Source organism: Psittacula echo (genome assembly GCF_963264785.1).
Source record: "Psittacula echo genome assembly, chromosome: 6".
NCBI classification, from domain to species: domain Eukaryota; kingdom Metazoa; phylum Chordata; class Aves; order Psittaciformes; family Psittacidae; genus Psittacula; species Psittacula echo.
The window spans coordinates 22,105,173-22,367,563 of record NC_137743.1 but is presented as its reverse complement, the minus strand read 5'-3'; the positions used below and the strand labels follow the sequence as shown (position 1 = coordinate 22,367,563).

The following is a 262,391-nucleotide window of genomic DNA, read 5'->3' as shown; positions in this document are numbered from 1 at the left end:
TCAGGAGGCAGAGCTGCACAGCAGATCTTGCTCCTCATACCTATAACCACCCTTGTTCCTGGGAGCAGGGAATTACCAGATTGGTGCAAAGGTCCCAACCCTGATTTATTTGAGGAGGGAGATTTCCTTGGGGGAACAAGCTGTATTGAAATATCCATGGTGGGGATTAGCTGGCTCACCAGCTGTGTTGCAGGGGCCAGAGTCTTTCAGGCTGCTGGAGTTACAAGTCATCTCCAGGCAGTAGGTATTTGCTGCTGTGGTGTCAGCCAAGGGGCAACATAAGGAAGGGTGTCCTCTATGGCTGGCCTACAGCAGAAGCCTGCTTGGTCACACTATGCAGGGACACTGCAACAACAGCTCCTCGGGTGGTCTGTGCCCTCTGCTGGTACTGAAAGTAAGAGAAATTCCACCTGCAAACAGAGCAAAACATTTGAACAGTGAGGTGATGAGCTCTTGGCGGGCTTTAGTGGATGTACTCACACTTTTGGTCTTGTAAATCAGATTTGGTGCCTTTCAGAGAGGAGAGATGTAACATAAATTACAGCTCAAAACATGCATCACCTAGGGGTACAGGGAGGTATGCAAATGGGCTATTCCTTGTTGGGGTGCAGGAAGGACCAGCTGCTCTGTGAGGCTCAGGGAGCCCAGTGTGATGACAAGGTCAAGGGGACAGCACCCCCTTGCCGGCGCCAAACTGCACGATGGGGGAAGCTCGTGCAGGGCCCTGACATTTGTAACAGCCCCTTCTCACCGGAACAGCCAAGTGGAGGAGTCTCAAAGGCACTGCAATGGAAAGCAGCTGTTCTCCTGGGCACTCAGGCAAGGCATATCTCAAACAACAGAAAGCCCCGTGATCCTTCCCAAGCTGTACCAGGGAGATGCTGCATGCCAAGGGTGCTGCCACACACCCAGCCAGCTGGGGGCTGGGCACCATGCCTCTCAGGACAGCTGAGGGCAGCCAGTTGCTCCGAATAGCTGGCAGGTCTATTGGGATTCAAGAAGCTCCTTCCTCCCTTCCCAGCCCCTTCCCTGCTCCTCAGGGGCTGCTGCTAAGTAAAATGCATCTCACACTCCAGCTGAGCCTGTTTTGCTTCCCAGCAGGGGCACCATCCCTGCTGCTATAAAAGACTCTAGGTGGGGTGTAGCTGGGGTTAGTTCCTTTTCAGCTTCTCACAGCTACCCTTGGTGGTGTCTATAGCAGAAATGCCTCTGCAGCATTCTTTTTATGGGAATCTGAGTTGTTATTTAAGAATAAATTTGTACCAGTACTATGGTAGCAATGCTGTTGACTAACCTAATCCCTGTTTCCTTTGAATTCAGCTATATGTGTTCCTGTAAGGCAAGTTCTTCTGAGATCAAGCTACGTGCTGACATAAAGCTCAATCTCAGTACTAGAGCTTTGCAAAATTGTGTTTTCTTCCGCTGTTGGTAATCCTGGAAAACCAGAGTGATCCTGCTGGGTTGTGAAGAGGTCAGTGTGCTCAAAGAACCATTTAGGAGTAGTTCAAAGGAAACAAGATGACTTTCTGGTTTTATAAAATACAAGAGAATAAGGAAGGATAGAGGGGTTGTTGAAAACAGAATAGTAGCATTCACAAGGGTAAGGGCAGCCCATGCATCTGGTCTTAGAAAAGTATGTAAAGTAATAGAAGAATAGCTAAACTTTTTTGAAAGCAATGGAGATTAACCTGTGTATCATGCCAAAAAAGAGAGAAAAAAAACCAAACAAAATAGAAACAACATCACATGCTCTGCAAGTGGCAAACTCAGTTTTATAATCCCAGGGACAGGAGTTCAACCAAATGGAGCTAAGCTTCAACACCATTTGTGCAAAGCTTGGGGTGAAGAAATCTATTACTTCAAGCAGCGGTAATGCTGGATTTTGGACTCTAGGCAGGGAAGCATTAATGGCTGTGCTCTGAACTCACCAGTGATGTATGTAGATTGCTATTAAGGACAGTCTTTAAAATCTAAACTAACTGGGAAGAAGGGTTGAATGGTTAATTTTTGTTAAAACTGAACTGGCAAGAAACTGAGGGCCTCAGCAGGAACAAAAGATGGATTGGTTAAAAGGGATCCTAAAAATCGTTTTGCTCTCTTCTCTCTTGCACTTGCCCCTGGATCAGCAGAGTGAGGGATGGTGCTAAAGATATGTTTTGGCAGAAAACAGATGAACAAAGCTGCAAGTAACTACAGATAGTAAAAGTATCAGCTGAGTTGGGATCAGGCCTGGAGATATCTCAGAGGAAGTGTGAAATAATTAATTGTAAAGAGCATGGCTGGGGTGGGAAGTTACAAGTAGCACAGGGCTGGAGCCAGTGGGGAACAGAGCACTTCAAGCCACGCATGAGCCTATGTGCTGTGCTGCTGCCCTGCCTGCGTCTGCTTAACAGTAGAAACATCGCCCTTCTTGCCTCAGTTCTGGCTGAGGTGGCCTTCAGGGCCATATTCTTGGGGGCGTGTGCAAAAAAACAACTGCAGGCCTTTCGGGCAGCACACAGACACCTTTCACAGCTTGGTGTTTGGATTATGACCCATCCACAGTTTGTCAGGTCTTCCCAGTCTCAAATGGAGCACCTGTCTTGTAAGAAGAGGTTGAGTCTGATCAGGGAAGTTGTATCACAGTAAGCTTTGCACCATATGGGTTGACAAAAACCCCAACTGTCAACCTGAAGGCTTGAAGACTGTTCTTCACAGGTCATACCTTGCCAACCAAGGAGTCCTCTGACTGCATCAGTTCAGTGACAGATAAAGGAGCATGGGCTCTTGTTAACCCGACTTTCCAAAGACATTCCACAAGGGGTTCTCCAAAAAGCAAAAGAGAAGGCAAGCAGCTGGTGGTGACAAGCAAAGCTTTACCAGGGATCAAAATACTCTCAAGACAGAATCAAGAAAAATGAATGCTGTTTTAGGTTGGGGGGGAGGGAAGGGGTTGGATTTGGGGTTGTATTTATTTAATTCTTTTTGTGAAAAGTCAGAGATGAGCACTTTCTTCTCTGGTTACAGCAATAGCATTTTAGCCCCACTTCTGTAGCCAGTGGGTTTTACAAAGCAAAGTACTGGGCTTCTGGTTTGCTCTGTCAGCTTTGTGTGGGGTTGGCAAATAGACCAGGGCTGTGCAGCTTTGACAAACTTCAACTGGAAGAAAGGGGTGATGTTTTGTGTGTGTCAGGTGTTGATGCAACTTCTAACTATAAGTGCAGGGGACTTAATTGGGCTTTGGAGCAGAAGACTGATGAAGTGGAGAGAGGCCAGCATAGGGGCTATTCTGTTTGTCTTAGCAAAGGAGAAGGTACTTTTTATGTTTGAGAATGCAGGGTGGAGCGCTCTTAGACAGCATAGCCAACATAGACAACAGCTCATGAGGGCAATTTGACTAATTTGACGATGCAGTTATTGTGCTGTGGTTTATTTTACTCTTGTTTAAAAAAGCACTGGACCTGTTCTGGCTGAGAAGTTCACAATGTTGTTTTGTACAAAGTCTGTCTTTAATGAACAGTTCAGAAAGCACAAATAGGTACATGCATGAATGCCTGTAGATGTTCTTAAACTCAGCCTGAGCTTTGAAACTTCTGTGGCAGAGCCATAGCTTATCAGGTTGTTTAAAAGACACCTTTGATCTTAATCTGAAGTCCTTCAATAGGATTTTTGTACCTTCATTTGTTCAAGTACTTGTCAGGCAGCCAGACTGAGCTCTTAAATTTTCAACCGACGAACTAAACTGACAAATTCTCTGCTAATCTCAGGTTCTCCGGATTCTGTATGTGCATTCAACTGTTGTTTTCAGAATGGAGTTTGAAGACATAGCAACCCTAGGCTAAAGCCCAGCTGCTTACTTAATGCGCTTGGCTTAATCACTGTTTCCAAACGCCAGTGGACCTACTTACAGTCTTCAAAGAACAGAACGTTTTGTAAATGATACATGCTGCCACAAAACTGATAAGAGAGCTCCTTAGAGGTGATTTTCATCATTGGAGCTTCATATAGGATTTGTAACCCTTAGTTTAGAGCCATGAGAGCATTCATCTGAAGGGTGATTGCAGATTGACACCTTTGGGTTGATAGCTCTTGACATCACCATCATTTTGTTTAACCCTTAGGACATTAGCTATCCCTTACATTATTTTCTCTTAGGAGAAGCTTCACTGTTGGCAAGAGCAACTAAGTCAGAGAGCAAGAAATAATGTGGAGCAGTAGTAAGGCCTCCAGGTCATCCCTTCTGAGAGACCTCATCTTCTCATTCATTCAGTAGGTCTGCTTTGGTTTTGTCCTGTTTGGGAAACAGTCTGCCTGGCAGAGGGAAAGCAGTGCTATCCAATGCCTTTCCTAGAAGCTGCATTTTAGAGCATATATGCATCGATGTACAATACTTCAGCTAGCACTATGCAAAAAATTGTTCTCCAATGCCCAACTCTCTCGATCCTCTGCAAGGAGCAAGGGATCCTCTCTCCTCCCTGGGTATGAGGGCCCTACTTCTCCAGGGGAGGACAGCTGTCAGCTCAGGAGTCAGGAAGATGCACAGCCAGCCTCCTGCTTGCTCTTGCTTTTGAGGAGTAAAGGGTTCTGCTCAGTGGGTGATGCCCCCCTGCAATTGTGTGGGCTTTTGCTCCCCCCTAATGGCCAAAGGGCTGAGAGCCCATTTGCTGCAGACCATGGTGTCACAGGCTGTGGTGACTGGTTTCAGAGAGTGCCCGTGTGCTAGGAGACCTGTGAGCACCAAGCCTCCAGGCAGGCTCATGGATACCCAGCACTGCGTTAGCTCTTCCTACAGCCCCAGTTGTTGGGGTTTATTTCTCCTTTCTGTTCCACCTCTCATGAAATGCACGTGTGTCATGGTGGCTGGTAGGAAGGGCTAGAGTTAAACTTGGGAAAGAGGGGCAATGCAGGTGAATCTGCACAGATCTGAGAGTCTTCCCTAAGTCAGCGCCTCCTCCTGCCTACACCACTAACTGAAGCTCTCTACCTTTGACACTCGCACTGAAGTTCTTCCCTCTTGTTCAGAAAAGATATGCCTGCTGCCTGGGTTTTACCCCAACCACCTATAAATAGTCTATAAACATAAGCTGACTGTGCTTATGGCCCCAATCTGTGCAAAAATGTGAGTGTTCATGTGCCTGAAGCTTTGGCTTTCAAACAACTATGCTATTTATTGTATCACATTACCTGCTGTTGCTCTTCTTTAAAAAAGCTCTTCAGAGCTGCCCACATTTGAAGTGCCAGAAAATGTAAATAATATGTAAATAAATTTTTCATCAGCTTTTGCATCTCGAGTTTATCATAGAACAGTTTAGGTTGGAAGGGATTTTTGAAGGTCTCCCTTCCAACCCCTCTGCAATGAGCAGGGACATCTTCCACTAGACCAGATTGCTCAGAGTCCCGTTCAACCTGACCTTGAGTGTTTTCAGGGATGAGGCATCTGCTGCCTGTCTGGGCAACATGTTCCAGTGTTTCACCACTTACGTGAACATAAGCTTTGTGTTAGCTGGATGTAAGCCCAACAGCCCAGGGTAATTCCTCCAGCATCTTCTGTTGAGCTCTTTGCTGCAATATGTGTCAAACCTAGGTTGTTTTCCAAAGTTAAGGAGGCAACCAGGGGAGAAAGTTTATTTCCTTATCCTTACCATTTCTTCCCATCTCTTAAACCCACTTAAATCAAACTGCAGTATGCATAACAAAATCATGATTTACCTGCCATGCCACCTCTCTCGTATCATTAGAAGGGTTAAAAGATATTTTGACCAAGAATCCAAAGGCTGTTTGCTGTTTTCATAGTGTGGTCAGTGTGATGGAGAAATCATGTTCTTTGCAGCCAAGGACATATGGAATCAGGGCATTATCCTAAGCTCTAATAAAACTTGCAGTGCTTGTGCAATGGCTTCCACTGTACTCTGACGTGTAAACCACAAGCAACGATCACAGGGCCTTCCCCAGCTTTGGGAAATGCATAAGCAGGCTGTTGAGGTGATGGTGTTTGGGAAAGAGGAATAAACTGGCTTCCACGTTTGGAAGCCCTCTTTATAGAGGTGATGGTAAACACACGGGAGTACCTCTCTCTTGCATGGTGCTATTTGGGGCACTTGCTATGACAGCCGTGGTCCAGGTGAGGCAGCCACCACCTCTCTTCTCGCTTGTGCCTGTGGCTGCCCCAGCAGCGCTCCCCAGGCTACGCCAGGCACTCACAAGAGCATCAACGAAGTGGTCTTTCCACATTTGCTCTTTTCTGCCTAAACTGCCTGACGTGCTCTTGGTCCTTCAGAGGTGATGCTCCACGGTGCAGAGGAAGGTACTGGAGGCAGGGCTCCACATCCCCAGAAAGCTTCACCTCTGGAAGAGCTCTTTGCTGCCAGTCCATCTGTGCAGGCTGCTGGGGTGGGAAGCATCTTTCACGGGGCAGGAATCACCCCAGAGGGAGGGTTTGCTGACAGTATCTTGTAGGGATCCTTTCACCCCCTCCAAAAGGCATTGCAGCTTTTTAGGTGGCCATATCCCTCCTCTCACAATGAGGGTACCCCCTTTCCAACACTGCCAGGACTCACTGTTCCCTGCCTGCTCTATGCCCTCCCCAGGGAATGAGTGCCATGGGCCCACCATCAGCCCCTTCACTCTGCTATTCTCTCTGGCTAAACAAGAAATAACAATAAATCTACCAGACCTAGGCAGGGGAAGACTTTGATTTCTCCTGTGTTTTATTTTGCTGCTGCTGCTCTTTAGCAAGCTGTCTGGAGAGCTGAACTGTGGATGTGAAGAAAGCAGTGGTGCTTGGTGTGGCTCAGGGACCTAATAACTTCGTCCTTCCCCAGGTCAGTACTATTTCCCTGTAGCTTTGTGGAAATGACTTCTCCTGGTGCTCTGTGACGAAAAGTCCTTCTTAATGTGCCATTGGTGAACTGCAATAGCCAGCAGGACAGTTTTGGAGGGGAGGTATTTTGAGGTTTAGTCTGGTTTTGTTCTTTTGTACTTTGAGGGCACGGACAGCAATTAGTGCCTCTCTTGTGCTGGAGCCGTCGCTCACTGGGAGCCGTGGTCCCCGCTGAAGGTGGCCGAAGGAATGCAGGGCGGATGCGGGGCACAGAGGAGAAGCCCTGCACCTCTGGCACAAGGCGGGCAGGGGACATGCTGCACAGATGAAGACTGCAAGGGCCAGGGGCAAGGGAGCCCCAGGCTGCGAGAGCCGATGCAGCCGGGCTGGAGAGCCCTGGGTGCTGGCAGCCGCTAGGTGACACCAGCTCACCGGCCACCACCGGCGGCGCGGAGGGAGTCGCGTGTGGGATCTGCCCTGGCTCTGCTGCAGCGGGAGGAACGTGCGGTGTGGCAGTGACGGGAGTTTGCGGTTCGGAGCTCTGTGATGGAGGGACCGTGGTTACAGGTAGCATGCACCAAGCACGCTCAGAGCAAGTCTCCATTAGTAAGAGAATAACCAAGGATGGTGCTGTGCTGCTTTTCAGCAGAGAGGGGAAACACTGGGAGCAGCCACTCTTTGGTACACTTTTGCATTGTGGAAATGGACAGCACAGGCCCTGCAGATGATGGGGGCTAAAAATCTGGGCCTTGAATGACACAAGCCCAAGTAAGAGAGTACTTAGATAAACAAATTTTTTGCAGATCTTCTGGGTGTGGTGAACTTTACGCAAAGCAACCCCAGAAATAATTGCTGTTATCTGAGAGAGCTACTGCAGGACACTGAGGCATGGGAAGCCTGTAAAATGCAAGCTTTGTACCCCTCCTTTGAAATGGGGACTGGGGTCAAAAGTCAGGAACTGCTCACAGTTAAATCCTTCACCCATCTACCCACCCATTGCCCAAAAAATGCTGACACAAAGAATCTCACTACTGGTAAGCAGTGGAGATGAGCAGGGGCCATAAGGATCTGTCAAGAACAGAATCTGGTTTGATCTTCTTCTATGGTAGGGTAAGAGCATAGTGAAGAGTCCTGGCTGCTATTTAAGTGAGTTTTAAGGATGATGTAGATGGGATGTTGGGTAGATACTAAACCCATTGGATAATTATACCCAGAAAGTTATCTACAGTTCACTGCTGAAAACAGAGGGGTCTGTTGAGTGAAGTTCAAGGACATCTGTTTCAGGTCTAGTAATTTTCAGCATTTCCATTAATGTCCTGGATGATGGAGGAGAATGTGCACTTGCTAAATCTGCAGATTGGGACGTATCCAGTGACAAAGTTACTCGGCTAGCAGGTCTTTAGAACAAGCAGGACTCTGCTAAAAACCACCTGCTTGGGTTGCAGTACCAAGGAGGTACAGCTAGGGAAGTACTGGTGACTTGTGAGAGGTCCTGAGAAAGTCTGTAGGACATCTGCTGTATTTGTGCTAGACCAAAGAGCATGATCTCCATGTCCTGGACCCATGGGGAGGGAGCCAAAATGTAGGAGGCTGTACTAGCTCAGCTGCATTAGGAAGGCAGGTGCATTTGGAAAGCAGAGGACCTCTCCCAGACCTCTGCTGCCAACTTGCTCACGTTGTTATTTGCTGTTGGCCATCTCTCGTGTCTGCACATTTTAAGGTTTTCTGGAGGTTGTGTCATTTATTTGGTGCCATTGTACAAAGCACTCTCAGCTCAGAGCTGGTGTGTGGTTCACCAGCTGGTCTGGATCCTACATGGTGCAATGACTTTGACTGCAGAAACAGACCCCACCATCTTCTCCATACAGGATTGGGAAAAAGAAATCTGAACCGACTAGCCAGCCTGCAGAGCCATTGGCCACATGCACCAGCTGCCTCATGTGGGTACTAACTGTCTGCCCTGCTCAGAAATCAGACTGGTCAGGGGTAACATCAATTCAAACAACTTCATCAAAAACCTTGGGCTGAAAAATCAGTACGTAAACTAGGTCTTGACTCTTCCCCTACTGGCTGCAACAGGAGATCATGAGGGCCATATGCTGAAATTGGCCTTCTGCTCTGTAAGTTTGGGCATATCTTTCATCAGCTGAACCCTGCAACAATCGGCAGCAGCCAGCCTTGTACATCCCCACTGCAGCTGAACCTCACCTTCTCTGTGGGACAAGTAGAGGATCTTCACAAGCATCATATCAATATGGAGAGCAACAAAAGCTGCACAGAAACTGCTCAAGGCAAAGCACAGCTACTAGAGCCAGTTAAAAGGGAAAAAGGAGCTCCTGTTGCTCTTGGCTTCAGCTGGGGAGAAAAGGGAGAATTTTCTTTCCCTCCATAGACACATCACTCAGGAGTAAACGTAAATTGGGTCTCCTTACAATTTCTTCTCCAGGCAAAGTTGCATCTTTATGAGAGATGCTTCTTCTGGCTTTGACATGTTACCATATATGCTTGAAATCAGCACGGGGTGGAGGGGCAAGATGCCTGTGTTGGGTTATCAGGGAGGAGTTGCACTCAGCTGAGACAGGCTCAGTGGAGGAGAGGACATTGGAGAGAAACCCAGGCCTTTCTTTCTTTATGGGGAAGAGCAATGGCAGAAAAGGGAGTTAAGCACAGTAGTATTGAGATGACGTGTGTGTTTGGTGGGAAGGCTGCTAGATGGAGGCTCCAGCTCAGAGCAGTAGCACTGGCACCCAGTGGCAAGGTACGATCCAGGTTACAATGAATGGTCTTTTCTTAGATGTGCTACATCTGTGTTTTAAATGTTTATGCTTGATCTTTGAGTGCCCTTTGCAGACAGGGTTGTGCTTTCAGTGGTAGCTGTTTCAGTGCAGGATATTTTGGCTCCCTCATTTTGGATTAGCTCAGAGCAAAGAATAATTTTGTTACAGCGAAGCTGGACTAACATTGGTGGCTGCTTTCAGCATCTGCTCACCAATAGCTTCAGCAGCAGCTGCTCCCTGTGGAAGTCTTTGGCAAGGATTGAGTGGTTCATATGCTTTGCTTGTGAGGCATCTCTTACTATGTTCTAGTGAGGATCCCTTCTGAGCAAAGAACTTTCTTCCTCTCTGCATGATAAGAACATATAAACCTAGTTTATACAAGGTTTGCTTGTCTCATTCATTCAAGTAAGATAGTTTGTCGTGGTGATGTATTGGGTTTGGGGGCTTTTGTGTTGGTGTTTCTTCGGTTTTGTTTTTCCTTAGGGGAAAGTAAAATATAAGGACTGTTTTCCCCTTGGAGCATATGCCTGGTGAAGAGAAAGGAGGCTGCACTGGGTAGGGGTGTCCTTCTCCCCTGCTGCATGTGAAGCTTCCTTGGGCCCTTGGAGCAGCCAGCTGCATCCGTCCGCACTGGCTGAAGCAGCAGGATACCATGGTGCTGTACATCTCCAGAGAGCCACTGATTTTACAGCTTTCCCAGCAGAAATTGCACCAAGGCAGGCTAGCAGTGGGACAGGATAGCAGGCAGGTTGCTGCAGCTGGCCTCTCCCCTGGGAATGGCTTTTTGGAGCAGGAGTGCCTGGATGCACTTCCCTGTCCTGGGCTGCCAGGAGCCCAAAGGCACTGGTCCCATCCATCACGGTGGAGAAACCTGAGCCAGGAGAGGCTCAACCTTCCTGCTGCGGTGGGTGCATGCAGACAGGGAGCACGGAGGGGGCTTGGTTTCCCCTTCAAGCTGTGACTGTGGCTTTTGCTGTCCTGCGGGATCAAGCGTTTGATTTGTGAGCGAGAACAGAGATGGCTCCTCCAAACCTCAGGCCCCTGTCCCAACTCAGGCGGCCTTGTGCTGATATTCCCAAGGATGCTCGCTCCCGCTTGGGCTGCTGGCACTTTATTTCAGAGTCTTCAGACCCAGGTTCATGCTCTCAATAACCAGACAGGCAGATGCCTTAAAGGGATTGTGCCAACTTTTATTTTATTATCTTGTTTGGAAATGGGATTTGGAGAAGGGAAGGAAGGGAATATTTGCAGGGGGTAGCTGATTGTTGCAAAAGGGGATGCTTTGGATGTACACTGGCAAAAGTGTTCCTGTCTGACTGGAAATGACTGAAGCAGTAAAGCATGACAGGCAGGACGTTGCCTCAGTGGATGTGCTTGCTTTATGGGGTTTTTGGTTTTAAGGTCTACATTGTAAATTATTTCATGTACAAAACAAAAAAACATGTTTTAATGTCTATATATGTATTTGTATATATATGAGATATATACACACACATATTCTTACAACTCTTGGGTCCTAAAGGCTTCAAGTCTGAAGGGCTATGTGTATATATGCATTATAAAGAAAGATGCCAACCAACTGAGACAAGGCTTTCTTTACTGGCTGTGTGATAAATATGTGTGCAAGATGTCTCTATCTGAAATCTTGCACGTGTGCAGGGAGAAGGGGTCATCCAAGCACTGAATGGCAGCCCACATTGCCCTGTTCCTAGCTGTTCCCTTGAGGGGTGGCATCAGCCCTGTGGGGCTCAGAGGGGCAGATAGAAACACATTCAATTCTGCTGCCCGTGGGTCAGGCACCCTATACATCGGGGCTCTTATTTCCCTGTAGGGCTTCCAGTAGACTGTTTTGGTTTCTTTACCACAAAGGAGAAGGTTTGGTAGGCAAAGAGGGGAAGGGGTTTGGGAAGGGAAAGACAGTCAAAATTCACCATACGATAGTTAGACAAATCTTCATAAAGGTCCGTCTGCCTGCTCGCCTCTCATTCTTGCTCTCTCGCTCTCTTGCTCTCCTGCGTTCACTCTCATTCTCTGCAGTACTTACGCTGTTGTAGGGCTAAAGGTCTCCTTTTGTCAGGCTAAGGTCAAGTCCCTGGTTGGAGAAGGGCAGCCCTTCATACGGGCCTGTCTACGGCGTATTGGCAAGGGCTCAGATTGGAAGCTGCCGTCTGCACTGCCGGATAGGTGAAGTTAGCGTGCTGCTTGGCCTTCAGCCGCAGGCTGGCCAGGCTGGAGTTGCATGTGTCCCTGTACATGTAGGGGCTGGCTGTTGAGGCGTAAGGACAGGCACTGGATGAGACAGCAGAGTTGAGGCTTGGGCTATTCAGGTTGTTGATGTTTCCCAGGTTGTTGAGGCTGGAGGCTGGTACTCCGGTCACTGCAGAAGGGACCATGGATGACGGCATGGTCATTGAGGTGATGGAGCTGGGTGGGGAAAACATGGGCTGGGAGGAGAGGGGACTGACGTTCATGGAGTTGAAGAATGGGAAGCTTTTGGCTGAGAGTGGGCTGGTGGCAAGCCCCTTGGTGGCCCAGTTGTTGTAGGAATAGCTGGAATACATGTCATCGTAAGGCTGCATCAGTCCATTGAACTGGGCTCCGAAGCTGTTCTTGCACAGTTCAGCCTGTTGGTTCCTCTCCCGTTTCCTCCACTTAGCTCTGCGGTTTTTGAACCAGACCTGTGAGAGAGAGAGGGAGGGGATGGGAATCACTCCAGGCTGTCCCTGGAAGGGCCCTTCCCCTGGTCTCTTTGCCCAGCAAGGCAAGAGCTGTTGCAGGGCTGGGGATGCTCCCAGGGAGCTGGGAGACTGAGCATGAGGAAAGGGTTGCAGCAAGATGTCTGGGCTGCAGGGTTATCTCCCAGCAAGAATCACCACCTTGATCAAAGCCCAACCACTGCCATTTTACAACCCAAAGAATAACCCATCTCACTCAACCAACAGATGCCCTTTATATGAGGAAAAGGGAGGAAAATACTTGCTGTATTTCTGAGTGACCATAGCCCAGGAGGAACAGTTTGGGTCATGTGACTTGGGAGCAAAGTATTTGGGGGGATGTCGTTTGAGAGCTGCTGAGTGGAGGAAATAACCTCTCTTGTTTTGACTTCACCTCAGGACCAGCTTGGGGTGAGGTGTTAGAAGTCTGTCTTCTAACAGGAATTCTGTTGGTGTTGGAGTGACTCAAACAATATAACTTCCTAGAGCATGGAAGCTGCTGGAACACTATTCATGGTGCTGCTAACTCATATTTCTAGTAGCAGAGAGAAGCTCTGATTCCAGCTGGAGCCCTGCCACGCTATGCCTGTGACTGCACAGTGGTTTGGGAACCCCAAAGAGTGACCTCCAACAAGGCTAAGGATGGGGGACAATGGCACTGCAAGGAAGGTGTCTGCTGGGTCAGGGCAGCAGCTAGTGGGGTTCTATGGGGCAGACCCTGGACTTTGCATCTCTCTGTGTTACTGCAAGGTGGCACTGGATGGGGACACACCACCAGCATGGAGTATGTATGTGGCTGATGTGTCAAATTTTAGAGCTTAGTGAGGTGTTTCTAAGATAAGAAATTTTCTCGTGCCCCTAATTCCTTCCTTGGTTTGTGGAGAGCTGGGAGGCTTGTATTAGAGCTGGCTTCCTCCCCACCAGATGAGGCCCAGGAAGGTGGGGGGGCTGCAGTCCTACCCGCACTCGTGCCTCTGTCAGATTGGTCCAGACTGCAATCTCTTCCCTGGTGCTCATGTCTGGGTAACGGTTTCTCTGGAAAGTGGCTTCCAGCTCCTGGAGCTGCTGGCTGGTGAAGTGCGTCCTCTGCCGCCGCTGCTTCTTCTTGAGTGAGCTGTCTTCAGGGTTGGAGTCGTCCGTTTGGTTTTGCTGGGACTTCTCAGTGTCTGCGAGAAACAGAAAGATGGGAGAGATCTCCTGAGTTAACTTGGAGGCTTGGATGCATTTGGAGAGCCCGTGCTTGGGGCAGCCAGTGCATGCCAGGTCCCCATCTGCTGTGGCCACCAGCAGCTCCAGCTAAACCTGCAGGATTGGTCCCATCTCCCTCCCTTGCCCTTGTGAGCAGGCATCCACCCTGCCCCAAAACCAACAGCTCCTTGCTGCAGCACAACTTGCTCTTGTTTAACTGCTGTAATGGATGTCAGCTTCCAGGTGATTGGATTTGGATCTCCCAAGCTTCCAGTCTCTGGTTTTCATTGGTCACAGTTAAGATAGACGATAGTGACAGAACTTACCCAGGCCAGCAGGTTCTTACTCTGCTTAAAACTCTCTGCGCCTAGGTGCCCTTCAGAAAAAGTGAACAGAAACTGGCACTTAAGACACAGCAAAAGATCCATAGTGGTTTTGAGGACAAATAATGGGAAAAGGAAAACTGCCAATGATAGCAGGTTGAGGCTCTTAAAAATTCATGCTTCTCAGATTTAGTTAATATATCCTTCCTCCCTTCTTACCTCTCTACCTTCTTACTTGGGTGCACGTTCATTTTTTAAAAGTAGGAAAAGGCCTCTCTTAGAACTTACCATGAGGTACTCCATCATCTCCCTGTCCTTCCGCCCTGCCCTCCTAGATCCCCCTCCTAGAAGCAGCATCTTTCATTTTGTAGCCGTTAACTGAACATCCTGAAACTCTCCAGTGTTCAACTGGTATCTAACTGAAAGTACAGCTCAGCCTCCTCCCAGGCATTAAACCCAGGCCTTAACTCTGAGCTTTGGGATGCTGTGGCTGGAGGTGGGCACCAGGTACTTCCCTGTGCCACTGCCCCTCCTGGGGCTGTCGGTACTCTGCAAACAGGGGCGTAAGGCAAATATGAATATCTTCCATTGTCAAAAGAAAATGTCACATTTGAGCACTTGAACAATGCAGGACAACTATAGGGAGGAAAGATACAGCTTGTGTTTAATTCTGCTGGGAACCAAGATAAGTCACCACAGAACCACTTTATTCCAGAGAAAATAAGTAGCTTCTGATGTTCACCACCTTCTTCCTCTTATCTAGAAGCACAGTGAAGCAGTTCCAACTGTAGATCAGTTTTTTTTTGAGGGAGAGGTGCTATTTTACCGTGGGAAATACTCAGCTAAACTAAGTAGAAATTACTGTGAACAGTTACCAAACTGTTGCATCTGGAAGAAAACCTTTAAAAAAATCTGGCATCACTCTGCTGAGATTCAGATTAAAAGTATTTATTGTTTGGTTGGAATTTTTAAGTGGGAGCTAGCTTAAAAGGCTTCAAAGCCCAGAAAAATCCTAACATGGAAAGTGTATCCAGCCCCTTAAAAAGCAGGGAGGCAAGAAAACAGTAACCTAGAATACACCTGGGTGAGGAAAAATAAAAGGGTTCCTCAAGTCAGGTAGATATGCTCTGGAAAAATATGCCCCATAAAAGCTAAATGGAAAAGAGAAAGCTTAAAGAGAGAGGCTGAAAAGCATCTGAGCCCCAAGAGAGGAGGGACTCTGCTTCAGGGCTGTGCTGTACCCAACAGCAGGTGCTTTAATGGAGCTCAGCCCTGAGAAAACCTCATGCCCCAGGAACCTGGTGCCACTATCCTGTTCCTGTGTTAATTCAGAAACCTCTTCCTGCTGTTCCAAGGAAAACCCTCCCTGCCCTCCTCCTAGGGGAGCAATGCTGGAGTCACAGGGAGCATTCGCAAGAGAGGCACACGTTCTTCATGGAAGACAGCCTAGGTGCAGTCAGAAAGGGTTTGTTTCTATGGGTATGCATTGCACTGACTGAAGCAATGTGGGTTCACCGCAAGGTCCCCACCAGCCACCTCCACTTCTGTGGCACATTTAATGTTATTCACCAGCAGGAAAGCTAATGCAAGGAGAGTGAGCTGGCTCTGGTCTCGTACTCTCCTTGCTCCCATGAGCATCTTTGTGTGGGGATCCCACATTCAGCAGAACTCTTAGAAGAATGCTCTTAACGTTTTAAGAACCATTTCTATAGTGGTTCTTGCCAATGAGATAAATCTGATTCCTCTAGCTCAGTGCTCTAAGCCAGTGTTGGAAGAGGGAGATTCCTGCATTATCCATCTCTAAAACAGATTAAAAGCGGAGTGATGCCACTGCGTCTGAGCTAGTTATTACAAATGGCTCAGTACAGATGAAGAGACACCATTTGGTTTGTTTGTTCATCTGCTGAGTCTGGGTTAATTAAGAGCCTGATGCACACAGGAGATGTTCCCACAGGAGCCCCTGACAAATGTGCATTTCCAAAGGGGCTGCTGCGGAGCACAGGCTGTGCTTTCATCAGGAGCTCCTGCTCAGGACTGCCCTTCTTCATTGCAGGAAGAAACTATACTGAGGGGGAAGGAAAATGGAGCAAAGGTACCAATGGCTTATGGGCTGCAACTGGGTGGATAAGTCACCAAGTATCTTGCTTTGTTATTGTTCTTCTCTATACCTTCTGGTGTAGAACTTTTCACAAATCTTGTGAAGTCCAAGGAGTCCTGTCTTTGAACCTGGAAAAATCTCTGCAGCTACACATTCCTCTTTTTGATCTCTATTTCTGTACCTGCTACCTGTGGCTTTTCCTGAGCATTGCTTATAGGGAGCATCATCTCTGTTTCTCCTTCTTCTATAGGCAGGGGAAAAGTGCCCTCTGCAAATGGTGCAGTTAAGAGCTTGGGCATTGTAGTGGGGACCGGAAGCATGGTAATACAGGGAAACAAAGGACCCTGCAGAAACAATGGACCTTTTGCGCGTCCTGAATCCATATTGAGATGCAGAATATAGGGAGATGCAGGACAGCTTCTCACCACATCCTACTTCATCCTTGCTCTCCCCCTGACCTGTACTGCCTGATGAAACCTAATGGAAGGAGGTGTCACACACCACACCATCAGAAAGCACTTGGGAAGTCAGACAGCTGAGCCCAGACAAGCAAGGTTTGTGCTCCCTTCCTCAGGATCTCTTACACTGCAGATGGAGGAAAAAGAGGAGGAGGGAGGAGAGGCAAGAAGCGCCAGAAGCGCAGCCTTGCCCTGTCCTGGGCTGGGCAGCCCTTGGTGGTGCACTCTGCTCTGCCTGACACCAGTGCCTACCAGCCTCTTTGTGCAGGTAGCGCTGGCAAACACCCACTTCCCAGAACCTTTTGATTTCTAGACTAAGGCAGTGGGGAGTGACGTAGCCAGGCACCCAGCATTTTATTGTCATCCCAAAATAGACTGTGGAATATATCTTGCGCACGTTCACCCACTCAATGAAACGACTGTGGTCATAGCTGGAATTAGCTGCTCGTGCCTAATGGAAAAAAAAGTCAGCTCCTAAACTGGCAGCTCTGCAGCGTGCCAGGGTGGGCTCGGCCATAAAGGCCACTTGAATGGGGACGACCGCCGTGCATCCAAAGCAGCTGATGAGGAGCCACTAAGCTTGGTTGGGGATGTGCCCAACTAAGGTATGTGTGCAACGGGGAATTCAGCAGGCAGATTCTCTGACCATAGTTATTCCAGCGTAACTCCCTTCATGATACTCACTCTGGGGAATTTTAATCTGCATCATTATGCTTATTAGCTTTTGCATGCGGGTGAGCCTGAAGGCTTTACACGGGGAGCAGCAGGCTGTCCACAGCCCTCTCCTCCTCTCATGCTGGCACTGTCAGCTTTGCGTTGTCCTGCTGCACCCAGAGTAACAAGGGATGGAGCAGTCACAGGACAGATGCAAAATCCAGGGGAAGCCATAGTGTTTGGTAGCTGATTTCTGAGCCAGGTGTGAATGGTGATGTTCCTTCTTCAGAGCCTAATAAAGAATGCGGTAGGCCTGGGGTATGTTCAGCCTTTGGGAATGGTCAGAGGCACCTCCCTGGGACAGCAGCAGCTCACCATGGAGCCTTGCACCAAGGCACAGGTAAGCAGGCTGTTTCAATTAAAGCAGGGGCAAGACAGTACTTCTCTTCCTTATTGCCTGAACCCGGGAAATTCAGCCCAAGGTTAACCTGTAGCATGGAAAGTTTCAACCTAAGCAATTTAAGCATAGGCTTTTTAAAAAAACAACCAAACAAAACAAAACAAAGGCAGTTTATGACTAGGTGTAGCTTCCTGGGATGAGATCTCCCATATTGCAGAGACTGCTCTCCTCCTCTGGGGACCCGGCTTAGGCGTGTACAATGAAATCCTGGTTGGACAGTGACCTGGCTTGCCCAGCTCCTGTCTGCCATGGCTTCCTGCCTAGCCACTGGGATGGAGATCTTGCCTTCCCAACAGCTGTCATTATGATACACACATCTGCTCCTTCCCCCTGACTGCTGGGATGCTGTGCTGCCACAGCACCATGCTGGCTCATGGTACAAGAGGAAGCTCAGTGGTTCCCCAGGAGCACCACATCCAGCTCCTGCAAGCCATTGGCCACCTGGATCTAGCTGCAAGGACAGGTTGGAGCCTCTCTTGCATCCTGAGCCTTGCACTCACCACTGTGGTCCTGTCCTTTGCAGCTGTGCTCGTGTTGAGGGGTTCCAGAGTCTGAGAGAGACAAGGCTGGGCTGCGCGCCTCCGCATCTGCCAGCAGGTTGAAATCCATGGGGCAGGGATGGCTGGCGGAAGAGGTGGAATCTGAAAAAGCAGTAGACACGGAGTGATTAGAGAGATGGATCTCTTGTGTGACCTCTCCCCACCTCCTCTGGGAGGGACTTGCCAACCCTTCAGGAAAGGTCTAGGAAAAGCAAAGGATCCCTGTGTCATCCTTGGACCCCTTAGAGTTTCCTAGCTGGAAAATGGACATGCCAGGCTTTCTGTTGAGCTTCCCTATAAATCAAAGATCATCTAGTGACACTTCTATTTGCAGCCTTCAGAGAAAGAGACTGCAATTTATAGGTGACATTCAGACAGAAATAGCAACACCAGGAGCATGCTGTGTAATGGAGATCTGAGGAAGTGGTTCTGGGCCAGCCGAGGGCTGTTAGCACCTTCCCCAGACATCCTACCTCTCCCATCCTCCCTGCCCAGCTTCCCTCCTCTTTCTTCCTTGCTTCTTCACAAACCGGTCAAGCCCAAGTAACGCTGTCCATACAGCACTAATGCAGATGTACATGCACTCATCCCAAAAAAAAAAGCACTCCTGTGCATGGCACTGATAGGAAGGGCACGTCTCTCTGCACAGCCACTACCTTGAGCAGGGACGCACGCAGTGCAAGTCGATTCCTTCAGGGTACATAAGGATCTCTGGAGCCTGAATTAACACAGGAATCACATTACACACCCTTGGGTGCCTGGGAATGAGTGATCCCAGCTGCAGCACCAGCTCACTTCCAGCCTTAGGTCATCCTGGCTGAAGGCCAGCCTCAAGTGACTATCCTGTGCCTGTGAGCCACCTACCATGGCTGAAAGCATCCCCGCTGGTAAACTGGTGGCACCACTGCAGGCACCACTGGGACTCCTCTACCACCTCTTTCCACATCTCTCTGTCCCAGGATCAATTGTTCTCATCATGCTCTTCCTCAGGGCCACTGCACCCTCCACTTGTATTGCCCAGAACTCAGCTGAGAGCACCGCTTTGTTCTTGACCACACTTGGACACCCATGAACATGAGCAGGCAGCATGAGCTCGCAGCCCAGAAAGCCAACCGTATCCTGGGCTGCATCAAAAGAAGCGTGACCAGCAGGTTGAAGGAGGTGATCCTGCCCCTCTGCTCTGCTCTCGTGAGACCTCACTTGGAGTATTGTGTGCAGTTCTGGTGTCCTCAACATAAAAAGGACATGGAACTGTTGGAACAAGTCCAGAGGAGGGCCACGAGGATGATCGGGGGACTGGAGCACCTCCCGTATGAAGACAGGCTGAGAAAGTTGGGGCTGTTCAGCCTGGAGAAGAGAAGGCTGCGTGGAGACCTCAGAGCTGCCTTCCAGTATCTGAAGGGGGCCTATGAGGATGCTGGGGAGTGACTATTCATCAGGGACTGTAGTGACAGCACGAGGGGTAACGGGTTCAAACTTAAACAGGGGAAGTTTAGATTGGATCTAAGGAAGAAATTCTTTACTGTGAGGGTGGTGAGGCACTGAAATGGGTTGCCCAGGGAGGCTGTGAATGCTCCATCCTTGGTGGTGTTCAAGGCCAGGTTGGATGAGGACTTGGGTGGCATGGTTTAGTGTGGGGTGTCCCTGCCCATGGCAGGGGGGTTGGCACTAGATGATCTTAAGGTCCTTTCCAACCCTAACTATTCTATGATTCTATCAAGAGGCAGGCATGAAGCAGTAGGTGCTACAAGCCCAGCCACATAACCTTTGAAGGGTGAGCTGGCCCTGTGTTAGCCCTCAATCTGAGTTTCAGATCATAACCCTGCCACATACAGGGCAATGCATTGCTACCAATGCAGGTGTAAAAGTTTGTAAAGGCTGGACTGCTTCAAGGGGACCACAGCAGCTCCTAAAACTCCGGTCACTCCAGCTAATACCTTCCCAGCTAAGGAGCCTCTCTAAAACATAACAGCAGCTGAGGCATCACGCCTGGATCTGGGATCCCTGGGTTTAGGGGAGTTCAGACCAGGTGTTGTCAGTTGTGAAGTCTGGATTTTAGCTGGTGAAGGATTGCCTGGCCCCTCAAATCCATGTGTGTCAGGGAGGCAGCCTGCTGAAGGCAGTATTTCATCTGGACTGCACTAGCATTTAGACATGTAAACAAGAGATTAATCACATAGCTGTTGCACCTCCTTTGGAGGTGGATGACAGTGACTAAGAATGTATTTTCAGAGCTGTCTAAAACCTCCTGTCAATTTGAGCAGGGCTGCCATCAGGGCCCTTGGCAAGGCTGACCCCCATACCTGCAGCATGCTTTCCAGGCTGTGGTGAGAGGGCAGGGAGCCATTTCTAATGGTTATCCGCCTGGCTTCTGCAGCAGATGTCACTCACAACCCCCCAGCAGTTTCCCTTGCTCTCCCCTTCACTTGACCTCCATCCCCAGCCTTTCCCAGGCACTGACAAATTCATCTCTACACCGGCCTCAATCAGTGCCCTCCAAAAGCAGTATCTAACAAAGTGGCCTGGTGCCAGTATCCCAGACCTTTGCCTCACTCCGGACTTCTCCTGTGAGAGAGAAGTGGCAGGGGCTTTATCTTTGCTGTGAGGCTGCTTCCTATTTCTACCTCACAGCAAGCCTGACCTCTGATGCCCATCGGCTGTATAAGCTCCTGGCAGCAGCAGGGCACAGCCCTGTTGCTTTTTGCCATGTGTATGTACATGAAGTGATGTGACAGGGGCTGTGTTTTCTTTAATACCTTTGCATGGAGTAGGGGAAGTCCATCTGCTGCTGATATTGCTATGGCTTTTAGCATTACTCTCGGAATTATGCAGAAACGCGCAGTGAATTAATTCCATGGATTAAGTCTTGATTAAGATGTGTGTCACTTTGCTGTCTCAGAATTTATTAAGAGCCCTTCTTGAGGCAGCGGCAGATGGAATTTCTGCCCAATGTTTGTAGATGATAATTTCCCCTCTTCTACAGCCATTTGCATATGATTGCATCTGTCAAGCACAATTTCCTCTTTTCTAGGGCTTGACTCTGTGCTGGACCAGATTTAAGGAGGAATTCAGACTCTTGCCTTGCTGTAACTGAAGGACAGTGTCCTCCTGTGCAGGGTCCTCTTTGCTTTGAGAGTCCTTTTGCACATCTTGCATTGCTTTCATCTGTGCAAACTAGACTGGAGTTGGAAAACCATGGAGGAGTATTTTACAGCTGATTTCATAGGTGTAAATGACAGTACAAGGCTCAAGGTACATTAAAAATTCATGCCCCATCCTGAACCACACCATTGCAGTGATTACAAGGTTGATCCAAGCTGCTGAGCACAACATAACGTGCTTGGCCTGCCTCAGAGAAGCAGTGGGCACGTAGACTAACAGGTTTTACAGTGTGGCCCATATTCAAATTGAAACTGGGGCTTGTGGCTATGAACAAGTTTGTTTTTTGAACTGAATTTTAAACTAGGAGGATTTCAGAGAAGATCATGTATATATATATGTAATTACATACCTATTGCATGTGGCCTACACAGTAGCATCAAGGCAGGCCTTCTCAGCTTGCTGTAAGCACTTCACAGAGAATCAAAAGCAAAAGGAGAGGGGGATCTGCTCAGCATGGTTATGAAAGCAGGAAAAGTCTGCAGTGGGGACAGCACGTGAGCTCTGTACTAACGTATTTACCCAAAGGCAACCCCATGCCACTGACACAGAAGGCTGTAGGTATTACTTTAGATTATACAGCCTTTTTGGATTTAATTAAAGGAGCTTTCTTCCACCCTGGCTAGATTTCACTGTAGGCAGAGACATTAAGAAAGTCAACGCTAAACCTTCATTGCATTTCTACTAAGTTATTTGCTTTGTCTCAGGGAGTTACTGAAATTGCACCTCAAAAACATCGTTAGACAAGATCAAATTTATCATTTCCATCTGAGTCTTTGTCTCACTAACATAAAAGAAGGGTTTCATTAGGGACAGCTCCTGTCCCAGCAACATGCAGCCAGGCTTGCTCAGAGGTTTCAGTTTCATAAAAGTAGCCCTGGCTCCTAGCCTGCTCTGGCACCTCTAACTTCTTCCATCAGTGCACACAATTGCCCCGAAGATAAAGGTTCCCAAATCTGTAACATACACACCTTTTCTTCCAGTCACTATGTGTGTTTATTCTCTCCCTGGCTCTCATACAACAGTGCCGGCAGCACAGGTCCCTCCAGCCGGATTGGAGGCTGCCATCCCTGCCCCACAGGCACAGTGCAGGGAAGCAGAAGAGAGCAGCTCTGGCTCTAGGCTTTTTCTCCTTTCAAATTTACCCCTTTCCTATTTCTGGGTCAATGCCAGCCTCCCCAAGACAGGGCCGCTGGGGCAGGAGGAGGAGGGCACTTCTATAGGGGAGGACAACCTTGTTTACCCAAAAAGAGCAAGCAAGTGTCCCCCTGACCTCTCTCCTGGTTCTCAGTAACACACTGCTCCATCACCCAGGAGCAAAGATGCCTTTGCTTGTTTTTTTTGGAGGGGTGGGAAGGAAACGTAAATGCTGACTGTGAGCCAAGGGAGGCCAATTATAGTGGCGGCTTTTGTGATGTGGAAATTGCCCGCTGAGAGCTGCCTTCGGAGTGACAAGTGCGTGCTGCTCAACTCTCCGCTACCATGAGGGAGCAGGTACCTGCTGAACCTCTCTCATCAGGTCGATCCTGAGGGAAAAGGCTGTCTCTTGGGTTGTTTTGATGTTATTTGGCTTCCATGGGCATGCAGTGATGCTTCAGCAGGGACATGACAGTTGGGGTCCCTAGGCAGCCACACATGGACCACTGGTGATCCACAGGCAGAAGGGAAGCCCACCTGGCTTCACTCCATTTGGCAGATCAGCATAGCCCTGTGGACCTGTGAGCTTTCCCCATTGCCTGTGTCTCTGGCCAGGGTAATGGAAGCTGCAGCCTCTGCTTGGGATTGCTGATCTCCACAAAGGATTCAGGGTTATCCCTCAGGTTGAAAGGTGCTCTGCAATCAGTTGGGGGGGTGGTGTCTCCTTTCTTTCATCCCCTGAGGTGAAGGGATGATGTTACACTAGATGTCTTAGGGTCAGAGCTGTCTCCTTCTGCTCCATCAATCCCAGAAGTCAAACTGCTGGGAGTAACTAGATTCCCAGTGGAGTCTGGCTGATTGCTTCACTCCTCTCACGCTCACGTTCCCTGCATGCTGGCTTACTTCTAGCAGAGATAAACATTTGGGACTCTATTTAGCTGTACATTTTCAAGAAGATGATCTGCCTCTGTACTTTGGTCCCCAGGAAGGGATGAGCTAAGTTGGAGCAGTCCCTGCCACTTTCTCTGCCCTGTGTCAAAGGGTGCCTGTAACCTCCTGGAAGAGCATTTTGCTCTCCGGATACACACATGTGTTCAGGGGATGGTACTATTGGAGTGCCTGTGGGCTGGGATTTCAAGTGCCACAGCTTGCACAGCACACGAATCGCACAGTGACCTGACAACCAGGCTCTCTTTGCCTGCAGACATGAATGCTGACTGCAAGGGGCTATTTCCCTGCAGCTAGAAAGCAAAAAGGATGGGATGCAAAGCAAGACTTAATGTTAATTTCCTCAAGAATATAGAAATACAACTACAGGGAGACCAGAGTGACCCACTGCTAAACATCTCAATGTAGCTTTAAGTCTCTAATCTTAATGGAATTGCAGCAGGAACCAAGAGCGACCATTAATCACTGGAAGGTAAACAGCAGCAGCCAACTGGTGACCCAGAGCACAGAGCCATTACAGGACAGGAGAGCAAGCTGTGTGCCTCCAAAAACTTCAGGCTGTGGAGAGCCCAAGCTGGCTGAGCAGCGCTTTTGGGCGCACAATCAGAAATGGATCATCGACCTCCAGCAAGGGCTGAGTCACAGGTTATAATAAACTTTATTTCTCGATTTAGTCCTTGCAGTTGGGCTCTAATGCCTGAGCTCTGGCGCTGGGCGCTTTTGTAGCAGTGTGAACTGCTCTGAAGCCTGAAATATGGTTCGGGGTTTTTTTCCTCCCATTGGGAGGAATTGCCAAAGTTCCCTGTGGTGCTTGGTATCTTATAGCTGTCAAAGCATATTACCTGGCACTGCCCCACACATGGCGTGGGCTGCAAGAACATCACCTGCAGCAGCGTGGTACCACACTAGCTGCAGCAGCCCTTGCTGCTGACTTCTTACCCACAGCTATCAGCATGGGCTGCCTTTCTGAGGAGGGTGTCCAGGCTGTTTCCACTCTCTTCTCCTTTTGTGCATGGCTCCACAGAGAAGTTCACGATACTGTGAGGTGGGGAGAGGATGGGTAGATAAGGCGCTGTTGCTGACTGGGTTTATGGTGCAGGTAAAACCACTCTGCAGTTCTGGGACTCCACCCTTCATCTCAGAAATGATGTTAATGAGCCTATCTAAACTGGTAGAGGCTATGAAGCAAAATTCCTTTAAGTGCTTCCAGATCCTCAGATACGAGGTGCTACAGAAATGCCCACAGCCTTGCTGGACACTGCTAATGCATTCCCCGGGGGCTGGCGGCAGCCTGCAAGGTGGGAGCAAGCTGCTCGCTTCCTCCACTGTGACAGGAGTCTCTGGCTGTGAAGGAGGGCAATGGCAAAAAGCTCTTCTCTGGGCAGCAGCGGGTTAATAAATCGCCTGTATTCTGGAGGATTATCACAATGGAAACATCCCAAGGATTGACAGCTCCATACCCATGTCCACAGCAAAAAAAGCCCACAATGGAATGTGTCCTGTTCGCTGATTTGACAGCCCACACCATGCTCCTGTGCTGGAGAAGAGCCCTGATGTAACCATGCCCTGTACATCACACACTGCCCTCCCCAAGCAGTGTGCCTGTGGCCCCTGACTGATGCAGACCCTGATGAGCTAAAGGGTGGGGGTCTGCAGAGACAGAGCAACACACTTGGGCTTGGCTTAAAGCAAGCTATTTGCATTAGTATCTTTGGACCCCAGTGCTGCCCTTAGCCTACCTGGATAGTTTTTCAAGTGGTGCCCATAATTTGGAAACAAAGAGCTAAACCTAACACAGCAGGAAAGTCCGGCCAGACATTCTGCAAAGTTGTGTTTTTTCCTAAACTTAGCATTCACACTTCTTGCGTTTTTGTACGCACTGCACTGCAGGTCTCACTGTGTCCAGCTGCGCTTCCAATATCCCTTGGATGCTCTGCCTCAGTGCAGCTCTCAGCACCTTAGCTTCATCAGGGCTGGGATTTTCTTTCTGACAGACCATGCAGTTATATTAATAAATCCATGCTTTGTTATGACTTATTTTGTTTGTTAGGCATCTGGAACAAAATAAATCAGCAAAGGCTCAGTTTTGTCTAAACGAATTGCGACCGCACAAAGTTGCTGGCGCAGTGAGGCTCCATGGCACAGGAGTGCTGGGAGTGAGAGCGTGGTCTGCAACTATTGGGGAGGAAAAGTCCTTCAGGAAAATTAATCCCTTTGCTTTGGGGAAGGGAGAAAAGAAACTGATTTCAGTAAGAAATTTTGCCTGGGAGAATCTCGCAACTGAAACAAAAGACCCGATAAAGCACAGCGCCAGCGTTGGCCTGGCCCAGATGTACCAATCCTGCTCTTCCCTGCCTGCCCTTGCCTGCTCCCACAGCAACATGGGCTGGCTTCAAAGTGACTCCTGCCAGCGCTGCAGGATCTGCCGGCATCTGCATGAGGGAAAGAGCTGTACCGCTACAGTGTACAAGGGACCATGATTTTCCCTTGTACCCACAAGCTGAGCAGAAGCAGAGCCAGGAGCAAGAAAAGACAATTGCAAACCACGGTCCCAGGCAGGAATGAGAGGCACAGGCAGCCTGGCTGCAGCTCGGGAGCCAGACACGCGCTGCTCACACAGCAGCACAGGGCAGCAGGGGCTGGCATCAGCAGATTGGTATGCGTGGCTGTATTTATTTGGGTGATTGTATGAATTCGACTAATTATTCTGGCATTCAAAGGAAACTGGCCCGATTCCCATGGGGGCTGCACTCACAACAGCATGGCAGGGTCGTTTCTGTATCTCTGCAGCCGTAAAGTTGGCCCATTTTAGGGAGGCTCAGATAGTGAGATCAAGGACTGAAGCTGCATGACTCCAGCTGCTGTCAGGAGTTTTGTATGCAGATGGAGGGCTGTGGATGACTCAGACGTTATCAAAGATGTAAATGATTCTCACAATTAGTAAACAAGCTTAAGAAAGCCCCTAATCAAGCGGGTGATGCAGGGGGCTGAAGGTCAGGAAGGATCCCGCCATGCTGTCGGCACGTCACACCCTTTCGGCTGGCTGACCTCAGTGCACTGTGGAGCTGCCGGCGTTCGCCATCCATCAGCACTTCTGCTAGAAAGCCTTTCTGGAGAAGTTCGACTTGATCATAAACATTTGTTCTGTGACAAAACTTGGCAAAACCAGCAGCTAGAAAGAAGCTGCCTTCTGGGGAAGGGTGCTGGTCTGTTGTTTTAAAACAACCTGGCAGAGCTCAGAGGGTTGCAGGGCTGCAAAGGCAAAAGTAGTGACTGTTGAGGGTGCCGTGACAGCCCCACCAGCCACCATGACCAACAAATGGCTCTGCTAGTTAAGGCAAGGAGAGCCTAGAAGTGGCTGGCTCACTCCGAGGGCTGTGTTGTCTCACAGTGCAACCCGCAGCACCGGAGGGAGCCGATGTCTGCTGCACCCAACTGTAAGGTTTCCTGATGATTTGTCTTCTTTCCTTCTTTTTTCCCAAGCAATTTATATTTTATTATTTTTTTTAAGCTCTCTGGCAGCAAAACCCTTGTGGGACACAGGCTTCCACGCCTACAACAAGAGGATGATCTCCGCCTGCAGTATCTTTCCCCTCTGCCTTAGGATACTGTAGCAGGTAGGGCTGGGACAGGAGGAGGGTGGCTCCAGGAGGGATGATGGAGCTCGCTCCCCCATACTCTGCCTTTATGGACCTTGCAACATGCCCTGAAGGTCAGCCTGTTTATCCAGACATTGTTTGGAGGGGGCTGAGGGAGGCAATTAGCTGTCCTCACTGCAAACACTGCTGGGTCCAACCTGACAGCATTTTGCAAGCAGCCTGCCCTGGCAGGATCAGGCCCACAGCACCTGGTTTTGTGCTGTGTGCCTGCAGCAAATGGCTAAATTGTGCATATCGGGGGACATGAGAAGAGGAATGGCAGGTGGGTGAGCAGGGAGGGATGGCAGCCCTCCATCCCTGCAGCCTCTCCCTCATGTGCCCCACTTAGGGCCCTGGCAAACCTCCCTGTGTCCCTGACTTCAGGGGCACAATAGGCACCACAAGCACCAAAACAAGAGGTTTGAATTTCAGGGTCCTGACAAGCACTGTACTGCCTACAGACTGTACAAAGTCTCTTTTTCCCTTCCTTCCCTTAAATCCTTAGTTTTTCCATCTGCTGGAGGCTGCATCCCATGCAGAGCCTTGGGAGGTAGGCAGTTTGGGTGGGTAGGAAAGGAAGCTGCAGAGCCTTCATTACTCATTCAGCCTGGCCCTCGGGCAATCCCATCAAAACGGTTCGGATTGAAAAGGGACGGGACAGAGAGAAGTGAACTGTCTCGAAACGCTGCCGCTTGGGTCACACCACCTCCCTGCCAGCCTGGCTGCACTGAGGACGGGGACCTTACACCCTGACATATCCCCGTCCCAGCCAGCCCCCAGCCAGCCTGCCAGCAGACCCCACCGGCAGCTCCCCAGCCTCCCACCATGGCCTCAGATTCGGGATATATCTCAGCTCAAGCACCGAGGTTTTTTAAACACCATTATTAAACCCACCCAACACAAATTAAGCTGCAAAACCCTTTTAAATGGGACACAAAAGCACATATTGTTCATCATTTTGGAATTTCTCCCTTGTTAGGTATGGATACATATCCAGATTGACCTCTATGGCTTAATTAATTTAGCTTAAAGGTTTAGATTTAATATTTTTAATTATCCTTGTACTTATTTTATTTTGGAGGAAAACTTCCATGAATTTATTTTATAAAATAACACTGCAATAAACTCATACAAAAAAAAAACCAACAAAAAACCACCCAAACCCTAACCCCAACTTGTAGAACTGGAAGTTGGGATATTGTGGCACCAAAAATAAAACTGATGGAACAAAAAGGGAATTTCATGTGGTTTTCATTGTCAAGTCTAAGCTCAGAAACAAACAGGAAATAAAAATGGCTAAAACAAAAGAGATTTCTTTTAAAGTGTGTTCAAGTCTAAGTGGGGAGCTGCTTTATTCGGGAAGGATTCTCTGTTTATTTGTTTTTCAGAAAGAGGAGTAAATAAAAATGTCCACAGACAGGTCAATTTGATTTACAGTTCTATCTGCATGCTTCTCACTGGGCATTTTTAATACACTTTTTTTAAGGAAAATACTTGCATAAATAGCAGCAGCATTGGAAGGGGGAGAAAAGACAAGGGGGGGGCTGTTCCTTCTTCTTGAGATGAGGTTGGGAGGAAAAAGAACTAAGAGGGAGGAAGGTGAAAGTAACTGCAAGCTGTCCGGTCGTTTATTCTATTTCATCTTTGTACTTTCTAATTTTCTGCAGGCAGTTCTGCAGGCACTGAGCCTTCCAGCCCGTGCCACCCCACTGAACCTCCCCAAGTAGCAAATAAATGCATTTACATAATAAGAGCGGTCTGCAGGATCAGGGCTACATGGAATAGAGCGGCATACACGCTGCACCCTGCAGAGAAAAGTGTTTCTTAGCTTCCCAGATTTGGGATTGTGGAACATGTGTCTTACACTAGCTCTGATGGTGATTTTGAGGGGTTAATTTAATGCAGGCAGGACCCAGCTCCTCACATCAGCTGAGATCCCCAGCAGCTACAGACCCATTAGTGCGTCTCTGAACACTCTGAACAGTAAAAAAAATCAGATGGACAAAATTAATAGCAGCTTCTGCAAATTCAGCTCTGGTTTCCCTCCTCTTTTGCACTAGTTAACAGGGTGTAAATGTTTATTTTCTGATGGAGCTGTGGTTTGGGATATAGCAAAGAGCCTCGGATTGAGGGTCAAGGGACAGAGGTTGTATTTCTGGCTCAGATCAGGTAATTCTGACAGAGCCGTCTCTCCTGTGCACAACAGGAATACTTCTCTTCGTGCTTAAGCATCCAAAGCTCTCCCTACAGGAAGGCTAGGTAGCTCCCAAGGAGAGATCATAAGCTGCAGCTCTTCAGAAATGAGGGCTCTGAGCTTGAACTTGTATCCTGCAAGGCAGCAGGAAATTTCCTGTTCAGTGTGCAGAGCATTGGCCCTTTTCCCAAATCTGCTGGGTAATACTCCAAAACTGGTGGGAAGGGAGGAGGAGGACCTCTCTTGCTTGCTCCCCATCTCTTTTTAAAGCCTAATAGGAAGAGAAATGTTTCCCAGCTTCTGCCCAGCTAGATCTCTTAGTTCCTGCCTGAAAACAACTTTCAATATTTAACTGTTGCTGGAAAACAGCAGATCCATCACTAACCATCCTGTGGAAATCTGCATCCTTGGCCAGGCTGCCATACCTGTCCTCCTCCAAGGCTGGGTGGACACTGAGGATTTTTGAGCAAGTCCTTTCTTACAGAAGCAACCCACTCTGCACCAAGTCCGGCCCCATTCCTTGTGCTGCCAAGCCTCCAAGAACAGCCTGTGGACTCCCTTAAATGCCCCAAGGAAGCCCAGAGCTAATAACCAGCTTCATTCAATTCCCAGTCACATTATTATCCAATCTGCCAGAGGCATTAATATTCAGAGGTGAGGTGGGAGGAGGGCAGGGGTGCTGGCGAGGGGGAGCAGCACACAAAGGGGAAGAAGGGAAGCGCGGCAGGCCAGCCTCAGAAATCCTCTTTCTCCAGCTGTCTGAAGCCCCAGCCCATTTCAGCCGGGTGTTGACAAGAGAGGGTTTTTTCTATGGCCTCAGCACTAACTCTGATGCCAGCTGGTGGTGGCTGTGCCCCTGCCAACAGCGAATGCCCAGGCTTGGCACAGCCTGATGCCCTTGGCCCCGGTAAGAGGGAGAGCTTTGCTCCCTCTGCCATAGGGCCCTAAGTAAATAGCAATCTCCCATTTTCAAACAGCCAGATAATCGCTGAGCCTGCTCAGAGAAGCCTATTTCTGACCCCCACCTCCCTCCACGGCCATGCAGCCTCATCCTGCTGCCTTTCCGACACAGAGCACACAGCATGAAAATACCGGTTCTCCCCATCTGGGACTTCGTTTCCAGCCCAGGTACCTCCCCTGTCCCCAGAGCTGGGGCACATGTCACGAGACAGATCTTATATCCCCAGCTCATCTCATCTTCCTTTTGGAGCAGTCTCCTAGATCAGGTTTCCAGCTTTTTCTTTTTGGCAGTCTCCAAAGTCAGCCTCACCTCTCAATCTCCAGGTTTTGGGTAGCATCTGACAGAGAGAGGAGATGCCACTCTTTTTTGTTAACTCTCCGTAGGGTACATTAAACAATATTTTTGCAATCCAGTCACAATTTGCAGATCTATTAATTGCCTGAATTAAGTCCTTATAGAAACATAATAGGTATTAAGTGACGCAACAGTTTATCTGCCAGAGAGATATACCGGTTTATAAAACAGTGCTTTGGAACAGGAAACAACTCGGGAATATACGTGGGCTTTCATGGGGGGAGCCTGGGCTGCAGGTCACACAAACCCAGTAACACCAATAACAGCAGGAAAAACACCAGACTCACCCAAACCCCTCTCTAGAATGTTGGGGAAAGACACTTCCCTGTGAGGGCTCCCTGTGAGGAGTACCGGGCATGGTGTGACTGTTTGATAATGAAAAAAGAATCAAATCCTGCTCTGCTTCTGCGGACATTTGTGGAGACTGAAGCAGCTACCATGCTTTGCTGGTCCCCCAGGAGCCAGCAGACAGCGCTTTGTCCCTCACAGCAAGGCACAAACACTCTTCTCTCCGTCTCACCAACAGACTGAGGGGCTGGGAGGGATTGCAGGGAACCAGGAAGACCCTGATCCCATTGCCAAAAAGGGGGTCCTTTCCCTGCCTTTGGAAAGTAGGACAGGAACAGGGCTGACACTCATGAAAGGCACCTTCCTGAGCCGTTGCTTTTAGCATCTCCCGAAATCGCGGAGGCGATAGAGCCGTTTCACCCCTAGCATCCTCCAGGCCCCGGGCCAGGCGTGGAGGAGCCACAAAGCTTGTCTGGGGATTGCCAAATTCCGCTCTTCGGCTTTAGCACTAGTCTCTACTAAAAAATGTGAACGGAGCATGGACCCATCCGTCTGAAGGCTGCCTCCTTCTACGGCAAGGGAACGGGGAGGCCGGTGAGGGACTGGTTTTGGTTCCTGCACCTCCGGCTTGCAGCACCAACCGCTGCCGCGGCTGAGGGCTCACACGGGGATCTGCAGGACCGCGGGGCCCTGCAGCAGCGTGCCCTCTGCGGCTGCCCGTGCGCAGCCGAGCTCTGCACCACAATAACCCGCCGACCGGGTGGGAAAGCTGTGCAGGGCCCCGGGAGCCTCGCCGGGGGCATGCTGCTTCGGGCTGCCCAGCCCCGCCGGGGAGAGGGGGAGATTGCACCGGCGCCGGCAGCGCCTCTTCGGGGCCCTGGCGCTGCTGGGGGGAAGCCAGCCCTCTCCCAGCCCGTCCCCCCAGCTGTCCGGCCGCGGGGGCGCCGGGAGAGCGGCCGACAGGTGTGCCCGGCTCGGCGGCATCGGGCCCACCGCCTCCCCGGGCCCCAGCCCGCTACAGCAGCTGCGGTGGAGCGCGGCCGCCCTCCCCCGCCGGAGCCGCGGCGAAGCCGTCCCTCTCTGCCGCTCCGAGGAGGAGGACGGGGGGAATAACAAGGGGGTGCCGAGCTGGCAGGTTAGCTCTTCCCCCGGGGCTGCACTCGTTGAGCGGGGAATTGCCCGGGGAGCGGCCGGCACAGGGCTCCGTCGGGCGCCCGCTGCGATCGGCCGGGCTTCCCGGGCACCCAGCGGGACGGAGGGACGCCGGTTTGCGCCGTGCCTCCAGTGCCGGAGAAGCGGCGGAGCCCGTGCAATCGCCCGCAGGTCTGACGGCCGGCTCTGCCGGCAGCTCCCCAGTGCCGGGCGGCCGCGCTCTGCAGGGGCTGCTCGGAGCTCTCAGCGGAGCTCGGCGTTTCCCGCCCTCCTCCTTCTCCCGCAGCCCGGACAGGGCTGTTATTCTCCGTCGGGCCCCCGGGAGCCCCGGCGCGCAGCCGGCGGCGGCGTTCCGGGGCAGGTTCGCCCCGTCCGCAGGGGCCGGCTAGCCCTCTCTCCGGCGCTGCAGGGAGGTCTGCTCTGCTGTAAACAGGAGCCAGCCCGTTACATAAATATCATTTATACAACTGTCCAAAACCCGTCGAGCTGCCTTCCTTTTCCCCGGCGTTGTTTCCCCGCCTCTGCTCCCCGCGCCCTTCTCCCCCGGATCCTGCAGACAGCTGAGCCGCAGCTCGCAGCGCCGTTATTTACGGTGAGCCCCGACTAATTTAAACAGCCCCTATCCCACTCGCCCCAATGGAAAATGACTAAGTTTAGCAACGGCGGAAGGCTTCGGCAGCGCTAGCCGGGAAAGCGCCCTCAGTGGTCCCGAAGGGCGGCTGGGATGGCGGCACCCCGGTGCCGGCAGGCAGGGGACCGCCGTGTCCTGCAAGGGCAGAGCGGAAGAGGCGCCGCGCCCCGCCGCCGGGCAGGCAGCTGTCGGGGCAGCGCCGGGGAACAGCTCCGCCGCACTCAGCCCCGGGACCTATCCTGTGTGGCAGGGTAGGGCTCGAACGTCTCCCTCTCCCCCTGCCCCTGGCTGCAGCTCTGTGCCCCGTGGGAGCGGAGTCGCTGGGCAGAGCGCAATGAGCCGCCCCGCCGGGGATGCTCTTGTCCTGTGGCAGCGCCGCAAGGGCTGCGGCCGAGCGGCTCCGCACGGACGGGCTGGCACCTAGGGGCTTACGAGGAGAGAAGGGGAGAACCCCGCCTGGGAGGCAGGGGACGGAGGGACACTTACAGCGGCTCCAGATGCGGGCTCAGCTGGGCGGCCTTAATCCTGCGAGAGGGGCGAAGCTGGCCCCCGCCCCTCGGCCCGGGCTGCTCTGCCGCCGTCAGAAAGTAAATCCCCCCGGCTCCCCGGGCACTCTGCGCCTTGCTGCCGGCCCGCGGCTCACGGGAAGGGCGGAGGGCGCCAGCCGACTGCCTCCCATTCACCCTGGCCATTCACTTTATGGCGGGCGGCCGGCGCCCCCCGCCAGCTGCACTCAGCGCCCCGCTCCCGCCCGCCCCATTCCAGCTGCGCGCCCGCCGCCGCCCGCCCCGTCCAGCACCGCCCGCCCCGGCCCCGCCCCGCGCCCTGCCCTGCGCTCCTGCCGTCCAATCGTCCTGCACCTCATGTTCATCCCGCCGCGCCCCGGCCTCGGGATTCGCAGACGAGGGCGGTAGGCCCCGCCCCCGACGCGTTGGCCCCGCCCCTGTCCCGTCGCATCGGGGCCTCCAACACGGTCGCCCCGGGGCAGGGTAAGCGGCCGGCGGGCGGGCGGGGTCCATGTGCCGGCGGTAGGCGTCCTGCTCCACCAGCCCTGGGGCTTGTAGAGGTTTCTGTGTGTGTGTATATATATGTACGTGTACACTTACATACTGTTGTTACCGCTGCCGTTACCGTTGCCTGCGTGCGCTGTTCGCTGCTTTGGCGATCCGATACCCTGGAGTTGGGCATCCGCTCGGGACAGTATTGGCGCGGCAAGCATATTCGGGCTTTACAGTTAAAGTCACCAGCCAGGCAGAGGTTTCTAGGGGGAACTGAGTCCACAGTCGGCTGCCGGACGCATTCCCCTGCACATGCTGCATGGAGCAGGAGTTTCAGGGGATGCTAATTACGGGCTAACTACCGTGCACGCTGTTGCGGCTCTCGGCGGTACCGAGAAGCGCTTCTTCGGCGACATCGTCCGTGCCGCTTCTCCCGGGAACACGGAGCTGCCGGCTGTGCGGGAAACACCGCGCTCCCGCCCGCTAACAGCTCTCGGGGAACCCAAATGGTACTTTTAGCTGAGGCTCCAGCCTGGCTCCTCCGGAGGTTCAGGATGGCAGCATCCCGGTGCAGTCAGTGTCGCCGAATGCGTGTCCCCGCTGCAGCAAGCGTTGGGCGTTTGTGCACACACATTTCGCTCCGACCAGACACGTCCCTTCTCTCCCAGAGCTCACAGGAAGAGCTTTGCAGCAGTCGGGGTTGGCCTCTCCTGCCTTGGGATGTCTAAGCCCAGGGGAGAGGTTTACCCCTCCAGGCTCTTGGGGAGCTGGAAGCGTGATTCTACGGTCTGATTTTCTTGAGGTCATTTCCACGTCAACCTGTTCTCCGATTTATGATGCCAAAGGTCACTCTCAGGCTCTTCCACGGACATGTTTTAGAGATTAGGAAATAAATTGCGAGAATAGGAGTGAATTTTAACCCCGGGTGATTTACAAGCCATATTTAGGGAGCCTGCTAAATGCGTAGCATGGCATATAGATACGTACAGGAAGACAAATGTACATGAACAAGCACAGGATGTTAAGAGAGGTTAAGAAGACCCACGTATTACGGATTACGTTCAAAACCACACACAAACACGTTGATTCAGTAGAGACACAGAGAGTTTAAAAGGAGTCACAATGTTGAAGCACTTATGAGAAATTACAGTGTTTTTTTAACTGTAGTAATCTGGGGTTTGTGTTTGCCTAACTGCTTTTTTGCCTGCCAAAATTGACAGCAAACTAGACCACATTTTTTTCCCGCCCAGATTTTAATCCACCCCGGCACAGGCTCGTCTCCATCAAGAGAAGCAAAGTGTAACAGCACTAGCACTTTCCACGGGACAGTCTGTCTCTGCCACCACAGGCCACAGGGAAGCTGAAAACCCTACTAAGGATGAGCAGCAATGAAGGGACCTTATTTTGAATTGCTTCCTTCTCCCTCCAAACCTTTCATCATCAGTAGCCTGCAGCAAATACAGGTGGTGCTTACGCTTTCAAGTAATAACAAAACAAAGGTGGTTTTAGCTATCTCCCTTGGGCACTATGTCACAAGCTTGTTCCGTGTGGAGCACAGTGTGTGAAGACTGCTGGATTAGACCATCCAGGGACCTGCACGAGGAGTCCTGCACTAGGGCAACCTCAGTGCAACTGCTGGACTGACCCTGAAGGGTGTCTTTGGGAGGGAGTGCTCTAGAGCGTCTTGTTGAAATGTAGTAGCAGATCTTGCTGCTACCAAGAACTTCACCTGAGTTCAGGAAACAGATGTTTATATGAAATAAAATTTTATATGAAATTTTATATACAATTTTATATGAAATAAAAAATAAAGGGGGGGGGGAAGCAGAAACAAACTAAGCCCAGAGTGAACCTGACTCACATCTTGGCAGATGGGATATTCAAAAGGAGGGTATTACTCAGCATCTTTGACATTCTGCATTTTTCACCAGCCAGGAAGAGTTTGTTCTCAAAGAAATTCCTGTCTCTGTCACAGGCAGATGCACTCCTCATGCTGGATGTGTTCACTGCTCTTGGAGAGCAGTCGAGTTGTTGATTGTTGATCATGGTTTCCATCTTTGTGTCCTAACTGATCTTCTGGCCATGCTGGGTCAATGCCATCAAATGCCTTTAAGATCGGGACTCAGGCTTGAATTTGGCTTGGCTTCCAAGTCAGAAGGTGGCCTAGGGAGCAGAGGGTAGGTTTGATGCCTTTGTGGTAGTCAGGGCTCCCACTGCAGCATGCCCTTCTATCTGGCCAGGTGCTGTGGGCTTCATGCCCAGGTGTATCACATAGCTGTAGTCCAGCCAAGAGGTGACAAGGATATGACTAACAGAGCCTAAGTTGCTTTTTCCAAAAAAAACACGGCTTGCCTTGGCTAAGGAGAGACAATGGAAAACACTGTATCAGGATGTTCATCAGGAGAGTTCCTTGTCACTGGGAAGTGCAGGAGTGTTCCTGAGAAATGGGCTAAACAGAACAGCTGGAAGGGCATTTTAGCCTAAGGAGGCTGCTCTGCACCCTCAACATTGTACTTTGTATAGTTTCCAGAGAAAGGTTTTCATAATCTTGACTCTCAGTTTAGCTCTGCTGCTTCAGTTTTAGATTCTCGCCCTGGTGCATGTTGCACCAGACACAGCACATCAGTTTTCCTTTGGAGAGCCTTCAGCTGGCTTTGGGCTAGCCTCTAACAGAGCTTGCTCTGGAAAGAAGCAGCTGGTTAGAACCACTGTATTCAGCATTGAGCAGTGTTTTTGGGATGCTCAGCTCTGGGGAGAGTGGCTGCAAGTAGTTTTTAGCCATGACAATTGCTTCTGAGTCAACTCCCTCTTTCTTCTCTTTTTCTGTAAACCTTACTAAGCCTCTGAGAAACAGCAAAAGCCTCTAAGAGGAGGGCATGGAAATTCAACCTCTCTCGGGCTTTTTAACCTGCTGAGAAATTTGTGTGTTGCATGTGCCCATGGGTCTGATATCTATGAATAACCGCGAACTGGCAGGGGCTGAGCAAGAGTGATAGACCGTGTAAAGTTGATGCAGATTGCAGAGGCAGAGGTGGTTTGCAATATGGTTTTGTGACAGTCTCATCAAAGGCTTGTGAGGAGCAGGCTTTTACTCTGGCATCCTGGACCAAAATGAAAGCAGTTGATGCGGCACATGAGACAGTGCTCTTTGCAAGGAGCTGGCAGCTCGGATGTCTCAGATGAAAGTGGTGAGCTCACCAGGTACCTGGGCAAGGCCCGAGGAGATGACTGAGTTTGCAGCCTCTCTGTGTGCTCCTTGTTGGCTGAGGAGGAATAATCAAGACAGAAACCCTGCTGAAAAGCTGCATCTTTGCAGTGAGGATAATGCCCAGCTTCCCTGACCAGGCAGCTGGAACCTGAGGGATTTGCACAGACTGTGCTTGTCTGGTGTCTGGTTTCATTGTACCACTTTGTATGCGAGAACTAGTGTGTTATATCTCGGAGATAAAGGGACTGTCCTGTGTCCTGCTCCTGCAACTGGGTCCTTTGGTGCAAATGAGTGCTCCAACTTGTCCACACATGGTCTGTACACAGCTGTGCACTGCTTTGGCAAAGTGCTGCTGGATCAGGCGGCCCAAGCAGCCCAGGTTTTCCTGCTGCTGCCGGGGTGGAGGCGTTGGTGCCGCACTGTCACATCAGCAGGATTTTCTGTGTGGCTAGGGCAGTGCTCGGCTGCCCAAGAGCTGACTAACACAGTGCCAGCAAACTCTTTTCTCCCCAGGCAGCGCAAGGCTGTACCATATTGTTTTTCTCTCCAGACAATGCAGTGCTGGGTTGTAAGTGAAAATGCAAAGCACATTGCAATGTTTGCTCTTTATTAATGCACTAAGATGCATTTGGGTGAAGCAGAAGGCTCCTGGCTGGCTCAATTTCAAGCTTCGTGACAGGCTTCCATAAATAACACCTTAGGAGGGTTTGATTCACCAGATTGGAAAAGGTGGGAACCTGAGCTTCAGTGGCTGACACTGAAAGAGGCAGGAAGGCAGGGAGAGGGCTACAGACCCTTCCCTGAGAGGGCAGGCAGGCTTGGCTGACCTGGACTGAGCTGCACTATGTGCAGTGGCCAAGCCAGCACCTGAAACCCCCTTCCCTGTGCAGGAATTCACACCTGTGAATTTCCAAACGGCTGGCAGATACTACAGGAGTTTCAGTTGCTGCTGGAGCAGGGAGGAAGGGAAGGAGAAAGCACTAGCAACTAATGTGCTTGTTCTGCAAACCTTTGCTCAGTGTTTAGATGGCTTTTGCAATCTCTCTGCACTAGGTATTTGACCACCTGTTTTATAGCTGAGGAACTCAAGCTAAAAATTGCATGTACCATGGCTGGGGTGATACCTTTTAGCTTTCCAGCCCATGGTTAGACCACTGGAGCATGCTGTATCTTGTTCCACTGTTGGAGAATAAATGTGGGTGCTTAATGCAATTACAGCTTAAAATTCCAACTCCAAAGACTTCTTACATGCCATCAGGTAAAGCCCAGCTGAAGCAGGTCCCCTGGTCTCCAGCTGTCAGAGCTGGGAGATAACAGCAGTTTCAGTCTAAAGTACATTGATTCTTGATCAGGCAATTTTGGGCAGCTATTCGTGTGAAAAGGGAAGGATATTTGGGGGCTGGAGCACCTCCCATATGAAGATAGGCTGAGAAAGTTGGGGCTGTTCAGCCTGGATATGAGAAGGCTGCGTGGAAACCTCATAGCTGCCTTCCAGTATCTGAAGGGGGCCTACAAGGATGCTGGGGAGGGACTATTCATTAGGGACTGTAGTGACAGGACAAGGGGTAACAGATTCAAACTTAAACAGGGAAAGTTTAGATTGGATATAAGGAAGAAATTCTTTACTGTGAGGGTGGTGAGGCACTGGAATGGGTTGCCCAGGGAAGTTGTGAATGCTCCATCCCTGGCAGTGTTCAAGGCCAGGTTGGACAGAGCCTTGGGTGACATGGTTTAGTGTGAGGTGTCCCTACTCATGGCAGGGGGGTTGAACTAGATGATCTTAAGGTCCTTTCCACAACTAACTATTCTATGATTCTATGATATTGTGACCACCATTTCCAGAGTGTCTCATCCCACAACACACTGTCTGGAGGCTGGGCTCTCAAGAGAGGGACATGATGGCCATCTTTCAGGGCAGCGTTTGAGTCTGCCTGAGATTTGGGTTTGATTGGCCAAGGAGTCCTGCTACATGTTCCCCTGGTCTTTTGTATGAGAACTTCCTTCCTTCAGCCATGCTGCAGCAGATGAAGTTGTGATTAGGACAGTGAATGAATACTTTTTGACCTTTTCACTTTTTCTTCACCTTCAGCTTGATTTGTGTTTTCCTCAAAGAAAGATTTTGTGGTAGCTGCTGCTTTGATCACTCTTAACACCTGCCACAACAGATCCCCAGGCTGACCCGCCTGCACGTACTAGCCCTGTCCTCTGCCCCAAGTTCAATGGCAGAGGCTTAAATAAGCAGACTGACACCTGCAGATTACTACTATTGAACTATATATAGTGCACCGACACTGGAGCATAGCCTCAGAAAATGGCAGAGAAGCTTAGACCAGCACCAAGAATACACTGTGCTAGATACTGTACGTTTGCAAAGCTGTGATTGCTCATGCTGCAAAGTGTTGGTCAATAAACTGGCTTCAAAGAGCAACTGAAGCTGTGGCTGCCAGGCTAGCTAGGATGGATGAGCTAAGGCCATAGCACATGGCTTGTGGCCCAGCCCAAGCAAAGCATCAGTGGTGTTCAGGACTGAGGAAAGTCACCACACAAGCAGGACTGCAGAGGAAGGAAAAGCTGTGTGTGCTCTCCTGAGTGCTGTTATGCGCACTCTCTTAATACCTGCATGCTGTGTTTTGTCCATCTGAACTTTCCTGCCTGCCTACTGATCCAGGGCAGCAGTTCCACCAACGGGAACAGCAAAAATGTGACCCGGGGGAAGTGTCCAGGAGGAAACAGGCCGTTTGCTGAGCACCACCTCCCAGCCGGCTCCAGAGAAGCAGCTGAGAGAGGCCACAGAACAAGCTGGAAATACTGGCAAATCACGGAGGAGAGCCACTGCTGCAGCCCCTGCTTCACCATGCCAAGAAGACATGACTGGCCCAGGCACTGCTGTATAAGCCCTGTGTCCCTTCACTCTCTGAGTCCCTCCGCAGGGAAGACCCGCAGCCACGCGTCGGAAGAGCCCTTCTGCGGTCACACACACTCGTTCGCTCGCCAAGGGGCTGGGACTGGGCCGAGGGGCCAGGCCATGGTCAGTCCGGGACACTGGGGTTACTCCTCCCGGAGGGGGCCGCCAGGATAACTCACTGGACCCGGGGCGCTGGGCGGGCGTGCGACCCAGCCCACAACGCTTCCGAGAACAGCCCTTCCGTCGGCTTCCGCTCAACCTCCCTTGTTGCGCCCCGCGGCAGGAGTACTCCTTCGCGGTTGGCCAGCGGTTCTGCTAGTTCTACCCTCTCTCCTCTCATTGGCTTTCTTCCGCTTGTCACTAGAGGGCCCGCCTCCTCCGGTTTCAGCCGTGGTCCCATTGGACACCGTAGGGAACTGCCGGCCGCATCGTGCGCGGGTTGGCTCCGCGGGCTGTCCGTCGGCGCAGTAACCAGGCAGCGGGTTGCGGTGTGCCTGTTTCCACGTCAGTGAGAGTGGTGCGACGCCGGTTTTGCTTGCCCGTGCCCCAGAGGACCCCGCGCTCGGAGGCCTCGCCGGGACCGCCACCGCCTCCCTCTGCCACCGAGAGGGCCGGGGGGCGGACAGAGGGAGGGCTCAGCCCTTCTGCTCGCGGCGCTGCCCGCCTGACCGATATGTGAAGCGGCGGCGGCCGCCGCCGCGGGTGAACAGGCACCGCCATTTTGGATGCGGGGGTCAGTGCCGGGCGGCGAGTACCTGTCGCGATACTGTCGCGACGGGGGGGTGGGCAGGAGGCAGGCTGCGGCGGGGGAACGGTGCGGGGCTGGGAGGGGGAGTGAACGGAGCCAAGGCAGCCCCGGTGGCGGGCGGGGTGCCGGGGCAGGTTCCGCGGCGGCGGCGGGAGGGAGTGGGGGGGAATTGGCAGCCGCCCCTCCAGGCCCGGGCGTGACGTGACGCTCGTGGTGGCCTGTCCCGGGTGCCCCACAGGGCGGGAGGCTGCAGGTGTCGCGGCTCGGAGCGAGGTCGTGGCACAGGCACCCACTTACTGTGCGCCAAGTTGCCTTGCTTAAATACCGGTGGAAACGGAGACTTCTCCCGGCATATGGCCAGCTGCTTGGCTGCTGCAGGAGGAAGGCTCGGAGTTAACTTGGAGCATACTTTATGAATTCAGCTGGTACCGTGTTTCTTGGTTTAAGCAGTGTGAAGTAATCGGAAGACAGAAATTGCCCCTCTCGTATTTCCCTTAGGTTTCATTTTTATTCTGCAGTTTTGACAGATAAATGGAGCTACCTTGTCTTCTTGGTTCCCAGGCGCCATCTCATTGTTGCAGCTAATTTTGGAGGCTTGAGGAGAAGCCTGTCCCACCTTCCTTTCTGATGTGCCACTGCTGGCATGTTACTGCTGCTTATCTTTCTCAAAGAGTGTTCGTCACTGCTCAGAATTTTGGCATTGCTGGACTGTGCATAGTTATAAATTAATACTTTTCTATTATTTTTTGTCTAGGCATTAGGAACTAGCATTTGGAGAAACATGCTGACTTCTCTGAACTTTTGCTGCCAGTGATATTTATTGCAGAGTAGTTATCACATGAAAAACCCAGGCAAGTAAAGTTTCCTGGTAGGAATTCGTGTACCTTCTGCATGCAGTTTAGAAGGGCACAAAGGAGATTTTTTGTTGCCAGCTGGGCTTCTGAATAACCTAGCTAGCTCTGAGTTAGGCAGGAATTGTTTGTGATTCGTGGACTAAAGAGTGTTATGTTTCTGTTTTGATAGCAGTGTATTATATTGGGACTCCAGTGGCCAAATCTCGGTCAGAGACTATTTATGCATTATCATAAACAGTGCAAATTTAGGCCAACAGAAACTTACTTTGAAGTACTACCTTTCTTGCATATGTAGTGATTATGTTGTTGTTTATTATTGCTATTTATTGGAGCAGTTTCACCAGGTTTGAGTCAGTTTCCATAGCTGAAGGTGAAAGTTAGTGATAGGGAGAAGTGACTTGATGGAAGTCTGCCAGACTTTGTCACTTCTGATGCTAACTCTTGCTTGTTTCCAGAAGAGTTGCAGACATTTACCTGCAAGGGAGGGAGTGTTTCCTAAGAGTATACCTGAGATTTCTTATGGTAATATGTAGGAAAAATTTGGGTTCATATGCACTGGGATGTTTTGCAGTAGTGTGTTCTAGGGTTGAGCAGTGGAGCGTTCAAGTGCATGTGTGAGAGAACATTTGCCAACGTAAATCTCACCAGTGCTTTTATGTGACGGCTTTGCATCCGATACTGTTTCAGGAGTCTCAGAAAAGTGATTACGGCCCGTAGAACATTGCTGAAGGCTTTGAAAAGGCTTTGAAGATTTTCTTCTTTTATGACATGCTCAGGCATCAACCTTTTTCCACTGATAAGGTTCCCAATCTTGTTAGCAGTGAGGCTCTGAATGCTGACAGCTTTCGTGTTTCTCAGGTGGGCTGAGCAGCTGTGTAGCCTTGGTTTGAAGCTGCCATTTTGCTTGCTGAAGTTCTGCACAGGAGCGAAATCTGAGAACTGGTCTGCAGATTATGAACCTATCATGAAAAAGAAACAGGAGTTCATGTAGGACTAAATGAAGAGATAAGGAGCTGAAAAGCATTTGAAATCTATTAGGCAACTTCCCTGGTTTTTCTGTGTAATTCTAGACCACAGAACTTACTCTGGTTGTTTCTGTACTGAGTCCACTATCTTGTGTTTGATTAAAAAGGGCTCTCACAAAAGGTATCCAGTCTTGATCTGAAGACATCAAGAGGTGTTGGAACCATGGCTTGGCTAGGTTTTTTTACTGATCTTCAGCACTGGTAGTTCTGTTAAACTGTCCAACCAACACTTACACAATACCCCACTCTTCAGACCATATCTTTGTAACATTAAGCCTGAATTCATGTCAGCAGTATTTTTTTGTATGTCGAACAAACAGTGGTTTTGCTTGACTACTACTACCATGCTCTCATAAACCAAACTGATCATTTGGTGTTGGTCTGGTAAATCTCGTAACTTTCTCTCTGTAGCTTCCATTCATTTCAATCTTGAAACTTTTTTCAGTATATCCTTCAGTACATCTATACTGATCTCTAAAGTGTGACCAGTTGGTTTTAGCAATTAAGATAAGAGTTGAAATAATACATACTGAAATTACCCCTATAAAGGGTAGGCTTTAGGAAATACGGAGTTTAGAGAAACTATTTCTATTGTCTGAAATAAACTTTCACAGAAATGGATGGTGCTTTTGGTGGCTTTAGCTTACAAGGTACATCTCTGAAAACAGTTTTATGCCTTCCCTCCCCACCAGCTGTTAATTATTTCCTGTTTCCTTCTCCAACGTATAGTCGCAAAGGTTCTTTGCGTGAATGAAGCTGTTTGTCTGTGGTTTACTTTGAATTGTGTGTATGCTATTGCTTGGCTAACTGCAAGCTTAAATGTAAAGTAGGATTTCCACACACACACCCACACCCCGTGCTTAAAGATCTGAAAGTGAATTAGTGTCTCCAGCACAGTAGATTATTTCAGTTGCATTGGACAGGTAAGTTTTATGTATAAAGTGGTGTGGGGTTTTTTTTGTGGTGGTTTTTTTTTTTTGTTTTTTTTTTTTTTAGTGTTTTTGAATAAAGTTACATTTAATGGAATCTGCAGTGAGGAAAAGAGTGCATTCTCACCAAGGCTTCTCAAATAGTTGGCAATGAAAGGATATAACTGCAAAAAAACCCCTAACTTCTGCAGAATTTTAGTGTCAGAAGAGCCTTGCCAAGCAACATGGATCTTTTGCATCCTTGCTTGAAAGGATCAGCACGTTCAGTTTCCCAGCAGATTAAAAGGAAAAGTTGTGTGTTGGAGGTCTATGTCTGTTGTATTCATACTTTGCTGTTTGGAGATAGCACCAGGTTTAGGAGCAGCTGAGCATTGTAAGTCTCCTACATTCAGGAAGAATTGAGTTTAACAAACTTTTCTGTCTTGATTCTTTTAGCTTAAGAGTAGAGGGAAAGAAATAGGAGCCCTACTAGCAGACTCAGCAGTATGCAGAATAGCATTTAAGCTTTGGCATCACCTCACATATTGGCAAGATCATTGAGTATCTTTGTATGTGCAGGGCATGCGATATGTATGTCTGGTATTCACATGCTTTCCCAAATCAAATTGGGGGAGACTTTGTTTCTATGTCAGTTTACTAAATGCCTGGAATGGCTCTACAAAGGTTACATGTGTAATGCTGTTTTGTGATGGTGAAGACAGGAAAAACTTGAGTTTTGACAAATTTGAATGTATGAAGTATTTCCCCCGAAGTACTTCTGTAGACCAGAGTTTTGATCCCTCGAACTGCCTGTATAGAAATGTGGAAAATGTTGGAGTTGCTGAAAGAAGAAATAAGTAAGTCAGGAATTTTATGTAGAGGACAAAATCTGTCATTAATGCCTTGTACAAAAACAAAGGTAACATACTGAAGTAGAAAAAACTGTTACCAAGGGTGTTTTAATGTAGTCAATATATGGAATGAATTACTGTTGAGGATGAGAACATCTCAAGCATTAGACACATAAGCAGGAAGAATACCTGTGGTTCTGTTATATACAGCTGTGGAGGGAGGATATAAACCTTTGTTCTTCAGGGCGCAAGCAAACTACTTGGCTGAACTATTTGTTTTTCTGAGTCGTGGTAGTGCATGAGCTAATCTATTGATCTGGTCTGTCATATCATTTCCTATATTAGAAAACACTTTTGTCTTTACCCCAGATTAACTGTGTGACACTTAGGAATACCATTATCAATAATTAATCTAATGAAGTTAGAAACAATTTCATCTATTGCAAACATGTAAAAAGCTGAAACAACACATTTGATGCTCTCCCTTGAGATTGAGGGGTGGTGTTTTTTTTTGTTGGTGGTGTTTTTTTTTTAATAATGTTTTGCTTCATTTCCATTGTTTACAGGGTCCTGAAGCAAATTAGGCTCACTCAGGATATTTATGTATTTGAAATGTTTTTAATAATTCAAATATGTTAATTAACATGAAGCCTGATAGATTCAGGATGTATGTTCTGAAATTTCTGTGGTGGTGTTTCTGAGCTCTGGAGTAATACAGCAAAAACTGTTTCCTTCCAGCTTTGCTTTTGTTACCTGAGCAAAAATTCTTCTTGTATTCTCTGTGTTTTATTACCCTCCACCCCTGCTTCCCGATTGAGTCCTTTACATGGTGAGCCTGTCTGATTTCAAGAGTTGTGATCAGTGTTTCATCTTTCAGTCTTTTGCTTCCGTATGGATGGCCTGTTGTGTTTTCAAGCTGGATTCCTCATTTCCTTTTCATATCTTGTGAAAAAGTCTCATTACTTGGCTACTATTTCGCTAAATCCCTCTCAATTGCAGACGTGGTATCATCTGACTCTCCGGCCTCTTTATGTGTCTTGTTTATTTCTTACCAACAGTTGTGTCTGTTCATTCCCTTCCATTCATATTTCTTTATGCTTGACTGTGTCTGGGCTACAGCTAGTATAGAAAGAAGGATCCTATAGTAATCCACTCTTTCTTTTGCTCAGACCATTACAAATATTTCTTGCTTGTATAATAGTTTTTGCCTCTTCTGCCTCTCTTTCTGGGTACATCAGTTTAAATTTTTCCATGTAAAACCTGAGGCTACATAAGAACAAATTTCTGTCATCAGCTTTCTCACCTTTTCTCCCTGTGTTCCGTCCAGTTTTGTCTTTAGTTTTGCTCATTTCTTTGTGTCTTACTCATATTTTATGTCTTACTCATATTTTTTTTTACTCGCCCGCTTTCTTGAAAAGTTTTTTCATGAAGTAAGTGTGAAATCAGCATCTGTTACAAATTACTTTATTTTGTCATAGTTTAAAGTCCAGAAGAACTTTGCTCTGGTAAGCCACTGATGCTTATTTAACAGAGCACAGGATTGGCTTTGTGTTCTGTGTAGTGCTATGGGACTCTGCATGTTGCTGGAGATGTGTGTGTGATTGCATTGTCATGGGTGTGTGTCCTGGTACCCTAGCATTTTATCTTTCTGTAAGCTTACTTAGACTAGAAAAAAACTGAGGAATGTGCCTTGGCAAAGTTGTCTCCTGCTTCGCAGATGCCCTGTTATAACTAACTGTCTGCTCTCATGGTCTTGAAAACACACTCTGTAGAAAAGCACCTTTATTTTGTCTTCCTTTTGACAAAATAACTGTGCTTATCTGCATGCACAAAAGAAAGATTTGAAAGAGTTTCTTGCATTGCTGCAGGCCTCTTGGTTGTCTACGGCCAAGTTGGTGTTTCATCAGAGGAAGAGAATGATTCTGAGGGGCTGGAGATTAATTTGAGTTACTTTTATTTTCAGAATTGTCAGGATGGTAGATAAGAACATTTACATTGTACAAGGTGAAATTAACGCAGTGGTGGGAGCCATAAAGCGTAATGCCCGATGGAGCACTCACACACATCTGGTAAGTCACCCTGAATTGTTGCTAGCTCTTCATGCTGTAACAGAGACCACCTGATTTTAGGAAAGAACCTCAATTTTTTTTTAGCATTTATTACAGTACTTTATAAGTAAAGCTGGAATAACTTTCTACATTGCTTCATGCCAAGCAATTTTGGCTTCTTGTGTGCCAGCAACTGTAAGAGGTACAAAGCTGGAAATCTGCCTATATACCCCATAAGTAAACAGAAAACCCTTCGTTGTATTCCAGTGGGAATCATCTCATTTAGACTTTTATTGCCTGCTATACCAGAGGTTTTGAATCTATAATGTTATTTTATCTAGCACAGTGTTTTTATATATCTTGAGTGCTCTCTGAGAGAAGACAGTCTTAATCATGAAAGTCATGAAATAAAAATTGAGGAAGTCATTATATGTAGGATATGTATTAATTTTTCATATGGCATAGTATCTTTACTCTGCTTTGTGACTGCTAGCTATATTCCTTACTGAAATCTGTTAATAGTTGCAAACCTGTTTTGTTAAAAGCCATTAATACAGTGTTTCTGAGTTTAATGATGCATCGGTCAGTTTATGGCTTCCATAGTGTAAATGTGTGCATGTGGTGAACTGCATCTGTGGTGTGCTTCAGAATGTCACATGAATAGCAGATGGCTGTCATCCAGCACAAGTGGTTTGAGTTTGTCAAAGGACAGTGCCCTTGTTCTAACAGACATTTCTTCATTAGAGCTCTCTGCCACCCAGTAGGAGGTGTGGCTGCAGATGTGCACAGCTTGGGGAAACTGCTGCTCCTCCTTATTTTAATATTGTAAAGATAGGCTAAGGCTAAAGGATGCAGCTATTCATATAAATTTTGCATTGTGATTTTTTTTTTTCTTTAAGTTATTTTAATGGCACCAAATGTCATTGCATTTCTGTTCCCATTACAATCTGCATAGATTAACATTATAGCAAATCCAGATGAGCCATTTCAATATGGTATGAGTTAGATTTGCTCTGAAATTTATTGAACAGTGGAAGGCTAATCAGAAATACTTCTAAGGACAATAAAACCAAATCGGAATGCTCAGTCTTGAAACCTGTGCTTTGACATTTGAGCTGTATGACATTGGGGAGCACTAGCAGGAAAATAAAAATGCTTCTCTTGATTTTGATGGAGTAAACACACTGACGGTGATAAACTCAGCCCTGTGAATATGAATGGGTCTTTACAGACCCAATATTAAGATTTGTCTTCAGAAATATGCTTGCCTCGTTAATGACTGTCTATATATAACCTATAGGATGAAGAAAGGGATCCCCTGCTGCATAGCTTTAGCTACTTAAAAGAAGTTCTGAATAATATAACAGGTAAGCTTATACAGAAATCAGCAGGTATGTATACCTGCTAGTGTATGTGACAATACATGTACACATGTACTTGCTTGTCTTAGTTACTATCCAGCGGTCAAATATTGAATAACAAGAAAAAAATATGTGTATACTTCTAGACAAATAGTACAAATGTGAACTATTACACAAATACAACTGCTGCCATTGTCTGGAGAGATACATGTATGTGTGCATGTGTGTATATATACATATTTTTTGTGTGTGTGCACACTTATATATAAATATGCAAGCTTCTTTAATATACTGAAGCTTGTAGTAATATATGCAATCTGGTGTATTATTATACAGTCTTTCTGTGCTTTGTTTATGTTTTTTCATCTGTGAATAGTGGGGATAATCTGCTTAGAAAGTAGCCTCCCATTGTCTGTTTTCTCCTTCCATTCTTCAGTTTATTGGTTTTCATTGTCTGTTATCAGTAATAAGTGAAGCACAGGCTTCACTTTTCACTTGGGTCTTTTGAATCTTGAAGTGGAAGGCTTACTTTGTGACCAGTTGCACTGAAAGGAACTGGAAATCTGTATTGATTTCAGGAGAACACAAGGCTGTGATGTGTATTCAGAACTTTTTTTTTTTTTTCCTTAACCTGTCTTTTTCCCCTTTCCTCACATGTTTTCTCTTTTTGTAATTTCAGGAGTGATTGTTTAAGTGTATGTTGAGAATCTGGAAGTAAGGCTAATCTTGAGCTCTATGTATATGGCATTCTGCTGTTTCTTCCCAGGATTTGTCTTACTGATTGTAATATTTGAAAATAAGCTTTACTTCTGGTCCCTTACAGTGAGTGTTCAGAGCTGCACTGGACCTAAGTCTGAGTGAACTTTCTGCATTTCTCATTGCAAAGCATGCCCATTCTTGTGTTGGCATTTAGCCTGGAATCCCATAGAAAGTATGTTCCCTAGAAGTACAATGGTGCTGCTTCCAGGTGCTGATGAAAGTTGCTGAGGACGTGTACCAGTTCTAAGCCCTTATTCCTTCCTCTTTTGTGGCTGCCTGTAAGTATAATTCTTTGGTTTGCTTTGCCAGGTGAACTGCCTTTGGCTGTGAGCAGGACTGTTCTGTCAGGTCATGACATCTTAAGGAACAGCTTACATTTCTGGATGGTATCTTTGTTCTGGATGTTATACCCAGACTACATGACTGGCTGGATTTGTGGAGTGTTGTAAGCTCATTCATCTTATGTAGGATATGCAGACAGTCACCAAAAGTGTTTTGGGACAAAATTTTCCTTGTCTCCCTTCTATGAGATAAAATTTTCCGTAAAATAAGACTGCTGAAGTTGTTTGCCATCATTGCAAATACTACTTCTCATCAACAAGAGCAGGGAATGGCAGGATGCTCAAATAGATGCAGTATGAGTAAATGTCAGGGACTGGCCATTTATCTGGAGTAGCTAGATACTGAATGATACTAGATACTGAATGATACTAGATACTAGAATGTGTTGTTGACTTGTTGGGGAAAAAATGCAAACCCAGTATCTCCTTGTGTTAGAGAAAGCAAAGTTTAATGTACTGAGAGATTCAAGACTCCCTGTGAGTATTAGTCATCATGTAAGTGTGATTCATGCTGAGATAATAATTGCTCATATGTGATGATGATAGCACGTTGGTTTGACTACACTGGGTTCTTTTAAACAGGCAATTTCAGCTTCAGTGACTGCTGTTTACTGACTGAGGTCTTGAGATAGGACATTGTTGCTATGCTCCTTTTCTTTTTTCATTTTTTTTTTTTTTTTTTTCTTCAGTTTTAGGCATGGACTGGTTCCCAAGCAATACTTTGAATAATATAGTCTCCTGCCTCATCTTCCAGGCAATGAAGGTTTTTTTGTGGGTGGTTTTGGGGGTATTTTTTTGCCTAGACCTTCTTTTCATGTCTCTTTCATTAGCTCATGGAAACACATTGCTTTTATATTTAAATTTATTCAAGCTGTAATCTTTGACATTTGAGTTAGCTTTTAGTACAATTTTGCATTTATAGTAATATATATTATGTATTTTCTCAATCCCCCAAGAACCCATTTTAATCTGTTCCGGATGCAAATTTCAGGCTGCCTTGTCCCATCTCCCCTCTTGCTCTCTCCCTCCCTTCCCCTCCCCCATGGAGCATGTTTGATCAGGTGTGGCAGGAATATCCACTGTCAAGCTGCGCCCTTTATATTAGTCAATATTATCCTTCCTTCCCTCCCACTCCCTTCATTCTCCTCTGGGCTTTACCAGTTGATTTATAATTTTGGAATTCTCATCGGAGTCTGTAATACAGTTTGTTCATTATTTAACCAAAACCTGTTTAATGAGCAAAGAGAGGCAATGTAAATGTTAGGCATGTTGCAGTGGAGTACCTTTTGTTCTCCTCTGAGCTAGTGGGTATTAACTCTGTCATGCCTGTGATGCTGAAATACCCTGGTCCAGGGTATAAAGATGCACCGAATACCTCCAGCAGCTAAAGAGCCACATTACAAAGTACTGCTTCTCAAGAGTAACTAAGTTTTTTTATTTGATTACCAAAATAGTAAAAGCTTGCTTGCAGCTAAGTAGTGGTATCCCATACCATCCCATTGTAATGTCTAAATAGGCTCTTGAGGGAAGCATCTGGAGAAGATGCTGTTGCTCAGCACAGACAATCCCATGATTGTCATAAGGGTAACTTCTCTTCTGCAGTTCAGCATACGTAGCTAATTGTACCTGAATTAAACGGAATGATGTTGCACTTTAAAATTCTGACACAGAAACTTAATTTCTTTGGCAATTTTTTATAGATTTATGAAAGCAATTTAATGATTTAAAAATGAACAGCATGTCTTCTCTTACCTGCTGTCATTTGATTTACTGTATGCCATTTATACACTTTTATGGGCTGCATATATTTTAATTATTATTAATAGTAGTTGCCTGAAAAACTACTAGGAAAGGAAGAGTAGAGCTTCTGTCATTGTGGGTGATGCATAAGTTACTCCAAAATAAATTTAACAGCTGAATGCTTGTACTGAGGTAAGCACCATAAGCCTAAGTTGGAAGTGGTGTCTTGTATTTCCAGTGTTTAGAAAAAGTGAAAATTGGTGCCCTGAGTTATGACCATATGGAAGCAGTGACTATCAAGCTTCGTCCGTGCATGCAAAATTGAAATACAACTACATCTGCAAAGGGTGCTTTAAAGCTGATGGAATTGTTGCTGTTGGTACAAGTTTGTATCTAGGGTCACTGTCACCACAACTTCCATTTGGTTCAATTTTAAAGTTAGCTGGGTATCTAGAAAATGTGTCTGCATATTGAAATATTTGTTCATTTCATCAATTTTCTTATGGATTTAGGTCCACAAAAGGAAGCTTCTTATTGACATCCAGTGATAATTGAGTATTGTTTCTTTCATGAGTGTTTCCAACTTAGGATGCTCTTGAGCTCACTAGGGAGAGGTTTTATAGCCACAAATGGCTGGAAATATGAGTTAATTATAAGCCTGCTTTTTTATGATTTGATGAGAATTGGGTTTTCTTAAATCTTGCTATGGCTGTTGAAGTCTTCAGACCATTCCAGAATGATACGGAGGTAAGAGCAGATACTTCTGTAGTTGTTCTCCTTATTGCAGAATTTATGCTTTGCTCTGATTGGGGGGGATGAGTCAGTAACCAAGATTTTCGTGATTGAAGTACTGCTTACTGGTGTGTAGGATGGCTTTAGGACAGAAAATGACTAAATACAACTGCCCTGTACAAGTCAGTACTGCAGTGGGAGAAGCAGGTGTTTGTGGAAAGTGTGTGCATCGAGAGTCTATTTAAATAAGGTTTAAACTAGGTAAACACACCTGTGAAGAGGTGCTTGTGTATATTTTAGGTCCATGAGTGCCAGACTGGAAAGTTTGAGTCCTTTTATCCTCTGGTGGTTCAGAGTTAGTGCATTTAAACAGAAGCTGCAAAGTAAGCTGTTAGAAGCACTCTGATTTCATGCACATTCATGACATTTTAAATGAATGCTTGTACAGTGGGTTCAGAAGAATCTTCTCATGGCTTATTTCAGACAAGAAGCTGCTGCAAATCTCCATCTTTAGAGGGTTGGCTGGGGCATTAAGAGCTGGCTAAAGGTCAAATGACTGTAACTGTAAGAGAACCTTTGCCCAGTATACAGACTTAATATACTTGTTACTGTAGCCATCAGTTTTCTCATATGTAGATTTGATTGCACACTCATTTTCTTATGTCTAAGCTCTGGAAACTCAGGTTTTAGGGAAAATCTGACATTCATGTAAAACAATATGGGAATTTTATCCTGATTTGGGGTTAATGTCAGAACTTTTTCTGAAAGACCTAGTTTTGAAAAGTGGTGAATCAGTAGTAAATACAGATGAGTGGCCTGATCTCAGTGCTATTGCAGTGCTATTGAATAGAGTATGACATATTCATTGTGGTCTACTTAAGAGATCGTAAAAAAGTAATGTTTTTTCTTAAAGAGGTGTGAGAATAATGTCGTGTCGCAATGCGTGTTATTTTGCACTTTGCAGATGAGAGCAATATCACATTTTAATTATTATTTATATCTTAAGTTTCTGCAGGAAATGCCTGGACTTAGAAGCAGACAAGAAATACTGATGAACTCTAAGCTGTGGTCCTTTCCAACCCAAACCATTCTATAATGCTTCTTCCTTTGTTTGCCTTGAAGGATTGCAATGTTACCCAGAGCAGACATTAAAAAAAATAAAAATCATAGATACACAGAATGGTTTGGGTTGGAAAGGACCTTAAGATCATCTAGTTCTAACCACCTTGCCATGAGCAGGGACATGTCCTACTAGACCAGGTTGCTCAAGTCTCTGTCCAGCCTGGCCTTGAACGAAAATTACCTAAGCTTTTTTTCTGCTGCGTATCAGTTTCATATAAAAGATCTAGAAAACTCACTGGTGGTGTAGATGATGTCTGTTCCTGTGATAATTTAAAAAAACTAAACAACAACAAAACCCCCAAAACTATTTATTCATATACTTGCAAATAGCAGTTATCCATGCATGTTATACTTGCTGGTTTGGAAGGCCAAATAACTCAGGCTAACATTTAGCTGTTATTGCATTCTCTATAAAATTTTTAAGGATGGAAAGGGTGTAAGAAAGGTCAGGCAATTGATAGAGTAAGGTTTCTTCAATAACTTAAACTCAGCCTCACTCTGGTGGATGGCAGTGTGACTTTAGTCCACATTGGATGACTTGATGCAGTGTACAGAAGTGGTAAATAATTTCTCTGAATATTTTCTGTCACCTTCTTACTGTAAGAAGTATGAAGATTAAGGTGACAACTTTAATTTGACACTTTGCTTGCAGGCTGAATCCAATCTTGAGTTTTGCGAATTGTGTTCAAACAATGCAGTAAAAGTTGTCATTTTAAAAGCAAGGCACTAGTCTTCATGAATGCAGACATCCTTCCAAGAGAAGCTGCAGGTAGTTCCAGATACTCTTTTTGAGAGAAATTAATCTTCTTTTTAATGTCATTGTAGCATCAAATGAGTCGAATTACTGTCTTATGGCTGAGGTCTTTGAATTTCCCTCAGATAATAGGTTTCTATTGATATTTTTGTCAAAGGTTTTCATGGTGTTACTGGAGAAATAATAAACTAGTCTTTAACCAGGTGGTTGCTAGTTTTGTGCTTTACTTGCTTAGCAATTTTCCTGGAGTGACACTGATGTGCTCTAAGAATGTAGCTGCACTGGGAGACCTTGTGTGTGAATTTCTCAAGCCCAAAGCTAATACCTAAATTGTCACAATTTCATTTAAGATTTAATATGTTTTCTGGATGTGCTTGATGAAGAATAACTCAGTGTTTGTGGAGCCTTATATGCACCCAGATAACCACCATAACTTTTTCCAAGGCTTTTCTGTTGCACTTATGCAGAGTGCTCAAGGAATGAGGTATGGATGGACTCTGAACTCTAGTTGATTGTTGCCTTCAACTGAACCCTTCAACATAGGTTACTGCGTGAAACTGGGACTCCTGACAATGGGAAGCTTGTAACTGGGAGATGATGTAGCTATGACTGAATGTGCAGAAAGGGCTAAACTGCGGTTGTGTAGCATCCTGAACGTGATAACTTTATAGCTCTTGTGTTTGTCTTCTATTTTGTGTTTATGAGTAATAGGAAACTTAATAAATTCAAAAGAAGTGGAGTGACTCTGAGAATATCTAGAGGAAAAAAAAAAACCAACCAACCCAGTAAGATGGTCTTCACACAAGGTATTCCAGTATTTCTCTTAACATCAGGATGTCTGAACTGGCACTTCTGCAGTCTGGCATCACCACCGTTGCGGTACCACCTAAGCATCCTTTTAATACAGTTCTTTGGGTGCAGTGTAAGACTAGGTTTTGACCTTAACAGTCTTCCATGTGTGCTTGGCTAATGGCTGGCAGGTACAGGCAGGAGGTGGTGCTGTTGGAAGGAATCGTTTCCTGACCCCTAATCCTTAAGGACCCAAGGATTTAGATGGACAAGCACTCCTGGCTGTTGGTTGGCAGAGTTCCCACAGTGGGCTTGTTCTCTAACACCAGCCTTCTGTTACCACTGCAGGGCTGGGCTCTGAAGAGCTGCCACATGTGCATGGTGCGCAACTGACTCTCTCTTGTTCCACGCTTGTTGAGCAATTACTTTCCCACTTGTTGGGCACTCCATTATTTCCTTCAGTTACTGCTTCTGTGTGAAGTGGAGCCATAAAGGAAATGGCCTAATGTACATACATTAGAAGGCAATAAATTGCAGTTTGATTTGGTAGAAAGGCAGTACCAGATGCTCTGTTGAAGTTAAGGTTCCTTTTAAATCATCCATGGAGGTTTTATTCCAGATTTTTTTTGAAGATGATGTCTTTGTTTTGATTAGGACTAGTTAAAAGGAATTGTGGCCAATTAAGAGACGTTAACGCTATTTGCATTATAGTAAAAACCCTCTTGAAGTAGGAGTTATTTAAAATTGCTGAATTCCAGTAAAAGTTTTATATATTAAATGTATAGCTCTTCTATCACCTTTTCTTCTTTTAACTGTCTTCTGTCCTTGCTATACAGCTGCCATCTAACCTATTAAAAACAATGTCTCAAAGGTGATTTACTTCAAAGAAGCAGTAACTTGTGTCAGAAAGTGCAGGTGCATTTTTATATAGTTGCATAATATGCAGTAGGACTGCCAAGAAGCATTGGTCATACATACACAACAAGCGCACTGAAGCATTCCTCACCTCAAAAAGTTTGTAGCTTAAGAAAGTAGAAGCAGAGATAAGTCATTAAGCGTACAAAGTTGTTAAACACTTGAGAGTTTTTCTTGATCACTACCTCCATTTGTTCTTCAAACAAGCTGTTGTTGCCGGATCCCTAATACAGTTTATGGCAAGATGTGAGTTTGAAGGAGAGGTTTGAAATTTGGCAAAATTTCAAGAACAGTGCAGGGATGTGTGGTAAGGTGTTTTGATAATTAGTGTGGAAGAAAAAAAACTGTCAAGAAGAGAGGTAGAATGGGAGTGATTTAAAGGTAAGTATAAAAGCAGCAGAATGATGAAGAACATTGTTATTAATATAGCAAGTTGATTGGTTAGGGAGCATTAATAATGAGGGATGTGCAGTTGATGGCTTGCCCATTTGAGGTAGACTTGCAAGAACTTTTTTTATTTTTTTAAGGTAACTCTACCTAGCTTAGCTGCTCTCTGAGTGTTGTGGGATAGATTTTTGCTTAAGGGGACTCTTTCAATCAGGAAGAAAACTCTTACAGCACATTATGGACCTCCTCATTGTAAGTTCTTAAAAAAAAAAAAAAATTATATGGATAGTCATGATCTTGGTTTTGTAATTTGCCTTTAGAAAATGATACAATGCAACATACTTGTCCAGGAAAGAGCTTACTTACGGGAAGTTGGACAGAGCCTTGGGTGACATGGTTTAGTGTGAGGTGTGCCTGCCCATGGCAGGGGGGTTGGAACTAGATGATCTTAAGGTCCTTTCCAACCCTAACTATTCTATGATTCTATGATTCTATGATTCTAAGTTACAGCTGCATGCAGTCCTATAAAAACTAATATAATCTTTCAGATGACATGATTTTAACTTGCTTTACAGCACTTTTAAATGCTACAAAAAAAGAAATTTTGGTATATATTGCCTACTATATTATATATTATATAATATAGAAAAAATATTATATATATTATATATTATAAGCCTATAATACAGTAACTTAAAGGTAGGTTCTGAGGTCTTATGATACAGTGGATTCTGCGGTGAAAGAGATGGAAATGTCATATCATGGATGAATCTGAAGTGCATTCCTTCCAGTATTGGTGGTATCAACAGATACTTGCTGGGGAAAATGTTTGGGAGTGAATGGAAATCTGTGAATTTGTTAATAGAGTAATGAAGACTAAATCGTGAGTGAGCTAAATATATGTAAGTCTTCTAGGGACAGTGAATCAGTACATGTCATCACAAAATTGTAGGAAATAAAACCCATCTTGAGAAGGAGCGTGTATCAGCTAGTCATTGTAGAAAATCCATAGATCTACATTAGTATTGTATGGTGTACTGTATCCATGTGACTTGGAAATGCCACCTGAAATGTTCAAGCAACCTGTTCTTGTTTTGAACTCCTAACTCTATTTGGACATTTCCTCTTTAGTTTAAGGGCATGAATAGACATAGACTCCTTATCACTTGAATTTCATTAAATGAGTGTGTCTGTTGTACTCTTTGCATGGTTCAGTTGTGAAGTTAAAACTCGTGAGTTCAAACTACTTTGTATTCAGGCATGTTGTGAAAGAAAGAGGAGGTACATAGTTACATGACAGTTGAGGAACAATGTGACATGACAAAAAAGTTGATGTGAGATGGGTAGAAATGTAAAAGTAAAGCATGTTATATGAGAGCTTGCACGTATATGCAATATAACTGAAGTTTGGGGTGATGTTGGCTTTAGCTATCCTGTTAAAATTAATACAGTTTCCATGACAGCTTATGCTAATGTATTTTGCAGTGTAATCACAATTACACAATTATAATACTGAAGGAGTGCACTTGATTAATGCTTGTTAGCTGAATATGTTAAATTCTTCAGTGACGGTGGTAATTTGTTTGGTCCTTTATCTATACCCTAATACAAGCACTTTGGAAGCTTTAATTTCCAGATCTGTTCTTGTAGCAGTAAGCTGAAAATTACTCCTAGCCATATTGAAACAGTAAGTTATAATCACAGCAGACTTTCAGAAAGTGTATGCTGTCATTGTTTGGTGCAGGAGTCTGAATGCTTGCATAACTGTAAACCTTGATGAGTGCTACTTGGGTGAGAGACTTCAAAACAAAGCTGTTCACTCTTGATTTAATTTAATTCTGGGAGGAAGATTTTTTTATTAAAATGTGTCTTTGTAATTTTTCTTGGTTCACGGGCGAAGTCTGCCAAGATGTTGCTGAATTAGATTCCATTTACCTTTTGATTAACTGCTTAAATAATTTAGGTGGCAAATTGTAAATATGATGCATTGTTGAAATAAATAAAGATGTGGTTGTTATTTTGATCATGGCATACTGAAGGAGAACAGTCTATTAGATCTGGGTATAGCCGGGGGGAGAGGGAGATATTCTAGAAATAAAGCAAGTGACAGTGGCAAAATATGGCTGCTTATGTAAGCATCTTTAGTTACTGCACTTAGGAACTTGGATGTTCTTCAAAGATGGATTAAACAATTTATAGTGGCTTATAATAGTTCTGTAATAACTAAGATGGCAGCATGGAAGGAGCCATCATTAGCTGGTTTTCACTTCTGTCTGAGGTTTTCACATTTGTTGCTCAGAAATACTATGTTTTCCTTTGCATTTCAGCCCTTAGTTAAAACATTTGGGTTTTCAAGTGTCTGAAGTGCAAATATATTCAGTCAGACTTAAGATCTAATGAGTGCTGTCAAATTTTACTTCTGTGCTTTCTCTGTCTTAAATATATTCCACCTCAGGATGAAATTAGCACTTCAGATGTGAAGTGATCAGGCTAGTACAGGGAGTGGGGAGAACAGAGTCCTAGCAATATTTACTTTGGTGGCATTGTTGATGATGAATACAAAAGTGTAGGAAATATGTTTGCTCAAATATTTACCAGTCTGTTAAAATATTGTCAACAGGAAGAGACTTTTTCACTTGAAGCAGGACTACCACGATCTTGTAGGAAAACTAGGATTTGGTTTGGCGAAGAGATAAGTTTTAAACAACAAACTTTTCTGAAAGCTTATGACTTTGTGTGATACAGGAGTCTGGACGCTTTCATCATCAAGGCTCCTGCTTCATTAAGAACATAAAGGAAGAAATATCCATGTCTGGTAAACAAAAAAGTAACATTTTCTTGGGGAAAGGGCTTTGCTAAGAGGTCTGGAAACACAGAGGAGGAAGAAATGAAAAGATTCAGACATTGTAGAAAACAATAAACTCTGTTAGAGTAGCTGAATGGTAGTTCAACAATTAAAAGATTTTTTCAGAGAAAAAGAAATGGCTGAAGAAATATATTCAGATAAGGGGAGGGGGAAGAGACTATTGTAGGCATCCTGGAATGCTCAATTTAATGGTTGATTGTTAATTGACTATTAAAGCTTTGTGTCAGAGGCAGCATCAACTTAAATTTTGCAAACCTTTTTCCCCCCCTCCCACTTTTACTGACAATCCATTAACAATCTGAAAGTGAAGCTCATTCTCATTCACCTGGCTTTGAATTGTAGTTTCTCTTTGGATGGTAGTTCTTAACGCTGTTGAATTTTGCAACCCATGCTGGTACTTGTTCACATGCACAAGACCCATGTGCTGCAGCGGAAGGTCACACACTTGCTTTCACTCTGCAGAAACAGCAGGTGATGGTACCAGCTGTTCACATCCCCGTATTAGATGCCTGAATTTGAGCAGCTGTATGAGGCTGCCAATAAACTCTAATATGCAGTTCATATTTTGCCCACATTTCACTTGATCCTACTCAGCACCATCCAGTACGTTTTTTCAAACATCTTTCAGTGCCACCTGCAAGATGCTCGTTTTCTTTCTTGTGCACTCATAAGATGTGCCAGTTGGATGCTTGAAAAGTGTCCAGTGTTACAGATTTGAAAAGGAAAGGCTACCAGAAAAACTGCACATGCTGGTTTAAGGAGACAGGAGTAATCTCTCCATTGTTACTATAATCTTGAAAGTTCAAAATTTTAAAACATTTTTGCTAATCCAGGCTGTTCTAAAGGATGTTCTTGTCATTAAGCAGTAGTAGTTTTGAATACAAACCTAGGTGGTGGTTGGTTGGTTGTTTTAGAAGAATAAGTCAAAAGTGGAAAAGTCAATCTGAGGAACCTCTACCTGCATTCAGCTAGCAGAAGAGGTCTTGTTATGTGAATCTGGTATTAGAAGAAGGCTGTAGTGGTTTTTAATTGCACTTCTATAATACAAATAAATAATCTAAAACTTCTAATAAAACTTGCTTGGCAATGAGTTTTATATATCCACAGTTTATTTCAACTTGTGCTTTTTATTTAAAAAGCATATTTGTGATATGTTAGGACCCTCTGTTAAGCCAGTTAAATATATGGTGGAAAGGTTGAAACTGCCTGTCTGCATTTTGCAGAAAAGGGGAGGAGGGAGCAAAGTGACGATAAAGTCTTCTTGCTAATAAAATCCTGAGAGGTGACTTTAGTGTTTTGTGGTTTGTGGGTTTTGTTGTTTTATTTGTGGGTTGGGTGTTTCCTTCCCTTTCCCTCCCTCCACACACCCCCCTCTCCCACCTCCCATTGCTGCAGTCTCATAAAGTGTTCTTTGGAATCAAAGCCATATTGAGGTATAAGCTATGAAGAGCATCTTTTTTAACATATGGAGGTGAGTAAGAGAGTGCGGTTCTTTGCTCAAAGGATCTTGTGGAACTTAAAATTCACCAAGAGCCAAGGTAATTGGTCATGAGAAAATGAACATGAGCCGGCTTCAGTGTGCGCTCGCAGCCCAGAAAGCCAACCGTATCCTGGGCTGCATCAAGAGCAGCGTGACCAGCAGGTTGAAGGAGGTGATCCTGCCCCTCTGCTCTGCTCTTGTGAGACCTCACTTGGAGTATTGTGTGCAGTTCTGGTGTCCTCAACATAAAAAGGACATGGAACTGTTGGAACAAGTCCAGAGGAGGGCCACGAGGATGATCAGGGGACTGGAGCACCTCCCATATGGAGACAGGCTGAGAAAGTTGGGGCTGTTCAGCCTGGAGAAGAGAAGGCTGCGTGGAGACCTCATAGCAGCCTTCCAGTATCTGAAGGGGGCCTACAAGGATGCTGTGGAGGGACTCTTCATCAGGGACTGTAGTGACAGGACAAGGGGTAACGGGTTCAAACTTAAACAGGGGAAGTTTAGATTGGATCTAAGGAAGAAATTCTTTACTGTGAGGGTGGTGAGGCACTGGAATGGGTTGCCCAGGGAGGCTGTGAATGCTCCATCCTTGGTGGTGTTCAAGGCCAGGTTGGATGAGGCCTTGGGTGGCATGGTTTAGTGTGAGGTGTCCCTGCCCATGGCAGGGAGTTTGGAACTAGATGATCTTAAGGTCCTTTCCAACCCTAACTATTCTATGATTCTAATTATTAGAAGTCAGGTGTTAAGTGTTTTAGAAAGTTATGAAAATAAAAACCTAGCTGGGCAGTTAGTGTTGGAAGAGATAGCATGGGATCAGAGGAAGAATACAACTGTTAAAATAGTAAAGTGCCTCAGCTCAGAAGAAAAAAAAGCTAGCTTTTCATTAGAGATCCTATTGTTATTGCTCCACAAACTTAACACATTTTTCATTTTAGCTGGTCAGCATTCTCCAGTTGAACAATCTGAAATCTAGAACTGATTTTTCCTTGCTTTATATGTGATGTTTTTCTCCAGCAAAGATAGCACACTTTTTTATTTCCAGGATGAGGAATTGGCTCTCTTATAGCAGATGAGAGCTGCAAGCTCGTTGTTTAGCATCTCGCCTTTTTTACACAGCCTTACAGTTTCTTTCTAGATACCCAGTGTTAATTGGTTGAAACAGCCATTTATTTTTAGCTGCGTGTTTCAGATATTTAATTGGTTTTACTCTGCAGGTGTCTCTCAGCCATAAAGAAAGTAGTTGAAGTAAACAGTTGTATCAAATGAAGTACCTCTCCATGCCCCACAACTGCTTCCAAAATAAGCTGAGAATAATGCTTTACACATTTTGTCTCCTTTAACTCTACAGGCAAGCAAGAGAGGAAGCATGGATTAACATGTAGTGATTTCTAGGAGCTGTTCTCTGCTCAGATTCCTCTGTGCTTGGGGTGACTGACAGGGACGTGTGGCTCAAGTGCATCTGGAAATATATCACTGGCAAAATTTGGTCGGGTAAATATAGCAGGAATGGGTTGTGAGGGCAGGAGACACATTGTTCTGGGAAAGGAAGTGCTGTCTGTCTGTTGCCTGAATAACCATTTTGTATATTTTTGAGACTTGCCTATTTCTTTCAGTGCAACTCAGGTACCTGCCAGATCTGACATACTTGCTGTGTTCTCTTGTCATGTGTTCTTACAGTGAGAGTGGTACCAGAAATGGTAGAATCAGTAGGAGTAGCCAGAGAACTGATACCAATATTATCCGATGGTGTTGAAATAGTAGTGGCAGACACTTTGTTCTAGTTTAAGCGCTTTTTGAAAATAGGCAGGGGCATCAGATGTGGAAAGTAATTTCCAGTGTCTAAGGGTGTGGTAATACTGAAGAACCCTGACTTTTGCTTAGGTGCAAAATTGTTTCTAGCCCATACGGTTCCAGCAAACAAACAGAAAATCCCAAAGCCAAATAGAGTACCATGACACCACACCTACCCCTGCCAAAAATGGGCTGAAAAGCCATATTCTAAAATTCTTATCTTTTGTTGGCAGTTGATATAGGGAAGAAAAGGCCAATTATAAGGCTTTCCTCCAGCAAAAGCTCATTGGCAAAGGCGCAAAGCTTCTTGAGCCATTGTGATATTGGTCGTATATCAACACAGATTACACTGTGCAGAAAATTGAACCAATGGTGTTACAGAGTGGCTTACAGAAATCTATGCAAGCATAAGAAGTGAGGCTGTATTTTATATAGAAAGACATAATCATGGGCAATGACAGTTAAAATCATAACATATGCAAGCAGTGGAAAATGAAACAGTAAATTACAAACTTTCTGAAGTTTATCAAGGGAAGTTAGAGATAACTACAGATTGGAGGAGAAAAAACCCAAACCAACCCCAGATCCTACTTAAACATTAGTAATAGCTGACTACACTTTCTCCCTTTCCATAAAACATTAAATAGCTTCATCTGTACCATTTGCAGCATATTCTTCATTCAGTGAGCTGGTTTTCTTTATATCTGCTTGCCCAAGAATTCATGGAGGATGGAACCCCTGAGAGCTTTGTGCATGGTAGCTGCCAGAGGTTAGTTTCTGACTCTGTAGCTTGTCCTGATAGGTGCTTTACACCCTAGTCAGGGCTGTCTGCTGCCCTGTGATGTGGCGGTGTCTGGGGTGGGGCTAGCAACCAACAGGTGCCCAGCATACCACAGGAATGTGGAGGCAGAGAATTTGTGTCCCAAGGGCATTGGGGGTAAATAACTGTAGTTGTAAAAAGTGTTATGTGGGTGCTAATGTTTTCATTGAGCAATGAGTCTGTTCTAAAATCTGCCCCACAAACTTTCATATAATAAGCTTCAATTTTTGTCCTCAGAAGTCTGAAGAGCTAAACTAATGTTGGAATTTTGTTTGGTGCATAGGAAAAGCTTAGTTTGCAGTAGAGTGCAACTGATTCAGACTAGAGGCAGTAAAAAAACTTTCTATAGTTACAAGCAGTAGGATAAAATTTGGATTTGTGTGCTTTTAGAGTAAAACCTGCATGACTAAATAGAGAAAACTATTCTGTCAGTGTAAAATGTTCTTCAGAAATATCTGTAATCCCTTAGGGGTTACTTCATTATTTCTTCTGATTGCACCAGGCCCAAATACTCTGCTGCTTGTCATGATTTACACAGGAATAAAACCTCACCATTTCTCATTCACAGAGCCAACTCAAGACTTACTACTCCATTTACTAGCTGTGTTGCATAGCACACCTGACTTGCCAAGGCCTTTTGCAGTGTAAACCTCAGCGTAAGGAATGTTACATTTAAAAAATAAACAACAAGAACAGAAACACACACACAAAAATATAAAAGCCTGTAACATCTTACTGTTTCACTATTGGCTGCATGCATGCTGCTTATCCCAGGTGTTCTGGCTTCCAGGAATTGAGGTTTGAAGTCTGACACCTTACAAATCTGTTTCTCTTCAAACTGCCTAGAACTGTTCCTCAAAGCCCTTTTAATCTAGCTCTTTATTCCATTTTATTTTCGCTTTGTCTGGCTCACCCTGGAATTAAAGTGAAGGGGCTGAACTTCATGTTGCAGGTGATATTTCACATTAAGGACACCTGTCTGATCATCTGGTACTGTAAACTGTTGTTCGTGTTTCTGTGCATCAACTGTCAGTATGTATGGCAACGAACTACTTATTTATCAGGTATCTAGTAAAAGAAATCAAGCATAACATATATTAAGAATATATTATCTTTGCATTTAATAGAAGGATGTTGTTCATTTCACCAACAGTTTTTTTTCTAAATGGCAGGGTTCTGCTATGAACTAAAGGCAAGAAGCTGAGATTATTTACAGTGCATTAAAAGAATCACTGTGGTATTAAAAAGAATTGCAGCTACTTAAACTTGAAAGAAATCTAGGAAGACCAGAACACAAGGAGGATATTTGTAAAGGGCTTTGAAATTGTAAAGTATTAAGTACAGTAGAATATGGAGTAGTATGGAGAGGCATACAGGAGGGATGTTAGTTTGAATAAGCAGAAGTAATGGGGTATCAGTGTATTAGCAGAGTTTAAATTTCCCACAAACACTGTTTTGGAATGTGAAGAAATGTGAACAGAAAGGTCAAGAATTCATAATGCATGGAAAGTAAGCCATTTTCTTTGATGTTAATGAGCAAGATGACTAAATGTCTTTAAAGCTGTAGAAAATGTATAGGTTTCTGTTGCTTATTTTTGTCATTACATATCTCTTGCACCTTGTGCTCTGCAACATTGTAGGGGAACCAAATGTAGATTAGAAATTGAAGCAGGAGGAATAACAGTAGAAAACTAGTGCAGATTAAACTGGAAGGAAAGGAAAGAGAGGAAGATTCAGTAATAATTTGATGAAAACTTGATTGAGAAAAATGCTCAGAGACTGCATTTCTTGAACAATTACAGAAGTTCATGTACCTGCTGCTGTGAGGAAAGGGATTACAGCAGTTAAAACTCTTCTACAGGAGTCTTTTTATACAGGGATTTATTCTTGGACCACAGTTCCACAATATGAATGACTTTGCTCTGGATGTGTCTGCATGATGATTTGTTCAGGATAGCCATAGAATTGCACATAACTGTGATCTAGCTGTGTTGGTAGGTGTCTTGTAAATAGGAGGCTTCTAATCTCTGTAATTATTACTCTTTTGCATTCTGTAACAGTCAGTTGCAACTGTCTGTTGCAATATTGGAATATTGATTCATATGCATTATGTATCATATTACCAATATAAATATTGGTAATAATGAAAGCTTATGATATTCAAGCTGAATTATTAACCTGTTCTGATAATCTCAGCTGTTCAGTCGTGTGAAGATGATAGTTGCTTCGCTTCAAATATTCAAACTGTTTTACTGTTTTTAATTCTGGACAATAAAGCACAAAGTAAGATGATGAAAGGAGCAAACAGGTACGTGTGGGTATATAGAATCTAAGTGGGGTCATAGTTACTTTGTTCTTGACCTACTCTTGAACTTCATGGGAAAGGAGATAATCATTGCATTTGTGAGAGAACTTCATGTATAAGCTGAAATTCAGCTTTATGAAAGTCAGCTGAAGTATTAGCTTTCAGTCTGAGCCCACGAACTGCAACTGCACAGAACTTTCTTAGCTACAACAGACTGCTGTAAAATATTTATGCTGCAACCTTATTTTTGGTTTTGAGAGAAGAATCACTTATGCTCAGAGATAGCAAAAACAGTGAAAGCAAGGCAAAACTTGGAATCAGAACATAGACCTTTCAGGTGTACTCTGTGCATGCATAGCTGAGGTTTTGTATCTGCAGCAGCTGCCTGAGTTTCTTGTAATACACTAACAAGTGCTTTTCCAAAATTTATTTTAGCTATGTCTTCCATGACTCATGCTCCATTTTCACCTTTTACTTTCTATTTATGCCACTTTTTTGCTGTCTGTTCCCTTGTAAGCCCATTAAGACTGTAATCTTCCATATCAAGCTTGCAACTATTGTAACTTTTCAATAGGAAACACCCTGTATTTGCCTGACACAGTTCTCACTTTCCATTCTTTTTGTCCCTTTGCACAGTCAGCACTGAGTTTTTGTTGGGCTTAATATAAAGGGGCTTAGAAAGGCAGGTGCTTCTGGATTTGAATTTATGAGACTTCCAGGCATGGAGTGTCATACGTGCTTCCTCCCCCTTCCCCTATCATCTTCTGTAATGCTCTGTAGTCTGTAATAGGTTGAGTTGTAACATTCATTAAACCATTCCTCACATTCCTTGCTTTGAAAGCTTTTCAGGACTGCTTTGATTTAGTTATCTGGAACAAAAAAAGCCGTTTGTGAAGGTTGGAATGGAGCTCTGGAGCAATAATATATTGGAGATCAGATTCAGGTCCCAGTTGCATTATTCCAAGGGATTTGTTTGCCTCTGTACACACAGGAGCAGAGTGGTGTGTATGGAAGGCTTGCAGGAATGCAAATTGGACACATTTTATTGGGACCTGTAGGGGATTTTCACTGCTTCGTAATTTTTCAAAGGTTTGTTATATATCAGGCATCCACTGCCTCTTCTTTAAACCTTTAAATCCCCCCTCTTTTTCCTGTTCTAAAGGTCAGATTTTTTGACAACTGTGTGCAGGAACAAGATTTGTTAAATCCCTTCATTTTTATTCATACAAATATCGGTGTTTAGTGAGCAAGAGTGACCCCAGGATTCAGAGGCACATAAAGCTCAGCACAAGCCTTCCAAACCTAAATTCAATTCAGACATGTGTCTCTTTGGGACTGAACTTGCCATCTGAATATTAACCCTTGGCACTACACAGGGAATGCATGGTAGAAATTGTGTATCTCTGTGTCTTTGAGTGGGCTGGCTTCACAGGGTGGCTGTTGTCCTCAGCTGCGGAGCTATGTCCTGAATCTTGTCCTGGATGCTTCCTGGGTGTAGGACTCAAGGCTGAAAAGCTGTTATAGCTGGACATACCACATTTACTCATTCAGCACCAGTCTTCTCTGGTGAGACAGCAAAATGCTTAATTTTGAGCCTTTCCTGTTCTGATGAAGTAACGGAGTCCCCAGTGTTAAATTCTCTTGAAGCTATATTTAGTTTAGTTTTATACAGTTATGTGCAACTCAGCTTTGAAAAAGCTAGGAGATGTAATTCTGATCTTTGGGATATGAATGAAGAGTAGGTATCCCCTTTCTTTAGGAGTGACTGGCAGTGATTTGCTCCCTGGAGAGCTAGTGGTGTTTTATACAATATTGTAAATCATTCTGTTGAGCAAAATGCTATGCTGGCAGGGTGAAGTTTTGTAATTAATCCATTTAAAAAGATTATGTCATCATAGGGATAATGCTCAGGGGTTGTGCCTTTTTGTCATCTTCTGGACTTCATACTGAGGTGGCTGTGGAGTGGCCGTATGTTTCCTTTGTTTAAGTCTGCCATAGGATTAGATGATTTTGGAGGGAGGTGGACCAGACAGCTGCAAAGGCTGGGCAGAATCTCGAGAGCTTATTTCATCACAGTAGGATTCCCCAAAGCTAGTCTCTGTGCTCCTCAAGCTTACCTGTGCCGTTTACATCTGTCTGCACGTCCGTGCTAGTTATGAATAAGAACTGTTCCCTAACCACCATCACTGTGTTTATATAAACTTCTGATATGGATTGTTAGATGTGCAGAAGTCATTCTGATTACATAGCTTTTTTTTTGGTCTACAAAGCAGTTTTGTTAACTTTTGTCATGCTAAGTTATGTCAGTATAATAAACATCCTCACACAGTGCGGCTATGCAGTATATTCAGAACCTGGATCTTACTGTTCCTTTCCATCACAGCTGGGAACACTATGAATAACTTCAAGGATGCTTTTCCTGTGGGCATTTTGTGTATTGATGCAAAAGTATGGGGCAGGGAGAAGGGTTGTCAGAGTCATTTTCATGACTTAGCACATTTACTGTGTTTAACACACTTTAGATACCAGAAATGGCTGGACTGTGATCTGGTGTTAAGAAAAATAAAGAAAAATGTTAAATGTTTTAGTGGAGATAACTGTCAGCTTGCTTTAATGTTGTTTGGTTGGGGGTTTTTAGCTGTTACAAAAAAGTTTCTTTGGAGATGTTCTGCAACTAGCCAAGAGTTTCTCCACTGCCGTAGATGTAAAGTGGCTAAGTATGTACAAATTTTGCTGATTGCTTCTTGCAAAGCTCTCAGCCTCATGATGAGAGCAGCAAGCAGTTGAGGAGCCCTAGGGACTGACCTCTGAGACTGTGCTTGCTTGCTCCTGTTTAGAAAAAAGGTCTTGCTTCCGATTGGCGTCAGTACTAGAATACTGTTTCATTCTTGGGGCTGGCGTTCTGAAGCAGAAAGGTCATGGTCCAGAGTATTTTAGTATGCTGCCTGCTAGCCAAGTGAGATACATTTAAAGGCTGGCTAATGAAAAACTGTTTTGGCAACTGTTTACAATAATGTGTTAACTCATCACCTCTCCTTACTAGCCTCTTTTGGCTGCTAAGTGAAAAAATGTGGTGAGCAAGGATGACTGGAGCTTGACACCAGCAACATAGAAGCCTGCTTGTCACTGTGCTTAGTGACTGTAATGCTGTGTTCTTGGAGTGGGTAAAGCCTGCATTGGGCTCCATATTGTCCAGAATGAGAGCAGTTGAGTACTGGGGCTGAAGAAAAGGACATACTCTGCTTTCTCAAAATAACAAAACAGTCAACACCACCTTGGAAAAAGACCTGCTCTGTGGAGGAAGCATGTTCAAACAGCATTGCTAGAATAGCTGAACGGACTGTAATGGAATCTGTTGAAGATTAACCTTGGTGCTTTATAGACCAGCCAGGCCTTCAGAAGGGTTTGACCCGAGCAGCAATTTTAAACATACGGTCATCATTAATCAGTCAGAATGAGAGGGAAGGGAAGTAAACGCATGAAGTTTGTCCTTCTTGATGATTGCATTAGGAGACTTTGGTATCTCAGACGCTTTTTATTTTTAGTCCAATGTTCAAATTAAATGTGTTCCACACAACTTTCTGCAGCCTCAGAAAACTGGTGGGGAAGGCCATTTGGCAGGCATTAAGGTAACAGCTAACTAATAAGGCATGAATAAAATTAAATAAAACAAGAGATAATTGCCTTTTGTGTAGATAACCTGGCCTGCAGAGTCTTGATTGTGTTGATAATATAGGCCAGATGTGACTTGAAATAAGCCGTGAGAGAAAGAGATTTTTACATGGATAATGAGCTGTCTGTCTGGAAGTGTAAAGGATTAATCTGTTAATTTGTTAGAAAGTGGGATGCAATTTATTTCACTGGGATGCGTATGTAATTTGTATCTCTTAAGCAACTTTTTTCCTGTATCTTTGCTGGTAAATGTTTGGGATGACAGCCTTACCCATTGCCCCCCTGAAAGACTTGATGGGAAGATTTCCTTGAGTTTAAGTAGCAATGATGATGACTGCCTGACTTGACTCATCTCCAGCTTTGTCCTGGTCACTTCTCTTACTTCTTTGGAGATGACTTTTGAAGACCTTTGAAGGGCATCTTATAATTTTCACTTCCTTTTTGAAATTGCAGTCACACTGGTAGATCCATTCTATTGCTGGTGATACGTGTCTGTAAAGAAGAATGTAGCATGCAGTCACTGTGTAAATTGTTGCTTAAAGGATAACGTTCCAGGATTCATGGACTGGTGAATGACCAGGTGTAGAAACTAGTAGTAGTGAATTTTCTTCTAAGCCACCCACTTAATGCTGAAGGTCACATTTGAAAAGTTTTTGTTTGGTTTGGGTTTTGTTTTGGGCTTTTTTTGGTGTGTGGTTTATTTTTTGCTTGTTAGTTTTCAGGTTTTTTAACATCTGAAAATTCAATTTCTATACATAAATGACTGGAATAATAGCATAATTCCTGCTGCTGCAGGAATTTCCGGTCCTTGTAAGGGCTTTGAAGCATCTTGTGGTTGAGAGCAGAGAGGTAGTCTTTTGGGATGAAATGTTATCTGTGTAACCCAGGCTGAAAGGAGCAGAAGACTGCAAGTTTCCATGTGACTTGGGGCAAACTGCAGTGATTAATAGAAGTTATTGCAAAGAGCTGTCCTGGAGTGGCTGGTTAGGAGCTGTAAATCTGGCCAGTTAATGGCACTTTAAACAGTAAATGACAAGTTTGGCTTACGCCTGGTGTGAAGGAGGGTGCAACTGTTGTCCTGCTTCAGCAGCTTTCAACAATATTCTGGGTGGATGGAGGGTCCCAGGCAAATGTAATTAATCAGGTTTGGGGTCTCTGAAGTGTTGACAGAAGCATTGTGTAGGATACAAAACCAGCTTCTGAAATGCAGCCGCTGTATCGCTGGATTAGCTTTGACCAACCAGTAGGGTTTGTAAGAGGCTGAATGGCAATTGCTTGGCAGTTGGTCTGCTGCATGGGGTTTTGGTGGTAGTATAAATCAGAATGGTTGTAATTCTGATTGTGGCTGATGAAGCAGTGGTGAAAGTGTGTCTGTGCTCTTCTGTAGCACATTTTAACCTCAGCTGGCGGCTTCTCAGTACTAGGAAAGAGAATGTGGCTGCTTGCTGTGTTGTGCATCCCCTGAATCTGGATTGCACTTTGCATTTCACCTGCTGTTAGCTGCAGCAAACAAAAAATTCCAGAATTCACGGAGGCTAATAATTTCTAGGGTAACCACATCTAGCTTCGTCATTCTTTGTGTTTGTTCATGTTGAGAGACTTCTCTCACAGTTTTTAGTTTAATCCTTCTGGTTTGGAATGGTTGGTGGTATTCAAGCAATAGCAAACATGGAATCTATCAGGTAGATTACTCAGTGATAGGATTTGATTTTTACCTTGATATGATGGAGTTAGACTTGATGGACAGGAGAAGCACTCAACTGGTGATGTGGAAAATTACCTTTTTTTATAGAACAGGGGCAGTTTCTTGCTTAAAATTTGGCATTTAGATTTTTAAAGCTTGTATATGAGCCACCTTTGGGAGGGGGGAGTGAGGGGAGTGACTTCCTTTTTTTAATAGGAAAATCCAGTTTGAAGACTGAAATATGTGACCAGTTTGTGTCAGCAAAATACTTGTTTTACTACTTCACCATTGCAAGTAAAAATTTCTCTGCTCTACTACTGCTGCCTTCCTCTTCAGCCCCAGATAATTGTAGCATGTCAGCTCTTGTCTGGACAGATACTGGCTTTGGTTTCTTACCTAAGACTAAGTTTTAAACAGAATGTTAGAATTGGTTTCCTCTGTGACAAGAAATGGATTTCTGAGAATTGTCGGTAACTTTCTTTAATTAAAAATGGAGATGTAGGCGTTTTGTTTTGCGCCGAGTTGGGTTTTAATGGAAGACTACTTTTTCAAACTAGGGAATCTAGCTAGACCAGGCACAAATGGCAAAAGTAGGTTTTAATAAAGAAGTTGTCCATTAGTGACCTGAAAACTTCCGCAGCCTGAGATGTTACAACAGTGGAGGTAACCTGTTACAATGCTGGAGGTAACCATTGCTCTTCCTGTGCTGCCAACTTCTATGCAGAAATTTCAAGTTGGTGTAAAGGGCTCTGGGCATACCCATCAACAAGATACAGAGGTGAATTGACACTTAGATGAATGGAAACTGTAAAATCACCTTGGCAGCTTGTGTCTTAAATTTTGCATTTGAGAAACTAAAGCTAAAGACACCAATATGTAATGCACTGAGAGATACAAGGTTGAAAAATACAGTAATATTGTGTAGCTGGTTGTAACTCATGCTTAATTCTGAGAGTTTTGTGAACAGTCAAAATTTCATAATATTGCAATATAGCAAATTGTTCTGCTTTTCTGTTTTCTGGTTATTTAACCTTTTCTAACCCACAAAATTATTGTAGTATACAAATATTGATTAAGCTAACCTTCAGGAACTGCCAGTAGTGCAGTCATCTGATGTGGCGAATGGAATGTGGCAAATAGCTGATGGGTTGCTGTGAGGGGCATTTGGATATGGGCCCTGTGCCTCCAAAAATTAGACAGCCCTATTAAAACAGTCATGCGTTAAATAACACATCACCAGTTCCTTTTGTGTTTCTTTATTCTCATCAGGTGTCAGAAATCATTAGGATCAAAGTTTTCCTTTTCAGTTAGATAATAGGCAGTGCGAAGTGGAGGAGAGTGAGGAGAGGCTGTGATCAGCAGTCCCGTACCCGTTAAGGGTACCTTCCTAATTTCCTTTGGGTTTTTTTCTCCATTGCTGGACAGTCAGTGGTTTGCCTGCGTGCAGCCTGCAGGCAACAGAGTTAAGTTTTCGTTCTAGTTTTGTAGTGTCGATAAGTTGTTTTCTAGCACTGAACATGTATTGGTAGGCAGACTAAGTAAATGAAGGGTAAAGTGTGAGATGAAGGACAATATGTAAAAGTAAAGATGAGTATGTATTTCTGCCCTCAGATTAGAATTCTACAGGTGGTGTTTTTCCACTCTTCCTTGAGTTTTTAAAGATTATTGGTAAATTAGATGTTCAAATGCAAGTCATGCAGAGGGTACTACAATAATGTGTTTATTTATGCATGAAAATACCCAGTTTTCTGTTATCTTTGCACTATTGTTGCATTCTGTGCAAGTAATATCCCCACCTCAAATGCCTTTTGTTAGCAGTCACTTTATTCCCCTGTAAAAATTTATCTATACTTTAAATGTTAATTTGTTTTAAGAGAGAAGGTGAATGTAAAGCACAGCATCTTTTCTGCATAATACCATGTATAGATTACCTTTCTCCTGTTTATCATAGTCCATTTTGAAAGTTAGTATTGAATAATAATGTGTAAACAAAAACCTAATGAATGTCTCATTCTTATTCATTGGGTTGTATCCTTCTCCCTTAGAGAAGAGATGATGAAGTAGGTATTGGTGGGTCATCAAATTGTACATTAATGCTTTCCTCTGATGTCCACTTTGTTTGCGAAGAGGACTGAATGCCGCCTCTTCTTGAATGCGTAGAGGGATTTAACTAAAACTGGGAAATGTATATTCTTCTACTTCTTCCTATATATACAATCACTTCTGCTTCTGAATCGTGAAATATTAATTGCTCTGATGTTTAGTACTAGTTATTGCTCACACCATCATTCAGCTGCAGATTTTCCTAGGCAAATGGAAGCGGAGTAATCAGGGAGCAATTTGACAGTTCCTATATTCTGTTATTGGGGATATGCTTGGATAAAAGTAATGCACATGGAGCAAGTAGGGGATTTTTTTTGTTGACTTTTTTGTGTTGAGTAATTACTTAAACTGTGAGGCAGTTGTTTTCTTTATGAAAACAGTCATTCCTCAATACATACTCTTGGAGGGAGAGACTATACAGCTTATCTCCTGGGAAAAAATCTTCATATGCCACTTAAGCTACGGAGTTGTGATCAATCTCCAGTATAGAGGGGAGTTCATTTGTTCTCTAACTGTTGATTATAGTACATTGGGAGTCTGCAAAGCCACAGTTACTGATTTGCAATGGGTGCAGAAGGGTATTCAACAGTGATTTCAATGAGAATAGTTCACAGGTATCTGGTGACCTATTAAACTCTATTAAATCAAAGTGGAGCTACTGCTTTAATGTATTCATTTTAATCATACTATTTATACTTCAGTAGTTCTCAGAAGCTCCAGGTATGGTTAGGTCAGTTGTTTTGAAGCACTGAGTGTGCATAAATATTTCCGTTAAAAGTGGCACAGAGCAGGAGAGAGGAAGCGTTGCTACTACTTTACAGATGGGGAACTGAAGCTAAAAATTAACCTTCCTGGGTTCCTTAGGAACTTTGTTGTACATGTCCCCACAAATTATATCCATGTTTCTTGTGGATCTAATTTGGTGTCGAACTGCAAAGCTAGCTTTCTATATGTGGCATGTTGAGGTAAGCTGAAATGAAAAGGGATTTCTTTACTGGCAGTTTTTGCTTTCTACTTTCATTTTATGTTTAAACTTAGCTAAAAGGAGTGAAGAATAGATTAAGCCAAAATTCAGACATACATGCTTCTCCACTCTCCTCTGTCCTTGAGATTGAATTTGCTTCTTGTAGAGAAAGGAACTGGAATACAGTTGTGGGTGGAAGAATTTGGTAACTTTTTTTAAATATTGCCTAGAAAGCCTTTAATAATCTTATTACTCACAGTGGCATCAAGTCGTCATGGCAGTGTGGATTTGCAGTCAGTCACTTCCATCCAAAAATATTTCTGTTGTAAAGAACAGTTATTATTCTGTATTACATTGTGGTGAACTGTACTGAATTTTTCTGAGCCTTTTGGACTGTTGAACACGATTTGCTGGTACAGCTCTGTAAATACATGATGCTAGAGAAGCAAGTCTATGAGGACTTGAGCTGGATGGAGAAGTAACAGCTCTTTCGTAGGCTTTCTCTGCCTTTGAAGTGGAGATGTGCATGTGGAAATTTCTTTATTATTAGCAGGTTTGGGGCACCACTCTTCTTTAGTTGTTTGGCATGTTGATCAAAGAAGGAAATGGAAGTAGTTCTCATGGCTGGAAGGTGAAGACTGGACTGTGCAACAGCTGTGGCTTCTGGAGTCATTTCCTGCTGTCCAGCTCATGCTCTGTATTAGAAGATGACAGCACCGGGCAAACTTGACTCATGAGCTAAAAAAAATCTAAGGTCATCCTGGCATAGACTTTTTGCACTTGTGGTGGGAAGAAAGGTTTTGTGGAGCTTTGACATTATTACTGATAAACTTAGTACAGGAATGGCTGGACCTGTTTTGTTTGGGCCATGTTGCTTGTGTTGAAGTGATTGGTGTGAGCTAGAAATAGCATGGTGTAATACTTCCTTGCCTGCATTTGCTTAGTGCTGCCTTGGGGCTGCAGACGCACTGGAGGAACAGTGTCTTGACAAGATGGTTGTATCTTCTTCTTTGTAGATGAGCATGCTAGAATGACTTGTGTGGAGCCCTGCCTGGCAAAGACAAAACCAGCACACAGCGCAAGATGCTGGAAGCATCTAGAATTCTCAATATAAATGCTGAATGACTTTTCATTAATTGATTCATATGTAGCCAAGGTCAGGGTGGCTAAAATAACAACAAAAAAAATGGACATGCGAGATTTAAATTTCAGCGCTACCTTTGGAACCTCCAAAGCCACAGGTATAATTTAAAATTCTTTCTCAGCTACTCAGTATCCTCTATAAGGTGAATGATACCATTTTGTTTCTGCTGTCATTTTTCAGTTGATGTATTGCACTTGGTGTGAAAATTCAAGTGTGTTTAGAGAGAGACCAGTCTTATTTCAAGAATTACTCTGGAGTTAGACTTTGTTGGGAATTCAGGTTCAAGGTAGTCATTCTTTCTCCTTGTTTTTTTAACTTCCTCTGTGAATCTACAGAGGACTTTTGATCCTTGGACTTGTTTAGCATTTTCAGCCATAATCCCTTACACACAGAAAAAGAGGAGGGTGTTGTTTTGCAGCTATTGCTGCTTTCATTGGCATGTTCTTACCAAGTGTTTGCAAAGATGATAGCAGCTTTGTCATAAGCAATAAAGCTGCCTTCTGCTAATGTGGGCATGCCTTTGATTGACTTCAGAGACTGATGCGTAGCTTGGGCTCTAATCATATCTACTTGTCAAGAGAAAGTTCTATCTGATTTCTGCGCCTGATCAGTCACTGACTGATATGACAGCCCATGTGTTCGAAGTGTTGAGCAGCAGGTAAGTGCTGACACTTGGATTGGACAGACCACAGTTTGGGGATTGACAGCAATGTCTGCAATGACGTTGGAAGAGCAGCCAAGAATTTACTTTCAGTGGACAAATGGAATTAGTTACTATGTTTAGCTGACATTAAGCTATAAATTATCTGAAAGGTGGAAAGAGATTCCGTTCAGAGTTCATGTAGAATTTCCATTTACTAATCTGGTTGCACTGAGTCTGAATGTTTACAAGGGTCTTCCTATACCATATTGTATATGTTTTTGACGGATGTTCTTAGTACTTAATTAGTTATGCCATTCAAAGAACCAAGTTAGAAATTAGGCCTGGTCATCACAGGTGCTGTATAAAGCCATAAATTCAAGTCCTGAGGACTCTACATTATATTAACCGTCTTCTGAAAGCATTTGGGTGTTTGCTTTAAATTAGACTGGTAAGTATTTATGTTGAGGGTTGTGGAGTTTCCATTTTTCAATAATTTAATATTTAATGGCTGTTTAATTCTTTTATCTTCAAAGCACTTACACCCACACATTTATTACAGTAATTCGTAGGTTCTTTTCAGAAGTGGAAAACAGCCTGCCTTGCTCAACTCTCTGTGGAGAAGATGGGTGGCCGTTGGTGCTGTGTAGGCCCTTCTGGTGTTACATACCTGATTGTAAGAAATTCTGAGCACTGAGTCATCTCTTAGTGAAATTATCAGCCTCAGCGATCCTCAGCTTGCGTTTTAGGGTTTTTTATTCCTCGTATTCAGTTGTTGTCTTCAGCAAAAATAAGTCATTATCTATTCTTTTAAGATAAAGCATATTAAGCAAATGTAGCAGAGCTCTCATAGGTATCAGGTTTTTGGGTTCAAACTTAAACAGGCAAAGTTTAGGTTAGATACAAGGACGAAGTTCTTTACTGTGAGGGTGGTAAGGCACTGGAATACATTGCCTGAGGAAGTTGTGAATGCTCCATCCCTGGCAGTGTTCAAGGCCAGGTTGGATGGAGTCTTGGGTGACATGGTTTAGTGCTTTGCACACATGATGGTTTTGAGGTGGCTGGAAGCTGTTTTTCTCTTATAGTGTTCTCTTTTGTTGCAACTTTAGTGCACTTTTTCTTACTATTTTTCACATAGATTTAATTTTGGTGTTCATTACGGTTTCAGTGAGGATCCTTGTGGAGAGGTCTCCTGGAGCAACTGCATAGGAGAGACGGAAGAGGCTGTTTGTGCTTACAGTGCGCAGATGGCATTTCCTTGCTCTGTGCACTTTGATGTATCCATACTCACAGTACTGATGAAAATTTATTTCAGGAAGAGTCTGTTAATGAACTAATTTAAAATTTAGTATGTTTCAGGGTGCAACAATTATAATTCTGGTGTTAGTGTACCAAACTTTATAGAGAGTTTTTGCTACATTGTCTGACTAATGTGGTATTCAAACTAGTCCAAATTGTTGAGAAAGACTGGAATTTTTCGATCAGGTCTTTTCAGTTACTGGTTACCTAAACCTTTAGTTATTCAGACAGACCTGAAATTAGAAACGACAAGCATGTTTATTACCTTTATAATTTTTCCAGTGCAGAACCTAGGGATTCCATCTGCAGAGAGATAAACTCTCAGATCCCAGAGCTCGGCTTTACGCGTCTCCCACAGGTTTAAAGCAATATTTGCTTTCAAGCCTCAAGTCAGGTTTGGCATAAATAAAAAAATGGAAGGCTAGACCAGCTCTTCACACTCTAGTCACAAAAGGAAAACTAAGGAAAATGTAGTTCTCTGTAAGGAAGCAGGAGACCTGGTTGCCTGGGACATGGAGAGTGCTGAAGTGCTCAAAGAGTTTTTTGCCTTGGTTTTCACTGGCAAGTGCTCCAGCCACAAACTGGCTGAGTCAGGGACTGGGAGGATGAAGAGCTGTGCTTGCTGCCTGAGAAGATCAGGTTCAAGACCATCTAAAGAACCTGAAGGTGTTCAAGTCCACGGGACCTGATGAGATGCATCCACGGGTCCTGGGGGACCTGGCAGATGAAATGGCTAAAACACTGTCCATCATATTTGAGAAGTTGTGGCTGTCCAGTCAAGTTCCCACTGACTGATACAGGGGTAACGTAACCCCCTTTTTTTAGAAAGGAGTAAAAAGTAAGTCCTGGGGAGCTGCAGGCCTATCAGTCTTGCCTCAGTGCCTGGTAAGATCATAGAGCAGATCCTCCTGGAAACTATGTTATGGCACATGGAAAATAGGAAGGTGATTTGTGACAGCCAATATGGCTTCTCTAAGGGCAAATTGTGCCTGACAAATTTGGTGGCTTTCTACAGTGGGGTTACAGTGTTGGTGAATAAGGGAAGAGCAACTGACGTCTTCTACCTGGAATTGTGCAAAGGGTTTGACACTGTCCTGCACGACATCCTTGTCTCTAAATGGGCAACACATGGATTTGGTGGATGGACAACTCAGTGGATAAGGAATTGACTAGATGGTCACACTCTAAGAGTTGCGGTCAATATCATGATGTCCAAGTGGAAACCAGTGATGAGTGGGGTTCCTCAGGGGTCAGTATTGGGACCAGCACTGTTCAGCATGTTTGTCAGTGACATGGTAGAGGGATTAAATGCACCTTCAGCAAGTCTGCTGACTACACCAGGCTGTGTGGTGTGGTCAACTGGAGGGAAAGGGTGCCATCCAAAGTGACCTGGACAGCCTTCAGAGGTGGGCTTGTGTGAACCTGAAGGCCAAGTACAGGGTCCTACACTGGGTCAGGGCAATTCTAAGCACAAACACAGGCTGGGCAGAGAACGCATTGAGAGCAGCCCTGAGGAGATACGGGTTTGGAAGCATTGGTTGACAAGAAGCTCAACATCACTTGGCAATGTATGCTTGCATACCAGAAAGCCAACAGTATGCTGGGCTTCATCAAAAGAAGCGTGACCAGCAGGTTGAAGGAGATGATTCTTCTCCTTTACTCCACTCTCATGAGACCCCACCTGAAGTTCTGCCTTCAGGTCTGGGGCCCATGACACAAGAAGGACATGGGCCTTTTGGAGTGAGTCCATAGAAGGGCCATGAAGTTGCCTAAGAGAATTGAGGTCAGCCTGGAGAAGAGAAGGCTTCAGGGAGACTTTATAGCAGCCTTCTAGTACCTAAAGGGGGCCTAAAAGAAAGTTGGAGAGGGACTTTTTAGAAGGGCATGTACTGATAGGATAAGGGGGAATGGCCTTAAACTGGAAGAGGGTGGGTTTATATTAGGCATTAGGAAGAAATTCTTTACTGTGGAGATGGTCAAGCACTGGAACATGTTGCCCAGAGAAGCTGTGGCTTCTCCATCCCTCACAGTGTTCAAGGCCAGGTTGGATGGGGCTTTGAGTAACCTGGTCTAGTGGAAGGTGTCCCTGCCGGTGGCACACGAGTTTTAAGCTTTAGCACTTGAGCAACACTGTGTAAGAATAATCGTGTAGGCAAATGCAGTCATTTCATGCATGACCACTTCAAAAGACTCTGAAACATAGACAATTGCAAGTGTAAGAAGCAAGAATTTTCACTGAGTCAGCTCTTCTCTGCAGACATTTCTCAGTTAGAGCCTTGTAGATATCAGCTCAAGGCAGTAGATGAGACTTAAGTGGTAAATTAATGTTCCCTTTTGTCCCTCTCCTTAGGGATCACTTGATTATTTTGTTTATTTATTTATTTTTAAATGGGTGAAGGCTTTTCCATGCACTTCCAGTTTCACCCACTACCTCACACTGGCAGTAAATAGCCTGCAAAAATGTCATTTGCTGGGGGATTGTTTTTCTGTTTATTGGAGGTGACAGGAGCAGTGGGGCAGTGGCAAAGAGGCCTTGTTGCCATTGCTAAATATACATCCCTGACAGTCTGATAATAGGTTCCAGGAAGTTCAGTGGAAAATTAAAACAAAGCAACATTTATAGCTGATTGAACTTGAAAAGCAGTTTTCATGTTGAATGGCAAATATGTGGACTTCAGCATTCCAGGAGACTGATGCAGCTCCACTGGATGGGCCTGACCTTGTGTGCAGAATGGACTGTGGACACAGCAGCAGGCAGAATGGCTTCATCTATAGAGGACTTCATGGAGAGGAAAAATCTGCTATCGTGCACAGAAATAGTTCTCACATATGTCTATATTTATACAGTGTCCACCGGTCTGAATAGCATCTTTCGTATGAGGGCTTTTGCAGCCTGTTAGCACTACAAGAATGTCTGGTACTGGGACTGTCTTTGTCCCTGCCAAAATGCTAAAAATACCCTCCCATCTACTCCCCTTCTAAAGCCATAAGCAGAAGTGTGTTTTTATTGGTTTTGTAAAATAAGGTGAAAGCTACAGATTGCGTTCTTGGCAATGGTAGCAGAGTTTGCATGTAGAGGGCTGTATTTTCAATGTCTTGCTTCCTGCATTTGAAAGATCCCCAACCCTAAAAACCCCCAGAAAACAAACAACTTAGGAAGTCTTTAATGTGTAGTTGGATTTTGTTATTTTTGATTTATGAAGACCAAACACTTCTAGAATGAAACTTAGGAGGCTGAAGAAGACTAGTTCCTTGCTCACAATATTGTCAGCTATGTCACCAGAGTTACAGCTTTCACAGCTAAAAAAGTGAACTGCAGGTTGGATGGCTATCTTCCATGAAACCCATCTTCTAAAAGTAGATTTGATGAAGACTGCCTTATTTAAGAGAACCCAGAAATAGAAATTTTAAGTGAGCTACTACAGTTTTTGAGTATGTATTTCAGGTTGGACTAGAGTACATGTGAAAAGACAACTAATGACTACCATTTGGTCAGAAGAGCATAAGGTTTATGGCTTTGTTTCTTTTGGCTGGTACTCTGACTTAGAGTCTGCACATTCAGTATTAAGGGCATACGTAGATGAGAACATGCCAAGTTCTCTAGCTTCTTGCAGTCTTAGAAGATTGGCATGTTACTTTGCTGTTGGACTAACTATAGTGGAGTTTAAGGATAGCTTAATGTGAATGTAAAACCTTTAAACCTGGAGACAGATATTTACTATTTCTCAGACTTTTTGTTTGTTTTATAATGGTAATTTTGAATTATGAGATTGAAGGTTTAGTTTTGTGGGGTTTTAAGTATCAGATTCGGTATATGTCAGTTTTTAAATCAGCCTTTCTAGAGTTAAAATACATTAAACAGTTATGTGGCAATTTTGGCTATCCAGTTACTTGTCCTGAAAACTGTATGCAAGTCTGCCTATATCTGAATGTGTATTTGGAATGTAAAATGTTTTGTCCATTCCAAAATAGCACGGTCCACTACACAAAATTTCTCCTTGAGCATCTGAAATGGTTTTAGCTGCATGGCCCCTAGCATGCCTTCACATCTTAAAAGGTACACTGGAACTGGAGTTCTTCAAGTGCTGAGGGCTAATGGAGTATAAAACCTGTGCACATTATATCTTGTTGAATCTCGATTTTCTCTTCTTTGTTTCTTCCTTAAAAACAAACAAAAAGCTTCCAAAATCAAACAAGGGTGTGAGCTGTGTACTTCCTTGCTGCCAGATTTTTTTGTGCGAAAGAACAGCAGATTGTTTACAAATACAGAAAATGTCACCTCCATCTCTGTTCAGTCCTGCCTCTGGAAGGTTTGGATGGTACACTTAGTGGATCTCTTTTTATCTGCTCAGCTGCTTTTCCTGTGTCATATTTAATGCAGTGGTCCATTCCTGTTCTGTCAGTCATGAGCCAGTTGCTTCCAAGCAGGTGTACTGTATTCAGCTCTGCAGCAGATCCTCACTGAATATTTGAGACTGTTGTGCCTGGAGGACCTGCTGTGCTCTTAATAGCTTGTGATGGGACTATACTCCAGTTTAACCTGATCTTTGACTTTTTTTTGAGGGTCTGGGGTTTTTCAGTGAAGGCAGGGAATATTGCTGACTCAACTCGCCATTTTCCATCTGATGTTTTTCCCAGCTAGTCTCCACAGTGCAGCTGTTTGACTCTTGTAGCTTCTGTGGCACTTTGTATTAACTGTGAGCTGTAAAAAGCTACTCCTTTTTCAGCACTAAACTACATCTACATTTGCAGCAGTCCAAGATTGACTTCTGGAATTTTTGTGCTAATAATTAGGGTTGATGTTCCTGCATGTCAATGAGGGTGAGGCCAGGACCCTCACTTTGGGATCTTTGCCAGTGTTATGATGAAATGCAGCATTCTTTCAGAAAATCAGTTAGTTTAGTTGTATCAGTCCATTTCTATGTTTCTGTTTAACACAAACACTGTAGAAAGGGCTTTCTCTCTGTTTTTAAGAACTGCTTGTAATGATCATTCTTGCCAGGAGTAAAGCAAGTCAAATCTGTTGGAGTCTGACATCCTTTTTAACCTCAGTGCAATGGGTTACCCTTTCGATTCCCCTGCTGCTCTCATCCTCTCTAAACACAGCTAGTTTTAGCTGTTAGTTCCACAAACTCATTTGAAATGAGTAATTTGTTATGAATAATGAGGTGTGTGGTTTTATGTGAAAGAAAACAAATCGGCTGCTGTGCAAGCCTTTCAAATTCCTGAGTGCGCTTGGAGGTGTGGGTTACAGGAGAAGCAGATAGCGAGTGAAAACAACTCTATGCTGGGCTCAGCTGCTCAAAGTATTTGTGGTGGTGTGTGTTTATTTATGAACCTGTCTTTGCTGGGGATTCGCTGCCCTGTATCCTGGTAGAGAAGACTCACAGGCAGAATGAGGAAGCCCTCATTAATCTTCATGCTTTTGTTTAGAATTTCTTGCACTGCCTGCCGCGGCTCCTGTTGGAGCAGGCACTGGCCTCTCGCAGTGAATTGAAATGGCTAAGATTAATATTAATCCCTTTAATACTGCAGCTCATGATATAGTCATTAGGTGACTTGGAACTAATCCTGCCCACCTAACTAGTGTGATTTATTAAATACACATGGAGGATTTAGTGTGAATACAGCTTGGTGGAATAGGCATCAAATAAATACCGCTGTGTATCTGTGTTAATGCTGGCAGATTGGGACACAATTGCAGGACAGGCTAGGAAGAAACAGGAGTGCAAAGGATACTTACCATACGTTTCAATGGCATAACTTTTTTTGGATTAGTAGTAATGATTTTTCTAGCTGGACACTGCATGTGCCAAGAGGTAACTGCAACTTAAATGAGGCTTAAAAAATAGAATTAAGAGATTGGGAAGAGCACAAATACATTTATACACTGCACTCAACAGCAGAAATTGCTCAGCTTCCTTGCTGTGCTGTGAGGAGATAGCAGATCCTCTTCGTTGTCTCCTCTGATCCTCCCAATTCGGCATGGAATTACCATCCCGTCTGCAAACATTCAAGAATAGAATAGGAAGACAGTTAATTAGTACTAAGCTAATGAGCATTAATCTGCTATTTCAGAATAACAGAGGCGCCTGTTACAATGGTTTGTAAAGATAGCTGGCTTTTTTCCTTATGTGCATGATAGATGTCTCTGTGGCATTGTTTCTGATGGGTTATTTACTGGTTTTGATTAAGAAAGGGTTGTTTAAAGAAACTGAGTAGAAAACAGTGGTCCAGGCGAGGGGTGTCTGTGTATATTGCTCTGAAGAGATGAATTCCTGACCTCAGCCTTGGTGACATGCCCATTTTGACATGGTAAGGAAGAGAGATCAAAAGTAAAGTTGATCAATTTCTAGATGCTGGAGGTAAAAGATTGTGAGAATTTAGGAAATGATCCAAGTTCAGTCTGATCAGTGCCTGTTAAAGCTGACAGGCTGCAAGGTGCTGCATTGTGAGCAGTACAGGTTTCCTTGCTTATCCTAAAATAAACCTCAGCGTGAGCTAAAGAGGTCATACAAAATCTGACAAGGAAAGATTAAGATCTGTATGTAAGATTTTAAGCTGTTTATGCCTGTCATTTATTTTTTGCACTTTAAATCTTTTTAGTTAAAAACATTCAATATGAAGCTTTTCTTGAGACTGTTTCTTTTGAGATGCTTTCAGTCACTCACTCTAATATAAAAATATAACCCCAACATGGCTGGACCAGTGGCTTTTGACAGGGTGGGAAGTAAACTATGTTGTGGCCAGATTAATTCTTCCCAAAATGTGGTTCAAAGGGACAGTTTTGTTAAACCACAGCTGCAGGCTGGAGATACAGAGCTGGGTTTGAGGGGCAGAGCTTACTGAGCTGTACCTTACACAAATCCAGAAATGATTTATTAGTAAATTTTATTTTTCTCTTAAAATTTCAGAAAAAAGAGTACTTGAACTGAAGAGGGATTGTCTCGGTGGAAGGGAGACTTGCAGTTTGTCCTACTGACTTCTTTAATATTAATAAGTACAGAAAATTGCATTTCAAGTTGAAATACTTACCTAGGCAGAGATGTGGAAGATGTCTGTTTAGTATCGCACTGATGTTTAACAGAGTAGTCTTTCTGTGCAGTGAGGCAGATATTACTGAATACTTGCTGATTCTGGGCCAGTTTGTTATCAGTCTGATAACATTGATCATGATAGCCATGAGTTCTTGCAACAAGATTGTATTTTTTATTTTTTTTTGCCTGCTGTTCCAGAGCCTTATTAACCATACTTTTTCTAACCAGGTATTCTGCTTCCGCAATTTCTGTATCTGCTTATTTGGTTGGTTGGGTTTTAGTTTTTGTACCTGACATTTCTTCCCATTTTCATTTTCATTTTCAAAGACTTCTGGTTTTTGACTGGTTCTTCTTTGACGCCTAACCCAATTCTGACCATACTAAGATCTGTGTTGCCAGGATGTTAGCCTTTTAAAGGGGATGTATGAAAACCATATGGTATTTTTCTTACCTTTTGTCACTTGGCATTAGAATATGAAGTTGTCTGGCACTTAAAGTGTGATCTGTTTTGTTTTGAGCCATGTAATAGAAGGCCCAAAATGCTTAATTATGATGGCAGCAAATAATTTTTCAGTGAGATGAGTTAAAATGTCTGGCCTGTTTCAAAGAGCGGATGGACTGTGCTTGCCTGTTCAGTTGTCTTTATCAGTCAATGTGGGAATACAGCTGTGACTTCTCATAAGAGATGCAAGGTCATGCACTAGTTCTTCAGAGACCATATACAATTTCTGATAGAATAAATCTGGTTGTAGCTAAGGAAATTCAAAGTATGCTAAATATGAAGCTTGCTGAACTTTATGGTTAGGTCTGATACATTTAGGGTTTTTTGTTGGATATTGTCATTGGTTCTGAAATAAGATTGCCTGATAAAAAAATTACAAGACTGTCAAAATAATTGCTCTGCTGTTAATGATTTATTAAGCAAATTTATGTTGATTTATTTTATCTTTATTTTGTTTTTTACTGAGTAATAATAATAGATCCCTGACATTTCTGTTCTTTCCTCTCTGACTTTGAGTTACCTTCTCCCCAGCCTTACCACAAGCCTCCTCCCTACCACTGCTTCAGCTCTGCAGTGGCTGACTGGACAGTGCAAAAGATTTATTTGGAAGACAGTGAAATTCCAATATGCATAGGAGGATCCATGGCCAAGTCTCATGTCTTCCCGATTGCTGAGTTGATTGTTACTTTGAAAACCTGTTAGAAAGCTGAGAAACTGCTAGGACTTATGCCAATTTTAATGTAGAGCAGAGCAAGATATATAATCACTGCTTCTAAAAAGTCTCATAATGAGGAGGCAGGAAGGGGTTTTTTTTAGCTTACCTGGTGGCTGTTCATGTGTTTGTCATATTATTTCTGAGATGGTTGCTTAACTCAGAAAAGAATACTTTAAATAGGCTGCAGTTGTGATTTCTGTTAGTCTGTGAAAAGTGCTTTGTTTTGTCCTCTTTGCTTGCTGTTCGAATAGTGCACATTTGTATACGCTGATGTTTGTTCAGTGGTTGCGGAACTATTTAGAATACAGCAAAACAGAAGTCTGGGGTTTTTGTTTTGTTTTGTCTTTTTTGTGAAATGCGGCATTGACTAAGCAATGGGTAACAGCACGGCTCAGTGACGGATGATTGCCTCTTAGTACAGCTAAGGCAGATGTAACTCTTAGCTGGATTCTGTTAGCATGTCATCATACATTGATCTGTGTAGTAACAAGTAAAATGTGAGGGTCTGAGATTTCTTAAATGCTCCCCACCAATGATCTTCTAGAGTAAATAAATGCTTCTAAATTCAGTTAATAAGCAATATATAGCATTTTGAGTAAAATTATTCAAAATTGAACCAAGTCTAAAAATACAGGGTTTTGTTTTCTTTTAGTAATCTTAAGAACTTGGTTTCTTTACAAGCAAGGCAGCTGTTTACACTTTCAAGAAGAACTGGAAAATATAATGGACCACTTTCCACAAGATAATAGTTACTGAAGCAGGAAAATGTCAAGGTACTACAAAAGCTAATTTCAAAGTTAAGTTAAAGCCCATCTTCTTCTTTCTAAGAGTTCCATTTAATGCCTAAAATTCCTGAAATAAAAAGAACATGTTAGGAGCTTTCCAAGATGGCATAGTTAATAATAAATATTGGTATCTTGAATTATAGGTCAGTTTCTAATTTCTTCTGAAGTTTGTCTTGCCTAGGCAGCCACACTAATCGTCATTCATGCGCATAAGGGAAAGAAGAAAGACTGCAGAGTCTGATATGCTAATAAGTAATTTCCCCCACCCACTTGTATATTACATGAGGTACCCTAAAAAGAACAGCTGAATGAGCTTTCATATCTGTGTCTGGTGTTGATGGCCTCAAATACTGGGAATAAGAATAAGACCTTTAAGTCATGAGATCTTTGATAATTAATTTTAGAATTATTTAAAAGCATTTGAGATTTGCATTGTTGAGATTTCATTTTTTCAAGTGGCCCTCTGTAAGTCTGTCATTGGCAGAAAACTAAGCCCCTGGTAATCACGGGATTCTCTTTGGAACTGAGCGCTTAAGAAACATTTTCAGTAGCATGGCTGTGAAGGTAGAATTGTGAAAGTTGCAGAATGGCTGAGGGTGGAAAGGACCACTAGAGGTCATCTGGTCCAGCTTCCCTGCTTAGGCAGGGCCACCCAGAGCTGGTTGTTCAGGACCATGTCCAGGTAGCTTTTGAGTATCTCTAGGGATGGGGACGGCACAACAACATACTATGAATTATTGGAAGTTACCCACACCTGCCCCCAAATCTAGACTTCCGCTGTATCCTAGTTATAATCAAGTTTGTCACTGGTGCTTAGTGGTCTTTTAAGGGATTTTTCGTGGTGTGTGGAAATAATTTTTTTTTTTAATTTTTTTTTTTTTTTTTTTAAGAAATCTTTTTATCAGTTTCTTAGCCAGTACAGAAAAATGCTAGATTCTAGGTGGCCCTTCTCTCTTAAGACAGAAAGGAATTTCTCATTAGGGTCTGTAGCTAACTACAGTTCTGTAATCTTTGAAATTCAAAGATTAGGTGCAAGCAATATATTGCTTGTGTGAGCACTGTGGTAGATAGTTGAGGCAGGAAGTGCAAGTCACTGTCAGTATATGTAAAAGAATATAAATGAACACCTGACTGCAATTCAGCTAAAGAAAATAAACTCACAAAGTACTTTTACTTTCATGTGATATGACTGGGGGATGCATCATGTCTGTTTTACTTGGAGTCTTAGTTTTATTGGAAAAGGGCACTGGGGAAAAGAAGGGTGTTGGGGTGGGGGTTTTATCAGTTTGTGAGTTGGGGGGGTTTTGTGTCTGGATTTTTTTTTTGTTTCTTTGTTTTGTTTTTGTTTGGTTTTGGTTTTTTTGGTTGTTTTTGCTTTGTTAATATAGTTGGTGGGTCCATTAATGAAGAGAATTTGGAACGTGAAAGTAGGTACTTAAGGTAAGCTGCAAAGTCTTTTATGTAGCCAGGGTAAAAGCAAATTATTAATACCTTGCTTTGAGGGTTTTTTGTAATCTTTTAAGTTAGTTTATGTAGTGAAATGGATAGTGAAAACTGATGCAGCGATTTAGTCTAATCTTTTCACTAGTTCCTGTGAAGGAGAGCTAGAAAACATTCCTTATGTACTGGAAGAGAACTTTGTGGGCATTTGGGAAATAGAGGCAACAAAAAAGGTAAAACCTGATACAGTTAATCAAGGTCTTCCCAACCTGCCTTCTTTTCAAATATGGACACATAGTAGTTCGCTTTTGAAATGGCAGAAATTCTCTATCCCTACCTGGCACAGTGTTGGGCATCCTGGAAATGACTGTAATTATATGTCTACTTCTGCTTCAGATATTTTGTCTGCCAGCTTTCTGCTTCTCCTTGTAGCTTGGTCAAAAATGTTTTGAGGAGAAGAAAGTGTTATTTTATATTTAATCTACTGTCATTTACTAATTATCTTGAAAAGGTAAGTATAAATGTTAGGTTCTCTGTGCCTGTCTTTAGACATTGATAACCCCTCTTGAGATCTATCCTTTCTGTGAAGATAAGTTTTTTCCTTTTTTTTTTCTTTCCCCTGCCATTCTGTAACAGAACAGTCTTTGGTTAGAATAAAAGACCCTATTACAGGTACAAATATTGTTAATCTTTTCCATGCAGTCTGCTCGTCATGAAAATAATTTCCTAAAACACTGATCTGGCTCTCCAGTACAATGCTGGAGTGTGCCATTCCCTCCTCCTCCCATCTTTCTTTGTGCACAAGCAGAAGAGATCATAGCCTATCATTTCTGAAGCTTAGAAGTGGTTTTCTAACTGTAGTGTGCTTAAGCAATTAAAACTTTTATGAGAATCATCCACACGATGAGATACTGTATTCTTTCCACTGTTGACTCCAGAAGATTGCAGTCCATTTTCCTTGTTCCTTTCGCAGTCTATTGCTTTCATGCACTTTCTTTATCGTACAGCACCATAGCTGTGGTCTTCTAAAAATATGTAGGTTTATTTACTCTGGAATCCTGAGTGGGGCCCAAGTGCTGTCTTCCACTTCCCAAAGGAGGATCACAGAAAAGAGCCGCTTCTTCTCGGAGGCACCAAGAGATCCGTAGTAGTGGGCACAGGGGAAAATTCTTTCTAGAGAAAGTTAAATACGGGAACGTGGGAAGAGAGAGTGGTATCTCCGTCCATGGATACTTGTTTGACTGAACGAGGCTTCGAGCAGCCTGATACAAGTCCAGAGAAGTCCTCTGGCTGAACAGGAGGTTGGAGTAGTTTACTTCCAGAGACCTCTTCCAATCCAAAGCCTTCTGTGCTGGTTGATCTTTGTAATTCTTAATTTCCACTGTCTAGCTATCTCTGATTAGCTAAATGCTATCTGTTTGATCAGTTGATCTTTAAAATCCATGTGTGTGCGGGCATGTACACACTTTCTTGTTCACTCTGTGCAGTTCCTCTTTTTATGTACTTGGATGGCACAGATGTCTTCAGTATCAGCTCAGGTGACTCTTCTGTTGACCTGTGTAGTCTTAAACAGTGGAATCAATTCTGCCAAGCCATAGGCTTGGCTTTACAGTATGTTCCAAAAAATGTCTGAGCAGGGAAGGGAAGGACTACTTCCTTCCATTTCCTTCACACACACCACACTCCCCCCTTTGGCACCTCATCTGTACTTGAAATGTTAAGTGAATCTGAAGGATTCTGCTGTTCCCTAGAGCATGTCGTTATCCATTTGAAGGAACCTAGCAGGTGAAGCTGATATATAAGGAACATTTCTTTTTTTCCGACTCTCTCAAATGAACACAGTTGTGGATGTTTGTACTCAACAGAACCAGTGTGAAATTCAGTCACAGCCACAGCATGTGTTCCAATTTTCCAGGGAAACTTTCTCCCAGCTGTGAGTTAACCCTTTGTCCACTCTTCTTTCTGCCTCTCCAGCATTTTGGGAAATTTCAGTGAGCAGTTTCTGTGACCAGGGAAGCTTTGAGAGCTGGAAGAAGTGTTAGATCTCAGTGGTCATACAGGGAAAGGAAATAAGATTAAGTGATGTTGGGTGTTAATATGATGTATGTAGGAGACTTTTTTTTTAATTAGTTTCTTAAATCAATTGCGACACTTGTATTTTTGCAAACTTGGTATACAATCACAGCACCCCTCCATTTTTGCCCTGTGCTAGTGACAAATCTTCACTGAAGTTAAACTTCTGCCAATAGTCTGTAGGTGCAGCTTACCTGCTGTGAGAGCTGCCATACTTTGCAAAGGCTTTTACCCAAGTAAAGCTGTGTTCATCTTAGGAATTTTCCCATTCTAACTCCTAGGTTTAAATTACACTCTTAGGGAGATGGTACAGATGCTCTGTTGACCAGGGCTAAAGGGTGTGTCTTTCCCCCACATCTCCTAAGCAAACTGTTGTGCTAACAGGGAGGGTTTCTTTGCTGTTTGTGGAAGGAATCTTCTTACGAGTATATTCTTGTTTCAGTTTCCCAGTCACTTTTTAAGAGATCAATTATAATGAGGAATAAATTTTTTTTTACTTTATTTCTCTGCATGAGAAAAGCATGTCTCAAATTACGTTTTTCAAGTTATCAGTATGTCCTTATGTAAAAGAAGGAAGCTTCCCATCAGTGTATAAAATGAGCCTGCTGACTTTCCCTTAAGAAGGAATGTATTTTGCATTCCTAGATTCAAAATTCTAATGTTACTGTGGTAAACAGCACTCATCTGTGATGTCTAGTAAAGTAATTCCAAGTTACTCACCATTATTGAGTCATATTTTACACCACTGTTTGAAAAAGTATTGTCACAAATGTGGAAAATAATGCGTACTCAGCGCTGCCCATAATAATCATCATGAGGCAGAGGGTGAGTAAAATAGTTGTAGAGGGGACGTGGTACTTTGTAGCACACTGTCTTCAGCTGCTGTTTCTCTTTGGCCAGATGAAGTTATGTTGCGGTTTCCTTTGCCCGCTGCTGCTCTTTTCACTCATTTCTCTCTTTGGATTCTTTTTGTACTGTGATTCAGTCCTTCACAGAGCAGAAAAATGACATCTTCAGACTGCCTGCTGCCAGATCACAGCAGTTTCAATTGGAAACTTAAAAGCTGAAGCAGGTGCTGGAAACTCTATTCTCCCTTTGGTGTGATTCATTGAGTGCCAGCCTTCAGCTGAGGAATGGGGAGGAGAATTGATTTTGTGACTAAAATCTTGGCCTGATTAATATTTGCAGTGCTTCAAACAGTAGTGTGAAGGCTCCATAAATTAACCCTGAACTTTGTGGAGTGGTTGCAGTGCGACTAAGGGGGATTGTTCTAGATCTGAAGTTGTGACTTGGGACCAAGGTGCTGTTTGGTTGATGACATATCTGCAGCAGATGCCATACCTTGTTAAGAGAAGACAGGAGCAACATGTTCTGTTTCTGCTAGCTTTCTGGAAGTCTCTAAATTTGGTAAACTATGGGGGTTTTGTTTTTTTTTTTTCTTCGGTCACAGCTTGAGTCTGCAGCTTCTGTTTAGAAGACCAATCTAGAAAATCATTAATGTTTTCCAGGGATAATTCTGGAATGAGCTCCTGCTTTGTATTTCGTTATTGCTGCCTCTAAACAGTAGATATGGGAAGGCAAACTCTTCCGTTGGTGAATGTTAGAGTGGATATATTAGCAATGTGCAACACAAGAGGGGCTTTTGTTTCTGGTGAGCACAAGGAAGAATTGGAATAATTTCGGTAGGAAGAGACCTCTGGAGGTCATCTGCTCCAAACCCCTGCTGAAAACAAGACCAGCTTGGAAGTGAGATTCAGCCAGCTGAATTCTGAGTATCTCCAGGGATGGAGCTCTCACAACTTCTCTCAGCAAACTGTTCTGGTGCTTGACCACCCTTCTTTAGAAAATGTCTTTCACAGTATCCAGTTGGCATTTCCCTTGTTGCAGCTTGTGTCCATTGCCTTTCATATTCTTCTTCCATTGCTTTATTCCTATTAGAAGAGACTCTCTTCCTAAAAGTGTGAGCATATGTGAGAATGAAGGGACATTTTGGCATGTTTGGACTAAAGTAGAGAGATTTTCATGTGCTGTTTGGGAGAAGAGACACAAAGAGTGCTTCTGCTGTGGGCTTTTTCAAGGGCTAGTGTTCACTCAGATATGGCCCTGTAAGTGCTGAGGTTTCTTGACCTGGAGCGTGTAACAACAGTAGCAGTTGTGGTATAACAGCAAGCACTGAGTCTTAAATAAGATTATCAGTTGAATTTGGATTTTGGGTTCTAAGCTTTAATCTAAAAATTGCAATACTCTGAGTGTAGGGCATTTACTTCTCTAGTTTATCACTCAGCATTGGCAGGTGGAAGCAGTGCTAGGAGCAGAAAAACCCACAGCAGATTAAAGGGTGTCTGAGGAATTATTTTTGTAATACTGAGCAGGCATAAGATATTAAAGTATTTTGAAAGGTTTATCTTTAGACAGTGCTTAGTTATTAGTCTTAGCTGTTTTGGAAACCTAATTGGGACATTACAGACCAAAACCCTTTTGAAGGAGCTCTATACTCTCATCTCAAGTCAGAACTTACATGTAGGTAGTTTTCAGAGCGAGCCCTTAGCTCACATGTCATTTCCACTTGTTACTGAGAGCACTGAAAGAGTTAAAATGAAACATCACTTGGATTTCTTTTAACCACGCTTAACAGGAATAACTTTTGCTTCTGCTCATCACTGATCCTCTTGTCTGTTACTTTTTTTTTTTCATTAAAAACATTCTTTTAATTCAGTGTGATAAAACATCCGTTATTTTTAAGTTGATTGAGCATAAAGTATTTCATTATAAAATGGTCATCCATCACTGGAGGCTGGGGGCTGCAAAAAACATTAACTCTGCACTTTTGGCTGGAATGCAGCTACTCCAGAATAATGCAGCTTCTGTGTAAAGTATGCAGCATAAAAAAATCAACTGTTCAGGAAAACAGGTGCTTGCCTTGCTCTCCCAGAGCTTTGGGATTTCATCCCAAGTTTTTGGAAGGGCCCTCGAAGTCCTTCTGTTACCTAGAGTCACTTTCTGGTTTTAAGCACTGGCCTCAAAGCTGAACAAAATGCTGCTCTGTGTGAAGTGGTTTCATTCTGACAAGGCTGTGAGAATTTACTAGCTGTTTGACTGCTGCTTTTTAGAAAATGATGTACGTTTTCTTCCCCTCATTCATTAGCTCCTCTGAAATGTAAGTTGCCTTTTTTTTTTTTTTGAATAAAGTTAAACTTTTAACACCCCAAAAGTGAGTGGCCAAGCCCTGCTAAATTGTTTCTGCATGTGAATCCAGTATGTCCCTGTTCATTTCCCTGATACTTCACAAACTGAACTGCTGTTTTTGTTTGTGGTGGATTATAAAGATTATTTTGATCTTAACTTCTGTTACATAGTGCTTATCATATTTCCCCAAGTATGAACTTGAAAAATAGCATCATTCACCAAGAGTCTTAATTAACTTTAGGTTTTGGGGAAACGTGGGATGATAGGGCAGGAAGCTCTTATTGAATTGCTATTACTGTAAGCTGCTTTTTTGATATTATTTCCAGGTAATCTAATGGGACAGCACTTAAAAAGGCAAAAACGCCCCCTTTTCATACGAGGAATAGGAACCAAAGATGAAGTTTTTTTCCAGGTCTTGGGAACAAATGCTGTCAAAGTATAGTGGTTCCATCCCAGAGGTCATGGTAGCAGAAATGCTAGAGGTTAGAGGTTAAAGCAGAGTTGTGTCCACTGACCTGTTCAGTGTGTGTTGTGTATTTCATTTGGAAAGCCAGGCTGCCTTGTACCCTCAGGGAAGGAGAGAGGGATTGAAGGAGCCTACGTAAGTGTGTGAACCAGGGGCTGGCCTGAGCAAACAGCTCTGTTTATCTGTGTGAGTTGAAGTTTTGTGCCGTGCTGTCACTTTTAGATTGCTCTTGCTGGACACTATATAGTCAGTAATGGCCTTTATAAAGTTAGGACAGGATTGCTCAGTTGAGCTTCTGAAGCACTCTAGTGGTTTCTTCGATCATGGGCATCTACCTGATCAAAAATATTAGCAATAGACTATAATAGACCTATTTGGTAGTTTCTTCAAGACTGTAAACAGTATTTTTTCTCTTTTTTTTCTAAGGTACAGTGCTTGTGGCCTGTGTACCAAGGAGTTACTCATATTTCTTATACAATCTGCTGCTCAATATGTCATCTGTTAAATGATTGCTTCAGAGAAGCTGATGCAACAGAGAGCAGGGCCATGGGTTGCTGATGTCTAGCTATACTATACCTGAATCTTTATTTGGTGTTTGCTGTCTTCCCAGGAGAGAAGTGAGCTGTTAGTATACATATGGCCTCTTTCTGCCCTGAAAAACTTTGTCTAAATTGGGAATGGTAAGGATCCGAGCAGAAAAACTTTGTCCCAGATTGCAGCTGATAATTGGCCGAACATGTTGCAGAAGGAGCTTAAACTCAGTCTGATGCTTCAGAGTATCATGTTGTCTTGTGAAAATGGTTGCATTCACAGGCTTCCTGTACTTGTGTTCTGCAATACTAGCATCAGTAGGGTTTGCAGCACTGTTCAGACCTCCTGATGGAAATCACATCAAAATCACAGGTAAATTTATAGAACTGGGTAAAGCACAATGTGTAATATGAAAATCCTAAAATTTTTCAGTTTTTGTCACATAAGCTTCTTCAGACAGTGCAAGTGGAACAGAATCAGTCGTATTTAATCTTTCAAGCTGTAAGAAAAAAAGTATTCTCAGCAACTTTTCTTGATCAAAACAATCCTAGCTTTGGTTTAAAAATGCAAATTCCATAACCTCACCAACAAAGATTATCTCTAGCCAGGGAACAGGTAGTTGCTAAATGGCACCAAAGTCTTGCTGCTTAGAAGAGGAATCCTTCTGAACTACCCGTACCTGTTATCTGCTTGAAGGCACATGATTCCTACCTAAGGCCCTGGGTCTGGAAGGGCAGGCAGAATAGGAATCAACAAATACTTTTCCACTTCTCACCTGTTAATAAACTTTGCTCTCTCCTTTTGTGGTGGTGATTTGACCCTAGTAATTAATGGGATTTGTTAATGGAGGCTGAATTACTGTCATTATATTCAGTATAATGCTTAGGCTCCCAGCTGGTAGAGGGGGTAATTGCTTGTGTGTTCCTCTGCCCAGGCTGCAATAAAGGCAGTTAATTTTTTATGAACATTTGGAATCCCTTCATTTCTCCAGATAGATTTTTAGATCATTTTGATTCTTCACAGGCATTTCATTGTTTTACATTTGATGCGTAATTCTAGGACATAGAAAAAGTTTATTTAATGGAATTAGGGACTTACATAATATTGTTTCCGTGATGCCCATTTTAAGATACATCCTATTTGGTGGCCAGTGAAGTAGAATTGCATTCATAGATCTCTTCAGTTGCAAAAACTGTGAGTGTTAAATCTGCTTCCAATCATGTACTATCAGCACCTTTTATCTGTAGGTCATTCTGGCACATAGCAGTATACAGAAATTACTTTCTTTCCCCAGTCCATTCTCAAGAACCTTAACATTCATTTTCATCATTCTAGGAATTGAGCTGCCTTTTAATGGAGGCAGTCTGAATTTCTGCTTGTATGTGAGGTGGGCTGATGCCAACCTTATGAAGTTTCACCATGGCAAGTGCAAGGTCCTACACCTGGGTCGGAGCAATCCCAAGCACAGCTACAGGTTGGGCAGAGAAGAGATTCAGAGCAGCCCTGCAGAGAAGGACTTGGGGGTGTTGGTTGATGAGAAAATGGACATGAGCCGGCTTCAGTGTGCGCTCGCAGCCCAGAAAGCCAACTGTATCATATGTATGTTTCATATGTATGTATCATATGTATGCGCAATATGTATGGGCTGCATCAAAAGGAGCGTGACCAGCAGGTCGAAGGAGGTGATCCTGTCCCACTACTCTGCTCTCGTGAGACCTCACTTGGAGTATTGTGTGCAGTTCTGGTGTCCTCAACATAAAAAGGACATGGAACTGTTGGAACAAGTCCAGAGGAGAGCCACGAGGATGATCAGGGGACTGGAGCACCTCCCGTATGGAGACAGGCTGAGAAAGTTGGGGCTGTTCAGCCTGGAGAAGAGAAGGCTGCGTGGAGACCTCATAGCAGCCTTCCAGTATCTGAAGGGGGCCTACAAGGATGCTGTGGAGGGACTATTCATCAGGGACTGTAGTGACAGGACAAGGGGTAACGGGTTCAAACTTAATCAGGGGAAGTTTAGATTGGATCTAAGGAAGAAATTCTTTACTGAGAGGGTGGTGAGGCACTGGAATGGGTTGCCCAGGGAGGTTGTGAATGCTCCATCCTTGGTGGTGTTCAAGGCCAGGTTGGATGAGGCCTTGGGTGGCATGGTTTAGTGTGAGGTGTCCCTGCCCATGGCAGGGGGGTTGGCACTAGATGATCTTAAGGTCCTTTCCAACCCTAACTATTCTATGATTCTATGATTCTATATATACAGATTACTGATTGCTTTATATATTGCCGGCAGGGGAGGGGGAGAATTTGCTCAATGTTTTTACTGTTGCAATGTCTTAAGGCAACAGTTTGACTGCCAGCAGGTCAGTCTCTTCTCCCTTTTGCTTCTGTTCTCTCTTCCCTCTGGTAGGTTTGAAACTAAGATTCCCACAATGTTTCACACCCTGCTCTCCCTGAGGCTTCCATTTTATATCTGTGGTAACTTAGTGTGTTTGTTCTTGAGCTCTGGGCAATTGTGTTTTGCCATTAGCACATGGGAATTTTACTTACTGGTAATGGCATGGCAAAGCACAATGTCTCCTAGATTAGTTCGAGTTGGATAGAAGAATTTGTGTAAATCATAACAGCGAGGTACATTAAACCTTTGAGAGATTTTGTCATTAAAAGATTTCTTTCCTCTTCAGCCATCAGGCTTTTCTTCATTTCATTCTTTGGATTTTGTCTGTCTCACTGATGCTTTTTAGATTCTCCGGCAACACAAGAAATCCCTTGCTTTGTCTGGGATTTTTTGTTCTTCAGTTTCCTTTTAATTTTTCCCCTTGGTACTCTTGGGCTTCCCTTGAGGAAGGGGTAAACAGAACAGGGTAACATCCAGACAGCTAATTGATGATAAAACTGTAATCTTTTTCTCCAGCCCCTTAGAAGTAGTGAAGCTTTCCTTTTCACAACATGTTGAATTTGCAGCAAGAGAGCTATTCATAGCGTGGTAGACACACAAAGCTGTGGAGAATTACTGTAGTTTAAAATACCAGGGAAGAAGTTTTAATTTCTCCTGGGCTTTTAAATTGCCTACTTAGTTTGGGCCTGTTACCGCGCAAGACGTGTAAAATATCATAGTGAAGCAAGTCCAGTGACTGAATAGAGTTCTGTAGAGTGTCACAATCCAATTGCTGTTCCTTCGACACATGCCAATTTCTTTTAGAGAGGAAAAAGAGTGCTTAAACTTGACACACATCAAACTTGTGCTGTCAGTAAGATGGACAGATCAGTCCATCCTCTGGACTTGGCAGTGTGCAATGCAATTCCCCATAGGTTTCATTTAGCCTAGTCGGCCTTGTTAGAGTGGCCATGCTGTCTCTCTCGTATTAGGAGGAAACCTTGGGAAACCTGGCCCTAATTCACAACAGCAGCAAGATCAATAACTATCAGCGTTTGGTCAAGGGCAGATGAATTTGTCATGGGATGACTGCTTTTTGCTTTGGTTTAGTTTGGTTTAGCAATTTCATTTAGAGTTGAAAGTCACTGGATCAGAGGAGTGCCTGTGGGTTCTGAAGTTCAGAGCTGATGCAGGTTCATCACAAGAGCTGTCTGTTGTCATGTGCGTGCTGATTTTCTGTAAGAAATCTTTTCAAAATCATTTCAGCTGGTTTTAAAAGGAGGCAAAAGGTGACGCTCACCTGCATTTCACTCACCCCACTGTTACGGAATAATGGTTTGCGGGGGGGTTAACCAATTTAGCTTACTGAAGGACTTCTTCCTTACAGGTGTATGGGAAAGTTGATTTCTCTTCCCTGGAAGTTGTTCAAAGCTTCGTTTAAGTAACTTCCACCCCTGGGGGTAAAAATACCCCAAACGTTCAGAAAGGGATAAGATCTCAAATCGCTTTTTGTAGACCTACTGAGGAGTTCAGTTTTCTGGAGTAGGATTAGGTGCCATTACAATTGGCACTAAGAGTTTAGAGCTTGCATCTGTCTGAAAAGCTACAAAAATGTTGTATATTCCAGAACCTATTAGAGGTTCACATCAGCTGTATTCTCCCATCTCCTTTCCCTGGGAGCAATCGCCTTCTCTGTAATGGAGATCAAAAGTTATTTAAGTAATTCTGAATTTGCATCTGTGGCTTTACAGTTCATGGGTCTTGATCTAATCTTTCTCTGGCATGTGCTGGCATAATCAGGTGTTGCTCTAGTATGATGTAGGAGGAAGGGTTTCTAGAAAACAGGGGTGGGTTAGTATTGAAATTACACTTAAAGGTATATGGGTATTGCTGTTCACATGGTAATCAATACACTTGTAGGAGACCAATTTGGAAACAGTAGGCTTTTACTATGTAATTGATTTGTGTGCTTTCAGAGGTGTTCAGGTCACAGGGTGGGAGGAAATACCCCAGGATTTGTAACAAAGTCTTCTCCTGGTGACCTTCAACTTTGCTATACCAAATTATCTCTCGGTTCACTTTCAGAGCTGCTGTTCTTTTGAAGCAGAGCCTTTTGAATATAACTTCTGACTAACACATGTCAAGCATAGCTCAGAAAAAATTTGTCAAGATGCAGTTATTTCCATGTCTGCTGTCTGCTTAGTGCTAAGAAACAAGGGCAGAATTAAACAACTTTCACTTTTGAAATAATGTACTATCCCAACAACTTGCATTGGCAATCTATATGACTGGTGTTTTAAAAATTCAAGAAGTGAGTAGTCATGCACTTTGTGTAGCTCCATACTTCCTGTTGATGACATTCATTCTCCTTATGAATGAAATGAGTATCTTCTCATAATATTACTCCCTCTGGAACAGAATACTATGGGTGAAAAGTGCTTGGAGAATAACACTGGAGAGACAGCTGGAGTTTTCAGTGTAAATTTGGCTGCAGATACTCTAGCAAGTACCTGCTTATGAAAAAATGCTCAGGGGGTTTTAATGGGCAGTCAGAACAGCTGAATTTGAAGCATGGCATCAGATGAAGCCCCTGATAACTAATTGCTAACACTGGTGGGACTGTCAGTGCTCCTGCTTTCCTGGTAGGTGTAAATAGTTCCTATAGGAGTATATTTCACTTGAGTTTATGGTGCCCTGCGCAAAGGATATCAAGAGTCAAATGCTCAGTATGCATTGGCTGATGCACTGGTAAAGAAGATCTCTACTGGTGCTGCCAGGAAAAAGAGACAGGTCATAGTGGTAGAGGACTCTACTTTGAAAGGAACAGAAGCACCCATCTGTCGGCCTGACCCGGTCTCGAGGGAGGTGTATTGCCTACCTAGGGCACGGATCAGGGATGTTGCAGAGAGGCTGCCTGCTCTAGTGAGTCCCACGGACTATTGCCTGCTTCTGGTGATCCATGTGGGTGCTAGTGATGTTGATAGCAGTAGCCTGGAGAACATAAAGAAAGACTACAGAGCCCTGGGAGAGGTGGTTAGGGGCTCTGGACCTTAGATTGTCTTTTCGTCAATTCTCCAGGATAAAGGAGAGGACCTTAAAAAAGCTAGGAGGATTGGCCAAGTTAATAAATGGTTAAAAGGGTGGTGTCATAGTCAGGGGTTTGGGTGTCTTGAACATGGGGCCCAAGTTTGTAGGTCAGGTCTACTGGGGGCTGGTGGAGCTGGTCTGACAAAGAAGGGGAAGAGTGGTTTTGGTAGGAGGCTTGCCAGGCTGGTCAAGGTTGCTTTAAACTAGATGTGTTGGGGCAGGGGGGCATCGTTCCATCCCAACACACCCAGTCAGTTGCCAGCACCTATAATAAATGCTAGGAGCGATGCAGAGATATTCCAGCTGCTCCAGCCAATGAGCCGGCTTCATTTGGAGCTCAGCTCAGATGCCTCTATACAAACGCCCATAGCGTGGGGAACAAACGAGGAATTAGAGATGTGTGCACATCTATGGGGGTATGATATAGTATTCATCACAGAAACATGGTGGGATGGCTCCTACGACTGGAGTGTTGGAATGGAAGGTTACAGGCTCTTTAGAAAAGACAGGTCTGGCAGGCGGGGAGGGGGAGTTGCTATTTATGTTAGGGATAGGCTGGAGAGTATGGAACTCTGTCTGGGGACGGGTGAGCAGTCGACAGAGAGTTTGTGGGTCAGAGTTAAAGGGTTCTCCTTTAGCAATGGGGGACATTACTGTGGGAGTCTATTACAGACCACCTGATCAAGAGGAATCTGTGGATGAAGTGCTCTATGGACAGAGAGGAACAGCCTCACACTCGCAGGCCCTTCTTCTCATGGGGGACTTCAACCACCCTGACATCTGTTGGAAGCAACGGTACGGCCTGGCACACGCAATCCAGGAGGTTCCTCGATTGTGTGGAAGATAACTTCTTTCTGCAAGTAATAGAGGAGCCGACAAGGAGAGGTGCCGTGCTTGACCTTGTGCTCACCAACAGGGAAGGGCTCCTGGGAAATGTGACGCTTGAGGGCAGCCTTGGATGCAGCGATCACGGGATGGTCGAATTCGAGATCCTCGGGACACTGAGAAGAGCGTGCAGCAAGCTCACTGCCCTGCACTTCAAGAGGACAGACTTTGGCCTCTTCAGGAACCTGCTTAGTAAGGTTCCATGGGATATAGCCCTAAAGGGCAGGGGGGCCCAAGGCTGTTGGTTGTTATTCAAGGATCATCTGCTCCAAGCTCAGGAGTGTTGCATGCCAACTAGAAGGAAGTGAGGCAGGAGGGCCAGGAGACCTCCTTGGATGGATAAGGAGCTGCTCAGGAAACTTAGAGGGGAAAAAAGAGGCTTATAGAAGGTGGAAGCAGGGATAGGTGGCCTGGGAAGAGTACAGGGATGTTGTCAGGGAAGCTAGAGACCAGGTTAGGAAAGCTAAGGCCCAGTTAAAATTAAACTTGGCTAGGAATATTAAGGATAAGAGGAAGGGATTCTATAGGTACGTAGCGAATGAAAGACAGACTAGGGACAATGTAGGCCCCCTCCGGAAGCTATCAGAAGAACTGGCTACCCTGGATTTGGAGAAGGCTGAGGTTCTTAATGACTTCTTTGCCTCAGTCTTTACTGGCAAATGCTCTGACTGCACCACCCAAGTCTTGGAAGGCAGATGCAGGGACTGTGAGAATGAAGACCCTAGGCCCACTGTAGGAGAGGATCTGGTTCGAGACCATCTTAAGAACCTGAACGTGCACAAGTCCATGGGACCTGATGAAATCCATCCGCAGGTCCTGAAGGAGCTGGCAAATGAAGTTGCCAAGGCACTGTCCATCATATTTGAAAAATCATGGCAGTCAGGTGAAATTCCTGATGACTGGAAAAAGGGAAAAATAACCCCCATTTTTAAGAAGGGGAAAATGGATGACCTGGGGAATTACAGACCCGTCAGTCTCATTTCCGTGCCTGGCAAACTCTTGGAGCAGATTCTCCTGGAAGCCATGCTAAGGCACATGAAAAACAAGGAGGTGGTTGGTGACAGCCAGCATGGCTTCACTAAGGGGAAATCCTGCCTGACCAATTTGGTGGCCTTCTATGATGGGGCTACAGAACTGCTGATGGACAGGGGCAGAGCAGTTGACGTCATCTACCTGGACTTGTGCAAAGCGTTTGACACTGTCCCACATGACATCCTTGCCTCTAAATTGGAGAGACATCAGTTTGCTGGGTGAACCACTCGGTGGATAAAGAACTGGCTGAATGGCCACATGCAAACAGTTGTGGTCAATGGCTCCATGTCCGGCTGGAGACCAGTAACGAGTGGTGTCCCTCAGGGATCGGTATTAGGACTGGTCTTGTTCAACATCTTTGTTGGTGACATGGACAGTGGGATTGAGTGTGCCCTCAGCAAGTTTGCCGATGACACCAAGCTGTGTGGTTTGGTTGATATGCTGGAGGGAAGGAATGCCATCCAGAGGGACCTTGACACGCTTGTGAGGTGGGCTGATGCCAACCTTATGAAGTTTCACCATGGCAAGTGCAAGGTCCTACACCTGGGTTGGAGCAATCCCAGGCACAGCTACAGGTTGGGCAGAGAAGAGATTCAGAGCAGCCCTGCAGAGAAGGACTTGGGGGTGTTGATTGATGAGAAAATGAACATGAGCCAGCTTCAATGTGAGCTGGCAGCCCAGAAAGCCAACTGTATCCTGGGCTGCATCAAAAGGAGCGTGACCAGCAGGTCGAAGGAGGTGATCCTGCCCCTCTACTCTGCTCTTGTGAGACCTCACTTGGAGTATTGTGTGCAGTTCTGGTGTCCTCAACATAAAAAGGACATGGAACTGTTGGAACAAGTCCAGAGGAGAGCCACGAGGATGATCAGGGGACTGGAGCACCTCCCGTATGGAGACAGGCTGAGAAAGTTGGGGCTGTTCAGCCTGGAGAAGAGAAGGCTGCGTGGAGACCTCATAGCAGCCTTCCAGTATCTGAAGGGGGCCTACAAGGATGCTGTGGAGGGACTATTCATCAGGGACTGTAGTGACAGGACAAGGGGTAACAGGTTCAAACTTAATCAGGGGAAGTTTAGATTGGATCTAAGGAAGAAATTCTTTACTGAGAGGGTGGTGAGGCACTGGAATGGGTTGCCCAGGGAGGTTGTGAATGCTCCATCCTTGGTGGTGTTCAAGGCCAGGTTGGATGAGGCCTTGGGTGGCATGGTTTAGTGTGAGGTGTCCCTGCCCATGGCAGGGGGCTGGAACTAGATGATCTTAAGGTCCTTTCCAACCCTAACTATTCTGTGATTCTGTCACCCTTCCTCAAAATAAAAATCTCAGTTCTGAGGGGTGCTTGAGATCATGGCAGTATGGAACAATCATTTGTTGAAGTCATATTTAATGAAAGGGAGATAAACACATGAAGCTGGAGTGTGACAAATCAAAGCATTTGTGCCATTGTAATGAAATTAGGCAAACAGAACAGGCTTGACAGCTCTGGGTTCCCCCTGTCAAACTGCATTTGTAATTCTAGCCTTGCATTCATGTGCGGCTGTGAATGGCACTGTTTCCCTCTAGATATGGTGGGCCTGGGCCCCTGATGACCATTTCAATTCACAGGGGATTAGCTTTGAAGACTATATTTTACAGGCATACTGAAAAGGATGCAGTTAATTCTCACTTCTTCATTGGCTTGAATAATCCTTAATTTTGGGCCTTTGTTTACTTTTATCATACATAAAGCTTTTGGTAACAGTTATAGTGAAGTATTGATTTCAGAGATACACACAAAGCTTGCTTCCACACATCCCCACGGTGAGCTTGTATGCTGTTGTGCAATCCCAGCAGCCTTTTAAAACAGCTTGCAGTATTTATGCATTCTGTAATCTAGGATGTAGGTTCCTGGCTCCTCAGCTTCTCCCTAGCTGTCAGAATTCAGTTCTCTTCATCTATTAAGAGCTCAGTCTGGGGTAAGACAATGATATTTTGAAGAACTTGTAGAGAATGTTAGCTGTCTACTCTTTTTGATGACCTCTTATATACCAGTTTTAGTGGACATCATTATTTTCAGAAAGAAGGACTAGAGATTTCTCTGATCACAGTAGCTGCTAGATCAGACTGTATAAGTAGCAATCTTTCATTTCAGGTATTAAAATCTCTTGAAATGTACTACACATTGCCCCATATTATAAGGGTTGGTCTAGACCTTGCAAGGAAAACAAGACCAAAACATCAACAAAAGCCCCTTGGGGGAAGAGATGGCAGAGGATTCTTTTCACTCAAAACCAGGACTGTTTGGAGGGGAACATACATTCAAGCACAAATGAATGTGGATCCTCTAGCTTAGTTTTTTTACACTTGTTACTCTACATTAATTGGTCAGTAACAACTAAGGGCAACTAACTAACTAAACTAACTAACGCAGGGCAACTAAGATGATTAAGGGAGTGGAGCATCTCCCTTATGAGGAAAGGCTGAGGGAGCTGGGTCTCTATATTTTGGAGAAGAGGAGACTGCGGGGGGACCTTATTAGTGTATATAAATATATAAAGGGGGAGTGTCATGAGGATGGAGCCAGGCTCTTCTCAATGGCAAACAATGATAGGACAAGGGGTAATGGGTATAAACTGGAACACAAGAGGTTCCACTTAAACTTGAGAAGAAACTTCTTCTCAGTGAGGGTGACAGAACACTGGAACAGGCTGCCCAGGGAGGTTGTGGAGTCTCCTTCTCTGGAGACATTCAAAACCCGCCTGGACACATTCCTGTGTAACCTCATCTAGGTGTTCCTGCTCTGGCAGGGGGATTGGACTAGATGATCTTTTGAGGTCCCTTCCAATCTCTAACATACTGTGATACTGTGTAATGGAGTTAAATATTGGACTAAACTTCCTAAATAAAAGAACTCATGGCATGTCTTTTATTGCAGGTGCAGGGTGGGATGTGTTCCAGTCAATCTGGAGAATTTGTTTTCGGAGTGGTGAAACATGCGCCCTCTCTGCTCGTCAGCTGTAGAGCTGCTGAAATTGTAGTTTTGTCAGGGGACATAGATCCAGTATGCATATACTGTTCTGTGGCTGTTGCCTAACTGACACTATGGAAAGCAAATTCAAGCTCTGCAAATACGTTAGATAAACAAGTTACTGTAGTTCTATTTGTTAGTTTTGTTAATCTCTAAAATAACCAATGTAGGACTAACTCAAAGGTATTTCTCCTTTCCCTGTGATTCTGCATTTTAATCTGGGTGAGTTTAAGCCAGTGCTTATTCCAGCACTTAAGACTTCAAGAAATCTTTCTGAAAATCTGAAGAGTATGGTTACTCAATACTTGTACATGGTTTTAAAAGGCAAGGACAATTTTTCCTTGCAACTTTTCTTCTTGTAACTTGTACTTTTCCTTGTAACTTTTCTTCTCTCTAACTTACTGAGAGAGATGCAGAGAATTCTCACCCTTGGGTAAAAAAACCAAAAGGTTTTGGGTTTGGGTGAGTGAACTGAGAATAAAGCACATATAAAATCATGTAGGCCCGAAAAGCAGTCTCTGCAGAAAGTGTTTTTGACGGTGAACCCTTTGATTTAGTTTGATTTAGTAATTTTATTACTAAACCAAAGTTTAGTTAGACAAAGCAATTGGTGGTGCCTCAGTTTTCTGTGGCATAAACTCACTTATCTCCTAGGCAGGAATCCTGAAGATTTCTACTCTGATATAGTGTTATCTTTGTCTTTTTCCCACCTTAAGAAGTAGAAAGAATGCCTGTTCATTGCACAGGTCAGTACGTAAGCAGGGAACGTAATAGCACATGCTTGAAGCATTGTTCTTGTCTGAGCTTGTCTGCCTTGGAGAGGTGCGTGGGATACGATTGAGACAGCCTTTCTGAAGGCTGGGCTTCCAAGGCCAACAGCTGCTGCATAAGAGGAGTCCAGGTCATGTGGTTTGGGTTGCAGTTGCCTGTCCTGGGGACAAATGATGTTGAAATAACATGTCATAAACAATTTTTTCTTGTTCATTTACTCTGATTCGGAACGCATAGCCGATCCTGATAAGAGTTATTCAGGAGTGAAGAGTTGAAGTGCCAGAGAAAGCAGCTTATGTGAGCGTTTTAGATCAGGAATGTGCCAACAGTGTGCTACCAATAAGAAAACTCTTCTGAGGGGGACCTGCTCCTGTACTTCAGGAGAAGGGGGATGCCAGAGGTCTGATGCAGCTTGTTTGCTGAAGTGCTAGAATGGCTGGATGGGATTACTTAAACAGAAGTTAGGTGCTTAAAGATGAATTATCTATCTTTATAGATGTGTATGTCTAAGCGCAAATAAACCATAGGGTGAATGAAGGAAAGCCCTGTGGTCTCCAAGGAATTCCATCCTCATATTAAAATTGCCGATCTGAAGAGCTGGCTTTCTGATACACTACTTAAGATATTCTTCCTTTTCTTCTCAATCTCATGCACTAATTTGGGCTAGCTGAGCTTCCTTGGGTGTAGTGCTAGTGCTGGTCTCTGCTTCCCTGAAATTTCGTTGAAGGTACCTGTGTGAAAAGAATGTGAAGTTCTTTCCAGCTGATCCCCAAAGCAGCCCTGGCTCTTCATGTAAGACTGAATCATGTTTTAATACGATTTTTCCCTAGCTTTGAGTAGATTGAAAAAGAAGGCTGCTGTAGGAATCTCTAATGAAATTTTTGTTTCCTTGTAGACACTTGTTCAATTCTTTCTCTTGTAATACCCTAGGCTGAGGTCATGATTGTGGGGCTGATGGGGTTTGGGGTGTGTTTTTTGGTTATGGGGTTTTCCCCCACTGAGTTGAAAGTAGTTGCCTAAGCAGAGAACCATGCCATGTTTTCTAGTTCAAACACTGAGAAGGTTCTCGTGCTAAGAAACGTACTTGGAGAAACAGCTCCATCAGCAATTCTCAAGTCTGTCACTGGTTGTGGTTTCCTCACATGTAACGCCTGAATCTGAATCTGGCAGAGGGAGAACCAGAGTTGAAAAATCAGAACTTTTTTTTTTTGGAAGCCTCTATAAAAGTTCAAGTATCTACTTCCAAACATTCAGTATTACTTTATACAGCCTTTGTTTTGGCAAAGGAACTGTTAAAATTATAATTTATTTTATTGGCCTTTCTGAGGTTCTTACTTTCAGGAGAGCATAGAATTGCTTTACAGTTAGGTGCCAAAAAAGATCAAGGTTTTACACAGTGTCACTTTCATGAAGTTTTAACTGGCTGAGCAGAACAAGTCCCATTAAAAACTATGGTCCTACCTTACCCAGGTATTGTGAAAAGAGCATTATTCAGTTCCTGCTGTTCTGTGTTCTAGATTAAACTTGAGCTCTGGTAGAAAAAGCTCGCATGGAGTGCACCTTGCACTTCCTGTTCTGAAGGGGCTGGCAGGTTGGTTCTGGACTCTGCCATGTTCAGTATATAAGGCTATGAAAACCTTTCCAGGAGAGACCTGCTGAACTAACTTTGCTGAACTCAATAGGAGAGTGTTAAAAGTATTGAGCTTTGAGTTTGTAAAATTGTTACTTGATGACAAACTTCCAAGTAGCTTTAGTGCCACTTTCAGATGCTGAACTGGTACTTTAGCCAGTGAGAGTAATCTCTTTCAAGACAGGATATAGCAAGAATAGCTACAGTATGAGTCTTTTTCTCAGTTCCCGATCTTCCTATTGCAGCAAGCACCACTACCAAGATTGATTCAAAAGGGAACCAGTGACCCCTGTAAGTCCTCAATGCCTACAAATGTTGCCAGCAAGAAGAGCTCATTGTAGTAATCAAGTGAAGACTGCCCAGATGGAAACAGCTAGCGGTGTGACTGGTGTTCCACTGAAATTAAGGTCCCTCAGACAGTAATCTTTTAGTGGCCAAGTCTTGCACTAACAGTACTCTCTGATTAGTATGTTTTTAATTTTCAGTAACACCGCACCAGCTATCCAGTCTGAAAGAGTTTTACAGCTTACACAGTCAGTTTCACAGAGCTTAATGTAAAATGCTGCGTTACCATAAAAGCTACAGTCTTTGAATATCAGAGAAGTTGGCCAGAGTTGCTGTGTAATCAATAGTATGTGCCTAATTAAATCCTAATTAAGACAAACCATTTTGTGCTCTTCATGTAAATTGGGAATTTCAGTTAGACTGCAGGGGAATCCAATCTTTAACCACATCAATAGTCACAACTTTAATTGAAAGAGAAGAAATGAAACTGCTCTCCACTCTTGTAAAAGAAACTATTTGTTGTCCTGAAAATAGGGAGTGTGGTAACCTATGTATCCTCTGCTATGAAGTTTGTCTTCAGAGCTGCATGGGAGGAATGAGATGATATACATCTGTAGAAGTCCCATTTTTTCCACTAATCAAGATGCAGCTTTTCCATCTTGGGCTCACTGGATAGAAGGAAGCTGGAGGAATTGACAGGATTATAATTCATTCTATAGAAAGGATCAGTAGTGGGAAGAAGAGTTTTGAGTGTTGATCCCCAGTAGTCTTACTATATTTAATGTTGTCCAAGTGCTTGTGACCAGACAAGTATTCTATAAAGCACACTTAAATAAATGTCATTGAAAGCGTGTCTTATGATCTTCTGCATTTCTATGAGCTATTAAGAGGTGACACAATTGTAATGTCACACCAGGATATTATCTTGCAAATTGGGGGACTTGTTCTTAAGCCAAAAATATTGAATCATCACCTTCGTTTTAACCTCTTATAAGTTAGTGGTGTTGGACTGATTTGAACTGGTGGCTGACTGGAAAGAGACTGCGTAATGATTCCCAAAGTTTCTCTTTCTTTAAAGCAGTTTTGCTTTAATTAACAGCAAAACTGTCATGCTTCATTGCTCTCCATGGTCTTAACTATTTAAAACAAAAAACCCCCCACCCTGCATTGTTCTTCCTCCTTTGCTTCCTCACCATAATTTGTCACAGTTATGTTAATATGCTTTCTGATAGGCTTTTTACTTTGATACTTAAGGATTTTCAATAGGAACTATGATAAAACGGAATTTCACTTATCTTAGAATCAGGAGGGTTTAGATGTGTTTTTTTCCTTAAGTAAAATAATTGAGTTATGTTGGTAGGTGAGAAAGCAGCAGCTTGTCTAAGGATACAGGAATTACAGGATTTTTTTTCTTCCCTGCCTCAGAGAAGCTCATATGCAATATTGGATCATCAGGAATATAAATGCCAGTGTTCCTGTGACACTATTAGCTATTAGACTTGTTAACTTTTATTAGGAATAAAGTGTAGGTTTTAGCAAGTTGAACCAAGTGTTTGTACTTAATTTTTTTTTTAGTTTTAGGATTATCCAAGTTGCTTTTAATGTACTCTTCTTTGCCTGTGTAATGGCTGTCTTGTGGTTGCCTTCAGCTGCTTTTAAATGCTTTTTCTCCTAAGTCTCTCTCAGGTTGGTTCCTTATGCTGGGTTTTTGATTGTTAGGGGGTTTTGGTTTGGGTTTTTGGGGTGGGGTTGCTTTTTTGTCACTTTCCCTAATTCTGGTTTTTTCCATTCCTATTTTTTCCTATTTTCTGTATTTCTTATTTTTATTCCCAAAGCTTCGATTGATCATCTGGAAAAGTTTAGGATACTTGTTAGTTGCTCTTTCTCCAGTTCAGCAGCTCAGTGCATCTGCCTTCTTGTACTGCAGCTTTAGAGAGAATACTTGCAGTCCAAAACAGCGAGTGCCTTTTTTGCTTCTCTGGTTGAGAGGCTTACACAGGTATTCTGAGAACGAGACAGGAGAGGTTTTAAATTTATCTTGTGGGGTTTCTCCTGTCTTTGCCAAGCAAACTGGTAGTGTTGCAAAAACGCAATTTGTATTGGGGCGTAACACTGCAAGAGATCCAATTAACCTGGTTGTACATTTGTACCATGCGTGTGCGTAGTAGGATGTTACGGAAGTGGTGGAAGGTGGGGCAGGGTCTATATAGTTCATGGAATCACGCAGGTTCAGGAGCACTAGGAAAATGCAACAGTATCTGCCATTTAGTTAAAACATGAATTTAGGCAGCAGTGGCTTTGTGTTGTTTACAGGCTGTTCTTACGATAGGATTTGTTTTAGAAGGCTCCAGAAGGATGTTCTGAAGATCACAAGAAAGTGAACTTAACAAACCACTGCGTTTAAAAATATATACGTATATGTGTGTGTGTGTGTGTGTGTATTTAAAAGGAACCCTTATTTTCCCAGCAGACTTCCGAAACTAAGCTGTTGCAGGCCTCTTTCCTCTGAGATTAAGCTTGCTGTAAATTCTTAAAGAGAAAGTGAATCCTAATGAGTGAAGTCTAATGCCTCTTTTAAATTATTTTTATTTTAACAGAGCTATCTGAAATTGAACCCAATGTCTTTCTTCGGCCTTTTCTGGAAGTAATCCGTTCTGAAGACACTACAGGCCCCATAACTGGATTGGCCCTCACCTCTGTGAATAAGTTCCTCTCATATGCACTAATAGGTATGTTATGTGGCACTTACCAAAATTCCACTAAACGCATCTCCTTGAGATGTGTCTTTGGTCAGAATACATGCTTGCAGTCTTAATCAGGAGGTTGGGGAAATAAGAAAATTGTCATTAATGCTGGGGAAATAGGCATCTGCAGTTTCTTAGCATCATACCTGCTGGTCTTTCGTAGCACTTCAGCGATGGCTAGAAGTAGAACTACAGCTTCTAGCATGCCCTGACTGCTGCATGTGCTTATGGCCGCTGCTGGACTGTGGTAATTGGCAGCTGCTGTTTAATGCAGTTTGAGCAAAAGGGCCAGGGAGGGGAGAGTACCAGTTTGGATTACAGTGTTGTAATATGCATAAACACAGTGGAATTTATTTTGGTTTGTGAACTAATATTTCTGCTCCAGGGTGAGGATGGTTTTCTGCCCAGTCTGGCTGTCCAGTGGTATGCCTGTACTCTTCACTTGTCACAGTTACCATGGCAGAGACAGTTTTGCCACTCCCAGACTTTGAAATGTGTGTGTTCTCCTTTATTTTTGTGAAAGACTAACAATGTGCATGTGGTCAGTTCCCATGGCTCAGCTGGCTTATAGTAACTCATTAGCTGGCTTTCTGTCTGCCTTCAATGCTGCTGTTAGTGGTGCTTGATTTTTCTGTGTAAATTCTGTTAGTACTTTCTGATCATTGGTGTAAGAGTTACAGAACTTGCCTATGTTTGTTTATACATAGTTTCACTTGGAGAAAATTATTTTGCCCGTCTTCCTCCCCCCAGGTTCAAATTTCTCAGTTCTTTTCCTCCTTGGCATTGTAAGGGAACACTGTTGAGGTTTTGGCACTGTTGTTTTAAATACTTTGTTCTTTGGCGTTAGCATGAGGGAAGTTAGAAAGTGCTTGATGTAGATGCAGACCACTTTTGAAAGAAAGACCCAAAATTAAAATGAGCAAAAATGGGGACTTGCAGCACAGGAAGGGGGGAAAAAAAAAAAAAATTATAAGTTTGATGAAAATCTAGTGTATCAAGACAGCAGTTTGTGGTCGGTATTTGGTATAACTAATTGGCAAAAAATAACTAAAATTATGCAGGATTCACTTCGTAGGACAAAAAAGAAATCTTAATAAGCCTGTGAAACATGTCCCTATAAAGGAGTAAGCAAGGATGCAAAATATATTAGTTTCAACATAGAACAGGGGGATGGACTCTTCTGGGCTTTTATGGTCTGGGTGGGATCAGAACATCAGGCTGGTATCACATGTCCACGCAAATGTCTGCACAGGCAGCCGACTACAAATACTTGATTTGAGGCAGAAACAGTAAGAAACGTAGTTAAGAATGTATAGTCTTTCTCTAGCTAGTTGTTATTTAGAGTATTAATCAGGTTACTCCACCAAGGGCGCATCCGTGTAACTGTTGCTGATCATGTGCAAGTGGTAGACGGTGGAAAAGACCCTCTGCCTGAATTATGTTGTGGAGCAGAACCTGTCATCTAAGACCTCTGTTGCTGCTTCAGGTGACATTCACAGCAGCCATGTTCTTTGTGCTGTTCCAGATACCACTGAGGCTGGGATTAATGGTGCTGACTGAATATCTGGCTAGGCTTGTGTTGTAAAATTAAAGCTTTTGGGTTGTATATTTCTCTTTGTAATATAAGATTAAGCTTGCCTACACATAGGAAAAGCTTAAAACTGTCCTTAAGATACAAATCTGTTTCAAACTGCATGGAGCAAGGAAGGATGGACTCCAGCATAACCACAGCAGGCAAATTTCAGTGTAGCTGATATTTGTGGTGCGTTTTGGGGCTGACAGGTGAAACCAGCACTCTTTTTCAACAGCATCATTAGCCGTGTCTGTTCTATGAGTGGAGGGCTTTTGCTGTACACACTGGGTCGAAAAACTTCACACTGGCAATGAAAGGACCAAACTCCTCTGATAATTTTGTTTCTTTAAAACAGCTTTCTTTTCCTATTTCCGAAGTATTTCATTGGTAATCCTTGTGTTATCTCACTGTTATTCTGTCACATGTCGGCAGGTGGTTATCTCTCAGCTTTTCAGGCCAGTATTGGGGAGGGCTTTATTTTAAAACCAATTAGAAAAAAATAATTCTTTAATAGCCTTTGAGATTTCTGATCTTAATTAGTCTGAATTGCAAAGGTCTGTTCTGAGATTGTAGGGTGCAGTTCACCAACAGCAGTGTGCAATCACAGCTCAGTTTGATAAATATGCTTGATATCACCATGCATGTGTTCTGGTAGGAATACCCTTACAGAAATTATCCTCTGCCTTGAAATAAGTACTACCCTTCCAAATGTTATAGTTGATAAATTACAAAGTAATTTATAGAGTAAACTCTAGAGTATAATCAGTAAACTACTGATTTTTATCTCTCAGATTAATTATGTCCTTACTCAGCAGTTTTGCAGGAGCTAGCTAGCTAGCTGTCAGCCTTTTTGATGAGCTCAAACCTTAGCTATAGGAAGACTAGTGGCTGAAATGAAAAGGTATGTGATTTTTCGTACTATAACAGTGTGTCCGTAGCAGCTTCTGGCTCCATTTCTACAGTTAATTTTCTCTGGTGTTCCTGAAAACTGCATATCCATAAATGAGTAGCTGTTGCTCAGCTGCCAGCAAGAGGACATGCTGTTTGGGGAGTTTAAAGCATGTTCTCCCCTCTACTTTCTCTGTCTCCTTGGTGATTTATTTTAGCTCCACTAAAGGTGTGGAGCAGGCTTCCGGCTTTCCTGGGTTTCCCTGGTGGTAGAGAGCATGGATTTTCTGCTTTCTGCTTGTTCTTTGGTCACCTGTTGTGAGAGTACACCCCGTATGAAGTGTGTGCATCTAGATGAGGTCTCCAGATCTTTGCGTTGCAGGTAGCAATTTTCAAACTAAAGTTTTCCTTCACACAGACTTATTTTTGTTAGTGATTCTGAGCAGGCATTGACATGTCTTTCCATGCTGTTTTCTCACAGGGGAACAAAGAAGCGGGTTGATCTTTTCTGTATCTTTGTCTGCAAAGTAGGAGTATCTGTGCTTTTAATTGAACTCAGGAGGTTTATAAATTGACCTGAATTTGCAGAGCTGTTCCAGGGAGCCAGAACTGAAGTAGTCAGGCATGTTATGTGTTGGGAGAGAGGTGTGTTTATTAGTGTTGAAGGTAAGGGCTAAAATGGCAAAGCAATAGTCATAGATCTGTTAAAGAAGCATACACACAACTTGCTTGCATTTCCTTTTCACACAGACTATTTATCCATAACTATGACTAAATGTATCTCTAAGCCTAGAGCAACTCATATGTACTGGAAGAGGTGGCAGTGCTCTACCTTTTCAGCAGCAAGTGGCTTTTTCCTCTTGTTGCCCTTAGGTGCTTTCCACTGTAGTTGTTGAGACTGGTGAACAGTAATGTTAACCTAGGCACTGGCATTGTAACACCACTGGTCTTTGCCTCATTTAATTGAGGCAATTTAGAATGATCCTCTATCACCATTAGTGGTTTAACCTGTAGTTTCCACTTGTGAATAAGAGTGCATGGGGCACCAACATATGGCTGAAGGTATTGCCTCTGGTAGAAGAGTGGTAGCTTCTAACTGGATTATAAGCCATTGTCAAAGGTACAAAGAGAACTGCCTTTGACAGTCAGGCCTCTTCTCTAATGCTTACCAGTATCAGAGTTTGGTATTCTATTAAGTGCTGCTGCTTCAGTAGCAGCAAGCGTGACCAATGGTCTTAGAACAGACTTCTTGATAGCTCTGTGAGGAGTTTGACTAGCAAACCAGTGGAGCTGAACTGTGCAAGCTGAGTTTTTTCGGTGTGTGTGAGAGAGAACCATGCCAAAAGTAGGCAAGCTCTGCTCTGCTCTTAATAGGAATGTATAAGAGATAGCAAAGGCAAAGTGCTGTTTCTATTCTGAAGTACAGTGATGCCGTTTCAGTTTTGTGCAACTATGAGAAGTTTCCTATCCTCCAGCCCCTCAGAATCACCACATCATGGTGGTGGCTGCTCTCTTTGGACCACAATAAGGGCAGCTTTCTTTAATGCTTAGGTCTTAGACCCTCCTAGGTGTGAACACAACTGAAGTAAAAGAGGGAATCTGCAAAGCTCCTCTGCAAAGTATACAAGGTCTTGCTTGGTTCCTCTGTCAGCTTCATTCTCACTGGCATTCAAGAGGCCCTATTGCTAATTAATAAGGTACTAACTGGTGTTTAGGTTGTTTCCTTTCATTCCTAATGACTGTTTAGGTAGGAAGGTAACAAGATTCTTGCCCAGTGCTATATTGTTTAAGTGAGAATGAAATCAAAGCCGGAGATAGCTTTTCTGAAGCCACTGTAACGTGGCACAAGATATGGTTACTAGCAACAATCTCGTCCTAAACATTCTCTTAACTGCACCATTGTTTGTAGCTACAAAATACTGAAACGGGGAGAAGGAGCCTTGCTGAATGATTGAAGCAAGAGGCCTGCAACTCTGATATCTAAACTGTGATTGTGTGTGTCTGCTGTTTTCTCTGGGGAAAGCTACTGGTCCGTTCCTTCCCCAACTCCTATTGCTTAGGAGGGATGTAGAACAAGAGACAATTTTTTCTTCTCAGTCTAGTGGAACCTGTTTGGCATTTTCTCCTCATGGGAGTAAATTTGAGGTTCCCTGTGTTTAAGAGCTGTTTTTCTCTTCATTCCCAAGAAGAAACAGAATGCATTTAACAGCTGATTGTGCTGTGTTGTGTGGAACAGGACACAGTCTTAAAAATTAACATCTAAAACCATACAGAGCTGGTGGTGACTGAAATCATTTTGCAAATGTAAACAGACTCTTGATAAAGTCTTTCTGAACGCTCAAGTTTTAAAAACTTTGTGCTACTGGGAGGTGAGTTTTGCTCGTCACACAAATTAAGGAAGCCGATGTCAATAAAGTATCTCTGTGTAGATGTCTCCCCACAGAGGTGGTAGACTGTATGTGGCCTTTCCCTGTCATGTATTTTTTTTCTGTTGCTCAGATCCCAGCCATGAGGGCACAGCAGAGGGGATGGAGAACATGGCAGATGCTGTCACTCATGCCCGATTTGTAGGCACAGATCATGCGAGCGATGAGGTTGTGTTGATGAAAATCCTACAGGTGAGTGGAGAGAACTGGTAATTACTATAATGGTTGCTGCCTGTTGTGGAACATATCCTGTTACATGGAGATGAAGAGGAGAGAGCAATGTTTTGACTCTGTGGAGCTTAGTGACAGACTTTATTTTTAAACAGATGGCTCGTATACCTGTGGTAAAAGCTTCTCCAAATGAAAATAATTAAAAGCTTAAATAAAATGATTTTTAAATTAAGGAGCTTGATAATGTGGTATCATTGATAATCCTACCTTGTGCATGGTCTGTGTTAGTGAGAGTAAATCAAACATGGATCTCAAACTTATTTTTGAGAAAGGTGTTTTGTAGAGACAAACCTACAAACTATACATCTCTTCGGTCTGTGTACTTTTGAGCAGATAGCTAGTTACTGAATTTAAATATTGGGTAGCAGGCAGCATTATCAGACCTCTTTTAGAAGTGGGTTGGGAGATCATTCTTGTCTCCTAATCTGTTTTTTGAGCAGAGCATTCAGTTTGAAATGATTTCTGGAAAACCCTTAGGTTGTCTGCTCATGGCAGTCTGTCTTGAGGTAGCTAACCTCATCTTAGAAATGCATGCAAGTATGGGACATCTGTGTGCTCTTTATTGCAGGTTTTGAGGACATTGTTGCTCACTCCAGTGGGAGCCCACCTCACCAATGAATCTGTGTGTGAGATCATGCAGTCCTGTTTCCGCATATGCTTTGAAATGAGACTCAGTGGTAGGTTTGTTCATACTTCTGCAGTTAAGAAATGGTCGGGTTTCCTCAGCATGAACTAGTTCTGTTGTAGAGTGTGCAGCCATGGAAAGCTGCTGAGCTTTATGTTACTGTGTCTTTCTACAACTTGCTGGAAAATTTAATTCACAGGACAACTTCGGACTGCTTTTTCCCCAGCTTTGTGGCGCCACCTTGTGATGAGCGGCCCATTTGCAGTAGTGCAGTGTTGGAGCCGGTTTTAATAAATTTGCCGTAATCTCTGTAAACAAGGCTCGGAGGGGAGTCTGCTTGGAGAAGCCTCTTGATAATATCACACTGAGTAATGACACCTGTGTTATTTGTTTTTGTCTTCGCAGAGTTATTGAGAAAATCTGCAGAGCACACTCTGGTCGACATGGTGCAGCTGCTCTTCACAAGGTAAACCTGCTTGTGTTTGCCTCAGCATTGCCGAGATGGCCCTCTAAGGACAGAAAGATTCCACACTTCCACTTAAGGGCCCTCAGAAAAATCATCCAAAATGGTCATTATTTAGAGGTGGAAGGGGATGAAGGATTTGGCACTTTTCTCTTGGGCTGATTGTGTTAGACTGCAGGGAGACAGAGGTAGGGAAGGTTGCCTGGTTTAAGGTGTCCTTTGAGGAGAGATGGACAGCTAAGTAATGAAGAGCTTTAGGATAGGGAACCAGTTTGAGGACAGAGAATGCAAACGTCACTCAAAAAAAAAAAAAAGGGTGAAAAAAGAAATGCTCTAAAAAACATAGCTCTCTTCAGGAGAGAGAATAGAAATGGTGTTGAATAGCCGCATGTTGATTTCAAGCTGAGAGCTTTGGCCTCACATATCAAAGAGAATTTTAAACTCTTGAGATCGTATGTCGTGGACAAATGTTCTGTCTTTTTCAGTGCCCTTAAGGTAATTAATTAAGATTACTTCTTTTAAGCTCAAGTAAGTTATTTAACTTCAAAACTGTTTCTCCCGATAGTGAAGTAATCATAGACTTTCTCTGGGTATTGTGAAAATGAAATGTACAGATATATAAATACTTTGAGTAGGGAAGGATTGCAGTAAAACTGACAGCTTGTGAAACACAGCTCATAATTTTTTTTTTTTTTTTTCCCATTGTCATGCTCAGTTCCATTTGGGATCTCACTTGTTTTGTTTCTTTTCCTCTGTACACCCTGTGTCATGCAGTGGACTGGACAAATGTGGGGCAGAGTCAGAATCAGTCTCTTCAGAGAAGAGAGACTGCGTTGCTTTTTCTCCAAATGAATATGTGAATTTTATTTAGTGCGTATTCATTACTTATTGTATATCCTCTCCTCTGTCCTTCTTGATAAGGCTTGGAGACATCACTGCCATCTGTGCCTGTGGACACTGGCATTAGAGAAACAAATCAGTGACAGCAACTGCAGGGGTGATTTGGCCATCTTGTTTTCCAGAATAAGAAACAGCCAAAGCTGTGATTTTGTCCCTTCAGCAAGCAAAGATAGAATTGTCGTAAAGGAACAGAAGGGAGAGCAGGGTGTGTGGAGTTGTAGAGCTCTACACATTTGTCTTGCCTGGTAGCCCAGGTGAGAGCAGTCTACCTCCTTTAACTCTGAGACAGTGACTACTTTGCTCAAAGCATTCAGCTTAAAGTTAGATCCACTGTGCACCATAATTGTGTTTATATGGTGGAGAATAGAGGGGTAGCTACTGGGGTTTCTACAAAGTTAATGAAAAGGGTTGCCATGACTAGTAATAACATGTACGATCCAAGAGTCCTAGTGTGGACGACACTGACTCAGCAGCTGTTTTTAGAAGCATAAGGAAACCTGGTTTGAACCAGTCTGACTAGTCCACTGCTGCAAACATACACTGAAGGAAAAGAAACTACTTGTATCACCATTAACAATGAGAATCTGAAAATCAGTGTAGCAAAAAGAACCTCACATCTTTTTTTTTTTTTTTTTTTTCCATCAGCAGATTTTGGCAGGAAAAGAAACTAAGAGCGTCTCTTTTTGTGGATAAAACCTAATTTTGGTCTCCTAATATCAACAGCATGACTAGAAAGAGCAGTCTATTTTTTTTTCCCTTGTTAATGCAAGAAAGCTTATGTATTTTAACTTGTTCTTTGTCTTTCAGGTTGCCTCAGTTTAAAGAAGAGCCTAAAAGCTACATGGGAACAAACATGAAGAAGGTAAGATTGAGCATCGTGTTGGCTTCTCTTGTCTCAGGCTTGCGCTCGTCTCTGTATTGTTTGTTTTCACACTTGTGTTTCTTCATTCCTGCAAGTCCCTAGTTCACTGAAAGAGCATGTTTAACCACATAAATGGACATAGCTTCATTAATTCTGTGGGATTAAGCCCACATTGTCCAGTAGTGAATCTTATTAATGATACTGCTGCCTAAGTGAGCCAGTCTGGATTCTGGGAACAGCCATCAGCTGCTGTGGGCTAGAAAACCCCAGCAAGTTATGGGACCTGATGGTGATGTCATCTGATTATTTGCTGGCTTCTGCTCTCTCTCCAACTTCCTTCTCATCTTTCTTCATTCACTGCAGGTTTAATGCTGAGCTCTTGGGATATATTTATCCAGTTTTCCCTATGCAGAAATGCACATTTTTGAGGCTGGTGAAACAACATGAAAGCAGTATGAAATTGGGCTATCGTAGAAAAAGCTTTCATGGCTTCCAGAAGGGGCAGCTACAGAATGTAGCAAAAGCCTTAGTTCACATAAGCAATGCCATCTCTATTAGCAGCCACATAAATGTATTCCGTTCTTTTTCTCCCTTTCCCTAAATGCACAATTTTCTGAGGGTGGAAGTTCCGGCTTTCAACATCACCATCTCCCTCTCTACAGTGAGTTTTTCAGCAGCTGGATTCAGTAGGGAAAATATCATAAATGTAACCTTAAATGATGGTTAATATAACAGTTTCTTAGGTGGAGGGAGGTCCACTTGAGGAACGCCATATATACTTCTAAACAGATATACTTTTTGTACTCCATATAAAGAATGTCAATGAGGTACAGGTTTCTAGTGCTGAGAGCAACATGATGGGAAGAGAAGTGCTAGAGAAGACATAATCACCATTGAACTTACGCTAAATGTACTACTTATATATGTTATAATTTCCATTCTGTTTTTATTTTTAATGAGTTAAGTGGCAGCATTGGGTAAATGAACATTTCAGAGCCAGTATAGCAGTGTTTTGAGGACTGAATGCTTACTTGTAGGAATCTGAAACTAGCTTGGGCCTTTACTACTTGTGTAGTAACCTGACTGCTTGTTTCCCTTGCTGTGGGAGAAAAGTGGCAAGATTTGTGATGATGGTAGGCTGACCTAAGGAAAGCTAAAAGGGAACAGGCTGATGTACTGCAGGTATCAGAATTTGTTGTGGTCTGTGTACAGAAGGTGTAAAGTGAAGGTGAATTTGAACTTAGAAAGGCTACCCTTATCAAGTGATGGCTGCTCCCAGCTTGGTTAAGTGATGCTGTGTCCTGTGTCTGGTCTGTGCAGTTACCTTGTACTGTCTCTTTGCTGTGCATGCCAGGAGTCTGCCCTGCAGCCTTGCACTCTGCCAGGTTTTCTTTTCTTTTCTCTTTGGGTTTGTTTTGCTTTGTTGAAATCATACATTTGCCTATCTTTCACAGATGTCTTCATGTCTCCTCAACAAACTGGAGCTAAGTAGTGGGGAACAGCCCAAAGCCCTGAACCAATTAGAGAGGGTATTGCTCTTTAAGAACCTGAAGGTCTCTCTCTCACTTCTCCCTTATTACCTTACTCTCCTCTTCTCTTGTAAACATCACTGAGAGATAGTTGTGTGCAGCAGATCTCCCTCCACTCATTTGACACAGCATGGCTTTTGGGGACAATGCATGTAACGGCTGCTTTGCAGTGTTGTGGCTGCAGCTGGGGCAGGCTTGTGAGGGAGAGACTCTTCTTCTACTGCAGCATTCGGTGTCTTGGTGAGTGCCACCTAAGACACCATCACGGCATCCTCTGAAGTAGGGAGCAGAAGGACATGGGCAAGATTTGACTCCTCTATGACACTGAAAAACTGAATAAAAGAAATATTAAAAATTCAGGTTGCTCTCTGAAGGCTCAAGTGTTGTGTGTTCTGGCTTGTTTGTAGATGTAGCAGCATATCTGAGGAGTCTCTTGACTCAGTCTGAGCTTTGTTACTTCGTACAGGGCCACAAAGTTCAGTGCTCTCTATAAAGGTTTTTGGAAGGAGGCTGCTGTACCTTTTCAACATCTTGACCATGTTTCTACTGAAATTAAACGCGGCTCCCAGTACAGTATTCGCTAATGGAGGATGAGTGGGGCCAAACTGCATTACGAAATGTGTTAATCCCTGCTAGTTGCTCTAGAAAATACTTCCAAAGAAATACTGTAGGTGTGCAGATTGTTGGTTTTGGACCAATCATAGAAACCCTGAGAAACTAGCTTAGATGAAACCCTTCTCAGTTTTCCATGCTGATTCACAGACTTAATGTAGATATAGTTCTTGTCTATCATTAATTCTATATGGTCCAAAAAGAGCTGAACAGAACATTTAGAGAAGTGTTTGCTATTCTTTTGTCCTGTGTCTGTGGTCAGGATAGTCAGGGAAGGCGGTGGCTGGAGACTTGCAGATTTAAGCAGAGTTGTACAGAAGGAAAGACTAAGACATGTTTCCCTTTGCAGCAGAAATTGTTGTAGCTAAATATTGGATACTGCAGTGAGAATCGGGATGAACTTAAATCTTAGTTTTCACAGATTTTGGGGGTGGATTATGTTCATAGTTGCCAAAGATGCATAAATAACTTTCAACACATAAACTTCATCAATTGTTGCAATACAGGCAGGTAGGTGAGATGACTGGAATGCATTGGTGTCTCCAGGACTTGGATTGTGGACTGCGTTCTCTCTGCATGCTTTTGTGTCTTGAACACGCTACTTGGTGTGCTGATCAGTTCCATGCTGCATCTAGAATGAGCTCGTGTTAAGTATAATCACTTTAGTTACTAATCATTGGCCCCTGCCCTTTTCTCTTGAGGCTTACAGTATCTTATGGAAAAACAAACGAGTCCAGGTAAGGTGGCTTATAGAAAAATGAGACCTCACAGACCCTTTAGAAAGAATCTTGTAGTATTTCATTTTTCTTCACCTTCCTAGATCTTAACTGGAGTTTTATTGTTAAAACCTTATCTATCAAAGGAAGCATTTAGAGTCTTGTATGTTTCTTTCTTCTGCAATTTTGTGTACATGTTTCTTTTTGCAAAGGTAACTCAGATAAATGTAATAGAATCTGCACTGAGTTCCAAGATTAATGAACAGTAGCTCTGAGCTCCTTCTCCACCCTGATTTCTAAAGAATGTTTTTTAAATACTAATTTCAGGTGGGTTTACTGTGGAAGTATAAGCTTAATGTAATCTGAAGGATGCTGACAATTAGAAAACTAATGCAACTGTAATATCACTGAGCATTGGAGAGGGAAGGAGAATTTGAGATTACGACTAAAATTTAGTAAATTTTAGTGATCTAGTACATGTCATTTACCTGCAGCATTTAGTCAAAAGCAGCCTTAGGTTTAAAATCTCAGCCTGTTAACATGCAGCCAATCTTTCTAGTGAAATCAGGACATTACTTGGTATTGAAGGTAAAACCAAGCATTATAAATAGATCTTTAGTCAAAGATAAACTGTACAAGTTGGGGGGTATGTTACATTTTTTTATGCTAACATAAAAAGCAAGTGTTACCTTTTAATTCAATACAAAATACAGAATTAAAGATACTACTTTGTTGTCCTTTGATACATGTATTGTTTTAGAATTCCCAAACCCAGAGTTTGTTTGTTATAACAACATACAGCCCCTTGGCACTGGTGAGACATTTCTCTTCAGCATTTCTGTTTGCTTTTGCAATTTTTTTTGAGCTATCCCATTGTCATTGTAGTTTTCTATTTATAGGAGATAGCAAAAGAAAAAAAGGAGGGAGGGGAAACGGTATGGAGGTAGTGCTAGGTAATCCTAGCAGGTAATTCTAATAAAAGGATACCTCTTTGTATAGAATGTGTTATACTGGATGGTATGAGATGGAAAAGACCTACTGGATAATTTCCCCTGTCTGTTAAATTGTCAACACCCCACATACACCCCAGCCCCGAAGTATAAAGAATGGTTTATACTTTGATTAAATGTTTGGGATTCTTTAAAAATCAGCTGAGTCTTTTTGCTTGCCTGACTAAATGGTTTCCCATCCATGTGAAGCTGTTGTGACTCAGTCTCTGAAAGATGGTACTGGTTCATCAAAATGAGGACAGATAGGCATACGTCTTACGACCCTCAAGAAGAGGAATCTTGGAGTTAATACAAAGTACAGGACAATCACTAAAAATTGATACTGTGTCTGAAGAGAAGTGCTTTTTTGAAAGGGCTAGTGTTGAACTGAGGTTGTATTTGGTGTCTGCAAGGGGAGGTCAGAAGTAATACTTAAATTGTCAGCTTGAGCCTTCTGATAGCCTGACTGAGGGGCAAAAGAAGTGGGACTGATGTGGTTGATTCATAATAACATCTAGGCTCCATTTTGCTGATTCAATTCTGTGCCTCCCTCCACCCCCTAATTTTTATTAGCAAGTAACTTTTTACATAGCAAATCATGGTAACAGGATACAGTACCTAGAGGCAAACTCTATTATTTTGAAATTATGCGAAACAGACTTTATTGGGTTTAACAGATAATGCTTCAAGCTTTCCTTTTCTACTTGAGTAGCTTGATAAATGAACTATAAGTCTTCAGGTTTGATTTTATAAGTTGATGGAAAGGGAGAAAAAAATCTGGAACAGTTGGTAGGTAAAACTGTATGGTCTAATTTGCCGCTTAAGCCTTTGATAAGTAAAACTGTTGGTAATATTTAAGGCTTGAGAGGTTTTTAAATTGAAAAGGAAACTACTAATAGAGGTGAAGCAATTTTATTTTTAGCTACGTGCTTATCACATAAGTGTTTGTCAGAAATGTGTTCATCAGTGTTTGTGATTTAGAAGGGGATTCTTCCTTCAAAATTTGGAAGAAGTAACAAGGAGCAAAGTAATTATGAATTTGTTAATTAACAAGCTCACAGGAACTGTAGTGTAGCTAAAACTTGGGGATTAGTCATCAAACATAGAATTTGTGGTGGTTTACTGCACGGGGACATAACATTTTCCTGAGCTTTGTTTAAAAGAGGAAAATGACAGGCCATGTACAGCAAGTTAAAATTCTAGCTGGAAAAGGGAAAGAGATGGAAAAACAAGTAGCAGAACCTACCTAGAAGGTTTATTGCATTTAAGAAGAGTAGCAGCTGGCAGGAGGCAAGTTGCAGAAAAAGAAAGAAGCTAAAGAATATAGCTGTCTTCTAGATAATTTAAATCTGATGCTAGGGATATAAGAAATAAGCAGTATTATGCCTAAAGTATAACTTAACTATGATAAATCTACAAAGAAGAATATCAAGTGGGAACCTGGTACTGAGACTTGCTGAATGGTTTCCACGATATGTAAGGTACCTGTTCAGTGGTTAAACTTTCACCCCAAATTGGAGAGGTCTGACAGCATCAGAAAAACTGACTGCAGCTGCCAAATCCAAGAGTAAGTGCAGTCCTGCACTTAGAGGAACTTACTTTAGAAGGCAGCTGTTTTCAGGCCTGCCATTGCTATTGTCCATGTGGCTAAATGTCATACTGTTTTTAGGAAGTTCTGGAGCATCTGTGTATGCCTGCAGTAAAAGCACACTCCAGCAAGTGCCACCCAGCCTGCATTGCTCCTGCTGTGGTTCTTGTTTGCCTGATCAAAGACCTGTATAAGAAGTAGAAGTAGGATGCTGGTCAAGAAGGATGTCAAGGATTACGTTAGATTTAAATCTGAAGAGGAGTAATGACAGAAGGCAGGTGAAAGCAGAATATGGTTTGTTTCTAAACCACTAGGGTAGTATTTGCAATGTGCCATGCAGTAGGAGTGAGTGAAGTGTTAGAGAAACACTTGTCAGTACTGAAGGATACCTGGAGGAAAGTGAACATGGCATTGCTATGAAGATCAAGAGTGAATTGAGCCCAGAGGTAAGTGACAGAGCTGCAGACTGTAATGTGGGATTGGGGCTCAGGCCCTGCTCTCAGCCTCCATGCATAGGTGGTGAAATCTTAATTGAGTATCAAACCTAACTAGTTTAATTGATGCCCTTTAGAAGTCTGGAAACATTGACAAAAGCAAAGAGATTTGAGATGTGCCTCTAGGTCTAAGAGAATTCTTTATCTTAATGCAAAGCTAGGACATACTGATAGGGAAGAGAGAGTGCTGTGATAATTAAACTGTCAAATATATATTGCAGCAGATTAACTGCAGTAAATTGTCCCTTGATTCAGACACGGAGCATTGGCTAATATATGGGTAATGGGGAGTCAGGGGCTGGTTTGCATGATTTTGAGATGCTAGTTAATTTGTGTGATACGTTTAAGTGCTGTTGCCTGACTTTGAGGGTTTTGAGACAGCGTTTGTGGGCTGGCTTGTGTAATCCATTGTGCTATGTGGTTTTGCTATGCTGATATTCCTAATGATTATTGGTTTTCAGTTGAAAATGAGAGCTGGAGGAATAAGCGAATCATCAAAATGGAAGAAACAGAAGAGATCACCAAGGCCTCCTCGCCACGTAACTAAGGTCTCTCCTGGGACAGAACAGCCAGCAGCTAATGCTAGTAACACCACAAGTAAGTTGAAACCTGTTTCCAGAGACTAGACAGTGTCTGTTCAGGAGCTTTTTTTGAATCTCTTTATCTAATTTCTCTTAACATGTTGGTTTGCATTAGACTTTTTTTTTTTTTTTTTTAAGTATATTAGTCCAGTGACTATAGATTTTCAGGTCCAGGAGAAGGAGTTTGAAGGAGATGGAATAAATATCTGATGGAGGAAAGTGTGGTCCTGTGGATAACTTGGCAGCATTTCTCTGCCTTCAGTGTGCCTTACAGGGTGGTTTGTACAAAAGGGAATGAGGACCTGGAGAGGTGGCTGAGGTTATGGGCAGCTGTGTGGTGCAGAGAAGTTTGATGATGCAGCAGGTACATGGAAGAGACTGAAAACAAGAACACTGGCAAGAGGAGAGCTAAGAGGAATGGAGCTGGGGGGAAGGTTTGCTGCAACAGGAGATTGCTGACTTAAGTGACGTATTCTTTCATGTGTTCCTGCAGGATGTACCAAATGGTGTGCTGGTAATGAGGGAAGAGCAAAGTGTGACTAGGGAAAATATACAGGTAGAGCTGAGGGCTGCAAAGAAACGTAGGTATCAAGGGTGGGTGAATGAACACATCACTCGCTACAGATGTAAAGACTGAGAGTATGCATCCACAGTCCATGAAATTTGAATAAAAGGCCACACTCATTAAGGACAGGGAAATAGGGGTGTGCTTATGACTGTTATGAGAAGAATAGAGGCCTTGATATGGGAAGGTGGCATAAAGAATTATGTAGGGAAAAAAAAGTAGAGGGAACAGCAGAAATAGCAGAAAAGAGATTGTGTGCAGGAAACTAATGAGTATACGCATGAATCCTTTTTCATGTGCTTTGATCCAGCCTGCAGAAATAATGCAGTACGTGACTACTGCAGTGAGGTCAAGAATATAACATTGGGGAACTTCCTTATCCTATTGTTGTATGGGAATAGATTAAATAGCTATAACTGTATTTTAATCCCTCCTGGATAAATTAGTCCCTCTGGCTGCAACGTACTCTCTCTTGTTCACTCTACATTTTGGTGGCTCAGACATAAATGTTAACAGTGAAAGGAAGCAGACAGAAAAATAGAAACAATAGCTGTGTAAAATACCTAGTTTGACATTTACTCTGTCACAGGAAAATATTCAGTGTAGTGTGAATGATCCCAGGTGTGTTTCTACACAACAGCGTGATTGGTTGAAAACTTAAGGAAATAATATTAAATGGCATGTAACTCAGAACATTCATCCATATGAGAACTTACCTCTACGTAAATCATCATTATATTTAAGTTTTAAAGTAGGTATTAAATTCCGTTAAATAGCACTGGAATTCCTGTAACATTTTAGAGAGAAAACTGAACTGTGTTACAAAGCATATTATTAACTCTGACCTTGTAGTGCTAGATAGTGTATTAATGGTGCTTTTTAGGCCATAATCCTGGCTTGGAGGGTGAAGAAGAAAAGATTGCAAAATTGATCATGTATTCTGTTATATTTCTTAAAAATCAAGTAAAGTCCTACAACTTAAGACATTTTCAAAAATCAAGTCAGCAATAAAACACCACTGGGTGAAACTGCACATTTCACGTGTAAATTCATAACGTAACTCTGGTTTGTGCCTTTATTACTGTACCCTGCAGTATATCGTCTCCATTTTACTGTTTTAAGTTTTTCAAGTTCTCCTCAGAAGCATGGAGCTGCAAATCTGTGGGTTTCATCAATAAGGAAACTTAGATTCTTGGAGCGTTGTCTCATTTAGAAATAGTAAAAATCCTTCACTTATCCATATCAGACCCATTTGAGTTCTGTTGCAATTCCATTCATTTAGGGAGAATTAAAGAAATAGGTCTTGCCTTCCAATCAATTTAAAATTCTCACTTTGAAGGAATGACGAATTCTCAATGCAGGTCTTAAAAGTGTTTGTGCTGTTGTATCAGAGAGTAAAGTACACCTTTCGGACCGTTTTCAGATTCCTTAGTTATAGAAACTCTCTGCACCCTTTAATTATGTGATTAAGTAGTTTGCTGAGGTTATTGGATTCCAACTGTTGTGTTTTAATGTGGAAAACTACTCGTATCTCACCTATTCACCCATGTAATTCAGCTTAGCCGGAGAGCTTTGTTTATCTGCATTCTCCACATTAGTGCATGACTATCTGAGATTATTTGTAGTGTGAAGTAGTGATCAAATGAATTCTTTGTTACTGTATTCAATGTATGAAGTTTCAGTTGAGGGACAAAATAATACTGATCTTTTTTTCTTATGTTTCTCATCAGCAAGCGGAGTTACTTTCATAGATGCTCCTTCTCCCAGCTCCTCTGGGAGCTCAGAAAATGTTTCATCTGCAGTCAGCCCTGCTACAGACAGTGGTTTGGAGTTGTCCTCACAGGCTACCTCCAAGGAAGATCTGACAGACTTGGACCAAGTTGCTTCTTTGGGACTTAATGCAGGAATGCCTTCTAATGAGGCCAGAGTCACTGAAAATCAAAATCAGCCTGAACTCCAGGTACATGAATATAAGTTCCAGAGGAAAGTTCAAACTCCTAGCAATATTAGTTGTGGGTTTAGCACACTTACTCTATTTCTGTCTCTCTTTTTGGTTGGAGGGAATATGTTCTATTTCAGGGCTTAGGGTCAGAATAAGTTTTCTTCACTGTGAGTGATTTGTAAATTTGTAAACATTCCTTCTTTGTTTTCTCTTGAGACCATCCCTGTTGGCTCGGAAATTGTAACTGTGTGGCTCAACAATGCATCTATGTAGCTAGTTGTATTCTCCCAATACTATTAACTGTAATGAAAAGAGGAACTGTTAAGAGGGAAACAGAGGAATCTGCACAAATAATTTTATTATTTTTAGTGAACAATTCTACCTGACTTTGTAGAAATAGAGCTGTTGGTGTTTATGTGAAATAGGACAAAACTGAACTAAAGTCTTCACAGGTAAGTTTTCTGTTATGTTGTCTCCACCTCCTCTGCAACAGTAATATTGTTGAGGGGATGGATTAAAGCTGAGGTAACCTTTCAGAGCTGCAGATATTTGGAAAGGTAAAAATGCTAAGAAGATATCAATAGAAATAGTGTGCTGAAATTATGTAGCTTTTAAAACAAACAAACAAAAAGAGCCAAATCCTAATCTCAGAGGCAGCAAGAATTGATAGTCTGTAGAAGTATCTTCAAAGTCCTTAGCCTTGCAACCTGGAGTATTGTAAAATAGATAAGAACTAGATGAACATGAAAGGTCAGAGAGGGCTGCATATTATCTAGAGCTGCTCTTTTCTCTTAAATTTTGTTTTCCTGTTCCTCTTCCATTAGTGACCTGTGTAGTTTTAATAGTGCCAAATGAACTGTGAACAAATAAGCCTTTCTTAGTGCTTGTTAACTCTTGTTTTGCTTCTTTCATTCTCAAATGACTGATATCAATGAAGAATGAAATCCTGAGGGAGGAGAAGATCCAGTCAGCTTCTGTTGAGTCTATCCCTGAGGTCCTAGAGGAGTGCACATATGTAGCAGAACAATCTGACTCTGCCTCAGTTCATGACATGGACTATGTAAATCCCCGAGGAGTACGTTTTACTCAGTCTTCCCAAAAAGAAGGTGAGAAGTGGGCAATGTTGCTGAAGTCTTTTTTCCTTTCCACTGCTCTGTTTCCCTTTCTGCTAAGAGAGTGATAAGCTCCTGTTCTTCAGCAGGTCTGTAACAATTTCATTTGTAACACTTGTTAGGTACCTGCAAAAAGCAAAAGCAAAGTTTAGAGTGCTAATCTCTCTTCTTCCTTTAGGAGCAGCACTTGTCCCTTATGGGCTACCATGTATTAGGGAGCTGTTCCGCTTTCTTATCTCACTCACCAACCCTCATGACCGCCACAACTCTGAGGTGATGATCCACATGGGGCTGCAGCTGCTAACTGTTGCCCTGGAGTCAGCACCAATTGCAAATTGCCAGTCTCTCTTGGGACTTGTGAAGGAGGAATTGTGCCGGCACCTATTTCAAGTGAGTCTGGCATATACTAACATGTCATATGGCAGTGGGGATTCAGGAACTAGTTTGCATCAAGGAGTATAGTGGAATTTAGTATTCTGAAGTTTGGCAGGTCTCAGTCTTCAAATAAGCTCTTTGCTGCATTGCAGTGAGAGTTCTGAATTGCACTAGGGAAAGAAGCAGTGCTGTTGCAAAGCCAAAGAGACCAGGGCCAAGAAGTATGAAGGTGATTTGAATTAACTGTTACTATGGGATAACACTGTGTTTTGTTATAATTGGTACTGAGGTGATTATAGGTGCAAGTTACCAGCTTAGTCGTAGGCAGAACCATTGGAGTACTAAGCTATTAATTGCAAAAGGGCTATCTCAGAGGCAGGTCTTCTCCCATGTTCCTTCTCCACTAAGACGATCTGTGGATATGGCAAAAGAATAAGGTTGTACTAGGAGAGGTGTTACCAGAAGCAGAAGGGAATTAAGTATACTCATCCTCATTACCAAAAAGTGAGGCCAGGAGATTGAATAAGGGATTGTTTTTTTGAAATACCATTGTTGTGGGAGGCAGTGTGGATCTCAAAGCTGTTGCGGGTGATGCCTGCAGTGCCACAGTACTGCTACTTATAGCACATAATGATTAGCCTTTGTAATTCTTAAAGGTATTTTTATTTCTTGTTCAGCTCCTGAGTGTTGAACGGCTCAATCTGTATGCAGCCTCCCTCAGGGTGTGCTTTCTTCTCTTTGAGAGCATGAGAGAACATCTGAAATTCCAGCAGGAGGTGAGTTTTTTTTGAGTATCACAGGGGGCCTAGCAATGTTTATTGGGCTTCAGTTGAATGCATATAGCTAAAGAGAAGGATACAATCTAAATGTCAATTCACCTTTGTATAAATTACTCAGTGGGTTATGGGTAGGTCGTGTAGGCCTTTTCTTGCTGGATAATAAAATGTCCTTGAGACTGGTGTACTGCACTACTGCCTTTATACTGCTTTTTAGAACAGTAAATCCAGGTGCACTGAATGGTAAAACTGTATGAAAACTTTTTACAACCTCCTCTAGAATGAGATATCATTAAAGATGGAGTGTCATGTGGGAAGATGAAGCTTAAATCTATTTCTGTAGTCCTCAAAGCTGTTCACTGTCCTGCTTTCTTTTTTCTTTCCTTAAACTGAGCTGCCCTGTGTTTCTGCCAGATGTATGTCAAGAAGCTGATGGAAATAATCACTGTGGAAAACCCAAAGATGCCCTATGAAATGAAGGAGATGGCTTTGGAAGCCATTGTTCAGCTGTGGAGGATCCCTAGTTTCGTGACCGAGCTGTACATTAACTATGACTGTGACTATTACTGTGCCAACCTCTTCGAGGAGCTCACCAAGCTGCTCTCCAAGGTGCTGAGCTGCAGCTGCTGGGCTAGAGGGAGGGAGCTGAGGGGTGCCAAAGAGGAAGCCAGTAAGATGCAGAACTTAAGAATGGGAGTGGTTAGAACATTCGGGGTGAGTAGTATGTAGAGATGAAGAGCCATTTAACATTTAGAAGCAGAAGAGAAAAGAATAGCCATGGTGCTTTGATAATGTCAGAGCAGATGAACCAGAAAGTATATACTAGAAAGCTTCAAGTGAAAAATTTGGGGTGTTCTGTTGTATGCTTTAGGCTTGCCCAAGCTGTGAGGGAAGCTTCCTTCCCCAGTTAAGGTGACAGAGGCATGAAAAGTGACTAATATTTTATTTCCCAGAATGCCTTCCCAGTTTCTGGACAGCTGTATACTGTTCACCTGTTGTCTCTGGAAGCGTTGCTGACAGTTATAGATAGCACTGAGGCACATTGCCAGGCCAAAGTGCTGAGTAACATACATCAACAAGAGAAGGAAGTTGTCAAATCCAGCCCAGAAACTATGAACAGCACCAAAGAAACAAGCAATAGTAAGACCACTTTCCTTGATATTTTGATATTAAGCTTAGCCTTATGCTAAACTTGCAGATCTCATTTTGGTAGCTGACATAGTAAGCTCCTTAAATATATCTTTTCAGTCTTCCTGTTGCATGTTTTGTAACTACACACTGATATTAATATCCTTCCTATTTGTAAAATTTACAGATACTAAAATGTGCCCCTTGTGGAATTTTGTATAAAGGCCATGTCAAGACTGGCAGTCACAACATAAAAAGGGCATGCCATGGAATTCATGTAGACAAAATACTGAGGAATACTGAGAATTGCAGTTACCTGGGGGGAACTCCTTTGAATGAGCATATGTTCTGTTTAGAGTGATCGGTTAATTATTTCTCTGTTGCTAGCTTTTCCCTTGGCTTACGGGTTTGTTTATGTGTGGGTTGATTTGTTGATTTGTTTGGGTTTTTTTTAATTTCTACAGATAATGAGAGAGTACTCAGTGAGGGAAAATCTTCCAGTGCAATCTCAGAGCCAGCTGCAGCATGTCCTCCCACCAGTGGTTGTCTTATGGCTGACCAGATGAAGGAGGGCTGCATGGAATTGGAAGGAGGAAGTGAAGCAGGTAATAATCTCTGTGGTACCCTGACATTCTGAGTGTATATGACATTTGGTGACTGGTCTTGCTATATGACAGACCGTTGTAGCTAGTTTGTGTTCAAAATCAGGAGGAGTTATGTGGTGAATATCAGTTTATTATGTGTGTGCTAAATATGCCTGTTAACTGTTGCATTTCTTCAGGAAGGGGGGTTAGTCTGGTGGGTCACTTTGGGGCAAAAGTCTGTGAAATTCATAAAACCAGTGGTTAGTATTTTTAATAGTCAGGAGGCCTCCAGGGGATCAATAATGTAGGCAGTCAGAATAGCCAGAAAATTAAATCTTGTGGATGTGTGAAAATGTCCAGGACAAGAAGCTACTCTGCAATTATGCTGGAGAAAATGTAGGTGAGAGGAATGTAGTAATTGAATAGCAGCACATTGCAGCAAGACTTCATGACTGAAAGTTACGATGGGATTCTGTTGTGGGCTGAGTGCTATTCTGGAGATAGGTTTGTCTGTAATGATGCTTTATCCTTCTAGCTGAGAAGACTATCCCCAGGAAGCCTACTCGATTTTCTTGTATCCTTCCAAACCCTCAGGAACTTATGCAGATTAAGAACAAAAAGAAGGTATGATTTGGGATATACTACAAATGGATCTTTTGAGTGTTCTCCTTGTTTCTCATCCTATGTGAGCTTTGCATAAGTGGTCGTATCTCAGAATTTTTGAGTTCTAGTCGCTGCTGGTAAGAATTAAGTAATCACTGAAAATCCTGCTACACTGCGGAGACAGCAATGATTATTATCTGTTCTGGGTTAGTTGTGCTAAAAGTTGCAAGAGGCTTTGGGGAAATTTTGTGGCACAATTTGTAAGCTTGATCCATCTGATTTTTGGGTGGATGGATTTAGTTTACATTACATGGACATAAATTGGTACTTTCATTAAAATTGGTAGGTTCCCTACTCTTATCAAAGCTGTAAATGGAGAGCATACCAAGAGGCACATAGTAGAAATTAACAGTCCAGCCTGCTATTCTGATTTGTTTGTTATGGATAACTGAAAAGATTGTCTTGAATGTGACAAAGCCATTCTTTGTCTAGATGTCCGTTTCTTTGAACCTCATTAATCCAAGTCATAGTCTAAACTCAGGAATGCAAAACTCCTGAGTGGTTCAAGTCTATGTCTAGTGTTGACAAAGGTGCTCCATGCTGATAGCTTTGTATTTATCTGTTGTCTTGCGCACTTGCCTGCTTGTTCTTGTCTTCAAAGAACCACCGAGTTTTGGCATTACCTATGTTCTAAGAAATGGATATTGATTTAGTAATTGTTTCATTTGTAACACTTAGCATTAAGTCTAGCTTTCATGGCAGCTTTGCTGATGGACTTTGTGTGAAAGTCTGTTGTTGAGAAGGGAGCTTGCATAATGCTTCCACTGTTCTAACTGAAAACTTCTCATAATACTCCAGCTTTATTGTGCTGGAAAACAGGGTTAAAAGAAATCAAGAGCATTGCCAGTGGTTGAGAGTTGCTTAATAGAAGTTCCAGGTGGTCATAGAAAAAGGGCAGTGCTTTACACTGCAGCAGAAGGCAGAAAGATACTCATAAATCTGTTAGTTTGCCCAGGGAAAAACCTTTCCTGACCCTAAATCTGCTAATGGTTTCATCCTGAGCATGTAAACATGGCACACAAAACAATCAGTTTAGATAATATTGATGCTGATATGGCACCAGCAGTTTCTGCTTCCTTTAACCTCTGAAGTAATAAACATTACCACAGCTGAAAAGAGGAAAAAAGCTAAATAAAAACAGAAAACAAATTATGCATCAAATGAAGATTTTTCTTTGTTTCCAAAGGCAAGGGCCAGAAGCTCAGAAACATAGGTCTGACATGATTGTAAATGCAATGCAGACTGCGAGCAGTTTGGTCTCCTTTCAGGTGGTCTTAAGAAGTATAACCAGTCCATCGAATACTTGGGTTACAGGATTTCAAGCTTGAACAGCTGCTAGCAACATACAATCCCTTCAGGCCTGTTATACCAGGCAGCATATGGTTATTATTTTGTTATGCCCTCACTGGATCCTTGTGCACTCCATGCTATTTCAGTGTTTTGCCGCAATTGGAAGATGTTCCCACAGGCAGGGGAAGTGGAGAACAGAGGGCTAGCGGACTCTGAGGTACTGAGAAACCCAGGGAAGCTAGTAATCATGATGGTCACGAATTTAGTTCACTAGGTCATCGCTAGCAGTTTGATCGTGATAGGAGCTAACAGGGAACTGACATTTATTCCGGTGCCTTAGTAAAGTTCATATAGTTGTTTGTGCTTTTGGTTTTTCTGAACGCTGTCAAGAACATTCAGTTAACCCTTTCTTAGTCAGGTGTTTTATTACACTGTGACTGTGGTACAGTCTAGTTTCCTAAAAGAAGAATTAAGCAGGACAGAGTAGTTGACTTCCGTTCAAAACCAAAAATGCATTTGTTCTTCCCAGCCTACAGACAGTCTTGTCATGCTGGAATACCAGATGTTCCTGGACCATGTCTCACTAGCAGAATATTTTCTGGTTCTTAGTTTAAGCTTTTGCAGCAGTTCTTCCTTGCACTTGCTGAATAAGTGCCAAGGATTCTTGCTGCATGTCTCCTGGCAGTGAGATAGAGTATGAGAGCTTGGAGCCAAAGGGTACAGAACAGGGCATGGAGCAGAAATGCAGTTGTAACTGGTAGAGCTGATCTTGCCACGTGTCTGGGGTTCATCAGAGGCTTTGTTTATGTAATAGAGCAGGTAAGATGTCTGGGGTAGCAGAGCTAATTGCTCAGCTTTTCAAAGACGGCAGCTCATGCTTGCTCTGTCCAATATTATTTGATAGTGAATCCTTGTGGTGAATGAAGGTTTTCTGGCCTTGGTTAGCATTCTTGTCAGATTATGCAGTACAATAAACTTGATTATGCTAGGGTTGTTGTATTTTCTACTTAGCTTTTGGCTCAAATGCCAAGAACAATCTAAATTAAGAAATGCACTCTGAGCTTGTAATTACCATAATGTCTCCTTCAGCTCCTGATAACTGGAACAGAGCAGTTCAACCAAAAGCCAAAGAAAGGGATACAGTTTCTGCAGGAGAAGAACCTTCTTGCCACCCCCATCGACAACAATGAGGTGGCCAGGTGGCTACGGGAAAATCCTCGTCTGGACAAAAAGATGATTGGGGAATTTGTGAGTGACCGTAAGAACATAGACTTGCTGGAAAGCTTTGTTGGGTGAGTAACTTTCTTTAATCAGAAAGGAGTGAAAGTCAGGAGTTCAGTGATAAAAAAGCACTAAAGCAGAGTGGAGACATAAGTTTTGTATTGCTTAATTCTCTGCGTACCATCATGCCTTAATCCTCTGCATCTCTTGCATATGGTAATACCTTAGATATGTATATATAGCATGATACTTTAGCTCCTTTCAGTAGGGCCAGTCTCTGTGAAGACTAGAGACATGATTACACACATAATCACCTGTAGGATTGTTTGTCTTTTACTGGGTTTTGCCTGTTTATGGTACATTCTGTTCTGTGATTCTATGATATTTCTTCTCTCCTTACCCTTCCCCTCTTTACTGCCTGTTCTCTGTGAAATCTGGTATTCTGATACTGAAACGTAACAGTGTTGTAGTCAGCAGATTTATTGCATCTCATTTCATTGCATTGCATTTCATTCTTCTTGCAGGACTTTCAGCTTCCAAGGTTTAAGGCTGGATGAAGCTTTACGACTTTATCTAGAGGCCTTCAGATTGCCGGGAGAGGCGCCTGTAATCCAGAGACTGCTAGAAGCCTTCACAGAACATTGGAGGGTGTGTACTTGGTGGGCAGAAAGCTCAAAACTGCATTCTTTCTTGTGCATACACTTGCCATAATGGACATGTCAGATTAAACTGCCTATATAAGCTTACTGTGCCCAGCAGGCAGCAGCTGTTGTTTTGTAGGAGGTGGTAGTGGCACATAAATGTCCAGTGTTTTGGAAGCTGGAGCCAGAGCCTAAGGTTTCTGTTTGTCCCAGAGGTGATTCAGTACTGTGGGTAGGAAAATGACTGTCTCAGGACACTGATACCACTGTTTCTGTAGGACTAATTTGTGCATACCTTTGCCTTTCAGAAATCAAATGGGTCCCCATTTGCTAATAGTGATGCCTGCTTTGCCCTGGCCTATGCGGTTATTATGCTGAACACTGACCAGCACAACCATAATGTCCGCAAGCAGAACGTCCCAATGACTCTGGAGGTGGGTGTTACCAGTGTTAGGCACCTGTCTTCTCTGGTTTTGATAGCAATGTGGTACCTGTTTTTCTCTCAGTGGCAATCTCCTTTTTTTTTCCCTGGCATTCATCACTCATGCACAATAAGCTGGTATGCAGCGCTGAAGTTGAGTGCAGTTTGAGAGGGGAACTGTGGGTAAGGGGCAGTCTGAGGAATTACAGACTTAGCAGACAGCTTGTCAAGTTTATCAAGAGGCTTGTGTGTGTGTGAGCAAACTGTACCTTAAGACATAGTAAGAATGAGAAGATTGTTGCACTGCTGTGGGCTTCTAGAGGGTTCAGGTCCTGTGAGTATCAGTGCAGTGGTACAGACCTGTCATTCTGATGCCTAGTCTCAGCTAAGAATGTGTTACGTTGTGTCTCTGTCTTTTCCTGTGGGCAGAGACGGGGATTGCTCCACACTATTGCCTCTAAGAATAGTGTTTAGCCTTTGAACTTGGAGGCTGCACATTGAAGAACATAGGAAAATCTCCTTCTGGTCCCATGAAGAACAAGCAGAGTACTGATCTTAGCCAACCAGTTAAAGCAGGAGATATTAGGAATTAACTTTGGTGTAACTTTTTTTTCAGGAGTTTCGAAAGAACTTGAAAGGTGTGAATGGAGGCAAAGACTTTGAACAGGACATACTGGAAGACATGTACCATGCCATCAAGTAAGCATAAACCTGTGATCTCCTTGTATGCAGAGAGCAAACTGGAGTTGCTTGGTCTGTGGGACCTCTGGAGAGTATAGAAGGCGACTTACAGGTCATGCGTCTGTTTGCCTCATACCAACTTCCAGCCCCATGTAGGGCTGTGTTAACAAGTACTGTCACAGTGATTGCACTGGATTTGTATCTTTGGATTCTTGCCATGGTATTTTAATCCACAGAGTTTAAGATAAAGTTAAAAACTTTACTTCTGTCAACATGCAAAAGAATGGCTGAGCAAGACCAGCATGTGTGAAATGCTGTATCTAGGAAGGCTCTCTTCTCCAGACCAAGCCTTTAGACTTCTTTAGAACCTTTTGTGTTACAGAGAGTGTCTCACCCCCAGGAGAGCACTGGTGCCCTAACATAACATGTCTCAATTTCACATGTTCTGCTTTTGAGTTCTTCATAGGAGGCTGCTGTCTGCATCAATCTCTTCTGCCACCCTCTGAAGCTCTTGGCACACTGACAAGTATTTGAGGAGAATTCCTGGTGGCTGAGGCCCTTTTGTGCACAAACTAGGTCTGGGTGGGGAGTTTAATAATAATTCAGAAATCTAGCTTATCAGTAAATCTAGGCCCAGCCAATTTGAAGCTGACAAGATAACATCTCTGAGGAGACAGGATGCGACTCTCATCTGATTTCAATCTGCAGTGGCAGATAGTGGCTAGGGCTGGAAGCAGGACAGTGTGATGAGGCTGACCCTCCCTTTTGAGCCTTCTGCAGGAAAGTGGGGATGCTGTCTGTGCTGAATGTGTAGAAATTCTTCAAGAGCTAGCTCCAGCTTTCAAGTAGAACTCTAGTTCTGATTGGCCTGTTTCCTCTGAGGGTGTTCTTAATGTTTTGAGTAATACCCTGAGAATATTCTCATATATTTTCATTATCTAGTGCCTCTATTCCAGTCTATTCCATTTTATCCTCCTTTCACCAGATACTTCAGCTTTTTCAGTATGTTCTATGGCTAAAATAGTTGGTCTGTCATTTCAGTACTGCTCCATCTCAGATAGATTGCCTCAGTGTCATAGTTGATGAGGAGCTATCTGTTTTCTTTTTATTATTTGGGGCAAGGTGGAAATCAGGCTGTAATCTGTGCAAAGTAGTGCATGATCTCTTCAGGATCTCAGCATTTCACTTTTGAGCACAATTTAATCTCCTGAGACTTTCCAAATAAACCATTCACTTGCTTCTGTTGGTATTAATCAAATATGGGTTCTTAGAAAAAAAATGTGCTATTGACTGCAAACGTATTTTCCTATATAATCTCAGTAATTATTTGCTTTTGTCAAAATATGCAGGCACCTGAAACTGAGAAGAGCTTATTTCTTATGCATAAATCAAGAGGGGTTTATGGTTGTTGTTAGCACATGAAAATTGCTTCTGTTGTTTTGATTGTTGCAGAAAGACCTCTACTTTTCAGATTGGCTGCAACCACCTGTACTTAGTAGATCTGAGACTCTTGCTTATGTGATCATTTGCAGAGGGTTCTCTCTTGTGTAAGTCAAGGGAGTATGCATTTAGGTTGATATATATTAACCTAGGATTGCAAGTACTACTTGGCATTAATCATACTTGGTTTATTATTGTATACCTTTAATCCAGTTAGAGTAAGGAGCTGTGGTACCCTGGTTATGAATCACCCATCATATATTTCTTGACTTGTCTTTAATTTTGTGCTACTTGGCTTCCTGACACTTGATTTTGGAACAGTAGGAATCTTTGCATTATTCTTATACAGCTACATGCCTACTGTTGACTGCAGTGATATGACAAATTTTTTATCTGGGAGTAATGAGATATGCAGAGCACTCTAATGGGATGAAAGTTGGGATGGGGGCAGTGAAGCTGTACCAGTGGGGGAGGGTGGAAGCTCTGCCAGTTTGCTGTCCAGAATTTCCCATCATTTAACTACAGTATGTGTTGTACTTTGCACTTGTAGTGTAAGGTAACTTAGTTTCTTCAATACCGTCCTTACCTGGCTGCTGCTGGGTGCTGCTGAAAGCCACCAAACTTCATATACAAGATAGCAGAGAGGGGCAGGGGAAGCAGACAGCCCTAGGAAAATAGAATGTTTCAGGAGCTGGCAAAATCACTCCAAAGTAGGTATTGCCTAGCTTTGGGACCATGTAATGAAAGGCACTGTGTAAATGTTATGTTTGGCTCAGAATGAAAAATTCAACCTTTCTGCCTTCCTCCCTTGTAGAAATGATGAGATAGTGATGCCAGAAGAACAGACGGGCCTGGTAAAGGAAAACTATATCTGGAATGTCCTCCTGCATCGTGGTGCCACTGATGAGGGAATATTTCTCCATGTGCCTCCTGGAAGCTATGACCATGATCTCTTCACCATGACATGGGGGCCAACCATTGCAGCACTTTCTTATGTTTTTGACAAGAGCTTAGAAGAAACAATCATCCAGAAGGCTATCTCTGGTTTCAGGTAACTCTTGCAATCATAAAGACGCAGAAGAGTTAAAGTGTGGCCATTGTCTCCTGTTTACCTGCTAGAGACATCACAGTGAACATCAGCTGTTATTTTTCTTAGTAATTGAAGAGCATTTTATAGTGACCTATGGTCCTCTGGTTTTTGTTCTGTCATTTGTACTGATTCATCCCATCTTGGTCTTTCTGGGTTGCTGTTCACTGTTTGGCTTGACTCCTGTGCTGTAATAAATCAAAGTGTCTGAGGTATGTGTTTTTAAACTCCAACCTGGTTAGATTTAAAAGATCTGCAGAAATAGCTGTGCTGCTTAGAAGTGAGGAGAAAAGTCACTTTTAACTTGCACAGCAATGCTGGCAAAATCCCTGTATATGAAGAGAACCTCTGGTGTATGAGGCCGTAGCAAAACTTACAATCTGTGGAAACTGTATTAGAACAATCTTTGGTCATGCTTAAATCCAGATCAAATGATGACTTAAGCATAGTTTTAAGCTCTGTTAATATAGTGCTGTAACCATGATCTCTTGGAAACTAGATCTCCACGCTACTGCCAATCTTGGCAACTTTCTTATGTCAAGACAGAAGATTAGCTATTCTGGCTCAGGTCTAAGTGATCTGTGTTTAGATTCACTTCTTGAAAGTGACAAATATCAGGATCTATGGATGAGGATTGAGATTATTTGCGGGATAATATTAGACTTCTATACATCAGTATTCATTCGGAGTAAGTGGAAAGGAAGGTCTAAAATGTCAACAGAGAGGCTCTCTGATTTGCTGTCCCGTAGACAGGCTTGTCTGTGTTGACTTACTACATTATTTTCTGTCATCTTCTTTCCTCAGAAAATGTGCAATGATTTCTGCTCACTATGGCCTTAGTGATGTGTTTGACAATCTTATAATTTCTCTCTGCAAGTTTACAGCCCTCAGCAGCGAGGTAAGTTTGCAAGGAGGGGAAAGAAGCATGGCTTTTAGTTAGTATATCTGATCTGTCTTCCTCTGTTAAGCAGTAAGATTTGCTTATTTTAGTTATCACAGTGTCTGTAGGTACCTGTCAGGCCCTGCCCAGAGTTTTCTGGAGGAGGCAATGAAAAGTGAGTAGTGAAGTAGGACTTCTATAGCACAAATATGCAAATTTGACCTCACAAGTGTCAGTTTGTGTAGAGCAGAATGCCGTGATGTAGAAGTGTTCATTCCAAGTGTTCCCTGTGATCAAGACAGTGATTGTCCATGATCCCAAGCAAGCCCCTCCCAAAATATAGGGGCTGTGCATCCACCCAGCATAAGGAGGTTAGAAAAACAAGTACATGGAATTGTTGTTTGGTGTGTGGAGTCTGGTAATAAGATGTGCTGTTAGCCCCACTTTCAGAAAGCCCTAAAGACCTATTCCGTGGAATATACTGTGAGAATAAATTAAAGGTACAGTGGTTGATGTAAGCTTTTCTTGCCCAAACCTGTTGGTGTGTTACAGCATTAGCCTGTTTACCCCCACAGTATTTGATAGCGTGTGGCAGACTGTGTGACTGTGCTTTTGTGCTGAGCAGAAGACAACAGCAACATCTGTAGAGGGTCAGAGCTTGCATAGACTCCCACAGCATTGCTCTGAGACCCAGTGTAAGACCTCTATTGTGCAGACTAGAATTGCCATACATACAAAAAGGGGAAACAGAATCATTCAAGGCTGAAAGCATGGGAATAAAAAGGCCAAAAGGGTGATTTTTCTTCTTCTTTTTTTTTTTTTTTTTGATCCCATGAAGGTATAGCAGAAAATGAACAGTCCTGCAGATTAATCCAGTTAATGGAATTAGGCTGCAGGGAGATGGAATTGCTTGGACTGTGTGTTTTATGAATTCTGGGATTGATAGGAGTGAAAAAGTACCAGATTGACTATTAAAAGGCAAAGAAATCCCAAGCAGTCCTGTTGCTGTAGATTCCCTCATCATCCACTACTCACAACAGTAAAGATTAAATGCTTGATCCTCTCCAGGCATACCAGTCTTCGAGAGTACCAATAGATAAACAAGCGGAGGAATGTCCACCATGAAATTAACTGTTTGACACAGATTTACACAGTAGAAGCAACTAAACTGAGCCCTCAGAGGCACCAGCTGTTGCCAGCTGCATCCCATCTAGTTGTGAAAATGGAATCTGGAGTATTCCGAGGTCTGTGTAAATTTAAGCAGGCATGTCTTTTGGTGATGACATAGAATCAGCGACTTCTGGATTTGAAGAAAGCTTTGAATTCTTATCTTTGGCCAGATTCCAAGTACACCAATTACTTTCTGCTGTCCTAAATTCCTGAAAGGCTTGGAGACAGTAGTGGAATAGGACAACTGAACAAATATTTGAGAGACAGTCTGGTGGAAGGAGAGAAGGGGAGGGGCTGTCTTCAGGCACTGAGGAGGCAAAACAAAGAGCAACTGTTAGAAAGCAAGGGAAGAACATCAAAGTGTCACTTTAGCTGCTCTGTCACTTCCTAGGTCAGATCATCCTGGTGATCAGGCATCTTCTCCAAGCACTGCAATCACTATGTATGGCCACTTTGGTTGAAAGAAGAGGAATGAAAAGGAACATGGAGGGGGATCAAATGATTTAAGAAGAGACTTCTTGATTAACAGTTAAGACTCATAGTGAGTCAGTGTATAAGTAGTAGCAAAGCCCATGTGTGTTTTAATTCTGTGATTGTGGCTTGTTGCCACAGTACAAAAGCATGAATATTGGTGTTTGCACTCTGAGACTTCAGTGATGTCTGTGTTCATGTCGTTTCCCCATGGCAACAATTGAAAAAACAAATGGCTTGTCACATTTCTGCCAGACTTCCAGACTGGCGCTTCTGAGGGAGTTCACCTCTATATCAAAGACCCATTTTGATAATAGCTTTTCCAGCACTTTGGCTGAAGCAAGACCTAGTTTTTCTGAATTTCCAGTCTGAGATTGGAAGATCCATGTTTTCAATCCATCCTATTTCCTGTCTTCTCTCTCCTTTCTTGCTGAAGGAATAAGTATGGTTTTTGTCCTGAGAAGCAAGAGAATGTCAAAGCCCATCTCTTGTCAAAAGGAACATTGCAGTGAGCTTAAGTAACTGCTGAAACATGGAGCATGTCTGTGTCTGATACTAGCTCACATGATTGCTGGGTTTTGTCTTCTTTTGGCAGCATATATTTGGTTTGTTTCAATGACTTAGCACACTTTCTTATTTTGAAAAGCTGAGAGTGCATTGAACAGATTATGAGGAATTCTTATCCAGCAATTATTGGCAGAAACTGTATGTCAGGGTTCCTCACTCATACTTTGAATCTTGCTCTCAAGTAGTTGTAGGAGTAGCTTTGCAAGTCAGTAATGCTTTTGGCTGTAGTTTCCTTCTATAACAGTAGAGCAGAGTAATGGCTGCTTCCAGAGGAATTTTTTTTGAGGAAAACTTTGATCCTGGAGTGAGTTCCCATGGCAGAATAAAGTAGTGTGAGTTTTCAGCAAGCGCTTCCAAAATGTTCTGTATTGTTGTTATTCTTGGAGAGCTTATGTCTAGGTGGTTCAGCTATTCATCTTGTAGCAGGTAAGCTGTTTTGTCCTTCGTTTTGTGCAAAGTGAATATGAGCCGGGGAGTTATCCAAGCATCGTACACAGAACTGTTGTCTTTTCCATACCCAGTTCTGAACAGTCTGCCCTAATTTGTGTTGAAAAGAAAACAACTCTTGCTGACTGATTGCCACCCCCTCTTCTTTCCTGCAGTCTATTGAGAACCTGCCCACTGTTTTTGGAAGTAATCCCAAGGCCCATATTGCAGCAAAGACTGTGTTTCACTTGGCCCATCGCCATGGTGACATTCTGCGGGAGGGCTGGAAAAACATTATGGAGGCTATGTTACAGCTTTTCCGAGCAGAGCTGCTGCCCAAGGCCATGGTGGAGGTAATAATAGCCAGCTTGTGGGTAATTGAAGAGTAGGGGAGTGGGAAGATGGCTTTTCATAGCACCAGTTCAAAGAGGGGGAGAGCTCTGGCTTTGGTAAAGTCTATACAGAGCTAGAAAGCCTGAAAAGGGTGTAGCGTTCAAGTTTTGTGCAGCCTCCAGCCCCTTTTATTAGGGTTTAATTTTTTTCCCCTTTTTCTTTCTGTTGTATTTAAGAAATTCCAGTGTTCGTTTACTTGAATAGATTTTGAATATTGTACAGAAGGACATGCTTACAGGCACGAAGTGTTAGAATACAGTATTGGTACTGGTAGATGGGGATGAGACTTTACTGAAGGGGCGAGGAGGTAAAGAGCTGGGGTGACTACCTTATGTGAGTGGTTGTGCATAGTGTTTCATCACTAAGTGAAACATTACAGGTTTGAGAGGGAAGGCTTCAAAGAAGTAGACAAATTATCATATACATGTTCTGGTCCATCTTCAAGGTCGAAGACTTTGTGGATCCTAATGGCAAAATCTATCTGCAACGTGAGGAGACACCATCTAACCGGTGAGTGGTGTAGATGACCTAGGCAGTCCTTTTTGTACCAAAGCTGGAGAATGATATGATTTCTTAGCTTTCACTGATGCTGGTGTCTTCTGATTTGCAGTGGTGAATCTACAGTGCTGAGTTTTGTTAGTTGGCTCACTCTCAGTGGGACAGAGCAATCTGGTATGAGAGGGCCATCTACAGAGACACAGGAAGCAAAACGAGCAGCTCTGGAATGCATAAAGGTAACATACAGGCTGATAGAGAACCTGCTTTTGTTTGTGGTGACAGTACTATGTGGGTAACAGGCCCCAGGAATACATGCTTCTAGGCAGTATTGCTGGTTCCAGAGGACTTGGGAGTTGTAAGAAACTAAAGAGAAGCACATCTCCATTGACAGCTTGCACACTGCTGTGCCCAAATGTAGTAACAAATGAAAAAAAGGAATAATTCCCCACAGGAGGCTGGGATCTGCTCTCCTACATTTGAAGACAAATTTAACAATCCTCAAATTACTATTTTTTTCCAAGACAGTGTTCAGGCATATAAGCCAACAAAATCTGAACCTGGACTTTGAGTAGCGTGTGCACAGAGGAGTTATCTGTTAAAATCTGTCTAGCACAGATCAGGTCTATTGAAAATAATTGAAGTTAAAGGAGAACTGGCTGGCAGGAGTTTTCCTCCAGGTAATTCTGTTAAAGCCACTATCTGTATCCTTCTTGGAACAAGCTGTATTTCTGTTTGTATGCCTTCCCCATCCCCCAGATGCACAGTCCTCTTTTCTGTCTTTTGCAGCAATGTGATCCTGAGAAGTTGATCACAGAAAGTAAATTCCTCCAACTTGAGTCCCTCCAGGAGCTAATGAAGGTGAGAGAGAGATTGGACTGCTGATGGACCAAGTACTCTATGCATGATCATGCATATATGCTCCTCTAGCTGCTCTGTGCCTGAAGGAGGTCTTGGACCCGTTTGAGATATGGAACCAGTCATTAGTTCAGCTGTTACATGTAACTTCTGTGCTGGCAGCCACAATTGCTTTAGTAGTAGAGGAAGACATTAAATTGTGGAGTGTGTTCTAAAAGCCTCGAGGAAGTCACGTTAAGTGTTTGAAAATATGTGTAGCTCTTGTAGGAGCTTAAGGTTATGCTTTTTCATCTTTTCTGATGTGCTGTGTGCCTAATGAGAACGTATTTAAAGGCCATTTTAGAAGCAAGAGCTGGACAGAAATATTTGACTGTGTGCCCCTAGGTAGTGTGGTACCTGGCTGCTGCAGGAAGTGTAATAAGGCTGGACTCACTAGCCTTTGGGCTAGAGAAGCTTATCTCCCCGGGGGAGGGTAGTTAGTTGCCTGGTTCTGGTAATGGCTTCTCAGGGTAGTGTGTAGTGTGAGACTGCTCCAGGGTGTGGAACAAATCTGGCTGCTGCTCACCATTTCCAAAAGTAAACAGTGCAGTTCAACACTTGCAAGGATGCTGTGTGGGCTGGCAGTGTGTGTGTTGCCTAATTCCATGGCTTCTTAAAGTGCAAATGCCTTTCCCTTCAGGCTACTGTAATTGCAATTCACTGGCTTCATCAGCAGGGTTCATGACATTGTTGAGACTTGTGCTAAAACAAAGGAAAATTTATTTATCAAGACTTGCTGCAGAGGTTCTGAACAATAGGTATTGAGTTCCAAAATAAATATCAGCGGGTAAACTCCAAAGAGCAACACGTAAAACAGCTGAAGTGGAACTTGCTGATTGGATCACACAGACCACTGTGTTGCTGGCCCACATGAAGAAATGGTGACTTCGTTTTTGAGTATCACCTCAGTTCTGGAGGAACATTTTGCTCCTGCCCCTATTATGTCAGGAATTCTCCTTTCATATGCAGGCTGGAGAGGAATAGTTCCAGTACTTGTAGTTATTCCTAGGTATTTGCCTTTTCTGTATTTCACAGTATTCTTAGCAAGAAGCTGCTGGCTTTCACAATTCCTCTCCATCTGAGAGACTTCCTCAGTTTAATATATTTTAAGTTCATCTTGCATAATAAAAAACCATAGTTTTCTATATATTTAGCTTGACCTCTGTCCAATGCATTTTTGATCGACTGGGCATGACCTCTCCAGACAGTGAAGTGCAGTTATGCCCAGACTCAAGCCATTCTGTTGGTCCTCACTTGTTGGTCCCCCAGTTTTGGGGGCTTGTGATTCACAAACATTTCCTGTTTTTCCTAGGCTCTAATCTCTGTGACTCCTGATGAGGAGACATATGATGAAGAAGATGCTGCCTTCTGCTTGGAGATGCTTCTGAGGATTGTGCTGGAGAATAGGTATGACCTTGAAATACATGCACATGCAGTGTAAATGTCCCTGCTTTACTGCAGCTGCTGCCTGGGTCCAGGGAATGAGTTCCTTATGTGCTTGATTTGCCATCTGAAGCAGCATGTGGCTGTAATTTCAGGGCTTAGCAATTCCACTTTACCATGTGCAAACAGAGGGGGTATTCGCCTGTGAATTATTGCTTGATATCCTGAGATTTGGAGAATATAAACTAAACTCTGGAGGATGATTCTCCCACTTGATTGCTTTGCAAGTAAAGAAGTAAATAAGAAATTTGATGGCTTTGTTGTTTCTATGTGTCTGTTCTTATATCTAGCAGCTGGTGATTTTTGTTGAAATGAAGAAATACTGGCTTGTCAGGAGCTCAGGGAGAGGTAGCTAGATCCTGCTTGTCTCATCGCCTTTCATCCTCCTCTTTCCCTCCTTGTTGTGGCTAGGGACCGTGTGACCTGTGTCTGGCAAACTGTCCGAGACCACCTCTATCATCTCTGTGTCCATGCAATGGAGTTCTGCTTCTTGGTGGAGAGGGCAGTAGTAGGGCTGCTGAGACTGGCCATTCGGCTCCTTCGCCGGGAAGAAATCAGTGCACAGGTAAGGGATTTTGGAAAGGCTTACTGGGGTTTTGTGGCCACATCTGGTAACACAGGAAACCAATTGTTGTTGGATGGACCTACATTTAACCTGTCTGTGCTGCAGGTAACAACAAGCAGCAGTTGTAAGTAGCTCAAATTAAATGAAGAGGGACTTTGCTGGAGAATGGAGTGTAAATAATAGGGATTGTTATTCTTGTCTCCTTCTCTGGCAGGTTCTCCTCTCATTACGTATCCTGCTCATGATGAAGCCAAATGTACTGTCCAGAGTTAGCCATGAGGTTGCCTACGGCCTCCATGAACTCCTGAAGACCAATGCTGCCAACATTCACTCTGGGGATGACTGGTACACACTCTTCACTCTCCTGGAGTGTATTGGGTCTGGAGTGAAGCCACCTGCAGCCCTGCAGGTTACAGCAAGGGCAGATAACGACACAGGTAAGACAGACCAGCTTTTGCTAGGAAATCTGATGCCTGCCTGCCAGATAAGCAGCTGCTTCCTCAAGCTTTTCAATTAGCAAAGGGGACTGCAAGAAAACAAAGCTGATATTAAACTACATTAGCAAGATTAAAGACCAGCACCTGCTGTTCAGTCCTACCCCATGGTCTGTCGTGTCTACTCTGCCATCTCTTCCTACTCAGCAAGCAGCAGTCCAGGTGCTAGTCCCTGGAGGAGCAGTGGGAGGAAAACTGATCTCAGCTGTAGCAGCTGTAGGAGGTCTTTGCTCTACCCAAGAAGCATTTTGTGCTGGTTGTGGTCTGGTGCCTTGGGTAATACAGCCTTAATCTCTCATCTGGGTGTGTAATGTAAATCCAGCTGTTGTTCTGTCATACTTGCTTCTTTTTGTGGGACTGAGTCCTTTCTGTCCCCATTTAAAGGATCTCATAAAGGGTGTTGTTCTTTATTCTGTTTCAAATACATTTGTGTTCAGAGTGCCTAGACCAATGCACTATTTCCCACTTGTCTTAACTGTTTTAGAAAGACAGTCTTTTCAGCAAACTGCTCCTCTTTTTCTTTAGGCAGCTGGCAGTGTATTTGTGGCTGACAGCTTCAAACTTTTAAAGCAAACAGTAAGAAAAGGCTTTTCCAGAAGCGTTTCTTTTCCTCTTTGCTTTTCTAGAATTTCCTTGCTGGGCCCTGATGCTTTGTGCTTGACAGACGAAAGGAAATTGACTTTGCAAAACTCCTGTGGCCTTTGCCTTCTGGGCTAATGCTGGGCTGTCTTCTCCCATCTTTCCCCCCTACCTTCTTTTCTCCTGTTTCTGTCTTTGCTGATTGAGCAAGCTACTTGACTGTGGCACTTTGCACATCAGAACATTAGTTCCTTCTGAAAATGTTTGGTACACTGTGTTCACAGCAAGTCTGTCTCTCTGCTGGTGAGTTTCTAGATAATATTGAATGATGGAGAGGATGATTTTTTTCTTTTAAAGAACATTACACCAGTAGCTTAAATTTGGCCCTTGCAAAGGCTGCTGTGCTTGGGACATGAAATTTAAGGTTATCCCAAAGGTAAGGTAAGGTAGATCTGACAGGTGTAGAACATGCTAATGTATAGTGCTGTTCATGAGAGAGATTTTACCAGTATTAGTTGGAGCAGAAGCCCTACATGAGTCATGTGATTCCATGTTGTGCTTTTTGAGTTGTCTTGGATGAACCTAGCACCTCAGTAGTTCTTAAATTGTGTGGCACATCTGATTCTTCCCCCAGAGTCAAAGCATTGGACTCCATGCCCTTTTTAAAACCATGGTCAGGCTGACAAGTGATACAGCAGAGGATGGAGAGCCCCTTCCCTCTGAAGGGGAAGACCCAACACACCTACAGGGAGAAAGTATCAAAGATCCCCATTTCCTGCTGTCTTCTGTGCATGTTCCTGTCTTAGTTCTCACAGGAGGAGAGGCCTAGTACAGTGTCTTCTAGGGCCCACTGGTGGTTTCTAGCTGATGCTGATCTGACTAATCTGAATTGCTTCTCCCTTACCCACAGCTACTCTTCCAAGTTGTTGATTTGACATTCATCTAAAACCCACGCCTTTTGTCTTGAAGGTGCTCAGTCAGACAGTGAGGTCTCCTCCTCCTATCATCCTAGTGACATGAGTCTGGACCGTGGCTACACCTCTGACTCGGAGGTGTACACGGACCATGGGAAGCCAGGCAAGATGCATCGCTCGGGGACAGATGTGGATGTCATGAACAGTGGTTGGCTAGTGGTGAGTAGCCGATGGGCTTCTGGTGCCTGAAGAAGACTACTCCTAGCATGGTTGTGGGCAGAGGGTGTGGTAGGGAGAGAAAGAGTAAGATAGTACAAAAGAGAGCTAAGATGAACTGACATTGTAAAGGGAGGATGGAGAGGAGGTGCAGATGAAGAGGAGAAAGCTTGGAGGCAAATTAGTTAAAAAGGTAAACAGATCCCACAGAAGTGTTGTCTGTTGGCTGCAGAAGAAAGTCCCTTTAAGCATGTGCCTGGGGGTGCTGTTTGTTATGCTGCCCTCTTGCTACTCTCTTGCTATACCCTGCAGGTGGGGAAAGATGACATCGACACCTCGAGATCCACAGCTGGACTCAGCAGGCTGGGGCCATCTCCTCTTGTCAACCAGTACAGCTTGACTGTGGGGCTGGATTTGGGCCCACACGACACAAAGTCTCTTATGAAGTGTGTAGAGTCCCTGTCCTTCATTGTGCGAGATGCTGCCCATGTTACACCTGAGAATTTTGAGCTCTGTGTCAAAACCATCCGCATCTTTGTGGAGGCAAGCTTGAATGGGGGTAAGATGGCCCTTGTTTTGACAATCAAGATTGGGTTTGGGGTAGCCAGGCGGCAAGAAAAGTATACCGTTAGGGAATGAGTCTCCAGTGTTCAGTAGATGGTCTGTTGTGAGAAAAGTGTCCTGGCTCCTGCTGGCAGCAGGGACCTTATTCTTATCCCTCTCCCTGGGACAGAGAGGGGGAGGTCTGGAGCTGATGTGGAGGTAGCAGTATCAGCTGTTGCTGAAGGCTGTTCCTGAAGGAGTGCTGGGTACATCTTCAAGTGGGTAGTTGTCATTTTACAGGACAGGGCCCTCTGCTGGGGATATTGAAAGGTGGCTCTGTGTGCATTGAAAGGCAGAAAATTTCATGGTGGAGTGTGTTTATCATATGTTGCTACTTTTTACTTTCTAGGCTACAAGTCCCAGGAAAAGAGGGGGAAGAGCCACAGGTATGACAGTAAATCCAGTCGGTTAAAAAAAAAGCCAAAGGAGAGCTCCACACGGCGATCCCGGGTCTTGAGCCAGCACCAGGCACACACACATAGTGATGAGGATGAGGATGAGAGCATCCCTGCCAGCTACCACACTGTGTCTTTACAGGTTAGTCAGGACGTAAGTATAGCAAGGATTTCCTCCTCTCCTTTCCCATACTTGGGGCCCTTCTAGGAAGTCACTGGGATTCTTCATGAGGCAAGGGGGGGCTGCACCTTAGGTTAGTGAGCACTAGATGTCAGAGAGTGGCTCTGGTGGCAATGTGGTTCTGCACTGAAAGAGGAACACTGCAGTTTGGATAGACAAAAGCAAAATAGTAGTGGAGAGAGAACTCCTCTGAAAAGCAAGGAGGATGGAGTCTGGAGCTGAGTCACTACAGTAGGTAAGATAGATGGCATAAGGTTCATGTAAGATTAGTGGGGAGTCTGATAAGGCATCTGAGCTTGTGGAAAGGAGAAGGCCCTGTGGGCTGAGGTACTGGGATGAGGGAGTAATTTCTCTTTCCAGGTGGTACTTCAAAGGTGTGAAGGCACAGGCCTGTTGACTGCCAGGCTGTTGGGCCTCAGTTGAGTAGTAAAGTGACTAGAATGCTGTCATTTGCCCATGTGGAACTGTTCTCAGGGAGCTCAGGGAGGTTTTTTTGTTAAAAATGTTGCAGAGTTGTTCCTGGGCAGCGTAGCTGAATCACTGTGTTTCCCCCTCTGGCTGGGAGTCAGTGCTGTGTGCCAGGAAAGGCTTCATTCTTTCTCCTAGCAAGATTGGGATGCTGTTGCTGGAAGATGGGACTAACATGGCTAGTGAACTGACATAGATCTTGCTGAAGATGCTTGGCACTTGGCTACTTAGGGAGGTCACGGAGAGCAGAGCCTGACACCATCTCCATAGCTATACATGGTTATGTGCATACAGGAAGCAGGCTTGAGTAGCTCTGAGTGTTTTCGCATTGGTTTGGGGAAGAGCAGAGACCAGGACTGCTTCAAAAATTTAAGTTCTATGTGTTGCTTAACGTGATGCTTGACTTGCAGCTCCTGGACCTCATGCACACCTTGCACACACGAGCGGCCACCATCTACAGCTCCTGGGCAGAGGAGCAACGCCATCTAGAGACAGCAGGGAAGAAAATCCAAGCAGATTCCCGAGCCCTGTGGTCCAACTGCTGGTGTCCTTTGCTACAGGGTAAAGCCATCCCTTTGTGATGAGAGTGAGCATAGACAGTTCCAGAATAATAGCAGCACTTGGGAAAGTTTAGTAGCCAAAAGCTGAATGCAGAAAGCAGGCAGAGGTGGGGTTTAGGGTCTGCTGTAATTGAAAACAAACTTGGATCAGATCTAGTATGGTACCTTTAGCATGAGTTAGCTGCCAGCTTGATTCTGGAGCTGACAGTAGATTCCCAGTCTGTGGCCTGGAACAAATATAATGCTTTTATATTTATTTTTTTCCTTCCCCCAGACTGTTTGATCTTCATTAGACTTTTCACCCTAGACTGGGGAGGTAGGGATGTGACACTTCCGCTGTGGGCTTTGCCCTGAATCCCTCTCTTGCAGGTATTGCCTGGCTGTGCTGTGATGCCCGACGCCAGGTACGGATGCAGGCACTCACTTACTTGCAGCGAGCCCTCCTGGTACATGACCTGCAGGCCCTGGATGCCCTGGAATGGGAGTCCTGCTTCAACAAGGTAACCTCCTGGCTGGGCTGGGCTTGGAGGCAGAACAGCATTGTCATGAAGAGCAAAGCTGGGTGCAGGTGCACCACAAAAGACAAGGCATTCCCTACTTTGATCTTGTGAAAAGTTCTTCTCTACTTAGGCTTCTGAGAGAGCCTCTTGGAGTATTGAAGTGAGTCCACTCATTTCCGCTTCTCACTGGTTATCCCATGCTCTCTGCCTAGAAGCCACCAGTCCCAAAAGCCAGCTCCTTCCTGTAAGGCTGTGCAAATCTCATCAGTCATTTTATCAGCTCTGAAATACCAGTGTGTCTGACCCAATAGGTGCTGTTCCCTCTGCTAACCAAGCTACTCGAGAACATCAGTCCAGCTGATGTTGGTGGGATGGAAGAAACTCGGATGAGAGCTTCAACGCTGCTCTCCAAGGTGAGTGTGCTTCTTGCTGCCTGAAAGCTCAGAGGAAAACATGTGCCTCAAGACAAACAGTTTGCTTATTAGCTTTTCAGCATCTGTCATCTGGATAGGTGTCAGTTTGCTAGCTTGACTGTCTTCGGTGCTGGGCTTCACCACCTTCTGCTGTTGGGACATGCCTTTTTTTCAGAACTGTCTCCATGATCCTGGCCTTTGGAAGAGTTGTCAGAAAGGAGTTTATACCTTACGAAGTATTTCACTCAACATTGGTTGAAGGCAGTCTGTTCTAGTGGTGAAATAATGTATGTTACAAGCTGATAGTACTGACCTAAGGCAGAGAGCCTGGAAGGGCTGGAAGACATGGTGATGCAGGCTGCAGTGGCCTCATGCAAAGGAGACAGCATCCATTCTTTTATGTACAGCTCAGAAGAGTGGGGTCCTCTGATATCCTCACGCTGGCCCTGTGTGTGCTCCTAGCCTGCCACAAGGAGGGGGAATTCCAGATTTGCACAACTGGCTTGTCAAGCTGTGAGTAGCAGCCCTGAAGCTACTTGTTAACAGTAGTTATGGTTTGGTTTTTTTATAGGTGTTCCTACAACATCTCTCCCCCCTGCTCTCATTGACCACTTTTGCTGCCCTGTGGCTGACAATCCTGGACTTCATGGACAAATACATGCATGCTGGCTCCAGTGACTTACTGGTAAGATGCTGAAAGTGATGCTGCACTGCTTTGAACAGCCATTCATCAATTTTTGAACTTGAAAGGTATTTTTGTTGGTTTGGCTTTTTTTTTAATCTTTTAATTCCAAAACCATTTTGTTCCATGATTTCTTCCCTTGACCTCTGTTTCCAAGACAGCCCATCAGCTGTTTTGGGCTTTTCTTCATTGCTATATGTACATTCTCTGTGACTTGAGGAGTGTTTCTGATTACAGCTGGAGGCCATCCCAGAGTCTCTGAAGAATATGCTGCTTGTAATGGATACAGCTGGGATATTCCACAGTGCTGACTCACGGACGGGATACTCGGATCTCTGGGAGATCACGTGGGAAAGGATTGACTGTTTCTTACCTAGGCTGCGGGATGAGCTTTTCAAACAGACAGTCATCCAAGGTACAAAGGGCTGAGAAACCTTAGAAAAACAGGTCTTGGACTCAGTGCTTGCACCTTGTCCAGTGCACAGCTGCCAGAGTGCCTGAGTGCTCATGAAATTATATTTGCGGGAGGCTGTGGGAGCTTGGCACAAGGAGGGCAAACTGAGGGTGGGCAAAAGGAATGATCAAACTGATGTGTTGGGCTCACTGCTTGTTTTGTTTTCCTAGATCCTGTTCCCAGCATACCAATGGAACAGCAGCATCAGAAGTCACTAGTGTCTGCCCTGCCCCCTTCTCCCACAGGGGATGTGAGACCAGCTACCCACTTGGCTCCCTTGGAGAAGCCCTGTGAACCGGGTACCAGTGGTGAGTCCCCTTTTCTTCTTTCTGGAATCATCTTCCCAGCATGGTGGCATAGGTCTACTTTTATTTGGTTTAGCATAATCTGCAGTGACCAGGCCTCTGGTGTTGTGGAATTGTTGTGCTTCCAAATTGACAGGTTGTGGCCTTCTTGCTGAGGTTATTGAGGTGGGGAGAAGTTGGGGCAGAATATCTGTAATAGGCACCTGCTCCTCAGGGCCTTTTAAGAAAGTATGTGGAAGGGGCAAGTCTGAAAAGGACCCTGGGTTGATCTTCAGCCCTGCTTAGCTTTGAGCTAAAAGGTGACTTTGTCAGGGCCTTGTGTAAGGATGTATTTTGTCTTTTTCTTTTCCAGAGTCTGAAAGAGCCACTGCACCTGCTTCATCCACCATCAGCAGCTCTGCCTCACCTCCTTTCCCAGCATCAGCTCCAGCAAAGACAAGCCCCGTTACAGACATACCTCCTACGACAGCACAGCCGCCACTCATACTGCAGCCTCTTGCCTCTCCCCTGCAGGTTGGGGTGCCACCTATGACTCTTCCAATCATTCTCAACCCAGCCCTAATTGAAGCCACCTCTCCTGTTCCCCTCCTAGCTACTCCACGGCCCACTGATCCCATGACAACCTCTGAAGTCAATTAGTTTGAGGATGTCTGAGAACTGTCTGCTGAGGAAGCTCTGTGGGTGGAGGGTGCTGGCCAAATGTTCTCTGGTAGTGGGCATGTTTGCTTTAGAAGATGATGCTAACCTAAGCAGAAGGGCTGCTGCCACAAATCCCCCTGGAGCACATCACATTCTGCTCCCTTCTTGTGGCAATCACCTAGAAATCTGCCTAGAAATCTTTGTATTGGATGGGTGCCCAGTTCCACTGATCAGTCTTCTTCCTGTCTTCACAATCTCAGGGGCCAGGCAATGCCCACACTTAGCAGCCTGGGACCAAGCTGCCACCAGTTCATCTAGTGAAGAGGGAAAAGTCTTTGATGTCACACCAGAGAGGGGCTGCAGTACAGCACTGCCTCTCAAGATTATTCAGTACAGTCCCTGGACAATTCCCCAGGCATTCCCTAGCTTTCCTGCCCATGCTTCTGGTCTCACTGCTTTGTTTGGGCTCTGCGCATGCCTGGGTTCAGCAGGTTGAGAATTTTGTGTAGAAATGTGGATTGCTTACAGTGCAGCTCCCAGCTTACTACATAGGGCTTCTTGTCTGCTGTAGCCACATGCTTTCCTTGTGCAACATGGATAACAGCAATCCTCATGCTAGATAAGGAGTAGGTAGCCAGGGAGTCTGGTAAGGGCAGCACTGCTTTCCTCCCTGCTGTAAATGTAATCAGGTTTTCTGGCTGGAGAGCAAATTCAGAAGGCTCTGCCTAGCTGAGCAGATGAGACAGAAATGCAGAGTCCCATGAGCTGAGAGCAGAGCACTGTGGCCATGTCTCAAACAGTGCCTGAGGAGCCACTCCCCTGGGGTGCACAGCAGTGCTGAGTTGTCCACCACTCGCTGCTGCATAGGCCTCTTGGTGTCCAGCCCCATTCCTTAGGAGAACTTCCTCTTCAGCTAGAGATGTGTTGATCTGTGGCACTGGCTGACAGATGCCCAGTAAGTCTGCAGTGCTTTCTCTTGGAAGCTCTGCAGGGACTGCACCCTTCTGCATCTTCTAGTTGTTGGGAGCTCACCACCTTCTCCACCTAGAACACCCCTGCAGCTGAGGCTCTGGTAGTCATTCTAGTGCTTCAGCCCTGCAGCAAGGATGTCCCACTCTTCCACTCCTGGTGCCCAGAGCAGAGCTGCTGCCTGGCAAGTGCTGTGTTTCCATTCTTCCTCCTCTCTGCATTAGTTGGCTAAATGCTCAATAATACCAATCTTGGAAATCCCACTGGTGACTGGGAGGGCCATGGGCGGCACCCCAACCCCATGTATACTGTACTGAGAGGAACCTATGGTTGGGGTGGGAGTACAGCCAGTGTACAGAGTAAATGGCTACAAATCCAACAGACTTTTTACAGTGTAATAAATACATCCTGTAAATGAATGTTCCAGTGTTGCACTACTTTTCTGTCATGGTTCTGCAGCTCAGAGCTTTGGGAGGAGTGGAGTTTAGTTGCCAAGGTGGTGTGCCCACCTGCCAGTCCCCCAGCTCCATGTACCAGGATCCTCCAAGAGAGTGCTCTGTCTGCATGGAGCACGGAGAGACTTGCCCTAACAGATGGTCAGCACGTGGGGGAGCTGCAGTGGAGACCAGCCATCAAAGGGCTGAGCAGAAATCGTTCCCACCGTAGACAAAGCAGAACTGCAGCAGCTAGGTTGCTATTGCTTCTGGTAATAGTTCAGTGTCGGCTGTAAGATTCCTGGCGTTATGCTGAGGTGTGCTCACACACTGCCAGCACTGAGGGCAGAGACTAGTGCTGAGGAGCAGGTGCCCAGCAGCGTCTCAGCATGCAGCCAGAACGCAGACCCCGGTGACAGCCTGGCTTGGATGAGAGAAGCATTTTCCATCTGATGAGAAAGAAATCCTTGTTTCCACTGACAGGATTTGGATTGGAGAGAGGGCATGAGAGATCCTGGGCTCTTCCAGGGCTAATGCTTGCCATAGATATCGACAACCCCATATACTTCCCTCCGAATGTTTTCTACTTGTCTTGTGGCAAAATCCACACAGTGCCCCTGGAGCTGTGTGAGGCACCAGTGCCTTCCCTATCACAAGGATTCCAAGACACTTCTACAAACTTGATAAAGGGTTCAAAAACTTGGAGTATGTTTGAATTGCTTGAGCAAAGGTCTGAATATTGTGTAATGGGAGAGTAATGCACATACTAGGAAAGTCCTGTTAATAAATCCCAGTTCCCTTAGTCCATTTCCACCATTCCTGGAATGTTTTCACTTTTCAGTTCCCTTTCTCACCCTCCACTGCTTCCAGATTGTGGTCTTTCAGCCCTTAGATGTCTTCATTCACGTATCTGAATCCTCGTGCTGCCTATGGCCCTTCTGCATCCAGCCCACCTCCCCGCCTTCTATTTCTGAGCCCTTGCTTCTGTTTACAGCTCTGTTTTTCTGAGCTGTCTCCAAAATATTCACTGAAACCTTTAGACGGTTAACTCTTTGTAAACCATCATTCAGTTGTTAAGTGCTTTGATGTCAGCACTGCTGCCCTCTGATGATCCTTCAGCTTCTTGGAGTGGTGTCAGCTGATGGCAAAGCTCAGTTTTTCCTGCTGCCTTCAGATAGTTGTTTGGGGGATGCTGTGTTTTAAACTCTGTTTGCAAACCCAGTTTCTACTGAGAGCATTGCATCTTAATTCAGAAAATTGCAGTGCAAAGCAAAAGCCACCGGAGGAAACTGCAGGAAGCAAGACTAGAATGGAAAGAATGTTGACTGGAAAGACCAAATTGCACTTTAAACAGTTTTCACTAGACTGTAACATGTGTGAATAGATATGGACTGGAAAACAAAAAAAAAAATCTTTGAACGTTGTTTGGATTTTGCAATAATGAGGTTTCATGTGTTACAGAGGAAAAATAGCAGGGGAAGCGTTTGAACGGGAAGGAGATATGAGTCAGCTGACAGGTAGGATGTGCCGTGATACATATTTTTATCAGTAAGGCTCTTGAACCCTATTTGCAACTTAAATTACATAAAAGAGAGTAATACTGCCAACGGCTGTTGGGGAGGAGCAGTGCTCACAACACCGGCCTTCAGGTTTGTCCCAGCATATACTTTTTCTAGGTTTGGACTTCTTTCCCAGTCTTACAGGTCTGACTCACTGTTTTCCAGAGGGGGCTGGACACACCTCACTGTAGTTTGGATTTACGTACCCCTTCTATTCCTATTTACATGAAGAACTTCCACTGCTGAAACAGAACAGAAATAACTACTGGCGTTTAGTGTGTGTTAGTAGGACGTGCCACGTGGAGCTGGTGTTTTCCTCATTGGTGTGAAGCTTCCTAGTGCGAGAAAATCCTGTGGAAAGATAAGCCCTGGGTTTTAAGCAAATTTGGCACTGAAACATGTGAATCAGTGCTGCCTTTAGTTTCAATTTTTAAACTGAATCTGAGCATACTTAGAAGACCTGGTCTGTGTGAAGTATGTTTTCGGCAGTTACCCTCACTCCTACAAGTGCCAGTTGTTGCACTCCTCTGTTACAGGGCCTGAAGTATCCCCACAGCTCGGTGCCCTGCTCCTTCACACACACACCCACACTCCCCCACACACCCCACCCCACCCCGCGCGGGAGGCAGCCGCCGGGGTTTGTGCTGCTCTCTCCTGGCCCGAGCACGATCGGAGCCCCGCCAAGGCTGCTGGAGGCGGCAACAGCTGCACTGCTGGCCCTGTGCTGCCCGGCAGCGCTCCCAGCGCCGCCTGTCCCCGCGGCGGGGTGGCTGCCGGGAAAGGGAGGGTCCGCCAGCAGACAAAGTGCAGGGCAGCTCTGGGAGCACAGCTGGCTCCGGAGCAAAGTTCTAGAGTGCAGCTCCTGCAGCAAAAAGTCGGGGATCCGATGTGCTGAACAGCAAGGATAGACCCGGTGCCGAGGAGGCTGCCTGGAGAGTGATTCAGTGCAGACAAAGATGAGATCCTCCGAGACTACAAGTCCCAGTGTGCAATACTACTCCGGTTGCATAGCCCCGGCCCGGATGAGGTGGTGGGCACCCAGAGCTCCTCTCCCATGCTGGCCAGGGCCGGTGCAGTGCCCAGGCGCGTGGCAGTGAAAGGGCGCAGGCTTCTTGAGCACCAGCCGCTCCGGGGCCAGGGCTACACCGGATGTTTTGGGATTTGGAAGCAAGCCTGCAAGCAGCCGCTGGGTGGGAGGGTGGCTTGTTGCCAAGCTGATAGGGATGTGGTGCTGCTGTGGCCTTGCTGGGGAAGTCGTGCTTCCTCTCCTCAAGTTTTCCACGAAAAATTTCTCTGGGCAGCAGCGTTGGGGGGTGGCTGCTAAATATAACCCCTCATTGAGCCATTTGTAGAAAGTGCCAGGGAAGGGAGAGGGCAGGCTAGCCAGGTCGGATGGTGCAGGCGGGTAGTGGCTTGCGGTGTGTGAGGCCCCTGAAGGTGTCTCTTAGCCATTTCGGGAGAGCACAAGGTCAGGTGAGACAAGGGAGCAAACTGGGCTTTGTCCTCAGGAGGGAAGGCTGCGCCCATGTTAACCCTCTTCCCAGGAGAAAGAAGAGGGGGCTGAGCAAGGTCTTCGGTGCCCAGCTGTTACCTCCTGGCTCACCCCAGCACTGAGATAGTGCCCTTTGGGCCACACTTGCTGAGCTGCCTGCACCCTCCTGGACACGGGCAGAGGGAGCATCGGCTGCGCGGTGGCCGCAGCGCCCTGCAGCCAGCTCCTGCTGCCCGAAAAACGGCGGCAGAGGCTGCTCGGGGCTGCAGCTCCAGGGAGGGCTGTTTGCTGCGGGTGGTGCCGAACGGGAGCGTGTTCCCACACCCGGCTGTGCCGCGCGAGGTCAAGACACAGGCACCGCGGCCGGGCCGCCCGCCCCAGATCTGCCTGCCCGGGGCTGCCGGCGAACCCCCCCAGGGCCGGCGGCGCAGCCGCCACGTGGCGCCCGGGGCCGTCCGAGACGTCCCCGTGCCCGCTCCCCGCCGGACGGGGCGGGCCTTGCCCGCCGAGCGGGACCCGCGCTGCCTTCGGGGCGGGGCCGGCCTGGGCTGTCCCGGCACGGCTGGGCTCGGCTCCGCGCGGCCGGACCTCGCTCCGCCCGGCTTCGGCCGCCCATGGGGAGCGCGGCCCGGCGGCGGCCCGGCAGCAGCAGGCTACGGGGAGGCTCCCCCGGCGCCCCCGTTCGCCCGTAGCCCGGCGGGGCATGCCCGGCCCCAGGATGCCGGCCTGGGGAATCCTGCCCATCACGCTGCCTGCCTTCACCATCACCGGCATGTGGATCGTGTGAGTGCCGCGGGACGGCCCAAGCCGGCGCCCAAGCCCGGGCGGGGGACGCCTGGGCTGCGGAGCGGGATGTTGCAGGGCAAGATGCTGAGGCCGGGGGGATGGAAGATGCTCCAGGGTGGGATGCAGCAGGGTGTGGGGTTGCAGGGCACCGCTGGGCCCGCATCAGGTTGGGGTACTTCTGCATGCTCGGTCGCTCCCACACCTTCGTATGCCCCACAGCCGACCTATATCCCCTGCAGCAGCACTGGCATACGGCTCCCTGGCCTCGCACCCCTGACACCCCACAGGATCACGCATCCCCGTCCAAGCATGAGCACAGCTGATGCTTGTGGGGCACAGGAATGGTCTTGGGAGTTCTGCCACCAGCCTGTGTCCTGCAGCGCCAGGGCTGTAGCCAGCACATGGGCACCCATCCCATGTGGTAGATAGATGGGAGGGCAGGGGATGTCTGTCCCTTGTGCTGGGGGTAGAGGCTGTGTCACCTGGGTGAGCATCACTAGCCACCCTGCTGGTCTCTACTCTGGGCCTTGGCTCTGTGAGCTCAGCTGTTCACATAGGGCTGTTCTTCTCTAGACCATTGCCCTCCCTGTGCCACTGCAGGGATGGTGGGTGCTGGATGAGGGCCTTTTCCTAAAGCTGCAGGGAGCCCCAGCATAGGTGATGGGACTTTCTGAAGTGTGGGATGGAGCAAACGCGCCCCAGACCATGCAGATCTCTCAGAGATTCTCCCTGTGGTATCCCCCATCCTCCTTCGCAACAAAGCCGAATGCTGACCCAGGTGCAGGGAACTCATGCTCCCAGTGTTTCCTCTGGACTCCTCACAAAGCCCTGTCTGTCTCCTATGGGCGACCCTGGGGGGCAGATGCCCTTCCAGCCCTCAGCAGCTCAGGTGGGAGGTGCTGCTTATGGCCCTCACAGCCAGAGCTGCCGTGGAAGAGGGGGTCTTGGGCCCTGCTTCTGTCCCCAGACATGTCCTGCAGCTGCCTGGGGGACATTATATCACTTGTCAGTGCAGTGGCAGGGTGAGGCTGGGCAGCTGCATGTAGAAGCTTGTTGTGGGTCTACGTGGGGCCATTCGGGGTGCCACTGGCCATGCCTGGGATGTGAGAGCCATGAGGGGTGACTGGGCGGGTGGGAGCACATCCCACTGTGGGGAGCAGTGCCAGCTATGCCTCTCTTGGCTTGTTGCCCCTCCCAGGAGAGCACGGAGCACTGGGATGGGGACTTGGGGGTGACCTGTGGTGGGAAGTGGCTGGGCTGCGGGGTGCTCTTGGTGGATGACCCTTGGGGTGGGCAGCACTGCCCCTCGAGTCCCCCCAGCTCTGCTCTTTGCCCTGCGCCACTTTGCTGGGATGATCCTTTCGCAGCCTGGCTGTTGCATGGCTGGCTTGGGCAGGAAAGGGGTTTTCTTACCGGTGCTGGGGCCTATTTTTAACCTGAGCTGTTTACGGCAGTGATTTGAGCAGCGCGGTGCTGACCGCTGCTGGGCCTGCCAGGCGGGAGGGCTCCTTGCTTGGCTGGGGAGGCCCTGGGGCCGAGACTGCGCTGGAGCTGGGTAGGATGCATGTCATGAACGCCTCGTTGCACTGACCCGGGTGCGGGTGACTCTGCAGGGGGACGCTCGCTGGAGCTGATCCTTGCTTTTCTTTTTCCTGCTTTATGAAGCTGGAAGGTGCCACAGGGTGAGTGCTGGCCCCCGGCACTCAGCGGGGGCTTGTACCCCCCTACCCCACCCTGGGGCTGGGCGCTGGGGCTGGCTGGGAGCAGGAATGCGGGCAGGCGGGTGGCTGTGGTAATCCCTGTTGCTGTCCATCTCCCAGGTACGCCATGGCGCTCTCCAACAACCACATCTGCCCTGTCCACAACTGGTAAGGCCTGAGGGGGGTGTGAGGGCCCTTCTTCATGGACCAGCTTGGTTACAGACCCCATAATGCTGTGTCCCCTCCAGACCTTGAACCATGCTGTGCTATGCTGGACCACTGGCTAGCCAAGGCTCCCCTGCACTTTCACCACATTGAAAGGGGGATTGAGGGCCAGGCTGGCCCTAGGAGGAGGCTGAGGATGTCAGGAGAGGTCATCTTAGAGGAAGCACAGAGCCACCTTCTCCCTTTGGCAGACATGGTGGTGACAGTGATGGGGCACAAGAGCCTCAGGGCACGTCTCCCGTTTGTCCCTGGGTGGCTTTTGGGAGCAGAGCTGCCTGGGGTCTAGCTGCAGGCAGGGTAGGACCCCATGTCTGCAGAGCAGTGAGAGTGCCAGGGTCGAGCAGGGCTACCCAGAGCTGCCATCCGTCCCCTGCCTGCAGCTCCAGTGAACCCCTCTGCAGACCGGGCAGGGAGAAGGAGGACATTGAAAAACCAGAGCACGGGGAAAGTATGAAATAAGTGGTCAGGGAATTACAGAGGCCGTGTGTCTCCATGGGGAGGGTTGAGGCTTGCTTGTGTGAGGCTAAATCTGTCAGTGCCAGGGGACAGGACAGCCCAGCCACCCCATGGGCAGAGCTGCCTGTGGTACCCTGGGATGGGGGACGAGGCATGGGAGAGGCGAGGGCTGGGGAAAACACAACTGTTTGCTTTCCTGGCAGATTCTGCTGCAGGGCTTTGGGCTTGTTGTGTCTCCTTAAAAATCTGCCCAGAAAAATCCATGTTAGTTTAATTCTTGCTGGAGTGTTTGAAGGAGAAGGGGCCGGGGGGGGAGCTTGCTGCCATTTCCTGCCTGATGGCTTGTTCTGCCCCGGGAAGAATGTGTGTGTGGGGTTGTCTCTGCCGCACAGCCAGCCCTTAATGATGAATAATGCTTCCCAGCTTCGGGCGGCCTGCTTTAAACAAAATAATAACAAAAAAATCCTTCCCAAACCAAACACGGCCCCAGGAGCAGCCCTTGAGCAGGGCACGGAGCTCCATGCCTCGCCGGGGTTTCGTGGTTGGAAAACAAAGCCACCAGTAAATGAGGAGACTTGAAAAAGCACCAGAGCCCGGCCTGGCCCTTTCCAATAAGGCCCTTTTAACCGTACGCTTGCTGGGAGGCTGGAGGTGGCTGAGGGTCAGCCTGAGCCAGGGGAGCGTGGCACTGCCCCCCCAGTCCTGTCCCTGTCGTGGGGCAGGGGGTGTCTGAGGGTCTTTGTGGGGTGCAGGGCCTTGGGCTCCCTGCGTGCGGGGTGGGGAGGGGGTCCTGCTCCCCTGTGCCAGGCAGAGGTGCTGGCTGCCTGCACGATGCTGCAGCAAAGGGGTGCCCAGAAACTCACTGTGAGTGTGTGCCAGCTCCCAGGAGGGCAAGGGGCATGTACCCATGGGGGGAATTTGGTTGCAAGCAGCAGCTGTGGTACAGGAAGGTGTCTCAAGGTGGCAAGAGCTCTGGTTCCCCGTGCTGCAGGAGGCACTCCCAGGCTCTGCGGTGGCTGTGGACAGAGAGCCCAGCTCCTCGGCAGCTCCCTCGCTCCCGGGCAGGGTGGCACTGCCCCGAGTGCTCGTGGCTGTGGGCGCTGTTTCCCGCTCAGCCTGGCGTTCCCTGTCCCGTGTCCTGTGCAAGCCCGGAGCTGTCAGTGGCTGCGTGCCCGGTTCCACCCGTGCTCCCATCCCAGGATGTGTGTGATGGGGCTGGCTGGTTCCTGCTCCCGCCTAGGGCTGCAGGAACCCCCTGAGCCCAGCACCCCGGCCCATGCATCCAGCAGTGTGTGCAGCTCCTGCCCCACCATGGCCTCTCCCTTGCAGGCAGGGACACTGGGTGGGCAGCAAAGCCAGCAGGCAGGGTGCAGCCCGTGGAAACCCAGGCAGGATGTTCCCGAAGGACCATGTTGGGTGGTGGGTTGCTCACTGAAGGGGCTTGTCCCTGGGGTGCGGGCACATCCCTGGGGTCTGGCTGCACTCGCTGGTGAGCAGCTTTGTTGCCCTTGCAGGGGCTGTGGGCAGGAGGGTCCTGGGCAGCAGCTTGTCTCCCCCAGTTGTCCCTTTCCTCCCGGCAGGAATTACAACCAGTCATGTGGTGTGGACAGCCCCGGCTCCTGCTGCACACTGGACCACATTCCCCTTGTCAGGTGAGCAGGCATGGGGTGGGAGCGTAGGGCTGGCCGGGGGTCAGAGCTGCTCCGAGAGCCCCCAGGAGCATGTTCTGGGTAGGGGGAGCAAGCACTGCACCCCAGTGCCGCCTGGCTGAGGGCTTCCTGAGTGTTGCCTTGTCCCCGCAGCAAGTGTGGCACCCTGCCCCCTGAGAGCTGCTTCTTCAGCCTCATCTGCAGCCTGGGCTCCTTCATGGGTAAGTGCCTGCTGCCTGGAGCAAGGCTGGAAGAGAGGTTCCCTGCCCGGCAGGGGGCAGGAGGAGGGGGATGCATTCGGAGGTGTGTGATGGGGCTGTGTCTCCTTCCCGCAGTCATCCTGGTGGGGCTGCTGCGCTATGCCCACCTCCTGGAGTGCCTTGGGCCATCCCTCCTCAACACCTTGGGGCTCGCCACCGGCTGGGTCTGCGCTGCTGGCCTCACCATGGTCGGCAACTTCCAGGTGAGGCATCACGTCAGGGGGCCCCAGGGCAGGAGGGGGTCTTGGCTGTAGCAGGGCAGGAGCAGCATTCAGCAGTGTAGGATTTGGGGTGGTTGTTTTGGTCCCATCTGTGCACTTCTTCACCTCTTCTGGGCGCTGTGCTTCCCCAGGCACTGGGAGTCCTCTTCGTGCACTCATAGGTTTGGGTCTGGATTAAGCTGGTGGGTTTGGTTTAACCTTATCTGAGCCCCTCTGCATGGTCTGTCCCCTCCATGGACACCTGACCCTGTGCAGGCAGGGACTTGCCAGCCAGGCAGAGGAGACTGGGCCAAGCTGCCAGTGCTCCCGCTGCCCTCCGTGTGGGTGTTTGCTGCTCTGGGGGTGATGCCAAGAAACTGTCCGGGCAGAGCCTGTGCTCACAGGGCGTCCAGAGCAGCCAGGGCCTGGCGGCAGCACTCTCCCATGCCTGCACTGCCAGGCACTGGCCTCCCAGCAGCTGCCAGCCCTCTGCCTGCGGCAGCCAGGCCCTTCCACTTGGTAGGAGGCTGCTGCCAGCACCGCCACCCGGGAGAAGCTTCTCTGGCCCCAGTGCGCTGTTGCCCCATGGCTCAGTGGGGCCATGGCTCAGCTCAGCAGGGCTGTGACCTCCAGGAGGGGTGCAGGCAGCCCTAGATGCTGCTGATGGCACAGGGCAGCTCCTGACCAATGCCCCTGGGCACAGTAGAGCTGTTGGCCGAAGGGGCTCAGGAGCTACCACCCCATGACGAAACAAAGGGAGCGCTTTGAGATCCCAGCAGCAGACAGTGGGTCCACATCTGCTCCTCAGCCAGGAGATGGGCACAGGATGAGCTGCCAGGACCCATCCCTGGCACTGCTGCACCCCTGCGGGGGCACAAGCCCACCCCCTGAGCAGAGCCATTTCATGCTGGGGAGCGTACGAGGGTGCCGGCACTGAAGGTCTCTTCCCCTGCAGGTGGATCACGCCAAGGTGCTGCACTACATCGGGGCAGGGGTGGCTTTTCCCACCAGCATGCTGTTCCTGCTCCTGCAGTCCATCCTCACCTACCGCATGGCCAAAACCCGTGGGCAGTACTGGACTGGCCACTTACGCAGCATCCTCACCATTGTGGCCTTCCTCACCCTCGTCTTCAGTATCCTTCTGGGGCGTATGGGGAGGAGATCTGGGATGAGCTGGCTAAAGGTGTCCTCATGGGGAGTGCGCACCCCGCGTCCTCCATCTTTGGTCTGGCAGCAAGGCACGGTGCAGGAGAGGGGCTGTGCAGGGGCTGAGGGCACGCAGCTCATGCGGGTGTAGGCTGGGGAGCAGCAGTATCAGGGCCATGCAGGGAGGGGAAGGAACACTGACGGACATCTCTCAAGGTGCTGGGGTGCCTAAATCAGCCCTGCCCTGGCTGCTGCACCCCAGCACAGCCACCACTGCAGGCTCCAGCCTCACACTGTGCAGAGTGGAAGGGCTGGTTACTTGTGGGGTTTTTTTAATGAGACAAAGGTGCGCTGAGCCTTCAGTAATGCAAAGTCCATCTGAGTTGCCGGTACAGCTGAAGCCAGGCACTGAGGTCTGCAAACACCACACCAGGGAGGAAGGGCATGGCAGCAGGGCTGGAAGAATATCCCAAGTGTGTAGCCGAGGAGCCAGTGGCTTATTTGGGACTGAGGTTAGCGATAAGTTGGGAAACAAGGTGGTGGTTATTGGGCAGGAAGGGGAAAATGCATGCAGTGTCCACAGGTCCCAGAGAGGCTGGCTGGGATCTGGCCAGGGTGAGCAGTGCAGGAGGAGCCTGAAGGGTGCTTGTGGGTCTGGTGCATGCCAGAAGGTCCTGCTCTGTCATGGCAGCAAGCAGGTGGGATGGGAAGCAGGCAGGGAGCTGGGCAGGGCAGGAGTGCCATGGGGCTGTGCCAGCTGGGAGGGACAGGCAGGGCATGTAAGGACAAGGGAGACAGCACTTGGTGCCTGTCTGCTGTGGCCATGCTGCTCTGTAAGCACTGGGGAATGGGAGTGGGAAAGCAGTGAGCTGTGTGGGGATGGTGTGGGGAAAGGGCTTGGACCTCCCCTGCTGGGATGGGGGGTGTGAGCAGAAGGATCTACTCTGTGCAGGTCAGGTCCCTGCCTCTCAGGCTCTCCCATACTGTCATCTTGCAGGCAGATGGCAGGGTGCTGCTGGAGGCATCACATGGAGGGCTGGGGATGTACCTGCCTTCCCACTCACCCATGGTGGCTCTGGCAGTGAATTTCCCCAGAGTTCCCCAGTGGTGATAAGAGAAGCATAGAGAGACTCTGGAAGCAGTAGGACCTGGAGGAAAGGGAGCAGTCCCCTCTCTGGGGTGAGCCAGCCGGCAGTGCAGAGGGACAGGGGTGCTGCAGGGCTGGGATGCAACAGCCCAAACCCCCTTGCCGAGGGGATGGAGGGCTGATGAGTTTTACTGGCGCTAACTGCATCCCGCAGGAGAATGGGGAACATCAGCCTCGTTTGACAAGAGAGGGTGGGGAGGGTGAGGCTGTGGGCACACAGCTTGCCCTGAGGTTTGTACCCTGAGGTCCCCATGCGCCGGCCTCTTCAGAAAATCCCCACCTGGCATGAGTCCCATGATTTACCAAGGCTGGTCTGGGCATGTGTGCCACTGCCTCACCTGTGCCAAGGCCCTCCCGGTGCTGTGGGAAGTATGGGGGGTTTCTTGGGTTTAGGGGTGGCGGTGTGTTTCCTGAGGATGGCAGCTGCTCACAGCGTGCAGTGACAGTGGAACATGGTCACACAGTATCACAGTATCACAGTATGTTAGAGATTGGAAGGGACCTCAAAAGATCATCTAGTCCAATCCCCCTGCTGGAGCAGGAACACCTAGATAAGGTTACATAGGAATGTGTCCAGGCGGGTTTTGAATGTCTCCAGAGAAGGAGACTCCACAACCCCCCTGGGCAGCCTGTTCCAGTGTTCTGTCACCCTCACTGAGAAGAAGTTTCTTCTCAAGTTTAAGTGGAACCTCTTGTGTTCCAGTTTGTACCCATTACCCCTTGTCCTATCATTGTTTGCCACTGAGAAGAGCCTGGCTCCATCCTCGTGACACTCCCCCTTTATATATTTATATACACTAATAAGGTCCCCCCGCAGTCTCCTCTTCTCCAAAATATAGAGACCCAGCTCCCTCAGCCTTTCCTCATAAGGGAGATGCTCCACTCCCTTAATCATCTTAGTTGCCCTGCGCTGGACTCTCTCCAGCAGGTCCCTGTCCTTTTTGAACTGAGGGGCCCAGAACTGGACACAATATTCCAGATGGGGTCTCACCAGGGCAGAGTAGAGGGGAAGGAGGACCTCTCTCGACCTACTGACCACCCCCCTTCTAATACACCCTAGGATGCCATTGGCCTTCTTGGCCACAAGGGCACGGTGTTGGCTCATGGTCATCCTGCCATCCACTAGGACCCCCACGTCCCTCTCCCCTACACTGCTCTCTAACAGGTCGTTCCCCAACCTATACTGGAACCTGGGGTTGTTCCTGCCCAGATGCAGGACTCTACACTTTCCCTTGTTATATTTCATCAAGTTATTCCCTGCCCAACTCTCCAGCCTGTCCAGGTCTCGCTGGATGGCAGCACAGCCTTCTGGCGTGTCAGCCACTCCTCCCAGCTTAGTGTCATCAGCAAACTTGCTGATAGTATACTCAATTCCCTCATCTAAATCGTTGATGAATATATTAAATAATACTGGTCCCAGTATTGACCCTTGAGGCACTCCACTAGATACAGGCCTCCAACTAGACTCCGCCCCATAGACTACAACTCTCTGGCTTCTCTCCTTCAGCCAGTTTGCAGTCCACCTCACTACCTGATCATCCAGACCACACTTCCTCAATTTAGCTATGAGGATGCTGTGGGAGACTGTGTCAAATGCTTTGCTGAAGTCAAGGTAGACCACATCCACCGCTCTGCCATCATCCATCCACCGTGTTAGTTCCTCATAAAAGGCTATGAGGTTGGTCAAGCATGACTTCCCCTTGGTAAAGCCATGTTGACTGCCCCTCATAACCCTCTTATCCTTGACATGCCTTAAGATGGCATCAAGGATAAGGTGTTCCATCACTTTCCCAGGAATGGAGGTGAGGCTGACCGGTCTATAGTTACCCGGGTCCTCCTTCTTGCCCTTTTTGAAGACTGGAGTGACATTTGCTTTCCTCCAGTCCTCAGGCACCTCTCCCGTTTCCCAAGACGTGGTAAAGATGATGGAGAGTGGTCTAGCAATGACTTCCACCAGCTCCCTCAGCACTTGTGGGTGCATCCCATCTGGACCCATGGATTTATGGATGTCCAGATTGCTCAACTGGTCCCTAACCCATTCCTCATCGACTAAGGCAAACTGCTCCGTTGACCTGACTTCATCTGAGGTCTCAGGGGTACAGAGCTCTTCAGGACTGCCTCCAGCAGAGTAGACTGAGACAAAGAAGGCATTCAGTAACTCTGCCATCTCTGTATCTTCTGTCACCAGGGCACCCATCCCGTTCATCAGTGGGCCTACCTTGCCTCTGGTGTTCGTTTTATCTGCCATGTATTTGAAAAAGCTCTTTCTGCTGTCCTTGACCCCTCTGGCCAGATTTAATTCTAAGGAGGCCTTAGCCATCCTAGCTGCCTTCCTACACCCTCTAGCAGCAGCCTTATATTCCTCCCGAGTGGCCAGCCCCTCCTTCCATGACCTGTAAACTCTCCTCTTCCACTTGAGCATACCCAGCAGTTCCTTATTTAGCCACGCAGGTCTCTTGGCCCTCTTCCTTGACTTCCTACGTGTCGGGATGCTCCACTCTTGAGCTTGGAATAAGCAATTCTTGAATGTCAACCAACTATCTTGGGCCCCTTTACCTTCAAGCAGCCTTGCCCATGGGATTTCCCCTAGCAATTGCTTGAAAAGGCCAAAGTTTGCCCTGCTAAAGTCCAGGGTTGCAATTCTACTTGCTATTGTACTGGTCCTACCACACAAGATCCTGAATTCCACCATCTCGTGGTCGCTGCAACCAAGGCAGCCCTCAACCTTTACTGCTTCGACCAGCCCCTCCTTGTTAGTGAGGATGAGATCCAGCAGTGCTCCTCTCCTGGTTGTCTCATCCACCATTTGCATGAGGAAGTTATCATCCATACACTGGAGGAACCTCCTGGACTGTGGCTGGGTTGCTGAGTAGTCCTTCCAGCAAACATCAGGGAAGTTAAAATCCCCCACGACGACCACAGCCTGTGATTGTGAGGCCGCTCTCAGCTGCCTGTAGAAGGCCTCGTCAACTTCCTCACCCTCATCTGGTGGCCTGTAACAGACACCCACAACAGTATCGCCCCTGCCAGCCTGCCCCTTAATTCTCACCCACAGACTCTCAACTCGCTCATCCCCTGTCCCTGGACAGAGCTCAGTACATTGCAGCTGCTCTCGCACATAAAGAGCAACCCCACCACCCCGCCTGGCTGGCCTGTCTTTCCTGAAAAGGACATAGCCCTCCATGACTATACTCCAGTCATGTGAGCTGTCCCACCACCTCTCTGTAATTGCCACCAGATCATAATCTCCTGACTTAACACAGGTCTCCAACTCCTCCTGCTTATTTCCCATGCTGCGCGCATTGGTGTACAGGCATTTCAAGGAGGGAGCTGAGCTCACCAATTTCACCCTAGGATTATAGGAGGCCTCACAGTCTTCATCGATTCTAGAGTGCTGCCCCACTGGGGCAAGCCCAGCTACAACCCCATCCCCCTTCGAATCTAGTTTAAAGCTCTCCAAATGAGCCCTGTTAATTCATGCCCCAGCATCCTTTTGCCTCTGTGAGATAAACCTTTCCCACGTGCCATCATTCAGACTGGAGCCTTATAAAACCAGCTATTATCAAAGAACCCAAAGCCCTGCCTAAAGCACCAGTCTCGTAGCCAATTGTTTACAGACTGAATTTTCCCATTCAGTCCCACATCATCACTGGAAGATGGAAGAAGCGAGGAGAAGATCACTTGAGCCCCAGACTCTTTCACCATCCGCCCCAAGGTCCTCCATGGGATGGTAGGGGTCCAGCTGTACCTTCCTTGACTGGGATGCCCTCAGGCGGTGTGTTCTTCATCCAGGAGAGCTTCGTGCTGCAGCACATGGCCGCGCTGTGTGAGTGGATGTTCATCATCGATGTTCTGGTCTTCTATGGCACCTTCACCTTTGAGTTTGGGGCCATCTCCACAGACACCTTCCTGGTCCTGCTGAAAGCCAGCCGGGCCCCCAAAAGTTACAAAGAGGAGAGCAGCGTGTCCAGCACAGCCCATATCCACAGCCATGCAGAGGGCCTGGCTATGGCCTGACCCCCACAGGAGGCAGGCTCACAGTAGGGACCCCCAAATCGGGCTCTTCCAGTGACTTCCCTGCCTTGAATGTGTCTCAGTTCCCGCCTGCTGGGGTGCGGGGATGCCAGCACGGTGCTGCTATTGGCAGAGTCAGGATCTGCCCCTGAGCCTCTGAGGTTGCCCTGAGTCGGGGCATACAAAGGCAACTTCTGTAAGGAATGTGAGGGAACAGGGACTCACCCTCCCTTCACCACGCAAGCCTGGTGCACTGGGGAGGGGGAAATCACTGTTCCTCCTTTCTCCATGGCCACAGGATTAAGGTTCAGCAGAGCAAGCCTTCCAGCTGGCTGCTGCGGCTGTCAGAGGAGCCAAAAACCCAGAGTGCCTTTTCACTTTCTGAGGAGGCAGTGGCAGTGCCAGTGTTTCTGCCCAGGCAAGGGTAGTGCCTTGTGCGGCTGCAGAATGACACCAGCAGCCCTGTTTGGACCACGCAGGCCCTCCCAGCCAGGGCTCTTGCTGCTTGGGGCCTTCCATGCCTCCAGTCAGTGACTTTCCCACATTTTTTTCAGCTTGGAAAATTGCTGAGGCAGGTTTCACCTCCTGGCCACAGCATTCCTGTGCTCCCTCATGGTCAGGTAGGTTGGGAAATGGGTCTCCGCATTTACCATGACACCGGGAACATCCTGCAAGTACAGCGCCTGCGGAGCAGTGGATTTCCGCTGCATAGCACTGCCAATCTAAGCAGTCCCACTGGGAAGCCTGCACACCCCAGCCCTGGCCTCCCAGCCCTCCTACACTGGGTGTGCAGGCACAGAAAGGGGAAGCAGTTCTGTAGGCACAGAGGAAGCTCATGCCCCTTTCCGGTGGGACTCCCAAATCTGTCCTCCAGTGCTCAGCCCGGTCTGTGTCTGCCTGGTGAGAGCCTGTCCTGCTCTCAGCCTCAGCCACAGCCTGGGATGTCCTGGGCAAGGGGCTGAATGTGTGTGTGTATATAGATCCACACATATATATATACACATATGCATATATATATATATATAAATTTTCCCTTGTCCCTGGAGAGGGGCATTTGCTGCTGCTGTGCACATTGATCAGGCTGGGCTTCCTGATTTGCCCACCTTTTCAAAATCGGCCTATAAATCTACCAGTATGTGTAGTTCAAAGAGGAGCATTTATGACTTTTATATCTAATATATGTTTAAAATATATATATATGAAGAGAGAACAGTGAATTTACAACAATAAAAGTGAAAATCAGCCAAGGGTATGGCAACCGGTCCTTCCCCCCTGCACAGGATTGGGGTGGTGACCGGTTTTGTGGCTGTGGTCCAAAGGGATGGGGGATGAAGGCTCCTGCGGGTCTCAGAGCACAGAAATGAGTGTCGGGCAGGTGGAAGACAAGTGGTTTCACCGGGATGCAGCAGCGTGGAGTGCCACGTCCCGTCCCACCGGGGGTCCCCCGGCCCCCCTCCCACTGCTGTCCCCGCAGGGGTGGAGCCGGCCCCGGGAAGCCCCGGGAGGCGGAGCTGTGCTGGGACTTTCCCAGCGCCGCGGCCAGGACTAAGTAGCCGCGCTGGTGGTGGGGCTGAAGGTAAGCGGGTAAGGGGAGGACGAAGACGCTGCCCATGGAGTACCGGTCCCGGGGTGAGCGGGCTGAGCCCTCGGCCTGCCAGGCAGTGAGCAGGGGCTGCTAGCATCAGGAGAGTATGCGTTCTGCCGGCCGGCCCGGGGGATGCTGAGCCTGGGTGCTGCGATGGCTTCCCGTCGTGCTCAGCAGTCTCCCGAGCTCTCATGCAGCTACATCCAGCTCTCGGGATGTGCGTGCTGGACACAGATGTATCCAGATTCCAAGCAGAAAGGGAGGTCGAGAGGTTTAAACTGGGCTTTAAAGCCCCAGTGTCCATGCCCGCACCTGCCGAGGGTTCTGCAGTGGCTAGCCCTCGGCACCTCCTATACTCCACTCACTATGGCAGCCGCGCTGGTCTCTGGCTGCCTGGTCCCTGGCTGCCTCTCAGCTGGCTCCGGGGCTAGCTGAGAGAGGAGATGTTGGGAAGATGCAGGCTGAAAAGACATCTGCTGTCTTCTTGTGGGGAGGAGAAAGCAGGTCCCAGCGATGGTGCTGACACCCGTTTCCCTGTCAGTGACAAAGCTGCTTATTTCCTGTTTCCGTGCTGCCAGTGAATACTGCCTCATCCTGAGGCTCTCCCTCCTCATGCTGATTTCAGCCTGATCCTGAGAGGGCTGGCTTGCTGCCTGCCTCAAGGGGAAGAGATCCACACTCCCAGGCTCAGCTGCCTATACCCCAGAAAGGAGCCCTGAATGCCGGCACTGCAGTGATACCTTGGGCAGGGTGAAAACCGGGGAGAGTGAGAGGCAGCAAACGCCTGGCAAACGCCGAGAGGGGTTTTCTGAGGGTGCACAGATACACAACTGGAGCCAATGGTTCATAACACAACAGCAAAGCAGCTGATTTACAGGCCCTAGAGGAGGAAACCAGATCAGTGGGTGGCTGGGGTTTGCCAAAGCCAGCTTGATAGCCACAACAGGCATTTTATGCATGGAGGCGTAAAAGGCATTTTATGCAGAGAGATACAAATGGCTTCAGTGCTCAAGGGCAGGCTGCCAGGGAGGGGAAGGCTTGGACAGCTTTCAGGGAGAGGGGATTTCTCTCTGCCATGCCTGCAGGTCAAGGACTCGGTTTCCAGGAAGGGTCTAAGAACAAAGTTCCTGTGCTAGAGGAACTCAGCAGCCTCTTGCCAGACACTTACCAGTAGCTGTTGGGGCTCCTGGGATGGAGTAGAGCATAGGATTTGTGCAGAAAGCAAGGTCAGGTATTTAGGGGCATCATTTGCAGGCATTAGCAGGCCTCAGGGGAAACAAAACGTGCAGGGAATAGTATGTCAGAGGAGCAGCCAGCTGGGTGGCTGGAACATGTCAGCTGTGTGCCAGGGTGGTTCAGAGCAGAGCCATGCTCGTGCTGCCTCCTGGATTGTCCTTTCCCATGGCTGCTGAACACTCTTGCTGCAGACAGACAGACCAGCATTTCCCTCCTGCCCGCAGGGCATTGGCTCTACAAGTCAGCCAGCTGTCACGGGAGGAAAGAAAATAGCACCTGCATTACTTGGTCACGTTCAAGGAGCTGCGGGCATGGAAGAACAGCTTCAACTGATGCTGGTTGCCAACGGCTGGCCTTTAATTGAGGCAGTTTGGCTGGCACAGACAGGCTGCGCCATCCAGAAAGGGTGCTGTGGCAGTGCTGCGCTCTGGGGCAGGGAGCTGGTGCTGCTCCAGGCAGTGCATCACAGTCGGGTTGCTACTTCTTCTCCCTGTTCCCAGCAATGCCAGAGAATCCCTCCTGAGCCCTAGGAAGGTCTGAAGATAGGGAGGAACTAGCCCAGCAAAGCAGGGCTGCAGTGTGTGTACAAGCCCAGGATAGAGGCCAGATGCGCTGGGTACCATGGAGCATGGGATGCTGTTGATGGCAGGAGGAGAAGATGGGTCCTCTTCTGGGGTGTGTGTGGGATTAAAGCCAAGTGTGCTACACTCCTAGGGAAACCCAGGGTCCTGGGGACCTGAAGGGCTTGACTACTTGGCACAGGAGGCAGGACTTACCTTGAGAGTAAGTCTGAGGTTGCCTAAGGTTACTCTTCCAGGAACAAGGAAGCAGGTGATGACGTTCCAGCTCTGCTTGACGAGCAAGGTGGGCTTCCTCTAACATGTACTGGGTGAGCCAGAGCTGCGCAGCTGGGGAGATGCAGATGTGACCCCATGACGTTCCTTAGTCATGCTGTTTGCTGCAACAAGTGGAAGTGTGCAGGGCAGCAATGAGTGAGCTGTGAAAACCCCTCTAGAGGGCATGAGGCTGATGGCACTGGAGAAGGGTTGCTGTTCTGTTCAAGGGGCACAGTCTGTTCTCCAGCATCTTTGGTCCTGTGCTCCCCCAGCCAGGCTCAGTGGGTGGGGTTTGAGGTGGCTTTCCCAGCACCCATGTTTGTCACCTCTTTCACCTCTCTAGGAAATCTGTGCCAGCAGATGAGGTGGCTGGCTGGTGGTGCAGGCTGAGGCTGCCCAGGTGGGATGTCCTGTGGGATCCTGACAGCAGGCTGTCCATGCTGCTTCCCACAGGCCAGTGGGGTTGCGTCTCCTGCTCCCAGGCTTTTGGAAGCCCCTGCAGAACTGCAGGAGGAAGGTCACACCTCATTTTGCAGTGCTGGATCTGCACCCTCCTTGCACCCCTGGTTGCACCTGCAGGCCCCTCTGATCCCATGTCCCAGTCTGCACCACTCTCTGGGCTGCATTTGGCAGGCAGGCTGGGATGCATCCTGGAGCTTGGCTGGGCTCAGGTGGCAGGCCAGCCGGGGAAAACCTCAGGCCTGGGGCCACAGGGCAGCCCCTTTGGAGGACTTGAGTGGCTGGAAAATCTTCTTGAAAAGGCTCTTTTCAGCTTCTGAAGAATATGAGTCACGCACGGGTTGAACAATCCCCTTCCTTCCCCTCTTCTCCCACACACCCAAAATCCCCTGCGCGGGACCTGTAGCAATCACTGATTCAGAAATTCATGGTATGAGGGCACTGCAGTGTTGGATAAGTTTGGGGTTTTCTCTTTTTTCCTTTGTCTCTTTCCATCACTTAGCGAGAAGAAATGTGGATCAAGAAAACGTGCCTGGGGGCTCTGCTCTAATCCCGCGCCTTTGCCAGAAGTCTCTGGTGGTTTCCCACAGTCAGGCAGACCTTGACCCCAGCGGGACCCCTGTCTGTGGTAGCTGGCAGTCCCCGCCGCGATGCTGGGGCTGGATGGGTTCGTGAGGCCTGCCCCTTCCTCCCCGGTGAGTAGGAGGGTGCTGTGGGTGTCGGGAAGGGGCCCTGCTGCTGGCGGTGCCTTGCCAGTGTCGGCGGGGAGCGCGCAGTGCTAGGTGGCGGGAGATGCTCCCACGGGGGGCTCTGGAGCTCCCGCTCCTGCTTTGAAACCAGATGCTTTCTAGCGGGAAAGAAGGAATGGCAACACCAACGGCAAATGCCTCTCTGAGGCTACTGCTGCGGGAAGGATGCAGGGGCTGCCGCGTAAGTGGAAACTGGGGGAGTGGGAAAGCACTCCTCTGGGTGCCTGGCAAGGGGCTGACTTTGGTCTGCGGAGCCCTGGAGAGCTTCCCCTGGCAAGGGGGGAGGACGGCTGGCTTTGGGTTAGCCACTCCTGTTTGGGGCCAGGACAGCTTGGAGGAGACATCCCTATGCGGGAGGTGAGATGATGCGATACAGGGACCTGGGAGGCCCCCGGGGCTGCTGCCGGGTTTTTATGGCGCAGTCCGGGTGGTTTCAGCCGCGTTGCACTACAGGTCTTGTTGGGAACAGGCGCAACAGCTTGTCAGCGGGGACTAGTACCTGAAGCGTGGCAGGCGGCTGGGGACGGCGGGGGGCAAACCCTTCCGTGCTCCCGGGAGGAAACTCGGGACCTCGGGCGAGGCGGGCGGGCACCGGGATTTCCAGCCCGCCCGGAGCCCAAAGCTCCCGGGCGGCGGGGAGCGGCCGGTCCCACCGCCCCCGGCCGGGGAGCCGCCGGCGGGCGCAGGAACGGCCGTGCCCCGGGCCGTGCTGAGCCGAGCCGTGCCCGGGCCGCGGCCGTGCGGGGCGGGGCGGTGACGCGCGGTCCCGTCATTTCCCGGCTCGGCGGGGTTTCTAGGGACTTTCCGGAGCGGCGGTGTCTTCCTCCCGCCGCCGGTCCCCGCTCACCCCGCGCTCTCTCCGCAGGCCGGCGGCCGGCCCCGCGCAGACATGGACGAGCACTTCCAGCCAGTGAGTGCGGTGCGGACCGACCGGGGCGGGGTGGCTCTGCCTGGCCCCGGCGGCGGGGCTGAGCCGGAGCAGTGCCCGACCCCACGAGTTCGGTGGGAGGCGGGCGACTGTGCCTGCCCCGGGGTGGGCAAGGGGGGGTCTGCAGGTGCCACTGGGGTGGGAGGTGTGGAGTCTGTGTCTGTCCCCAGGCTGGGCAAAGGAGTTCTGCTGGTGGCCCCAGGGGTGGGCGGTGAGGGGTTGGCACCTGCCCACCCCTCTTCTCCGGGAGAGACGGGAGATCTGTGCCTGCCGCCCCATCTCCCCAAGGTGTTCAGTGGGAGTCTGTGACAGACTCTCCCCCCTCCAGGGTGGGAGATGGGGGTCTGTGCCTGCCCCCTAGGGTGATTGGGATTTCCAGCCCCAACACGCTCATCTCACACATCTTCCCTCCTGCCACCCAGTGCCTGGATGGGATTGACTATGATGACTTCAGTTTCGGCTCCCACATGATGGAGCAGAAGGAGCCCCTGATGGAGACAGGTAAGGGCCCCTTTGGCTGTGCCCTCCCGGGGGTCCCCAGCTGCAGGGGGGTTTCCCAGCAGGCTGAGTCATGCCTCGTAGTTCCCAGCAACACCACGGGCTGTGTCCCTGCTGGCCCCACTGTGGGCTGGCTGGGAATCCCTGCCATGTGCCAGCAGGATGGGGTCTGTTCCTGCTGCACAGTCTACCAGGGACTTGAGGTTGGGCTGTGACAGGTCTTCAGGTGCTCCCAAGTGCCAGAGCATCCTCTGGCCCTTCCCTCCTCTTCCTACTGCTCTGCCTGCTGCTCCCACTTGGGCTATGACAGCACAGGGGCTGGGGGCTCTGAGGACTCCCTTGGGAGAGACAGGGGTCGGCTGACCTTCCACACCATCCCCATACCTCCAGCATCCTTACTGGGAACATGCACGTGTGTTATCATGTATTTCTCACTGGTGCCTCTCCTCTCTGTCCTCTAGTGGAAGGTCCCTACGTTGTCATCATCGAGCAGCCAAAGCAGGTAAGGATGTCACCCAAGCAAGGGCAGGTGTAGCTGTCTCCCCTCGCTCTCGTAGGCCACCTTTGGCTGACCACCTCTTTGCCTCTGCAGCGGGGCTTCCGTTTTCGGTATGGCTGCGAGGGCCCTTCCCATGGGGGGCTGCCAGGAGCATCCAGCGAGAAGGGGCGCAAGACCTACCCCACCGTCAAGGTGAGCACTGCCCTGGGGAGGGGACAGGGCAGCATCTTCATTTGGTGTTCACAGGCACCAGGAGGGTGCCTTGAAGGAAGGACAGGAAATGTGTATTAAGCTCTGTGTGTCTCATGGCACTGGAGGGATGGGAGGGCTGCAGCAGGAGTGGTGACCCTGCTGATGAGTAGCAGAGAGGGGTTTGCAGAATCTCCTGCGGGCTCCTGGGGTGTTGTACCTGACTCCCATCTTCTTTCTTCCTGCAGATCTGCAACTACACGGGGATGGCCAGGATCGAGGTGGACCTGGTGACACACAGCGACCCTCCCCGTGTGCATGCCCACAGCCTGGTGGGCAAGCAGTGCAATGAGGCCGGCAACTGTGTTGCGATCGTGGGACCCAAGGACATGACAGCTCAGTACGTCTGAGGGAGACCCGGGGTAGCCTCTTGCCTATGAGGGTTGGTTTGGGGGCTGTTTGCAGTTTGCTGCTGGAGAGGAGAAGGGGTTTAGTGCATAGAGCTGGGTTTGCTGGATGGGAACAGGAGTAGGTTTAGACAAGGCCATCAGTACAACTCTGTTCCCTGGGCATTTTGCAGAGCCCTGGGTCCAGCATGTGCAGCTTGCTGTGGGGGTCTGTCCTTGAGGTTGCAGCTCCCTAGCTTTGCTGTGGCCAGTCTGCATCGCAGGGTTATTCAGTAGCTGCTGCAGTTGCTCTTAGAAATCTAGCCCTGGCTGCCGACAGCCTTGTCCTGTTTGCAGGCCTTTGGCGTCCAGCCTTCCTGGTGCTCCTCTTTGGACTTGTCACCTGTGGGAACCCAGAGTTCGCCACACACCTCTTTCCTGGGCTCCTTTCCTCTCCTCTGTGGTTGCTTCTCTTACGCCCTGCACACATTGATCCCCCACTGCCCAAGCAGCTCTGTGCTTTGCTCAGCTCCTTCCTGGCTGTGGGAGCCTGTGTGCGCCAGCCCTGGCGCTCCCAGATCCCAGCGAAATCCGTCCTCTTTTCCAGGTTCAGCAACCTGGGAGTGCTCCATGTCACCAAGAAGAATATGATGGAGATCATGAAGGAAAAGCTGAAGCAGCAGAAGATGCGCAACAGGAGCCATATGCTGACGGGTAAGGGCAGTCAGTGGGACTCAGCACCTGGGAGTGACAGCTGGGCTTAGCATGGGGCTGGGGGGGACATAGAGCCCCATCCCCTTGCTTAAGCCTGAGGGCATCTTCCCCTGCCCTGGCAGAAGCAGAGCTGCGTGAGATTGAGCTGGAGGCAAAGGAGCTAAAGAAGGTGATGGACCTGAGCATCGTGCGGTTGCGCTTCACTGCCTACCTCCGCGACAGCAGCGGAAACTTCACACTGGCCCTCCAGCCTGTCATCTCAGACCCCATCCATGACAGCAGTGAGCTTGGGGCCAGGCTGGGGAGGGGACGGGGCAGGATGGGGTAATGAGGGGTGCTCTGTCTGCCGCAGCAGCTCCCAATGCCTCCTCTTGCACTGCAGAGTCCCCAGGAGCTTCAAACCTGAAGATCTCACGGATGGATAAGACAGCTGGCTCCGTTCGGGGTGGGGATGAGGTCTACTTGCTGTGTGATAAAGTTCAGAAAGGTAAAAGCCATTCCCCCCAGCTGAAGCCTTCAAAGGGGCCATGGCAGGAGAGATCCAGGGCCCTTGAGCGGCCAGTGGACCATGTCCCCAGAGCCTGGCTGGGGTGGGGAGATGAGTGGTGCCAGCACCTCTTGTCTCCGCAGATGACATTGAGGTGCGTTTCTATGAGGATGACGAGAACGGCTGGCAGGCTTTTGGAGACTTCTCCCCCACTGACGTGCACAAGCAGGTACCAGGAAGGCGGGGGGATGTCCTGCCGTTCCGCAGGGCAGGTGGGTGCCCTATGGGGTAGAGGAGCCCCATCCCTAGCTCCGGGGAGGAGCGAGACCCCATGTCTGTCTGTCCTGCCCACAGTACGCCATTGTCTTCCGCACACCCCCATACCACAAGCCCAAGATCGACCGTCCAGTCACCGTCTTCCTGCAGTTGAAGCGGAAGCGAGGAGGGGACGTGAGTGACTCCAAGCAGTTCACCTACTACCCTGTGGTGGAAGGTGAGCGCCCCCCGGGCAGGCCAGCGTGCCCCCCACTGCTGGGACTGCCGCTTACCCTGCTGCCCCTCTCTTCACAGATAAGGAAGAAGTGGAGAGGAAGCGCAAGAAAGTCCTACCTCAGTTTCCCCAGCACTTTGGTGGGGGCTCACACATGGGGGGTGCTGGCGGTGGGGCCGGGGGCTTTGGCTCTGGAGGAGGTGAGTGGGGACACCCCTTTCCTTGCTTGGGCGGCTGTAGCCCAGCCCTGGGGGCTCCCTGCTCCTCTCCGGCCTCACCCATCCTTCCCCTTGCTCCATAGGTGGGAACCTCAGCTTCCCTTACTCCCCGGGGCTGGCCTACAACAGCATCTACTCGCCTGGCCCCCACCCCATCGGGGGCTACCAGGGGGGTGTGCAGATGAAGGGCCCTGAGGCAGAGGGGCCTGGGAGCAACGGGCAGGTGCCTGCAGAGAGCACGTACTGCAAGGAGCTGCAGAAGCACGGTAGGAGGAGGCTGGGGTGGAGTGAGGGCTGGGGGACGTCGCTCGGGAGAGGTGGCATGGGTCAGGGACATCACTCTCCTCCATGCCCCGGGGTGATGCAGGAGGGTAGAGGGGGATGCTGCTCCTGGAGGTGATGTCCTTGTCCTGCTTTGCCCCCCAGCCCAGCTCTGCCAGCTGTGGTTGCTGGCACTGGCCCGTCGCAATGCCCATGCCCTGCTTGACTACTCGGTCACCGCTGACCCCCGTGTGCTGCTGGCGGTCCAGAGGCACCTGGCTGCATCACAGGACGAGAACGGAGACACGTGAGCACATAAGGGGTTTGGGGAGAGAATGCTGGAGCCTTATTGGCCATTAGAGCCATTATGGGGGCTGTGGGAGGTGGCAGGAAGGACCTGAAGAAGCATGTTGCTGAGCCAGGGGCCATCCTGCTCTCTCTGCAGGCCTTTGCACCTTGCTATTATCCATGAGCAGACAGCTGTGATCAAGCAGCTGATTGAGGTTGTTGTTAGCATCCCGAGCCTGGATATCATCAACATCTCCAACAACCTGCAGCAGGTACATGTTTCACAGAGCAGCCGGTGCTCTGCCTGGGGCTCACTCCCATTTCAACACCCTGTCCTGCTTCTGCTCTCACTGAAGGGAGGCTGCAGGGCTGAGCACAGTGCAGCCATGGTGGTGAGGACCTTGGTGCAGGACTCAGCTCCTCTTGTGAGCAATACTGAGGGGTGCTGCTGTCCCACAGACACCACTGCATCTGGCAGTCGTCACCAAGCAGCCCCAAGTGGTCCAGCTCCTGCTGCAAGCCCATGCTGACCCCACCTTGCTGGACCGCTACGGCAATTCCCTGCTGCACTTGGCACTCCATACTGGTGATGAGGAGGTGCTGAGGACACTGCTGGCCCACCTGGGCTCGGCTGCCCCTTACCTGCTCCGTCTGCCCAATTTCCATGGTGAGTGGGGCTTGGAGATGATGGGCAGAAGCCTGGAAGTGCTGTCGTGGGCTCAGCTGGGGACCTGCTGAGCCTCTGCCCTTGTTGCAGGCCTCCTGCCTGTGCACTTGGCTGTGAAGGCAAAGAGTTTGGCCTGCCTGGACTTGCTGGTCAGGAAGGGAGCGGATGTGAATGCGGTGGAGAGGCAGGGTGGGAGAACCCCTCTGCACCTGGCTGTGGAGATGGAGAACCTCAACATGGCCACCCACCTGGTGAAGAAGGTATGGGGCTGGTGAGCTGGTGGCTGTGGGACAGGGATGAAGTGCAGCATCCTGCAGGGCCCTGGCAGAAGTGGGGGGATCCTCTGGGATCTTTGGGTGACATGGGCAGCAGGGACAGCACCCAGGCAGCCCTTGCTCAGAACCTTGCACCTCCGTAGCTGGGAGCAGATGTCAACAGACGGACTTTTGCCGGGAACACCCCCCTGCACCTGGCCGCTGGCCTGGGCTCCCCCACCCTCACCAAGCTGCTCCTCAAAGCTGGTAAGGCTCTGCTCTCCCTCCTCTCCCTGCACCGCGGGGTGCCCAGGCACAGGGCAGACCCCTGGGCCGACCTCCCCTGTTGGGGGCTCAGTCCACCCTTCCCTGACAGGGGCAGATGTGCTGTGTGAGAACGACGAGCCTGTGAGCCCATCCTCATCAGAGCCCAGTAGTGACACGGACGCCGACTCTGAGGAGCAGGAGCAGGCCATGGAGCTGGGGGAGTTGCCCCCAGCTGTGGAGCGCAGCACCAACCCCGAGCCCCCTGCGCAGGGTCATGGGCAGGCAGGGCACAGGCTGCGCCGCTGCCACGCACCCCTGGACCTCACTCGGAGCCAGAAGGTGTGTGGCATGGTGGGACAAACCCCCGGGAGTGTTTCTGTGGGGCCAAAGCACAAATGGGACAGAGGACAAAGAGATGCTCCTAGGAGGATACCTGCGCCTTTCCATGTCCTGGGGGGAGGTGTGGTGTGGGAAGGCAAGAGGGGGTTGTTTGGTGTGTTGGGAGATGCTGACACCTGTCTGCTTGTCCGCAGGTGCGGGAGATCCTGCTGCAGGCCTCCCAGCAGAGCCCCGAGGCAGAGCTGCCCACTGCCCCCCAGCCAGGTGAGCAGCCCCTCTCCCCCGAAAAGCACTGTTCCCAGGCAGAGCAGCACCCGCGTGGCAGCGAGGACAGGCAGCCTATGATGGAGGAACCTCTTCCGCACAGGGAAGGTCCTGTCGCTGGACAGTGAGGTGCTGCAGGGGCTGGAGCAGCTGCTGAACCAGGACTGCAGCGGGTCGGATTGGATCGAGCTGGCCAAGCGCCTTGGGCTCTGCAGCCTGGTGGAGACCTACAAGGACACCCCCTCGCCCAGCGTCAGCCTCCTGCGCAGTTATGAGGTCAGTGCTTGACCAGGGTTCCTCGTCCCTCCTGTCTGTCCGGCCACTGCCCCACTCTGTGCCTTCTTTCCGCAGCTGGCAGGGGGCAGCCTGGGGGGGCTGCTGGAGGCGCTGGACTCCATGGGGCTCCGCAAGGCCGTGAGGATGCTCCACAAAACCGAGGCACTGGAGAAGTTGCAAAGCACAGGTAAGGGGAGTGCAGGGCTGGGGGGTTCCATGCTGCCTCTAACTCCCCATTGTTGACAGCATCTGGGGCTTGCTTTGCAGAGCTGAAGGAAGACAGTGCCTATGGCAGCGAGTCAGTGGAGGAGGAGCAGGCACCCACACTGGCCCTGAAGCCAGGGGGTGAGCTGCCCCACAGCCAGCAGCCGCAGGTGCACTGAGGGGCTGAAAGCCACTGCACCCACCCGGGGGTCCGCATCACTCCCCCTCCCCGCCCTGCCAACACAAGTGCCTTCCGGACTTGCCTGGACTCAGGGGACAGGACACAGCTGGCTCCGGACACAGCTGGCTCCTGCCCCTCTCTGCTCTTATTTAATGGTCCCTCTTCTGAATAAAGGGACACAGTTTCCATTAGCCTGTGCCCTCCCTCTGTCCAGCCCCGGCCCTGAGCCCATGGGCACTAACCCTCTGGCAGTAAGGAGGCTGCCTTCTCACCATCACTCCATGATGGGACTGTCCCCAGCCATGGGGGAGAAACCACAGTGCACACAAGAAGTGAAGAGCAAGTTTTACTGAAGTAACTGAGAGAAGAAGCTGTACAAAGGATTTTCTCCCCCTTGAGCCGCCTGGGGCAAGGGTGGATTTTTTTCCTTGTTCTTTATTTTTTTCCGTCCTCTTTTTTTTTTTTTTTTTTTCTTTTTTTCTTTGCAATAGACTTAAAAGAGCAGAATAAAAAGTTTGACACATTCGCAAAGTCAGTGCTGAAACCAGCCGGGTCCTGGGTGGCCGAGAACAGTGTGTATGTGCCAGCCCCCTGACCGCAGCCCTTCCACTGTCCCCAGACCCCTCCCCGCACACTGCACGCTCTCCTGCAGCCATGCCGCACCATCAGCACCTTGCTCCAGCCAAGCATCCTCCAGCCCCTGGGGTGCTACAGGCTGCCCCAGCCTGCCCTCACCTTGGCAAGGAGGGAGCCCATGGCCAAGGAAGGGGCTGCATCACTGCTGCTGCAGCAGGAGGACTGCACAGTGCTGCAGACCAGGCTTTGCTGGCAGCCTCTGAGGCCCCAGCCATGCATTGGAGGAGCATCATGACAAGGAAAGCTGGCTTGTGGGGACCCTCAAGTCAACCCTGGCCTCAGGGGTCACCTCCCCAGTGGGAGTACTTACACTGCTGCCCAGTGTGCCCCGGGTACGATGCTCAGATCCAGGCGGTACAAATGGGGCTGGTCCAGCTGCCAGCATTTGGGGTGTGGGTCTTCAAGCACGGGTGCATCAGCCTCCCATGCAGCCACAAGTGCAACAATGGGTGCTGCCATCCCAAGGCTGCCAGCAACTGCACGGCTATCTCCAAAGGGTTGCTGGTGCCAAAGCAGGGCTGGGGGCAGGCAGCAACGCACACAGGAGCCCATGCTCACCTTGCTGCAGGACGGGGAGCTGGGCCTCCCCCTGAGTCCACGTAAAAATCTGCCCCCCAGAATGCAGTGCCTACAAGACATGGCTGGGTTTGTGGCTTGTTTGGTTTTTTTTAAATAGTTCCCCAAAAGCATCAAAAGTAGCCCCAAAAAAACTCTCCCTGGTGGTCAGCTCAGTCTGGTACTAAAAAGTGCAAAATTGTATCACAAAAATCAGTCAAAAGTTGTAAGAAAGCGGGGAGGGTGCAGAGGAGGCAGGGAGGGGGCCAGGTGCCATTGACCTGGTGCCCCTGGCCACCAGCCCCATGACAGGGGAGAGGCCACAGCTGGCCCCCTCCTGTCTGCCCCCATGGCACAATGGAGCTGGAGGAGAAGCGGCCGCTGGCTTTGTTTGCTGCATTTTGGACTTTTTAAACCACTGAAGAATTGAGCCCAGTGGGTGGGTTTCAGTTGGTCCCCATCATCAGCGTGAAGTCCTGCAACGACGCACAGGACAAGGAGGGGCAGGAATGAGTCTGATGGGGCTGACAGAGTGGGCAGCTCCCACAGGCGAGGACCAGGGACTGTCCGGTTCTGCCACCACCTCTGGCGGAGGCCCTGCATGGCTGGTGCCTGCATGGCACGCAGCCCAGATGGACGGCTCATGCAGGGTCTTGGCAGGCACGTGGCCTCCACCCCAGTGCCAGGGGGCAGAAACGGAGCTGCAGCACGGGTGGCCTATGCCCCTCGCTTATGACTTCTGGGGGTGGCCGGCGGGCTGGCGGCCGGTGCGCTCTGAGACGTTGCGCTTCACCTTGGTGGCCGTGCTGGAGGGCTCCACGTTGAGCGAGGGGCTGGAATGGGACTTTTTCAGACCATCATCCTCCCCGCTCGCTGCATCGAAGAGCGTGGACTCAAACGCTGCTAGGTCCTCGGAGCCGGCCTTCAGCTTGGCCCGCAGCAGCATGGCATAGGTGCCGTAGCGGGATTTCTGGGGGCACAGTGCAGCAGAGAGAGGGGTTGGGAAGCTGGGCACTGCCTCTCAGCCAGCATCCCAGGATAGCAAAGGGATACTTGTGGTCCCTCCATGCCAGCCAGCATTCCAGGGCAGGGGGGATGCTCATGGTCCTGGACCACAGCAGTGGCATGGTGCAATTCAGCAGGTGGGGATGGGGAAGAGAGTCCCATCACTCAGGATGGCCAAACAGACAGGGACAGAGGGGCTGAGGGTGGTGGGATGTGTGTGTGTGTGTCTCCCAGCTCACCTCAAACTCCAGGTACTCTTCCTTCTGCTTCAACTCCTCATACTCCTTGCCTTTCACCTTCTTCTCAGGTAGTGAGGAACGATGCTCCAGCAGCTCTGCTGACATCGTCTTGAACTTGGTCTCATGGCTCTTCACCTGCTCTTCCTGGGGAAGGGTGGCACCATGTCAGTGCCCTGCCTCTTCCCCCATTCTGGCAGTGTTAACAGCCAGGACCAGAACAGGTTTTTCCCCTCTTAGGTGCAGCCAGGATCTCAGCCTCTGCTCCAGGCTTGGGTTTTGTTTTGTTTTCTTTTGTTAAGGGCAGGCAAAAGCACAAGGCCCTTGGGGGCAATCTGCTCCTGCCTCGTGGGGGGCTGGCTGCAGTCTTAAAGCAGAAGAATTTAATCCCCTCTAAAACTAGGCTGGTGTTTTTAATCCTTTCTGCTCTATGAATAACTGCCCTGGCACGCGCGAGCACCAGCTAATCCCCCGGCCTCTCAATGTCCCGGTCCTGGCAGGACCCTGCAAGCTGTGTTGTGGGACCACGTTCTCCTCCACGGCCTGACTCCATTGCCTGTCTCCCATCCCTGCTGCCAGGAACAAGACCTTGCCATCCCCCAACCTCAGCACCCCTTTGCTCTGTGTCTCCATGGCCATGCTCCCTCGGCCCTGCACCCTGCTGTGAGGTGGCTGGGCATGCGGCACCATATGGGTCCCTCTGCAGGGGATAGTGCCACCAGCAGACCCAGGGGGCTTGCCCCATGCTCCTGGCTGTCCTCACCCCACGGCTTACCTGGGACAGTCTGGTGCAGGAGCTGGGCAGCAGCGGGCGGCTAAACTTCTTCTGGGAGCCAATGGCTGCGGGGAAGGGGGGCGCAGAGAACATGGCTGCCACCACATTGATGCGTGTGATCCACGAGTGCATCTGTTCAGGGTTCCTGGGAAGAAAGGCCAAAGCACAGAGGAGCTCTAAGCGGCACCATCTATGTCACGGGCAGAGGGAGCTGCCTTGCATAAGATCCGTGCCCCCCAGTTCCGGCCCTTGGCCAGCCATAGCACCTGGGGCTCTGCCTGTAGTGACTTGGGCCATCATGAGCCCATTGGAGTGGGAAGAAGAGGAGCTGAGCAAAGCACAGCACACACAGTGGCTCCCTTTCCTTCTAGAAAGGGCCAGGCCAGGACAGAGCAATGTGGCCCCAATGTCAATCCCACCCACCCCTTCAGTCATATGAGCCCCTGTGCCCCAGCATGTGGCCCAGCTGGTGATCCTGAGGGACTCACTGTGCTTGGAAGAGGAAGACCCTCCAGTCAGCTGTCCTGAGGTAGAACACATTGGGTCGCTTGCTGTAGTCAGATGCCCGTGTGGCAAGTGAATGATGGATGCTAATAGCGTTCTTCAGCTCCTCTTCCGCCAGAGCCTTCCCTGGCTTATACTCCTCCTGTGAATCATGGGGTGTTTCAGAGCCAGCTTAGGGATGCACCCCACCATGAGTCAGCTCTGTGACACTGCAGGAATGGCAGGCAAGCACTGGCAGTGGTGGGGCTTGGACATCACTCTCCAGCAGACTGCTGTGAGCTCTGTCTGCAGCTCATGCTACATACATGGGGACATACAACCCAGGTGCATGGGTTTGGCCACAGCATGGTGGCTGTTCCCCATAGCCCCACAGCTGGGCAAGTTTGTGCCTGCATGAAACTGGATCTGCAGCACCACACATTGCCCAGGGCAAAGACCCCGGTCCCTCCTCTATCCCCAGATAAGCCCCTGCACTCAGGGTGTCAGCTGGCAGCTGCTTTCACTGCCCAGGCTGAGCCTGAGCACCCCGGGAACAGGGATGCCACCAGGTCCCGAGCAACAGCTCAACCAGACATAGTGTGGAATCTGCTTAGGCCAGGCTCTACAATGCCAGGCACTGAAGTCCCTCTCTTGCTGCTGTGGGAAATGCCATGACCTCCCTCCTGGGCTGGGGACGATCCCTCTCCCTGGCATGGATGTGGGCAGCCCTGCTGCTACCTACCTTCTGCAGGTAGAGAATCATCCCCTTCAGGATGGCATGGAAGGACTTCCAGCCGCGCTTCCCTCGAGGTGCTGCCAGGGAGAAGAAAGCAGTGCACACATCAGCCCCAGCACCCAGTGCAGGGAAGGCACTCTCATCCCCATCCTCCTCCAGCCAGCCCTGCCACGACGCACGTCACCCACCCCGGGGACGGGCAGCATGCCAGGACTGTCCCCGCGCACCTGAGTCTGTGCCGGCCGTGTGCCTGGCAGATGGTGCTGCTGGCAGGGGGCTGCACTGCTGTGCTCCTGCCTCAGTGCTGCCCCCCGGATCATGCTCAGCCTCACCGCTGCCTCCCTGCTTGGGGATGAGGTGCTGCCGCCCGCCAGCTAATGCTGGCTTTGGAGGGCGGCTGCATCTGATCAGATCAAGGCAGCATTAGGTGGACAGGGCTTATGAAGCGATTTTATGGTAGGAACTGTGAACGTGCCTGGCAGCGCCCAACCTGCTGTGCAGCTTGTTCATCACACCACAGGGCACTTTCCTTTGTCCCTGCTGTCCTGTGGGAAGGGTACATCTCCTGGGGGGCCCAACCCACCTCCGTGCCTGACTCCTTTCCAGCACTGCAGGCAGGGGCTGTGCTGCCATCTCAGCCTCTGCCCAGCCCTGAAGAGTGGCACGGAGAGGTTTTGAGTGTCCACAACCTGGGGGCTGAATTATGGCCAGCACAGCCAGCCAGCCAGGGCACAGGGAGATGATGCTGCAGGCTGGCATAATGCTACAGTCAGACATCATGTAGGGACTCCTGCTCTGCTCCCTGTATTATTTCTGGAACCCACTGGTGCCCTCTCACCCAGAGTCTCTCCCATGGGATCCCCAGGTACCTACTTTTCTTGCAGTCAGGATCAGCATGGATCTTGCGCACTAACAGACCATGCTTGTAGGTGGCAATGCTGGAGTCTTGGGAGAAGTCCAGAAAGGGGTTACTGCAGCTGCTGATGCGCTTGATGGACTTCGGGTTGGGGTCTGCCAGCTCCGAGAGGGACTTTCTCAGCTCCTCTTCATCTCTGCCAAGCACAGATTTGGGTGGAGAAAGGGTTTGTTACCTTGCTGGGGACAGCAAACACCAAGCTTCCCATTTGCCAGCGCCACCTGTAGGCCCAGTTTCTGAAACGGAGGCCAGGAGCAGCAGACCAGGCTGAGCAGTCTCCCATCACCACAGGCAAGCATCCCATAATCAGCCATGCCTCTGTGTCCTGTCCCTCTAGCCAGCTGTGGTGCCGCCTGGCCCCTCAAAACACAAGGCATGGGGGTATCTGCTGCAGGTTCAGGGTGGTCCTGCCTGCCCCAGGGAGCAAGGAGCTTTCCTGGACAGGACTGGGGCTGATGACGAGCCAGGAGCCATGGAGGAGCTGCACCCTGGGGCTTGACACTGCGACAGCCCCCTGGTCCATGGTGTATGGCCATGCAGGTCCCCAGCTGGCATGAGTGAGGGTCTAGAAAGGACACCCACCCCTTAAGAGAGACCCAGGCTGTGGTCTGAACGCCTTCAGGGCAGCAGCTGGACTATGGGGCTTAGAGCCACCAGTAAAGGGGTGCGGGGAGCCTGTGGTGGGAGGCCTGAGACAGCACCAGCCCGGGCCAGGGGCACGTGCAGGCAGGACGCAGGCAGCCCCAGCACCAGGAGGCAGCTCTCTCCTTCCAGGTCATGGCCCCTGGTGCTGCGGGCAGGCTGCATCGGTGCTGCTCCCCCCGCCCGGCAGGAAAACGTGGGAGCCCAGAGCTGCTGCCTCCCCCCACCTCAGACCCGCTGCTGCTAATTAAACCCCTCAGCATCTGCCGGCGTCGCCATGGCAGCAGCCCGAGCGCATTGGCTCAGTGCTGGCGGCACGGCCGGGCTGATTAATCCCCGCAGCGCGGGCGCTGCCGCTCCTGCTGCTGGAGATGGCAGCTGTGGGCGAGGGTGCGGGCACGCCGCGGGGCCTCGGCACAGCCACGTCCCCCATAGCCTGGCCGCTGCCAATCTGGACACGGCCACCGAGCCAAGAAGCAACGCCAAAGCCGTGGGGAGCTGGCCTCAGGGTGCCTCCTGCAGCATGCCGGGGAAGGTGTCCCCATGGAGGTGCCAAGGGCAGGCAGGGTACATTCCCTGCATCCCCAGAACATCCCGATCTCCCTGTCTTTCCCACGTCCTCACAGGAACACCTGCTCTGCAGCATCTCAGCTGATGAGGGCTTTTGGGGCAGGGTGATGCTCTGGAGGGAGCACAGCAGGAGAGAGGAAACCCCTGCACCAGCACGATGGCGTCGCTGACCACCCCGAGCCGGGCAGCAGCATCTCCCAGAGGGATACTCACATGGCCCACTGCAGCTTCTCGTTCTTGATGGAGCCGTACAGTGTCTGCAAAGGAAAGAAGAGGGGGTCAGCAGGAGAGTGGTGCCAGCTCCCAGGGATTGCTTCAGGGCATAGGGGGGGCATGCCAGGCAAACGCAGGGGTGCTGGAGGTTAAGGCAACCCCAGGTCATTTTGTTCTGGTCCACCTGTCCTGGCTGGGCAAGTCGGCTGACCGTGTTTCAGGGCTACAGGCTTACACGTTCTCCTGGGCAACACAGGACCTGCAACCCTACATACAGCCCAGGCACAGCACTGGGGACAGCCCTGGCTGTCTCCACCCTCCTCCCCTCCCTCTCTACCTGCCTGTGATGGATGCACAGCATTAGCAGCATGATGGTGAGGTATACCAAACATTTCCAGTCCTTGGGACAGCCACTTCTCCCTGCTCCAAGATGTCCCAAGCTGGCCAACGCACAGATTTTAGGAGGCCTGGGCCCCAGGACAGCAATCCTTCTGGATGGATTTTGATGGTGCTTGCCTGCATCCTGCTTGGCTGGACTTCAGCCTGCTCCAGGGCCTCTAGCAGCTCCATGCCACAACATACCACAGCCAGCAACCTCCCTGTAATCAGCTACATGTCCTGGGCTGGCAGAGACAGCTCATGGCAGCACCCAGTGCTCTGCAGCAATGCAATGTTCCCATTGGAGCACACTTAGGCTTCAGGAGAGACTTCAGCATGGCACTGGCCCTGGACTTGCAGAGACACCAGCATGCTTTCATGAGGCCCTCAGAGGACCTTGTGGCTGATCAAGGCAGGATGGATGTTTGCCTACTGCTGGATGGCTGCTGCTTGGGGTGGCTGTGGCCTGTCCCTACCCTCTTCCCTGTACCCCCATGCACCCTGCCCTCCCTGGGGATCTGAACACCATGAAGGCAGGAACTGCTGCCTTCATCTCAGTACAGGAACAAGCTAATCCTGCACGCATGAGACGCTCCAGGGCCCCACTCCCAAGCGTTTGTCCGGTCTGAGCTGGGTGCAAGCCAGAAGCACTCGGCAAGGCTCTGCAGCTGGGGAGGCTCTGGAGAGGGTTTCAACACAGTGCTCGCAGAAGGCTTCGGAGTGAGATCTGGAAGGCATCATCCTCAGAGGAAAATAATCAAGTCTCGCACAGGCTGTTCAGGCAGCTGTCAACATCCATCACTGGACCAGAGACTGCTGAGAGATCTTACTGGTGGTTCAGAAAGCACAACTGGAGGCGTGCAGGGGCGTGGGGAAGCTGGCCAGCAGACAGGCCCCAGCAGTGTCTGCAGAAGGGACATCCATCACTCCCCCGAGAGGCACAGCAGCCAGGACCAAGTGGCGACCAGCTCCTCCTGCACTTCCCTGTCAGGAAACCATTGGCATAGCACCAGCTTGCTTTCCTCCTCTTGTTTCTCAGAGGAGGGAAGGGATCGTCCCAATCTAGCAGGCGGGAAGCAGAGTTCAGTTGTCTGCTGGGAAGACAGGAGGCTTACAGAAGGGGTACGGCCTCAGCACCTGAGAGATTAGACCCCAGTCCCATTAGTGCAGTCCTGGTGCTGGAGGGGCAGGATGCTGAGGTGTGAGGAGGGGGTAGAAGCCAGTGGGACAGGCAGGTGCACGGACTGCAAAAAGACCTAGAAAACAGCCTGAGGAAAAAAAAAAAAGCCAAACCAGAGTCCTGCCGAACATAACCTGGGAGCAGAGCAGGGGGAGAAGCAGGCATCTCAGAGCAGCGTAGATGATAAGGAGTCGCCACGGGAAACAGAAGGGATCTTACTCACTGCCAAGAATGCAGCTGAAAGATGCTGAGAACAAACAGACACAAAAAGAAGGCTGAAAAACCAGCACACAGAAGTGGGGACTGGGAATAGCAGAAAAGCTCCTTGGAAAAAGCGGGCAGAACAGGACATGTGGCTTGGCTCAGCAGTGATATAGAGAGGGGTCAGCTCCCTTTCCCCAAGGAAGGGAGACGTGGGCCAGCTGAGCAGGGATTTTGGAGGGCAAGGTGAGGTGCTGCACAGAAGGGACCATGGCCCCCAGCCCTACTGTAGGGCTTGCGGGAGGATGCTGCTAAACACCAAGTGAACGAGCTGATGTCAGAAGATGCTCGGGGAATAATTCTGGATGGCACAGTGTCAGAGAACGGCCCGGCAGAGCACCATGCTACAGAAACCTGGCTCTGGGACTGCCGGTGAACACTTCAAAGGCTGAACTGCTTTGTGGCTTCAAAAGGCTCGAGCTGCTCTGCAACAAGCCCTGACAGCATCACACAAGCCCACTGTGGGCAGGAGCTGCTAAGTACCCCACCTCAGAGATGGGGAGCACAGGCTGCTCAGCTCCGGTACAGGGGGACAGTGAGAGGCAAATAGGGGGACTGAGGGGACTGAGAGGGCAATGCAGAGCTTTACATCTACACTTATATCCTGCCAAGACTCTGCTTGGCTAAATGCCACCCCAGCCAACACCAGTCTCAGGAACAAAGTTGGTGGACTCAGCCACAAAGTCTATCCTGCTTTTCTGATTCCATGGTAGTACCGCTGCCCATCAGTCCACTAAACTCTGAGTTCTTTGGTGCACTGACTGTTTCTGCTGGGGAATCACAGGCAGTGCAGGCTCCTGAAGTCTAACACAACCACGTCAGCAGAGAGTAGGGTTACCAGTTTCACTGCTCAGCAGGTCCCTCTCTCCAGGCTGTGTTTGCTCCATGGATTCTCCCCCCTGAGCCAAAAGGACAGCACCTCTTGGCACCTCTGAACTTGCAAGCACCCAAGAGGAAGTAAGGTGCTTGCCTCATGCCACCGTGGCCAACCCCAAGCATGGCTGGGTTTTTTTTGTCATGGCTGGGTTATGAGCTCACTGCTGCAGCACACTGGGACAGCCAGCCAGCTCTGCCCTAGACATGCGCAACGCTTAAGAGACCTAGGAATACACTGTCCCAGTGGGATTTCTCACTGAATCAACATCTCTCTTTGGTGTCATTCCTCCTGAAAGCAGGCTGAGAGGACATCCCCGAGTCCTCTAGCAAACATCCTACTCCAGTAAACATCTCTAGGAAGAGGGGGGGGCTGCACTGGGCAAGAGGCAGGTGGCTCTGATGCTCCAGCCTTAGCACCAGTCCTGCTTATGACAGTCCTACACAAGTGGGAAGGTGGAAGACATTCCCCTTCAGCCCCTCAGCTCAGAGCAGACCAAAACTGGGTTTGGAGAGCTGGGCAGCAAGCTGGCCTGAATGCAACCTTGGCACAGGCTGCATGGAGGGCTTGTAGCCCAGCACTTAAGTAGCAGAGGAGGGTTAAGGTAGGAATTTAGGTATCTGACAGAGAGTTTTAACCCTTTCTGGGGCACATCTTTTATGTATCATAACTCTTATGGATAGACAGTTCCCCTTTCCATTCTGCTAGTTCCTGCATTAAGCAACAGAGTGCCCAGCTCTCAGCACTGCAAGATGCCCTGTGCAGGTCAAGGCTTCCCTTCCTCCTGTGTTGGCCCTGTGACCAGCCATGGCTCTGTGACAGTCTGCTAGACAGACTTCACGGCCACCAAGCATCCTCCCTGCAGTCATTCTCCCTCTCTCCATGACTGGCAGCATTTCAAGATGAGAGCTCAATTGTTGGCTTTCCCCAACTTTTCCTTAATAAAATACCTTTCTCTACACCCAGCCACAAAGCTCTGTCAGGTCTCCCAGGCACCCAGACCCCCACAGCTGCGCAGATATGAATGGCATGGTCAGATCAAGGCTGTATGTCAGAGAGAACATAACTATATCAGGTCCCTAATTCACCCTGGCAGCCCCATCTGCACCTCCTCTGCCCAGCATGCACAACCCATGCTCAAGAACAACTCATTACCTGGCACGCACCAACCCTGCTGCACACACCTGGTGTCTCCCTCCACTGCAGAGTCTCCTGAGTGCACACTGAGCAGAGCTAACCTGAGGACAGACTTTTTTTGCTATAGGATGGGCTGTCACAGGGACAATGTCCTGGGTCACTTTCCACCCTTCTGCAGGAAGCAGGAGACAGCTACCCATCCCTGCCTCAGCAACATCATAAGCTGCACAAATATCTTTTAAAACATTCCTTGCTCAGCCAACTACCACCCCAAGGCCAGTAAATCCCTCCATCCCTTCCAGCACAGCCCCACAGCGCGGGAAGCAGCAACCAAGCATCTCTCAACTGCATGTTTCCACCCGAGTGCGTCACAACTTAATGCTGCCCCCAGACCGTAACTGCGCTATGACAGCATCGCTGCTTGGCATGGCCTTGATGGCCCCACTGGGCTGGTTTAGACCACGGGGGCTGCCCAGGCGACGCTGGGGTCCCCCTGCCCGCTTTGCCCCAGCCTGCCTGCAAGAGGGGGGTCGGTGATGACTCTTCTCTCTCTGTTACACTGGAGCCGGACACCCGACCGGGGTAGGACGTGCCCAGAGAAAAGCCTGTTTGCTTCTCCCGACCTAAGACCGTTGCACACCAGCATAACACTTCCAAAACGGATACCGGCTCACAGCGACCAAGCACTTGGCAGTAAAAAGCCCTTTTTTGTCCAGGCAGCCACTCCTTCCTCTCCAGCTCCGCTCGGCAGGGAGCCTGTGCTGCCGCGCTGCCCCTCCGCGCTGCCTGCGGCTCTCTCCGCCGCCTCAGGGGGTGCGGGTCTGCCCCGGCTCAGCGCAGCCCTTGGCAGGGAGCCCGCAGAGCTTGTCACTTATGCTAAGCCGGAGGGCTGGTCCCAGCGGTACGGCTCTGTCCTGGATTCTTTTCGCAGCGATGTTTTTCAGCTAGCGCTGCTGTCAAACCACGGCGAGCGGCGCAATGTCACCCAGGTCTCGCCGCGCTCTCGCTACCCCCGTGCTTGGGGTGGGATGGGGGGCGAATGGCAGGGCTGGACCCCAGGCGGAGGGGTGGCTGATGGGGACCCGGGTCCACAGAGAGCAGACAGGGGAGGGAGATGGGGCTCGGCGCTCCCTACATCCACGCCAGGGCTGAGGCTCGTGCAGCGGGCGGGCCGGCAGCTGTCCGGGCGTGTCTGTCCGTCTGCCCGTCCATCCTCCCGTGTCCCCGCCGGGGCGCAGGGCGCTGCGCATCCCCTCGGGGCGCCCCCCGCTCCCCCGGCCCGACGCTTACCGGCTTCTTCTTGCGGCGGCTCTGGAGGCGGCTGACCACCAGGTCGGTGTAGAGCACCGGCTTGAGGGTGCGGGAGCGCTGAGGCCAGCCGTAGCAGAAGGTCTCCACGCCGCGGTAGTTGCGCCCGTAGCGCACCGAGCACATGGAGCGGGACCGCATGCGCCCCGCGCTGCTATTGATGCTGTTGACGCCGATCATCCTGCCGGCGGCAGCGGGGAAAGTGTGGGTGCCCGGCGGCCCTGCCCGGCCCTGCTTGCCGCGGCCCGCGTCGCCACCGCCGCCGCCTGTTGAAGCCGGGCCGGGCCGGGCAGGGCTCGGCGGCTGCTGCCCTACAGAGGCGGAGCCCGCCCCGCCCCGCCCGCCTCAGCCAATGGCGACCCGCGGCGCCCGGCAGAGCCGAGCCGAGCCGAGCGGCGGAGATAGCGGCTAGCATCCCGCCCGGGGCGACACAATCCCCGGCGCTGATGCCACACGAGGTGCCGTAGCTGACCCCGGTGCACCAGCAGCCGTCCCTGCCCCTCTTCCGCCCCAGCACGGAGAGTGGGAGCAGCAGCATGGACCCTCCCGGGTTCATGGGGCTGCGGGACAGCCGTGGTGACATCTGCTGTGCTCCAGCGGCCTGGCAGCACCTCCACTCTGTGCCAGCTGGGCAGGCTTAGAGCTGCTACCGCAGCCCAGCCCACACCAGGGACCTCCAAGGGCTGAGCTGGTAGGAGAGAGGCCCAGTGGAGGTGTGATCAGACCTTCAACCTTTAGTGCCCATCCCACACTTAACCCTCCTGCCTGTCCCTTCTGGTCAGGCTAGAAAATGAGCGGCTGGAGACACCCAGCTGGTTAAGGGCAGGACATAGATGCTCCAGGCAGCTCTTACTGTGAAGAAGCAAAAGGCTGGGCATCCTTGCAGAAGGCATGAGGATCGATGTGTAATTTAGTTAGGCTTGACTGAGCAGGAGACATGGCCAGTGGACAAGGGGAAATTTTCCACTCTGTCCTAACTGCTTGGTGTAGTGATCACTGGGCAAAACTTGTGAGGGAGGGGGCATGGATGCCTGGCACATGGGCTGCCCCTGAAGACAGGGGAGCCACAGGAGCAGCGAGCATATCATTTCGAGGGGAAAGAAGCAAAACAAAAAAACATAGCCCAGGGGATTCGACTGAGCAAGCGCTCCCGTGATTATAGCTCAGAGGTGGGAGCTGGGGCTTTCTTCCCACATTATAATCACTTACCCAGCACTCTGAGCGTCTGAGCCCCGCTGTTGTGCCTCTAAGCTGGAAGGTGGGGGCCCATCCTACCTTCCTCCCCCGGGGACCCGACTGCATTGTCAGCCTTAATTCATTAACATCTGTGAAATGCTCTGGGCTCCTAGGCTGGAAGGCAGCACAGATTTGGCTCACTCCTGCAATCACTCATCAGCACTGGGGAGAAATGGGGTCTGATTTGGCCATACTGCATTTCTGCCAGCCAGGAAAGCACAAGGTTAAGCTAAACCAGTAAGGAAGGTGGGGAAGAGCTAAGGCTCCATAAGGTGATCAATCGTGTAAAAATCAAATCCACACCTCAAATGTAACAGACAACCAACAAGAGTGACTGAAATCCCAGGAGGCCTGGGCTAAAATCACACTGACAAGAGAAGAGCAATATCTCAAGAGCTAATCAAAATACCACCAGCTCCAGGACATCCTGCTTTGCCCCTTTCCTTGCTGCGTGGGCAGCTGCCTTCATTTGGCCACAGGGGTTTGGGTCCAAGCCTGAAGACATATGCATCTTTGGGCATGGGTTCTTGTATCTCCAGCATAGCTCCCTGCCCTAGTGGGAAGACACCTGAATTGGAGAGCTGGGCAGCCCTGCCTGAAGGGTACAAATCTCCAGGGGAGATGTCAGAGCCAGAGGGAAGGAGCAGCGCTGGGAAGGCATCGCTGCCTTAGCTCACTGGAGTGCCGTGTAGGACACAGCAAAGCACAGCCAGTGAGGGGGACGTGGAGCTCAGCTGTGAAAGCACAAGCTTTCAAGTGTTTTCGTTTCTCCTGCACAAAACTGGGATTGTTTACACTTATTATCTAGTAGCAGATAAAGTTATCGTCTGACTCAAGCTGCCGCCCGCTCTCAGGCATTGTGCTGTGTTTGTCTTGGGTCTCCCAGCAGCCAGATACGAAGGTAGTGCCCAGGCTCCCTGTGGGTCTATTCCTGTTGCTGTCCCCAGAGTCACAGGGGATGGTGGCCTTGTGTCCCCTGCCGCCACCTAGGTCCTGCCCCAAGCTTTGAGAAGCTCTGTGAAGCCTGCCAGCCCTTCCCCTCCCCTGCTGCCCTTAGGAAATGCGCGTGCTCCTGAAGCACTAAAATTAGCCAGCCAGCTGTGCAGCATGCTTGCACAGGAGCCTCAGTCCCCAGGCACGGCCTGCCAGCCAGGTCTGCTGAGGAGGCACCATCCTACCCTGGTAATGGGGCTAGCACAGGCTGATACAGGGAGGGCAGCAGGACAGCCTTCCCCATTTCTCTGTTCCTTGAGCCTGGGCAAGGACCAATGCACCAAGCAGCTGAAAGCAGCAGGCAGAAAGAAGAGAAGGTCTTCTCTGGCTGAGCCTGGCCAAGGGGTAAAGGCTGCCCAGGAGAGGCACAGCCCCATCAGGCACAGTTCCTTGCCAGCCCCTTCCCCAGCACAGGCCAACAGCACTTTCCCCATCTCACCCACCCCAGGAACCTGCTCCTCCTTGCACGTGCAGGGGCTCCCTAAAGCACAGTGGTGCTTCAGGTGAGGAGCTCAGCCTGCTCCACGCAGGGTTCCTCACGTTGCCCCTCGCCCCCCTCCCCAGCACAGCTCCCGTACAGAGGCGGCTGAAAAGCGGCGGTGGGAAGCGCCGCAGCTGCAGAGGGAACAGGCCATTTTTAGCAGAGCAACCTCCCTGCTGCTGGGCTGCAGGCACAGCTGTGTGGGGCTGTGCTGCAGCGCTGCAGCCTCCCCCACTCCCTTACACCCAGCAAAGGTCTTCGCCTCTACCTATGAGGGAAAGCCTGTAGCTTCATGGCAGTTCCTCACCAGCCTATCTCCCACTGGCTGGAATCTGATGGGATAATTTGATCTCACATCTTTAAACAGCTGGTACTTTGGGGAGGTAAAGTTTAACAGGGACGGGGCAGTACCTGAAGTACAAATACTTGACCATGGCATGCTGGGGGCTGCAAAGAGGACATGCCGAGGAGCCTGAAGAGCTTGGATGATCCAGAGTACAGGAGCATTAGAGGGCAGGGGTTCAGGGTCCTCATTTTGGACGTTTCTATTCCATTTTGGGTGCTTAAAACTGTTTCTGGAGTTGGGTTTAAAATTAGAGGAGTTTTTTTCCCTGAGTAGCTCCCTTTACTGGCAAAGCGTGGGCTGAGAGGGAGGACAGCCCTATTGAGAGCTGCTGGTAACCCCATTATGATGGGGCAAGCAATGCAACCAGGAACAGACCCACACAGGGAGCTCAGCTTGTCACCCTCTGTTGCTTTTTTTCCCCCATCAACTCTCTCCCCCTGCCATGGCTCCGGCACCCTGTGGGAACCCATCTTCCACATCATGAGTAATTTGCCAACTGCAGTGGTTCACCAGCAGCAATGGTTTCTGCCCAGCAGATCCCATGGGAGCTATGCCTGTTCCCAGGGCCCAAGATGGAGAGACAGCAGCTCAGAAAACCCTCTCGAGGACAGGCTGTGCAGAGAAGCACAGCAGTCCAAGGCTGGAGGTGCTTGCTGAATGCTGCCTGCACTCCCTGGCCAAGTGCCACAAGGAACTGGGCCAGGCAGGGAGAAGGCAGGAATCCCCCATTCACACCACTGTGGTGAGTTCCTGGCTTCAGGGCTTCAACCACGAGTCCACCAACCCCATCGCCATGCCTTGCCCTTGTCACCAAACACATTCCTTCTGCCACCAGAGATGGTTCCAGTCCCAGGGCCTGGCCACAACTTTGGGCTCCAGTGCTCCAGAGAGCAATAAAGGCTGAGTACCATGGGGTCAGCACCACAAAGATGCTTGTTGCAGCTGGGGAAGCTGCCCCTAACACATGCCCCCTTGCCTGTGATGCAGGCACAGAAAGGTCAGTGAGGGAATCAGGACTTCAGCTGGAGCTCCAGCATCCTCCTGGGAGAATGGGACAGCCCATGTTCTCCTCAGCAAGACAGGAAGAAAACTGCAGGCCAAGGGACCACTACCATTCCTGTACAAGTATGAACACATTCATTTGCACCCCAGGTAACCATTCACGTGATACTGCCCAAAGCTCTCACTTTTGCTCCTGCTGCTTGTCTGGCCAGAGAGAGAGACTGAATTTACCTTGAGCAGCTCCTTGGGGAAGTCAGTGCCTCCGTTGAGTCCCTCCAAGTTGCCAATGAAGTCGGAGCAGGACATCCTCTTTCCAATATTCTGGGGGAGCCACGGGGAGAGAAACGTGGGGGTTACCTTTGGGCCAGGGGCCAGTGCTGGCTGGAAGAGGTCCCACAGCCCAGGAACAGATCCCCTATCTCTGCAGTGGGGTGAGGGCCCAGCCAGGTCTCATGGAGGCTGCTTGCAGGTGTGGGGATGCTGCTGGCTTTGCCTTGGCTCAGGGAGTTTTAAATAGCCTTTTCCAATTTGGGTGCTACTCGCTCGTGATGGCAGCCGGCTTTGGAGTCTCACTCCCACTTTCTCTCCCTGTCCACTGTACTTTTCTGTCCTCAACCAACCTCCACATCTTCCAGCTCAGTGCAGCTCCTCCGAAGCCCCATCCCTCCATCATCAGCCCCTCCTCTCATTCAGCCTCACTCTCCTCCCCAGGTATGTTAACTGTGACCAATCTTCACAGGCCCAGGGTCCCACGTCTCCTGCTCCTGTGGCTCTGTCCTTGCAAGTCCTCACTCTTCCTGCAGCACCTATGGTTCAGGGCAGTGGGTGCAGGGACAGTGTAGGAACAGACGGGGCTTCTGGCAGTGGGAACTTACATGTCCATGCAGATCTGTGTTGAGTAGCATCAGGGCACAGGTGAGGGTGTGGGCTCCATCTGCAGCACAAGCACAGGACAGGAATTAGAACCCCCAGCTCAGCACCTGAAGCTGGTGCTCCAGCCCCTCAGCACCTCAGGCAGGGCATGGTGGCTCTAAGCCCCCAGGAGAGCCCTGAGCCCCCTCCTCCCACCCCAGGCACACAGCAGTCAGTGTGGCGGTGGCAGCACATTGGTGAGTAGATAGGAGACCACTGAATTAAAGCTGGTCCCAAACCTGAGCGTACAAACTCCCTTCCGAGCCTGCAGCCCCTTCAGCCAGTCAGCAATGCTGCAGCTACTCCTGCAGAGCTCCTAGCACGGCAAGGTGGGACCGGCAGAGCCCCCTGCCAGCCAGGCAGCCCAAACCTCACCTGCCCCAGAGCCAGCCCAGAGCAAAGCACGTGGACAGACACAGGAGGCGCAAAGACGTGAAACGGCACAAAGTGGGTGTCTGTGCCACCCTGAGTGCCAGGCACCTGAGTTGTCTCACCTGGCCACTGCTGAGTCGAGGGTCTGAGAGCTGGGGTCTATTTGGTGAGGAGGGCCTTCTCTTGCCTCTTGTGCTAATCTGCTCAAGGTCAGAATTAAGGATGGGTTGAGCCCTAATTATGCATGATCCAAAAGGAGCAGATTTGGGGTTTGTTTGTTTCATTTTTAATAATCAAAAGCATCTGTCATTTGAGGTAAATGACATCTCCCAACAGGGCATGTCTCATAAAGTGTCAGTATAGGCTGTCAGCCTGCTCTCTGGTTTCAGTTTGAGCACCTTCACCGAGTTGATGAATGCATGGGCTCGCTTGAAACGCACACACAGACATGCACAGTTTCTTACCCTCTGAAGAAATGGCATTGGGATTACACTCATAATAGCGCTGGGAAAAATGAGCCAGCACTCGCTCTCGCTCTTGTGTCTCTCCCATCAAGGCCAGCTCCTTTAGAAAGGACCTGAAGAAGCAGCAGCAGTATTGGTAACACATGAAACTCACCAGCAGCTTCTCCAACCCACCCTGTGCAGGAGTGGAGCTGTGCTTTCTGGTTTGCAGACCCCCATGTGTACTGTATGAAGCCCTACCTAGGTACATCCCTCCCAGTGCGCCACGGGACTCCCCTCAAGTCCACAGCACCATACCCTGCAGAGACCTACAGTCAGATGGTAGGTCTGCCCTGGAACTACACTGGGAAAGGAGGTGGGGGTTAACACCAGGAAGGTCCAGGCTCAAGGCCTGGAAAGCCAGGCCTAGGTGAACTGGCCAGTCACCCAACCACATCGACTATTGAATTAAAACCAGGGATGCTTTCTTGGTTGTGTGGCTGAGAGACCACTTTGGGAATCACCCTCCCCTATTTAAGAGGTAAGAGGATCTCCAGGTGGGAGCCATGGGGTCTGCCTGCTCCTACAGATCTCTGCATGGGTGCAGAGCTGCAGAGGGTGTGGTCTGCTGGTACCCACTTGGGTGGCCACCACACGTGCACACGTGCCCTCAGCTCTGACCTGAGGGCCTGGTCCAGGCTCATCCCCGTGAACACGAAGAACTTCAGATATTCCCCTGCCACCATCCTGCTGAACTCATTGCTGAAATAGAAAAGAGGGAGGTGAGAGTGAGATCAATCAGAACGTGGGGACAACCAAAGGCACACAGTGGGTGGATTCTAGGAGACTGAGAGCTCCCAAGGGTTGTGGAAAGTGAGCTGAGGACACAGACACCCCACACTGCCATGAAATGCAGAGGAGTCACCCACAGATCCAACTGGAATACCGGGCATGTAAAGGAAACTGGAGAAGCTAGAGCTGGAAGGGCTCATAAGAGGTCAGCTAACCATTCCCCTGCCCCAGCACCTCTGCAGAGTGGGCTTTGTGGTCCTGCCAGCTATTCCCTGCCAGCCCAGTGCACCACAAGGGCAGCAGCTGTGGATGCACTGTGGGTGCAGGTGGGCCCCTTGCAGAACGGAACGTTCCCTGTGAATACCCACACGTACTTCTTCCCCAAGTGGCGGGCCACATCTGCTTTTTTAAAGCCATCCAGGTTGTAGAGCCTCTTGGCCAGGCGTTTGGCAGCCTCCAGGTCAGCCTTGTGCCCATTGGAGAGGGTGTCCGTGCTGCCCAGGGCAAGCTGCTCCATGCTGTCCATCTCTGAGTCTGAGTCCAAAACCAGCTGGTTCAGGGGGTGTTCGCTGCAATGGGAAAGGACACTCCATGTTAGCCTGTCTGCAGATCCTCTCCTTGTTCAGCTTCTCAGGAAATGCAGGTTCCTCACCCCCAGCAGCTACTCAGTGCTGGGGCCCAGGGTGAGACACTGGTTAGAGACACCCCCAGGTCAGTTCTGGGAACTAAGGGAAGAAGGTTTGGGGATGTGGCTGCAGGAGAGGTGGGGTAACAGCCCAGCTCAAGCAACTGATGACAGGACCAAGGCCTCCAAACCCACATCCAAACTGTAAGTGGAGTGACAGCACAACCGCTCCAAAGTCCTCCACCCTGAGTCTGGGAAACTGAATGTGTGAGCTCAGGCTCTGCCAAGCTCAGCCGTAGTGAAGACTCAGAGCACAAACTTGTGCACATCACATGCTGTCCTGCACATCCACACTCATTTTTTAACCTGTACAAACATCTTGTGCTGCTCTTGAGCGCAGTTTCTACCCGAGATAAAGACGACAATGACAATAATTCCTTCACTTGCCTTTTCCCACCCTCCAACTTCAAAGCCCTTCACAGAAGGGAAAACCGAGGCAGAGAAGGCGAAGCTGAAGGAACACCCTTCCCCCCGGCCTCCCAGCTCACAGAGGGGTGTGCTGTCTTCTTCAGGCTGCCCATCAGCTCCCAGCCCACCATGCCTTAAATGGCCACATTAGGAGACACTCTTGGCTTAGCCCCCAAAGCAGTCTGACTCAGCGGCACTGAAGTTATCCCAACCAAGAAGCCGGTTGAATCTAATCAACAACGAACATTAAGTAACTCTGACCTCGCCCAAATTTTCTGGCAGCCCTCACAATGTTCCAGTCCCATTTATTTTTAAAAGTCTCTAATTGACTTTTAAGAGGCCTGCTCTCCTGAGCCAATCACCCAGGCCAATCGCCTTGAGGCTCCACTTCTTGCACAGAGGCCGAGCCTCCTTGCTGCTCAGCACTGGTCTTCCCAGGGGAGCCACACACAGCACTGACAGGCTACCCCAGGGGGCTCTTGGGCACCTTCCTCCCACCCTCCTGGCACATCCAGCAGGGAAGCTGCTCTGTGCTCAAACCCAAGGGATGGACACCTCCCTGGTGAAAGCAGCTCTGAAACCCTGCAGATCCCCGGGGAGATGTACTTGGCTTAGACCATTGCTGAGCTTGGCAGTGCTGGGCAGTGATAGTGGTAAGACCTGGCTGGATTCCCAGGGCAGTTCCTTGCCCAGTTAGCCCCAGCCCTCTCCAAGAGCCTGTCCATCACCCCATGCCACCCTGGTGGAAGCAGCTATGAGACTGGCCACAAGGACACTAGGAGCAAACCGGCTCTGAGTCCACCTGCTCTGGGGAGCTGGGCTGGGCAGGCACTTCCAGCATCATCATCCGCATCACCAGCACACCCCAAACTGCAGGCATCCCTCCCACCTGCCTAAAACCTCTCCTCCTCCCAAAACAGGGTGGCCACATCCAGAGATGCTGCTGGTGTGGAACCTGGTGCCCATGGCCCTCCAGCTGTGCCCGCACTCTCTGTCAGTGCCAAAGCCACCCCAGGGGTTGCACCTCAGCACCATCTGGCTCCTTGAATGGCTGCAGCCACTGTGCTCTCAGCCAAAGACAGGACTCACAGGCTCTTTGCTTCCCAGCAGCAGAGACGAATCCATCCCCGCAACCAGCCCCTGCCAACCATACGTTGTGGTGACTGTATTTTTCATTGAATTCTGTCTGCTGTCACAGCAGCTCCAAGGCTGCTTTTCCAGCTGCAGGCTGAGCTACAAAACTCAAAGCCACAGCTCCACCACTCTCCATCTGACTGCACCTCCAGAGCAAGGAGCTGCTCACCCTCTGAACACCTTTTCATTCTTCTCAACCACCATCACCAAAATCTCCCAACTACACGTTTCCTGTCCTACCTTGTCTGGCTGGCCCCTGGAGCCCCATGGGGCAAACAGAGCTCTGAGCCTCCCGCCATGACCTCTCTTCCCAATCTGTGGTCCTCAGCTTTCCTACCTACTGCTGAGCATCCAGGCATAGGCCATTTACAAAACCTCTATTGACCTTAAACATCTGTATCTCCCTGCAGGCTCCCAACCTGTGATTGCAGTTCTTGCCTTGCTTCTTGCAATGGGCATGCATGGATCACAGCCTGGGTCTCAAAGCAGCTTTGCTAGCAGGATCTGCTGTTCCCTCCCTCACCAAGTCCCCATACTGATTTGGGGTTTTATATCAGCAAAGCATAACCTTGCTCTCAGGATGAGGCACTGCCCAGCCATACCACAAAATGGGTTTTCTCCCAAGACTCAAGCCACTCTCGTGCTTCAGTAGGCTGGAAGTCCCCCATTCGTGGCACCCATCTGTCACCCCTCAAAGCCCCAGCTGGCTTGGAGAACGTGGAGCTTAAGGAGGGAAAACCAAGAGCGCAATCCTCAAGCAAATGGGGAACAGAGCAAAGAGATGTGTCCCTGTATAAGGCAACTGAGGTGATGTTAATTTTCTTGCCAATGAGCTAATGTCTCAGGGTAGGTTTTTTTTAAGTGTACTTTCTAAAGTGACATTTCAGTTTGGCTTGAAGAAACACTGAGACAATATTTTTTACATTAGATACATTTTCAACTCAAGAAGTGGCCCACACTTAAGAAATAAAGATCAAATTTGGTATTGTGTGAGTATCCTCAGCATGCCTGAGATGAGTCATCCCCGAGCAGACCCAGCACCAGCTTATTCCTCTTTGTGTTGCCCGCCTAGGGCACCCATTGCCACGCTCCATGTCAATGGGAGCACTGGTCCCCTGCAAACTCAGAGGTGTTTGCTTGGGAGCTCAAGGTCCCAGCCCGTGTGTTGGCAGCAGTGAGGTGCTTCTGGGGTCTCTTCCATCAAGGAAGGGACACAATCCAGCTCAAGGCCTGCCCCAGGGCAGAGGCTCTTCACTGACCACCTCCCACCCCAGCTCAGCACAAGGAACATGTGCTCCCAGCCCTGGGGAGCTGCTGCAAGACCATGGTCCTGCTAATGGCCACCACACCATAGACAGTCCTTTTCCAGGGCCCAAATGTTCCTTCTTGGCCAAATGCTCCTTCCCTGGAGCCAATCCTTGTCTCACCCCAATATTCCTCCACTGGCTGAGTGCCTGGAGCCCAGCAGGAGAGACCGCAGCACCTTCCTTCCCTGGCTGCAATGCAGCATGTCATTGCAGGAGCCTTGACTTCCTCTCCCCCTTGCCAACACAAACCAGGCTCACTCAGCACCATGTTCTCTCCATGGTTGCCAGCAACCAAGAATAAATCTCTCCTGGATGTGGGGCAGCAATAAGGCACTAGCTCAGTAAAGCCTGCCCTAGGGAGCTGACCTTCAGCTCCTGGTTGCCAGCAGGGATATATCTGCATGGTAGGAGCCTTCCCATATGGTATCTGCATAGTGGGATCCTTCCTGCACCAACACCCCCCTCCCCAGGAGCGGGGAAGGAGGGACGCCCCTGGGGACAGGCTGGGAAGGGTGGCCATTGGTTTCAGGTGGGGGTGCTCAGCTGAGCTCCTGTGTTGTCCAGGTCCTGCCTGCCACATTTCCAGGTGAGATACCTGCTGCAGGAAACTCAAAACCTCCAACCACAATCCACATGCTGCTTGCACCCCACAGGAGGCTGGTCTGCATCCTGCACCATGAAGGGACAGTGCAGAGAGCCTGGTCTGAGTCTGTGAGGGACACATGCATGAGGCAGAGCAGCACTCTGCCCTCGATTCCCAGTGCCCCACATACATGGCTAGATGCCAAATGCCTCTGCCAAGTGAGCACAGCCTGCCTAATGTTGCTACTAAGAATGTACCAGACCGGATCTTTGGCTGAGCTAAATAAACGCAGCTCCCTCCATCGGTCTCAGTGGAGCGACTGTGATTTATGACAGACAAGATCTGGGCTGGTTCATTTCTTGCAGAACTGAAGTTAGGGCTGAGAGGACACTTGAAGGTCAGCCAGGCTGGCTTCCAAGCACAGGCAGGGCTGGTCCTGCTTTCTGGCAGCTCCTTTTGGTCCTAAAGTCACGCAGCCACAGCAGCACCCGCCAGCACTCCTGCTGCCAGGTGCAGGTAGGACCTAACTTTGGGCAGTTGTGCCCCTCCTCAGTCCTCTTTCTCTGCAGACTTCCAGAGCACCTCCTGCAGCACCAGCGCTCTCTGAAGATGCCTACCTGTCCTCCATCACCCCATCCCACTAGTCCCTTGTAGGGGTCACAACTACTCCTGCAGAGGACAGGGTGAATCTGCATTCCCAGCAATTTCTGGAACCAGTGGAGACCCTTAAAATCTGGTTACTCACCTGCTGGGTAGAGAGCTGTCTTCTCCTTCAGGGACACAGATGCCGTGGGGTCAGCACAGGGAAACCTGAGTCTCTCAGACCCTTGAGCAAAACCTAGCCAAGGGGCTCTAAATCTGACCCAGGGGCTGGAATTAATACCTGAGATGAGGGGCTGTGTCCCACAGGGATGGGATGTGCCTCTGGAGGCAGCCCTGCCAGACCTGGGACCCAGTCTGCTGCCCCATCCTTCAGCTGATGTGTCCTCTTTCCCAGCTCCCGCTGCCCTTCATAGCTTGACATGTAAATAAATGCTTGGGGGAAAATTCCCCCCAGGCTTGTGACCCATTTTCTGCCATGCCAGTGCTTGTGGGGAACCCTCTTCATCCTCTGCCCCAGCCCTGTCCCCATCCTGTGCTCACACCCTATCCCTCCCTGCTCCTCCTTCCCTTTCCTCATTGCCCTCCTTCCTCTGCTCACCCTCACCCCCAACCTCCCACATCACACCCCGAATACACCCGACGGGGCCCCAAACTGGGCACAGCCCTCAAAGGCATCATCTCACCAGTTTCCCCACTGCCAACTGGGAGCTCGGGCCAGCTGACAGACCTGCGCTGGCCTCGGGAAGGGGAGGGGCAACGGCTCACCGACTGCTGCAGTAACAAAAAGGACCTTATAAAGAAACACAGTAGAGCTTATTGGTGGGGGCTCGGCGCTTAAGGAGCCGCTGGCAGCCGCGGTGTGTCGGGATAGAGGGTCTGGTTCCCGTCTCATCCTCCGCCCGGGGTGCCCTGTGCTCCTCACGCCGCAGAGCCAGCGCGGAGCTCTCCCTCTAGCGAGGCTGTGGGCGTGCCGCCCCTCACCGTGATACCTGGCCCTTTTCACCAGGCTGTTTGCAACCTTCCCTTCCCCCCCGCCTTTTGCTGCCGCTTCTCCTCCTGCCCTTCTTCCCGTCCAACCTCAGGCGATGTCCCCGATTCCGGTGCCTCTTGCGAGGGGGCGAGTCACGTCCCCTCCCTCCGCCGGCACCCTCACGGCTGGCGCTGGAGGAGCGGGATGAGCAGGGAAAATGGGCGGCCGGACCAGGGGGCTCGCACCCCAATGGAGGTGCAGTTTGCCCATTTGCATCCCGCTGGGGCTGACGGCCCGCAGGGTGTGCGGGACTGCGGCAAGGGAGGGCACACTCTGGGTGCCGCTTGCACCAGCAGCGTGTCTACGGCTGGCGATTTGGACCTGCAGTTGCAAGAGTCTGCCTGCCACCGCAGGACTGACAGCCCTGCAGTCCCCAGGGCTGCCCCAGCTCCCACCCCACCGTCTCACCAGCACTGGAAGGATTCCCCAGCCCTGCAGGGCTCTGCCCCCCTCCCACACCCGGTGGGTCACCATCACCACCTCAAGGACAGACTGCTCTAAGTGCAGTCCTCCGCCCAGCGACAGCAGGCACTCGCACACCTTCACCTCCCCCAGACAGGTGATAACCTACTCACAGAGCCTGTGCCTCACGCTGGGAGTGCCGTGGGGTATCCTGCTGTGGAGGAACAGGGAGGGAGTCCCACAGTGGGACTCTTGCTGTTCAGCTACTGCTCCCTCCCTTTCAACCAAGGCCACCAGAGGAGGCACAGGCATCCCAGCACCCAGGGCAGCCTCACTGGGTCTGCACTTAGACACATTCCCCATGTACAAGGTCAAGATGAAAGCGTGGTCTCAGATTATTGCGTGCCAAGGGACACCAGAACCCTGATGTAAGCTGAGGCTGCATGAACCAAGGCCGCTGGCCGCGAGGGACACCACATCTCCCCTGCAATGCAGGGGCTATCACCACCAAGAGAGACAGAAAGTTACAGGCTGCAAGGCCAGCCCCAGCCAGCCCCAGCCCCAGCCACTGCAACAATTCATGCCACAGGTTTGGCGGACACAAATAGGACAGCCACAGGGCAGCACACACAAGCCTAGGCCTGCTAGTGTTCATCACCAGGCACGCTTTTGCCAAAGCCCTGCACAGCCTCCACCGCAGAGCCCCTCTGCCTCGAGTCCCCAGTGCATCTGAGCTGATGGCCATCAGTCTGTACCGCCTGTGACCACGGGCAGTGGTGAATGCCCAGCTCTTGCCTCGCCAACATGGGTGATGTATTACAATGGCTGCAGAGGTTCCTTAGCTCCTTTTCCCAGCAATTTCCATTAAATAGCTCTTAGCAGGAGCATCACAAGGATACTCCCTGCTCGAGCAAATCAATCCTGCCAGGCACCTGGAGCCACTGGTTCCAGCTCATGGGAACCTTTAAGCAATCAGCCATGGAATTCACACCTGGAATACTGTGTTCAGTTTTGGTCCCTGCTATACAAAAATATGTGGACAGGGCTAGAGAGGGTCCAGAGAAGGGACACAAAGATTATCAAAGGCCTGGGAAACCTGCCCCATGAGGAAAGGCTGAGAGAACACAAAGACTGAGAGGCACAAACCTTGCCTGGCCTCTGTGCCACCATGTCCCTGGCTCCTGTGTACCAAAGAAAGGGAAGGCCTAACCCAGTACCCCTCTGCCCCAAAATGCCCTTTGAGTGATCACAAGCACATGAGTGACCACAAGCACATGCGATACCCCACTCTCTTCTCTGGACTGCAGACATCAGAGAGGCCACAGAGCTCAGATCCCCACCTGGCCACCCAAAGATGAGTCTATGAGGATGGTGCAGGCTGTGACCAAAAGTGACATTAGTTTGTTGTGGAAAAGACCTAACCCAAATAAGTTTGGTGTGGAAAAGGCCAAAGCTTAGAAAGCAGATGAGGGATTCAGGAGGCTCTGGCATTGCATGGAAGGCCACTGGGCTGAGAGACCTTGCAGGGAGGCAATGTAAACAAGGTCAGCGCTGGCATGACTGAGACACCAAGTCCTCCAAGAGTCACCAGTTCTGCAGCTGAGCCACTGGACAAGACCTGACATCCAGACTGAACCTGACCACACTCCAGATGAGTGTGCCTTGGAAAAAGGAGAAGATGACGCCCGCCAACCTGCCCTATCAAAAGTGCCACAGCCCAAGACCTTGCTGGAAGGCGCAGGGTTGCAGGAAGGTATTGTCTCAGCCTGGACATGGTCCCACACAGAGATAGGTTGGAAGTGGTGGGGCTGAGCTCCTCCAGCTCAGAGATCCACAAGAGATTTTCCCCGGCATGGGGCAGCCATCCCAAGCCCAGGAGCAGGCAGGCTTGGAGCAAAGCACAGGGTGGGTTGTGATAATCTTTGCTCTATCTCCCAACACACACAAGCCTGAGGAGGTTCAGGAGGCCAGGACAATACATACAAGACCATGAGACTCTTGCCCTCAAGAAACAGGAGCATGTTACTCAGATGGTGAGGAGTGCGGCAGTATCAGGAAGTTTTGGCCTCTAGGAGGGAAAGGCGGTTGAAATTCTACCGCTACTCAACTTGTGACTGGCCTCTCCTCACAGCCACCATGGATACTGGACTGTTCTGCAATGGGAACCACCATAGGATTGAACTCCTGTGACTCCCTGCTTGCTGGGCTGGAGGAAACCTCACAGCCCTCCAGCACCAACAAAGCTGGCCAAGATCCAAAAGGAGACATGCTCCCACCAACATGCCTACAACAACACTGGGGTGATCACTGGCCTGATCAGCAACTTCACAGAAAATCCTGACCCTTTGCCTCTTCCCCTGCAACACAGGTTAGGCTCTTGGCTGCAAAACACTCCATACAGCGTTAGACTCCACATGAAGCTTTGGTGGCTCAGCTGGACAGCAAGCAACTTTGGTCACTCACCTCATGTTGGAGGCCAAGGGAGTACCAAAGCTGTCCTCTGAGCGGCAAGGGCTGTGCCAAGCACCTTTGCTTCGTCTCCCCCGCTCCTCCTCCCTCTCTGTCCAGGGGGCATCTGTAGCTGAACTTGTCCCAGAGTCTGGCTCCAAGTGAGCCAGAGGAGCAAAGTTCTCCTCGATCAGCTTGGCACTGTCTTTGATCTGTCCCTGTATTTCTGGGGTGACGGTTGGGAGGTCAAAAGTGAAAAAGGTCCCATGGGTGTGGGCTGGGGAGGAAAGGATGTCAATGGAGTCCAGGCTGGTGTAAGATGTGCCTTTGGCTCGATGGGACTCCATGATGCTCTCAAAATGCTTGCTGAAAGAGTCCATGCCATCCTTGGAGAGGCTGTGCCCCAGGAGGAAGGGCACTGGAGACTTGAGCATACCCTGTGTGTCTCGGTCCATGATCCTAGAGGGAAAGAAAGTGAGAATAACTGGTCACTGAGGAGCGAGGGATCAAAGCCCAAACCAAAAGCCCATGTGCTGTTCCAGAAGGAAACTGAGGAGGGCAGAAATCTCTGAACATCCACTGACCTCCAAGGAAATGCCTTTGCCTGCCCAAGACATCATGGGAAGGACTGGGCTGGCCTCTTTCCAGACATATGCTTCTCCTTTAATGTGCCACAGACTTTTGTTCCTTTAGTGGCTCATCCTCATAAGAAGCTTATGAGATGGCTACTACTCCCAGACATTTGACTTGAGCTTAGATCCAATAAAGGGCTCAAGCACCAGAAGCAGGATGTGGTTCACCTCCATTTCCAAACAAATCTAGAAGTGGCTGTGTTTTCCACAAGCCTTCAGAGCTCCTAGCACCCACCAGGTTCCTCCTAAAGCTGCTCAGGACAGCATGACACCTTCCTCCATAAACACAGCACTGAGGTCGGTGAGCACCGCGGTCAGTGAGCGCCATGCTCAGACCATGACCAACCCCTACCTGCAAGGTCTGCTGGCTGGTCCCAGGAGACATCTGGGACCTGGCACAAGGCAATGCTGAGCCCCAGGTTTCCCCAGACAGAACAGAGGGAGCCTTACACCCACCTCTGGGCTTAGGGACCTAAGGCAGCCCATGTCCTAGAGGCCAGGCTTGGTCCTGGCTCATCATCTTGTCAGGGATCAGCTCTGCAGGGAGGCCCAGCCTGTTTCACAAACATCTGGGTCCAGCCCAACACAGGAGTTTCTTAACCCTGGAGCCCTGAGTGTTTTGTCCTGTAAATGAGGTGAAGTGCAGCCTGCCCTTCAATCAGAGCACGTGACAACCGGGACATTTCCAACCCAGGGAACATCAATGCTTCAGCTGTACAAGCATAATAAACACAGCCCTAAAAGCCTACTTTGCTCATAAGCCACTACCATTTTATTAAAGCAGCAGAAAAGCACTTGTTATGCCACTCTCTCCTCCAATGAAAGGAGAGGAACTGCTCCACCTTGTCATAATGTTTGTTATGAACAAACAGCTTTATACAAAGGGCTCAGAAAAGGCATTGCTGTTACAAGCACCAAATTATTTTCTTTCATTATGCTCCACATACTGCTCAAAAATCTCACTCTGATTACTTCAGCAGGACAAGAGCTGGCAGCTTGAGTCCCCCAGAGTGCCAGTGGGCTTCAAGGGAGCACAGCAAAGCCAGGCGCAGGTAAGCAAGGCAGGATGGAGGCTGCTCTAACCCATCCACCAGCATATCATGGCTGCACAGCACTGATGCTCTTACCGTTCCCACCTTTCTGGCGAGGACAAGGCAGAAGAGACCTCTTTAACGTCTGAAAATGAGCTTTACAGATGCAAATGTGCATTTGCTGTCCTTACCACCCAGCTGTGTGCTACTAAACCATGCTAACCGCTGCTGACTTTCTTTTCTGCCTCAGATTCAGAAGGAGGGCAATGGGGAAGACAACGCCAGCAGACACGAGGGACCTTGTTTCCAGGAGAGGGAGCTGGGCTTATTCTTGTGTTTATTGCCCGAAGACACAGAAAAAAACCCCACAGCCAGTTTTGTCCACATCATCGGAGCTCTCAAAGCAATCTCTCCACCTCAAAATACCAAGTGCAAAGCCGTTCAGCTCCAGAAGGATGTAGTCACAGCAGCACGGGTGCAGTGCTGCCGGCACACACTACTCCTGCTCGGATCTAGATGCTTCTTCATCAGCTGCTGCTGCACTGCTCATCCCTCCCTACACCGGCTCCGGCCCCCCAGGAAGGGTCATTGCACCATCACCGAGCCAGACAAACACAGGTGGGAGGAGCAGAGGAGGGAAGGAGATGCAGAAGCTGTAATCGAGCATCTGTGCAAGGGTGACTGGCAGCGGGAAAGCAAATAGGTTTCCAGCCTTGAGCTGGGGCAGGAGAGGCGTTGAGCCTTCCTAGGGAGAGGGCTAAGCAGATCCCGAGAGCCAACAGCCCCGCTGCATTGCAGGTTAGTGCCAAAGCCAGCGGCCAGCCTTCAGGCAAAGGTCTGCCCGCGGGGACCATGAGGGTCTGAGCAACTGGGCTTCAGCAGCGGCACCCGATGGCTGATGAAGGGGAAGGGGTTCTGCCCGCTCTCCCCGCCTGGTGCTGCAGAGCCGAGCAGTCCCCAGCGGGGGGAGAAAAGAGCTCCTCAGGCTCTCAGCGGTTTTCGCTCTCTGCAAAATGCTCCTCTGACACTCCAGACCCCCGACTGCCCCAGCCATGCCCCACTCCTGCCCACAAAGGCACGGTAGGCGCTGTGTGGGGATCCCAGCTCAGCTTGAATGTGAAGCCGCACAGAACCACCCAACAGCCCCTCACTTTATTCCTCTATGAAAGACGCTCTTGTACGGACCAGCCTCAGCAGTTCCTTGCACTCCCCATCCCCAGCTCCTTCACACGCCTCCGCCAGCCTGGCAGCTGCCTGCTTTTACACCTAATTCCAACCTGTGCTCAGGTACCCACCAGTCCCCTCAGGCTGTCACACTGGAGTATCACTCCAAGCTGCAGCGTTGTGGCCATGCTGGGCTCTGGGACAGAGGCTCAGCCTCAGTACATCACACCAGAGGCTTGTGACTACTGAGGCAGGTTAAGCACATGCTTAAGTGTTTAATGAAACCGAGGCCGTAACCATTTATTAATCCCCAGCAAGGCTTGCCATGCAGCTATTTTCAGCAAAGCAGTGAGCACAAAGGCTCTGGAAGGGCTCCCCAGGTAGCAGATTCAACGGCTTTCTCAGGCAAGGCTGTTCCGCTTGCAGGGAGAAAAGGGAGCTGCCGCTCTCGGGGGAGCAGGCACCCCTGCAAAGTCTCTTCCCTCTTATCAGCCCAAGGCACCCGTGCTGTGGGACCAGCCCTGCCTCCAGCTCACCCAGCACATCTGCTGGTTCTCAGGGAGGAAGAGAATTGAGCCCACTTTCACTGACAGGTCTTGCCTTTCCGGGACTAATGGGAATAAAGACAGTAAAGGCTTAGACTAGTCACTAGAGTTGGTAGATCTGACTCTAAATATATTCAGGGAGCAGATTTGCTGGAAGAAGACACTGTTTCTTCCATCATTTCCCATGTCTTGTTTGATTTGGTGTTGGATTTTTCAGCTGTTAGCATAGGCTCTTATTTTGGGAGGGTAAATCACCAATGTGAAGATGCCCTTTGACCAGAATATGAAGGACAAGAAGACAGTACCAAGCCAAAGTCCCCCTCACAGAGGGTGCTAAACCCTTAAGGCTAGATTTTCAAAGGGATTTACATATTTACATGCTGCAAATTAGCATCCAAAGGTGCTTCAGTAATTCTGCAGGACTGGTCCTTCTCAGGCCTAGGGTACAGCTGCTCCAGCAGCAGCAGAATGGTGCCAGCTTTGGGGAGCTTCTTAATCACCCCAGCATCACCCCTCCTGTGAGCAGGCAAAGCAGAAATCTTGAAGTAGAAAGCATCAATACTGGTGACTGGTAAACAGGGAGGGGGACTGCAGCTGCAGAGCTCAGAAACAGTGCGTAAGCAAAAACCCAGGGCTGTGATGCAGGGGCTAAACAAGCTCATGGTTTGAGGCTTGTGATTGTCAAGATGCTGTCTGCAGTGTCTGCACCTTCCTGGGGAATATTCAGGGGGCTGCAAAGCAAGAAACCCACTGGTCTACAAAGAAGCCATGTAAAATTAACATGATGCCCCTATATACACATCAATAATTATACCTGCAGCACCATCCTTAGGAGCAACAATGCATTTAAGGACACATCCAAGCTTTCAGTGCTGTCTGAGGAGCTGCAGTAAGGTGCCTCAGAGAGGCTTACAGCTCACAGGGCTTGTATTGACCTAGTAAATATGTGGAAATAAAATACGATGCAAGACAGCTTTTACAGTATCTTGAAGAACTTGTTTGCAATTATAACAACTTTACACCTTACTCAAAACTTCTATCACTATTAATTTGGAAAGGAATACATAAAAAATGGCTTATTTTCAGCTTTTCTCTAGAACCCAAAGTTTTTGAGGTCAGGGCAGAGGCAGACAGCATGGTGGGAGGTATCCACCCCCTCCACTAGAGATGCAAAGGCTGGACAAGCTGGCAGGAGACCAGTGCCTCTTGGGGCACACACCTTTCCTTCCCATCAGCTCAGCACCTTTGGGTTTCTCCTTCCCAGAGCAGGGGCACCACTGGGGGTTATATTTTCATTACCTTTTCCCACTGCCAATAGCAAAACCTCTTTTTTCCTTTTCTTCCACCTAAATGCTCCCCACCTGCCTTCCGCACAGCTAGGTGAGCACACGCTGCCACACGGCATCCCAAGCATTGCCCTAGCTTTGTGCTTCCCAGGTAAGACTCTCCCTAGCTCTGCAAAGCACTTGCTGATGATGGTGAGCTCCTTATCTCACCCATGACTCTTTGCCAATACACAGGAAATGCCCTTGGCTGCCACTGTCCGCAGAGGCATCTCCCACCCCCTTCGAGGGCCTTTCCCTCCGGGTAGCTGTCCTGCAGAGGGCTCTGGAGCTCCTTCCCCTCCTGTTGCCTCCTGGGAAAAGTGGATTGATGCCCGTCACTCATCATGGTCAAACCACCACTCCAGAGGACATTCCATAGGCAGAGTCTCGTGCTGCTGGGCCGAAACACCATCTCCCATCTCCCACACCTGGCGCAGGGTGGACAGCAGCTCAGATGGTGTTAGCTGCCCATGGGTGGGCAACTGAACTTTGGTGTCACCTTCATCAGCTCCTCAGCACAGCGTGTTTTGTCACACAAGTGACAAACAAAACAAAAGACAACAAGAGGCTTTTTCTAGCCCAACACATCCCCCACTCTTTCTCAAACATGGCAAATACCTACTGAGGCCAAGCAAAAGGGACCCCTCTTGCCACCAAGGCTGCAGATGGAAGGGTAGCCCAGCAGCACTTGCCAGCATGCAGCAGTTTCAGGACATGGCCTGGGCTCAGGCATCCTGTCACCATCACCCCAATACCCAGCAGAAACAGGACAGGATGCAGTTAACATGGCAGGACCCACCCCAGGAAGGCTCAGCTCAGCTGAGCTGCAGGGCTGACCCCAGGGGAGCAGGGCCCATGGCACAGCACCCAGGGCTGGATCATTGGTGCTGCCCTACTCTTTCCATAGGGCAGTGAGGGCCCCTTCCCAGTCTCAGTCCCAGCCACAGCCCCAAAGGGGTGATCCAGGACTCCATCTGACCCCACGTGCAACTTGCATAGAGCTACTGAGATTTTTAGCTCAGATGCTTTTGGCAGAACCCGTTTCACCGCAGGGGACCGTAAGGAGGGTGAGAGGAGCTTTTTGCCCTCATGCCCAGAGCCTCACCTTTCCCTGTTCTCTTTCCTCATTGCCTCAAACACCTCATCATCCTCGTCCACGTCCCTGTCCCGCAGCCCATCCTTCGGGCAGTCGGTGCCTGGGGCGAGGGGCTCCTCCGGAGTGCTATTCCTCCTGCCTGGGGTGCCCCCAAAGCTTGGGTTACTCTCACTGTCCTTCTGACTCTCAATCGCTGAATCCACCTCCTCCTTCTCAGCCAGGATATCATCGATGTTGGTTTCGCGATAGCACCTCAGCGGCACGGTGTCCAGGTCTGTCTCAGAGTACTTCACCGTCCTCCTTATAATCCCAGTCTCGCAGGAGCCGGGCTTCTGGCTGCCCATAGGAGACATCTCTATCTCCACTTCCACGTGGCTCAGGCTGTGCTTAGGTACCAACCCCGGTGGCTTTGCAGGCAGCGGGCAGACGGGCTTCTGCGGGGGCTCAGCCAGAGGAGCAGAGTCAGGGGCAGAGGAGCCTGCAAGGTAGCCCCAAGCACTCAGAGCTGTGGGGAGCTGCTCCAAGGAGCACTGGAGAGCTGCTCCTGTGGCATCACGCATACCAAGAGCAGCAACACACATATGATGGGCACTGGGGAATGGAGAAGGGAAGCGGGAAGGAAGAAGAGTGGGAGAGGCAGAGGCAGGGTGCTATCATGCTAGTGCACCCGCAGCCAGCCCTGAGCCCCCATCTGAACCCCAAAGCCCTTCTGCAGAGGCAGCAGGGGGCTGCCAGAGGTCAAGGCTCTGTCACCCCCTTTGCACAACACTGCATGGCCACAGGGAGCTCTGTGAGGAAGTTGGTGCGTGCCGGATCTGGCCCCAAGAGGACACAGACTGGCTGATCTTGGGGGGATCTCTTGTTGGGCACCAAAAAGTCCTGAGGGATGGGCAGCCCCAGGGGGGGTCCCGGCAGCAATTTAGACTTGCAAAGGAGGGGTTGGTTCAGCTGAGGGCAACCCCCCTGCCCAGCTTCTTACCTGTCTTCGGGCTGTCCAAGGAGCCATAGAAGAATTCCCACTTGGCCCTGGCGATGCGTTGGGCATGGGCTGAGCTCTGCCAGGGGTATGCCCAGGCGCTGCCCTGCAGAGGGGAGAGCGGTGAGTGGGCAAGAGACCCTGAGGCACAGCCCGCACCCAGTGCAGAGCACCCCAGCACCTACCTGGAGCCGAGGCTCTGGCTTCAGGGGGTTCCTGGCAAAGGCAGGGAAGTCCTCCGGCAGCCCGTTGGTGAGGGAGCGGCAGAGGCAGTCGGCGTTGAGGGCACAGGGCTCCTTTCCACAGGGACATGTCCCGCCCGGGGTCCTGCCCCCGGCCAGGAGCGGGTCAGACGCGGAGGCCTCCAGCTTGAGCGTGCGCAGGAGCCGCCCCTGGGGCCGGGGCTGGGGCTGGGGCCGGGGGCATCCTGCGTCCTCGCCGAGCTCCAGGCTGCGGCTGAGGCTGCGGGGGCCGTTGTCCCAGCGGGGCGGCAGGCCGCCCAGGGTCTGCACGCTGGCCTTCTCGATGAAGCGGAAGGTGACCACGGAGCTATGTCCCTCCAGGGCCGCTGCCGCCGCCGGGCTCCGGTTGCCCAGGGACGAGACGCCCGGGCTGGGCCGGCCCCGCCGAGGGGTGCAGGGGGCTGTCAGGCGCCCCGTGGCCGGACAGCTCCCGTTGCTGAAGGGAGCCGCCTCGGCTGGCCTGCGGGCCAGGGAGCCGGTGCTGTTGTAGAGACCGAGGGGGCAGCGGCGGGTGTCGGGGGCCAGGCCCTTGCGCAGCAGGTGCAGGCGGCCGGCGTTGAGGTTGGGGGTGAGGCAGCGCGAGGGGCTGCTCCTCCCGGCCTCGGGGCTGCCCCCCGCCAGCCAGGGCCTGCGGTCTACCCCGCGGGTGCACGGCAGGGGCGAGGTGCCGCAGCCCTCCTCGGGGTGGAAGCGGACGGGTCCCCCTGCCTGGGCCATCCCGATGGAGGAGGGCACGGAGGTGTCAGGTCCGGAGACCGGCTGGGTGGCACGGGCACAGCAAGGTGGGTTCCCAGCACCCCTGAGATGATGGACAGGTCGAGGGGTGATGCATCCTCAAGCAGCCCTGAAACAAGGGCGAGGAGAGCTGGTTAGGACACGGAGGACACAAGAAAAAGGCCAGGCACACGGGGAGGACAAGCAAAAGGTGCCTTGCCCTCGTGGCAGGAGGGACATGCTTCAGATAAGACAGCCCCTTCAAGCCTCCTGCTGCAAGAAGCAGGCAAGGTTCGTTGTGGACATCTCATCAGCACCACTGTAGCGGTCCCCTGCTCAGTCCTCAGGCACCCAAAGTGTTTGCTTTCTTCCCAGGGTGCCAGGGTGCTCAGGCACTTCCCCCACAGACCAGCATACAGACACAGCAAGAGAGCACACTGTGCACTTTAAAGTGGGTTTCATTCATCCTGCTTTAGGATGAATATTTACTACCAACAGCCTACTAAAATTACTTCAATAAGGGAGAAAAAGTTGATACACTGGATCACTGAGCCATCCTCCAATTACACTTGCCCAAGGAGTTTAACATGACCAGCATGGGCAAAGAGCCTTTGGAGGTCAGCCTTGGTTTAAAGTGTGTCACACCAGCGTGTGCTGCAGCTGCTATTGGTGGCACAGACAGAGCTGTCAGCACCTGCAGATCCAAAAAGGAGTGGTTATAATATCCTGCCCTGGGGGAATAGAGCACACGGCCCTGCACACAGCTCACCTGCCTGCCTGCCTCTGCCCAAGGACCCTCTATACAGAGGTGAGACCAGCTACTCCATGGTAGTGGCCAGGCAGCTGCAGGAGAAGGCAGGAACTGGAGCCCCCACTGGCACTGGCAGGGCTCCTGACAGTTCTGTTTCTCCCAGTGGAGCTGAAACTTATACTCATCCTTCCCTGAGTTTCTCTGAGTTCCTGGTGTGCAGACAGGACTTTGCCATGGCTGCTTTTGCCCTCTGACAGATGCCAAGGAACCAAGTCCCTCACTTAGATCTCATCATTTTAAAGTGAGAAACCAAATGTCAGTTGCAAACAGAGGAAAGCATGGTTTCTTCTCTCCGTTTCTATGCACAAACTAGGCAGGATTAAATTCCTGAAGGACATGGGGCTGGATTTTTCAATGATATTTAGGCTGTAGTGGTACAGACATAACTCTTAATAATATTAGCCCTGTGGGGCAGGCGACCGTCTATCTGCACTATCACACTTCTAAAAAGTATCTGTCTCCTGCTGAGCATTAGCAATCTGTAATTCACTCACAAAAATATAGCCTTCTGTTTAACATATCAGTTACTGGTTTTACAGTTTTTTCTCATGTTATGGTTGTGTTCACATTCAAGGTTGCTGAAGTTAACTGATAAATAACAAAGATGCAGGGCTCATATATTTCTAATGAAGTTCCACTTTTTATCTCAATGCAGACTGACACACATGCCAAGGAAAAAAGTTATCACTAGGAATACTTGGCATTCACTGTAACATAACAAATCTACAAAACCCCAGTCTATCTCAGTACATGTAAGTTACTGCTAAAATGACTGGGATAAGCACAGCATGTCCTCCTAGTTAGCAGAGGAGAGTTATCAAATTCAGAGCAAAGGCCATGCGTGCCTATGACCCACTGAAGCTGGATGGCTACACCATCCAGCAGAGAAGAGTTTTTCTTTAATAATGAAATGTAAAAAGCACAAAACGCAACAGAGAGGAAAAACCAGTGATGGAGCTAAGGCTTCCTACTTGCTGATTTAAATTGTGAATCAAATTTATGCTCTTTAAAGCACTGTGATGAATGGGTTGGGCTGTATGGCACTGGTGGGCTGGAGGGAGCCTTGCTGATCTCACTGTCTGAAGGCCAGAGAAGTCCTGTGAAGAAAAGCTTACAGGAGGCTGCCAGGGCAGCCCAGGGCATGCGTTCAAAGAGAAAAACTCGGGAGGTGCAGTGTGATAGCCGGGAGCTGCGTGTCAGTGGGGGATTTCATTTGTTCAATAAAACATTTCACACTCACAAGAAGCTTGCTCCTCCTGATTGCCTCTTCTTAGCAGCTAAAGGGATGTCCAGGGATTTTTCCCAGCCCTTGCCTTGAGCTGTAACCGGTGCAACAGGGGATGCTCATCCCGGTGCAGGCGCTTGCCTGGCGGAGCAGGGTGATGGGAGTGAAGGCAGCAGACAGCAGGAGCTGCTCACGCTGCGGGGGAAGAGCTCGCCCACGGCAGGGCTGCGTGGGGACAACGCGCAGGAGCCGGGGGAGGATGCCAGGGGAACGGGTGAAGAACGGGACGGGGATGGGAAGGAAGCAGGAGGTGCAGGGCTGGGGACTGAATTCACGCAACGGGCCGTATTTGTGTGCTGGACACGGTACCACTGTCAGAAGCGATGGCAGGGAATGGGGACAAGCAGGCTGTGGGTCCCGGGCCATCTGCCAGGGAGGGTGGTCCTCAGGAGGTGTCTCTGCACTCTGGGGCCACAGGACAGTTTCGGGCATGGAGTGATGACCGAGGAGGGGTGCCTGCCGGCTCTGGGGCTACGGGACACAGGAGACCCCTTCCTAAGGGAATATCGAGGCAGGGGACGTCCCCCACGTCCAAGCTGGGGCTGAGCCTGCCCTTCCCTCCCCGGCGACCCCAGCCCGGCCTCCTTTGCCCGGCACCTCCCGTCTCGGCGGGATCAGCCCTGAGTGGATGTGACATCCATCCGGATGAGAAGGGAGCCTCCCCGGCCAGGGGGACTGGCGGAACAGCTCGCTCCCCCCGCAGAGCCGCTCACCGCGCCCCGGCAGCGCTCCCCGTGCCCGGGCAGGTGACCCGAGCCAGTCTCGCTGCATCAGTACACCGGCCGCGTCGGGCGGGTCTCGGCCCCCCCGGGCGCTCACCGGTGCTAGCGCAGCCCTGTGCCGCCGCCCGCCGGTCACGGCTGCCGGGAGGGCGCAAAGCGGCCTCGGCCCCTGCAACAACTGCTGCAACTTTCCCAGCTCTCCCGCCGCCCTGCTCCGGGCCCCGCTGCTCTCTGCTCCTCTCCGCTCCCCACGCCTTACCGGCAGTGCCGCCGCCGGCGCCGCATCCTGCGCGCCGCTGCTCCGCGCTGCCGCCGGCACAGTACAGTACAATACAGCACGGCTCGGCTAGGCTCGGTTCGCCCCGTCGGACGCGACGCAGCGCGGTGCGGTACGTTACGGTGCGGTACAGTACAGTACAGTGCCAGCAGCCCAGCTTGCCGCTCCCCGCCGCGCCAATCCCAGCCCGGCCCTGTCACTCCGCCCCGCTGACAGCCCCGGCAGCCAATGCGAAACCCCCGTCGGGCGCCGCGCCCCGCCTCACCCGGTGGCACCGGTACCTGCGGAGCGAGGAGCAGGCGGATCCACAAGGGACCCGGCTGCATGTCCGTGTGCGGCAGGCGTGTCGCGGTGTAGCACTGTGCACGTACTGCTAGAGCACCGTGCACGTGTCCTTGTGTGCCAGCGTGCATGTCCTGGTGTAGCATCCCGCACAACCCTGGTGTCCTGGTGTAACACCGTGGAGGTCTGGTGCCCCGGTGTGCACATCCCCATGTGCGGTATGAACCCGGCCTCATGCACGGGCATATGCAGTCCCGTATGCCTTGTGCATGTCCCAGTGTAGCACTGCACATGTCCATAGCATGCACCTCTCCATCAGTGTGGACATCACTGTGCATGGTGTGTCCCTGCTCAGCAACATACAAGATCCTGTGTGACCGCAGACACTTGTCCTCATGCATGAGCATGCATAGCCCTCTGTGCTGTAGGATACAGGTTGCTCCCACACCCCACCACTGCTTGGGACCATGAGGACAAGACAAAAGCTGCCATGTGCCCTGGGCCACCGGCCGCCCTTAGGAAGGCCCCTTGCTGGGGTCTCACCTCTCCACAGGTCCTGACACTAAGCACACTGTGGACACAGGTGCCAAGGTGTCCCAGGCAACCAGGGACTTGACATCATTGTGTCACTAGCCATCCTAAGGATGGGAAATGCCAGCCCAGTCTGAGGAAACCACTTCATGCTACAGGGTGGAAACCCCCATCCTTTGCATCCTGCCAGGTGCAGGCACCAGAGGTGTGTGCAGGACAGCAGGGAACCAAGATGAGGGGTGCTGTGGCACGGTCCCCAGCCACCACACCGCTACTGCACTGGGGCTGCACATGGCAGTGACTGGGGCTGGCTGCCAGCACTCCCTGCCCGCCCGGGTTGCCTGATTGATTCACTATTAAACACCACTTTATTACCCAGCCCAGTAATCGTTATTAAATGTGTGTGAGAGGAGGGGCCCAGGGGAGCAAGGGCCTCACATGCACACCATGCCTGCAAGAGGAATCTGGGAAAAGCTGCCTCTCCTTGCTGCTTTCCTTGCTTGCAGCAAGCCCAGATCCGTGCCCGCCTGGCCTTGCTGTCACCCCAAAGTGTGCCCCCTTGCCCCCTCCCAGGCACAGGGACACAGGGAGAAAGCAGCAGGCCGGGCAGGCTTTCCTCATATTTAATGCATTGAGGCACTGCCATTTTCTCCCTGCTTTTCCAGGCTCCTGCCTGCACGGGGCCCCTCTCCCCACACCGGGGACCGCAGGTCCTTGAGCTGCCGTGCACGCAGCCGGCTTTAGGCAGGCTCCGGGAAGCTAGGATAATTAGGGGCCTAGCTGCTGTGGGATCAACGACCCGATTCCTTCAGCAGCTCCTTGATGGCAGGAGGGCGGGAAGGGGGAAGGCTTTTCTCTAAGCCGCCAGCCAGTGACAGATTTAACCAAGGGGAAGAGCTAGGAGCTTTTCCCAGTGTGTCTGCACCAGGACACTGTGCCTGTGCTTTCCCAGCACTCACAGGCAGCCCTGCTGAGAGCTGCAGAGGGTAAGGGAGAGTTCCTCTCTTGCCACCCTGTCTGGAGATCCAGGTCATCCATAGAAAACACATCTCCTTCCAAACCATTCATGTTTCCACTATGCAGCTGTTGCTCTCCCTGCCATACTCTGCTCCATATCCCCCTTGCCTTTCCACAGCCCTATAACTCATAAAGGATGTGCCCACTGACATGGGTCTAGCCAGCACTGACATAAGCCCCACTGGTTGAGGATTTAACCCTGGATCCCCTGGTCCCTCCTGCTGTGAATCCCTTCCCAGTTGATGTGGAGGAGAGGGAGCAGGGAACCCATCTGGCAGACGACAGAAGGGGACAAGGAGAATCCCCCATGCATCAACCCAGAGGGCTCAGACAGAGAGCCAGGAGCGCAGTGCACAGGGAGCCCTCTTTATTGCCACCTGGGCACTTAAGCACCTCCAGTCCCTGCCTGTGGTACCACATCTTTTCTCCTTGGAGACCACCCAATTCCATGTCATCCCTTTCAGATTCCTGGGCTCTGCCGGTTCCTCAATCTCAGTCACAGGCAGCTTCCAAGAGATTTCTAGCTATTGCATTGCCCCCGCTCATCTTCACAAGCCCTCCTCGCCCACAGATCTCCCACCTGAGGCCAGAAGGGTGTGGGTTGTTGACAGGGTAGACTGATGATGATGAGCTTGCTTGGAAGAGATCAACCTGGATGTCACAGTGTCCCAGCAGTTGAACAGATCTAGAGGATATTGGGTGAGGAGGGGGTAGACAAGAGCTCCATTCCTACACTGGCTCCAGGAGGAGCTCATGCCAGCGTGTTCTGAGGCACGCAGATCAGACTCTGGAAAGGTGCTTCTCCTGCAGCTGCACTCCACTTGGAGTAAACACCCTGGTACCCCTCAGGCCAGCTCCTCTGAGCGTATAGGGGATGTCAGAGATGGTTCCTTTGGTGCAGCCTGTGCTTAAGGCACTGCAAGGAGCATAAGGGCCATATTCTGCCTCACTGCTAGCAAAGTGAGTGGAGCCATGCTTTGGCCTCAGGGTGCACAGTCACTCTGCTGGCAGATGGGTGCTGCTCACCCAGCTCACCGGAAGCACCACAGAAATAGCAACTCCAGCCCCGCAGGAGATGGATCCCAGTGAGAGCAAGGGAAGCTGAACTTCCATTGTGCCTGCATTAAGGGCTCCAGGGCAACCAATTAGGTTGCACGTGTTCCCTCAGGATCAAGACTTAACTACACGGCTCTAATTAATGCCTTCTGCCCCCGGTGCCAACACCCAACCACATCCTAAGCTGTATATTAAAAGAGCCACTGCAGCATAAGCCAAGGCTTTAATGGGCTGATGCACTTACCTGTCATTCCACTAGGCTGGTGGTTAAGGATAAATGATGAAAATACCCTTCCTTGACAGTCTGTTATAAAAATGCTGCTTTACAGCTCATCAGGGCAAATAGGCAGTGCTGGAGATCCTGCCCGCCACTCTACACAGACCTGGCTCAGGGTAGGGCACACCCGCACCATTCTGTGCCTCTTGCAGCTCCCTTGCATGGGGCAGGCATGTGGGACCACAGCAGGATTTTTCAGGGTGAAAGGCTCTCTGGAAGAGGACAGACGGCAAAATGTCGTGCCAGGGAGAACCGCCAGTGCAGACCTGAACCTGTGCAAGCGCTGCCTGCCCTGGCCGGCGTCCCGGCTCCCTGCCTGGGGCTACCCCTGCTGCAGGAAGGTTTGGAAGAGCCGAGGCGCAGTGAGCAGGCAGTGGAAGCTGTTTGCTGGGCCTCAGAGCCAGCTGTAGCTAAATATTTCTGTAACGCCCTGGGAACGCCTGCTGTTCCAGAGATCCTCTCAGGTGCTGTCCCAGCCCCATGCAGTGAGCGGGCTTTCCCCTGCTCTGACACTGCTTAGTTTAGATGAAGGCAGAGATACCAGCATGGTAAAACCTGTCCTGGGGATGGGGAGGTGGGGCCTCAGCACAGCTTGAGCCATAAATAATCTCCTTGCACAGCAGTTAGGGGAACAATTGTGTGGGAGTATCTCTTGGTAAAAAGATGCTCGAAGGAAAGATGGTTTTGGAGGAAAGCAGGAGATTTCTGGCTGGTGGGGTGAGCTCTGCACTGAGGATGGAGCTTCCTGGGTGCCAGCAGGTCACTCACCATGGTGACTCACTGCACCAGAGAGACCAGTTTAGTCTGAATCAACCCAAATTAGCAGCTCTTGGGTGTAGCCTCCCAGGACACGGCTTGTGCTGCAGCTCAGATCTCCGGAGCTGCTTTCCAGCTAAACTCCACAACAGTAAAATGTGATCCCTTCTCCCCACCTTCAGCCTCAAGATTCACATGGGTAAAGGTGAAAGGGCACAAGGGGGAGGAAAAGCAATGAATACAGGGAGTATCTTATGCAGAAAAGAGACAGCAAGCCCCAGACACACGGCCTGACCTAGCACAGGGAGAACATGGTCACATATAGAATGTGTAAAAGGTGTAGAAACCTAGGTGCTCAGTTAAGGAGTGATTACAACCATGGGGGGGAAAAAATCCTGCCACCTTGGCGATGTGTGTGGAGACATATGCAAAGGAGAAGCTGAAAGCTTGGAGGCAGTGGATTCATGAGGGGGATGCTGCAGAACAGCCCTGCACTGGTGTCTAGCTAGGAGCTCCTCATGCATGTTCCTCTTCTAACCCTGCCTTGCACAGCTTGGTCTTGCTTTACTTCTATTTTTTTTTTCCCTGACTATATAGGCAGGTTCTCAACAAGATAAAGTGGAAGGTGCCCTGTAAAGGGAAGAGCTGAACAGAAGGCATCATGGGTTCTTGTTTCACCAGCTTAAAAGGGGCTCCTTGTGGCACTGCACAATCTCAGTCCTCATTGAGAGCAGTTTGCCCTAATTAGCCAGCAAGGTGCCAGCTGTCGCACAAGGTGATTGATCTTAAGACTGCAGGTTAGTATTGGCTTGGCACCATACCAATCTCCTAAAAATAACTTGTACTCTCCCACAGCACCAGCCTCTAGGAACCCCAGAAGGCTTGAAGAAACCCAACCTTTGACATGGAAATAACTGCATTTTCGATGCAAGGGAAAAGTCAAGGGGCATGGGTAGGGAAGACTTGCCTAGGATCAGCTGGCAAATCAGGAGCACCTCTGGGAACCAAAGCCTGGGATTCCTGACTTGAGGTCAGCTCTTTTAACCAGCAAACTCCCCTCCCTTTAGGCCCAAATTCCCAAAACCTCGTTCTCATTTCCCAAAGGATGAGGTCAAGACCAGGCTCCTGAAGTACAGCTGGGCACCAGCACAGCAGTGGAGCTGGCTGAAGTCTCCGTTCACTTTAGGGAGATGTTCATGAGGATGAAGATGCCAGCAGAGTCAGACCCGAGATCATGCCCTGGCTCTGAGAGCAACCAGCACCATATGTTTCCAGGGAATATACAAGAAAGCTGCAGCAGTTGTGAGCTAATTTGCTTCTTTGTCCCAGGGCTCAGCTTGGTCTCTCATCACTGCAGATCAGCTCAAGGCCTGACACAGAAGCCCTGCTTTTCCTCACAGGACACCAGCGGTCACTGGGATTAACAGGAGAGCCACCAGACTGACTGGTGTCCCCTGCTTATGGAAGGTACCTGTTCAACACACTTCCTCAGACTCCCTGCAAGCACTGGGAATGTTACAGCCCAGCACTGCTCTTGGGAACAGGGAACTTCAGACACACCTTGTCCAAAACAGTGTCTTAGAAAGACACAAGAAGAAGTGATGGGCATGTGCCTGGTGGGTCATGACAAATGCAGTCCCCCTTTGAAAGGGAAGCACCTCCAAGCTCACCCCATTGGTCTTGCAAGAGGCACCATCTTTAACCTGCATGGCGCCAGGCTCACACTGTGCCATGGAGCTAACAGGACATATGCTGAAACCACATCTGCTGGGTTAACTTCTTGTCAGCTCCATTTCCCCATCTCTTGTGTCCTGTCTCCACCACACTTACCACTGAACTCAGCACTTACAAACACTGGTTAACATGCATATGAGCAGGACCACAGCCCTTTTTATTCCCTTTTAGAAGCCAAATTAAGAGAATTGGTTGGTCTTACAGGAGCAGTTGTGATAATCTTTCCCACATCCTCTTTAAAATCTAGATGATGGCAGCTATCCAAGCTTATAGAAAGAAGCTTTTAGCCTGAGGTCTGCCCTCATCCTAATGCTTGACTAGCAAGGTGAATTCCCCTGGCCTTAAGGGATCTCTCTGACACGAGCGTCAACTCTAGAAGCTGTTTCAGCAGGCTAGTTTGCAGCTGTCTGCATCTAGCTGAAGCCTAGAAAGGAGACTTCCAGACACCTCTCAAGAAAAATGCAGATCCACCTTTGGCAAAGCATATGCCACCAAAAAGGCAGAAGCTTGCTGCAATTCTTGACTGGGCAGAGCAGAACAAAGCTCTGGTCCTTCAAGCTTGCCTGCTTTGAGTTGTCCCTTCATGGCTGAGCTACAGTGGATAACACCACCCAGGCCCTGCGCTGCAGTACTGTACAACTGTACTACATCCACTTTGCATACAGGAAAACTTTACAGGCATGAGCACAAAAATAGTACCAGTTTGGGATCCTTACCACTGATGCATTCCTATGTTGCTAGCTCCACCAGACATCTTGATGGTGTAAAGCTGTGTCTCACATACAGTCCTACAAGGCAGTAACAGGCTCTGATGCTCTTTCTGTATCTGTAGTCAACCTGTGGAGAAGAAAGAGAACAGTCTGAGCATTTCCCAGCTGGAAACTGTCCATGACTCCTACTACATGGCACATACGTCTCAGTAGCCATAGCCTAAAACCAACCAACCTCCCTACCTACCTACTAACTCCTCCACAGGCCACCAGCTGTCAGGACCCTGAGGATGCTAGTAAACTTTAGTGGTCCTAATCAGCCTCATCTGGAGCCTCCACCACTCCTGACTGTAGGACTGGGGCTCTACTTAAGCTCAGCCTGGGACTCTTGGTTCCTGTTATGCAGCGCTGTAGGAGTGCTGGTCTCCAACTTAGCTAAACTAAGCTATTCTTATGGTGGGCTATGGGCACTGATGATCTGGACCCTCTGCTGTTGATTGATGTCCTAGGTGAACCTCAGGCCTACCCCATTGCCGTGGCCCTGCTTGCTCATTGTAAAGCTGTGCTTGACCCTGGTTGCCCCCTCTGGGCACTGGCCAGGTATTGAGTGGCTAGTCTCTGGCTGGCAGGCAGCTGCTGTTGTTGTGCCCTGACACAGCCGGCATGTTCACCCTTCTCTTCCTCACCTTGCTTGCACTCCACTAAATGCTGAGTCAGCAAACTCAGGCTGCTCTGGGTGCAGGGGCTAAAGAGGTTTGTCAGAGCAAGCACCACACTACACTTGCTGCAGTGTTGTGTTAGGGATCCAGAAGCTGTTGGTTTTTTCCAGGGTAATTCTGACCCTGAGTGCCGCATCTGGAAAAGAGACATCACTGCCTAAGAGGCTGCAGTGCCCCAGCCCTGACACAGTGACTGCTGTCCTGAAAGCAGGCTGAAGTGAGCTGGATTAGGTGTGATTCCTGAGGTGTGCCGTTAAGTGGCTCAGTGGAGATGGCCCAACACTAAGCAATTCTTAAGGCTCTGCCTTGGCACTAGATTCTTCACCTTCTCCACGTGCAGCACAAGCCAGGAAAAGGCCAAACACAACCATGTGTCACTTCTGTCTTTATTCTAACAGTGCCTCCCAACATCCTTGCAGTACCTGGAATCTGTCAGGGCTCTCAGCCCTCTTCTGAGCCCTGCTACCAGCAGGATGCCAGGGAAGTGATTTAGCCATCCCAGCTGGATCAGACAAAATGAAAAAAACATAAACAGAGGTTGGTGGGGAAGCAGGGCAGGCCCCACTTGCCAGTCCAGCACACATGTTGCTCAGGAAGGATAACAAGCAATCCACAGCGCAGCTCCTCTGAGGAAGGACTCAGCACAACCAGGGGGCTCCCAGCCAGGTTTGTTTTGGCATAGTGAAGGGCAGATGTAATTGAGCGTCGCAATCCCTTGCTCGCTGGTGCTCCCTCACCTCCTATCGAGACCAAGACTGCTATTCCAAAAAGCCTCCTTGTAGCCAGTTTCAGCCACAGTCAGGGACGATATTAAGGGACTCCCTGCCAGATGTTACACTTTTATTTCACAGCGGGAACTCAAGAATAGAGTGAGCACAAGGCTGAAACCTCCTGAAGGCAAAATGAACCTCCCAGTCTAGAATCAGGATCAGCACTCCCAGAGCTTTCTGTGCCCCCACTGCAGAGGAAGGAAGCGTTGTCCTAGGCCATGGCTGGGGGCATTCTCAGCTCCTTAAGAAAACTGAAAATCCCTGCCTCACTTGTTCTTCTGTAAGTGAGGAAAGTGCCGTGCTACTGGGAGCCACTTGGACTCTCAGGGTCTACACATTCAGGGACAGAGAGGTAACATGGGTAGCTACCACCAGAGGAGAGGCAATAGGGTAAGAAGACCTTTCCCCATTGAGGGATGCCTCCACATTGGGAGGGAAAGAACACACAAGGGTGCATAGACAGGTCATTGCTTTCCAGGGAACCCAGGACTTGTTCCAGGGAATTTGGGACCAGGGCTGTGGAACTCCTTCACTGGGTGCTGCTTTTTTTGGCAGGTGGATCTTTTTATAGTGCCCATTGCCAGCAGTGATCTGCAGCTTGATGCTGCACAAGGCGGCAGGGCTCGGATCCGAGACAGGGATGGAGTCACCCATCCAGGGCTGGTGTGGGCAGTACGAGTGCCGTACTGATGGGATACGGGGCTATCCCCCAGACCGGAAGCGGAGGGGAAATAGCAGAGTCTGGTTCTGCCGAGTCGTTATGGCAACTGCGCCGGCAGGAGCCCGGGCCGCTTCTCGGCAGGTGCTGCCGGCAAGGGGCGGACCCCGCACCCTGGGGCTACGGGGACAGGCGGAGCATCGGTGGGGGAGCAAAGCGCGAGGAGCCGGTTGGCGGGGGGGGGATGCAGGCGGGGTGAGCGAGCTGCAGCAAGCAGTACCGTCCAGCCCCAGACCCAGGGGAGGGGCAGGGGGGCAAGGGGAGGCAGGCCGGTAATGGCGGCTGCCGGTCGGGGGTGCTGTGAGAACTGAGCCCCGGGGACCGGCCCTTCCCGGGGGTACCTCGGCTCTGCGGGCGCGGAGTGGGAGGCAGAGCCAGCTGGGAGAGCAGCGGGACTGGGTAGGGTGCTGGGGGCCAGGCCGGGGCTGGGGGATCTGTCGGGGCCGGGGGGCGGTGCCGTCGCTCACCGGCAGCAGCGGGTCCCGGCGGGTCCCGGCTCCGCGTGGTGCTGAACGGACAGCGCCGCCGTGCTGCGCATGCGCCAATCGGCCTGCCACGGGCAGGGGCGTACGCTGGGGACCGGGTAACCGGGGCTGCCGGTGTGTACCAGGGAGCCGGGGAGCCGCGGGACTGGAGCGTCCGGTGTACACGGGGGAACTGGGGATCTGGTGTGCGCGGGGGAACTGGGATAACTGAGGGACTGGGAGTGGTGGTGTGCGCGGGGAAGCGGGTGCGCACGGGGAGCCGTTGTACCGGGGCTGGTGTGAGAGCCGCGCCGCTGCAGCAGCCTGCGGGAGCCGCTGCGGCACTGGTGGAACCTGTGACCGTCGGGGCGCCCGCAGGACCGGAGTCACTCTGCTCCGCCCGGTGTCCCGGCCTGTCAGGGCCGAGCCGTCCCCGCCGCCCCTAGCGCTGCCGCTGTACGAGGTCTCCGGCCGAACCCCGGTAACGTGCGCGCTGCTGCCGACCGAGGTAACGGGGCGGGGCCGGGGGCGGGGCGGCCGGGCACGCGTACTTCCGTCCGCCGGCGTGACGTTACGGCTGGACGCCAGCGTCTGGGTGAGGTGCAGGCGGATGGAGCGGCTGGGGCAGCGCCTGGGGGCGGCAGGTATCGGGCTGGGGGCGCTGGGCAGGGCAGTCGCATCGCTGTGGGGCCCTGCGGCAGGGGGGCGCGGAGGGAGGGTGTGCAGGCCCTGGTGGGGCTCCTGCGGCCCCCTCGCTGCGGCGGCGGGGCGGGAGCCCAGGAGCTGGGCCGTTCAGGGGGTGAGCGAGGGGCGGTGGGGGACGAATGATTGGGCGGGAGTGTCGTCCTACACCCCCATCCCCCAGCTGCGAATTCTGCTGAGGTCGTGTCAAACCGCAGCTCGGGAGGCTCCAGGCTGCCGGGACCCCTCTGCTTCCTCCTCGGCTCTTGCTCCTCCTCTGGCAACCCGAGGCTGTGGCCTCATTGGAGTGAGACCGTTTTCGCGGAGTCCGGAGAGTTGTTGCTCTCTCCTCGCAAGGGTCCGAGTGGCTCGGCACCGGGTGCAGGGGACGAGCTGCCAGGTGGAGCGATGCTTAGCCGTGGAAGGGAGGCACAGCTGCTGTGCAGGTGATGCGGTAATGCTGCAGCAGTTGCTTGCTGCTTCGCCGAGGGACAGGAACACCTCGAGAGGCTGGTGGGAAGTCCCTACCCCGAGGGCGGTGCAGTCAGGTGGACTTGGATGCCTGAGCAGTGAACGTCCCAGGCTGGGGAGGAGGTGATGCAGGTGGCAGGTGCCTGCCCTGCTGACGGCCAAGGGGTGTTACCCTTCGGGCTGATGGTGGGAGACACTGCTGAGTCTTTTCTTTCTGGCTGTTCCTCCTAGAGGCACCTGGCAGTAGGTGTGAGGACATCTAGCCTGGCTCCCACTGTAGCCTGGCTCCCTGACGTCTGATGATGAGTTTGACGCCCTCCAGGGGATGCCTCCTGGACCTGCCCTGGGAAGACATCTTAGTTCCACATATCCTCTGTCATCTGCCCCTGCAGCAGCTCCTGAGCCTGCAGAGGGTCAGCAAGTCGTTCCAGTCTCTCATCCAGCTGTACCTGGCCAATATGCGCTGCTTTGACTCAAGCCAGGTATTGGATGGCTCTGAGGCTGGGGGAGACACAGATGTCCTACTGATCTGGAGCTAACAGGGGTGCATCTGACTATGTGAGGCGAAGAACACCCTGACAAGGAGGCTGGTTTCTGCTCAGGAGCTTGGGTTAATGGCTTGGGTGTCAGACTGGACAGATGGGCCCAAGGAGGAGAGGCAGTGATTCAGGACCCAGCAATGCCAATGTCTTTAGCAAGAGGCACTGGGAGGAGTGAGCCAGGAAACTCCACCTGGGCCATTATGAGCACCAGCTGGCAGGAGAAAGCCAGTCCTGAGTGGCATAGCCTGTTGTTCCTCACAGAGGCTGTGCATTAGGGTGGGTCTGGTGGAAGATAATTCTGTCCCTCATCTTCAGGGAAAGCTTATGCTTGCCCTGGGAGGCACTGCCTGGGATTTGGAAAGGATGGAGTAGCTGCTGTTCTGTGAGGACAGAGTGGTCTAGCAGAGTATTTGAAGAGCAGAGGTGTGGAGTTCATCACGAATATGTAAATGCAGGGGTGATGATGTGGGATGGAGAAGCCCAAGCATATTCTAGCTTGTGGCAGTAGCCTTGGCATAAGGGGAGGAAAGCCTGACAGTAGGGTTTACTCTGTAATGAGAAGAGGGAGTGTCTTTGGTCACCACTGTCACAGTGGAAGAGAGGAGGGGAGAGAGTATTTGGTGAGGATCAGGTGATCTGAAGCCCTGGGGCACACGTCATTCTTCCTGGGTTCCCCACGCAGATTGGACCTCCCATCCCTCGAGCTGCTTTTGTTAACCTGCTGAAGGACAACGAAGTACTGCAGCAGCTGGCGCTCCAGAACTGCTCCGACTGGCTGACAGATGGGGAGCTGCTCCCGGTCATTGGGCAGAACCACCACCTGCACCACATCCAGCTGAAGGGCTGCGCCCAGCTCAGCCGCCATGCACTGGTGGCCATCTCACTGAGCTGCCCCAGCCTGCGCCAGCTCTCCCTGGCCCACTGTGAGTGGGTAGACAGCCTGTCCCTGCGCAGCCTGGCTGACCACTGCAAGGTGCTGGAGGCTGTGGACCTGACGGCCTGTCGCCAGCTGAAGGACGAGGCCATCTGCTACCTGGTGCAGAAGTGCAGCAGGCTCAAGTCCCTGTCGCTGGCTGTCAATGCCAATGTGGGTGATGTAGCGGTCGAGGAGATTGCCAAGTGCTGCCCTGAGCTGGAACACCTGGACCTCACAGGGTGTCTGCGAGTGAAAAATGATTCCATCAGGTACTAAGCAACCTGGGGAGCTGGCATGGGGATGGCAGGTGTCTGGGGGGGGAAGTAGAAGAGACACGAAGAGGAAAAGTTAGATTTCTTCATGTTAAAAGCAATGAGAGCTCAGACTGGGGGAGAAGACACTAACAGGCCCTTCAAGAGAGGCTACTAACAGCAGGTTTCCCAGCATGTCATGGAGGGTAGGTTTGGGACCCACCCATGTCCCTGGAGTTTCTCTTAGACCACCAGGATACTGCTCCTCAAGGTTGGTACTTGTGGCACAGTGATGAGTGCTGGGCTTCTGGGAGCAGAGAAGAGGGTGAGCAGTGCACTTAAGAGTCCTGGCACGCAACTTGCACGTGCTCTTTCTTGACAGGGTCCTGGCTGAATACTGTCCCAAGCTGCGCTCGCTGAAAGTGAAGCATTGCCACAACGTGGCTGAGTCCAGCCTGAGCATCCTCCGAAGCCGTGGGGTGGAGCTGGATGTGGAGCCTCCACTGCAGAGGGCTCTTGTTCTCCTGCAGGATGTGGTTGGCTTCGCCCCTTTCATCAACCTTCAGATCTAGAAGTGCTGCTGCTGGGGGGGGGGGAAGACTGACAAGACACTGGGATCCTGGGAGGATGCCGGAACCAGCTGCTTTGAAGATATGCAGAGGGAGAGGTTGGTCCCATTGGCAAGGCTGGCCTGAGTGGGGCTCACTCTTTCCTCTGGGGCTGTTTAGCAGCCTCAGGGTGGGTATTCATGAGTGGGCTTCATTGGTGCCTCTGGGGAAAGTAACTCCCTTTGCAGTGGGGAGGGAGCGAGTGACTTGCAGGAACACCATGGTGCTGAACAGGCCTTGGCCAGGCCAGCTAATAGATAGGATTTATTATTTGTTGTATTTTAAATCTCTAAATGGCAGCTGTCCCGAGAGAGGAAAGTCTTTGATGGGGACTGTCCCCTGGGGTGTTGTGGAGGGCATGCCAGCAGAGCTGTGGAACACACCAGCCCAGCTGGAGTGAAGGAGAAAAGCTGTCATCCCTCCTCTTGGGAGAGGGCAGGCCCCTCTGTGCTGCAGGAGGAGGGGGGCAGAGTGAGTCCAGCTCCAGCCTGCAGCCACTAGTCAGCCTGACACCAAAGAGCTGGCATGGCCCAGGCCTAGGGTGCTGGTTTGGGCTGGTGCAAGGTGAGAGTTGTTCTCATGGGGAACTTGCTCCTAACTGCAGTTTCATTGACAGAAAAACACCAGACCTAGCTATGCTGTCACTGAAAGCGGTTGGTCATTCCTATTTGTTTTCCCCCCAGTTTCTGACAACATTTCAGTAGTGCCCAGGCTAGCTATTATATCCTGCTCCATGTCGCATGGCTGAAGCTTTGGCATCCAATACTGTTGAGAAATCACAGGAGCCCTTGCCATGCTGTCAGCTGGAGCTTATGGAGTGCTGCAGGTGGTGTTGGCAGGGAGCCTATCTCTGGTCTGGAGTTCAGCCTCAGCCCTTGTATCTGCCAGGTGGTTAACCGAACAGCAGCTACATCTTGTGATGAATGTGAAGAGAATAAACAGCGGAAGAGAGAATGACCCTGCTCTTCCCTTTGGCCCCAGGGGGATTGGAGGTCGTGTCCACAAAGCATATGCATGCTCCAGCTGAACTACACACTGACTCACATCATCTTTATTAATACTGGCACTCAGTTTAAAGCAACAGTGCAGACTTGTAAAAACATTGCTGCAAAAGCACAAGCCACATCTTAGATCTAAAAATGTCCCATGCAAGGAATAGCAGAGAATGCCCAGGCCCTGGAGAACCACTGCAGTGTGCCCCTGGGGGCAGAGGGACAGCTACACAAGGAGAGGTCTCCCCTCAGCCAGGTTAGTTGAGGAAGCTGAAAGTAGTGTCCTGGCTCCCAGGTTAGTTCCAGTTAGTGGCAGGTGGAGGAGTCCCCTCATTCCTAGTGCTGTGTGACCATCCTGCCAAGCCTGGCTGGTGAGGTGGAGGCTGAAGAACAGGAGGACCTGGCTGTCAGTGGAACTTATACTTCCTGGCTGGTTTGAGGCTAATGTAGGTTCTTTTCATCTCCTCGCTCTCAGGCTTCTTGATGTCTTTGTACCTCTCTCCCTTTGTACTCACCACCTGGTTATCAATATAGCGGATCAACTTCTTGGGAGCCTGGAGAGGAAAGATATTAACACCAAATGGGTGGCCAGCCATGCTGCTAGGGAAAGGGAGGGGACAAGCAGAAGCAGAGCTGTGCTGTCAGGGGGCAGAAGAAGACTGGGGTGGGCTGCTTTACCCATCTTTTGTGTTGGGAATCTCGGGCAAAACTGGAAGGAAGCTGTCTGATGGGCAAGGCCCATGCTAGTCAGGAATGGTAGAAACTGACAGATCTGCCACCCGTTAGCTAAGCTAATCTTCCTTCTTTGCTTACTAGTGGGCTCTGGGAGTGTTCCTGCTCTGTTTTGCCGTGTTGTTTTCTGGACTTGCAGCCTGATTTTTAAACCTTGTAGCCAAAGGACATTCAAACTGCTGGTGAGCTGGGACTGCTCTTCTTACCTCTTTGGGTGGAGCTGGTCGATGGGTTTTCTGATCATCTGCACTATCCACCATCATATATCTGAAACAAGACACATTTAGTGAAGACTGTAACAGGCATTGCCTGGAGCTGTTCATAGCCTATGCCCTTTTCCCTCTGGCTGGTTTGTGGCTGTACAATGTATCCTGTGTGCCTGGATTGCAGCTAGAAGCACTTAAGGTTATCCCCTGGATGAAATGGGCAAGAAGCATTGTCATCCTTCTGAAAAGAACCTATCAGGATTCTCCTGGAGTAGCATCCTTGGCCATACGTGAATGGTATCGAGAACTTGGGCTGCTGAGAATGCTGATGGGCACTGCAGAACTGGAAGAGGTGCTTGGGTCTGGTGTGCTCTGCCATTGGGGCAGCTTTGCTTCTTCTCAGCCCAGCTGATGGCAGCCAGAGGAGACAGAGCTGAGATTACAGGACCAAGCTGGCTGCTTCTGCCCTGAAGAGATGGTGTTCCTTTCATGCTTCACCTACTACTTGACTGTGAAACAGGTCTGTGCTGGAAGCAACTTCATAAAAGCATCACCTCATTCCCTATATGACTGAAACATCAGGGCGCAAACATTTGCTTGCTGTACTGCTGAGTTACTACTCTTGAGACTGGTGCTGGCTTAGCAGGCGGACAGCACAACTCACCATGACTTCTCCCTCAGTAGTTAGTATAGTTGCTCACATGTATCTTCAGCTATGGTAATCTGCTCTCTGTACCTGTGCTTGGGTGATGTTTAAAGTACAGGACGTTGCCAAAATGTCATTAAAGTGAAGTTCCCAGAAACATAAATACCAGCTTGGGCTTTTTTGTTCCCCTGCTTGTCACCCTGAAACAGGCCTGCACAGGAGATGGGCAACGACAAGGATTGCTAATTCTGCTTGGATGCCATTCTGCTTTGCTTTATCTTCCTTAGACCACTGATTGTCTCCCCATCCTGTCACTGGGGAGGATGTAAAGTGGTGGAAAAGATGTGGCTGGATAGACATGTGCAATCTGCATGCCCACAGGACATCGGTGAAAGCTGAGGTCTTAAAGCAGATCGATGAAACCACAGTGTGGGTTCTCCTACTGAAAATTAAATGCTTTTGGAAATGAATAAAGGTAAACCAGTCTAAAGCCACTTTCATTCCTAAGAAGTCCATAGGGGGACTTCAGTGAGGTTTCTTTAAATGTATTGAATTCACATGTTCAACAAGTGAGATTTAATCTTCCCAATGTTGCTGTACACACAGTCTCTTAAAGGTATCTTTAGCCCTGTCTGGACTGTCTCCAAGGATGGGGGTATGAATGAGCTGCTGTAGATTTACTAGTCACAGCGTGTTACCTGAGCTGCAGCATGATGTTTGTGTGTTGAACTTTTAACCAGGACCTCAGCTGGCAGTACTGTGACTTACACTGTACCTGCAGGAGGCTGAAACCTCACACACAGCCAGCGCTGTGACCCCGCTGGTGCAGGTAACCTGTTTCTGTGCCACAGCTCTAAAACAAACCCAAACCTATTTTTTTTCCCCACGTGATGGTTCTATTTGTAGGTGCATTCAGCTATACCTAGATCAGCTTCACAGCATCCTTGCTAAACATTGTACACCCCAAGTTCTTTATAGACTACAGTGTCATTCTGGCCTTCCCCAAACTGTCACCTCTTCCTCTCTTCCTTTATTTGGAGCAAAATGAGGGGTTCTCTGCTGCTGGGTACTTACTTCTGTAGGATAACCTGTTTGAGTTCCTCGTGGTTGGGTGCTCTGCGAGACCGTGCCAGTTCCTGGGAAGAGACAAGGTGGTGTGTGAGTGGCACAACATGTGGGGTGTACACCTAATCCCTGCTAGCTTGGTGAGCCCAGCTGCTGGTGGAGCACTCCAGCTCCTGTGGGAAGCAGGGTGCCAGCCATAGCTCCACTGGGGTGCTGGCTCCGCGGTGGGCACAGAGCAAAGGGAAGGGAGAGGGGCTATTGTTCTGGGTGATCCTCCTGGCTCATTGCACAGGGAGTTTCTGTGGTTAAAGCTGCTTGCAGCAGAGTGGGGACACTCGTGTACCTCTCAGCTCTGCCCTGCTCCCTGGCCTGCTGCCACCCAGCTACGAGTACTGTACCTTCACACTCGCACCTGCTGGGCCAATTTCCACCTTCTCCTCCACAATTAACTGCACTGCCTCCTCCAAGTTCCCCAAGGCCATGGCGAGCGCCTTCTCTGCCTGGCTCATGGTACAAGCCGGGAACATCTCCAGCAGCAGCTCCACACCATCCTTCAAGTTATTGCCTTCCTAGTTGGAGCAAGAGACAGAGGTAAGGTGGGGATACGGTGAGCTATTGAAAAGGGCCTTTCTGGTTTTGCATTGTCAGGAAACTCAGCCTGCCCTTAGCTGAAGGCTCTCTCTCCATACAAACATGACTAAATACCATTCCCAAAGCTAAGAGGGGATCGTATCTTTGCAAGGACAAAGAATCACTCTTCCTTAATCTCCCTCTCTATTTCAGCACTCTTTAAAGTAGGGCTGCTATGAACTGATTCAACTGTGGCCATGCTATGTGCCTCCATAGGAGTGAGCTTTCTGGACGCTGTGGTGTAATGCTTGAACTCCTGCTCACCTTGTGAAATTGTATTTGCTTTGATCAGAAAGGGAAGGGACTGCTAAGCAGTGACCTGTGGCTACATCAGAAGGAAGCACAGCAGCAGCATTTGCTAGAAGCCTGTGGATGCAGGATCATTGCACTGTAGAGCAGGAAGAGGTAAATACTGGAAAAAGAGCAAGCAGAGTGTGAGGGAAGGAGGTGAGGGGGGGGATCTGCCAGGTGCTGCAATGCCTGTGGCATGGGTCATGCTGAAGGGTGCTGCAGGATCAGGACCACTGGGCCAATGACTCAGTGCTGTAAAGCTCTGTAAACGCACAGCATAGTCATTGAGGGTCTGGACTGGCATCTTCAGGACTGACACACAGAGAGATGGGACTGCTTCCTGTGCAGATACTGTATGACAGCTGGGGAGAGAAATGGTGATCCACCTCAAACTGTTGAGTGAGGCAAGGGGAACAGGGTGAAGCGAGGTGGAGTGCTGTAGAGGCATCCCCATGGTGCTGCTGTGGGATCTCTGAGGGCACTGGGACAGGCTCTCTCAACCATTGCTCTGGCTCATCTTTTCCAGTGGGTGGAAAGGATGAGCCAGAGTGATGGCTCATGTTCTTCTGTCAGCACGTAATTTTCTCTTTCCATTTATGCAGTCTTGCTCAGGCCATACCATGGAGATCACAGACACCAGTGATGCTGTCACAGCCTATGCTGTCATTCCCTCCAGAGCCAGAAAACGCCCTCAGGTGGTGCTGGTAGCCTAGTGCTGGTTGACTGTCCCCACTGCTCCTGCTCCTCTGCAGGGTGCTCATACCTGGGCCCCGGCTCCGTCTGTTAGAGTGCACTGCCCTTCCCCGTTGCAGGCTCCAGCTCCAGGCTCCTGGCCCTTGGTCAGGTCTTCAGAGGGTGCTTCACTTCCATTTTCCACAGCCTTTTGGCCAGGTTTTTCTTAAAGACATAGTGATATCTCCTGAGGAACAGTCCCACTAAGGCTAGAGCTCTGTTTTCTGTTGCCATTAGATTGCTAGCGCATTGTGTGCCAAGCAAATCCTTTCTTAAGTGATGAGACTGGACAGCACTACTATTCCTCCTGCCCTCAGAGGCAACAGCTACTCTCCTCATCCTGACCTGCAGGTAAGCAGTGCTAGCGCATGCTGGAGCTTCTGAATGCTGCATTTCCAGGTCTTACAGGGTGCAGGCTGCTTGTGAATTCAATTCTGTCAATTCTCAGCTCTCTAATGCCTTGGCTGTGGATACTTATGGCATTTTTGTTAACATTTCTAAGAATGATGTTTGCTCTGATTTTGAACTAAGGCATGGTTTTGATTTTAAATTTGGGAATACACTGTGGTAGTCCCCAGGCTTATGTGAGCCAGCACATCCTGTGGTCAGGTTACTCTGATGCATCTTTCTTTACAGGCTCTTTCTATGTCACTATAATTGTTTCACCTCTGTCCTGACCTCTCTAAAACTGGGATGGCGCTGTCCTTTCACATTCTGGCTACATTAGGATCCTCAAAAAGAAGATGTAGGGACCAGAGCAGAAGATTTTGTCAAGTTCCAGAAAGCAGCAAGTAAGATAAAAGACAGGACTGTCTACACTCTTCTGTGCTGTGTAGCCTTCTGGCAAGACAGCAGTAATGTTGCTAGATAAGCAAAACCAAGACTGGTATGTCCTGAAAGGTTTAATATCCAAGCACTTCACCTGTCTGTTCTTTAGTGGGAAGTACCTTTGGAGCTGATTAACACAGCAATCCAGCTGATCATGAATGCTGAGGTTAGAAAGGGCCACTGGGATAACGCAGTCTTCTGCAGTCCTGCATTGTGCAGGCCAGGGCACATCACTGCTGATTCTGCAGCCATGCCAGGATTCATGGGTGAACAGGAAGTGAGCTTTGAGGATGCTGAAAGCCTAGAAGTGATACAAGCAATCAGCTGGATTTTCTACTTGATGATGCACCTGACATGGGCCACCCAGTGGTGGTGTTGCTTAGGCAGATGGCTAACAGAGGCAGGCAGAAATCCTCACTTTCAGAATTAACCCAGAGCAGAATTTCAGCAAGCAGCACTGTATCTGCCATTTCTTCCTTATTACTCTGGATGTGATCTCAACAGAGGTGTTTGGAGATCTGATCAAGTGTTTTTTCACCCCAGTATGTCTTGGACAGTATTCCACATGACTCAAACCTCACATATATTGATATCAAAAACCTGACTGAACACAAAACCAAAAAAAGGGTCAATCAATTCAGGTTCCCTTTTGAGAGCCTAACTGTGGCAAACAAGATTGTATTTTATCCTGTGACATTGCTCAGCTCCAAATACTAAGACTGAAAACACGTGCAGAATATACCTTCTTGTGCTGAAATTGTCTGTGTAACTCACCTTTGTTGCGAGCTTCACCAAGCCTCTCTGAGAGAGAGAACATCATTTCACAAACATCCCCACTGTAAGAGACAGAAGCTGCAAAATTAGTGCGAGGAATAACAACAGTAGCCTATCCTACTTAGCTACCTCATTACAGAAAGACAAGGCTTGTTGGGCAGCCCAACAAAATTAACTGGCATTTCAGATAGCAAAGGACCTACTTGCAAACTATACTGGGATTAGCATCTGTGTATTCAGGGAAAGACTGTCTTAATCACAATAGCACAGGCTTGGTACCAATACATCTTCAACTCGGTACAGCACGAATTTATCATACTGAGGGGCTTGGGTCCAGGCCCCCAGTGCATGGCATGCACGTACAAAGCAATAACATTCACATACCTGTGGATTTCTGCAAAGCCAGGGATATACGCCTCCATCATTTCCACAAAAGTGTCCATGTCAAAAGTCTCCTCAGAGGACTCTGGTGAGCCCAGCTCTTCCAGGACACCCGTGATATAGCAGAAGAAAACATCATCCATCCCACTGGAGACAGAGACAAATGGGATGTGGCAGCAGAGTCAGCAGGCACTTTTTTTCTCTCTCTCTTTCCATCCCATTCCATCTAACCTTGTCTCTTTCTAATAGAGAAGCAGAAGGACCACTGTGGACTGTATCTTGGGCAGATCCCACCAGTAAAGCCAGGTAGCAGCTGGTCAGTGGTTGATTGGGAAGCATTTACAGATGAAACACTGCACTGCTGTCCTGGGCAGCACTGAAGGAAAGCCCCAGCCTGTGCCCAGACGCTGTGCTCCTGCAGGTGCTTCAGCTGAGCTAACCAAAATATTCCAAGTGCTCAAACCCTCACTTTTCTGTGCTGACTGGTGTTTCAGGTGGGGTCATCATATTCTGTCAAGCTGCTATTTCTATGGGATGCAGTATTCTCTGCTTGCTGCTCTCCACATTTGTGTCACTGCTGCCACCAGCTGCCAAACCAGCTGCTGTGTTCCAGCCTCAACTTAGCTGTATCTCTGCATGCAGGCAGAGTTCAAAATATGGAGAGCTCTGACATAGTGTTAGGCTGCTCAGAAAGCCCTTAGGGAGCTCTGTGGAATGAAGAGAATTCCATATTCTAATGTATATTACTGGACAGGAAATTAATTATCTTGGTCATCAAAGAAATTACATTACTAGATAGTTATTCAAGCATTCCCATCAGAGCCTGTGCAAATTATCTGCATCCTGTATCTGACTTAAGGAAAGGTAACACAAAGTACAGGAAATCTACAGAGTTCAGTATAATGTGTAGAGGGACAATTAATGCAAAGTTCAATCTAGAGCAATGATACTGGATCTTGCTAACTCAACATACCTGAGGTCTGCTGCAGGGATGTGGGACTGGATGAAGCGTGTCAGCGTGTCTCGAATGATTCTTTCAAGCTCCATGTCTCTCTAAACCTTTTCCTCTAAAAAAAAAAAAAAAGGAGGAAAAAGAAAACCCCATGTAATTTCAAAGGCAAGAAGTACATCAAAATATCAACCAGATCAAAAGGCAAGAAGTACATCAAAATATCAACCAGATCAAAAGGTAAGCTTGCTATAAGCCAGTGTATTCTCCTCATGAGAAAAATTCACAAACTCCTCCTTGTCATCCCTGCGTAACACTAGGCAAAGATGACCACACCAACCAGCAGTATTAGAATGCACTGGAAATACAAGCCCACAGCAGTCCCAGTATCTTGGGCCTCTCCAGCTCGTGTTGATGCTGGCACTATGCAGTTGTACTGTACATTTAAAACATCCCTTCCAGGAAGCAAAGCTGGAAATGCAGATGTGTCCAGCTGCAGGACTTCAGAGACATCTCCTGAGCTGGAACACTGAGCTGCCTGGTGAGGAAGCAGCAAGTAGTGGGTTTGCATGCTCAGTGCAGAGAGGGGTGAACCTTCCAGCCAAGAGCATTTGCAGTGATGCTTGGACTCAGGAACAAGTGGGAGAAAGGGTAATGTCTCCTAAAGAAAGGACAACCTAGAGCATATTTTACAGGGAAATACCAAGCAGGGCACAGACAACTAGTCTGCCAGCCAAAATATCAAAGGTCTCCAGGTCAGGCACGGACTGCCAGTGGAATCTCACCCAAACAGGAGCCTGTTGTTCCGCTCAGTAAATGAGCCATTCTGCAGTTGATGCAGCTGCAACAAGTGGTGTTTGATAATCCAAAACTCAGGGGAGTTCTAAGAATCACAGAGCTTCTACAGAAGCAATGGCAGAGGGGGGCTGCCCACAGCCTTCCTTCAGCTATCAGTACTGGGCCTGGACTGAAATGGGCAGAAAAAAGCCATTCCTTAACCATTCCCCCCAGGGTTTACAAAGCTGCTGGGTGGACAAACTCCTGGTGTAAGCACCGAGTTCTTTCAAGGAGTTCTTCCAGACTAGCCCTGCATAAACAGAAACTCATGTGGTCATCAGCCAGAGAGCTTCTGAAGGTTGTCATTCTCCTACCAGTGCAGCTCCCTCATTCCAACCACATGAGAATCTGACCAGTTCTGTTTGACACAGAACTCATGGAGCAGTCACGTGGGTTGCTGAAAGATGGGATTGTTGTTCCCATGGGAATCAAAAAGGTTTGGCATTTCCCGAGATGAGACTTCCAGAGCTAGCAGGATATAGACAAAATCCCCCAACGGCACTCAGCACTGCTCTTGCATGACCTACAGAGAACCAAAGCCCATCAGCCAGTTGGTAGGGCCATCTCCAGTCCCATGGCCCATTCAAGCTGCCACAGGCCGCCAATGCAGGTGCCAAGAGAGTACATGTACTCCTCCTTGTGGCTGGCCAGATAAGCACACCCTAGCCAGCCAGACTGGCCCCTGGCTATAGCCATATTGAAGTTCTAGAGATTTGACTCCCAATCCTGAGGGAGAAAGCTGTGACACAAGCTTTGTGCAAAAGTGCTTTGCTGTGTATACGGCATCACACACTGCATCTCCCTGCAGTGATTCCCCATCAAATATTCCCAATCTGTGCTCTTCTATTCTTCCAGACTTTGACCAAATGCAGGTTTTGCTACCTTTACTGAATCCTTGTGTCAGTGCCATTCTCTTGGGGCAGCAGGAGACAAATACAGAATGAACCTCACAGTAATGGGACACGAGCAGTGAAACATACTCATAGAGAGAACTGCCCCAATTTTCACTGTGTTCAAAGCGAAAACACAGCTCTCTAATCACCTAAACTTCCCTGCAGCTGCTAGTAGTATCAACCCTCCCACTGATCTAGATCCACAAACCAGAAGAGAAAGCAAACCTTCTTCACATGTTTCCCTCTCACTTGGGGAAATGAACAGTGAGTTAGAAGTGCTGTACCACTGTATGACCAACATACATGTATTGAAACACAGCACATGCAGAAACAGCCAGAGAAAAACATCATCAGAAAGGATTATTTGCTGTTTCTGTCTTAAGCTAAAAAATTTCTTTGCCTCCTGTAATTTCAATTAGGAAATTCCCATTTAGCCACATTAGAGGAAAACAAGATTCCAGACTTCTTCAGGTAGGAGCTCTTCATGCACACCTAAAGTGAGCTGCTGAGCTGCTTTCATTTTTCAGCCTCACAAGGTTTTTTTGTTTGCAATTTTCTCTCCCATTTGTTTCTGTGTGTTTTGTGTGTTCTCTAGTGGTGCAACAGAACCAAGTTTATCTTTGTCATCTTTGCAATGTACCCAGAAAAAATGGTGAGCTTTGTTCTAGCCTTCTCAGACATCAAAACCCCAATTATAAGATTCTGAATCTCACTGTTAGCAAGAATACTGTCCTAAGCAGCATGTTTCTGCCCTATTTTAAGCTGAATCTGCAAATGCTGGCAACTACAAAGCCCCCTGAACTTGCAAGTACAGGAAAAGTAATTTTCTTTTTTTACAGAAATCGGGGACGTGAAATCAACATACAGCAGTCAAAATGTAGTTACTATGGTCACTGCTATCAAGAAGAATGCTTATTTCATCCTTAGTCTTCATGACATCCTGGGAACTGGAAGCCTAAAATATTTTGTCCATTTCCGTGAAACAGGCCAATATTATATGAGAGACAACGCTGTGGTAACCAATACCATTTCCTGACAACCCAATTACCTGAACAACAGAGCACAATTCACCATGTCAAAGGCACTTTTGTGAGACCCGTAAATTAAGTGCTGGTAAGTTATTCTGATCAATAGCACAGACAAAGTCACTCATATCCTTAATCAAAGACACTTGCAGGCAAGTGTCAGACTGGGATGAGAGAAACACAGAAAAAAGTAACTCAGCAACAGGATTATCATGGCTATGGCCAGTCACTAACTGCTCTTGAATCCATTCCTCAGCCTCTGACAACCACAAGAAATGCTGGTGTGAAGTGTCTGGAAATATTCAGGTATTTTCCTGTGGAATTACTATGCTGTACCTGAACAAAGGCTATTCTCTTGTGTCTACGAGAGGAGAGAAGGCAGCACATTTTAACAACTGGGCATAAATTCTCTTTGGCATCTGAGTCAAATCCATCCACCAGCACACTTGGATTTAAGGTTCACATCCAGCAACGGCAAGCTGCCACCTTTAAACTACCTTTGGTGGAAAGAAACACTGTAATTGACAAAAGCACAGTCTTACACTGAAGGACAGAAAGCAGCCTGGTGATCAAGTATTTCTTCAAGGGTCAGACAATGACCTTTCACCTGAAGAACCCATCCTTACTCCTGTAAAACCCAAGCCACCAAGACAAACAGATGCACTTGCATTTGAACATTTATTGCCACAAGAGAGAAATTTCGTTACATGGTAAACAGTCCTTAAGAAACTTAACATCTGGGAGATCTGTAGTGCACAACGGTCTTGCCCAAAAGAGGTTTGTGGAAGACAAATCCTGAAGGTCCTCAGGCCTTTCAGATTTGGTGTGTATTTTCTTGAAATAGAACTGGTTAAAAACATATATACAAACATTTTAAAATGGATTCTTCAAGGAATAAACTGGCGTTGCTGCATGTCCTTTCCTCACAGCCAAGTTCAGAATTAACTAACTTAGCACACCAACACACCTGAGGCATTATATCTGCAAATGCCAGATTTTTTCTAGTGGGGACCTGCAGTAGGTAAGGGGGAGATTTATTAGAAGGGCTTATCCTAAGTGCACAGTTTTGTGAAGGAGTGATTTATAATACACAGAACAATCTAAAACCCAAATGCAGGAGAAATACTCTCCTGAGAACTCAATTTTACTGAAAAGTGTTACCATTGCTTTAAACTTCTGGCTATAATTGCAATGAGGATTTTAAGATCACTTCAGTATTTGTCAGTCGATTCAAACGTACCTATGAAAGTCCTTCTGCATTTCTTGTCATTATAATGTGGGCTCTGCTTAACATTTTGCACAGAATCTATTTCTTCAAAACATATGGTCAAGAAATGGTATTGCTATTGCTCTGCCCTTAGCTAGAGCCTCACAGTTTTGGACTGTCAGAACAAGAGACTTTCAAAATTTGGAAACCCGTCACTTTTCAGTCTTTAAACACTGGGGCTTATTATTAAAGAGTGAAAAAGTATTGGAGCACTGTATGTCACCTCATTAAGATAGACTTGGTTTGAAATATCAGGAGTGAGCCACATAATATCGCATATGTATTTCCTCACCTCAGAGAAAAATTGTATCAGTTCTTAAGTGTGAAAATTACTTGGTTTTGTACTACTTTGCCCAGCAGCTCAACAGTTTGCCACCCTGCTGTCTGTCTTGAGAATGTAGTAATCTCCATCACCCTTGCGTTTTCCCTCCTAACACATTAATGTCAGATTTGTTGGTTTTGTGATGGCTTTGTTTTGTTTTTTTAAAACAGCTGTAGAAATAATACTCCTCTAAAAGCCTTGTTATCCTTGTGGAGTCTGAAATATCTACTTACGCTATATTCAAGCTTCTTTTTGTACAACTCGTATCAATCTGCCTTCCTTAAAAAGAAACAAGTGGTGAAAATCTGAAACATTTACATAAAGCTAGATAATTTTCGAAGGCTCTTTCAACTCAAATGTCAGTAATCATTCTCAAATGTCAATGTGACAAGATGGGAATGACTGATTGCTCCTTGGACTTTATGTTAACAAGACAGACTGAGGATAGCAATTTAGGAAGGTGTTTCTGAGCCAAGAGGAACTGCCATTTGGATGTGTATCAACTTTTATGAGATCATAAATTTGCCTACCAATGACTTCAGGTTTCTGCAAGTGGAAGGAGATGGGTGTTGTATGCCTTGGATGTTTCTCAGAACAGGTTAGACAAAGTTTAGGTAAATCTGATCTGGCTCAGGGATTGACTAAAACACCTTGAGAAGGCTCCTTTAGCTCAAGTTGCAGCAATTATTCCTGAGTAATGTGACAAGGGTGGCTCACTATGCTCTCTCCAAAAACTTGTTATGAGAAACCACAGACCATGTCTCACACAGCTGTGTGTGTATGCACACGTGCCTGTGCTTGTGGAAGTGTGGACCCCTGGCATATAAGGAGCTCTCAGTGTAGCCTAAGATATACAGCCTCAGAGGAAATCTCTCAAAAGCCAGAAACAGAGCATGAACTGTGGCTACATTCCACTGAACTATTTTACATCTTGAAACTTTGCTGGCTTAAAAGAAAACTTTCTGGGCCAAGCAACACCTTACAGATGTAGTTTCAGAGCCCCCATTTTTTGTTTTGCTTTCTAAAGAAGTCCCTGAAAGGACTTTCACAGTGTGGTTGCTATGGGAAAGCAGGCTGAGGTCATTGTGCATGTTAACACAATTAACTGTCTAATGCTCTAACATAAAAGCCAGGGTTTTGTTAACAACTTAGTCCTACTAAACTTCAGTAATGGAAGACAGTAACGCCAGTGGCCAGCCTCTTCCCTCCCCCCAGATCTACACTGGACTGCACTTGGGTGCTCTGCTGACACAGGTCCCTTAACTGAGCAGAAGTACCACCTGTGCCAGGACCCCAGCTCACCACCAGGGTTTACAAAGTCCCTTCAGTGCCTGTGGAAGAGTCAAGGGTCCATCCTATGACTGTTTGGTCCAAGCCATCAATGAGGGAGCAAGTCCTTTATGGAAAAGGAAAGCTGAATGAGCACAAGCACAACAGTCATTCTCTGTGTATCGGTGTCTTTATGCTTTATGTCACTAGTGACTGTTTCCCCTAACACAGAAGGTACAGCTTTAACCTTTGGAATAAAACACACTATGTGAAAGGATAACTTGATGTGCGAGTAGCATACTTGCCAGCCTTCAAACCCCCTGCCATGCTGGGATGCTTTTCAAAACTCACAGTTTCTGCAGCAAGGCCTGCAGTGGTCCCTGAATACCACTGACGTATTCCAAAAGCTCTGGTGGCTTCACCACCACTGGGAAGCAGGACTTGTTGCTGATGGCTTTAACCGTAAAGACCAGAAAGTGACGGCCAGGCTTCCCCTCTGCAGATTCATTGTGCTTGGGCATATCACCACGGCCACCACACCACAAGCCCCCACACTGGATGAATGGCTGGTGATCACCTGGAGCCGTAATCTCACCCCAGCCCATCGGCTGAGCAGCTCTGGGCCGTTATTGATTTCCACGGGGTCTGTCCGCCCTCGCTGGCGGACGAGAATTATCCCATGAGGCTTGACAGAATTTGGGAACCGAGCCCCAGAAACACACCGCGCGCAGCCGGAGCCTCCGCTACCCACGTGCAAAACGCGTCAGCTCACACCGCCGCCGGTGACGGCCGTGCGGTGCCAGTGCCCAGATCTCGGCCTGCAGTCGCCTCCGTTACGCACATCCCCCGCTCCGGTTCCTCCCACCGCGCACCTGCCGGCGCGTTTCCGCGCTGCGGACCCCGGAGTTCTGCCGAACGCGCGGGCTCCCTTGGCTGCCGCAGCACCGCAGGGACACCGGCCGCGGAGGGAGCTGCAGGACGGCTCTGCGGGGCCTGCCGCCAGTGGCCGGTCCCGGCCTCACCGCCCTCCCCCTTCTACTAGGGTCACCCCCGTCGCCGTGGGTGAGGCCAGGGTGGTCACCTGATGGCCCGCGCGCCCACGCCGCGGCCTGGTTCCCTCTCGGCGCGCAGGTCCCGCGCGGCGCGGTTGAAAGCGTCACGTGGTCGCGCGCGGCACCAGCCATAGAGGCGGACGCGGAAGGGTAGAGCGGTGTCGTGCTGGTGCGGTCCCCACGCCGCCATCTTTGTTACGGGCAGGGTTCGTGAGGCGGCAGGTGCGAGACGGTCTCCACTCAGAGTTGTGCTTGGCGGCGGCTTCGAGTCCTGCTGTGCCTTGCGGAGATCAAGCCGGTGTCCGCGCTGCGGCCCCGGGGTGCGTGGGGCACGGGTGGAGGCAAGACAGGAAACAAAATGCGGCACAGGGTGGTGGCTGTGAGCATGCCCAGACCTTGTGGTACAACACTGTCTTTGTGAGGCCTGGGAACATGGCAGTGCTCTGTGGAGTCACCCTAATACAGACTTAAGTGTAATTCTCCTCCTTTCCAAGTGCAAGAGATAAGTTCCTTCATGAAAATAGTACATATTCAGCTGTTTGGGCAAAGCTAGGAGGCTTCTCCCTAGCCAAAGCTCTTGTCAGGTGGAAGCATCTTCTGAAGGGTGTTCTGCCAAGCTGATGTCTTTGCAGAAGCTGGGAGCTGCATGCAGAGTCTCCTGGCTCAGCTTGCTCTGCTGCTAAAAGTTGCTTCACCCCATGCTCGACAAGCCACTGCTTATTCTTTTATTCTGGCAATTTGGAGGACTACAGTGCATCAGGGCAGCTTTGAGCTCTGGGAGAAGCCACAGCGCAGCTTTTGCCCTGCTGGCTGGTTGCACTGCCCTTCCCCCATCAGGTGAGCTGCTCGTTGGTTTACTCGGCTCTGACAACGACAGTAGGTGCTTCCTGGAGCAGCTGTGGAAGAGTAGTTCTCTGCTGCCAGGTGCTTGTCCTTCATAAAAATCCTAAAGCAGCAAGGCATAGTAATTCTCTGACTCATGCTCCTCAGTAATGTGTTGCTAAATACCAAACAAATGAGTCTGATTCTGCCTTTGGCAGTACCAGGAAAAATCCAGAGTAACACCAGCTGGGTAGGGAACATCGAACTCACTCCAGCGTCATTAAGAGCAGAGGCTGTTGCCATTATTTATTTCCATTTAAATGCATATACATTCATCCCTTGATGTGTGAATATACTCCATTGTAGGACTATCCACTGTCTTTGAATTCTTCTGCTTTTAACTGTTTTTTTCTGCACTTACCCATACATTAACTGAAACTAATCAACTGTGCAGCATTATCTGCCCTCCGATCTATGGTTTACTTTAGCTTAGGAAATAGTTTGAAAATCTCCCCACACGCCTGCTCTTTCTAGGATGGGTTTCAACTTGTGTGACCCCACTATACAAAGGACACAATGAAAATGCAGCTGCTTCTGGGCCAGATACACAGTAGAAATTGAATTACAACACAGTGAAATGGAAGGGGAAATTTTGAGGAAAATCACATGTAAAGCCCCTAAAAATCAGCAGTCTTTAAAGCTAAGAGAAAAAAATGCAGTTACCCTGTCTGACCTAACTTCTCGCCTCAATTCTTGACTGAACTCGAACAGAACTTGCTGGACTAATCTATGTTATGAGAGCATATGAGGTTACCAGCTTTTTCCACAGGTGGTTCATGGCACCCTCTTTGTCGGGAGAATTGAAGGAGTTATTTGTCTTGCCTCAGCCTGCTTTGTAGTTTCCTTGACTTGCTTGGAAACCTTGAGGCCCATAAGAAATGTTGAGAGTTCTCAGATGCCACCAATTCTGACAATGTGTAAATCCTCACAAATCCTATGGTTTGTGAATTGCAGGTTTCAGAACAACAGGCAGGACCTCTGCTTGCTTTTGTTGTCATGTTTGTTTATTTTTTCCTACTGTAAATACTTCGAAATTTACCATCAGCCTGGCTGATGATCAGGCACTGTGTCCTGAGGTAACAAAGGGAGGAGAAAACCACAATGGGCTTTGAAGCAAATGTCTCAGAGAATCTAAGTAAGTTAAAATGCCACTAAAATTCTCCTATAGCTGCTTAGACTTCTCTCTTTTAGCATACTTTCTGTTTTCATTTACACTAATGGAAGATGACAAATATTGTAATACTGGTAGTAGATACTGGAACAAACATAGCATCTAATAGCTCCCTAATTTAAAGTTAAAGTCAGAGGGGTTTGGCCTAAAGCTCAACAAAAACTCCCCAGGGCTTCCCTATACACACAAAACATACCCCTCCCGGAGAGTCTGGGTGGAAGGTAGTGACAGCGCAGGAAATGGCTCTTGGAGAGTCCTTATACCCGTCAGTCACAGGCTGCTGTGAACCAGGGAGCTTCAAGCACCATCTCGTTATTTGATGGGATTCACATTCTCTCAGATTTGTGTGTGATGAACGTGTGATGAATAATGCAAGTGTGTTGAATCAAGCCAGAGGAAAATTATTCTTTCTCCAGCTTATTATTAACTCCTTGTTGCATTATGTATTTGACATAAGTTTGTTCTGTGGCATTTTAATATGTGGGTATATGATATTTGTATGTGAGTAATTTTACTGTTACATGTGCTTCTCTTTTATATTTGATTTTAAATTAGAGAACAAAAAGACATCCTTGCCACTTAGTTTTGCCCCCTACTTAATGCAGGCATGTTTCCTATACTGGATATTCTGCAGTTTTTGCATGCTCTGGCTTCTAAAAGCTTCAGTGATGGGGCTTATCTGAAGAAAGGTACTCATTTGTGGTGTGTGTTTCTTGATATTCCATCTTGATTTCCCATTTTTATAGTTAGTTCTATCATAAGTTTGTATGTGTCCTTGAGACTGTTCAAAATATTTTCCCTTTACTGTTGTTGACTAGAATATGAGTGCATAGCTCTCATTTTTGTCCACTGCTTTCATTCTTACTAAACCAAACTGCATTTTGATTGTGGATTATCTTCAATCCTCTAGAGACACCAGTTTTTGCAATTTGGAATAAGTGTATTTTGAGAACAAAATCCTTTTTTTTTTCCTAAACAGCAGTGAGTGTTTAATCTCAGAGCTTTCCAGAAGTTTAAACAACTTCTGTACACCCCTCTGAAAGCCCACACTGCTCCCAGATTTCCAGCTCCAGCCCAAGGAGATTCCAACTCTCCAATTCCAATTCTGCAGGCACTTCGGGGGATTGCTGCTTTTCAGGACGCGAGCAAGATTGGGGTCGTGGAGCCCTCTGCTGGGTATGTTACAGAAGTCAGACAACTGGAAGCGTAAGTCATTAAATCTGAAAATGCTATTGCCGTGCTCTCATATTCCTTTCGCAGTTGATTACAAATGTGCTTAATTTGAAAGCCAAAAGAGGTTTATTTCCATTGCTCCTGGGAAAAATGCTGTTACAATTTCAGAGTCGTACAGGTAAATTAATCTGCATCTCAAGGTGACAATTAGATTTATTAGAGTCTTTTTGTCTTTACTCTTCCTTGGTAACAGGAAAATACTACACGAATATTTCCTTGGTTTCTTACTGCTACATGTACATCTTATCACAGCTACAAAGGTCTTGTAGTCAAATGACAGACAATTCTGAGGCTGTGACAAAAGGGTCAGTTTCATTCCTGTATTGTGACTTATTTAGCTTTGTAGTGTTCACAGGTATAAAAGCTTATTCTTTTTGTGAAAGAGAAATGGGCAATTCATCTAAAAATAAATAGCAAAGTACATGAATAACAAGTAAGTGAATAATTTGTCATAATTCTGTCAGGGAACTCAGTGTGCTTTACATTTGTGGCTTATAATTTTATATACAGTAGGCTGGAGCACAGAAAGATGACGGCTGTTTCCAAAAATTCTGTGTCAAAGCCAGCAAAAGGAATCAGGAATTTGTATTCCCTGACTCATCCTACAGTTAAAAGTGTGCTACTTGGAAGCGTTTGTTGGAGGGGGAAAAAAAATAGAAAAGGTGAACAAAGGGTTTTTCCAGTCTCTGATTACATGTTGGGCTAAGCCAGTCTGTAAGGGGCCAGGGTGTCTTGAGCTGCTCCTTCAATTTGGCCAACTGTAAAGGAGCAATAAGAAGATGCTACTGGAGAGCCCCAAAGAGGCTTTTGTTCTGCAAAAGGCCCTTGATGCTGTTACACCCGATGGTGATGTACTTAAACCAGTGGAAGAAGTAATTCCTAAGTTAGTTAGTAGTTGTAGCAAAAAGCTTCCCAGCAAAAAACTTCTGAGAATATCAGATGATCTGACAGCTATGAGGAGCTTTTAGACTGCTGAGTTCTTGGATGTGTTTTTCCTGGGTGCAGATCATGTCAGTGTGCTGTGCTTTACATTGCGCAGCTTTTCTGAGCTTTAAAATGTTGTGATTTCTTGCATTTTAGCTGTGAATGCGTACCCTACTGCCAAGAACTTTCTGACCCAACAGTACTTCTTCTCAGCCATGTGCCAATGTAGGTATTGGACAGTTTGCCAGGCCAAGGCCAAAGTGTTTTCAATTTAATTTATTGGAAGCTTGTTAGTTTGTCATGTGTATTATAGATAAAATATTGACAGAATCTGTCATACGTGAAAGATATTTTCATTTTCTATTTTTTTGTAGTGGGTAACAGGCAATGGTCAAACATGAAGAAGGCTTTCCCTAATTTAGAGGAATTTTAAGAAGTGGAAAATAAGGGTACATATATAGCTATATTTGAATATGTCTCTAAATTTACATAACAAATGCCTGGCTTTTGCAGTTGGCAGAACTAAAATATGGTGAGGATCAGAACATGATTTAAGCACTCCGTCTTACTGCTATCTCTGATTTCTTTTGTTCAGATGTATTTCTTCTGTTTGGATTTAATGGCAAAAATCTATTTCTGTACTGGGAAGAGCTCAGGACATTGGGGTTCTGAGCCTCACCTCCTTGGTCTTTAGGTATTTATCCTCATTTCACAGATAGACAAAGGAAGACAAGCAACATTTGGCCTTTTTTTCTTAAAACACTTGAAGATCTGCTACTGGAAAGTGTATTAAAAAGCTACACACTTCTCATGTAATTATGTAGCCTTTCTTTAACATACCCAACCACTTCATCTCTGGCAGACTGAAAAGAGGAAATGTACTTGGCTGGGATAATGTACCTGCCTGCAGAACATTCTGATTAAATTGAACACAATAAATAATACTTCAGTAAATCACAGAATAAAGATTAACATTTTCTTTTTTTAAAAAAAAGGATGCTGCCTTCAGGAGTTCCCTCAAGGGTTCCAGCAATTTGTGTCTTTCATATTCTGATGGCTCTTATTTCCGATATCTGAAAAATACGTTCTGGCTGTGCATCAGGTTCCTTGTCTTCTTTTGCTGCCCTTCTCTAGGTGGGTTCTGCTTTTTCGATTCGACTGGCACAGAGAAGAAGAGGAAAAATGAGTTTGAAAAATTAGGGTTAGGAGACAAATCTGTTGTGAGCAGCAGCGAACAGAAGCTGCAGTATGTGAGAACAGGCCTTTGAAGAAATGTGTAGTAATTTCAATCAGCTTTCCATAGGTACATGTTAGTAAAACTCCTGTAACAAGTGTCCAGTGGAGGGTGAATGTTGTTAAGTACAACTTGCTCTCTTCTAGTTTGGGCTTTATTATAGAAATTATCCTCTTCATATAGCACAGTTTGGTTAACAAGAGGGGTAAGTTTACTGCCTTTTTTTATTTTACTGTACTACTGATTACTTCCCAATGGGATCAGTTAATCCTGCAGTTTGGGAGAAGCGCACTCATTTCCTTTCCTGGTAGCCCAGTTATTCTGCTTGCTATCCAAGACCGAGTCCTTGACCCTGGTTCGTGGACAGCGGGTTAACTGATCTTGCAGGAGCAGAGCAGAGGAACTTCTGAGGAGTGTTGATGAAGAGCAGCGCCGTGGCTGAGCACTAGATGCCGCTCTGAGGCCGCAGTAGGAGCTTTGCAACTCTGCAGCGCCCCGGTGGAGAAGGCTGGAAGCGTCAGTTCCCGGAAAGCCACGTGTGGGAGGGAGACAGGCCGTGCTTCTTGCATTACATACCCCTCCAATGACGCTAACAGAACAAATAGCTAAAAGGTGAAGCAGGGGCCACCGGTAGTGGATTCAGGGCCACAGCAGGTGCTTCAGATGGGAACTAAACCTCCAAAGTTAGCAAATAATCTCCCAGCTTCAATGGCTTTGTGTACAGGTGTCCTCACTTCTGACCTATTAGCCAGATGGGCTCAGAAGTAAGGAGGAAGAGCTAGGTGAAAGGGCAGTTGTAGCTCACTGGATGGGATTTCATGAGAGTTTAAGGATGATCTGAAGACCTGGGGTTCTAACAGCATTTCTGCTGGTAGAGACCCTCTGCAGGTAGGTCTGTAAAAGTCTGTGATGATAAAATTGGGGTTAACAGCCCTCCTTTCACAATTCCTATCCATGGCTTAAACATTGCAGCATTGTACTGAGAACCAGACATCAAAATAGTCTATAATCGGACTAAACTAATAATGGGCAGTTCAGAAAATGTAGGGGTATCTGAAGAAAGGTTTGGCTTGCTGTCAAGATAAAAGGCTAGTTGGGGAATTTGGATTTAGATCAAGGCTGAAATAACTGACGTTTTGATGGGGCAGCATCTTTTCTGGGAAGTGAGCCTGCTTTACTGAACAGTTTGAAAGTGAACACACTGAATGACCCATACTATACATCTTTTAAAAAATACTCTGTTTGTACAATGTAATGTTAACAACTTGAACACATTGATTTAAAGTACTGAAGAAGCTTCCTGAATAGGGGTAGTGAAAGCAGAGAAAGATAAATAAATATTTTTTAATGGAATGATTTACCAGTGCAACATCAGAGTTTTAAGTTAACCATGTGGCTTGTAGTCCTCAGCCTTGAAGATGAATACATATCAATCTGGAGGAAACAGGAATGGATACATCCTGGTAAAAATCCTAGTCGTGGATGCATATTATTTCTCTTCAATTACTTGTTATTCCTGCATAATCAGGAATAGAATGTGATGCATTGCTAAGTGAGTTCTGTTGGTCTCAAGCAGCGGGCTTCTAGAGAAAATAAGATCTTGGCTGCTATTAGCTACAGGAGGTTTTTAGACAGGAATGGTAGAGGTGCATGTCGCACAGCTGAGGTTTTTTGGAGTGCTGACTTCCAGCAGTGCTTTGGTGGTGTGTAGTCTTCTGCAGCCCTCCCATGTGAACTGTGATTGGACCCAGCCTTGGTACAGTAGAAAATTGCTCTTGGCAAAGTGCAAGTATAATGCCTTGTTTGTCTGTTTTATTCTCTGTACCTATTGGTCTGTACAAAGAATAAATATCTGTTACAGTAAATACCTGTTTGAGTTAGCTCACGTGACAGAGGATTGTATTTTTGGTGCTGAAGTTCCTGTATTTGCTCCTTGATGACCAGCTTAAGCACCTGTTATGTGGGGATCATAAACCTTACTAGTGAAACATAACCAGTGTGGGCTAGAAATTTTGTGGCACTTTGGTAGCTTTGCAAAATGGTTTCTAGTAAAAAGCAAATGAAAGAAATATTCTGTCCCTCCTGCCACCATCTACTTTCTGGAAAAATTACCTTCTAGCAGAGTGATTGTTCAGTAATGTACAGAAAGCTCATATATTATCTTTCAGCGTATCTATGAATATGTGAAGTGTATTGTCCTATGGTTGTCTCATCCCATTAAGTAGTCCAGCTGGGGTCTCTACCTGTGTGAACTAAAATCCCTACGGTCAGCCTGTTTCTGTTTTCCCTGACTTGAATTTGAATGTGGAAGTGACTACTTTGAAGTAGAGCATTCTTAGGTAGTAAGGAAGGAGTTTGCTCTTTTGTATTTAAATTATGCTCCCATTGTGCACACACTTTTTTATCCATGAAGCCACCCAAGTCCTAACCTGGAATTTCAAGCTTTTCTGTCGGCAACATCCATCTTCCATGGCCCTCCTCATATTAGCATTGATCTACAGGGGAAATAGAGAACATGGCTGTGTTATTATATACTGGGCTGCAATTTCTGTTCTAGTGATTGAGTGTACATACAGAATTTTTGAAACATGGGCATTCTAACTTATTTTGTCTTCCCGTCAATAGCATGGCACTTGTCCAAATTATGGGTCGATATCAGCTGATCTTTTTATGTTAAACTGTAATGAAGTTGCCTTTCTTATTGGAGATGTGATCTTGCTCCAGGCAATGCTTTTAACTTGGAACTTTTGGAATGGAAATGGGGGAGAAGGGAAAGGGAAGCAGAGGAAAGACACAGGAATGAGAAAAAGCTGGGGGTAGGGGAGAAGTAGCAGAAAAAGTAAGAGGTAGAAACAAAGGAAGAGGGGGACTGGGTTATTAGGCGAGCAGGCTTGTTAGGACTTGTACTAGCATGGATAAGAGCTGTTAGCCTCTACTCTGTTGTTGAAGTACTGTCAAAAAGCCAGTGGTGGACACTGGGAGTGGAAGCCTAGCTCTCTGGAAATTTCAGGCAATGTTACCTTTAAATTCTGTTGATGGTTGTCTCACTCCATTTCACATAGTTTGTGAAATTAAATAATTGAAAGAACAGAGGATATATGGGATCAGGCGAGGAGTGGGGAATGAGAGATGTAAAAGGGAGTATTAGACCAGCCATTCTTTCCCTTGCATAGAAGCAGTGCAGGATCATCTGTATATTGACTTCTCCAGGTCTTTATCTAGATCTGAAGAGTTTCAGGATATCAGTGTTGTGCACTAGCTATAGCACAGAACCTGTAAATGCCTGTCACTTCCTAGTGCTGCCTCTGCTTTTATTTTATTCTTGTTTCACTTTCTTGGACAAACTGTAGAGAGGAATTTTTGTAATGTCATTTTAGGGTAAAAGGTTTGTGGAAGGAGATGGTATATCATCTTCTAGAAGGGAGAGTACTATATTAATTTTATTTCATAGGGAAAAGCAGCAAAGGGGGGAACTTTGAGTCTGGAACTGATAGTCAGTGGCTGAAGTTAACAAACACTATTTTGTAGCAGCAAAGTGATGCTGGTATTTTGGTGGGGTTGTTTGTGACTTATTTAAGAATAAGTTGGTTCCTTTTGTGGCCTCTCTGACAAGTGTCTCTGAGCCACTCTTTGTTATCTCAGGTTTCTTTGCTATGGATATGTGCAAGCTGAAGAAATGCTTCGGAGTCCAAGCGTCTCTCACTTGTGCGTTTGTCCCACTCGGAAGGGAGGGCTGAGGCATGAGCATACAGCACTTCCCCCTAGTTTCTCTGTGGAGGCAGGTAGGCACACCAGGAGGTAAAGAGCTGTGGGACATGCCAGCCTGGTCCCTGAGCTGCCTGATGTGAGGGTGTGGAGCCACCACTGTGGTAGGGACCCCTTGCTTAGAGTAAATGTAGCCAGTCTTGCGTTCTCCAGAGTATGTGAAGTTCCCTGATTCTTCCACTGGATTTCCTTGGTCTGTAGTCCCAAATACCAGAGCATTACTTCTGTCTAATTGTATGCAAGAGATTGTTAGTTTCTACCTTGTTTTCCTCTTGCCTTAATCTTTTCCAGTCGTATAACGCAGGGTAGGAAAAACAGCAGAACACATCCATGCATGTATATTGTTTTTTATCTGCAAGGGTCTTCTAATACTTTTTTGTTTCATTATCTCACCCTCCTCGATTAGAAGGATATTTCACTGCTGTTTTGCCTTGGCACTTCCACAGATTGATTGATAGCTATGTGAAAGCACTAATAGAAAAAAAGAATCTTAACCATCTTACCCCTGTGTCCATATTGTGAACAGTTTGCAATAAAGAGAGAGAATATTTTCATGATAGTAAGCAGAGTTCTTGGATCACTCCAGTTTGAAAGCTAACTAGGGGTATTTTGTAGGAGGCCTGAACCTTCTTTCCTGTCATGAGACTCACATTCAGCCTGTTCTTCATTCTCTTCTTATTTTTTTCATACTGTGCTTTAACACCACTTCTGCACTTCTCCCGCCCCCCCCCCCCCCCCCCCCCTTTTTTTTTTACTCCTTTCTTCTACCACACTGTACCAGTTTATAGGTCTTTCTGATTCAGGAAGCTGTGTATGTACATATTTCTAAATGTTATTACTACTCTTATTTACCTTATTGGAGCATCTAGAATGATCCATAGAAACACAGAAGCACATGGCAAGATCTTTGTCAGAATTGAAAATGATTGGGGTAGGGCTGATTAAAAAAAATAAATATCTGAGATAAGGGAAATTGGACAAAGCAAATGGTTTGTTTACTGTTGGAGAATTGTAGCTGAGTTTGGAATTGAATTTATATTGCAGCTTCACAGATACCTTTAATCCCAAGGATATGTCTTCCCTTCTCAGAGCCTTAAACAAAGAATGTCTAAGCAAACCTCTCCATTTCAGGATGATGCTAGAAAAAAGAAAATTAAGACCCTGTGACTATGGTAGTCAGGATACTTTCAAAGTTTAAATCAGTCTCTAGTATCCAATCCAGTTTTAGTGTATTACACTATTGTGTCCCTGTGATTTCATTAGGGAATTTATACAGCTGTCTTTTTAGAAAAATCCTGAAATGCTAAAGATTGGCCAGCTATAACCTGAGGACAACTTTACAGCTGTTCTGTGCCTCTGAGCTTACAGTATCGAAATACATCAAGAAACTTTCCTGCTTTTTAAGGCCTTGGTAAGTGAGGGCAGTGTTGGATAATGTGTTGGTAAATCTGGATGGTAATTGTTCCTTCTTGAGCAAGAATGAGAAAATAAAAACGTGAGCACTTTGTATTCAATCACAGTAGGAGAAAACCTCAAGCACTGGTTGGGATCTGTGGAGAGAATTCAAGATTTTGATGATCTTAAACTGTCAACTTTAAAAAAACCCCTTACTATAGGGAATATTTTAAATATAAAAAATGAAAAATTTCATATTAAAATAATGAATATTCGTATTAAAATAATGAATAAGTTCATAGGAACTTCAATTTTTCATATGAACTTAAAAATATTGATTTAATTATGTTTTAATTAGTGCAGCTTGTCAGAAGTGTTTGCTCTCTGAAAAATGTTTTGTTGCTCTGAATCTACATTTTTTTCCATCTTGAAAAACATGTAAAAATTCCAAGTAACTATAGTTCCTGGCAAACAAGGTATGGGGAAGCTGCTGCTTTTGCAGCTGTGTCTTCTGCAACCGGTATTGCTTCTTTAATCACTTTAGTAGTGAGGGGAGAGGGGGAGGCAATGAGATTTGTACCTAGCTTTTACATTTGTTGGTGTAAATCAGCATAGCTGCACTCAAGTCCGTGAGAACTGGCTGATGATCTGCTCCGAACTGTGCCATCAACCTGCATTTTAATTCTAAATCAAGAAAAGTACTGAAAATATGTAGAAGTTAATACGTTGTACTGACAGGAGGTGGCATTTGGTTCAAACTGGGAAGGAAGGTGGAAAAGGCAAGAAGCAAAGCCGGAAGTTGTGCAGAGAAAAAAACCCAAACAAAAAAAGACCCCAGAAAACCCCAAACCCCACCTCAAGCCAAACAAGGAAGTAACTTGCCCTTGCTACTAAAATCTTGTAGGAAACTCAGCATCAGTCATGATGCAGATGCTGGCAATGCTCTGACTCAGCCAGGGACTATAAACACAAGTCCTGCACTTTATGTGACTATTTACACAGGCGCAAAGTAAATGGAAGTGGTTATCCTTGTTAAGTGGTACTCATCAGTACTCAGGTTCCACTCACTTTGCTCCAGTGTTAGGGGCAGAGAGTGAGTGTTAGTAGGAGTGAGCAAAGCTAAGAAAATTCAGCCCAAGGAAAACTAGGTGGATTTTTAGATGTTGAAGTAGGATATTCCCAGTAACTTGCCTGTTGGTTTGTTTGCAGCACCAAAAAAAGTGGGAGGATAATTCTTCTAGTTTAAAACGAACATTTTTTTTTTTTATTAGGCCTGAAATTTTTGCATTTAGTGTCATTGTCTTTTTAATTAAAAAAGAATAAAACTAAACAAATGTTAAAAGATCATCAAAGCTGTGAGTTTAAAGGGATATACATTTCCTATTGGCATATCAAACTGAATGATTTGGATTTTCAGAAAATTAATCCTAGGCTGACATAGACAATTCTGAAAGAAATTTGCAGTCAATGTAAATGTGCATTTTAGGTGCTTGCTCAATCATTCCATCTTAGATAAACAAATCCTTGTTTTACATCTTCTGTGTTCTTACTTCTGAACCGTTCTACATACAGAGTACTTGTCAGCTTACACCGTTAGGCACTGACTGTTTGATAAACTGAAACTGGAAAGGGGTAAATTCAGTTGTAGTTTAACGTTAAAGTAAATGAGTTACACCACCAATGAATTTGGGCCACTACTTTGGGAATTAGAAGTCAAACTCAGTAGTGGGTGTAAAAAGAAGAGGGGCAGTCATAGCTGTGGGAATATGTGAGAGAATTGTGTGCATTACAAGGGAATAAAAATGGTAGAGTTGTAGGTCAGGGCCTTATCTGTCTTCTGTTAGTAAACAGGTTACCATAACTGGTTTAAATACATTCCTGGCAAAATTCAGTTGATTCCAGTGGATTTACACAAGGGGTTAATTTTATCTTCAGTTTCCATAGTTTTTCAAACTCAGAGGGACTATTAGCTTGTATACTGTGGCCTGCCGTATACTACAGGCTGTAGAATTTCACCCAGTTACTCAGGATCACACGTAGTAACTGGCATGTTTTGAAAAAAAGCATCTTTCTGTGGCAGAAAGTCTCAAGAAATGCAGAAAGCGCTGCTGGAAGTTTGCTGGAGTGATCACTTGTTCTTCTTCTTAAGGCTGAGGCTTTGGTTTTCTTCCTAATTCTGTGGTAGTCAAACTTCTTCTCTGTCCCTTAATTTCCCTGCCTATAGCTTAGAGATAGGATATTTAATATCATGTGGGAATAAGCTTCAAGTTCACAGCAAAAGACTGATAAATGTGAGTAAAATATCACTCTGCATTTGTAGTTGGCTCTCCCCTCTGACCTTTTTGTTGTTCTGCCTGTCTTATCTTGCTTTTCCCATCCATACATCTCTGATTTTCACTTAATGCAGTAAATAATGTGCTGACCTTCTACTGTCTTCTGATGGTATGTATTAAAATAGTGTGTGCATTTTCTTCAAGAAAAATACAAATGAAAACCATTTTAGAGAAAATCACACACATTTGTTCACGCTACAGCACTTCAGGAACATGTTTTGTTGCTGTGTAATGAGATGGGAGGTTCACAAAGTTTTTTGTTCCATGTTAAATTTCTGCTTTCTTTTAGTAATTACTGTAGCAAATCTGTTTGCTGAGGATCTCATAAGTGTCACTTCAACTTTTGGGATAATCATGGCAATGCTGAACTTGGAATTCAGATTGTGTCTCAAAACACATAGTTTCAAGTGACCTGAGATGGTGTTATATATGGCTTGCACTATGTTTCTACCCAGGACAGACTGTGGCCTGCAACCCATGGACTTGGTTCTGGATTGTCTCCTGTTTCAAGTTGAACATTTGGAGCTCTTGGTGCTGGTATAAGAGAAAACTGATTGGTGTTTTCCTTGTTGATAAGTTTTAGGGACAGGGACTGACAGCTGGAGCAGAAGAAAGGACCTGTAACCAAACTGACCCATGGGATATAGGCGCTTCATTAGAGTTCAATATTCTAGTGACAGGTACTTTAGAAGTGAGACCTAAAGATTAGATTAGATTATATGGCAAATGGAAGCCCCAGTTTCCAGGTGTGATTTGCTGTCAGTAATGGTGTCATAGGCTTGAATGTGTGAAGCAATATATATGTCACTGACAGGAAGGGCTCAGAAGAGAGTGCAACCTCTCTGCTTCTTGTCTTGGTTTGGCATTTTATTAGATGCTAAAATCAGTCTAGTCCCTGTTGTTTCCACCAACGATATGAGGCTCTTGCCTGCAGACTGCTTAACGAAGGGTTGGCCCCTCTAAAGCCCTGCCAACAAGGGCTCTATAGTTGCTCTTGCTCCTCTGTTGTTTGCTAACTGAGAGATACCACACCATCATTGTTGTCCTTGCCTCTGTAGGTCTTAGAGATTAGTAACGGTTGCTATTTTCTCCATACCTTCTTGGTGCTTTTTGTGTTTCCTCTTCAGGTGACACTTCTAGATCTTTTTCTGTTCCTGATGGTTTGTAAGGCTTGATCCTGGAGGCTTCTCCTGCTTCTCCAGCATTCCTGTTGCCTGGTGCTGCCCTGCTGCAGCCTTGGTCCCATGGGGCTTGTGTGTCCTGCTTCTCCAGCGTTTGCCTTGCCTGGTGCAGCATTCAAGCAACACCTTAATAAAAAGCTTTCCTCCCTTATCTCCTCTCTGCTGGTCTGCCACTGGGCTGGGGATCGAGTTCCCATCTCTTTCACACGCACACCTGGCCATAAAACACTGGGTTTGTTTTTAACCTCAAACCAGGGAGCTTTAATTAAAGAGACAGTGACCTCTTTTATGAGTTTGCTGGCATAGGGTTTCAGGGCTATTGTCACATACGGTTCACATAACAGAGCACTATTGCACAAAGGTCCATTTACACATCCTTCCCCAGCTTTTTTCCTCTCCTCTTTTTGTTTTCCAAACGCAGAAGGAGGTTGTTTTCTTGTTTACCCCTAGGCAAAGTTGTCTCTCGTGTTAGTACCCTATGGCTAACAGTGTCTTTGAAGAGAATCTACCTTTCTTACTAACAACACACAGATGTCATTAGAAATGTTATTCTTTAGTCTATGCAGGAAATAATCTTCCTCACCCTAAATTTGCTGGATATGAGTGAATGGCTAAAGTGGATCTCATCCTCTGTTCCATTCTCTTTTTAGCTAGTTCTTATACCTGTATAATGGAATTTGTGTGTTTCTTAAGACAAATACTTCTCAGTATTCACCGTTATATTTACCTATATAATTGATTTTCGTGTGCAATAAGTAGTCTATTGCAACAAATAGAATTTTTTATATGTACTCCAAAATTATGTGTACAGGGACAGGCAGCAAAACTTGGGCAGTTTTACACAGAATAGTTTACATGTAATTTACAGAAAAAGTTTCATAACTACAGACACGTATATTCCCGTGCACATGTATTCAGAGGTACACAAACAGAAGGACACACAGGAGCACATATACAGACCAGAACGTTTCTGATGTATTCAGACTTCTGAAAAGGGCATTTAGGCACAGAAGAGACCCAGCTGGGACACAGAGACAAGCAACTACATAACTGGTGGAATACAGAAGCACACATGGAGGATATGCACACAGATACATGTGGAAAGGTATAGGTGCCTCCAGAGAACACCCTGTATATAGGCCTTCAGAAGCAGGTACAAGGGTAGGTCTGCATGAAAATATGTATGTAGAAACTTAGATATGCCTAGTAACTGTGTAAGTCATGTGAGTTACTGTGGACACAAACAGCATGTTCAGGTGCTGCAGCTTTTACTGCATCGTGCAAGGTCTTTGCTGTCAATGGTATTGCTTTCAGTAAAAGCTCACCAATATGAAAAAAAAAATTAGATGGTTTAGCTGCAGAGATTGTAGATATGAGAACACATGTCCTTATTTATACAGATAGGTAGATATATATTGAGGCAAATACAGGTATGTTTTTTTAATACTTAATATATTAATGCAGCTGTGCCTAGACACAAATATACCGCACACACAGACCCTTAGACACACACAGATATGCCCATGTCTATGTTCATTGAGAGAGACTCACTCAATATCTGTGTATGTGTGTGTTGGGAGAGGGTCATAACCTCCTCCATTCTTCTCCTGAAGGGGTTTGGATAATGAAGGGAAAAGAAATGAGGCCTGGGGCTAATTTGTAGTGGCATTTCCTGGCCTCTCTTATGCCAATGAAGCTCCGTTTCATCTTTAGCCTTATCAATTCTGCAGTCATGTGGCTTTCCGCTTGGACGCCTTTGTCTCTTCACCCTCCTCCCCAATCTCCGATGCTAATGGAAACTTCGTTAATGCCATTAATCTGCTGACCAGGACAAGTCAAAAACATATCCGCATAATTCGAGCCAGGGCTGCAAGTGTCCTGGGGCTGCCAAACAGAGGCACCCCCTCTGTTCACTGCATTCCCGAAAGAACTTCATATTGATTTCTCTCTTTCTCTCCTTCTCTGCTTTCTTCCTTGACATTGCATCCTTCAGAACAGGCACCAACTAGATGGCCTTTTCTTCTCGATCACTCATAATGGTATTTCTGCAAGCATCCTCTCCCTACCCTTTCCCCTGTTGCAGTGTTAGTGCCTTCTTTCAGTGGCCCCTCATGGCAGTCCTTTTTTCCTTACACTGTCTTTGGTGACAGGCTTGTTACTAGTATTTTCTCCTCTTGCCTTGTAGAATTTCGTAGCTAATCAAATGCAGTGAGAATCTGCCTGAACTGGGGTAAAATAAAAATCATTCCACGCCAGCTTGCTATTAGCTGAGCAGATAAAAGCAAGTGTTTCCTTACCCAACCCGTGTTGGTTTTTGATTATGCAGTTGCCACCACCTGTGTACTTGAAAGGTTGTGCTGTTCGGTTGCGGTGTCCTCTGAAATGTTCTGAGCAGTCCTAAATCACTTTTGGGGACTGAGGACATACCTTTGCTTTGTATTTAACTAGTATGCTGGGGTTTGTAGTGCTTGACCATTGCTTATCACATCATAGATTCTCTTAGCTATGAGTTCACCTTTCCCTGCCTGTGCAGCACACCTGCAGAAACTCACAGCTCTGAGCAGTGACTCACCATCTCCTTATGCCACAGCATTGTCCAGTGGCTGAGCATGGGGAAGTTCCATGTGTCAGGGCTATGCTGGCTAAGAAGAGAAAATAGACTGTTTGATACTTGTTTTAGGAGAAATTTTCCATGATAATCAGAGTTCATAGTCAGCTCTTGAGAATGTCAGGATGTTGAGTGATCTGTACTTGATCTAGGAATCTTTGTATACAAAAATGAAATAGTGACAGTGGATGAGGAAAAGACAGCTAGGAAAGACATGCAGTCTAGAGTTGTGATATATGGACATGTTTAGAAAAAAAGCATCAAATTGTTGAAAATAAGGAGAGAAGTTGGCAGTTCAGCATGAGCTTTGATGATGTCAGGCTAAATCTGGAAAGATATGGGCCGTGACAGAAGGCTTGAGCCTTAGTTGCCACCTTCACACAGACATCACAGTAAAAACGGATTGTTTTACAAGGAGAGAAGACAAAGAAGTTTCAAGTTCTTCAGTTCTGGCAGGGGTTGAAGTCAAAAGTTCATCCTCATGTAGTTTTGGATACACAGAATGCATGTCATTTCCTACCAGCCAGGAGATGCGCCACTGAACAGAGCATCTTCCTCCTCCAGCCAGTTTTTGGGATGAGACATACTTTTTCATCTTCAGGGCAGATGAATGCATTACACTGTCTGATACAGAAGGATTAGCGCTGATTGGTACCATGCTTGGTTTTGGGGCATCACTGAATGAGAGGGGAGAGGAAAAAAAAGGAAGACAGTGTCT

The 262,391-nt window shown here is 47.8% G+C and overlaps 7 protein-coding genes across 17 annotated transcripts; 4 read left to right on the top strand and 3 right to left on the bottom strand.

Moving 5' to 3' along the window:
- Positions 1-11,690: 11,690 nt before the first annotated feature.
- PITX3 (paired like homeodomain 3) lies at positions 11,691-18,080 on the bottom strand (the record flags this gene model as incomplete). 2 transcript variants are annotated; one of them, XM_080620546.1, is made up of 3 exons in its annotated part: positions 11,691-12,254; positions 13,251-13,456; positions 17,972-18,080. In XM_080620546.1, 3 exons carry the CDS (start codon positions 18,078-18,080, stop codon positions 11,691-11,693), a joined length of 879 nt encoding a protein of 292 aa, XP_080476672.1. The 2 variants fall into 2 exon arrangements, with proteins under 2 accessions (XP_080476672.1, XP_080476673.1); XM_080620547.1 differs by having other exon boundaries at positions 17,975-18,080.
- A 21,994-nt stretch (positions 18,081-40,074) lies between these two features.
- GBF1 (golgi brefeldin A resistant guanine nucleotide exchange factor 1) lies at positions 40,075-153,381 on the top strand. 9 transcript variants are annotated; one of them, XM_080620592.1, is made up of 42 exons: positions 40,075-40,316; positions 45,933-46,038; positions 47,318-47,384; positions 108,080-108,211; positions 113,187-113,305; positions 113,913-114,021; positions 114,375-114,435; positions 116,140-116,194; positions 117,649-117,747; positions 119,037-119,072; positions 122,584-122,719; positions 124,999-125,228; positions 126,148-126,316; positions 126,501-126,712; positions 127,375-127,473; positions 127,888-128,082; positions 128,427-128,613; positions 129,066-129,206; positions 129,721-129,809; positions 132,228-132,430; positions 132,884-133,007; positions 133,309-133,434; positions 134,038-134,120; positions 136,357-136,593; positions 137,434-137,527; positions 140,320-140,496; positions 140,982-141,046; positions 141,147-141,270; positions 141,821-141,892; positions 143,241-143,335; positions 143,783-143,936; positions 144,151-144,373; positions 145,979-146,142; positions 146,452-146,698; positions 147,092-147,291; positions 148,197-148,347; positions 148,716-148,846; positions 149,158-149,259; positions 149,831-149,944; positions 150,179-150,356; positions 150,566-150,703; positions 151,053-153,381. In XM_080620592.1, the coding sequence occupies exons 1-42, from the start codon at positions 40,309-40,311 to the stop codon at positions 151,337-151,339; spliced, it is 5,739 nt and encodes a 1,912-aa protein (XP_080476718.1). In that variant the 5' UTR covers positions 40,075-40,308; the 3' UTR covers positions 151,340-153,381. The 9 variants fall into 9 exon arrangements, 8 of the variants coding, with proteins under 8 accessions (XP_080476718.1, XP_080476714.1, XP_080476713.1 ...); XM_080620588.1 differs by lacking the exon at positions 117,649-117,747; XM_080620587.1 differs by lacking the exon at positions 119,037-119,072 and having other exon boundaries at positions 147,092-147,279.
- Positions 153,382-156,496: 3,115 nt separating this feature from the next.
- Positions 156,497-167,379, top strand: TMEM150A (transmembrane protein 150A; the record flags this gene model as incomplete). The annotated part of the gene is made up of 7 exons (XM_080620853.1): positions 156,497-156,576; positions 158,400-158,447; positions 160,541-160,612; positions 160,763-160,830; positions 160,945-161,072; positions 162,025-162,202; positions 167,135-167,379. The coding sequence occupies 7 exons, from the start codon at positions 156,497-156,499 to the stop codon at positions 167,377-167,379; spliced, it is 819 nt and encodes a 272-aa protein (XP_080476979.1).
- A 1,531-nt stretch (positions 167,380-168,910) lies between these two features.
- NFKB2 (nuclear factor kappa B subunit 2) lies at positions 168,911-181,163 on the top strand. Its single transcript, XM_080620852.1, has 24 exons — positions 168,911-168,952; positions 171,995-172,187; positions 173,107-173,151; positions 173,592-173,670; positions 174,129-174,169; positions 174,260-174,358; positions 174,604-174,755; positions 175,349-175,455; positions 175,578-175,736; positions 175,838-175,942; positions 176,086-176,171; positions 176,297-176,435; positions 176,513-176,632; positions 176,734-176,916; positions 177,077-177,218; positions 177,357-177,471; positions 177,659-177,866; positions 177,957-178,126; positions 178,285-178,387; positions 178,497-178,726; positions 178,921-178,990; positions 179,094-179,266; positions 179,342-179,453; positions 179,534-181,163. Exons 2-24 carry the CDS (start codon positions 172,143-172,145, stop codon positions 179,647-179,649), a joined length of 2,799 nt encoding a protein of 932 aa, XP_080476978.1. The 5' UTR covers positions 168,911-168,952; positions 171,995-172,142; the 3' UTR covers positions 179,650-181,163.
- Positions 181,164-181,349: 186 nt separating this feature from the next.
- Positions 181,350-214,461, bottom strand: PSD (pleckstrin and Sec7 domain containing; the record flags this gene model as incomplete). The annotated part of the gene is made up of 16 exons (XM_080620544.1): positions 181,350-181,812; positions 182,087-182,230; positions 182,859-183,003; positions 183,347-183,504; positions 184,084-184,154; positions 184,951-185,129; positions 186,419-186,462; positions 195,846-195,935; positions 196,490-196,548; positions 197,363-197,475; positions 198,023-198,103; positions 198,508-198,702; positions 206,749-207,192; positions 212,536-213,004; positions 213,506-213,608; positions 213,688-214,461. 16 exons carry the CDS (start codon positions 214,459-214,461, stop codon positions 181,573-181,575), a joined length of 3,309 nt encoding a protein of 1,102 aa, XP_080476670.1. The 3' UTR covers positions 181,350-181,572.
- Positions 214,462-227,189: 12,728 nt separating this feature from the next.
- FBXL15 (F-box and leucine rich repeat protein 15) lies at positions 227,190-232,784 on the top strand. Of its 2 annotated transcripts, XR_013957273.1 has the most exons (5): positions 227,190-227,231; positions 227,971-228,221; positions 228,964-229,466; positions 229,831-230,115; positions 231,865-232,784. XR_013957273.1 is itself a non-coding variant. In XM_080622171.1 (4 exons), exons 2-4 carry the CDS (start codon positions 228,039-228,041, stop codon positions 230,018-230,020), a joined length of 876 nt encoding a protein of 291 aa, XP_080478297.1. In that variant the 5' UTR covers positions 227,190-227,231; positions 227,971-228,038; the 3' UTR covers positions 230,021-231,442. The 2 variants fall into 2 exon arrangements, 1 of the variants encoding a protein (XP_080478297.1); XM_080622171.1 differs by lacking the exon at positions 231,865-232,784 and having other exon boundaries at positions 229,831-231,442.
- On the bottom strand, positions 231,456-238,721 carry CUEDC2 (CUE domain containing 2; the record flags this gene model as incomplete). Its single annotated transcript, XM_080622172.1, has 8 exons — positions 238,307-238,721; positions 237,337-237,480; positions 236,953-237,014; positions 235,382-235,515; positions 234,096-234,266; positions 233,707-233,768; positions 231,987-232,047; positions 231,456-231,602 (listed from the first exon to the last, which is right to left on the bottom strand). Exons 1-8 carry the CDS (start codon positions 238,378-238,380, stop codon positions 231,456-231,458), a joined length of 855 nt encoding a protein of 284 aa, XP_080478298.1. The 5' UTR covers positions 238,381-238,721.
- Between the last annotated feature and the right edge of the window lie 23,670 nt (positions 238,722-262,391).

What these genes read in the sequence shown, in the direction of transcription:
- GBF1 (XM_080620592.1), top strand. An exon ending in AGTTCTGAATAATATAACAG is followed by an intron (nt 47,385 to 108,079) that starts GTAAGCTTATAC and finishes TTATTTTAACAG; the next exon opens with AGCTATCTGAAATTGAACCC. An exon ending in ATCTGAAATTCCAGCAGGAG is followed by an intron (nt 127,474 to 127,887) that starts GTGAGTTTTTTT and finishes TGTTTCTGCCAG; the next exon opens with ATGTATGTCAAGAAGCTGAT.
- NFKB2 (XM_080620852.1), top strand. Translation starts at nt 172,143, where the DNA reads ATGCTGGGGCTGGATGGGTTCGTGAGGCCTGCCCCTTCCTCCCCG. An exon ending in CCACTGACGTGCACAAGCAG is followed by an intron (nt 176,172 to 176,296) that starts GTACCAGGAAGG and finishes TCCTGCCCACAG; the next exon opens with TACGCCATTGTCTTCCGCAC. An exon ending in CTACTACCCTGTGGTGGAAG is followed by an intron (nt 176,436 to 176,512) that starts GTGAGCGCCCCC and finishes CTCTCTTCACAG; the next exon opens with ATAAGGAAGAAGTGGAGAGG.
- FBXL15 (XM_080622171.1), top strand. Translation starts at nt 228,039, where the DNA reads ATGATGAGTTTGACGCCCTCCAGGGGATGCCTCCTGGACCTGCCCTGG. An exon ending in GCTGCTTTGACTCAAGCCAG is followed by an intron (nt 228,222 to 228,963) that starts GTATTGGATGGC and finishes TTCCCCACGCAG; the next exon opens with ATTGGACCTCCCATCCCTCG. An exon ending in GTGAAAAATGATTCCATCAG is followed by an intron (nt 229,467 to 229,830) that starts GTACTAAGCAAC and finishes CTTTCTTGACAG; the next exon opens with GGTCCTGGCTGAATACTGTC.